At 39.8% G+C, this 288,358-nt stretch overlaps 2 protein-coding genes across 2 annotated transcripts; both read right to left on the minus strand.

Annotated features, from left to right (window-relative positions):
• Positions 1–45,170: 45,170 nt before the first annotated feature.
• LOC149167159 (DNA (cytosine-5)-methyltransferase DRM2-like) lies at positions 45,171–211,482 on the minus strand. The gene is made up of 7 exons (XM_089430388.1): positions 211,105–211,482; positions 165,750–165,846; positions 165,599–165,645; positions 165,368–165,505; positions 142,271–142,370; positions 77,912–78,018; positions 45,171–46,433 (listed from the first exon to the last, which is right to left on the minus strand). Exons 1-7 carry the CDS (start codon positions 211,480–211,482, stop codon positions 45,171–45,173), a joined length of 2,130 nt encoding a protein of 709 aa, XP_089286514.1.
• A 749-nt stretch (positions 211,483–212,231) lies between these two features.
• On the minus strand, positions 212,232–212,690 carry LOC149167160 (uncharacterized). Its single transcript, XM_089430389.1, has one exon. The coding sequence runs from the start codon at positions 212,688–212,690 to the stop codon at positions 212,232–212,234; it is 459 nt and encodes a 152-aa protein (XP_089286515.1).
• Positions 212,691–288,358: the final 75,668 nt, after the last annotated feature.

The following is a 288,358-nucleotide window of genomic DNA, read 5'->3' on the forward strand; positions in this document are numbered from 1 at the left end:
ATCGGCCAAAGAGATTGTGATGATGGAAAGGAAAAAACCAAGGCTCATCTAGCAAAACAGGCTGATAAAACGGCAATCACGAGCGATAAAAAGGGAAATGGTTTCATTTTTACACAAGCTTGAAACATGGGAAACTATGCTTGAGTATACTTGAAGATGGTTTCATTTTTCACAAGCTCGAAACATGAGAAAAAATTATGCTTGGATTTGGTTTTATTTTTACACATTGAAACAAAGATAAACTATGCTTGAGTTTGTTTGCATGCCCCCAGCTTAAAGAATCAATTTGAGGTACATGCCCCCCAAGCTTCATTTCATTCACCTAAGTAGACTACTGGTTACTAACAGGTGGATGGAATGAAGGTTCACTTACGAGATCAAGTGAAAGACTCGACTGAGATTTTACGAGATCTAATCAAAGACTCGAATTGGAAGGGGATTTGTTTCATTTTTTAATGAGCTTGACATAGGAAAGGAACCATGCTCACGACATCTTGTTTCATTGTTTAATGAGCTTGACACAAGTAAAGGAACCATGCTCATAACCTATTTCATTTTTTAACGAGGTTGACATAGTAAAATAACTATCCTCATGGGAACCTATTTCATTTTTTAACGAGGTTGACATAGTAAAAGAACTATCCTCATGGCCCTTGTTTCATTTTTTAACAAGCTTGACACAAGACAAAGAACTCTGCTCCAACTCTTTGATCACAGACCAAAAGAGGCCATGGCTTCCAAGAGGTTCTCATCAGATGGGAGAACAACACTCTGGAAGGGATACAGGTTCAGGGATCCAAATGAAAAATCGGGCTCCAATGCCCCAGTACATGGCGTACTACATCACCTACTAGATCATCAATAGATGTGGACATGGAACAGGTGACCATGTAATTAACCTGTGGTGGGGGTGATACCGCTTGTACGTAAGAACCATTTAGGGATGATGGTTGATTAGGAGTTGATTCAGGACCAATGAATGTAATTTGATCAATGATCACAATTCTTCCTTCATGTGAGAAACACATCACATGAAAGAGAGAAGAGACAAGAGCTCCCATGACATAAACATAGTCACTGCCAAGGAGTAGATTAAAATCTAAAGGGCCTTGGACAACCATCATGTCTATATAGACAATCTTTCCTCCCAAAGTAATAGGTAACTTAGGAAGGATCCCTAACGGTTGATTGGTTCCTCTGTTAAAAGCTAACAGATTTTGGGTGACGGGGACAAGCTGAGGAGAACCTAAAGCTTGCCAAGCAGTTGAGGACAGGATGCTAACAGATGCGCCCTCGTCTATGACTGTGCTAGGTACGACCATATGGTAAGCTTGTACTGTAATCTAGAAAGGCACATAAGACGAAAGATGATATCCTGCCAGTCGACTCCAATCAAAAGAAGTGACTAAACTACTCGGAGGGGGTGTCGTAGGAACGTGAGAGCTGCCCTCTTGTGCTATGGGAACAGGAGAACTACTCTCATGCACCTCGGGAACGGGAGGATTTCCCTCCAGTTCATTCGAAACTGAAGAAACCAGAAGAACTTGAGCGGTATGAGGTTCACTCTCTACCGGAAAGGTACGGTTAACTGAAGGTGGAGCCAAGTCTATTGTTTTCTCAACCAATGGTTGGTCGAGAATGGACTCATGAGACTCACTTTCAGAGAGAGTGGGGTTGACCAAAGATGACTTTTGATCAATCACTGGATCAACTAGTGAAGGATCAGGGGAAAGCTTTCGATACCTAGTTGGAAGACGAGGTTGAGAAACTGTAAGGTTTTCCAACTCTTTGGAAGCTTCATCCATAAGAGGACAAAGGTGAATGGGATGATTACCTTCACACAACTTACAGGGAAATTTGACTTTTCCCTTTTTCCCATGGACTTTATTATTACTAGTTGAAGGTCTGTCACCAGCATGATCTCCAAACGTTGACAAAAAAGGTCGATGTGAACCTATGGACCACACTTCTAAGACCTTAAGAATACCAGGACAATTTCGAAGAAGGTGGTCACCCTTACATAACATGCAAGGGAATTTTACTTTCTGGGGCTGGTTGGAAGATTTTTCTTCTTTAGTTGCATCGGTAACAGTTGTTTGGTTGCCCCCTTGCTTAATTTGCTTCTTCTTCTTCGTAGTTTCTTGGTTACTAGAATCCAGAGTTTCACTAGGCAAAGAAGAAGAACGAGGTGAAGAAATAGGTGAAGAAGGCGAGGGGTCGACTTTAGGATCAACACGAGGTTGATGTTGTTCAGGTGGAGGAGAACTCGGTTGAAAAGCAGTATGGACATTCGGAATCACTGAGGCCGAAAATAACCAAACTAACAAACCAATGGTTAATCCAGAAGGGACAACGTTGCCACATAAGGAGCACCAGTATTTCCAAAAGAAGGAAAAGGACTAGGATTCTTGTCAAAGGGATTTCCTTGACTGGTAGACTCAGGAAATGTTGCCATTGGTATCAACTTAAGATCTACTAAGGAGTATTTTCACAGGAAGGATGTTTTTCCACAGTCAATTAATTGATTTTAGAACTTTAACAAAAATAAATAAAAAAGGGGTAATTTAGGCAAAAGGGTTTACCAAGTATCCGTGAACCGCTATATACATCTTAGCTGAAACCAAGGACTTAATGTACGGCGACTAATCTCCCCGAATGTTGTGTTCAGTGTATCACATTTACAAGGTGACTGACTCAGTTACCTGTGGTTAAAGGATAACAACCTAATGGGGTCTCCCAATATATATTGATGGTACGGGGAGCACAAGTTCGTGTTAGTGCTGTCTAATGCATAACCGTTCGGTGAGAGCGTTTCCATATACTTGCCATACTGAAGTGCCTCCGATATACTCGGAAGTACTAGAGAACCTTCAATATACTTCCGTACTGGAACGGGATTTCATCCCCGGGATACAATGTAGGCAGTTAACGACAGCTACTAGGTTTATAAACGTCGGAACACGTCTCTAGCCTAGACCTCTAAATTTTTTCGTTAAGTTCCAAATGCTCCTTAGGTTAATTGAGTAAATTTTAATGTTTATCTTCAATTATGTTTCAGTTTGGGCTCAAAATGATGTCACTTGAATCCCTAAGATGCAACTATATGAGAAAAGGAAATTTTCCACTTCAATGAAAGCTAGACTAACCAAGGGAAGAAATTCAATCAATAATGCATCAAACAACATGCCTTCCACTAACTTTCACTTTCGTCTTCCAAATGCAATGCCAAAAGTAAAAAATATTTTCACTTTTCACTATCCTAAATGCAACTTTTCGAAAGCAAAATGATTTTGACTTTACTAAGATGCATTTATATGAATTATGCTTTTATTTTTTTAAATGATTTGATGCACCTAATACAATTTTTATCTTTCATTCACTGAAAAATGTGATCTATTTTCAATGATGAATCTCAAAAATTAACTTTTCAATGCAACTAATCTAATGCATTTTCATGAAAAGTAAATTTTGAAAGACAAGCTAAAACAAATGCACAATGATGTTTTCAATGATTTCCACAGAAAACAACACTCAATCAATCAAAAAACCGACATCTCAATGACACCAACAAACAACAAGCGATGACCAATTAACTAGAAACCTTAGAACACAGTCAGATTTCACTTCGAAGCCAATGAGACAAATTTTGCAAATTAATCAAGACAATCAATCACAATCGCACTGACCCATAAATTAAGGTTTTGAGCTCATTTTCCTCAAGAAAGGCTCAAGGAAACTTTTCATTAGTTCTTCAGGGAGGATCTGGACTGCATATCAAGATGGGTACACTGCATAATTGTCAAGGTTTGGCACTCTAGGGTATGACACAGGGAAGTGCAGGAGGTGTGACAAAATACTGTGTAACACTCCTTCCAAAACTTGGAAGTGAACTTCACATCCCTGTCTGACACAATCTTCTTTGGAACACCATGTAGTCTAACCACGTCTTGGATGAATACCTGTGCCACATCACTAGCTGAGAATGTAGACTTTACCGGAACAAAGTGTGCAACCTTTGTTAACCTGTCCACAATGACCATGATGGAATCATGCTGCTTCACTGTCTTCGGCAACCCTGTGATGAAATCCATGGAAATGACCTCCCATTTCCACTCGGGAATAGCAATCGACTGTAGCAGTCCACCTGGATGTTTGCACTCTGCCTTCACTTGCTGACAATCAAAACATCTAGCCACAAACTTTGCTACATCCTTCTTCAAGTTCGACCAATAGTAATATCTCTTCACTGTTGTGAGTGTCTTCTGATAACCTGGGTGACCCGAATAAGGTTTCACATGAAACTCCCTCAAGATCACCTTCTTGAGCTCACTACTATCTGGTACATATATCCTATCTCAGAACCTGACCAATCCCTCTGCTGTAAGACAATAGTCCATGCCCTGTGCGCCTGCACCTGCACTTGTACCTGTACCTGTGTCTGTACCTGTACCATCAACTATTCCTGTACCTGTACTCTGCTGTAACCCATGCACAATCTCCATATATCTGACATTTTGTTATCCTGCCTGCAAGATCCTATCCTATAAATATGTCCCATAAGAGCTCATAGTTGCCAAGTGATGTATCTGTATCTGTCTACTGAGAGCATCTGCCACCCTATTCTCTTTACCTTTGACGTACTTGATCTCCAAGTCAAACTCGCTGATCATGGCCAACCATATAGCCTGCCTACCATTCATATTTGGTTGGTCAAATAGATACCTCAACCCACTGTGATCACTCATCAATGTGAACCTCTTGCCTAGAAGATAGTGTCTCCACATCTTTAGTGCATGTATAATTGCTGCCAACTCAAGATCATGTGTGGGATAGTTCTGCTCGTGCTCATTTAGTTTCTGAGACTCATAACATACCACTTGTCCATCCTGCATAAGGACTCCACCAAGTCCTCTCTTGCAAGCATCTGTACATACTACGAACTCTTTGTCCAGATCTGCAATCTGTAGCACTGGTGCATGTGTTAGCAACTCCTTAAGCTTCTCAAAGCTAGCCTCACACTCTTCGATCTATTCGAACTTCTTACCTTTCCTCTGCAATGATGTGATAGGATAAGCAATCTGTGAGAAGTTCCTGATGAATCTCCTATAATAGCCTGCTAGACCCATGAAAGTCATCCACACTCTTAGGAGCTACCCATTCCATGATGGCCCTTATCTTTTCTGGATCAACTGCAATTCCCTCCTTAGAGACAACATGTCCCAAGTAGTGTACCTCACTCTGAAAGAAGCTGCACTTGCTGAGATTAACATACAATTGATGTTCTCTCAACAACCTCAACATTGTTGCTAAGTGCTCAGCATGCTCTTCCTCATTTTTAGAATATACCAGTATATCATCAATGAACACAATAACAAACTTATCCAAATATGGATGCAACACACTATACATCAAACATATGAATATCGCTGGAGGATTCGTTAAGCCAAATGGAACAACAACAAACTCATAATGCCCATACCTGGTCCTGAACGCAATCTTGTATATGTCCTCCTCTTTGATGCGTACCTGATGGTATCCGGATCTCAAGTCAATCTTTGAGAACATTGCTGCTCCCTTCAACTGATCGAACAAGTCATCAATCCTTGACAAAGGATATTTGTTCTTGATAGTCACTTTGTTCAACTGCCTGTAATCAATGCATAATCTGAGGGTACCATCTTTCTTCCTCACAAACAAGACCAGTGTGCCCCACAATGATACACTTGCCCTAATATATCCCTTATCCAACATTTCCTTCAACTGCAACTTTAACTCAACCAACTCAGGTGTGCTCATCCTGTAAGGTGCTTTAGATGCTGGAGATGCCCCTGACACTAGCTCAATAGAAGAATCTACCTTCCTATGCATTGACAACTCTGTGATGTCCTCAAGAAATACATCTTGAACAACTGTAAAACCGGGTATTTGTTCAACACATCTACATCCTCAACCTCCTTACCCTTATCACTAGAAATATGTACTGCGAATAGCTTGCACGCTTTCCCGCGGCTACACTTTGCTTGCATATTTGTCACCATCCTAACTGATGTGGCTTTCTTCTTACCTTGCAAGACTCTTGGTTCCCCATGGTCATCAACACACTCAATAGCTTTATCATAGCAGTCAACTTTGGTTCTATGTAGATACAACCAATCCATGCCCAATAACATATTGTATGAATCCAACAGTAATACATTCAAATGTGCTACTATAGGCATACCATTTAAGTCAAATGCGCAAGCTCTTACCCAATGATGAACTTGTTTTTTGGTACATGTAGCCAACTCCACTAACCAAGACTCTGCATGCAATTCCTTACTCAAATTACACTTATCCACCAATTCAGGACTAACATAACTATAATTAGATCTAGGGTCAATCAAAATATAAATAACTTGATCACAGAGCTTACCATCTATCTCAATGATAGATTCCTTATGCTCTGCCTGCGTGTTGTCCACGACTGCATAGATACGAGGAATACTTTGGTCTACATCTCCAACAGTCTGCGCCTCTTATGCATTGTATATATGAGGTCTACCATTCTGATGCTGTGGACAATCTCTCCTAAGGTGATCTTTACCACAAGTCCAACAATGCACGGGCTCCTTACTCTACTCCTAAGGCCGATGTCCCTGTCCTCTATCTGATGCATTGAACTTCTTAGGTGGTGTAACATTCTCCTTGTTATCTGTACTCTGTGGCCTTGCTCGCTTTTTATCCCATTTGCCTTTGTTCTTTACATTACCTCTCCAATCTGGCTTAGTCTCAGTTCTACGCTTCGATTGTTCATAACAATGCTTTAGCTTTCGAATGACCTCCTTTAATGATCTAGGCTCATCGAATTCAATCCTATCTTTGAATGCAACCAGTAATCTACTAATGAATATCTGAATCTTAGCCTTCTCCTCCTTGAGGTAAGGCACATATCTCAACAGTTCCAAGAACTTACTGGTGTACTCATCATTTGTCATGGATCCCATCTTTAGTTCATAGAATTCTTTTGCCCTGTCATTGAAGTATCTCTCCGACAGATACTTCTTGAATAGCCGCTCAAATTCACTCTAAATACTATCTTCTTCATTTATGTCCCTGACATTCTTCACGTCTTCCCACCAAATGTTTGCTTTACCTTTAAGACTGAAAGTAGCCACTCTAGCTTTCATGTTCTCTAAGTAGTCATGCAACCTGAAAAACTTCTTCATACCAAACAACCATGCCTCTGCATCATGTGATCTCTTTATCTCTCCATCAAAAGTAGGTGGCTTTGCCTTCATTTATGATAACGATGACGATCATAGTACCTATCTGAATCAGAACTAGAATTATACCTGTGTCTATCATTTATCCTCTCTGGAGTGTCCAACAATCTGACATCTCTAACTGTATCATCTCTATCTGATCGACGACCACCATGTGATCTACTACTGTATGCCCCATTAGTTTTATCTTCCTGCTCATGATTGATCCGTAGTGGTCCTTGTTGCTGCAAATCCGACAAGCTCTGAAGTATTACTGCATTCACCTTTGCTAACTTTTCCTATGACTGTATGATTCTATCATTATCTTCCTTACAACTCCTTATCTCCTCCTTTAGGCTTTTTAGTGCCACTGCCAAGTTGGAAGAGTTCCCAACACCATATTGCTCTTTGGATTCATAGGAAGAATTTTTATAGTCAACCATCTTGCTAGCCATTTGATATTTCTTCCTGCAAGGCATAATATGTCAGATAAACCAAATCACAATAAACCAACGTACCTTAGTATAGCTTGGGGAGGATACCTTGTCTGCAAGATCACCAAATCAGTGTGATACATGTATAACATAATCATAACAACATATAAACATACACCAATAAATGTATCAACACATAAACATCACTCTAAATAGGATCCAGTCATCAATGCAAGGCCATATCAACAATGCATGTTATGACCTCATGCATGAAAACAACCATTACTCCATTGTACCCATTGCCACATGCAACCAACAATATGCATAAGCAATGCAAAATCAACTACACCTACGCATAAACGCATGTAGTTGAACATAAGCGACCAAATCTTGTAATCAACCTACAAGACTGATACATGTAGTCCAAATATTCAAGAATGTAACCTAACATACAAGGATGTAAGTAGGCACCATAAAATCAACATGTAAGTGACATACAATCCATACACAATTAGTCACATACTTATGACAATGCATTTCATGAAATGAATATCAAATTCTCTGTGATAACCATACTATAACCCTAATCAATCATCAAGAAAATGTAACAAGTATATAAGTGTAAGTGACACACATGCAACTGACATGCATGCACGACCAACAGATAGCCCATCCAGTCCGAGGGGTGAACCATGCTCTGATACCACTCTTATACACCCTCTTCCCACATCTACCCAAACAACCGACCAGCCGGGGTAAACATGCGACGAGAGGCCACTATGATATGATTCGATCTCCTAAATCACGTTAAGGAAGTGGAACCGATGGAAACACACCATACAAACATCCAACATCATCAAAAAAACCCTAAGAAGACAAGTCAACCACTCAGACAGCTTGTCCCTGGGTCCCACTATTGTTTTAGGTCTCTTGGGCCATAGTCGCTCTCATGTTATCGGCAAGGGAGCAACCAACAACCTAAATTTGCTCTCACAGGCTTGCTTGCCAGCCACTGTGGACCAGAATTGTCAGTGTTGTGCTAATGACTCCGGGATTTGAGCCACTTTTTCAGGCCTAGAGCCCAGGTCACTGCCTAGAACTGATCCATCTCTTCAAATCAGTAAAGTAACATGGAAATGACAATACTAAAGAAAATACTTGTTCAAGACCTTGACTAGACTCCTACTAGCCATGACAAGCATTTCGTCAAACATATCATCAACGTGTAACCTACAGGTGTAAATAACAGAGTTAAGTGTAAGGATCTCATACTTATCTGAGAATCACTATGAACCATTATCCCCTCATGCCATTTGCTGCATTATCATCTATTAGGTCATAGACACACTATCCATTCACATACAAGTAAAAATATGTTGAAAGCCATACATAATTGTTGTCATAAAATATGCATATAACCAACATAATAGGAACATAAATATAATAAACATGACAACCATCAAATCCATAAATACATAAGTACATTTACACATGGAAATTAAGGGAAAGGATTTCTCATTAATGAATGCAATGAACCAATCAGAAATGGGACTACCACGTTCCACTCGACCGTAGAATGGCTGAGCCAAATCTTTCTTCAGCCATTCACCCTTGTGCCATATTCCAAGCATGAATGTGGGATCTCATAAAACACATCAATCAAAACTCATCCAGGGCTTTCAGAGGCCATCCACCTCAACCCATCAAACAATGATTCCACCTTAGGTCAGACATCACAAAACCATCATCAGATCGGTATCTATCCAAGCCTTCCAGGGCTCCAAAGCGTTTGTCCAACCAAGGCTCCAGGACTAGTAACTCAACCTACAGCTTTTACCAAGCTCCAGAGCGTTTGTTCAACCAAGGCTCCAGGACTAGTAACTCAACCCACCAAGGGCTCCGAGCGTTTGTCCAACCAAGGCTGCAGGACTAGTAACTCAACCCAAGCTGGTACAAGGCTCCAAACCGTTTGTCCAACCAAGGCTCCAGGAATAGTAACTCAACCTAAGCTAATGAAACATGAGAACCAACCAAAAACAAGCAATGAAAGTAAACCCACAATCACCATGGCTATCCAAGAAATTTCAAGGTTAGACAATCCACTGTTGATCCAGGCAATCCTCCATGCCAATGACAGATCACAACCAAGAAACCACATGCATATGCCATGCATGCCAAAACTAGTGAAGAAATCATACATGCAACTCGGTACCTGCAAGCAAATCTGATGTAGTTGCTGATGTCGATGCCTTCTTGCGCTTTCCTACTCTTCCTTTGCCTTCTTGCTCCAAAAATCCAAGTATGCCACACCCTCTAAGAGTGCTCCAAGAAAACTCTAAATATCCAAGAGTATGAGAGAGAGAGAGAATAATGAGAGAGAGTTCCAACACTGAACTGACAAAAAGTTACCACTGATCCTCAGAAGCCTTTTTATGAATGAGGCCTCTATTTTCTTCATTTTTCATCATTCTCCTTCATTTTCCTCCTCACATGCAACTTGTGACCTTTCACCTCCCTTTTCTCCTAATTTCCATTATTTTCATAAATAAATGTGCCAAAGATGTCTTTTAATGCCTTAGCCATTGTCTTTGCCCATTTCCCTTTGTCATAAATAACCAAATGAACACCCCTTAGGATGTCTTGCCCAACATTCAGCTTGGAATAAGTGACCCATTCATTCGTGGTTATTGTTTTTAACTTTATTACATGGAATTTTCACCAGGGCTGTTACAAAGACTCTTAATGATATTAAGCTCCTTTAGATGCCAATGTCACTGTTATATATTAGACCCTGTTAAGCTTATGACAATCAACAATAATTCATTGAAACAAGCCAATAAATGATTACCCAATTTATGCAATAATCAGTTGATGAACTTAAGTGATTTGTTAATGATTTTAGAGCATCCAAATGAGATTTTTTATTACTGTTAATGTAATGTTCAGATGGCTGTAAATAAATTAGTGAGGAAATGAGGGTTAGGGAAATCAAACAACTTGGCCTTTTGGCGTTGGAGATGACTAGTAAACTTGCCCACAATTCCTCCAATGGACTAACTAGCTACAATCACAAATGTCAGCTCACAACCAGTGGATTATTTGATGCAGCCATAAAGAACTAGCATTAGGGCTAGAGGAGGGCAACAAGGCCAAATAGGCCAACGCTAGGCCTAAAGAGGCTAGCGTTAATTTCTCTAAAAATAATTTTTTGACTCTAAATTAATTAATTTTCTAGCTTAGGATTTTATTTTATTTTTGTCAAAAAAATTAATTAATTGACACTAGAGGGGATTAATTATTTTTTCGACCCTCAAATATTTTAGCCATGGTGTCTAAGTATGAGGGACCATGCACTAAAATATTTTTTACATTAGATAATTACAAATTCAACCCTCAAATGGGGAATACCCTTTTACATATAGACCCTCAAAATAATTACCCAATTCTGTGATACAATATGATCTAGTAGACCAAGTGATTTATAATAAAATTATATATCCAAACAGTTTAAATTATTCCCAAACCACTTTTATAAAGACTCGATATAACACTAGGACTCACCTAAGACCTTCTCAATGAATTCCACCCTAGATTTGGGGTTTAAGTTGGAGGAAAAACTCTACCAATTATCCATGTTTAGAAACACACACAATGCGGTGAGGTTAAAAAACCTCCTAGGATGAAATTCGTCACCAAAATCATAGGCTTACCTAGGTTGTTACATAATTAAATGGTCGTACCAACATCATTTACATTACAATTTGCAAAAATTGGGTTTACAATGATATGGCAGGTGGTTGGATGATGATTCTAAACTTTGAAAAACTTTGCACAACTGCTTCCTTGGACTTGTGACAAAATAGCTGCAACAATTCCCTAATATTCCAAATATCAAATGTTATCATATGTCTATTCTACATCAACACAACTCTATACCTTCTCCCGAAGCATCACAATCATTCACAAAGGGTTGAGTGAAATTAGGAAGTGACAAAACTAGACAACTTCTCATCACCTCCTTGAGCTTGTCAAATCATTGTTGAGCTTCCTTTTACCACCTGAACACTCCTTTCTTCGTGAGATCCGTTAAGGGTGCACCCAACTACGAAAATTCCTGAACAAAGTTCCTATAATAGTTGCATAATCCCATGAATCCTCACAACTTTGTAAGAGTCCTAGGTGTTGGCTAATCTAATATGGCATGAATCTTCTCCTGACATAGCTACACACCATGTGAGCTAGTCACATGACCTAAATATAAGATATCTATCATGCCAAATTCACACTTTGTCTTGGCATATAGTGATTGCTCCTCCATGATACCTAGTATCTCATCCAAATGCCTCAAGTGATCCAAGTTTGACTGTATACAAGTAGATCATCAAAGAACACCAACAAAAACTTTTGACACTGCTTATTAAAGATGTGAGTCATTTAGGACAGTGAAGTGGCAGTTGCGTTGGTCAACCCAAATGGCATGGTCAAAAACTTGTAGTGCTCATAATGACACCTGAAGGTAGTCTTGTGAACATCCTGCTCCCTAACCCTGATTTGTGTTAGTTTTTGTAGCATCGGATATGTTCTAGCCATGAAATTTCGTGGAGAGGCTAGAATACATGAGATCTCCAAAATCCATAAATCATTTATGAAAATTATGCCTATAAGTATCTCAATTAGATTATTAGCCGATTATTAAATATTTCTTAAGTTTAAACTTAGGTAATATGGTTAATTAATCAATATTAATAGAGATAAGGCATGAATCATCTAGAAACTGACACAAATCGATCCAGAAATGATTCTAGCTATTGTTTAAGTTTTAATCTTGGTCATTGGTGCCCCAATAGTGGATTATAAAAGAAATTCGATGTGGTGATGGAGATCATCCAGTGCAGGTACTCAGTTGCCCATGCAGTTCGATTTTCTCAGTAGCAACGACTCAGAAGAGAAGATAGAGCCACAAGATGAGTAGCAGGTGGAAGAGGAGAGCAGCAACATTCCAGGAGGAAGTTTAGAGTTCCCTGAAGAGTCGAAGGAAGGAAGGCTGAAATCTTCATAGGGCCAGTGTAGGGACTGTGTAGAGGTTGACGTAGGCATCTCAACGTAGAGGTCAGGGAAGCTATTTCAGAGGCAGAAAATAGTTGTGGGGTGAAAGAAAATTCTCACAATATTTTTGCCAGTGTTTTCTTCAAATTAGATTGCCAACTGGGCATCTAAATTATTGTACTCAAAACTACTGCTAAACATTAATAATAAAACCCTTATCTGCTGCACCGATTTTCCCAAGTTGGGTTTTTTCCAGGGACAATTGTCCAAAAATAACTGTGTCAAATTTATTGTGTATATGCTAAATTTCTCTATTTCTAGTATTTTATTTTCCGTTGTATTTTTATGCTAAAAATTGCAGTTATGATTTTTTTTCGTTATTTGTCGTAAGCAAATAAACAACATAATTAATTTTTAAGTTAGAAGAATAATCTCCAGTATTTGCAATAGATAAAATTTCAAAATTTGATGATATCCTGATCAAATATCAATCTTTGAGAAGTATACTGCCTCATGCAACCCATCCAACAACTCATCGATCCTGGGAATGGGATACCTGTTTTCGATGATCTTCTTCTTTAGAGCCTGATAACCAATGCACATCCTCATGGTTCCATCCTTCTTTTTGACGAAAACTATTGATGAAATGAATGGACTAGAGCTACATCTAATATGTCCCATCTCTAACAACTCAATTTTTTTCTTTATCTCATCTTTGAACTTTTTCGAGTGCCTGCATGGATTAGTTATGACGGGTTTGGCCCCTTCTTCTAACTCAATTATGTGCTCAAAGCCTCTATCAGGAGGCCTCCCTGGAGGTATCTCTCCAAAAACTTGGTCATGTTTTCTCATCAGTGATTGAATGTCTTCATGATAGCGTTGGTTGTTATCTGAGGGTTTTTGTGTTGTAATCAGACACTTTACTGCCCAAGATACATCACCATGCCTGAATATGCTTTCCATCTGCTTGGTTGTAACAACCCTAGGAGCACCATTAGACACCCCCCTCAGAACTACCATCTTGCCATCTGCTGCAGTGAATTCCATCTCGATTATCCAGTGGTCCTTCAAGTGTTTCCCTATAGAGATAAGCCACTGACCACCTATAACAACCCTAGTGAAAAGTTCATGTAATAAAAATTAATAAAAGCAAAATCAGACCACGGGTAAGGGACATGTATTCCAAGCTGAATGTTGGGCAAAGATATCATAGTGGGCATCACTAGATGTGTGTTTTGGCTAAAGAAAATTGACAAAGGTGTTAAAAGGAAAAAATACATTTTTGGCACATTTATTTATGAAAATAAAGGAAATTACGAGAAAAATAAGGTGAAAGGTCACAGGTAGCATGTGAGGAGAAAATTGAAGGAAAATAATGGAAAATGAAGAAATTAGAGGCCTGATTAATAAAAAGGCTTTTGAAGATCAGTGGACAAGCTTTGGCTAACCTTTTGTCAGTTCAAGTTTGGAGCTCTCTCATTAGAGTTTCCTTGGAGCACTCTAGTTTGGAGCAAAGGAAAGGGAAGGCAAGGAAAGGAAATGAAAAGCAAACAAGGAACAAGGAAAGGAAAGCAGGATCAAGCAGCTTCAGAATGAATACTTGCAAGTAAACTTTTGCATGTGTGATTTCCTAGCTGGTTTGGACATGCATGGCTTTGCATGTTGGTGTATGGTTCTCTCGTTGTCAGTGGCATGGTCTTGTTGGGTTATGAAAGTGATTTTCAGCCTAGCCTAGCCTTTTTCCGGATGTCATGGTATGTTGGGATGTTTATTTCGGTTTTAGAACTTTGGAATTGCTAGATGTATTTCGGAATCTGGGGCGGAGGTGGTCTCAAAGTTCATTCCCAAAGGCCTAGGAATCCCTTGACACGGTTTTGGTGGGATACACGGTAAAGCCTGAGGGAGCAGTCTTGATTTAGGGCTTAGTGATTTGAGTTTGGATTGCGACAAAGCCTGAGAGACAAGGAGACGGAAAATTCCTCAAGGATAGTGATGGATTCCAGATGGCATTCCTCGGTTGTGATCGGAGCACTGGTTTTGGTGCGATCACGGTTTGGTTGGGGTGGAGGTGGTTTAACCTTTGGATTCCCTTGGTTGTTTTATGTGATCCCACATTCATGCTTGGAATGGTACAGGGGTGACTGGCTGAAAGAGAGATTTGCTTTAGCCATGTCTATGGTTGGGTAGTAGGTGGAAGTCCCGAACCTGGTCGGATTTGCCTATGATTGATAAAAGCTAAGTTCTCTTACTTTTGCATTGATTTATATGTGGATTTAATGGTTGTCATATCTCTGATATTTATATGGTTTTATGTTGGTTATAAGCACAGATGAATGACTGGTTAATGTCATGGTTATTTCATATATTTACTTGTAACTGTTAAATGGATGGATGCAAGACCTAATTAATGATGTAGTAGTTCAATGGAGAAGGAGGTGATCATTTTGGTTATGTTTCATAAGTTGTTTTAGTCGTTTATGCTCTGTCTTATATCTTAGACCTGTAGGTTGCATTGATGCCAAGTGTTTGACAGAATGTCAGTCCCGATTAGGGATGCCCAGGCCTAGTCTTGAGGGCGATTTTTTATTGATCAACATTGTTATCATGTTTTTAATGAATTTTGGAAGTTACAACAAGTTCTGGGCAGAGGCCAGGATTCTGGGCTAGAAAAGTGGCTTAAATCTCGGAGTCGCTGGCACAGAACTGACAATTCTAGTCCACAGTTGCTGGAAGGTAGCCCTGTGAGAGCGACTTTGGGTTGTTGGTCGCTCCCTTTCCCATAGCATGAGAGCGACTATGTCCTAAGAGCTGCAGAATAGCAGTGGGACCCAGAGACAAACTGTCTGAGTGGCTAACTTGTCTCCTGAGGGTTCTGTTGATGATGTTGGATGACTGTATGTGATGTTCCGTTGATTCCACTTCCTTAAGGTGACATAGGAGGTCGAATCTGATTGTAGTAGCATCTCTCCTCATGTTTACCCTGGTTGGCATGGTTACTTTGGGTAGACCTGGGAGGGGGTGTTACAGATTGGTATCAGAGCATGGTTGCGCTCTCTTTGGGTCATATTTGGTGCTACATATATGGGTGAATGTGTTGGTCATGCATGCATGTCAGTTGCGTGTGTGGCTCTTACACTTGCGTTCCATGTGCTTGTTACACTGCATCATATGGATCATGGTAGTAGTAAGGTTATCATGAGGAACTTGATGTCGATTTTATGGAATGCACCGTCATGAGTATATGATTGGTTATACAATTATATGCAGCTTGATTACATCATTGTACATTGGGTTGCATTCTTGGTTATTTGATTACATGCATCAGTCTTGTAGGTTGATTACAAGAATTGATTGCTTATGCTCGACTACATGCGGTTATGCGTATGTGTAGTTGATTAAGCATTTCTTATGCAGGTGGACAGTTGCATGAGGCAATGTGTATACTAGAGTAGTGTTTGTTGTCATGCATGAGGTCGTAGCATGCATTGTTGATATGGCCTTGCATTGATAACTGGACCCTAGTTAGTATGATGGTTATGCATTGATGCGCTTATTGATATATGTCTATATGTTATTAGGGTTATGTTGTACATGCATCACGCTGATTTAACGATCTTGCAGACAAGGTATCCTCCCTAAGTATGCTAAGATACATTGATTTATGGTGATTTGATTTAGCTGACATATTATGCTTTGCAGGAAAGAGATCATATGGCTAGCAAGGTGGTAGACTACATAGAATATCCCTATGCATCAGATGCGCAGCGTGGTATGGGGCACTCTTCTGACTTGGTAGACACATTGAGAAGCCTGAAGAAAGAAATAAGGAGTTGCAAAGAAGACAATGACAAAATCATGCAAGAACAAGAGAAACAAGAAGAGGTGAATGTGATATTACTTCAGAGTTTGTCAGATTTGCAGCGACATGGACCTCTTCAGATTAGCCATGGACATGAGGACAAAACTAATGGGGCATATGGCAACAGGTCTCATAGTAAACATAAGTTACATAGATCTGATACTATCAGAAATGGTAGGATGTTGGACACTCCGGATAGGAGGGGTGACAGACACAGGTATTACTCTAGTTTTGGTTCTGATAGACATCATGATCGTCATCCGTACATGAGGAATGATAGGGGATACTTTCCGGATGAGTTCAAGAAAGCAAAGCCACCTACCTTTGATGGAGAGATGAAGAAATCACAAGATGCGGAGGCTTGGTTGCTTGGCATGAGGAAATTCTTTAGATTGCATGATTACTCAGAAAACATGAAAGCAATGATAGCCCTTTTTAGTCTCAAAGGTAAAGCGAATATTTGGTGGGAAGACATGAAGAATGTCAAGAACATACATGAGGATGATTTTCCTTGGCATGCATTTGAAAGACTCGTCAAGAAGAAGTACTCGTCTGAGAGGTATTATGATGACAGAGCTAAGGAGTTTTATGAGTTGCGGATGGGTTCTATGACAGATGAGGAGTATACTAACAGATTTTTGGAGCTATTGAGATATGTGCCTTACCTCAGAGAGGAGAAGGCCAAGGTTCAGAGATTCATTAGTGGATTGTCAGTTGCATACAAAGACCAAATTGAGTTCGATGAGCCTAGATCGTTGGAGGAGGCCATCCGAAAGTTGAAGCATTGTTATGAGCAGTCGAAGCACAAAGTTGAGCCGAAACATGACTTGAAAAGAAACAACAAAGCTAAAGGAAAATGGCCACCAAAGCAAGGAAGACCTCAAGATGCAAGTGAGAAAGATAATGCAGTTCCTTACAAGAGATTCAATACAGTTGAGAAGGGACATGGAGAGTAGCAGGCTAGAGGCGGTGGTAGGGAACCATTGTAGTGTTGGATATGTGGTAAGGATCATCGTAAGAGGGATTGTCCACAGTATCAGAGTGGTGGTAGACCCTAGATCTACAGTGCTCAGGAGGCACATACAGTTGGTGATGTTGGTCATAACATTCCTCGGATTTATGCAACTGTGGACAATAGGTAGGCGGATCATCAGGCATCGATCATTGAGATGGACGATAAGCTTTGTGATCAAGTTGTTTCTATTTTGATTGATCCTAGATCTAACTATAGTTATATTAATCCTGACCTGGTGGATAAGTGTGGTTTGAGAAAAGAAGTGCATGCAAAATCTTGGTTGGTACAGTTGGCTACTGGTACAAAGAAGTGAGTTCACCATTGGGTAAGAGCTTGTGCATTTGAGCTAAATGGTATGCCTACAACAACGCATTTGAATGTATTGCCATTGGGATCGTATAGTATGATTTTGGGTATGGATTGGCTATACCTTCATAGAACCAAAGTGGATTGCTTCAACAAGGCCATTGAGTGTGTGGATGATAGTGGGGAAAAGAGGACCTTGTAGGGAAAGAAGAAGCCTACATCAATGAGGATGGTTACCGTTATGCAGGCTAAGCGTAGTTGTAGAAAAGGTTGTGTGATGTTTGCAATACACATTTCTAGTGACAAGGGTAAGGAGGTTGAGGATGCTGATGTGTTGAGCAGGTACCCAGTATTGTAGTAGTTTCGGGATGTATTTCTTGAGGACATTTCAGAGTTGCCACCTCATAGGGAGGTAGAATTTTCTATTGAGTTGGTGCTAGGGGCAGCTCCAACATCGAAAGCACCTTACAGGATGAGCACACCTGAGTTGGTAGAGTTGAAGTTGCAGCTAAAGGAAATGTTGGACAAAGGATACATCAGACCCAATGTATCACCTTGGGGCACACTAGTGTTGTTCGTAAAGAAGAAAGATGGTACTCTTAGATTGTGCATTGACTACAGGTAGCTGAACAAGGTAACGATCAAGAATAGGTACCCTTTGCCAAGGATTGATGATTTGTTTGATCAACTAAAGGGAGCAACAATGTTCTCTAAGATCGACTTGAGATTGGGATACCATCAGGTACACATCAAGGAAGAGGATATCTTCAAGATTGTGTTTAGGACCAGGTATGGGCATTATGAATTTGTTGTGTCCATTCGATTTTACTAATGCTCCAGCTACATTCATGTGTTTGATGAATAGTGTGTTGCGTCCTTATTTGGATAAGTTTGTTATTGTATTCATTGATGACATATTGGTATATTCTAAGAATGAGGAAGAACATGCCAAACATTTAGCAACAGTGTTGATATTGCTAAGAGAGCATCAGTTGTATGCTAAGCTTAGCAAGTGCAACTTCTTTCAGACTGAGGTACACTACTTGGGACATGTTGTCTCCAAGGAAGGCATAGCAGTAGATCCATAAAAGATAAGGGCCATCATGGAATGGGAAACTCCTAAGAATGTAGATGAGGTGAGATCATTCATGGGATTGGCAGGTTACTACAAGAGGTTCATTAGGAACTTCTCACGCATTGCATATCCTATCACATCATTGCAGCGGAAAGGTAAGAAGTTTGAATGGACGACAGAATGTGAAGATAGTTTTGAGCAGCTCAAGCAACTGTTGACACATGCACCAGTGCTAAAGATTGCAGATCCAAACACGAAGTTTGTAGTGTGTACAGATGCTTGCAAGAGGGGACTTGGTGGAGTTCTCATGCAAGAAGGATAGGTAGTGTGCTATGAGTCATGAAAACTGAATGAGCACGAGCAGAACTATCCAACGCATGATCTTGAGCTAACAACGATTATACATGCATTGAAGATGTGGAGACATTATCTTCTGGGCAGGAGGTTTACATTGATGAGCGATCACAGTGGGTTGAGGTATTTGTTTGACCAGCTGAATCTAAATGCCAGGCAAGCTAGATGGTTGGCTACCCTTAGTGAGTTTGACTTTGAGATCAGATACATCAAAGGGAAGGAGAACCGAGTTGTAGATGCTCTTAGCAGGAAGGTACAAGTAAATCATATAGCAGCTATAAGCTCCTATGGGACAGAGTTACAGGATATGATCTTGCAAGAAGGAAAACGGGATGACAAATACATGGATATCATGCACATGTTACAACAGAGTACAGGTACAGGTACATGTGCAGGTACAAGTACATGTACAAGTGTAGGTACAGGTACAGGTACAGGTACAGGGGATCAGGATGTAGACTATCGTCTCACGACAGATGGCTTGGTGAGGTTTCGAGACAGGATCTATGTGTCGAATTGCAGTGAGCTCAAGAAGCTTATCTTGAGGGAGTTTCATGTGAAACCGTATTCGGGTCATCCAGGATATCAAAAGACATTGATGACGGTGAAGAAGTTTTACTATTGGCTGAATCTGAAGAAGGAAGTGGCTGAGTTCGTGGCTAGATGTTTAGACTGTTAGCAGGTAAAGGTGGAATGCAAGCATCCAGGTGGTCTACTACAACCTATTACGATTCCAAAATGGAAATGGGAGGTCATTTCCATGGATTTCATCACAGGTCTTCCAAGGACAGTGAGGCAACATGATTCTATTATGGTCGTGGTTGACAGGTTGAGCAAGGTAGCTCACTTCATTCCGGTGAAGACTACATATTCAGCTAGTGAGGTAGCACAGGTGTTCATCAAAGAGATAGTGAGACTACATGGTGTTCCAAAGAAGATTGTGTCAAACAAGGATGCAAAGTTCACTTCCAAGTTTTGGAAGGAGCTATTTGCAAGCTTGGGTACAAAGTTGGTCTTTAGTACAGCTTATCATCCACAAACAGATGGTCAGACAGAGAGGGTCAACATGATCTTAGAGGATATGCTGAGGATGTACGTGATGCACCAGCAAAGGAAATGGGAAGAGTATCTTCCATTGGTGGAGTTTGCATACAATAATGGTTATCAGGAGTCATTGAGGATGAGTCCTTTCGAGGCATTGTATGGATGGAGTTGTAACACTCCCATCAGCTGGAGTGATCCAGTGAATAAGGTACTTATTGGACTGGACATGTTGACGGACATGGAGCAGGAAATGCAGGTTATAAAGAAGAATATAAAGGCAACACATGATAGACAAAAGAGTTATGTAGATCAGCATAGGGTGTTCAAAGAATTTCAGGTTGGGGAGCATGTGTATTTGCGCATCAAACCCAAGAAAATCTCTTTGAGGATTGGTTCATGTGCCAAGTTGGCACCACAGTATTGTGGGCCTTTTGAGATCCTTGAGAGGATTGGACCAATGGCATATCGACTTGCACTGCCTCCAACAATGAAAGTCCATGATGTTTTCCATATTTCATTGCTTAAGAAGTATATAAAGGATGTTGATCATGTTATTGATTGGTCTGTATTGCAGGTGGAGCAAGAAGGAGAGTTCTAGCCGGAGCCTCAATGCATATTGCAGCGGAAACATCTCATGCTCAGGAACAGAGCCATAGAGCAAGTTAAAGTGCAGTGGAAGCACTTTGGGCCTGAAGAAGCTACATGGGAGATGACGGATCAGATGCGGGCCCTATATCCTTCATTGTTTGCCGGTTGAGGCAAAGCAGTTTTGGTTTGATGTTGGTTTATGTTTGGCATATGTTTTTTTGATGTTTTGATATTTGTATATGTATATGTATATGGATGTAAATATCACCATGAGCTAAGTTATAAAGCTCCAATAAGCGGTATGGTTATTATCTTGTCATGTTGTCATGATGTTTTGCTTTTGAGTAGGTCCTTCATTATAAATACTGCAACGAGCTAAGTATAAAGCTCCATAGGCAGTATGTTTACTTTTCAGCGGTGTCACCGAGGTCTTGGTGTGGTTTAACACCGAGGATGGTGTTCCCCACGGGGGAGGGTTCTGTAACAGCCCTGGTGAAAAGTTCATGTAATAAAAGTTAATAAAGGCAAGATAAGTCAACAGGTAAGGGACACGTATTCCAAGTTGAATGTTGGGAAGAGATGTCCTAGTGGGCATCACTGGATGTGTGTTTTGGCTAAGGAAAATTGGCAAAGGCTAAGGCAAAGGCATTAAAAGGAAAAAGGGCATTTTTGGTACATTTATTTATGAAAATAAAGGAAATTAGTAGAAAAGGAAGGTGAAATGTCACAGGTTGCATGTGAGGAGGAAATTGAAGGAAAATAATGGAAAGTGAAGAAATTAGAGGCCTCATTAATAAAAAGGCTTCTGAGGATCAGTGGGCAAGCCTTGGCTAACCTTTTTGCAGTTCAAGTTTGGAGCTCTCTCATTATTCTTTCTCTCATTCTCTTAATCACTTAGAGTTTTCTTGGAGCACTCTAGTTTGGAGCAAAGGAAAGAGAAGGAAAGGAAAGGAAAGGAAAAACAAGCAAGGAACAAGGAAAAGAAAGCATGATCAAGCAGCTTCAGCATGAATACTTGCAGGTAACCTTTTGCATGTGCAATTTCCGAGCTGGTTTGGACATGCATGGCTTTGCATGTTGGCGTATGGTTCTCTTGTTGTTGGTGGCATGGTCTTGTCGGGTTATGACAACGGTTTTCAGCCTAGCCTAGCCTTTTTTCGGATGCCATGGTATGTTGGGATGTTTATTTCAGTTTTAGAACTTTGGAATTGCTAGATGGATTTCGGAATCCGGGGCGGAGGTGGTCTCAAGGTTCATTCCCAAAGGCCTAGGAATCCCTTGACTAGTTTTGGCGGGATACACGGTAAATCCTAAGGGAGCAATCTCAGTTTAGGGCCTAGTGATCCGGGTTTGGATTGTGGTAAAGCCTGAGAGATGAGAAGACGAAAAATTCCTCAAGGATAGCGATGGATTCCAGATGGCATTCCAAGTTCTGTTCGGTTGTGATCGGAGCACTGGTTTTGGTGTGATCACAGTTTGGTGAGGGTGGAGGTGGTTTAACCTTTGGATTCCCTTGGTTTTTCTTGGATTGGTTGTTCTATGAGATCCCACATTCATGCTTAGAATATGACATGAGGGTGACTAACTGAAAGATAGATTTGGTTCAGCCATGTCTATGGTCGGGTGGTACGTGGAAGTCCCGAACCTGGTCGGATTTTCCTATGATTAATAAAAGCTAAGTTCTCTTACTTTTGCACTGATTTATATGTGGATTTAATGGCTTTCATATCTCTGATATTTATATGGTTTTATGCTGGTTATAAGCATGGATGAATGACTGGTTGATATCATGGTTATTTCGTATATTTACTTGTAACTATTAAATGGATGGATGCAAGACCTAATTGATGATGTAGTAGTTCAATGGAGAAGGAGGTGATCCTTCTGGTTATGTTTCATAAGTTGTTTCAGTCGTTTATGCTCTGTCTTGTATCTTAAACCTGTAGGTTACATTGATGCCAAGTGTTTGACAGAATGTCAATCCCAGTTGGGGATGCTCAGGCCTAGTCCTGAGGGTGATTTTTGATTGATCAACATTGTTATCATGTTTTTAATGAATTCTGGAAGTTACAACAAGTTTTGGGCAGAGGCCAGGATTTTGGGCTAGAAAAATGGCTTAAATCCCAGCGTTGCTGGCGCAGAACTGATAATTCTGGTGCACAAGCACTGGCAGGCAGGCCTGTGAGAGCGACTTTGGGTTGTTGGTCGCTCCCTTGCCGATAGCATGAGAGCGATTATGTCCTAAGAGCTGCTGAATAGCAGTGGGACCCAGGGATAGGCTATCTGAGTGGATGACTTGTCTCCTAAGGGTTCTGTTGATGATGTTGGATGACTGTATGTGATGTTCCATCGATTCCACTTCCTTAAGGTAACATAGGAGGCCGAATCTGATTGTAGTAGCATCTCTACTCATATTTACCCCGATTGGCATGGTTACTTTGAGTAGACCTGGGAGGGGGTGTTATGCATTAACCACCTTAACATTGAATCCCTTTAAGTATTTTGTAGGAATGTCTCTCCTAGATTCCCAAGCCGAGTCAATGAAGTTGTGGGTTGACCGACTATCAATCGAGACAATGACACATTGTCCTCGTACTACTCCTCTGGCATGAAAGTGTGATCTCTAGGGATGCATGATATAGTGACAATAGTTTCACCCCTACGTTGGTGCTCATCATTTGTACTGCTATGCTTATCATCATAATCCTATCCTGCCTCTTCTTCCCTATCACTGTCTGATAACACCTTTATGCAATGCACATTTCTCTTCCCCATGCACCTGTGACCTAGTTCTGAAGGCTCCTTACAGCTAAAGCAAAGTTTCTTCCTTCTCAATTCCTTCGGAGTCTCATCATCCAAATTGTTTTTCTTGGACCACTCCTTTTGGAAGGGCTTCTTGTCTTTATTTTTTTGACGAAGGGTTTGGAAGATACTTTATTCTTGGGTAATGCGTCGTCCATATTCAAGGCTCTAATGATAGCATCTTGTAAGGAATCTGGTTTGAATGCCTCAATCCAACCACGTACGGGTTCAAATAGTCCTTCAATGAATAAACAATCAATATGTGCTCCGACACATCTGTCACCATGACTGTGAGCCTATGAAACTTAGAAATGTAAGAATCTAATGTACCTGTCTCCTTGAGTTGTGTCAACTATATAAAACGTATTTTTGGGTTCTTCTTATCAAATCGATCAATCAACCTATGTGTGAATTCTAGGCACGAGGTGATGCTAGAATGCCCCAAGGTGACTAGCCCATGTTACCGCCACTCATGAACTTCTTCTTCCAAATGCATCATAGAAAACTTGATGGCCCCTATCTCTGTCATCAGGTTGAGTTGGAAATATGTGTCCAACTTTTGAACCCTTGCTTTGGTAGTGCATTTGGATGACCCATCAAAGGAAGGGATGGATAATTTCCCCAACTTTTGCAGAAGATCATAGTTTTATGAGCCCTTGTTGTACTCTTTTGGCTTGTTCCTTTATTTAATAGTATAGAAATCTTGTAATCACACGGTTGCATGAAATTCCTCACCAAGGACCTGATACTCCCTCAAATAATCAGTGAACCCTTCACCTTGTCCTTGCTGATCTTGATTCCCTACTAGTTGTTCCTCCATGAACCAAGGTAGTGGAGGTCTAGGATTTTCTCTACTTGTTGTTTGAGGGTTATTCTGGACCAAAATATGAGTGTTTCTCCCCTCAACATTGTTCACGTCATAACCATTCGACCTACTTGGACCAACATTGTGTTGGTTCCCTTGATTATTTTCCATATCCTTTGTGATGACCTGAATCAATTGTTGTTTCCCTTTTACTAGGTCATTTAAGATATTCATAATACTTCCAAGTTGTTCATTGATATCTTCCATTTTTTCCTTTTATTTTGATTCTGAGTGAGGACAATTGTTACCCTTTCTTTGTCTCCTATAGCTAACGTATGGTTTGTTTTCCAATTTCATCAAAGTAGCATGTACTCACATGCTGGCAGGAAAACCATCTTTGATACCACTGTAATGTCCCCTATTGTAATTAACTAGTAATTTCTTGATTTTCTACCATTCAAACATTTCTTCAAACACTTTGCAGGTAATCAAGTACGAAGGTAATACTGAAATTAAACCGACAATATTACCACACGTAACTTTAAGAAAAATTCTTCTAACACAATAAAAACTCATCCAATAGCCCCAAGGGATAACTCAGTTGGTCACGTTCCTGTTGCTAAGTACCTCGCCTATCGGGAGCTCACAGGATCAAATCTCCTCGACGCCCTTGGGGTTAGGCCTTGCTAGTTTGGTTGACGGGTAGATCCCTTCAGGTTGATCTACCTGGATTTTCTCGTGGATGTAGTGGTCACTTAGTGTCCATGAATAAATAAAAAATCATCCAATACAAATAAAATTCACAATAACAAACTTATCCAATTGTTTATTAAATTTTATCATGAAATTACATGTTGGGAAACAAAATCAATTTACTAGGAACTTGGCTAATGGCACAAATTTTGTTCTATAGATGGCAATGTTCGAACACCCTATAAATGACCTTGCTAGACAAGGTTGAGGAGTTGATTTGACCCCCAACTTTTTGGATGCCACAACCCAACAATTGTTGGTTTGTTTGGCTGAAGGAAATAATGTTGAAATTGGCAAGAAGATCAAGTTGGTACAACCCACCAAAATCTCCAAATCTTGTTGATAAAATGAGAGATTCAACCTCCCTTGATTTCCCACTGAATGTTGATTACTAATTTGGCCCACTCTAACCGTCTATTGGGTGTTACATGGATAAGCTCAACCTCCCTTGATTCCCGCAAGCTATTGATGGATAAATCAAACCACAAAACCCTCAGAACCGCTGATATAGACTTAAATGCGCCCCTAAAAGTGCCACAACCTGCAAATGAGTAGTATGGCCCTCTTTTTTTAATCTCCATGGTCTGCAAAATAAATGGGACAAACTTCTTCTCCGGCTCCCACGATATTTGAATGTATGACTTGATAAATGTTGGAACCCAATGGAAGCTTTGAGTGATCTTCCCCTCTGATCAGCTAGGGTGGATGTGTTTCACCACCAAAAGAAATTTCACTCAAGTTTTTCGCCCTCTACATACACAAGCTACAAGAGCTCTTCAAATTGATTTGAGAAAATAATAAAAGAACATACCCAAGAGTGGGCTCCAATCTCTCTTTTATCACTAGAATTCCATGAGTCATCATAATACCATGTCATTTTCTTAATTAAATAAAATAACACCATTTTAATCTAATTATTCACCTTATAATTTTGTTTTTCTCCCAAGTGACATTAAACAATTAAATCAATCAATTCCCCTTTTTATTGACTATAACCTACAAGAATTAAATAGGCTACTGAGTTGTCCTCTTCGAGTGATCATTCGAAAAGGGGCATTACATAGTCTCAATGATATCGAATAAATGGTTGGAGATTGAATATGAATGATGACCCAAAAAAAGAGGATGAATTCTAGATGTAAAACAACCTAGATTTACTAAATGTTTGCAATCCCATGTTATGTTTATGTTTTGGAAAATTCATTAATGTGTAAAGTGTAAGTTAATTCTTCTTAGCTAATTCCAAGGGCCTTTCCACTATTGGCTTCATTGCTTTTTTATTTTTATTTTTATTTAAATGATTATTAATTTTAAAATAGTGAATAGTAAATACAAGCTCTACAATAATATTTGAAATAATTAGCCCTTTAACTCCAACTAGTGCCCATGCTCCTTTAATAAATATCTCCTTTTAACTCTTTTAAATTTATATCCTTGCCACTCTTATATTGATATCAAGAAGATAATAACAAAAATGCAACTTATATCTTATTATATCATTGTAACCTTGAGGGTTAATCAACCTTGAATGTAACTGGAAACAATTGCAATATCACACCACATGTATAAATGATACATTTTCATGTTAGAGCTAACCATAATGTCCTTATATACTTGTTTGAAGAGAATCCAGTAATTGATCATTTTCACCTTAATGCCCCTACATCACTCTATACCAAATTTCTTTGAACATAATATCATGTCTGGAGCATTACTAGACATACTTTTATTTGATATAATGATAGGGCGAAGCCTACTAAGAGATGTTTCCACAATTGTTGCTCTGAATATTGTGGAGGGCCATAAAATGCATTTGGGATTTGGCATGCTTAGAAGGGTTTTTTATCTTCAAAAATTCATGGGATGAACATAAAGGCATGGATGTACTACTTATTTTTAATACACATCCATAGCATTGAATGACCAACCATCACAGGTTAAAATGGATCGTACAAAAACAAACATTTCTCTCAAGCATTCAAACACCATCATTACTGTAATTCGATGATCGTAATTGGATATTGATGGCCACCACATCAAAATTATGAATATGGAGTAAAATCTACTTAGTTAACATCCAAGACTATGACGCCTAACAACAAAGTTATTAACTTAACAAAAACATTACCAAGTTCTTTTTTTAGAGGTTGTAGTTCTTTATAAAGTATCATAAAGTATCGACATTTTTTTTTTCAAATGCTGATTTTTTAACTATGGTTCAAGTGTCTCTTCCTTTTTTTAATATTTTTTTGTAATGAAAATTTTAAATTTTTTGCAATGTTAAAAAGTAAAAATTATAAATTTCTTAGTTAATATTTTGAATTTAATATTTTTCATATAATTGTTTTTTTTTTGTAAATTGAGGCGGTATTCTATTACTGAAAAAAGAGATATTACATACATAGGCAGGTCTCCACCCGCCCAGAAGGGAAACCGGGTGACCATCAAAAGATTTAACAGCCATCCAGAAAAAGTATATGACCAGTCGATCTAACCATGCAAAAAACCCCTCTATTCTTACTACAAACAAACTGTTCTTCACTGGAAGCATTACCATCTAATATTTCAAAAGACAAAAAGAAGTATAGAAAAACCTCCTTGCAGCAACTGCATATTCTACTGATTCATTGTATCTGGCTTGGCCTCACTTTCTACCTTGACCTCCATTCCACTCGCTTTAAACATCTGCAGCAGCTTGTCCATCTTTCTGTACTGCATAAGAAGAGTTACTTGGATATTCTTCAGCTCCCTTTTGAGGGTGGGAATTCCTTGAGCCAGCTCCACCATTTCCATGGCCACTTGCTCCATGGCCTTGGCTAATAATCTCTTCATGCCCCAATAGACATGTAATGACTGCTTGTATAAGGACATTCTTCCTCTTGTGTGCCCCGGGTCAGGGAGAAACCGCTCCCAATCTTCCATTTCAGGATCTGAGATTTCCTGCATAGCATCTTCCTCTAAGTGGTCAATAATTCTTCGGATGTTCGGGTTGGTTTCATGAAGATAAGCTTCCTCTGCCTCCTGCAATTTTTTCCTCATATCTTTTTTCCCTCTTTTCCTGCCTCTGACCTCACTGGCTGATCCTTCCTCATATTCAGATCTTTGAGCTCTGCTCCCTCGACCTCCACATGCTTTAGGCCTCCCTCTACCCCTCTGGTTACCACGTCCCCTCAGTCCTCTGCTCCTTCCGCGCCTGCCACCCGCTTCCTCTTCGTCTTCTTCCGAACCCTCATCCGTATCTCCCCTGTCTCCCATTTCAGTACTGCACTGCTTCCATTTACCAACTTTTCCACCCGATGTCGGACGTTGCTCCTCCTCTGCAATATAATCTCGTATATCGAATTCTTCCTCCGATTCCTCCGGTATGTCAAGGTAAATCCTCTGCGATGTTTCCTCAACCGCACTCTTCCCTTTCTTATCTAAAGTCGCCCCCTGGCTTCGCGTCCGCCTGCCTTCTCCCCTTTCTGGGTTCGCTGCCATATTACTTATTGGCAAATTCGCAACTCTCCCCCTCGCTTTGCTGCTATTCGCTCCCAAATTCGTCCTTGTCTCCAGTCGACTGCATGCAAACAGTAAATTCGTAACTCTCCCCCTCACTTGGCTGCTATTCACTCCCAAATTCGTCCTTGTCTCCGGTCGACTGCATGCAAACAGTAACATAACCCTGCTCGGCCACCTTTCCTCCTTGATACTTCGTTGGTGCCTATCCACCTCATTAATACACGTCGCATTTCCTGGATCATGATGTGAGACGTACACTGTCCGTCTGACGCTTCCACCTCTCCTCCTCGGTACCTTACCCCCGTTCCTTCTTGGGATGATCATTCCTCCCATTGTTCGATTATACTCACCATTCCTGATTTTAATTTTATCTACTCTCGTCTTCATACACCCTGAGCGAACATTAATTATCCTGTCTTTTCCCCTCCTATCCATAATGAGGAGGCAGCTAATCAATCCTTTCATGCGCAATCGCTTCATCATTATCCTGCCTTAATATAGATTTTAAATCATTCCACCGTGGATCCTCCTGAAATGATAACCAGCTGCCATCCATTACCCTGTTCGGCTCTCCACTTCCCCAATTGGCTAAGAAATCGGCTGCTCTATTACCATGCCTCAAAACATGATTTATCGTTATATATTCAATCGTCCTCATCAACCCTTCTATGTCCTGTATAATCCCTGCTGTCCGCCAACTCTTCGCCACATGATCCCAGCTTTTGCCACCCCTCAATTTCCTTAACATATCTATCGTGAGCTGGGAATCGCCTTCAATTTCAAGGTTCCTATATCCATTTCGTGCTGCAATTCGAAGTCCATTATAAACTGCCCATAACTCCGCTTCGTTGTTCGTCATTTCCCCTCCCCATTCAGCATACGCCCACCGCGAAATCCCTCTACTATCTCTAAAGATACCTCCCCATCCTGCTTGCCCAGGGTTACCCTTCGATGCCCCATCGAAGTTCAATTTGATCCGACTATCTCCTGGAAATCTAAAATGATTTGGGCTTTGCATGCGATAACTATTTCTCCTGTCTGTATTGGGATATAACATCTTAAAGTCAATATTCAATTTGGAGACTATTCGCTGTTCTTCCGAGTTTAATTTCCAATCGTCTTCACTCCAGGCTTCCGACAAAACCGTTTCTTTGATCGACCTACATACTTCATCCCAAATTCTTGATTCTTGGCATCTTTTGTCTCTAAAGAGTCTTCGATTTCGCTCTTTCCACACCTCCCATATTACAAAACCAACCGCTAAATTCCATATCCTCCTTACAACTTTACTTTGAAAATTCCCCTTTCCCCATTGAAGTATGGTCTTCCTAAGGCTATATGGATCCCTGTTTGACTTACCAAAGAGTACCCGTAGTTCTTCCCATAGACTCTGAGTATATATACATCGATTCAGTAGGTGTTCCTGATTCTCTATCTCTTTACTACACAGGTAACACCTTGATGGTCCAACCATTCCTCGTTTCTGCATATTGTCCCAAGTCAGGATCCGTCCTCTGCACACCAACCATGCAAAATATGTTACTTTTGGCCACCATTTTCCTTCCCAAATCTTTTTCCAATCCGTTGGTTCATCCTCCCTTTCCTCTTTCGTAGCCCAGTAATATGCTTCTTTGACTGTAAACATCCCCTGCATTTCTTTACCCCATCTAAGGATATCTTTACCTTCTTGGATCTTAATTTTCCTCGATTCTATTTCTCTGACATACACTTGCGCAGTCTCCAGACTTATACTATCATCCCATTCCTGCGGTCTTTTCCAGACTCTCCAAATATCATTTAATTCTGCTCTTCTCCAATAAACCCTTACATATTCCATTCCTGCTCTTTGCGCTGTTGCTTGGATTTCATGCAGAGGTTGGTTTCTATCCAGCTTTTTTCATATAATTGTTTATCATTAATTAATGTAAGGTGCCATATTTTTTAAACATAGTTCAATATATCATTTTTAACACTTTATATTTACTTCATTATACAATGAATAATTGTTTATATATCTATGTCAAATAAAATATTTTTATGAGGGTAAAGAAAAAATATTTTTTTTAAATAGTTTATGTAAAAAAGATGATAATATTAAAGTTTCTTTCTCCTAGATTAATGATTCACATAAAAATTAAAGTAAGAATAATATAATAAAATAATAATAATAAAACAATAATAAATAAATCTTTATTCTTATAAAAAAATCGCAAAGTCAAAACATTACAAGCATTACTTTATTAATAATTTGCGAAATTAAGCTTTTCAAGCACAACTTAAAATTAATAAACAAAATCATATATGCCAAATTCATTATTCTCTAGAGACTCATCATCAAATTTTTCCATGGTATTTATTCTTTCGTTGATTCATTTTGCTTTTCTATTAGATCTTTGACGTCTGCAAATCCTCGAACATGTTCGTTTCCAAAAAATCTATATAACAGTGGCTCAGGTTCCTTTAATATTTTTTGCAACATGTGATTCATTAAAATATCCTTTCCTCAAACCCCTAGAAGAATTTCAATGGCATTAATTCTTTGTTAAATAAATTTGCATTCTAGTGGATCATTTTCAATGGCTATGCCATTTTTTCTTTTAAGCAATATGCTAGTTTTGTACCTAATCACCAAAAACAAAAGAAATAATCAAGTAAACTAGTGTAAACACATACAAATTAAAAAATAATAAAGAATGAAGTTTGATTCATATCATAAATCTTACCTAAACTTGAGAACAAATCCAAAGCAAAATGTATCCATAAAATAATTAGTCAATGCTTATGACTTTTGATAATTGTTAACGATCTCTCCTTTAACATATTTTTTGTTTGCTAGATTTCTTATTGCAACATTATCAACAAATACTTGACTATGTTTTCTTTCATCTTTTCCATTCATTAGAATAGAATTATAAGTATTATCTTTTGTCAAGCATGCACCATGTACCATGTTAGTATCACTTGCAAATATATCACTTCTGAAACTACTAAGATTTGACTTTTGCCTATAATATGAAATAGTAAAAATTCAGTGAACTTGTATATAAATAATATTTATTTTTTATTTAATCATTAAACATACAATTTAAATGTCTTTCCAAAAAATTGTTTCCTTGATCTCACTTTGCTCTTGAAGCTTGATAGTACTAATTTTAATTGTGTTTGAAGGAAAAATCACAAATAAAGTGGCAATGTTGTGACTTCTACAAATCCAGTAACCACTTATTAAATGCCTATTAAGTATAAGGTTGATTATCATATCCAATGTTTTGGATATTGAAACCATGAGGAATATCTGTAATAAATATGGAATAATTCTTTTTAGACAAGATTTGAAATATTTTCATAATCACCTAATATTACTTGATACTGGTTAGTGTCGAGCCCATTCCAAATGTAATGATCAAGAGTGTAACCAAGTTCAACATTTTGAAGATGTTGGTTTATTTGTCTTTCAAGCATAACTTTTTGAATGAAACTTTTAGAAGTCTTTGGTACTCCATTTGTATTCCTCTTTGTTATCCTTAATGTAATAGACATATATATTTATATGTAATAAAATGAATATAATAAATCAACATATCTTTTTGAATGCATAAAAAACGTTGTTTCAATAATGTTGTAGACCTTGAATTGGATAGTTACATTTAACATCATCCCAACTCTCTTCGTTTAACATTTCAACTATTTGCTTTTGTATTTTCATATAAACCTTGTGACTAAATAATTAAAACAAAGAACGTTATAACAATATACATTGTCTAATGTCTAACATACATTATGTTTGATGACATGAATGAGCCTAAGTGACCCGTCAACAATAACCTTTTACTCAATATATAGTCACCACCAAAAAAAATTTAACTACCTATGGGCACTTATAATGAGGGTCTACTAACTAATTTGGACCTTATTAACAAAGAGGGCTCTTTTACAAGGATTGACTATTAACTAACTATTTAGAGGGCATTATTTAAGGAAGGTGTTATCATGCATTAATAATGTATCCTAAGGGGGTTGGGGTAGGACCCTTATATGCCTTCTCCATTCAAAGCAACATAATCCTCAAGGTTGAAAGTGAGGAAATTGTTGTAGAATCACTATAAGTTCCTATGTGACAACTTTTGGTTGTATATTTTTTCCACTAGAATAGTACTTCCTTGATCATGCATTGAAAAATTACTGCTCTTTGGTATCCAATACTACTTTTGGTTAAATCTTAATGGAACCTTCTTCATCATGTTTTAGTAGGTTTGTTAAGAAACCAGCTCAAGAAAAGATAGAAAAGATAGATCAACACCTTATAATTCAGCCTCTTCGAGGGGGCAACCTCCTTTACATTACTTAAATTAACAATTCTTGGATGATACAAATGAAAAGACTTCCTTTCTATATATAGGAGTCTAAGAGGTCATAACATAATCAGAGCCGACATAACAATAATAATGTAATGGCACAATAATAACAATAGTGGGTTTCTATGTGGCACAATAGTAACAATATGGGCACTACATGGGTACATCAATATAATAAGTGGGTTGTACTAATAACAATAAGGGGTTACACTAGTAGTATAGGGGCCTAACATGCCCCTCTCCTTCAAAAAGTGTTGTCCTCAACGCTTGAGTAGTTCTTGATGCTTCTGTATAAAATTATTGTCCTCCCATGTGGAATATTCAGTGGGTAAGTTCTTCCACTTGATGAGATACTCTGAAATTGATCGATTTCGTAGCTGTCGGGTTCTTGTTTCTGTGACTGCTCCAGGTTCCAATATGATTTTTCCTTCCTCTTCAATTTCTGGCAATATTGTTTGAATTGGGATCTTTTGCAACTTTTGAATAAGTGGCCATACTTCTTCGTCCTTCTTCCATTCATCCCTTGCTTCGTTTATCCAATCTGGTTGGATAATAGAAATAGCACAAAACAATGCTTCCACATCCTCATCCTTGAAGAGTCTTCCCATTCGGTAAGGTCGCCATTTTTTAAGTGCATGTAGTATTGCCAACATTTCCTTCTCATAAATAGCTTGCTTGAGATGTAGCAGTAAAAATACCCAATCACCTACATCAAAACATTTTTCACTACGATGTTGATCTACCTGTTGTTTCATTTGATTTTTGCGCCGAAGTGGCGTTATCCTTTAAAAGTTGGAGAACTTGTTGTTGATGCTCGATGTGATCTTTCTTTGCTTGAACCTTTTTCTTCTTGATATGTCATTCTATCTCCAGAGTTTGAGGAGTGGTAATTTCTTCCAATCCTTTACAAGATATGGTCGGATTCATTTCTTGATGCTCGATGTGATCTTTCACTTCTTAAACATTTTTCTTTTTGATATGTCCTTCTATCTTGATAGTTTGAGGAGTGGTAATTTCGACCAATGAATTACAAGATATGGTTGGATTCATTTCTTCTTTCTCGATGTGATCTTTCACTTCTTGCACCTTTTTCTTCTTGATATGTCCTTCCATCTTGAGAGTTTGAGGAGTGGTAATTCTTGCCAATGCTTTATAAGATATGGTCTGATTCATTTGTTATTTCTCTGGGGTGGGGTCCTGGCGTATATCTTCTTCTTTTGATGTTTCTTGATCCTTTTCTTCCTCCTCTTCATATTCTATGTAAAATAATTTCTTCTCAGCACACTTATGACCTTTAGTGCATTTGCTATCACAATTCTAACAAAGCCCTTTTTCTCTTTTTTCTTCCAATTGTTGTGGTGTAACCCTTGTAGGTTGTGGAAGGCTAGGAGAAACAACACTTCCATCTTTATAGTTGTGAGGGGTATGCTTCCTGGTTGCCATAATCTTGCTTTCCACTATGTCATAAAGCCCTTTTACTCTTTCCAATTGTTGTGGTGTCGCTCTAAAGAAGGTGTTGCTCTTTGTATCCTCATAATGTGCTATCATTTCCTCCGTGAAAATTGACCACGTAACAAGTTGTTTACGAGAACAAAGCCCTTCATACCATAAAAATTGATCCGGTTCTAAATATGAAGATGCAATACATACCTTTTGTAACAGTGGTACACCATGTAGATCAAAATATTGCTCCATCTGAAGTATCCAATTTACCGGATCCTTGCCATCAAACTTCCTCATCTTGCTTTTTCTTGATTTTAGGAGCTCGATCTTGAAACGACTGTAACTCTGTACTTTCGGATCTTTAAGTTCTGAAATTGCGACCTGTAGTAGCCCTCTGTGTCCTCTTTCCAATGCCACCAGTCTGATCCAAATTGGATTCTCCAAGAAAGAGTTATGCACAATCTCCCAAGATGACCTGATTATAGACCTTTCCAGAAGAGCAAACTTGTATGAAGTGCCACGTGTCACTGTTTCAACCTTTGGCTTTGAAAAATATCTACAAGAAACTACAGTCCGTCCTCTTTCTGTACCTTCTTACGAAATTTCAATCCGATGCTCAAAGAGAAAGTTATGACGATTTTCCCCAGGTCACCTGTTTGGAATGTAATTCAGGAGTCTACAAAAAGACCAACTTCCTTAGATCATATCTCCGCAAATATAGTGCGAAAAGCTCTGAAATTCGGACCCGAGATTCAGCGCGATTTCTTCTCAAATGGGTTTTTTTTTTTAGCTTCTGAAACGTCGCAGAAAAAAAGTTATAGCGAAAATGCCACGATGACCTGTTTGGAGCAGCGAAACCCTAGAATCCAAAGCTCTGATACCAAATGTTATGGAACCAGCTCAAGAAAAGATAGATCAATGCCTTAGAATTCAGCCTCTTCGAGGGGGCAACCTCCTTTACATTACATAAATGAACAATTCTTGGATGATACAAATGAAAAGACCTCCTTTCTATATATAGGAGTCTAAGGAGTCATAACATAATCAGAGCCGACATAACAATAATAATGTAAGGGCACAATAATAACAATAGTGGGTTTCTATGTGGCACAATAGTAACAATATGGGCACTACATGGGTACATCAATATAATAAGTGGGTTGTACTAATAACAATAAGGGGTTACACTAGTAGTATAGGGGCCTAACAAGGTTGGTCCACAATTTGCAATTTAATCCCACAACCTTCTTCAAACGAGACGCATGAAAGATCGAATGCATCTTGAAGTGGACTAGGAGAGCAAGCTTGTAGGTTACCTGTCCAATGCATTATATGATCTGATAGGGACCATATAACTTGGGAGCTAACTTCTGGGAACTTTATCTTTGAGTGATGTTTTTTTATAAGGGTGTAGGTGAAGAAACATGTGATCTTATTCAACAAAAGAATGCTCAAATCTATCTTGATTAATTTTTTGTTTCAATCAATATTTCACCATAACCAAGTTGTCCTTGAGGGCCTGGATAATGGCTTCTTTGGTGTGAAACCTTCTATCTACTACATAAAACATGAAGGTGCTTGGTACATAGCATGCCACTGATAGGGGTTTTGGGCCATTAAAAACTTCATAAGTGTCATTTTTGTAGCTCCATGATAAGTGGTATTATACCACCATTTACGAAATGGAAACCATTGTGCCCATTGGTGTGACTTTTTAGAGGAAAAGCATATCAAATAGGTTTCTAAGCACTTGTTGACCACTTCTATTTGACCATCAATTTGGGGATTATATGTAGTGCTCATATTCAAACTATGAACCTTAAATTTTTAATAGCCCTTGCCAAAATTTGCTGGCGAATGTGGGGTCCCAATCTAAAGCAATGAAAGGGGTCATACCATGTAGGTTAAATTTTTGATCCATGAAGACTCGAGAAACTATGGAAGGAGTGAAGGTGTGATCTAAGACACGAAAATGAGTATATTTTATGGTTGACAATGACCATGATGACTGATTTGTTACCCACTTTTAAGAGTCCCACAATAAAATTTATTAAGATGTCAATCTAGATCCGTTTTCGGATTGGTAGTGGTTGCAATTCCCTTGACATCTTCACTATCTTCCCCTTGTGTTTTTTCTATTTTTGGAAAATGTCACTTAATGTTATGAAGTCCTAGATATTTTTTTTCATTCATTCCAAGAAGAATGAGCACTTAGTTCTTTCATAGGTTCTATGAAATCTAGAGTGACCTATTGATGAACAATGTAGCTCCTTTAAGATTCATTATTTTAAGATTGAAACTTTTGCTAAAATAATGCACCCTTTGTACCACAATGTATTCCGTTGCCATGTATAACCTTTAGGTGGGATGGTATTTTCCTAAAGTCGTTGGATGCGTTTCTTTAAGGTATTATTTTCTAGCCATTCCATGTGGGCTTCCTCATTTTGTCCTAGACTTGGTAAGGATAAGGCAAGGGGTGATCCACTCTCCTCAAATTCTCTAGATAAGGAATTAGCCACAACATTTTTTTTTAACCCTTCTTATATATTTTCTCATAATCATACTTCGACATCTTGGTGACCCACTTGTGTTTCTTTGGTGAAGAAAACCATTGTTCAAGGAAGTACTTCAAACTATGATGGTAAGCCTTGATTTGAAAATGCCTCCCATTGAGATATGGGCACCAGTTCTCCATTGCATGAAGGATAGCCATGCTTTCCTTCTCATATGTGGAATTTCCCAAATTGTTGTCATCCAACTACTTATTGGCGAATGTTAAGGGGCATCGTTCTTGCATCAAGACTACTCCAAAGAGTCTACTTGAGGCATCACATTCTAAAACAAATGTCTTACTAAAATTAGGCACTGTTAATACTAGAGTAGTGCACTTGGCTTTCTTTAAAGCAACTAAGGCATGTTTTGCTACCTTGCTCCAGACAAAGGCATTCTTAATAAGGATTAAAGTTAGAGGAATTGTAATTTTTCCATAATTTTTCACAAGTTTCCTATCATATCCCATAAGTTCTAAGAATCCTTACAAGCTCTTTAGTATTTTGGGATGGGGCCAATCTTGCATAGGCTCCACTTTCTTGGGATTGAGTCGTACTCCACCATAACTTACATTCTAACCAAAATATACGACCTCAAGAGCCCCAAAATCACATCTCGAGTGCTTTAGGAACAATTGGTTGTTCCACAAGGGTTGCAAGGACTTATCAACATACTTTATGTGTAATTCCCATACTTTAATATAGATGATGATATCATTGAAGAAGACCAACATAAAATTTTGTAGGAATGGTTTGAAAATATTGTTCATGAGGCTCTAGAAAGTGGATAGAGCATTATAAAGACTAAAAGACATCACTATAAACTTGTAATGACCTTCGTATGTTTAGAAGGATAACTTAGGGATGTCTTTCTCTTTCATCTTGATTTAGTGGTATCCTAAATGTAGACAAAGCTTAGTGAAAAACTTGGCTCCATGAAGTACATCTAGTAGATTGTTAATAACTAGGATATGAAATTTGTCCTTGAATGTTAGTGTATTGAGAACCTAAAATTAGGACTCGTGTTAAGTGTCTTACTTATTTAAAACCATGACTATTGGTGATGACTAAGGGCTTGTACTGGGATGTATGAATCCCACTTCCAACAATTTTTGAATGATATTTTCTATTTCACGCTTTTATGCAAAAGGGTGAATAATGGTGTACAATTAGTGGTTTACTTCGTGGAATTGGGGGAATATCATGCTCTCCATGAGAAGGGTGTAAACCCTTTGGTGCCTAAAATACTCGATGATGTTTGTTAAGGACTAGTTGCAAGTCTAGGTGTATTTCTTGTGTTGGACTTTCCATAACCTATATGTCATTAAATTGGGAAATAATTCTAGAGTGGTCTTTCTTTAATAACTTCTCGATACAATGACAATTGACTATTTTAAGAGGGCTTTCTTGAAGCCCTCGAAGGGTGTGGACATGGTCCTCTTTAGTGAAATTCGTATATAATTCCTTGAAATCCATGGTTATTAGTCTCAAAGTGCATAACCATTGCACAGGGGCTTCACTCAATGAACCTCTTTCATATCACGTGCATTCATCGCATATTAAACAATATTCTTAATTTGACTACATATTGGAAAATATCTCTAAAAATCACATTATGTAACCCCCTACCAATACGAACACAATACACCTTCCCAATTTAAAAAACTTTTACTTTCACTAGATATTGTAGGTATCCATTTTTTCATTAACATTTTTTATAGCCCTTTATATTTTTCATTAAATTTGAACTCTATTTTTTATACTTGTCAATATCAAAACCCTTTACCCCATATATATCCCCCAATATATTATGTCATTTTTTCCTCAATATATATCCCCCAATATGAATGCACATGGCACTCGAAGTGAAACCCCCATGAGCCATTCTACCCTTAATACTATATCACAACCACTCATATTGATGGCAATAGGCATGCTTTGAGTTGACAATCTCGAAGTGAAACCCTCATGAGCCATTCTACCCTTCATATTATATCACAACCGCTCATATTGATGGCAATAGACATGCTTTGAGTTGACAATCACCCATCTTGAGTTTGAGATTTTCACATCTATCCTCACATTTCAACATACATCCATTGGTAATCATGATTTGTAAGTAGTCCACTGGGTGGAAAAAAACAATAGGTTTCTTATACCACTTTCTTGTAATGAAATAGTGACATTATGAGAATTTTTAAGTCTAAAACAAGCCTCCTAAGAAAATTAATAAAGTAATAGTAAAAATAATGAAATAAAAGTGATAATTTTTTAAAGGAAAAGAAATAAAACTACTTTTCTTTATTGTATTTTTGACTTATATCCTTATAGGTTTACTCAAATTTCAAGTGTGGACATTTGTTGGATGTAGAATTAGATTCTGCATCCAATGAGTACCCACTCAACATACTTTTCAATAGACCCATGCTGATAAAAACTAAAAAATATTAGAAAAAAAACATGTTTTTTCATGTATTTTCAATTCTTCTTAGTGTGAGTTTATTGAGAAATGCATAAAAAATATGTTTCTTTGAAGAAACACATTTTTCATGTATTTTCAAATTTTCTTAGTGTGGGTTTACTCAAAAGTATGTAGAGTGGTTACTCAGATGCAAAATTTAATTTTGCATCCAACGTGTGCCCACACTTGAAATTGGATTAAACATATAAGGAGGTAAGTAGAAAATATAATTAAAAAAAATAGTTTTCTTCTTTACTCTCTAGTAATATTTACCCCTGGGGATGACATCATCATCTTGAATCCTATTATTTCCTTTTTAAAATTGATTTTGTCAGTGCATTTTTCATTTTCATGACCTCAAAATTCCTTCTTGTTTTATTTTGGAACCCATTGTTTTTCAATTATAGATTTTTTTTTTTTTTCCAGCCTAAAGGTCTTTTGTGTGTCCTTTTTTAGTTTTGAGAAAAATAAGTTGTTTTTCATATGCATGAACAATCATAGGTCATATTTTCCTATTTTCTTTTTTAAGTCGAATTCCCAAATATAATATAATCATGCATCACAAAGAATCTAACATCACCTTTCCTTTTACAACTTTGTCTTGGTCAAAGGTTGGGTTAGGTAGTCATGGGATTGAGCATTTGATGAGATGGTAGGGGAGTCTTGAGTCATTTAACTATTTCATATAATCTATTTTCATTGAGTCAAACCCAAGTCAGGCTTAGTTTCCAAGTGCCTCATCTAGTCATAGGGATGTCGGATCATCTTGTTACATCGATTTCTTTCTACTTATGGTAATTAAAGGGATTACATTAATTCTCTTCATCTAGCAAACCTTTCCTCATCAACTCCAACACATTATTTGAAGATGGTTCCAAAATCAAAGTGGTTTGATGGTAGTTAGCCTCATTTATGGCTATCTTACATCTAACATGACTTCCCATCATTGGTACTTATCCTAGCATGTCAACTTAGGCTCTCTTTCTATTTGGATAATTGACTAATTTAGGTGCGTTGTAGACAACAAGTGTAGATGGGTGCATGTGTGGCCTTGTACTTATTTATAGTTGACCAACAAAGCACCACACTTTAGATTCCATTTCTCAATGAACAAGTAGTATCAATATGGAAATCATAGTTATAGAGATAAAATTTTGAAAGATGTAAAATACAAAGATTCAATGGTTCTTGATATCCCTTAAAGAGATGATCATCCCTTTGAGTCACCATTATTAACCCCAACTTTGCACATGCAATTAGATGGATAGGTTCTAGGTTGATTTCATTGTGTTGGTGCATTCATAAGTACATATAGGTTTTCACACAGTTTTTGCATGGAGAGTTGGATTTATTGTTGATATCTAGTTTGGAGAGAAAAAAGGTGTTAAGGTCTGGAAAACATCGCAAGATGTTGTATCAACACTAGAAGCTAAAGTTCGAGAATAGCATAATAGTTTCTGAATGTAGGCTTCTGTGAGTAGAATTATTTAGAAAATTGTCTTCAAGATCCATCACATGAATGAATTAATTGTCGACGCATTTTGAACCAACTAATGTGGTTCATCATCAGGACGAAAAGATGGAGAAAATTTGATCCAACAAGGAATTATAAAGAAAAAAAAGTCAAAAGAAAATGACTATTGAAAAAATTAGTCAAATAACCGTTAAGAAATAATAATAAATTAATATAAATACCTAATATAATTATTTATAAAAATGAATAACAAGTATTAAGGATAAAATAAGGAAAATGAATAAAAATATAATAATAATTTAGAATAAATTTTTAAGGGGAAAAATGGAATGATAATTAGGATTAAGGAAAATAGGATAAAAATAAGGAAAGTTAAGAAAATAATAAAAATATAATTAAATATTATATTAATACAATAGAATAAATACTAAGGGTAGGAGGATAATCAAATAAAGGTTAAAAATAAATAGATGGTTAGAATAAAGACAAGGAAAAAACCAACTAAAAATTCTATTAATACCTTAGAGTAAATATTAAGGGAAGAAAATGAGATAAAAATGAGGAAAAATATAAAATAAATAAATAAAAATAAATATTGTATTAATAATATAAAAACCAAAAAATCTAAATAAAGTCATAACTATAAATAAACTAAATAAAATCATAAATAGAAATAGAAATAAATATACAGGACAAAATGGGGAAACTTATATATATATATATATATATATATATATATATATATATATATATATATATAACAAACAAACCGTGAAAATACAAGAAAACATATCCCAAAAACAAAAAAACAAAAAAAAGTGAAATGGAGGGGGGAAGGGACCAAGAACCAAGGGAACTTAAGAAGAAGATAATTTCGAGGCAATAACAAAGATCCAATTTCTACTGTTTTTCTAGTCGTCATCCCTGTTCAAATTATTGGCAAATCCCTTTTCGATCTCGATTGCCTCACTACACTTTTTGTGATAAAAATGAGAGATCCTAGTAAGGATAGAAGCATCCTCAATGCGAATGTGACGCTTTGTTTTAACATAATGTTCAACTAGAGACGAAGAGCGAGAGAAAACTGTGCGGATGATGGAATATGCCAAGCGAATGCTATCAAATTCCATAAAAACTCCGCAAAACTCCATCGAAACCCCTGATGACATAAACTTGCTCCACTAACCTGGCCATCTCCTGCCCTGGAAATCCACCCTGGATGCACTATGAAGAAGGATAAAAATGGGGACATGACATATTTCTAGTAGAGTGTTGAAACATTATTGATGAATAATGACATGCCTTGGATAGGAGTTCTCTAACCAAAGTGTTAACTAGCATGTTTTTGGGGTTAATAAGAAAAAACAACGAGGGAGTGGTGCACCATAATAAAACCTACTTTCAACTTGTAGGTGGACTATGCTATTAGAAAGGATAATTACTTTGGGAAGCACTACACCTTGATTAGGGTGGTTTTGAACTTGACTCCAGTGGATTTTTCAAGAGGATAGTGTTCATTCATGATGAGGGAAATTTATGGATCCTTGTCTACACATGCATGTTGACTTTTTATTTCAAGAAAATGACCATAACTATTGAATAGGATCATTCACTTGTAGGTTTACTCTAGTTTTCTTCTACACAGTTATAGAACAAGTATACCATCGTATTATCTATGTATGACAAGTCAACAAAGATAGTGAATCATGCATGCATGCTAGTTATAAAAACTAAATATAGTGCCTTGGTTAGGAAGACACACTTTAAATAATGCTATCCTTGTCTATTGTTTCGTGATCTTAATGTATGTACACTAGTACCTAGTTACAATAGTGTTCCAATGAGGTTGAACAACATACTTTTGAAATTAGTAAGGGTACTTTTATGTAGTTTTCCTCATGAAGGTGTACCCTTTGCCTATAATTAAGAAGAACAACATGGTTTTGGAAATAAGACTACCTTAAAAATAGTCATATTGATCCCCTGTTTATCACAGCCTATGCATGCACTATCCTTTTCTTCTATTGGTATTTATAAAGGAGTGTTGTATGTCATTGTCTTACATAATGGGATTGCTTTTGGACATAGTTCAAGAGCACTTATTCAACACATTTCTTCCATCCTTTTGGACTTGACAAACCTTCCACAGCTATAGGCCAAAGATTGACAAGGCCACTGCCGGTTTGTTTGTATTTGTGGTTGATTCCAACCTCTATAATATTATATCATAGAAGCTCTTCTAAGTTTTTTCTAACTGTTTGAATTCTATGATTGTCTTCTAAGAGCAATCATGTGGCAAGGATTATGTTGAACTTTATGTTTTATGGTTGTCTTCAAAGAGCAATCATGTGGCAAGGATTATGTTGAACTTTATGTTTTATGGTTGTCTTCAAAGAGCAATCATGTAGCAAGGATTGCATTGAACTTTATGCACTAGTTTAGAATTATTCTTTCCCTCAACGTGCAATTCTCATGAATACACTACTCTCATGCATTTGTTTTAAATCATTCTTTCCCTCAAAGTGCATAATCTCATCTATACATTTCGATTAACTGCAAAAAAAACTTAATTAAAGAGATTGTTCCCACATTATGCACTTTTATTTATAGTATGTAGCTTGTCCTTGAGTGCATCAGGGCCCTTAGAGTGAAACGTAGCTTGTCCTTGAGTGCATCAATGCCCTTAGAGTGAAACTTAAGTGTGCTGAGCTAAACTGGTTTTATACTCGGATTTTAGTCATTAGAAAACAACATACACAAATCCTAGGAACACATCCCTCAAATTGGAAAAGCATCAAGAAGAAGCATCTAGTGATGAAAGGGCTAGACTGCCTATAATTATCACTTTACATTGTCGAGGGCTAGATTGCCTACAATTATCACTCAAATTTATCCTATCTATATGTAATTCAAAAACCGAAAAAATTATAAGAAAATAAATACCATATACTTTAATAATTTTGACATAATTTATAAAACCATTAAACATACCACATACATACTAATTAGAAAAAAAAAAACCATTCACTGTAAAAAAAAATTTGCTTATAAAGGAAAGGAAAGTTTGCTCCAAATTAATGTATACATTTTATTTTAAAAAATATATATAATAAATTTACTCTTGTCAAATTATCCTCCTTAGTTTGGGAGAATGCAATTTATCCTCCTTAATCTGGTCAAATTAAATAACCATAATTAACCTATTGAGCTTTTTAATGACACGTATCGAGCTTTTAATGACTTCTGACTAAAATCATTTATAACTGGAAAAAGGGTTTTTTTTTTTTTTTAACTTATGGGGTCTGATTGTTCCAAATTAAGGGTTTCCAAAAACTATACAGAGTTATTCATTTCATTTCTAGATTATTATTGACAATGTTAAAGTTAATGCTATAACAAAATCTTTAAAAAGTTAATACCATAACAAAACCTTTAATTATCAAGATCGTTAGTGGTCAAAACTTTCAACTCGCTGATCAAGGCCATTATTACAAATATGGTGTATGAAGACATTATGTTTAAATTATATCTGCCAGTGGGAAAACACAAAATCGTGAAAATCAGCTCTAGTCGTGAAACCCATGATATGCTTCTATCGAAAATATCGATGAAGACTTGAAACCCTGAAAATATCATTTCTATTGCCCACTTCATGAAAATGGCAATTAAAGATGGTAAACCTTGAAGATATTATTTCTATTGCCCACCCCACCAACCTTAATTTTAGGTCATTAAACTTCAATTTTGGCACATTATCCCTGGTACGTCTGAATTTATTTGGGGAAAACAACTACTTTAGCTCTTTATCTCTTATTTATTTGATATGTATAACAGGAATGTGTGAGATACAAAGCAAACAGCATTGCCTGATTCCATCTCTTGATCGTTGAATAAGCAGTTTAAAATCAAGGTCAGTTTCAATATCACACTTGTGCTTAGAATGGGAAACAATTGGATTAATAGAAAACAATGCACGAATAAATAATCCATCGATTTAAAATGTAGTGTGAAATTTGGATTGATTGCCATAAGTAGCAGTAAAATTCCATAATAGCACAGTAAATTTTATGCCATCATGCCTCTGGAGCGCATTATTTGTGTCACCTCATTCCAAATACGAGAAAACTCGTAGAAAACAGCGGAATGTTTCCCTTCTAGTCCATCTCTGCTAAATCTGTTGTTACCAGATAGGTTATTACATGGGCTTCCACCGATGACAAGATCAAAACCTCCTACTGTATCTATTAGCTCCTCCAGTACATCTCTGGTCAAATGTTGAACCTCTTCCTTCTCGATCAGTCTACCAGTTTGGCCTGTTTTCCTCCACCAACTCCTAAGAATAAACCTGTTCTTTCGACATGTTTCCACGGCCACAACGCATTTTAAATTTATTCCAATACGATACAAAGCAACCTCTGCACCACCAATACCAGAAAATAGAGAAAGTACTTTCAGTCCATCAGGATAAAATGGTTTCAGAACAGACAAATGGTATGCAACAGTGTCTGTCTGGAATGCATTACCCAGGCATTGTAAGCGATCAGTTCGAGAATTTGCTCCACGAGTGTGATCCCTTTCAAATCCTAATAAGAGCTCTATCTCATTAGGTTCCAGCGGGGCCATTTGACCTGGACCCACCCAAATCAAATTCAACTTCTTACAGTTTTCAAGAATGTAAGACTGGTCAGCTAATGTTGGGTTTCCATTTGAGGTTTTCATTATAGACCTGAGTTCTTGGCATATGACATCACTACCTCGCCCCGTGCATATGCAATTCAGTTTTTCTCTATCATCCCATGGTGGCCAATACTTCTCTGTATGAGGCAATGCTTCATGAATTGTCATAGGAGGCAGAGGCAAGACCTGAAATCGTCCATCTACAGGAAGGTTGTGAACATAGCCTCTTTGCCTCCTAGAAGCTGAAAAAAATTTAGAATCCACGAACTCCGGCTCTATACTACCCAAATGTCGAGATATTGTCTTCCAAACATCTTTCGGTGCCATGGCCACATTTTCAAAGTAGAAATATGGTGGTCCGCGCATAAATGGCTTTAGCTCCCTAGGACGCCGCCCCACAGGATATAAAGGAACTCCAAACCCAATGAGCCCCTTGGGGGATTGATGACGGAGCATTACATGTTCATTATTCGGTTCAACTTGTTCAAATTGCACCCTGACTTTTTTGTTTTTCAATAGTTTATTCTGTTGCACTCCATGCGCTTTCTTCTCCAATGAGGATGACCCAGCTTTCGAACCATTCCAGTTAACTGTCTGCTTTCGTTTACAAAAAATATTCAAATATACCTCTTCCTCATCTGTCTCCAATCCCTGCACATCAGTAAAGCATAATTTATACTTGGATATTTCAATTAAGCTGACTCTGGCCTCATAAAAAATTCTTGACAACGGGAAAGGTTTGGTATTAAATATTGTGTAATCTGAAAGAAAACTCATACATTTAATACTTAAGGATAGGGCTATGTGATCTTTAACGGCAAAGATATCTCCACCGATTTGATTGTTGTCAAATTTCAAGTAGAAAAAGAGCATCTTTGGGCTGTTCAAACTTAGCCTCTGGTAGACATACTCTTTATTTATAAAAAGGAAGCAGGAAAATGGTACAAAGCAAGAGAAAAGGTTTCAGCTTTGCCAGATGCATAGCAATCTTGAAGAGAGAGTTTTGAAAATATTCAGATTATTCAGTTTGGAAACGAAGAGTTTGCAGGGTTGTATGCTTTCCGATATATTTACAAAATTTAATTTTTGTTGATGAAGTAAACTATCCAATTTCTACTGATAATGCGTCTAATTGGCTTGCACCAAAAACAGGATCGCTTCCTTCCTTCCTGTTTAATTTGTCTTGAATACACAAAACTCTGCCACTCTCTCTATATTGAGTACAAACAAGTCCATCTTTCTCTATTTGTACCAACAGTGCTGTTGAACCCCATAATTGACCTTTCTTTGGTCAATAGTGGATATTATAATTCCATTTCCTTTCTCAGCATTACATACATCCAACATAATAAGAATATGCATATTAGTTCATTCAATGTTTTTCGTAATGTTCAAATCAGTCAATATGGCATATGCAACACTGATCTGAGTTTGGTCTCTGAGGTCGAATCTACAAAGATGCAAAAGCTTGTGAAAGACTTAGGCAGTTGTGAACTGCAAGTGGAACAAGACTGTAGTATGATGGGCTTACAAGTTATTAGAAGGCTGCTAGCTAAAGTTGTGAAGTCTTGAGAAGCTAGCATGAGTGGTTGAGTGCATGGACTTTCATCTAGGGGGTTTTGTGTTAGTTTGTGTAGCTCAGACAAGTTTTCTAGTCTCAAAGGGTGTATATGGGGCTGGATACACAGATGGTATAGTTATCTCCAATACCCAAAATAAAGTTTCTAAGGAAAATTGTCTTAATTAGAATTAATTACCCAGTTTAATTATTTTCCTAAGTCTAACTTAGGAAAAGTGGTTAGTTAATCACGATTAATTGAGACAAGTTGATCTCTCTCTAGTGAGTGAGATCTAGTAAAGTCATTTTTAGGAGTCAAGATGATCTTAGCCATCGATTGTGATTAGATCGTGGTCATTGATTGCTCAACGAGAGATTATAAGATGATATCGATGGGGCTTTTCGAAAAACAACGAATTGCAGTGAAAGCAAGAGCGTAGTGATAGCGTGGAGGACACTAGCGATTGAGATCAATAATGATTGAAGGTCAAGTTGTCGGAGAAAGAATTCTTCACAGCGATTTCCAGTTTCTCAGTGATAATGGGAGATCAATTTTGTCTGCAGAGGTCATGTTTCCCAATAGTGGTGTGGATTCACTGAAGAGGTCGAGTTGTCAAAGGAAGAATGAAATTCCTGGAGAAGGTTGATTTGTAGGAGGGAATTCGATTTTGCCAGTAAAGTTCGATTTTTCAGTGGAGGCCGAGATATTTTGCTAGGAAATGTGAGTTGCCGTAGAGGCCAAATTATTCTACCAGGGTCACATGTATGGATCAGTTTAGGGTTCCAAAGGAGGGCTGAATTGGTTTTGATAATTTGAATTGCTTCCAAGAGGTCAGAAGTTAGAACATCTAGCTGAAGTGAAGAAAATAATTTTTCGGAGGTTTGCTAATTTACGACAAACAATGTATGTAATTTCAATTACAGAATTGCTGAAGAATAATAAAATACTCATCTATAGAACTGGTTTTCCCCACACTGGAGGTTTTCCAGGGACATTTTCCAGTGGAGGCCGAGATATTTTTTCCGGGAAATGCGAGTTGCCAAAGAGGCCAAATTATTCTATCAGGGTCACATGTATGGATCAGTTTATGGTTCCAGAGGAGGGCCGAATTGGTTTTGATAAGTTGAATTGCTTCCATGAGGTCAGATCATTTAGTTGAAGTGAAGAAAATAATTTGTTGGAGGTTTGCTAATTTACGACAAACAATGTATGTAATTTCAATTACAGAATTGCTGAAGAATAATAAAATACTCATCTGTAGAACTGGTTTTGCCCACATTGGGGGTTTTCCAGGGACATTTGTCCAAAAATATCGGTGTCTATGTCATGTCCCTTCCTAAATTATTTTGGAACAAGATTAATTTTTGTATTATGGGGCCAATTTTGGAGCTAGTGGACCCCATTCGATTTTATTAGGAGATTAGACTTAGGAAAAGTTATTTGTGTTGTGGTTAAGTTACACATGGGGGCCACCCTCACTAGGGAAATACGCACTCCCTACTTCAATTTGCATGGAGGTGGTTAAGTGAGGGCCCATGATGGAGGAAGAACTGGAGGGAAAAGTGCTCCACAAAATCTATATAGGGAAGGCAACTCTCCTCATGTCATTCATCTTTTTGGTATATCGATTTCTCTTTCTCTTTGGTTGCTTGAGCTACTTAGCTGAGTCATTCGCTGTTTAGCGCAAGTTCTTCAAGCAAAGAGCTCAACCTTTCTTCGGGGGATTTCGAGTGCCGCCCTAGGAAGGTTTTCTTCATTTCTTCAGGAGGAAGATCTCATTGTGATTTCCAGCAGTGGCATTCACTTCCAGGTGGTGCATATTACTAGAGGACACAGTGAAGAGGAGGGCGAGTTTATTTGTGGTGTCTTGCAGTGGAGTTTGGGTGAGAGATTTTCCAGAGAGGAGGCAAGGGAGGATTGTTGGCATTTGGGAGAGTTTGGGAGTTGGTTGAGCTTATTGCTTTGCAGTGTGACTTTCGCACTTCTTGGGCCAGCGCAGAGGCAACGCTTGGAGCTCACGTGGTAGGTAGAGTATCGGCCCTTGAGGTTGAGCTTTACCGTGGAGGTTAGAGGAAATACTTGGAGTGGTGTTTGCTTCCCTTTCAGAGCTTGGAGGAGGATTTCATGGCCATTCCTTGCAGGCCGTATTCTTGGAGCAGTTTGGAGGGCGTAGGCCATAGAGGAGGCCGAATTTGGGAGGTTGGATTCAGGCCAAACCCTTTCTGGGTTTTTGTGGGTTTTGGCCAAGGAGCGTGGGGCTGAAGTTTCATCATTTTCTGAGCACCAGAGACAAGGTTTCTTGCAGTTCCTTTCCAGCCAGCAGTGCAGTTACTAGGAGACAGCGCAGAGCATTAGAGGAGCAATCATTTTCCAGCATTGAGATTATTGTTTAACACCTGGGTTCTGTCAAGCTTGCCCTTAAGGCAAGCCCAGGTGCATTTTCCATACTATTGTACTTGCTCCATTCCATTAATAAAATGGCTCAGTTGGTTTTGATTTTTGGTGTGTATTGAGTATTTGTTGATCGTTTTATTTTTCTGTGTATAAATTGTATTTGCTTTTGCATATCACTGTTTGTTTAAGTTTGAAACATTACAGTCTATTATTTTGTGTGTGCGCAATATTTTCTCAGTGCTTGTGATTTAATTTTCGTGAAGTTGCAGTAGTGTTTTATTTAGTATTTGCCGCATAAAAATTGTAGTAAGACAAATAATCTAATTCAAATAGGTGAATAATAACTAGTAACTACAACAATATTAAAATTTCACATGGTATTCGAGTAGATTTGAGGGAAGAAGAGGTTCTGCGGAGGCACAGGAAGAGAAAAGAGAGGGTTTACAAAACCCAGTTCGATTTACTTGGATTTTTCTTGTTATTTTTGGGGGTTTGAGATGGCTTCAATTGGTTTATGGGATCAGGACAGATCAAAGGGAGCATCGAACTTTGGCATATGGAAATCCATAATTTTGTTGATCTTGGAGGAGAATGGTCTAAAGAAATATGCGACCATTGTGATTGTTGTACTGGCAGATCCAACACAACTCACTACATACAAGAAGGAAGATGCCAAATCAGGGAGGATAATCCTTGATTGTGTTAAGGACCATATAGTTCCTCATATCACAGAGTTAGACACAACAAAGAAGATGTGAGACACAATTATGAATCTGTACCGGAATGCTACCATGAATAGGAAGCTAATTCTCAAGGAAAAGCTGAGGAACACCTCGATGAACAAGAGTGAAGATGTGTCAAGTTACCTCATTAGGCTTCAACTTGTCAAGGACAAGTTGGATGTTGTTGGAGATAAACCAGATGATAATGAGCTAGTGCAAATAGCCCTAAATGGGTTTACTAAGCAGTGGGATGTCTTCGTTCAAGTTATCAATGGACGAGACACCTTACCAAGTTGGGATCGACTGTGGATTTGATTTCACTCGGGAGGAGCTTAGACTAAGCCTTGTTAGTGGGAACAACAGTATAAGTTAGAAAAGTGAAAATAAACAAGAAATTGTGGCCCTAGTAGGAAAAGGGAAAGCGAAGAAGGGGTCTAGCAAAGGACCGAACCCAAAAGGTGAGAAGAATAAGAAGGACCCTTGTAAGGTCAAATGCTACGACTATCATGAATTCAACCACTATGTCAGCAATTATCTGCGGAGAAAGAAAAGCGAAAAGAAGCAAGCAACAACTTCAACAAGTTTAGATGAGCACTCTAGTAGTATGAAATAGGAATTCATACTTATTACTTGCCTATCTAGCTCGACCTCACAAAGTGTTTGGTATATAGATAGTGGGGCATCATTTCACATGACAAGAGTTAGGGAGTACTACTCCAATTACAAAGAGGAGGAAATCAGATTTCAGATTTAGATGGGGAACAAGTCCAAGTGCAATCCAATTGCAAGAGGGATTGTTTTATTTTAGAGGGAGAATGGCAAGCCGATTCCTATTCATGATCTGTTGCATGTGCCAGGCTTGGGCATGAACTTGATTTCCATATCTATCCTTTAAGATAAAGGGTACAATGTACTCTTTAGATGGGCTTGGAAATCACCCATAGAAATTGGAGTGAGGGGGGGCAAAATTTATAGGTTGCAGATGGATACTCCTAAGGAATTGATTAACAACAATAATCCTAGAGATCAGGGAGAGCTATGACATAGGAGGATGGGCCATATACATCATGGAGCACTCAAATTGCTTCATGAGACCATGACATGTGTTCCGAAGGAGTGCAGAGCATGGTGATGTATGCAGGGGATGTGTTTTGGGGAAGTTTGTGAAAACAACTTTTCCAAGGAGTGACACCAAATCCAAGAGTATTCTTGATCTAGTGCATTTAGATATATGTGGACTGATATTGACGGACTCTCTCAAGGGATTCATGTGGTTTGATGTACAAATTGTTGAAGAATGTAGCTAGTGTCAGTCTTCATAATTGTACTTGAGTCATGATGTAATATATTTGTTAAAAGAGATTTTTTATTATTATTAATTTGACTTATTAAAGCATGGGTTTCATGCTTGGGTCAATGGTTCATAGGTCATAGCACCCAATGTGTGCTTTAGGATTTTGCTTATTGAGTCAAAGTCAAAAGAAAGAAAATTGTTGTGTCAAAGGATCTCCTCCACCAAGTTAGTTCCTCATACGATGACAACCACCTATCGTTCAAGTCGGCCTCCAAACATTGACAAAAGGTGAACAAGTCGGCCTCAAAATCAGTTGACAAGTTGACTGCTTCAAATTGCTCATGTCGGCCCATTAAAGGACACTCCAACAACTATATATAGGAATGTACTCGACCAATTATAAAGGAATACACAGACATCCGAAAATTATAGTGACATAGAGACATCCGAAAATTACAGAGTGACATAAAGACAACCGAAGATTACAGGATAACATGAAGACATCTGAAGTTAAGAATAGAAGACATGAAAGGATATATGAAGGTCTAGCAAGACAAGTCTGTGAGCAAAGTTTTATAATAAGAGAGTCCGAGAACATCTGTTGCAGGGTTGAAGTATTGCAGAGATCAAAAGAATGACTATTGCAGGGATCGAAGATATGCCCATTACAGGTATAAGACTACAGGAGTTGCAGGAAGGAAGAAATTGAGGCTGATTTGGTGGAGGGAATGAGTCTGTAACAAAAGAGTCAAGGTTGTCTCACTTTGATTTGAATCTACTAAAGGAAGGGTTCTTGACTGGGTTTTCCCCTACCTAGAGGTTTTGCCCTGGCTGTGCGCCTATATATTGTGTTCTCTTGTGTTTTTGGCAATTGTCTTGATGATACTAATACAACAACAAAGAAGAAGAAAAATAATTAATCACAAGAAATTGTCAACTAATAGAGAAATCAAACTAAACAATTCTTCCCTCGATTTCTCAACATGGTTTTAGAGCTAAGGACATCAGTATGAGGGCAACTACAAGGTCACAAGGACTTTAAGACAAGGGAGAAAAGCTACCAGAGGATAGTAGAACAAATTATGGGCACATTGATAAGCACTAATTCCAGTGACTAAGCCACAGACCTGAATTAAGGAGGACAAAGAAATTTCATGAATATAACAACTCTGTTTTTTAAAGGACCGAAGTGCTAGATCGATTGTCCATTCAAGGCCGAGTCCCTTAAAAGAAAAAGCGCAGTCATGGGCATAGATTCTATGATCTGAAATCACCATTGAAGTCTGAACACTGTGTCACTTCAAGGTTCCGAAAATTGCAGAAGTCTGTACATACTTGAGGGTAACTAAAAGTAGTGCTTGAAGCCAGCGAAGTAAAGTGTATAGGCTGAAGTTACTGCTACAACAAGAAGAAGCCGAGAACATGTACTATATACAGTAGAAATGAGGCAGTCCTGTAACTTATATACATATATACACAAAGAACCGAAAAGTGGAAGTAAGGCCGACCTTGGAAGTAGAGTCATCCTGAGATCATGTTTACAAATTGAATTCTGGACAGTTAGAACAACTTTTGAACCCTCCTCAATGGTTGTCAACAATTGTTCTAAAGCAAAGAAACACAACAATGGTTATCATTTGAAGGTCATCCTTTGAAGAAGTTACTGACATCTAGGAGAAGTTGTAACAATGATTAGCATCTCTAAGCCATAAGAAGGAATAGTCTCCCAGATAGAAAATCTCTTTGATTGTCCTATAGCAATCAGTGATAAAAGGAGCAACAACATATTATCTCTGAAGTTCTAAAGCAAGAAAATCAAACTACAATAGAAAATCCTATCAGAAGTTGGGTAGAGCAAGGAATCCCTGTTTGAAATCTTCATTCTTGAAGAGCAAGTTAGAAGAGCATGGCATCCAATAGCAGGCCTTATAGCAAATCTTATAACACCTTCTATGATCATGGAAAACAAAGGTATGTTATCATGAGGTATGTATAATATATTTAAGAATCTAACTTGAGATGTTTTAGGATTAGCTGCTTATATGATTCTAAGGTTCGAAAGTTGTTGATATTGGTATTAATATCTAAGACTGTAAATCCTAGATGGCACATGAAAACCTTAGTCATATAGAAACCCTAACCCTAATCACTCATTACTCTTGACTTCTAGGGTTTGTAGGTAATCTAGGATGTAGGATAAACCCTAGTATTGATTTATGAAAAAAAGAGGATAACTTGATTCTTACTAAATCTAGGGTTTGTAATTGGAAACCCTAGGATTCCATCCTCCATTGTTCTATGGAAACCCTAGATTGTCAAATTAATATCATGCTTTTGGTATCACATATTTTGCTTGGTTGTAGTTATTGCAGATATAAAGATTATGGCTAAATTCAGAATGAGCACTTCAAGGTTTGTTAAAGAAACAATTCAAGGTATGTCTTAAACTACAAGTTTTGTCACAAAGTTCTCTTCATAGAAAAAGGTATGTTCATTCTCTTTTAAAATTTGCTTTACATCACTGACAATCGTTATGTCTAGGGTTTTGAATATTAAAGATTCTTGTTAGGGTGATTAATCATTAGATTGAATCTACCCTCATTATATTATCATTCTTGTGGAACCCTAAAAGGGTTCACTATAAAACCCTAACCTAAGGGTATGTCTATATTTATGAAAACCTAGTCTACTTAGGGTTGTTAATGAAGTCAAGAAATCTGATTCTCTTGATGTTTAGAATTTTGATATTGTTATGATGGAAACCCTAGCCCTTTAGGGTTTGCTGTCAATGTCTAAGTTATGAACTTTAGGGTTTGGTAAATTAGGGTTTATAAGCTAAACCTTTGATTAGTCATAGTAAGATCCTAGGAATGAAACCCTAGGTACATAATCATCTGTCTAATCGAAAACCTAGTCTGGTCAAAATTGTTGTATATCTAACTTTGATGTATTAATATTTGTATATTGGGTTCACTTAGTAGATGTTGTTGTGAGATGCTAGTATGAAATCCTAGATATATTCGTGTATGCTAACTTAATTGTTGATACTCATGTTTTGATTTGTAAAATCTAGGGTTTGTAACAAAACCCTCATAGAGATTGATATTCTAGGAGATAATGATATTGTTTCCAATTATGAATTTGCTTTGATGATAAAATCTAGGGTTTGCAACAAACCATAGTCGAGTTTGTCATACAATTCTGAAAGTAATATTGAATCCCTAGATGTATAATACAATGGTTGGATTGCTATTTAATTAAGTTGTCGAAAAAAGGGCTTTGTCTTGACGGTAAAGTCTAGGATTTGTAACAAAAACCCTAGATAGAAATTGAAGATTAGTATGTCTCTTATCGATTATGAACCTAACTAAGCTTAGGTATTTGGTGTCTAAAGTTTGAATGTTTGAATGCTTCCATTATAGTAATATGATTTAGTTAACTTCATGCTTCCGTATATTTGTACTTTGTTGTACATGCTATTAAAGTTTTGCAAGTATAAGATCTTCAAGATATTGAAGAGGTTCGTGATTGAAGATGCTTATGAGCATGATGAAAGGAAGCTATAGGAATGATGATGATCAAGATGACCTTGATAAAGTCATGGAAGGTTGAAGCTTCTCTGATGTTATAAAAGAAGAAATTGTTGATCTCCCTAAGTTAAGAGGGAGCATGGTTAGAAGAAAAGAGTACATCTCCCCAATTGAGAGGGAGGGCATATTATGACAGTGGATACCTTGAAGAAGAAATTGAATAAAGAATGAAAGTACTACAATGTATCTAAAGAAATGAAGGAAGAAAAACTTCTGACCAGTTGCATATAAATAAATTGATATAAGTGGCATTAGGATGATTGAGGACCTTGAAGGTTTGTGCTTACTCGTATGTATATTTGGAAGTTTATTACTGATTGGGATTGTGTTTGTACAAGTAAAATATCTCCATAAGAAGGTTGAACACTCTGGAAGCATACTTGGACAAATGGATATATCTAGTTTGATAGGGAGAGTTGAAGCATCTAATGGTGGATGCTTGAGAGGACATTTGACCTGCCTGTGTTGATGTCTAGATCCTAAAGAGGGAGGGTGGTGTTGGTCTTGGAGCTCTGACCTTGGATACACACCTAAATCCCTAGGTTGATGGTTAGTGAGTAAGTCTGATGGTACCTAGACTGGCTAAAAGCTTGAGTCCATCTTAGTCCCACCCGGATAGATTACCCTAGTCAGGTATCTAGTTCGCAACACTGAGTGTGTTAGAAGTTAGAACTCTTCGTAGTTCACTTCATTTTGAGATCTTCCATGTACCTTCATATATATGTAATTATGAATACCTCCCTAGTTAAGAGGGTGTTGAAGAATGTAACTAGTGTTGGTCTTCATAATTGTACTTGAGTCATGATGTAATATATTTGTCAAAAGAGTTTTTTATTATTATTAATTTGACTTATTAAAGCATGGGTTTCATGCTTGGGTCAATGGTTCATAGGTCATAGTGCCCAATGTGTGCTTTAAGATTTTTCTAATTGAGTCAAAGTCAAAAGAAAGAAAATTGTTTTGTGTCAAAGGATCTCCTCCACCAAGTCAGCTCCTCATATGATGAAAACCACCTATCCTTCAAGTCGACCTCCAAACAATTGACAAAAGGAGAACAAGTTGGCCTTAAAATCAGTTGACAAGGCGACTCCTTCAAATTTCTCATGTCAGCCCATTAAAGGACACTCCAACAACTATATATAGGAATGCACTCAACCAATTACAAAGGCATACACAGACATCTGAAAATTACAGAGTGACATAGAGACATCCGAAAATTACAGAGTGACATAAAGACATCCGAAGATTATAGGATAACATGAAGACATCTAAAGTTAAGAATAGAAGACATGAAGGATATATGAAGGCCTAGCAAGACAAGTCTATGAGCAAAGTTTTATAATAAGAGAGTCCGAGAACATCTGTTGCGGGATTTAAGTATTGCATGGATCAAAAGAATGACTATTGCAGGGATTGAACATATGTCCATTGTTGATTTTTGTAGCATCGGATGTGCTCTAGCCTTGAAACTTTGCAGAGAGGCTATGCCACATGCATTCTCCAAAACCCAGAAATCGTTTATGGAAATTCCACCTAGAGATGATTTAATTAAATAAATTAACTTTTTTAAATGGTTCCCTAAGTCTAAACTTAGGAAATCTGGTTAATTAAAAGGTATTAATTAAATCAAATGTGAATCTTCTAGAAGAAGACCAGGATCAACTCCAAGTTAATCTTAGCCATCGATTATGTTTTAATCCTGGCCGTTGGAGCTCCAACGAGAGATTATAAGAAGGAGTTCGATGTGGTTGGAGAAAGACACTTGAGCAGTTCGATTTTGCTAGAGAATCGATTTCTTGAGTAGCAACTATGAGTTGCCAAAAGTGATTCAGTAAAGTCGAAGCAGTGAGAGAGGGGCAGGGATAGTAGACCGGAGGAATTTTTCCAGATCCGGGGAGTGCAAGGCAGAGAAGGCAAAGAGAAGTTCAGTGAGGCAGCGCAGTGCCATGTAGAGGCAGCACAAAGCTTCAGAGGGAGTTCGAATTCCAGTTGGGAGAGACGAGATTCAGTGCTAGAAGTCGGGGTGTGAGACCGGAGGGCTAGGAGGTCGAATTTCCAGACAACAAGAGGTTAGCAGAGGGATTGACGCAGAGCCTAGCCAGTGTGACGCAAATCTGCGTAGGGTTGATGCAGAAGCTGCGCACAGGCAGCGTGGAGCCAGTCAACAAGTCCCTGATTAGAGTCGGATCTCCCGGATCAGTGTGAGATTCTTCTCACTAACGTTTTGCCAATATTTCTCTGTATCAGATAGCCAATTTGGGCATCCAATGATTTGTACTCAAATTTACTATTGCATAATAATTAAAACCCTTAGCTGCTGCACCGGTTTTCCCAAGTTGGGTTTTTCCGGGACATTGTCCAAAAACAACTGTGTATATGTGTGTGTTTATTTCTCTCCAGTGCAGTATTTATTCTTCCGCAATATTTTATTTTGTGTAGGTTGCAATGTATGTCTTTTAGTATTTGCCGTACAAAACTGCGAGTAACTTGTTCAAGTAATTTAACAAGTGAAATATAATCAGTTTGCTGCAGTAGGAATCGATCGGGAACCGATTCCTCACATGGTATCAGAGCACAAATCGTGAGCAGGAGAGCTCAAAGCAGAAAGGAAGAGGGAGTTCGAATTTACTGCATAGGCAGTGATTGGAAACCCCAGAAGGCAGTGCAGTCCTCGGGCCAAAGAGGTTGAAGTTTTGAGTGAGATCGATTTCTCTGAGTGAGTCGATAGAGAAATTCAATTCTCCAGATCAAAGCTTTCCAGAGGCAGAAGGAAGCAATGTTGTTTCCTTGCAGAGTAGATCTTCAGCTGGGACGCAGATATTTTGCAATAGTTGCTGGCAGAATAGCATCAAAGGGAGAGAATAGCACATACTGAGGGAATTTCTTCCTCAGAGGACTTCCAGCCAAGAAGTCTGAATTTTTCTAGCAGAGCAGCAGTAGTTGTGTGCGAGATTTCTCACACCAGAAGGGAGTGCGAATAGTTGGGTAGTAGCTATGCAGAGAAGAAGAGGGAGCAGTTCGACCTTTTTTTTGGAGAGATGGCATCAGCAGGATTGAGAGATCAAGATCAGTTGGACGAAGCCTCCAACTATGTGATCTGGAAGGCCAAGATTTCCTACCTTCTAGATGAGCATGATCTCAAGATGTATGTCAATAGTGTGGTAGTTGTGCCTGTCGATGCAGATCCACTTAAGAAGTACAAGGCTGAGATGGCGAAGACTAAGAGGATCATTCTCGACAGGGTTCAAGATCATGTAGTATCCCATATAGCCGACAAGGATACTACCTGGCAGATGTGGGAAGCCTTAGCCATGCTATACGAAGGATCTTCCGAGCAACGAAAGATGTACTTAGAAGAGAAGTTGAGATGCACGAGGATGCAGAAAGGGGAGCGAATAGACCCCTTCCTTAAGAGGCTTCAAGAAGTCCGGGATCAACTGGCTTCAGTAGGGTCAGGGCCCCAACCTACAGAGTTTGTTCGATTAACACTGAATAGCGTTTCTAAAGATTGACAAGTGTTTGTCCAGAGCATCCTAGGCAGAGAACACCTGCCAGATTGGGAATGTGTATGGGTTGATCTGCAACAAGAGGAGATGAGGTGTGATCTTGTGAAGGCCACAATGTCATGTCCCTTCCCAAACAAATTTGTCATGTCTCTTCACAATCTTGCATAAATTTTGATAAGTAAAAGAACCCAAGAATTTTTTACTTAGGAACATAGGAGAAAGGAAGGCTGAATTAGATTGCTAGTGGAAGGTGGGGACCACCCACGTGGGAAAACGCACTTGGGCACTTGGGCAATTCGAATTGCCTTGGAGGGGAATCAAATGGCTTGGAGAGGGGCCCACATGAGGGAAGGAAGGCCCACGAAGATATAAGGAGGAAGAGCTCCTCAATTGAGGTATTCATTTGCACATCGAATTTACTTGTGTTGCTCGAGCTGCTTAGCCGAGTTACCTGGCTGTTTAGCATCGAGTTTCTCAAGCGGGAGACTCAACCTTTCCTTCGGGGGACTTCGAGTGCCACCCTAGGAAGGAATTTCACACTACCTTGAGGAGAACCGAAGGAGATTTGTGGCCATACCACTCAGCCTTCGAACCAATAAAGCGTATTTCTGGAACACGCAGAAGGGGAAACACGCAAAGGTGATTGGGAGTTCATCCGGGCAGCACTTACTGGGAAAGTTTGGAGAGTTGGAGTATAACAGAGGATCAGCCTTTGGGAGGAGTTTGGGAGTAGGAGGTTGCTGCATTTGGGCAGCTCGACTTACAACTTTGGTGGACTGCGCAGAGGGCCATTCTGGGGCTCACGTGGGAGTTGGTGGAGAGAGCTACGGAGCTGGGGTCAGTTGAGAGAAGGGAGGAAAGCCATAGGGGATAACATCTCAGTGTTTGGGGCAGATTTGGAGGGCCTTCCCAGCCAATTCCAGACAGACCGAGATTGCCAGCGTGAGGAGGACGTGGTCCTTGGAGGTCGATTTTCAGGGGTCTGAACTAGGCCAAACCCTTCCTGGGTTTTGGTGGGTTTTTGTTGAGGAGCCGAGAGCTGAAGTTGCAGAATTTTCTGAGCATAGGAAGTAGGGTTTCCAGCACATCCTTTCCAGCAGGCAGCGTAGTTTTCTGGGCAGCGTAGATCACCTCTGGAGCAGCAGTTGGGCAACTCTAGGATCATCATTTGCTCACCTGGGTTTTGTCACGCTTGTCCTTGGAGACAAGCCCAGGTGCACCATTCCATCACTATTGTATTTGCCCCAGAAAGATTTAATAAAATGGCTCAGATGTTCTCTATTTCCAGTGCTTTCATGGGTGTTTATTGATTGTATCTCATTTCTGGATGTTGGTTTGTCTATTTGCTTTGTGTATCACTGAATTTCCTAGTTAGGAACATTACAGTGGTATCAGAGCCCAGATCTTGGCTCAACCGTGGGGAGTTTCTCCTATGAGTGAAGGGAACGACAAAATATTACATACACGAGGCAGAGGTACCAAAGCAGAGAAAGAGAGTTGGAGATCACTCCAGACACGGAGGATAGGGGAAAGGCAGTAGTAGTAGAGGACATGGGAGAGCCCAAGAGCAGGGAGGAGATGGCCTTTGATAGCCTCTTGAAGGCTCTGAATGATTTAGCAAAGGGTCAGAAGGAAATGCTAGAGGAGATCAAAACGCAGAACCGAGAGAGAAGCACTCCTAGGGGGTTTCTATTTGGAGAGACTTCGGGGGCCTCTCAACAATTCGACCATCCTTCACCCGCGGCACAACCTCCATCAGCGAGTGGGCCAACTCAAGCTACACTGCCCTCTTTCGTGCCTTTGGCACAGAATGAACCAATAGGGGTCGAAGATCCTTCACAGATGGGAGAGCACTTCAAGGAATGGCAGTCCATGGGAGCAGACTTCACGGAAGCACTCTCTTTCAGAGATTTATGCAAGCTCAAGGGCTATGGAGGACACGGCACGCAGAGCTATGAGTTGCAGCGAACTATAGGGAGAATGTACTTCCCCACATATGATGGCACTGCCAAGTGCACTACTCGGGCTTGGGTTGAGAAGATGGACACTTATTTCCAGCTCAACCGGATGACAGAGATGGAGGCCATTTAGATGGCCACACTGCACTTGGAAGGGGAAGCCCACGACTGGTGGTTTCTTGGCTTGGATACCTTGGGGCATGCCAATGGGACTTCATATGAGGATTTCACCAAGAAGGTGGTGGAGCATTTTGACCAGAGGGATCCGAAGGCTCACTTCAGGGAGCTAACCCAACTCCAACAAACAGGTAACCCAGAGCAATACATATTGGAGTTCTTGAGAGTCTCAGTGATGGTGTCAGACCTATCAGATGCTCAGAGGGTGTACACTTTCATAGAGGGCCTACTCGAGCCCCTGCATGGACTGGTGAAGTCACGCAGACCCTCCACACTGCAGGAAGCAATTACATGTGCTAGAGATTTACAGGGGGCCATCCCCAAGTCACAAGCACCCTTTCCTGCACGTACTCCCTACCCCCAGAAGGGGAGTGATACTAGACCACCACCATAGAGAGCAGCCCAGGGGTGGGGGAAGCTGGATGATGAGACGCGGAGGGACCTCAGGAGGAGGAAGTTGTGCTTTACTTGTCGGGAGCCTTGGGCACCAGGCCATCAGTGCACAACTAGCAAAGCCCACTACATCGAGGTCTTCTCAGATAGTGATCAGGAGGACGAGGTGGAGCCAGAGTGTGGTGTGGGAGATGGTGAGAGTCCAGCAGAGAGGGGACCACCACCACCACCTCCACAGGGAGGGGCATCCTTTGCTCCATCCGAGGGAGTCCTTGCTTCTTTATGCGGGGTCCCCAAATTTCTGACATTGAGGATTAGAGGTACGATACAGGGGCAACGGGTTTCAGTCTTAGTTGACAGTGGGGCTACCCACAACTTCATAGATGCCCAGTTGGTTCAGAGGAGGGGCCTCACCACGACCGAGTTTGAGGGATTTTCAGTCCTGGTGCTGAGTGACCAGACCATGCAGTGCACTCAGTATGTGCTCGCCTTGACGGTGACCATGGGGAACTACTCCATGATAGACCATTTCTTTGTGGTTGATGTGTCAGACACCAACGTGGTAATGGGTATCTAATGGTTTTACTCCCTTGGACGAGTTACGACTGATTAGAAGAAGCTGGAGATGGAGTTCACCGACCCAGATGGCAAGTTGGTGGTCCTCATAGGCATGCATTCGTACCCAGTGCATAGGATGGAGGTAGATCTGCGACATGGAGACATAGCGTGGGAAATAGAGTTGAGGGTTTTAGAGGTTGGGGTACAAGCCCAGTCACCACCTCCAGACATACAGGCCTTACTAGACAGGTACTTAGTGGTATTTGGAGATATTCCACTAGGGTAGCCACCAGACAAGGGATTTGAGCACACCATCGAGTTGGAGCCGAGTGTGCAAGCAATGATTACCACCCCTTATAGGCACCCTAAGGCCTATAAGGACAAGACTGAGCGGGCCATCAAAGAGTTGTTGGCGTTGGGCCACATCAAGCCAAGTTTCAGTCCCTTTGCTTCTTCAGTGGTGTTGGTGAAGAACAAGGATGGAACCTTGCACATGTGCATTGACTACCGAGCGCTCAACAGGAAGAGTCGAAGACATTGAAGAACCGATACCCCATTTCTCGCATCGATGAGTTGATGGATGAGCTTAGAGGAGTCAAGTACTTCTCTAAGATGGATCTGCGTTCGAGGTACCATCAGATCAGGGTGAGGGATTAAGACACCCCTAAGACAACTTTTTGATGCCATTATGGGCACTATGAGTTTCTGGTCATGTCCTTTGGGTTGACCAATGCCCCGGCTAGCTTTCAGTCGTGTATGAACCATGTGTTCCAGAGGCAGTTGAGGAGGTTTGTATTGGTGTTTTTTGATGACATACTGATATACAACAAAAATTGGGAGGAGCATCTCCAACACTTGGAGGAGGTGTTGCATATTTTGGAGGAACAACAGTTCTATGCCAAGCTGTCCAAGTGTGAGTTTGGCCTAACCGAGATGCTCTACTTGGGGCATATCATTGGCGCAGATGGGGTGAAGGTCCATGAGGAGAAAATATGAGCTATCCGTGATTGGCTGGTACCCAGAGATGTGACAACGCTGAGGGGCTTCTTGGGCATCTGCACGTATTACCAGAAGTTTGTCAAGGGGTTTTCGCAGTTAGCAGCTCCTCTCACAGATTTGACTAAGAAAGGGGCTTTCGCATGGACAGATGGGGCACAATTAGCTTTTGACTGCCTCAAGGAGGTGATGAGCAGTTGTCCAGTATTGGCACTTTCGGACTTCTCCCAACCCTTCACCGTGGAGTGTGATGCATCCGGGGAGGGAATCGGGGCAATATTATCTCAGGATGGGCACCCCATTGCTTTCGAGAGTCAGAAGCTCTTACCCCATGAGAGGTCATATTCTATATATGACAAGGAGATGTTGGCCATCATGCATGCCTTGGCCAAATTTCGACAGTATTTGGTGGGTAACAGATTTCGAGTGAAGACTGATCACAACAATGTTCGTCACTTCATGGGGCAGTAGGGCCTCAACGACAGACAACAAAGATGGGTCAGCAAGGTGCAGGCCTATGATTTTGACAGAGTATGTGCCGGGGAAACAAAATGTGTTGGTCGATGCCCTATCCAGGATACCCACAAGCCTCTCACTCATGAGCATTTGCCATGATTGGAAGACCCAACTGTTGGTTGAGTATTCTAAAGACAGGAGGGCATGCGAGATTCTGGAGGGGACCCACGCAGATGAGCGCTACTAGGTGATGGACGAGGTCATCTACTACAAGGGGCGCATATTTTTGGTTCCCAACTCGCAGTTGAGGGAGAGAGTGCTTCAAGTAGCACATAACTCGCCATTGTTAGGGCATCATGGGTTCAGAAAAGCATACATGGCAGTCAGGGAGCGTTTCACATGGAAGGGCCTCAAGGGGGACGTGTTGAGGCATGTACAAGAGTGTGAGGTGTTGATTTTTGGTAGCATAGGATGTCCTCTAGCCATGAAACTTGGTGCAGAGGCTAAGGCACGTAAGATATCCAAGACCCACAAATGGTTTGGGGAAATTCCACCCGGTTGGAGAGATACTAAAATAATTAATATTTTTAATGGGGTTCCAAAGTCTAAACTTAGGAAAATTAAAATATTAATGGGTATTAATATAAAACTAGGTGAGAATGTTCTAAATGACATGGATCAAGCCAAATCTAATCTTAGCTGTTGATTAAGGACTTAATCTCAGCTATTGAAGACTCAACAGGAAAAGTATAAGAGGAGGCTTGAGGGTCAGTTGGAGACACACCAAGTTGATCAGTCAATTCGATTTTCTGGAGCGAGGCTTGCTGAGAAAATTCGAGCTAGTGGTCTGTTGCAGCGAGGGGCAGTGAGTACATAGCAGAGAGGTAGGGATAGTGCCATAGGGTCAGTGCAATGACCGAAGAGGCTGACGCAGAGGTAGCATGAGCTATGCAAAGGTAGCTGGGGTTTGTGCAAAGGCTAAGGGGCTTGCGTTGGTGACGTAGAGGGCTAGAGAGCTGACGCAGAGAGATAGGAGGCTGATGCAGAGGCTTCAGGAGCTGAGTTGAAGCTAGCAGGGCTGACGCAGGGCCAAGAGGAAGCGCCAGAAGGATTTTAGTGGGGTAGACTAGAGCTGAGAGGCTGAATATCTGTCTCCGAGAAGAGGTATTACTGTTGTGTAACAATCTTTGTTGGGTGATCCATTTCTGGCACCCTATTTGTACTCAAGAATCTGCATAATAATAAAACCCTCAGAACTGCTGCACCGGTTTTCCGCATTGAATTTTTTCGGGGACGATTGTCCAAAAATAATAGTGTCCCTTGTGCATTTGTCTCAATATTTCAGTTGCTGATTTGTATATCAGTTAAGGCTGCATTTGTGTTTATTTCAGTATTTATATTTCTATAAATAACATGTTAATGGAGTAAACAAGTAGGAGAAACTAAACCAGAAAATGCAGTAGGGATTTCTAACGTGTCAGACTTAGAAATTTCAACATGGTATCAGAGGGTTGCAGATCACAGGAGGACTGAAGGCATCAACAATATCGGAAATTTGCAGCAGTAGCAGCTGTCCCGAGAGACAGAGCTGCTCCTAAGCAGAAGGCAACAGAGAAGAAGTGACGCAGAGGGCCTGCGTCATCATTTCGAGCCAAGGAGAGGGCCAGCACAAAGGCAGAGAGAGGCAGAAGAGGCTCACGAAGAGCCACGTCATCCTACTCAGCCAGGTAGGATTGACGCAGTTGGCCAGAGGAGCGATTCAGCATTCGTCGGGATTCATAGAACTGGAAGGCTTAGATTCTTCAGTTACCGGGGCCTAGGGAGCTGTGGGAAAATTGTGGTTGGGAAGCTGGTGGGGTGTTGTTTTTGTCGAAGCAGAACAGTACCTAACGGGATAGAACCAAGGTAGAGGGAGTCGCTACCTTGACGGATTTCTAGCCAAGAAATCAGGACTTAGAGGGAGATTTCCAGGAGGGAAGTTGAAACTCAAAGGGAGTCCATAAGAGGAGCGGAAATGGCAGTGAACGCGCTAAGGGATCAAGACAGGTTGGACGGTGCTTCCAACTTTATCACCTGGAAGGCCAGGATCCTGGCAGTCCTGGATCGACATCGCATCAAGAACTTTGCGTTGAGACCCATGGCTATCCTGGTCGACCCAACTGAGAATGAGAAGTATGAGGATGCAATGGAGAGGGTGAAGTGCATGATCCTTGATGGGGTCAAGGATCATGTCTTACCAAATATTGCTGAAAAGAACACAACAAAGGAGATGTGGGATACTTTGAAGACATTGTATCAAGGCTCTTTCGTGTAGCGGAAGATGCTATTGGAAAATCAGCTGCAGTCGTATCAGATGCAGAAGGGAGAGCAGATAGATCTGTTCCTCCTCAGATTGCAGGAGATTCATGACCAACTTACTTCCGTAGGGTCTACACCGGATCTGGAATTCATGGTGAGGACAACTCTGAATGCAGTCTCCGAGGAGTGGGAGACATTTGTCCAAAGTATTTTGGGCAGGGCTACTCTTCTAGGTTGGGAGGAGATGTGGGCAGCTCTTTGCCAAGAAGAGATCAGACGGTTGACCAAGGCGGGGAGTAGTGGCAAGGGAGGTCGAATCAAGAAAGAGGAGGAGGAGGATGCGGCTCTAGCATCTGCAGGACAACAGGGGAAGAGGAAGAAGAAGGATATCTCCAAGGTGAAGTGCTTCCATTGTGGGGAGCTAGGACATTATGCATCCCAGTGTCCTAGGAAGAAAAACAAGGGAGAGGCTTCCGACTCCAAGGCAGCTCCAACTAAGGCGGAGAAAGAAGTCGAGACTGATGACGACTGTGCCATGAGTGCTCATGCACCTCTAGAGAAGAGGTGGGGAGACATCGAGTTGTAGTCAGGAGGACTACATACTAGGGGCAGGATCCTTGAGGTGCCCAAACTCTTGGATCATATCTGGCTACGGGAGCCCTTAATGACGATAGCAGGATGACAAAGGTCTAGTGGAGCAGCAAGGAAGTGCTTGGGTGCAGAAATCTGAGGCAGCGTAGTGGAGGTTGCAGCAGTGCGAGAGGCACAAAAGTGTATGCAGCAGTGTAGTGGCAGCAGAGGGAGCACAGGATAGCAACAGAGGCAGCTTCAATTTCATGAGGCTTCCAGACTGACCGGGATGTCAGTATTTGGGTAGATTAGTTACTTACTTCTCGGTAACTGAGTTGCAGTGCAACAGTTGGCAATGGCAATGCTAGGGGCAGCATGGGTAGCATATTGAGAGGGAGCTGCAGTACAAATGTAGCAGTGGCAGTGGCAGTGTCATGGGTAGTAGTACAAGAAGCAGTGGTGCAAATGATGTGGGGCAACATGCCAAGCATCAACACAGGTACCAGTGCAGAAGGATTAGTGTGATGTTTCAGTGGTGGAGCATTACTAGAGTACATTCCTCGCTAAGAGGGAGTGTTGATTTTTGGTAGCATCGGATGTGCTCTAGCCATGAAAATTGGTGGAGAGGCCAAGACACATAAGATCTCGAAGACCCATAAATGGTTTGGGGAAATTCCACCCGGTTGGAGAGATATTAAAATAATTAATATTTTTAATTTGGTTACTAAGTCTAAACTTAGGAAAATTAAAATATTAATATAAAACTGGGTGAGAATGTTCTAAATGACATGGATCAAGCCAAATCTAATCTTAGCCGTTGATTAGGGACTTAATCTCGGTCGTTGAAGACTCAACAGGAAAAGTATAAGAGGAGGCTTGAGGGTCAGTTGGAGACACACCAAGTTGATCAGTCAGTTCGATTTTCTGGAGCGAGGCTTGCTGAGAAAATTCGAGCTAGTGGTCTGTTGCAGCAAGGGGAAGTGAGTACATAGCAGATAAGTAGGGATAGTGCCAGAGGGTTAGTGCAGTGACCGAAGAGGCTGACGCAGAGGCAACTGGGGTCTGCGCAAAGGCCGAGGGGCCTACGTGGGTGATGCAGAGGGCCAGAGAGCTGACGCAGAGAACCAGAAGGTTGACGTAGAGGCTTTAGGAGTTGAGCTGAAGCTAGTAGGGCTGACGCAAGGCCAAGAGGAAGCGCCGGAAGGATTTTCGTGGGGCAGACTAGAGCTGAGAGGCTGAATATCTATCTCCGAGAAGAGGTATTACTGCCATGTAACAATCTCTGTTGGGTGAGCCATTTCTGGCACGCTAGTTGTACTCAAGAATTTGCATAATAATAAAACCCTCAGAACTACTGCACCGGTCTTCCGCATTGGGTTTTTCCGTGGACGATTGTCCAAAAGTAACAGTGTCCCTTGTGTGTTTGTCTCAATATTTCAGTTGCTGGTTTGTATATGAGTTAAGGCTGCATTTGTGTTTATTTCAGTATTTATATTTATATAAATAACTTGTTAATGGAGTAAACAAGTAGGAGAAACTAAACCAGAAAATGCAGTAGGGATTTCTAACGTGTCAGACTTAGAAATTTCAACATGAGGCATGTCAGAGGAACAAAGCAAAACTAATTCACCCCACCGGCTTATTGCAGCCGCTCCCCATCCCTGAGGGGAAATGGGAGAATATCTCCATGGACTTCATCACTGGATCCCCACAGTATAGGGCAAGGATTGCATCTATGTAGTAGTTGAACGGTTGACTAAGTATGCCCACTTTTTCACCATCCCAACCTAGTATTCGGCTTCACAGGTTGCAAAACTATTCTTCAGGGAGGTCTTCCAGTTGCACGGGCTTCCTAAGAACATAGTGAGTGATCGGGACAACAGGTTCATGGGAGGATTCTGGTAGGAGCTCTTCAGATTGGTTGGTATTGAGCTCACCCCTAGCATGAGCTACCACCCCCAGACAGATGGCCGGACCAAGTAAGTTACTTAGTGGCTTGAGGGGTACCTTAGGTACTATGTGATTGGGCAACAGAGGGCTTGGATTCGATGGCTACACTTGGGTGAGTATTGCTACAACACCACCCATCACATGTCCATCGGTATGACTCCTTTCCGTGCCTTGTATGGTTATGATGCATTATCTTTTGTTGACATTGTTTTTGGAGACAACCGGGCCCCAAAGGCCAAAGACTGGATCCTAGAGAGCTAAGACATCCTCAAGGCTCTCAAGGACAACTTAGTAACAACACAAAATCAACAGAAGATGTATGTTGATAGGCACTGAACTGAGAGACACTTTGAGGAGGGGGATTTGGTGTATCTCCAGTTACAGCCATACAAACAGTCCACCTTGAAGCAAAAAGGGGTCGAGAAGCTACAACCACATTTTTATGCGTCGTACAGGGTGGTCAGACGAGTTGGAGAGGTGGTCTATGATGTGGCGCTGCCTCAGGGGAGCCAAATTCACAACATCTTCCATGTCTCATGCCTCAAAAAGGTGTTCGGACAACAGGTGGCAGCAACCGTAGAGTTATGCCCACTAGATGATGAGGGCCATCTGGTTTTGGAGCCTGAGGCCATTTTGGGGACCCACGAGAGGAAGCTGAGGAGTAGGAACATTAGGGAGTTTTTGGCGCGTTGGAAGAACCTGCCGGATGAGGATGCCACATGGGAGGGTGAGCACATTCTAGAGCACCTAGCGCTAAAGTTGCTTGAGGGCAAGCAACATTTGGGAGGGGAGGATTGTCATGTCCCTTCCCAAATAAATTTGTAACAGGTTTTGGTCTCTCCACAATTTTGCATAAATTTTGATAAGTAAAAGAACCCAAGCATTTTTGACTTAGGAACTTAGGAGAAAGGAAGGCTGAATTAGATTGCTAGTGGAAGGTGGGAACCACCCACATGGGAAAACACATTTGGGCACTTGGAGAGGGGCCCACAAGGGAAGGAAGAGCCACGAAGATATAAGGAGGAAGAGCTCCCCAATTGAGGTATTCATTTGCACATCAAATTTACTTGTGTTGCTCGAGCTGCTTAGCCGAGTTACTTGGTTGTTTAGCATCGAGTTTCTCAGGCGGGAGACTCAACCTTTCCTTCGGGGGACTTCGAGTGCCACCCTAGGAAGGCATTTCACACTACCTTGAGGAGAACCAGAGGATTTTTGTGGCCATACCACTCAGCCTTCGAACTAGTAAAGCATATTTTTGGAACATGCAGAGGTGAGTGGGAGTTCACCCGGGCATCACTTACCGGGAAAGTTTGGAGAGTTGGAGTATAGCAGAGGATCAACCTTTGGGAGGAGTTTGGGAGCAGGAGGTTGCTGCATTTGGGTAGCTTGACTTACAACTTTGGTGGACTGCACAAAGGGCCATTCTGGGGCTCATGTGGGAATTGATGGAGAGAGCTACGGAGCTGGGGTCAGTTGAGAGAAGGGAGGAAAGCCATAGGGGATAACATCTCAGTGTTTGGGGCAGATTTGGAGGGCTTTCCCAGCCAATTCCAGACAGGCTGAGATTGCCAGCGTGAGGAGGAGGACGTGGTCCTTGGGGGTCGATTTTCAGGGGTCTAAACTAGGCCAAACACTTCCTGGGTTTTGGTGGGTTTTTGTTGAGGAGTCGGGAGCTGAAGTTGTAAAATTTTTTGAGCATAGGAAGCACGGTTTCCAGCACATCCTTTCCAGTAGGCAGTGTTGTTTTCTGGGCAGCGTAGATCACCTCAGGAGCAACAATTGGGCAACTCTCAAATGATCATTTGCTCACTTGGGTTTTGTCACGCTTGTCCTTGGAGACAAGCCCAAGTGCACCATTCCATCACTATTGTATTTTCCCCAGAAAGATTTAATAAAATGGCTCAGATGTTCTCTATTTCCAGTGCTTTCATGGGTGTTTATTGATTGTATCTCATTTCTGGATGTTGGTTTGTCTATTTGCTTTGTGTATCATTGAATTTCCTAGTTAGGAACACTACACACAATCAGTGGTAGTAGCAGCAGTGGGATGAAGGTCGTGAAGATAGAGGAGGACGTGGCCCTTGCATCAAAGGGGCAACAGAAGCAACACAGGAGGAAAAATGACGTGTCAAAGGTTAAGTGCTTCAGGTGTGGTGAGATGGGCCACTATAACACTCAGTGTCCTCTTAGAAAGAGGGACAAGAAGGAGAAGCACGATCAGCAAGCTGCATCTGCTGATATTGACAGGATTTCCTCTAGGCTGGAGGAAGAGTTTGCCATGATTGCCGAGATGCCTCCAAGGGTGAGGTGGGGTGATCTAGAGTTGTAGCCTCAGAGAGCTGCAAGATGGGCAGGATCCTTGAGGAATCCACCTCTTGGATCAAGACCTTGCTACAGGAGCCCATAGTCAGCAGTAGCAGGATGGACCAGTGTCAGGTGGTGCAGTCAAGTGCCAGAGTGACAGATGCAGTGGCTAGTAGCGGTTAGATACTGAGCAGCGCAAAGCAGATTTGGCAGTAGTGCAGTTGGCATGGAGCAGAGTCAGCGACAACATAGAGGCTTCAGTGACAGCGCAAAGTCTAGCAGTAGTCAGAACTAGGACGACAGATGCATCATACTAAACACAGTTAGTTCAGTATTTTGGATGGTTTTCCATTGCAAATGTTGTAGTTGCAGCAACAATAGATGGAGAGAGGGTTGCAGTAGTTGACAGCAGTTCAGCAGGGTTGACAACAACACACAGGCAGCTCATATCAGAGTTGTGCAATAGTTGGTGGGCAGTAGAGCCAGACATAAGCAGCGCAACAAGAGGTGTTGTAGAGTCAGAGTGATGCTCTAGTGGATTGCAGCACTAGAGCACATTCCTTGCTAAGAGGGAGTGTTGATTTTTGTAGCATCGAATGTGCTCTAGCCTTGAAACTTTGTAGAGAGGCTAAGACACATGCATTCTCCAAAACCCAGAAATTGTTTTTGGAAATTCCACCTAGAGATGATTTAATTAAAATAATTAACTTTTTTAAATGGTTCCCTAAGTCTAAACTTAGGAAATCTGGTTAATTAAAGGGTATTAATTAAATTAGGTGTGAATCTTCTAGAAGAAGACGAGGATCAACTCCAAGTTAATCTTAGCCATCGATTATGTTTTAATCCTGGCCGTTGGAGCTCCAACGAGAGATTATAAGGAGTTCGATGTGGTTGGAGAAAGACACTTGAGCAGTTCGATTTTGCTAGAGAATCGATTTCCTGAGTAGCAATTGTGAGTTGCTGGAAGTGATTCAGTAAAGTCGAAGCAGTGAGAGAGGGGCAGGGATAGTAGGTTGGAGGAAGTTTTCCAGATTCAGGGAGTGCAAGGTAGAGAAGGCAGAGAATAGTTCAGTGAGGCAACGCAGAGCTTCAGAGGGAGTTCAAATTCTAGCTGGGAGAGGCGAGATTCAGTGCCAGAAGCGGGGTGTGAGACTGGAGGGCCAGGAAGTCGAATTTCTAGACAACAGGAGTTCAGCAGAGGGATTAAAACAGAGCCCAACCAGTGTGACGCAGATCTGCGTAGGGTTGACGTAGAAGCTGCGCAAAGGCAACGTGGGGCCAGTCAGCAAGCCCCTGATCAGAGTCGGATCTCTCGGATTAGTGTGAGATTCTTCTCACTAACTTTTTGCCAGTATTTCTCTGTAGCGGATAACCAGTTTGGGCATCCAACGATTTGTACTCAGATTTACTACTGCATAATAATTAAAACCCTCAGCCACTACACTGATTTTCCCATATTGGGTGTTTCCAGGGACATTGTCCAAAAACAACTGTGTATATGTGTGTGTTTTCTCTCCAGTGCAATTTTTAGTTTTCTGCAGTATTTTATTTTGTGTGGGCTGCAATGTATGTATTTCAGTATTTGTTGTAGAAAACTGCAAGTAATGTCTTCAAGTAATTTAACAAGTAGGTGAAATATAATCAGTTCACTGCAACAAGAATCGGGTAACCGATTTTTCACATCCATTACAGAAATAAGAGTTTGACTACAAAAGTTGCAGGAAGGAAGAAATTGAGGCTGATTTGGTGGAGGGAATGAGTCTATAACAAAAGAGTCAAGGTTGTCTCACTTTGATTTGAATCTACTAAAGGAAGGGTTCTTGATTGGGTTTTCTCCTACCTAGGGGTTTTGCCCTAGCTGTGAGCCTATATATTGTGGTCTCTTGTGTTTTTGGCAATTGTCTTGATGATACTAATATAACAATAAAGAAGAAGAAAAATAATTAATCACAAGAAATTGTCAACTAATAGAGAAATCAAAATAACAATTCTGCCCTCGATTTCTCAACACAGATGAGTACTGCTAAGTCAGTGTTGATAGTATCGGTTGGCCTTCTAGAGGAGGTTGAGGAGAAACTTGAGGTCTAACCATTCTGTAGTCTAGTGTACTTTGTAACTCTGCTAATCATTTATTTCTCCAATTTGATGGATCAACAGGCAAGTATGAGTTGATCATTCTGGTCATCCCAGGGTGAGGTATGAAGTGCAAGAGATGATATCTATGGTAGAAGATCTCCTTGATGAAAAGGACTAAGCATCTTTTGTCCTGATATCGAAAGAATGTGGGGAGGGAGCCCCCTGAGTCCCTATAGAGGTAATGATAGCATCCTCCAATCTCATAGTATAAGGGACACTAAAAAATAAGGTGATCTTCATTTCTAACTGTTGAAGATGGCACACTTGGAAAATCCTATCATTTAATGGTATATGGTGATTTGTCTCTATTTGAAGTCAATGCCTTCACATATAAGGGGGTTAGAAGATGATGCCACCCCACAACTCGAAAAGGTGCTTTAGGTAGAAGGACATCTTTGAGCTTAGGCTTATCGAAGGTGAGGTCCAGATGACTTGAGTGCACAATTTGTAGATATCCTCTTTGATGTCCTATTTTATTCCTGTCTGGTTTGCAAGGGATGGCTCAACACATCAAGAGAGAATTTGAATTGGAGAAGGAACTTTGGGGAGAGAGTAATTGACTAGAGAAGGCGAGATGCCTATGAGAACCAACCTCGTGCTCAACCCAAAGGAGGAATTGAAGTGAAAGCCTCTGAGGAGTAAAGTGCAAAGGAGGGTTACCTCTTCCTCTTAATGGAAAAGTCCCTGAGAGATCGAAATCTATGAAGGAAAGAAATTAAATAGAAAATAGCCTCAAGGAAAAAAGGGTGGATGCCAAGCTCTACCTAGATGATGGGCTATGGAATTGTCTACTTACATTTGATGATGTACCTAAGAAGCAAGGTATATACTCACTCCTGTGAAAATTCGACTAACCCTGAATCCTATTGCCGTAACTAATGTTATTTCTTCTATTTGTTAATTTAATTAAACAAATCATTTGTTGTGTGCTACGGCAAATATCGAAACAAATACACTTCAACCTTCATAAAACAAATATAGCAGAAGAAATAAAAACGCTGGAAGAAATAAATGCACACACAAAATACACCGTTATTTTTAGACTAAGTCCCTGGAAAAACACAACTTGGGAAAACTGGTTCAATAGCTGAGGGTTTTAATTTTATGCAGTAATGAAAATTTGAGTACAAACTATGGATGCTTAAACTAGCAATCCAAACAGAGAAATAAATGGCAATAATAACTAGTGAGAAAAAATTCTCACTCCACAGGGGATCCCACACTGACCTCAGCTCGAATTGAGCTGCTCCTTGCTCCCTTTGTGCAGTCATTGTGGCAACCTACGCAGTTACTGCGTCCCACAAGCTCGGAACTGCATCTCCTCTCATTGTCTCGTCAGCTGTTGTCTGGGAAACTGATACTCTTTGCCTCCAGACCCTCTGACCAACTTCTGGCTCAGAATCTCGACTTCTCCCCAACAAAATGGAAATCTCCTTTAGAGGGCTCTGCGCTGCCTCTCTGCAATGTACGTGCCGGAACTAGAAAAACTTCCTCCAACCTCACTATCTCTGCCCCTCTCTCACTGCTTCGACCTCACTGAATCACTTCCGGCAAAACACAACGGCTACTCTGGAAATCGATTCTCATCAAAATCGAACTGTACAAGTGTGCTCTCCAAGCCCCATCAGCTTTCTTCTTATAACCCTCCATTGAGACTTCAATGGCCATGATTAAATCTTAATTGATGGCTAGGATTAACTAGAAATCGATCCATGTACTTTTCTAGAACATTCTCACCATGACTTAATTAATTATGATTAATTAGTCATATTCCCTAAGTTTAGACTTAGGAAATATTTAAAAAACGACTAATAATCTAATTAAGTTGTCTCTAGGTGGAATTTCCAGAAACGATTTTTGGGTTTTGGAGATCTCATGTATTCTAGCCTCTCCACAAAATTTCGTGGCTAGAACACATCTGATGCTACAAAAACTAACACTCCCTCTTAACGAGGAATGTGTTCTAGTGTTGTTGCCCCCTGTAGCACCACCCTATCTCTGCATCATCTCCTGTCACGCTGCTATTGTCTGGTTGCTGTTGCCCACCAACCACTGTGCAACTCTGATATCTACTGCATCTGTGCTGCTGTAAATTCTGCTAAACTGTTGCCAACACTGCATCTGCATTGCAACTCCCTCTCCATCTGTTGTTGCTGCAACTGCAACATTTGCAACTGAAAAGCACCCTAAACACTGAATCAACTATGATCAATATGATGCATCTGTCACCCGAGTCTCTCACTGCTACTAGTATCTACACTGTCACTAAAGAAACTGCATCGCTGCTGACTCTGTACTATGCCAACTGCATTGCTGCCAACTCTGTACTGCACTCCCCAACATCTGATTGCTTCTAGACTCTACATTTGTCACTCTGGCATCTGACTGCATCTACTGCCACTGATCCATCATGCTACTGAAAATTGCGAGTCCCCGTAGCAAGGTATTGATCCATGAGGTGGACCTCCTCAAGGATCCTGCCCATCTGGCACACTGGAGTCTCATACTCCTCCTCCTCCTGGATCTGGTGTCCCACTATCTCCTTTTGAGCCTAGTCCCTAGCTGGGACTCTTCTTTTCTTTGCAACTCGCACTTCCTCCGACAACTGGAAGTCGATTTGCTGCCCAGATCTGCATTCTGGCTAACTCGCATGACCTCCTCTGGCAATCTCATACGGTCATCCCTGCAAAGCTGCAAAATCTATGAGACTCAAAATTGGAAAAAACCTGAAAATCTCCCTTTCCCACTACTTGGTTGTTGGATCTGCTACTTGCACTCCATTTTGGGGTGAGAAGATCTGCTCATAACTACTACCAATCTGCAACTGGAAAAATTATATCTCTAAAACTCGAGATCCCCTGAGAGAAATTTTTCCTCTGTTGTGTGTGCTCTTCTTCCTTCCACTCAACGCTAGCTCTGCTCTAGCAAACTGCTGCCTCTAGCTAGAGATCTTCTCTGAAAGGAAAATACTAGTTGCTCCCTCTGCCTCTAGTAATCCTCGAATTGGAGAAATCCGATTTCTCTGTCGCTCTCTCAGAGTATTCGATTTTTCCTCAAGAAATTGACCCTTCTGGCCAAGAAACTGCTCTGCCTCTGAGGGTTTCGAACTGTTGCTTATGCACGGCTACAAAATTCCTCTTCCCTTCCGCTACTGAGCTCTCCGGCTTATAATCTGCGCTCTGATACCATGTGAAAATTCGGCTAACCCCGAATCCTATTGCAACAACTGATGTTATTTCTTCTATTTGTTAATTTAATTAAACAAATTATTTGCTGTGTGCTACGGAAAATATCGAAACAAATACACTGCAACCTTCACAAAACAAATACTGTAGAAGAAATAAAAATGTTGGAAGAAATAGATGCACACACACAAAATACACCGTTATTTTTGGACTAAGTCCCCGAAAAATCCAACTTGGGAAAACCGGTGCAGCAGTTGAGGGTTTTAATATTATGCAGTAGTGAAAATCTGAGTACAAACTATGGATGCTTAAACTAGCAATCCAAACAGAGAAATAACTGGCAATAATAACTAGTGAGAAAAATTTCTCACTCCACAGGCGATCCCACATTGACCTCAACTCGAATTGAGCTGCTCCTTGCTCCCTCTGCGCAATCACTACGTCAACCTATGCAGTTACTGCATCCCACAAGCTCGGAACTGCATCTCCTCTCACTGTCTCGTCAGCTACTGTCTAGGAAACTGATACTCTTTGCCTCCGGACCCTCTGCCGATCTTCTGGCTTAGAATCTTGACTTCTCCCCAGCAAAACGGAAATCTCCTCTAGAGGGCTCTGCGCTGCCTCTCTATGGCAATCACTGCCTCTCTGCAATGTATTCACCGGAACTGGAAAAGCTTCCTCCGACCTCACTATCTCTGCCCCTCTCTCATTGCTTTGACCTCATTGAATCACGCTTGGCAACACACATCTGCTACTCTGGAAATCGGTTTCTCAGCAAAATCGAACTGTACAAGTGTGTTCTCCAAGCCCCATCGACTTTCTTCTTATAACCCTCTGTTGAGACTTCAATGACCACAATTAAATCTTAATCGATGGCTAGGATTAACTAGAAATCGATTCATGTACTTTTATAGAACATTTTCACCATGACTTTATTAATTCTGATTAATTAGTCATATTCCCTAAGTTTAGACTTAGGAAATATTTAAAAAACGACTAATAATCTAATTAAGTTGTCTCTAGGTGGAATTTCCATAAACAATTTTTGGGTTTTGGAGATCTTATGTATTCTAGCCTCTCCAAAAAATTTCGTAGCTAGAACACATTTGATGCTACAAAAACTAACAACTCCATCCTAGTCTAACCTGTTTGCAACTAGCTCAGATCCTAGATCTCGGAACCATAAAGATCTATGGGTTTGATAATTGCCTTCATGAGGTAGATTTTAGTCTAGATATCTTGAAACTTCCCATGGAAAAACTGTCTCTTGATGGAAGCACTATATTTAGGACTAGAGTTCTTGGGTAATTGGTCCTTAATAATAATTTAATGGAGAAGGATAGGCTACATCACTCTGTTTGTGTGAATGGTTGATGTGTGGTTTATCAAAAGGTTGAAGCTATTAAGCTTTTTATGCAGAGCTTAGAAGTTGCCAAACTTTTTTGAGCATGGGTCGTTATTGGATTTACCATTCTCTTTGTTGTAACTTGTCCCCCTTCACTAGAAAGGGGTCTGTTTTGTGGACAAATGCATTGTCTAACAGGAAAGGAGAAACATATAAAATTTAGCAGAATGATAGGCATAACCTTTTTATGGAAAAGGTGATGTTGTGCAACCTTTAATGGGATGACTAGTCCAAACTCCATTCCACTCGAGATAAGTCACGACGTAGAGATTGGAATGTATTGGCCCAACTAGGCATTTAGGAATTGCAACATAAAAACAACAGGAAATCACTATCAAATGCATCTCTAACTAATATCAGATTCCATAGAATCTTTCAACATTAGGGTGACTTTTAGTTGAAGAGGCCTTGACAAAGATAACATTTTATATTTATTGTACTATGGTACAGACAGATATAACCTTATGGTAGCTTCTTTTGCCACCTTGTGATCGTCAATGCAATTGAAGAATAACAGTTTAAGTCCTAGAATCATCTAAGACACTATATACAGTATGCCAGTGTACATCAAAGGAAAGGCCTACTATGAGAATATGTAGATTTTAAAGAATCTTATTTGAGGTAATCTTGTGTTAATGATTTTCTAAGCATATCTCCAGAAAGGCTATCCATATGTACCTTATCATTGAAATTCTCAGTAATTGCTTCCAAATCTTCATTGCTTTCTACCCAACGTAGATGAGCTTCAATGAAATCTACCAATTCAACTATAGGAGTCTCGATCCCTGCAACCATGACAAATAGAATAATTTTTATTCACTATTCAAATATATGCAAGAAAACTTGGCATGAAAAGCATGACTTACAGTAAACATAGGAGTTGGAGGAAGCTTCCTCCATAGACACAGACTAAAATCGATACCAGAAAGTTCAAAATGGAACAGATGCAATGAAAGTAAAATTAGGTAAAATACAGATCTACATGCAATCTAGGATCCTGAAAAGTACAAGTGTAACTTGAGTAGTTAATATCATACCACATTAGGTAAATCATTGTAGTTGAAGAAAATGAAAGCTTTAATGTGTTCACAAATAAAAAATAATACTACTGACAAATGTATTTTGATCATTCTTCACTAAAAAGCAGTACTACCTACCCACATATGACTTCTGACTATGCTGGTAATTTAAACATTTACATATTGTCAGCTAATAACCATTATAGCAAATCCAAAATTTTCCACCTCAAAGGAATACCTAAAAATAGGTAATTTTATCTTTTGCTAGAACTCACCTATATCTAGAAATATTTTCAGTACTGCATATCAAAAGACTGAATAAACCTCATTTTCAGAAGTACTGCATATCACAAGACAATCAATTTCCTATCAAGCACATTGTAATTTTAAGATTAATCAAGGCTGATTTTAAGCTCTACTATTAGCATATTTATCTTTATGCATTTTTTAATGCTGAAAATTAATCATCGTCGAGGTTAGGTATTGCAGTGTGGTTTGCTAAATCTGAAAATTAGATGCAACTTTATTTTGGCAGCATGAATAGTGAATATGATAATATAAAGAACAGAGGCATGCCTACCCTTTATAACATGCAGTCTTACCAACAGCTTACTAACAATGCCTATGCCTATTTTCAAGGATATGCTTCAGCAACTCCACCACCCAATAGTAGGTAGATCTTGAAGTACCAGCCAGACCAGATAATTTTCAGATTCAATTGCAATTGCATCCTTTGCACCCCGCTTAACTGGTCTGATTCAGGGTTGCAGGGGAGAATTCCCCCCCCTCCCCGCCCCCCCCGAACCCGCTCCTGGAGTGCGCTCCCGGAATCGCTCCCGCAGGTAGCGAATTTCGGGAGCGACCCTGGGAGCGAAATTTTGCTCCTTAGCCTTTTTTGCAATTTTTTTTGTTGCAAAAACATTCCCAATGTTTTTTCAAAGAAACAATAATTTTTGAGTGAGGGGTCTTAATGATCAAGCCTATGGCCCTAGTATTGATATGTGATTCATGGTAATGTTAAATTCTTAAAGTAAAAGTGACATTCTCCTTAATCTTTATTTTAAATTTTTAACATTAACATGAAATGTCTCGGGATGTTTGAGAGTGGTTCCGACCTCATTGGATCTCATATGGAGAAAGTAGAATTTTAAATTTCATTCAAAATCCAGTAGACTTATCAATTTTTCAGGATTTTCGGATGGGGGCGATTGCTATGTTTCCTTTGGATTTTGTCATGTATTAGGCTATGGAACTCGTATTTAATCAAGAGCACCAATCCTTCTATGTGCCTTCATTTTAGTGACATTGGTTGTCGAACTCCTCTATCATGACCCTACTAAAAATGTAGCCATCACTTAAAAACAAAATCTTGACTTGACATGATATGCTTTTTCTATCTTATGTTAATGCTTAGAGGGTGATATTAATGACAAAGATTCCTATATAGATCCAGAGGTAATGACAAAGATACCTCTGGATATTACGGCTTAGAGGGTGATATTAATGACAAAGATCCTGATTTTCCAACAAGACTAAAAAATTAGACATTTCTCGTGGTCGTTGTTGATTTGGGGTAACATCGGATTTGGTGGAGAGGCTAAAACACATGAGATCTTCAAGACCCAGAAATGGTTTGGGTAGATTCTAACCGGTTTGGGAGATATTAAAATAATTAATATTTTTAATGGAGTTCCTAAGTCTAAAATTAAGAAAAATAAAATATTAATGGGTATTAATAAAAAAATGGGTTAGAAGGGTCCAAAAGTCATGGATCAAGCCAAATCTAATCTTAGCTGTTGATTAGAGATTTAGTCTCGGCCGTTGATGGACAAACGAGAAAAGTATAAGAAGAGGCTTGAGGGTCAGTTGGAAGACACACTGAGGGAGACCGGTTAGTTTGATTTTTGGGGCGGGGTTAGCTGAGAAATTCGAACTAGTGGTTTGGAGAGCAGCAAGTACGAAACAGAGAGTCGGGAGCAACACTAGAAGACCAGCGCAGAGGTTGGAGAGGCAAACGCGGAGGCAGTAGCAGACTGTGCAGCCACTGGAGGGCCTGCGTGGGTGACGCAGAGAGGCCCAGTGCTGACGCAAAGAGGCAGGGGCTAACGTAGAGTGTCTGGGAGCTACGCAGAGGTCAGCTAGGTTGACACTGAGACTGGGAGAAGTGCTGGAGAATTTTTCTCTCTGTTGGGTAAGCCAGTTTGGCACCCTGTTGTACTGAAGAATTGCTAAATAATAAAATCCTCCCTTGTTGCACCGGTTTTCCCACATTGGGTTTTTCCGGGGACTGTTGTCCAAAATATCTGTGTCGATGTGTTGATTCTTGTGCATGTGTTTGTTTCTGTATTATGGTGTGATATCTGCAGCATAATTTATTTTAATGTTTATTGAAGGAATTTCATAAATAACTTATTGGAAAATAAGTAGGTAAAGTAAATTAGTTGTTGCAGTGATAGAATTTTCACATGGTATCAGAGCAAGTAATCAGAGACAGGAAGGGAAAATCAATTATGGGTCGAGACCATGATGCAGAGGCATCTACATCAGGAGACTCGCACAGATTTTCAGAAAATTGCACAAGAGAAAGTGATTTCGATTTCTCTATGTTGGCTTCCAGGTTGGAAGAAGAAGTGGCTTGTATGACTAGTTTTGCATCATCAGAGGTATGGTATATAGACAGTGGAGCCTCTTGGCATATGACGGGAATCCGAGAATGTTTCTCATATTATCGGGAGGAGAAGATGAACTTTCAGATCACCATGGGGAACAAGGCAAAGTGTACTCCAGTAGGGAGGGGTACCATAGTTTTTCAAACAGAATCGGGAGAGCGGTTCCGTGCTACCAATGTGCTGCATGTACCAGGATTAGGGATGAACTTACTTTCCGTGTCGCAACTTCAAGGCAAAGGCTATGACATCTTCTTCATCAAGGAGAAAGTATACGTCAAACACCCGAGCTGAAAAAGAAAGTGCAGATCGGGATCAAAAGTAACAGGTTGTATAGATTACAACTAGAATCACCAATGGCACTAATAGGCAGTCATGGAGACAAAGATTTGAATGAACTATGGCATAGAAGAATGGGACATTTGCACCATGGGGCTCTGAGAATTCTCAGGAGCACTGTAACAGGAGTTTCGGATCTTAGTACAGAGCGAGATGATGTAAGCAGAGGATGTGCTCTAGGAAAGTATGCCAAAGCAACATTTCCTAGAAGTAAAAACAGGGCCAAGAGTGTACTAGGATTGATACACTCAAATATCTGCGGACCTATGTCCACTAAAGCTCTTAGTGGTGCCAAGTACTTCCTTACCTTCATTGATGACCACTCAAGGAAAACTTGGATTTATTTTCTGAAAACCAAGGACGAGGTTTTTTATCGATTCAAAGAGTTGAAGGCTCTGGTGGAGAATCTGATTGGGAAGAAAATAAAAGTTTTGCGCTCATATAATGGTGGAGAGTATGTTGATAAGGACTTCACGGATTTTTGCGCTAAGGAGGGCATCAGAAGAGAGTAGACAACTCCTTACAATCCGGAGCAGAATGGAGTAGCAGAAAGGAAGAACAAGACTATTGTAGAAGCATCTAGGGCCATGATGTATGATCAAGATATGCCAAAATTCCTGTGGGCGGAAGCATGCAACATAACAGTCTATGTTCAGAATAGAACTCCTCACCGAGCATTGGGCAAGATTACTCCAGAAAAAGTTTTCACAGGGAAAATGCCTGAAGTTAGTCATTTCATGATATTTGGGAGTTTAGCATATTGCCACATACCCGAGAAAAAGAGGAAAAAGCTGGATCAAACTGCAGAAAAAGGGTATTTGGTGGGATATAGCGAAAACACTAAGGCATACAGAATCTATCTTCCAGGGAGCAGGAAGGTAGTGGTTCGATGAGATGTGAAGTTCATGGAGGACAGGGCTTTCAGAAAATCTCGTGAAATGCCTTCCGAGGAGCAGTCAAAAGAGGAGTCGTTGGTTAAACCTCTTCAACCAACGGAAGTAAAGAATTCTTCCTCGGGTCAGGAAGATTCACAAGATGAGGAGGAGCTAACAGAAGCACTTGCTGGCAGAGGAAGAACTAGCAGGGAACTTCGTCAGATTCTGCGAGATGCAGAGAACTTCATCAGTGTGCCAAGAAACAATAACAGGGAGTGAAAATAGCCAGATAGATATCAGGCATTAGTAGCTTAGGATGGGGAGCTTGCTAGTTTCCAGGAGGCAGCTCAACATCAGGTTTGGCTAGATGCGATGGTAGAGGAGTACAATTCCATAATGGTGAACGATGTCTGGGAGGTAGTGCCAAGGCCTCAAGACAGATCAGTGGTAGGTTTGAGATGGATCTACAAGATCAAATACGTTGCAGACGACAGTGTAGAGAAATATAAAGCCAGGTTTGTGGCTAAGGGGTATGCTCAGAGGGAAGGAATTGACTACGAAGAGACCTTCGCCTTGGTAGCTAGGTATACATCTATTAGAGTCGTGATATCTCTTGCAGCACAAATGGGGTGGGAGATTCATTAGATGGATGTCAAAACGACATTTCTAAACGGGGTGATAGAAGAAGAGGTATACATTGAACAACCAGAGGGCTTTGAGACACATGAGAAGAAGTCTCATGTATGCAGGTTGACGAAAGCCTTGTGTGGACTGAAACAGGCACTTAGAGCATGGTATGGTCGAATCGATGGCTACTTGCAGAAGATGGGATTTGTCAAGAGTGACGCAGATCCAAATCTCTACTATCTGGTTGTAGAGAATGAGCAGCTAATGTTAGTATTGTATGTGGATGATCTCTTTCTGACAAGATCATCTAGGCTCATTGGGGATTGCAAGAAGAATCTAGCAATAGAATGCAATATGAAAGATTTGGGACGAATGCATTATTTCCTAGGGTTGGAAGTTTGGCCGCAAAAGGGAGAGATCTTCCTTGGGCAAGGGAGATATGCTACAGAGATCCTGAAGAGATTCATGATGGAGGATTGTAGAGCCATGGCTACAGAAGATTGATGCATCAGAAGATAAGGATGTTGATCCCACCTTATACAGGCAGTTCATAGGGTCCCTGATGTATCTGGTCAATACCAGGCCAGACATTTGCTACGCTGTCAATACCCTCAGTCAATTCATGGTGGAACCGAAGAGGGTGCGCTGGGCATCAGCCAAACATGTTCTCAGGTAATTACAGGGAATAGTCAATTATGGACTCTTGTACACCAGGGGTAAGAATATAAGATTGAGCGGATTTACTGATGCAGATTGGGCAGGAAGTTCAGTGGATCGGAAAAGTACCTTTGGGTACTGTTTCAACATGGATCAGGAATGACCTCCTGGTGCAGTAGGAAACAGAAGTCCGTGGCTTTGAGCTCATCTGAGGCAGAATATATGGCGGCGAGCACAACTTCGTGTGAGGCCATATGGCTCAGAAAACTGCTTGTTAACCCATTCCGAAGAAAAATGGAGGCGGCCAGGATCATGTGCGATAATCAGAATTGCATCAAGCTGTCTGGGAATGCAGTGTTTCATGATCGGTCAAATCATATTGATATCCGATGTCACTTTGTCAGAGACTATGTCCAACGAGGAGTTGTACAGTTGAGCTACACTCCTACAGGAGAACATGTGGTAGACATCCTCACCAAGGCCCTTGGAAGAACAAAGTTTGATTATTTCAGGGAAAAGATGGGGATGATAAAGAATCCTTTTCAATAATAGAAATGGGGGTGATGTTGCAGTGCGATAGCAGTCAGTAGTAGCACGGTGCAATGTGGCAGAGAGAGTTGCAGTGCAGATACAGTGTTGGAAGAAAGGACCAGCATCAGCACAGATGTAGAGGGAGCTGCCGTACAGATGCAGCAGTGGCAGTGGCAGGACCATGGGCAGGAGTACAGGATGTAGTAGTGGCAGTGGCAGGACCATGGGCAGCAGTATAGGATGCAGCAGTGCAGAGGATGTTGGGCAGGGAGGCCTAGCGTCAACACAGGGACCGATGCTGGATGATCAAGGTGATACTCAGTGAGGATTATTACTAGAGCAATGTCCTCGCTAAGAGGGAGTATTGATTTGGGGTAGCATCGGATGTGCTCTAGCCATGAAAATTGGTGGAGAGGCTAAAGCACATGAGATCTCCAAGACCCAGAAATGGTTTGGGCAGATTCTAACCGGTTTGGGAGATATTAAAATAATTAATATGTTTAATGGAGTTCCTAAGTCTAAACTTAGGAAAAATAAAATATTAATGGGTATTATTATGAAACTAGGTTAGAAGGGTCCAAAAGTCATGGAGCAAGCCAAATCTGATCTTAGCCATTGATTAGAGATTTAATCTCAGCCGTTGATGGACCAACGAGAAAATTATAAGAAGAGGCTTGAGGTTCAGTTGGAGGACACACTGAGGGAGACCAATCAGTTCGATTTCTGGAGCGGGGTTAGCTGAGAAATTCGAACTAGTGGTCTGGAGAGCAACAGGAGGCAGCAAGTACGAAACAGAGAGTCGGGAGCAACACTAGAAGACCAGCGTAGAGGTTGGGGAGGCGGACGCAGAGGCAGCAACAGACTGCGCAATCACTGGAGGGCCTGTGTGGGTGACGTGGAGAGGCCCAGTGTTGACGCAGAGAGGCAGAGGCTGACGCAGAGTGTCTGGGATCTACACAGAGGTCAGCCAGGTTGATGCTGAGATTGCGAGAAGTACTGGAGAATTTTTCTCTTTGTTGGGTAAGCCAGTTTGGCACCCTGTTGTACTGAAGAATTGCTAAATAATAAAATCCTCCCTTGTTGCATTGGTTTTTTCCCACATTAGGTTTTTCCGGGGATTGTTGTCCAAAATATCTGTGTTGATGTGTTGATTCTTGTGCATGTGTTTGTTTCTGTATTATGGTGTGATATCTGCAACAAAATTTATTTTAATGTTTATTGAAGGAATTTCATAAATAAGTTATTGGAAAATAAATAGGTAAAATAAATCAATTGTTGCAGTGATAGAATTTTCATAGCGGCAAGATTCAAGAGGCCCAAGCATTAGCAATAGATAATAGATTTACTTGTCTTTTCTAGTTACTAGTAGTTTTTATAACTTTGATTCTTTCATATTTATTATGATATTTTTTGTAAACAATATATGACAATTTAAGTTTGAAGTTTGAAGTTGGCAATTATAACTCATTGGTAATGAATGATGAATATGATGCTTCCTGAAAGTTGAAAGTTTTAATTTCATTTCATTTTATAACATTTCATTTCATGTTCCAAATTTTATATAATTTTGGTGATCCATGATGATAAATGTTATGTATTGAATTTTGAAAGCTTGAAACTTTAAGATTGATGAATCATGAGACCCGATATGTTGTATGTTACTAACTTGTGGACGTGGTTGATGAAGATTATAACTTCTAAATGATTGATGCTATATGGTTCAATCTATGTTTTTATGCTTTTTATATCTAATTCATCATTCTACATGCTTTTGTTGACATATATGCATCAAAATATATAAAAATATATATTATATAAAAATTTGATCCCGATTCGCTCTCGAACCTTTGAAAATGTTGCTCCTTGCTCCTGCTCCTGCTCTCATTCTCCGCTTTCGCTCCTGCTCCCAAGTAACCTTGCTCTGATTACGCTATTGCATGATATTCAAAGTCCTAAAAGAACTATGAATTAAGGAATTTAGACTTTTGTGATCCATAGCATTGTTTAGATAATCTTCGGCAAAATCACATAACCAATCTTTTGTCGACGCGTTTCGAACCAACCAGTGTGGTTCATTGTCAGGACAAGTTGAAGAACAGATCCAGCTTAGCCTGTTTAAATAGCTAGAGCAGAGACACCAACGGTTACCTGGCCAAAGGTTGACTCAAGGAGCAAGGTCAAAATTAGTTATATAAGGTAAGAAATACATAAATATATCAATGATAAAATTATAAATAAATCAAAAATAAATAAATATATATAAATTTAGTTAAAATTAGGTGTGAGATAACCCAATTTAATATATAAATATATAAATAAAGTAATAATAAATTATTTATTTATTAAAAATATATAACTATATAAATAATAATTTATATTCATTTATTTAAATAAATAAAATTAATAATAATTTATATTTATTTATTTATTATATAGAAATAAATACATAAATATATCAATGATAAAATTATAAATAAATCAAAAATAAATAAATATATATAAATTTAGTTAAAATTAGGTGTGAGATAACCAAATTAATATATAAATAAAGTAATAATAAATTATTTATTTATTCAAAATATATAACTATATAAATAATAATTTATATTTATTTATTTAAATAAATAAGATTAATAATAATTTATATTTATTTATTTATTAAATAAAAATAAATATAAAAATATAAATTAATACATATAATAGCAAAGGTAAATTATTTACTTAATTTATATAAATGGTATTATTAGTGAGGTAAATAAATATAAAATCATATATAAACATATAAGTTTAGTTATATTAGGTGGAGATAACTAAATGTATAGATATATAAATAAAATAGTAAATTATTTATTTTTTAATCAATAATAAAAACATATTTGTTTATTTACTAAATAAATAAATAAATATAAAATTATAAAATAATAATTATAATAGTAAATTATTTATTTAATTTATATAAATGGTAATTATTAGTGAGGTAAATAACTATATAAATTTAGTTATATTAGGTGTAAGATAATTGGGCAAAAGATAGTTATATTAGATAAATATTCCAATAAAATTATTAAAGTTAATTCTGTCATTAGGTAATTAAATTATTACTTATATAAGTAATAATTTAATTACCTAATAAGTAATAATTTAATTACCTAATGACAGAATTAACTTTAATAATTTTATTGGAATATTTATCTAATATAACTATCTTTTGCCCAATTATCTTACACCTAATATAACTAAATTTATATAGTTATTTACCTCACTAATAATTACCATTTATATAAATTAAATAAATAATTTACTATTATAATTATTATTTTATAATTTTGTATTTATTTAGTAAATAAACAAATATGTTTTTATTATTGATTAAAAAATAAATAATTTACTATTTTATTTATATATCTATACATTTAGTTATCTCCACCTAATATAACTAAACTTATATGTTTATATATGATTTTATATTTATTTACCTCACTAATAATACCATTTATATAAATTAAGTAAATAATTTACCTTTGCTATTATATGTATTAATTTATATTTTTATATTTATTTTTATTTAATAAATAAATAAATATAAATTATTATTAATTTTATTTATTTAAATAAATAAATATAAATTATTATTTATATAGTTATATATTTTGAATAAATAAATAATTTATTGTTACTTTATTTATATATTTATATATTAATTTGGTTATCTCACACCTAATTTTAACTAAATTTATATATATTTATTTATTTTTGATTTATTTATAATTTTATCATTGATATATTTATGTATTTATTTTTATTTAATAAATAAATAAATATAAATTATTATTAATTTTATTTATTTAAATAAATGAATATAAATTATTATTTATATAGTTATATATTTTTAATAAATAAATAATTTATTATTACTTTATTTATATATTTATATATTAAATTGGGTTATCTCACACCTAATTTTAACTAAATTTATATATATTTATTTATTTTTGATTTATTTATAATTTTATCATTGATATATTTATGTATTTCTTACCTTATATAACTAATTTTGACCTTGCTCCTTGAGTCAACCTTTGGCCAGGTAACCGTTGGTGTCTCTGCTCTAGCTATTTAAACAGGCTAAGCTGGATCTGTTCTTCAACTTGTCCTGACGATGAACCACACTGGTTGGTTCGAAACGCGTCGACAAAAGATTGGTTATGTGATTTTGCCGAAGATTATCTAAACAGAACTATGAATTATTATGTCACTCAATCGTTATGTTTGAATAACCCAAAGATTATTCTATTCCAATTTGTCTACACCTAACTTAACTAACCCTCAATGCCCTAGGGTTGACTAGACTCTAACAAATCAAGAGAACTTGACACATGTCAATGTTCAACCAAAATTCAACCATGGTGTGAATATTGATATGCTTCTCCCTTTTGGTGTCAAATAACCTACTCAAATGCATCTGAAAATGGAAGTCTGACGAAAAGCCAAGGATGGGGTTCTAATCAATCCAATGCTTTTTTTATTATTTTTTCAAAGTTTTGGGTCAATTCAAAGTTGGCTAAAATATTTGCGGGCACAGTTCCACTGGGATTGGAACTTGGACCATAAACCATGCCCAAAATACCTTTGCAGACAAATGTCTCCAAAAGACATGCTCAACAATTTCATCCCTACCACAAATCATGCATATAGCAGTTATACTTGTAACGCCAACTTTATGAAGCCTAGTCTTGACATTCAATCCTTGGTGAAGCATAAGCCAACTCCATAACTTGTGATTAAAGGAAGAGTGAGTGCTTATGGTTCTACAAATTCATTGAATAGAAAAACACCTTTTTTGACCAATATTTTACTAGGAAATGTAGTTTTGTTTTGAGACCAAGCAGAGAGTTGGTAGACTAGAATGTCCAAATAATTCTTGACATAAAGCCCATACATCCCGAGGCCCTTTAAACTACCATGATAGAAAATTATACACTATCTTTTGTGTTGTCCACATCCTGATCAACAGAGTCAAACCTAACCACGTGAAGTCCTTAGCATCACTAATTATGTCCCATAGCTAAAAGAGGTATTTAATACATTAAATGTGTAGAGCTTGTTGAATTTAGTGACAATAAAACTTCCCAAGAGGATACCCCCCACTATTTGCACTGCCAATTTCGCAGCAAACCAACACCTTGAGTTTTTATGAGTGTGAAATTTCCTTAATTGTAGCAATTGGAGATTAATCTTCTAACTTATGCAGTTTATTTGTCTTCAAAAATTAATTCAACAAATAACAATTAATTCACTACTACAATCTTCACAAATAAATACAGGTACTAAGAAATAATGCACACACAAAATAGATAACACCAAGATTTTTGGACAATAGTCCCTGGAAAAACCCCAATGTGGGGAAAACCAGTTCTGCAAATGAGGGTTTTATTATTATTAATTCTTTAGTGAAATTGAGAAATACAACAACTTCTTTCCTCTTACTAGCAAAGCTTTGGCATACAATTTTCTCCATTGGAAAATCAATATGGAAACCCAAGTTTTCTCTGCAAAATCAAAACGGTCTCCTCCCAGCGTACTCGCACCTCCTCTTGCTGCTCACACTGGTGACTGGAAATGCGCACCACTGGCTTTGGAAAATTGGATCAGCTTCTAAAATTCGTTCCGACAACCACACTACCTCCTGCTACTCATTGAAGCCACTCACACCTCCTCGGGTAGCTAATATCAAATTTGGAACTCGAATTGTAGCCTCTGCAACTCGCACTAGGTAAACTAGCAGTGCACACTAGCTAATTCACACCTCCTGGTACGACCTTTTTATAGATAAATTCAACCTCCCTGTCACTGGAGTGTTGGAATCACTATGGAGAATTTATCTAGAAATTCTCTCCCCATTCTCTCTACTAAATCCCCACTGCTGGTGTCTCCTTTTGTGCCCTTTCTCTCGCTGCAAATCACACCATTGAATCTTTGTTGTGCCTTCTCCAAGGCTCCATCAATTTGCCCTTATAATCTCTCGTTGAGCAACCAACGACTGTGATCTAATCACAATTGATGGCTAAGATCATCTTGATCCCATCAACATCAAATGACTTTTCCGGAACTCTCTAGAGAAAAATCGATTTTCCTCAATTAATTTGATTTAATTAACTAGTTTTCCTATGTTAGACTTAGGAAAATATTTAATAATTGGCTAATTAATCTAATTGAGGTGTTTCTTGCGAAACATTTTCTGGGTATTGGAGAAAATGTGTTCCTTAGCCTCATAAACACCATAGAGATTAGAATACACGTCCACTACTATCAAAACTAACACTCCCTATTAGCAAGGAAGATGTTCTCCACTACTCCCATCTTATCTCTGAAGTAGACAAACTTTTCCTTACCCAAGGCCTTCATGAGAATATCTGCAACCTGCTAATCTGTGGGAACATGTTGTAGCCGAATTGATCCACGCTGTACACAATCTTTGATGAGGTGGTATTTGATGTCAATATTCTTTGACCTATCATGAAACATTGGATTCTCAAAGAGCCTGATGCAACTTTGATTATCACAGTAGATATTGGTCGAATCCAACCGCTGACCAAACAAACCCACTAGCAGCTTCCGAAGCCAAATAGCTTCACATGTGGCCATGCTAGTTTCCATGTATTTTGCCTCTGCAAAACTCAGTGCTACGGAATTCTGCTTCCTGCTGCACCAAGAGACAACCCCTGATTCAATACTAAAGCAACACACTAAGGTGCTTTTCCGATCCATTGAACTGCTTGCCCAGTCTGCATCTGTATATCCACACAAACTGACACCATCACCTCGAGTATATTTCAAACCATACTCGACTATGTTGCACGGATACCGCAATACGTGTCTCGTTGTTGCCCAGTGCACTCTCTTCAACTCCACCATGAATTGACTGAGAGTGTTAATTGCGAAACAAATGTCTGACCTTGTGTTGACCAGATACATGAGAATTCCGATGAGCTACCTATATAAGGTTGGGCCCACATCTACGTCCTCTGATGCATTTGTCTTCCTCCAGTTGGTAATCATAAGCATGGACATGGGTCTATCGTCCTGCATCTAGAATATCTTCAAAATCTCCATGGTATATTTCCCTTTCCCAAGGAAGATCTCCTCATTTGTCTGCCATACCTCCAGTCCTAGGAAGTAATGCATCAATCCCAAGTCCTTCATCTTGAAACCTGCTAACAAGTCCCTCTTGCAGTCCTCTATGAGCTTCAATGACCCTGTCATGAAGATATCATCCACATATAAAACCAATACGAGTGGCTTACTTGGAACCATCACGTAGTAGAGGTTGGAATTAGCTTCGCTCTTCATGAAGCACATATGTTGCAAGTAGTTGTCTAGCCGATCATACCATGCTTGGGAGCTTGTTTGAGCCCATATAGCGCTCTCTATCGTTTGCACACGTGTGTCTCAAAACCCTCTGGATGTTCGATATACACATCCTCCTCTATAACCCTGTTCAATAATGCAGTGTTGACGTCCATCTGGTGAACTGCCATTCCATTTGCACTACTAATGAGATCACTCCCCGGATAGAGGTATATCTAGCCATTGGAGTGAAGGTCTTCTCATAATCTATGCCTTCCTACTGTGCGTACCCCTTAGTCATAAACCTAGCCTTATACCTCATGCTGCCATTTGCAACATACTTAATCTTATAGATCCGTCGAGAGCCTACAATTGACCTATCCATAGGTCTATGCACTATTACCCACCATTTTGTGGGTGATATCCCTAGGAGATTTTTTTTATTATCCAAGATTGTCCTCAGCTGGCAGACAACAGCCCCTTGTAGCCACCAACTAGCTCATTGTGTCGTTTCTCCACCACCTGAGCTAGCCATGTGGTCCCTCGCCCATATGCCATGGTCGTATGTTTGAAGGTGGGCCTCCCGAACCTAAAGGTATGCCTTGTCATTTGGTAATTGAGTGTTGTAGTTTGCTTGTCATGGATACTTCTGGGCATGGACTAATAGGGGGATTCGACAAAAAGAATGGGTTAGGTTTGTGCCCTTGTCCCCTAGACCCCTTATGATATTAACCTTGCATTCTAGTCCCGTGGGATCTCTTTTACTGACCATTTGGCTCTAGAGATGGTATTTCATGGGAAACCTCGATTTTGGTTGCGTGGTCCCACTACCTTATCCACTTATATTACCCTCTCTCCACTCATTATTACTCCGTTCATCATTTCTCCCACCTGGGTCCACATTCCTCCATTGGGTCCACATAGGGTCAACTTGCCCCTTCCCCTTGTCCAAATCTTGGGTCATGACTTGGAATGAAGTCCGAAGGTTGATGCAGCTAAAAAGAAAATATAAAAGCATATTTGGCCACATTCAACAAGAAAATGTACCACAAAATGCAAAAGATAGTCAGGACAAACACATTTAACACGTGGGAAAAAGCTAATACATGAGCTCTACCCCATCATCATGGCCATCACCCTGGTCCCTATAGGTTCTATGAACCTCCTTCATCATATAGGAACCCATGATTGTCCCAACCCCTGGTGGGCAATGAAACGCCCTACATTTAAAAGGAGTATTCACTGCTATATCTTATACATCATGCTCTTACCCTTTGAGCCTGTTGATCCCTACTGGTCAACTACCCGTGCAGTGCACCCCGTTTTTCTTGACGGAAAGAAGCAGCACCTGATCAGCATGTCCGTGCCATCCTTCCATCATCAGCAGCTTGATTTTTTCTGATTGTAAACCCAGTCTGCATGAATTAACTGTAAATAATCTTAGCAGACATGAAGTCATGTATGTAATTTGCCTAGGTGGACCTAACTTTCTGATGATAATCTACGTCCCGGAAGGTTTTTTGTCTCACCGATCCACGGATCGGCAGAGTTTTCCTTCAAACCTGACCCCAAAGCCGGGATTGATTTTGTCATTTGAACTTTAGGAGAATCCTAGTGTGTTGATCTGCTAGATTATCCTTGTGTCGCAGAGCTGGGTGTTTTGTGAGGGTCTGTATTAAATGGGTTTGTCCCTTAAGATGTAATTTTGTAAAAGTCATGATGTAATGTGTCCTGAGGGTCGAGAAATGTTTTAAATCCCCTCATGAGTCCTAAGTCCTAGGTCCTAGGGGATGTTTCTGAAGGTTTAGTTCAGTGATCCATTTTAAAATGAATTAAAAAAATTAAAAAATGAATAAAAATAATAAAATAATAAAAAATTAATAAAAAATTAAAAAAATGAAGCAAAAACCCTAACTAATAAAATAATAATATTTTAAGTTAATAAATCGACGGATGAGATCAAGAGATGTCTTGATCCTCATCAGCGGTCGAGATCATTTCTACATGGATCACTCGAACTAGCCGTTAGGATCATTTCCTTTATATAGGGTCTTAGGGAGTCATTTGAGATCAGGGGATCTGTGAGTCTAAGACTAAAGAAGCTCTCTTGTAAATCTGTTTCTGGTTAATAAAGGAAGACTTTGGGGTCCATATCTTGCTGGTGTTACTCTCTTGGAATGCTGTGAGATCATTTCATTTTCTGCATATGTTATTTTCAGCTGTTAATAATAGCTTTTGTAGAGTATTGTGGGTACAGGTATCTTGCCCACTTGCTAGGGTTTGGGTGCTGCTAGGGTTTCTGGAGTAATGGTAGGTATCTCCATTACTGTTTGAGATCTAGCAGCATTTTTGCCCTCTTTATTGACGATTGTTTTGAGCTGTGCAGAATAACATTTTCTGAAGGAATTTTGTGGGCGTTCGGGGAAGTTCTCGGCTGAACCAGCCAACTCCCGCAAGCATTTTTTTTGTTGAGCCCAGCTGGATTTGATCCTGGGCCTATCATTCGGTTTTTTGGGTTGCATGAGAGATTTTCTGAAGTTTCTTTTTACAGTGACAATCTGAAATTTCTTTTCTTTAAAATTTTCCTGTTCTTATTGTTAAATCTGGCTGTGAAGGGGCTAAATTTGTAAATTATTAGCTGGTCTAGGGTTTCAAATTTCAAAAGTTTTGCTTTCTTCAGTCTTCATTAGGGTTTTGTTGTCGTGAAATTGCAGGTACAGGGCCTCTTTTCAGGGGTTTATGAGCAGAAAGTTTTGTGATCACATCCCTGTCCGCCAAAACAATCCACTGTACATCGGCCAGAAATTTTCAATAACTGCAATACGTCCGTCATCCTCACCATCGGGCCAGCAGGGAAGAAGTCAGATCCAAAAGGAAATTGAATACGACCCAAATCTCTCAAGCAGCGACGAGTTGATGTAGAGTGACAGCCGAATACATGGCTCTTGAATTTTTGTTTTGGAGAGCTCTGTATAGATCAGACTAAAGTCGAGCGTTCCACTTTTCTTTTTTTAATTTTTTACGGCAATGAATCCATGGATTGATATATATAAAAGCCACAAAGTTACGACGAATATTTGTAAGGGTTTGCCACGATCTGAATACGTATGTCCAGCAACAAGCAAGTGTAACCTTCACCAGTCTGCGGCTACCTCTTATCCCTTCGCGCTGTGGTAGAAACAAAAAGCAAGCCGGATCCGAGTATGATACTATGCGGGGTTCTGTATTTAGCTGATGGCTCGGCTCTGACAAACACACAAAACCGGGGTCGAGTTCTTCTTTGAAACCTTCACGGGGTCTAGCAGCACCAGAGATCCGTCGGCTCAGCAGTCACGCTGGTGAAAAATCGATTTCACTCACGCCTCAGGTAACCCTCACTCGTCTGCCGTCTTTCATATGTCTGCATTCTTCACCAGCGTTTTGGTTATTCAGCATTCACGCAGGTATCTTCTCAACGCATCCAGTCAAGTTTCTAAGGAGTCACGATTTTATCATTTTCGCTAACGCATATCTCAGCTTTTAGCCATATATCTGATCCATTTTCGATTTGATGACTGTGATATCCCTATGCGTAGATGTTTCAGGGCGTATTTTTTTTGACTTACGTTTCGTTTAGGCTTGGCTTTGTAAAATCGTATTTCGTTTTAGATTATGGTAGGTTTAGTTTTTGTTTTATTTATTTTCTTTATATTATATCATGAAAATAAAAAATGCGATTGCCCTTTTTAATGTAGATTTTAAATTTTTTGATTTATGTTTGTTTAATTTAGTTTAGTTTTAATCTTAGATTTTAAATTTTGTTTTATGTTTTAATTGATGTTTAGATTTAGCATTTGTTTTTTTTAGTTTAGTCTAGGGTTATGTTTAGTTTTAACGTTAGATTTTAGTTTTATAAAAAATAAAAAAATACATTCTTTTTTAGTTTTATTTTGGTTAAAATTTAGTTTTAGATTTTTTTTCCTTTTTGGATTTAAAAAAAAAAAAAAAATTCGAAAAAATATAAAAATTTCGTGGAAAATTTATTTTTGTCAGATTCAGTTGTTTTCCTGTTATATCTTTCATGCTGAATTTTAAAGCCGAGATGCGAAATTGATATCTGGTTAATGGTTTATGATTCGTGGTGGTTTAAAGCATTCATCCTTTAAGATTTTCAGTTGCTGGATATCGTTTTGGTCGTTTTAAAAGCATTATGATTTAGCTGATGATGGATGATTGCTATTCACGGTTTATTCTTCCATATCATTTAACAAGTAATCATTTTAATAACAATCTCTCAAGGCACTGGTCTGCGAACTAATCAAATCATTTTAGTGCTTTTCATATCGTATCTCGTGTCTCCCAACCAACTGGTCGACAGTTGGTCTCATCATCTCGCAGGGTCTACCCCCCTTAGCTGCGGGAGACAGGCTTAAACGGAGGGATCGGGGATCAGAGTGACAGCCCCCGGTCCGAGCGTTGTCGTGCCAATCTGCGCGACAACATTTTTGGCGCTGTTGCCGGGGACAGAGTTTTTCTGTTCCTGGAGTTTCATCGACATTCATCTTCTCATCTCTCATTTGAGCTGGCAGATTCTGGCATCTTTTCATCACATATCAGCAGCATCTCTTCGGTGTGTTTCTTGTTTGGGTGGTGACTCCATTTTTTATTTTTTCCCAGACAAGAAGCCTCCCGCATATCTGTTTGTTGGTTACTTCTTGGATCTTAGAATCAGTTTTATTGTTCAAGTGGCGACTCCACTTCTTTCATCTTTTGATTTTCTTGAGCAAAGAGCTAGTTCTATCATCCATCTGATCCCTTATTGTTCATCATGGATTATTCATTTAAACCATGTCATTTTACTGATAGTCTCCATGATCTTCCGAAAGAGGCCATTGGTAAATTACTTAAGTTCTCGGGTGATGATTCGGTCGCTGTTAAAAGGCATTTAAACATGTTTACTTGTGTAATGATCTTATACTGTAGATTTCCTCAATATAATAATGAAGATTTCAAGATGCGTCTATTTGTCCGTTCTTTAGAGGGTGATGCCTTGAATTGGTTTAATAACTTTCCTAATGATTTTTTCACTTCTTTACAAGACATTCTCAATGCTTTTAAAGATAGATATGATAGTCCAAACAGCTTGCCTTCTACTTCTAAAATTGTTGAACAGAAAGAAAGTAATTCAGCTGTTGAAGAAAGATTTCAAGGTCAGAATGTGTCATCCACCGGAAATATTGCAGATCATCATAGTGAAAAATCAGGGATAAATGACAATGAAAAGGAGGAGCAAAAGCAAATAATACAAGATTTAAAGATGCTGGTGAAAAATCTGGAAAGCAACCAAACTAATCTTATCAATGATGTTAAAACTTTAGGCACCCATCTGGAAAAACGTAATAAGGAGATTGAGGATACGCAAAATCAGCATGCTAAGGAAATTGAGGCCATGAAAACTAAACATGAAACGGAAATTGGAAACATGCAAGCGAATCATGAAGAAGAAATAAATTCCATGCAGTATTGCTTGATGAACATAAAGGAAGAAAATGTTAAAGTAATAAAAGACATGGAAGAACATCATGCCAGACAAATTAGTGCTATAAAGGTTGAACACTCTAGACAGATGGATGCCATTAGAATACAGGTTCAAAAATTTCAGCAATTGGAAAATGAAAGAAAACAGATAACATCAATAGATCAGGAGCCTTCTCATTTGCCGCAACAAGTTCCATCTTACTATGAGGAGGTCATTAGGTGGATAATTGAAGGTGATCCAGATAAACTTAAAAACGATAAAAATCAGATGGCACGACAACGCTCGGACCGGGGGCTGTCACTCTGATCCCCGATCCCAGCGTTGTCGTGCCAATCTGCGCGACAACAAAGCCCTGGGCAGTTAATCAAAGAACATCATAAAAAGGAAAATGACATATAAAGAAGGGTGGAAAAATCAAGGCCGGGGCGCCTCATGTACCATGATTGCTCCCTCCTATACATTATAAACCTAAGTGTGGGCTTCCCTTTTATTAGCTACCCTTGTACCCTAGCATGTGACCCAAGGTTGCCCCTTCTCATCCTCTACCTCATTCACATATTTGTCACATGCCACCACCTTTAGAAGGATGTTCCTTGAAAATATTATACCCTTTAGAAGTAGAAACCACCTAATAGGATTCTTGGTTAACCCCATTTGGAGTTTAGGACACATTGGCACACCCTGAAGCCCATTATGGAAGGGCAGACCATTATGAAGTCCCCACCTATGGTCCTGTTGAAGCCTCGAAAATCGTTGCCTCAACATGGGGGAAAACCACCCGGTTCGAACCTTGGTTGGCAGCTCCTTTTTCGTTTGGAGTAGTGGCTCTGACTAGGGATAATGGGACCAGTTTCCCAATCTATTTAATGCTTGTGCTAAATGGGGTGATGTGTGATGTTTTTAGAGTAATGTTTAAGCTAACAATAATCTAGTCTAAACTAATCAATCACAAATGCATTTAACTTCTAATTTTAAAAACTATCTAATCATAATATACTTGGGATAAACTTGATATATGCGATCTACAATAATTTCTAAAAGCAATTGGTAATAAAGATCATTCAATTACGATTAGAAGTGAATCCGTTTTAACAATAATCGTTTCGTATAAAAAGTTAGCCGAAACGATTGTGAGAAATATATCGCATAAAGAGTTATTCATATATTCAGCATAAAATAAAGATCATCATCATACAAAAGTGCAATAATGGTAATCAAAATTCAAACTTGCATACATAAATAATTCGGAAAGAAATGATTGCTTAATACATAAGTAAAAAGGATTACGAGATAAAAGTACCATTTATAATACGTCCTACTCATGTGTTTCAGCAATATTGATCTATCTTCAATCCACTCAACATCATCTAAAAGTACAAAAATGTAATTTCAGCAGAAGATGCTAAATTAGATAAAAATAAATCATGTTCCATATATTTCACCAGAACTTCCTCAAAGAGACAAAAGTGCAAGTTTTGAAGAGAGTTTCTGATAAAATTCTGTACCCCTCTCTAAATGCATGAGAGGGGTTTAAATCTATGTTGCACGAAACTTCAAAGAACCCGGCGTTTCGGGCCGTACCCGTACCCAAAACTCCGAAACTTGGCCGAAACTCTGCGGAAACTCGACCATCATGTAATCATATATTAGAGTTAATATAGACTTCTTTTTCCATTTAAATTGTCATATATGGGTCTTATTCCCTTTTTCTGGAAAGATAATGTGTTATTCACTTATTTCTTTATATATATATTTTTAGATATACATATATGACGTTTCCGCTGATGTTTCGGCTGACGTTTCCATTTTTGGGAGGTGACGTTTCTAAACGCACCCATTTCGGAAACTCCGAAACGTTTCGGCATTTCGTGCAACTTAGGTTTAAATACTAAAACTATAAAACTAAAAATAGATTATTACAAAAATAGTTGAGGAGGTTTAAATGACCTGCCTCAATTTATGCAAAAATAAAATCAAAATTAAGGTAAACAAGGTGACTAACTATGTTGCATTTGATCCTTCAGATTGCAAATATCCACCATAGGCTTCAGTTGTGTAGGCTGGCCGACTTCAGCTTTCAACTGTCCATTGAATACGGCATCGATCAGTGTTGGCACCATTTTCTCGGCAGAAGTGGTTAGGCATCGCAGGGTCATCCATTGGCTGAGGCTTGACCAAATGTTGCCAATACGCCTCCCAGTCTAGCCTAGTCGTTTGCCTTATCACTCCCGCTTTTTCTTCTGCTACCTATTTCCATTGTTGTTCGAGCTGTTTCGCATCTGGAAGGAACCCTGGAATGGACTCTGCCACTAGATTGGCACCATGCAAATTCTCATTGATATTTTCTATGATAATGTTTGCTACTGCTACCGCGTCTATTGTTGCCTTTTCTGCTTCTTTAAGCTGAGAATCCCAGCTTGCAAACAGAATTTCCTTATGTGATTCTTCTAGCTTGGGCAGGTCGGCTTTTCTCCCCTCCTCTGTATTTTGCCAGGCGATGAAATCAAAGACCTTTTTAAAGATCTCATCATATTCAAGTCGCATTTCTACGACTTGACTTGTCAGTTTATCACTTGTTTCGCAATAAGATTTCCAATGTGAAATCTTCTGGCAATAATTCTTTCTGATGTGTCAACTGGGAATTAAGTCTGAGTGCTTCGGTAATAAACTGATCAATTTTTGGATCGTCTTTATGTAGATCAGTTATTGCCTGCACCTGTGCTTCCTTCTCGGCTAAGCTGGTTCGATGTTCTATTTGCATCTATTCAAATACCTGTTGAAGCTTGGCCAACTGTATCTTTGCCTGTTGGTCGGATTTGACTTGTTGTAATTGTTGCTCAAGCGACGTTATTTTATTTTCCTTTTCTCTAAGCAACATTTGGACTTTTGTTGCTTTGTCTATGGTCGTTGTAGCATAAGCACCTGCAAACTGTGAGAGTCTAGTTAGGTTGGCGGATGGATCGACAGGCGAGTCCTTCCATAGAACATCCATTAGTTCATTTTCAGGGGTAGTAACAGCTATAGAGTCCAATTTTCTTTTCTTTCTTTGCCTTTTCACCACGGCCTTATGTTGTGGGCTATAGAATACATCCAGAGGGGGTATTTCTTCAATTCTCAAAATTATTTCGGAGGTGGGGGTAACAGGGATATGCTCTACTTCTTGTTCATTTGCAGTTTCTTCCACTGTAATTTCCAGAGCTGTTTTCTGTTGTGGAGTTTGCAACTCTGGCACCTGTTCCTCTATATTGAGACTTTTATTAAAATTATCCCACTCTTCCTCTAAGTCAATTACCGTGGGTTTTATTGGTTGTGCAGAGGTAGTAGGGATTTCAACCTGCTTGCTAGCTGAAGCTTCTTCAGCTATCTTCTGTGTAGATTGGGCTGTATCCTTTATTGACTCGATGCTTCTGCTTTTGCCATTTTGTGATGACTGTCGCGATTCCCCGATAGATTTCTCTTGAGAATTTGCCCCAGAATCAGATTTGGAATTTTCTTTGGAGTCACCTTCTATAGTCACACTGGGAGTAGGCTCCCTTATTGGTTCAATTAATAATTGGTCCAATGGGACCATTGCCAGCCTTCTTTCTCTGTAACTGTAAAACTTTTCCAGATCTTCATGGTCAAAAAGTAGTTGTGCCATATGCTTCACCTCTGTAAAGGTGTTTTTCTGCAAAAAGATATCATCAAAAACATCCTCCTCATTAGTGAATACTTTTATTTTCACCAAAGTGGTGAAATTCTTGACAGTGCCAAACGGGTCATACTGTCGTCCAGGGAATTTGGGTAATTGCAGAGATAGCATGTTCTCTGCTTCTTTGAACACGTGTCCCAGGTTGTGTAGTGCAAATGCTCCGCACTGTACAGGGAATGCAGGCCAAATGGCCTTTTTTGACTCTTTCAGTGTATGGCTCATTCCTCCCTCACTAGTTGTTTGATAGGCTATCTCCCTAGCCATCAATTTATCTGGAACATAGTATGGGAGGATATGGGGGAGGTGATGCTGCCAAAAACTCTGATATATGTAAATGTTTCCTCCCCGAACCATCTAGCCACTAGGAGGATGTCAACTTCAACTTCTTGGGAAAACCTGGGGGCATCTCGATTATAAAGCCGCTTGTGAATAGGGAGCATAACTCCATGGCAAATCTTGAAAAAATGTGGTTGAAAATTGGATTCCCACATGACCTTGTGGTACATGTGAATGGGAAGTGGATTTCGAACAGTCCATTTCCATCCCATGATGGGGAACTTTGAACTAAAACAAATAGCATCCATAACATAGGCACTCATAAAAAATGGAGGGTAAACCCTCGAAGCAATACTTCTTCTCCTTCTATACTCGATAATTGTTTTTGCTAAATTGTCTGACAAGATTTGGGCCCAATTCATTATAGTTGCGTTAACGACTGTGTCTATTAACGACAACCACTCTGGGGAGAACTTAGTACTATCTGGTCTACCAAACAGTCTACATAACATAGCCACTGCAAAACTATAAGGGGGACAAATAGACGCAGTAGTGTACATACCAATTTTGTCTTTCTTGATTTTCTCTTCATTATTCGACCAGGCGCGGGTGCAATCTGCTGGGTCGCTATTCTCTTTAGCAAACTTCTCTACGAATTGCCTGTTGTAGATGACCTGTGGCTCTAGTAGGTGGTACATAAGCCGTAGGTTGTCCGGGGTAAAAGATCCGATGACCCCTTGGCTTCTCGTCTTGAATTCTCTGTCTGAGATGTCGGCTTCATCGATAACCCATTTTACCATGTCGGTATAAGGGATTATCTTCGACCAAGCGGCTATGCGGTGCAAAAACGAGCAAGTCGTCTCTAGCATGGAAGTGTCTGAGGAATCTCGTCTGTCAACTGTAACGTTTGTTTCCATAATCCTCGGTTGTTCCTCCTCCAGTATGTTGTACATAGCCTCCCATGTAGAGGTTCCTCCCTCTCTGCTGCATGTGGTATCTGTGAATAGGGGAGTCATCTTTGTCTTCTTAGAGGCTACAACCTTGCCTTTCTTCCCCATTGTTCTCAACGCTCTACTCTGTGGGTTTTTCCTGAAATGAAGAACAACAACTATCAGACACACAAAGATGAACGTAAAAATGAAATAATGCAGATAGCTTGTAAAAGTTGTAAAAGAAGCATTATCAGAACGCACATAACAAGATATCGTATCAAGCTAAATGGCTTTTCACACATAAATGCAGTTATTTCCCACTAATGCCCACTAATGATTCGTTATCCCTTAGCTTTATTGCTCATAAATGTTTGCGTCGTAAAACGGGATGAAAGCTTCTAGGGTGGCGAGCCATTGTACTGTGATGATAACAATTGTGCGATTTACAGATTGCAATATCGCAAGATGTGCCCTTTAGCATTCTTACCCCCTGTTGTGTGTCTGCGAGATGCGAGTTGTCCGTTAGTTGTTTGACATATAGCTAATTGTTAGGTTTATCCTATGCAATAGACTTGACGGACTTTAAATATTTACTTTTTAATATTCTAAGGTGTGGGTCCGAGCGCCAATCGCATTTCGCAATATCGGCTGGTGGTAAGTGCAAAGCGTTTGCTTGAATGCCCGAAATGTGATGCGATAAAAGTCAAAGCGCCATCGCAATTTCGCATCTCACAAATTTCGCTATATCATTTTTAAGAGAGAGTTCTTTATAAGTTGTGATATGTGATGCGAGACTTAAGCCTAAAAAGCTTAAGGACTTCTGTCTTCGTTGGATTTTATGATAATTTAGACCATGGGGCCCTTATTTAATCATTTTACTTGATTTTGGAGGTTTTTTAGAAATGTCCTTTGGTGGGTTTCCGTTTTATACATGCTATATCAATGTTTTTAAAACCAGAACCAGTGACCGGACCGGTCCACCTAATGAACCGGTTTACCGACCGGAACCGGTCTAACCGGGACTGGTTTGGTCTAAACGAACCGGTTTTAAAAAAATATATTAAATAATTAATTTTTAATGAAACAAAACTATTTTTAAGATGTAAAACCATGATTCCAAGCCAATAGAGACAAAATATGCAAGGTTTGCTCATTTATATACCATGTAAAGGTGAATATATCAAAATGGCACCGAGTGCAATACATATCATCGACAAAATAGCAAAATACATAAGAAATGAGGCTCTAAATGGTCTATAAAGTCCAAAAACAATGTTGCAAGCTATGAGGCCATTGGCCTACTACAAGTCTACAGTGTACACATGATCAATCATCAAGTTCATCACCACTACTAGACACAGGATCATCATCAGGAGCTACATAGACATCATCTGGTTTAGATTCTGAGGATGCCTCAGCCTGATCTACAACCTCAGTATCAATGCCACCAATGACAATAGAAGTGGACCTAATGGAAGCACGAGTTTGTCGACCTGCATGACTAGTGCCTTCCATTGGTTCTTTGCCTTTCCTTGATGCCGCTACTGATCCTGGTTCTGATGCCACCACATAATCTGCTTCATCCCCCGCTAAAGCCATGTTGATATCAAAATCAGCGTCAAACACAGGTTCTTTAGTCTCCTCCACCCATTCTGATGTTGGATCAATATCGTCCAACACAATGGGATCTAGATTAGGAGTTTTGCTCATCATTTGGAGCTCAGATTGCATTTATTGTTTACCCTCAAACCATGCAATCCTGAAAACCATTAAGTCTGTTGAATTTTGAGTGAAATCTAAAATTCTAGTTTCTCCATATGAAATCCAATGAGGTCAAAACCACTCCCAAACATCCTGAGTCATTTCATGGTAATGTTAAAAATTTAAGTAAAAGGATGAAAATGAAAATTAAAGGAAATGTCACTTTTACTTTAAGAATTTAACATTACCATTTATTGCCAACATTGTTAGGGTTGAAACACCCTTAGTTTCCCCCCCAAAACCCTAAAACACAGTCAGAAATATGTTTTTTTTAACTTTACGGTGGGCGTGCCTAAAACCGGCCAGTTTAGGACAAAACCGGCCGGTTTGATATAAACCGGCTGGTTCCGTCCTAAACCGGTCGGTTTTCACCGGTTAGGGCAAAAAAATGGAGAAATGGGCATTCAAACCGGGTTTTTTGGCCAGTTTAGACCGGCTGGCTTGCTAACCGACCGGTTAGACCGGTAACCGGTTTTTAAAAACGGTTTTAAAAACATTATGCTATATATGAAAAGGTAAGTCTTTAGTAGTTCCCAAAAAGGTTTTGATTGTTAGCTTTAATTTCTTCAAAAAATAAAAGAAATGACTAAATGCTAAGTTTTCTTTTTTGGGTGAAACTTTTTAAAGGGTCCCTATTTATAAATGTAACATTAAATACTATCATTAACAAATGGGGGGTTGTTGAATACCACAACAATTGGCGATTCACTTGGAAGAACCGGTTATCTCTGAGAGTTTTTTGAAATTTCTAAAACTTCCAAAATAAAGATAGTTTTGAAAATAAAACAAATTTTTCTGGAATATAAGGTAAGAAACATTTCTTTTGTAATACAACAATCATCTGCCTAACTACCATTCTTTTGACCAATGTTGCGAACATCGCGATTGATATTAAATCTGTGAGGATTCGAATCGGGAAAAATCGTAAAAATCGGCAAAATTAAGAAAATGCAAAAAAATTTAAAATATACAAAAATCAATATTTTTTTGGAAAAATAGCAAATTTTTTTTCTCGAAAAAATCGGGATTAAATCACAATTTTTTCTAAATGAAAAAATCGTTGATTTAATCATTTTAGTCAAAAAAATTGCGATTTTTTGAAAAAATCGCCGATTTAATCATTTCAGGCAAAAGGTCGCGATTAAATCGCGATTTTTGCAACACTGCTTTTGACTATTCTTTTCTTATAAAAAGTAACTTTGTCTACATTAGTCTTTACTTGGTTTTTTAAAGATAAAAGCCATGAGTCTCTCCCCAGATTGGTTTTTGGTTTACTCCGTTGTCGTAGGTAGAGCCTCTGCTGCCAGCAGGCGTTCATAGCCTCGACAGGGTTACCTTTTAACCAGCAATGACCCAATATTCCACTTAAATCAAAATGCAATTTTAAAGATAAGCTCGTAAGTATACTTATTGCTTTCTTTATTTTCTGAAGTAATTCATTTGTTGCTTCAGCTTTTCATCTCTATTTCCTAAAGGACAATGTCTTGGTTTGGTGACCAACATTGACAATGCCATTCACTTGATTCGTAACTTAACTGAACAAGCTGGCTCGTGATGAGACCCCTTGTCTTTTGATTATTATAATCATAAGCCATTACCCTGTTTTGATATGCAGTTTTGGTAATGTCAGTTTAGTTATAATCTTATGATCATGGTAAGTCGGCTCTTGATGAGACCTCTTATCCTTTAAGTTTAGGTATATTTTAGAATTACACTCTAAAAATGAAAACTGACTAAGTGGGGAGGATCATTGGCCCCCTAAGAGCTTCTGGACGACAGTTGTAGAGTTTTTAGAGATGCCTTTCTGGAGAGAGACTTTGCTTTGTATAGATTCTTTTCTAGACTGATATAAAGGAGCAGTTTCTCTTTTAAAGTTAAGCTTCATCAAAATCAGATAATTAAGGAGGAAGACAGTCAATTTAAGAGCAATCAAACTTAACTATACATTTCATATGATGTAAAGGACTAGCCATCCTAACAACCCCCGGGTTTGTCCATGGCCTTAGAGGATTTTGTGGGGGATTCTGTGCCATTGTTGGTATGTGGGTAGGGGAAGGTGTTGCAGTAGGGTTTGAAGGTGATTGGGTAGAGGAAGATATAGCTCCTGTACTTGTGTGAATCACAATTTGGAGTGGTGGGATGGATGATTGATCTTGTGAGGGTATAGATGGAATGAATGAAGATGATGATAAAACCTCGCTGTGAGATTCAGATGGTGTCTTCTTAGCTTTCTTTCGGCTTGGAAGAGGAAATTCGAACAAAGGTATTCCAAACTTTTCACTCTGTGCTCTAGTTAACAGCCGAGATGGAGTGAACTGAGAAGTAACACTATCCTGAGATATCTCAGATTCTTCTTGTGATAGCGAAATCCCCTGTAATTTGTGAATCAAAGATTGAACTTCAGGGGCTTTGGTAAGAGAAGAATGCTCTGGATCGATTGGGTTTTCAGCAACGGGTTGTATAATATCTTGTGCAACTTCTCGCTTAGGATCAGGGGATTTAGAAGACTTTCGAGAAGTTGGAGGTGAGGGTGAGGGAGTTTTACTCTTAGAATGGCTTGTTAATTTGGATTTACTTGCCATTCACAGTTCAGGCCCTCCTTCTAGCGCCAAAATGTTGAAGCCTCGAAAATCGTTGCCTCAACATGGGGGAAAACCACTCGGTTCGGACCTTGGTTGGCAGCTCCTTTTCCATTTGGAGTAGTGGCTCTGACTAGGGATAATGGGACCAGTTTCCCAATCTATTTAATGCTTGTGCTAAATGGGGTGATGTGTGATGTTTTTAGAGTAATGTTTAAGCTAACAGTAATCTAGTCTAAACTAATCAATCACAAATGCATTTAACTTCTAATTTTAAAAACTATCTAATCATAATATACCTGGGATAAACTTGATATATGTGATCTACAATAATTTCTAAAAGCAATTGGTAATAAAGATCATTCAATTACGATTAGAAGTGAATCCGTTTTAACAATAATCGTTTTGTATAAAAAGTTAGCCGAAACGATTGTGAGAAATATATCGCATAAAGAATTATTCATATATTCAGCATAAAATAAAGATCATCATCATACAAAAGTGCAATAATGGTAATCAAAATTCAGACTTGCATACATAAATAATTCGGAAAGAAATGATTGCTTAATACATAAGTAAAAAGGATTATGAGATAAAAGTACCATTTATAATACATCCTACTCATGTGTTTCAACAATATTGATCTATCTTCAATCCATTCAACATCATCTAAGAGTACAAAAGTGCAATTTCAGTAGAAGATGCTAAATCAGATAAAAATAAATCATGTTCCATATATTTCACCAAAACTTCCTCAAAGGGACAGAAGTGCATGTTTTGAAGAGAGTTTTTGATAAAATTCTGGACCCCTCTCTAAATGCATGAGAGGGGTTTAAATACTAAAACTATAAAACTAAAAATAGATTATTACAAAAATAGTTGAGGAGGTTTAAACGACCTACCTCAATTTATGCAAAAATAAAATCAAAATTAAGGTAAACAAGGTGACTAACTATGTTGCATTTGATCCTTCAGATCGCAAATATCCACCATAGGCTTCAGCTGTGTAGGCTGGCTGACTTCAGCTTTCAACTGTCCATTGAATACGACATTAGTCAGTGTTGGCGCCATTTTCTCGGCAAAAGTGGTTAGGCATCGCAAGGTCATCCATTGGCTGTGAGGCTTGACCAAATGTTGCCAATACGCCTCCTAGTCTAGCCTGGTTGTTTGCCTTATCACTCTCGCTTTTTCTTCCGTTGCCTGTTTCCATTGTTGTTCGAGCTGTTTCGCATCTGGAAGGAACCCTTGAATGGACTCTGCCTAGATTGGCACCATGCAAATTCTCATTGATATTTTCTATGATAATGTTTGTTGCTGCCGCCGCGTCTGTTGTTGCCTTTTTTGCTTCTTTAAGTCGAGAATCCCAGCTTGCAAACAAAATTTCCTTATGTGATTCTTCTAGCTTGGGAAGGTTGGCTTTTCTCCCCTCCTCTGTATTTTGCCAGGCGATGAAATCAGAGACCTTTTTAAAGATCTCATCATATTCAAGTCGCATTTCTACGACTTGACTTGTCAGTTTATCACTTGTTTCGCAATAAGATTTCCAGTGTGAAATCTTTTGGCACAATAATTCTTTCTGATGTGTCAACTAGGAATTAAGTCTGAGTGCTTTGGTAATAAATTGATCAATTTTTGGATCGTCTTTATGTAGATCAATTATTGCCTACACCTGTGCTTCTTTCTCGGCTACGCTGGTTCAATGTTCTATTTGCATCTGTTCAAATACCTGTTGAAGCTTGGCCAATTGTATCTCTGCCTGCTAGTTGGATTTGACTTGCTGTAATTGTTGCTCAAGCGATGTTATTTTATTTTCCTTTTCTCTAAGCAACATTTGGACTTCTGTTGCTTTGTCTATGGTCGCTGTAGCATAAGCACCTGCAAACTGCGAGAGTCTAGTTAGGTTGGCGAATGGATCGACAGGCGAGTCCTTCCATAGAACATCCATTAGTTCATTTTCAGGGGTAGTAACAGCTATAGAGTCCAATTTTCTTTTCTTTCTTTGCCTTTTCACCACGACCTTATGCTGTGGGCTATAGAATACATCTAGAGGGGGTATTTCTTCAATTCTCAAAATTATTTCGGAGGTGGGGGTAATAGGGATATGCTCTACTTCTTGTTCATTTGCAGTTTCTTCCATTGTAATTTCCAGAGCTGTTTTCTGTTGTGGAGTTTGCAACTCTGGCACCTGTTCCTCTATATTGAGACTTTTATTAAAATTATCCCACTCTTCCTCTAAGTCAATTACCGTGGGTTTTATTGGTTGTGCAGAGGTAGTAGGGATTTCAACTTGCTTGCTAGCTGAAGCTTCTTCAGCTATCTTTTGTGTAGATTGGGTCGTATCCTTTATTGACTCAATGCTTCTGCTTCTGCCATTTTGTGATGACTATCGTGATTCCCCGATAGATTTCTCTTGAGAATCTGCCCCAGAATCGGATTTGGAATTTTCTTTGGAGTCACCTTCTATAGTCACACTGGGAGTAGGCTCCCTTATTGGTTCAATTAATAATTGGTCCAATGGGACCATTGCTAGCCTTCTTTCTCTGTAACTGTAAAACTTTTCCAGATCTTCATGGTCAAAAAGTAGTTGTGCCATATGCTTCACCTCTGTAAAGGTGTTTTTCTGCAAAAAGATATCATCAAAAACATCCTCCTCATTAGTGAATACTTTTATTTTCACCAAAGTGGTGAAATTCTTGACAGTGCCAAACGGGTCATACTATTGTCCAGGGAATTTGGGTAATTGCAGAGATAGCATGTTCTCTGCTTCTTTGAACGCGTGTCCCAGGTCGTGTAGTGCAAATGCTCCGCACTGTACAGGGAATGCAGGCCAAATGGCCTTTTTTGACTCTTTCAGTGTATGGCTCATTCCTCCCTCACTAGTTGTCTAATAGGCTATCTCCCTAGCCATCAATTTATCTAGAACATAGTATGGGAGGATATGGGGGGAGGTGATGCTGCCAAAAACTCTGATATATGTAAATGTTTCCTCCCCGAACCATCTGGCCACCAGGAGGATGTCAACTTCAGCTTCTTGGGAAAACCTAGGGGCATCTCGATTATAAAGCCACTTGTGAATAGGGAGCATAACTCCATGGCAAATCTTGAAAAAATGTGGTTGAAAATTGGATTCCCACATGACCTTGTGGTACATGTGAATGGGAAGTGGATTTCGAACAGTCCATTTCCATCCCATGATGGGGAACTTTGAACTAAAACAAATAACATCCATAACATAGGCGCTCATAAAAAATGGAGGGTAAACCCTCGAAGCAATACTTCTTCTCCTTCTATACTCGATAATTGTTTTTGCTAAATTTTCTGACAAGATTTGGGCCCAATTCATTATAGTTGTGTTAACGACTGCGTCTATTAACGACAACCACTCTGGGGAGAACTTAGTACTATCTGGTCTGCCAAACAGTCTACATAACATAGCCGCTGCAAAACTATAAGGGGGACAAATAGACGCAGTAGTGTACATACCAATTTTGTCTTTCTTGATTTTCTCTTCATTATTCGACCAGGCGTGGGTGCAATCCGCTGGGTCGCTGTTCTCTTTAGCAAACTTCTCTACGAATTGCCTGTTGTAGATGACCTCTGGCTCTCGAAGATTGTACATATGCCATAGGTTGTCCAGGGTAAAAGATCCGATGACCCCTTGGCTTCTCGTCTTGAATTCTCTGTCTGAGATGTCGGCTTCATTGATAACCCATTTTACCATGTCGGTATAAGGGATTATCTTCGGCCGAGCGGCTATGCGGTGCAAAAATGAGCAAGCTGTCTCTAGCATGGAAGCGTCTGAGGAATCTCGTCTGTCAACTGTAACGTTTGTTTCCATAATCCTCGGATGTTCCTCCTCCAGTATTTTGTACATAGCCTCCCATGTAGAGGTTCCTCCCTCTCTGCTGCATGTGGTATCTGTGAATAGGGGAGTCATCTCTGTCTTCTCAAAGGCTACAACCTTGCCTTTCTTCCCCATTGTTCTCAACGCTCTGCTCTGCGAGTTTTTCCTGAAATGAAGAACAACAGCTATCGGACACACAAAGATGAACGTAAAAATGAAATAATGCAGATAGCTTGTAAAGGTGGTAAAAGAAGCATTATTTGAACGCACATAACAAGATATCGTATCAAGCTAAATGGATTTTCACACATAAATGTAGTTATTTCCCACTAATGCCCACTAATGATTCGTTATCCCTTAGCTTTATTGCTCATAAATGTTTGCGTCGTAAAACGGGATGAAAGCTTCTAGGGTGGCAAGCCATTGTACTGCGATGATAGCGATTGTGCGATTTGCGAAGCAATATCGCAGATTGCAATATCGCAAGATGTGCCTTTTAGCATTCTTACCTCCTGCTGTGTGTCTGCGAGATGCGAGATGCGAGCCGTCCGTTAGCTGTTTGACATATAGCTAATCGCTAGGTTTATCCTATGCAATAGACTTGACGGACTCGAAATATTTACTTTTAATATTCTAAGGTGTGGGTCTGGGCGCCAATCACATTTCGCAATATCGGCTGGTGGTAAGTGCAAAGCGTTTGCTTGAATGCCTGAAATGCAATGCGATAAAAGTCAAAGCGCCATCGTAGTTTCACATCTCGCAAATTTCACTATATCGTTTTTAAGAGAGAGTTCTTTATAAGTCGTGATATGTGATGCGAGACTTAAGCCTAAAAAGCTTAAGGACTTCTGTTTTCGTTGGATTTTATGATAATTTAGACCATGGAGCCCTTATTTAATCATTTTACTTGATTTTGGAGGTTTTTTAGAAAGGTCCTTTGGTGGGTTTTATACATGCTATATATGAAAAGGTAAGTCTTTAGTAGTTCCCAAAAAAGTTTTGATTGTTATCTTTAATTTATTCAAAAAATAAACGAAATGACTAAATGCTAATTTTTTCTTTTGGGTGAAACTTTTTAAAGGGTCCCTATTTATAAATGTAACATTAACTACTATCATTAACAAAGGGGGGCTTGTTGAATATCACAACAATTGGCGATTCTTGGAAGAACCGGTTATATCTGAGAGTTTTTTGAAATTTCTAAAACTTCCAAAATAAAGATAGTTTTGAAAATAAAACAAATTTATATGGAATATAAGGTAAGAAACATTACTTTTGTAATAAAACAATCATCTGCCTAACTACCATTCTTTTGACTATTCTTTTCTTATAAAAAGTAACTTTGTCTACATCAGTCTTTACTTGGTTTTTTAAAGATAAAAGCCATGAGTCTCTCCCCAGATTGGTTTTTGGTTTACTCCATTGTCGTAGGTAGAGCCTCTGCTGCCAGCAGGCGTTCATAGCCTCAACAGGGTTACCTTTTAACCAGCAATGACCCAGTATTCCACTTAAATTAGAATGCAATTTTAAAGATAAGCTCGTAAGTATACTTATTGCTTTCTTTATTTTCTGAAGTAATTCATTTGTTGCTTCAGCTTTTCATCTCTATTTCCTAAAGGACAATGTCTTGGTTTGGTGACCAACATTGACAATGCCATTCACTTGATTCGTAACTTAACTGAACAAGCTGGCTCGTGATGAGACCCCTTGTCTTTTGATTATTATAATCATAAGCCATTACCCTGTTTTGATATGCAGTTTTGGTAATGTCAGTTTAGTTATAATCTTATGATCATGGTAAGCTGGCTCTTGATGAGACCTCTTATCCTTTAAGTTTAGGTATATTTTAGAATTACACTCTAAAAATGAAAACTGACTAAGTGGGGAGGATCATTGGCCCCCTAAGAGCTTCTGGACGACAGTTGTAGAGTTTTTAGAGATGCCTTTTTGGAGAGAGACTTTGCTTTGTATAGATTCTTTTCTAGACTGATATAAAGGAGCAGTTTCTCTTTTAAAGTTAAGCTTCATCAAAATCAGATAATTAAGGAGGAAGACAGTCAATTTAAGAGCAATCAAACTTAACTATACATTTCATATGTGAAGATTACTTTCATAAAAATCTTTACTTATACAAGCGAAAAGTCAAAATTGAAAAGAGACTATCCTTTGTAAAACCAAAAGTAAATGCTTTTGAATTGGTATTATTATTTCTAAAGGAAAATTTTAACTATGGGCAATAATATACAGTGAACAGAAGAGATCATCTTCTATGGAAAGTATTTCTTTAGGACCTGTCCATTAACAGGTAGAGATTCTCTCTTACCTAATAAATCCTGTAGCAGAAAAGTTGATGGGCCTAACTGTTCCACAATCTGAAATGGGCCCAGCCACATTTGTTGGAACTTGGTATGCTTACCTTTCTCTTCATGGGCTTTATCCCATTTTAATACTAGGTCTCTGAGTTGGAAAGATTTTGAAGCTACAAAATTTGAATCAAAGGAGGCTTTGACTAACTGTTGATGATGTGCATGCGTGGTCCTGGCTTTTTCCCTTTCCTCTTCAAGCTTAAGAATTTGTAATTGTCTAACCTACATAGATGAGGAAGGGGTTTCTCCAATGAATTGAACTAAGGCTAAGGAGGGAATGGCTACGTTTGTTGGTAAAACTGCTTCTTTCCCATAGACCAAATTAAAAGGAGAAGTGTTGATGGAGGCTTTCTGAGTTATTCGATCTGCCCATAGAGCAAACACTAAAGACTTATGCCAGTTCTTTTGGCCTTGGTCAACAGTACGTTTAATAATCCTAATGAGATTTTTGTTTGTGGATTCGGCTAGTCCATTTCCTTGCAGATAATAATTTGCCAAATACTTAAGCTTAAAACCTCTTTTAAGAGCAAATTCTGTCATAGCATTGCCTGAAAAATAAGATGCATTATCAAACATTAAAGCAGATGGTAAGCCAAATCTGGTGATGATAAATTGATCTATAAATTCAATAATATTTTTTGAATTGGCTACCTTCAGTGGGATTGCCTCTACCCATTTGGTGAAATAATCAGTGGTTGTAAGAATGTATCTATGCTGTTTAGAAGAATGAGGAACGATCTCACCTATTACGTCCAATCCCCATTGTTCAAATGGTTGGTCAATGTTGACGGGTTGTAATGGTAGTGCGGGTTTTCTCTGTCTTCCAGCAATTGTTTGACAAACCTTACATCTTCTTACATAACTGTGTGCATCTTTGAATAGAGTTGGCCAATAATAGCTGGCATGCAGGATTTTATGTGCTGTAGTGTCACCTCCAAAGTGACCACCAGCTGGTCCATCATGAAGTTCCTGCAACACCTTCTCTGCCTCAGATTTTTCAAGACATCTAAGTAAAACAGAATCATAATTTCTTCTGAAAAGTACATCGTTGACAATCTGATATTGCCTTGCTTTTAATCTCAAGGCTCTTTTCTTTGTGTAATTCAATTGGGCTGGTGCATATCCATTTTTTAAGTAAAATATGATATCAACATACCTTGATTCTGTGTCGTTGAGGCTTACCTCATAGATTTGTACATCGTCACCTGAATGCTGCAACTCTGATAGATTCGAAGCGCCCGCCAACATCCTGCAAAAACCTTGACCTTTTACAATTTTAGCTGGTTTAATTTCTATGTCATATTCTTGCAGGGTAGTGACCTAGTTTGCTCTCTTTTCTCCTACGTCCCTTTGTATTAAAAGATTTCTCACTGCTGAGAAGGGTACTATGACTTTAGTGTGGGTTTTGAGGAGAAAAGGTCTGAAGTGTTTTATAGATTTGAAAACAGCAAAAGCTTGTTTTTCAACATCTGAGTAATTTAATTCAGCTCCTTGCAAATTGGAGCTAAAGAAAGAGATTGGAGCTTCAACCTTATCTTGATTTGCTTGTGTCAATATGGCCGCATATGATTTCTCGGAAGCGAAAGTATATAAAATGAAATGATTGGAAAAATTTGGGGTTGCTAGAGATGGGGCGTTAATAATTGCTTGTTTTATCAAGCTAAAAGCTTCATGTTCCGAATGTCCCCATTTAAACAAATAATTTTTCTTTATCATGGATTGAAGAGGTAAAACAATTCTTGAGAAGTCAGGGACAAATCTTTTAACAAAATTTATTTGACCTAGGAAAGATTGCATTGATTTCTTGTTATGTGGTAAAGGTATTTCAGAAATTTCTCTAATTCTGTCAGGGTTGATATGAATTCTTGCTTTGGAAACAATGAATCCAAGGAGCTTTCCTTCACTTAATGCGAAAAAAGACTTTTTGGGGTTCAGAGAAATTCCATACCTTTGGCAACGTTCAAATATTTGTTTCAAGTCTCTTAGATGATTACTGCGTTTTTTGGAGTATACTGTTATATCATCTAAGTAGATCACTACTGACTTATTTACCAAACCTTTGAAGGCTATATCCATGGCTCTCTAGAAAGTAGCACCAGCGTTGATCAGTCCAAATGGCATCTTCTGATAAGCATAAGTGCCCCACTTTGTCCTGAATGTAGTTTTCAGCTGGTCATCTGGATGTACTAAGATTTGATTATAACCTGAGAATCCATCCAGGAAAGACATTAGTTCAGAGCCCGCTACTGATTGCAAAATTTGTTCCATAGGAGGTAATGGGAAATTGTCCTTTTGGCAAGATTTATTGAGGTTGCGGAAATCTATACATATTTGAATATCGTCGTTCTTTTTCCTGACTGGGACAAGATTGGAAACCCATCGGGAGTGTCTGACAGGAAAAATAATTTTGGCTTTCAGCAGTTTATTCAACTCAGATTTAATTTGACTTTCTAAATTAGGATGGATTTTCCTCAATTTTTGCTGAATAGGTCTTTCGTCAGATATCATAGGAATAGTGTGTTGGATAATAGAGGTGTCGTATGTCTTGAGATCTTCATAGTTCCATGCAAAGATATTCTTATATTTTTTCAACAAACTTATAAAAGCTGCTTTTTCGTCTGACGTAAGACCTAGACCTAAGTTAATGTTTTGAGGTTTTAAATCAGTCCCAAGATTGATCAATTCAAACCTCAGAGTTGAACTCTGAAGTTTTGAATTGGTAGATCGTTTAAATCTGTCTTTAAGGTCATATAAATCTTCCAACTTAACTACGGACTTTGGTATAGCATTAATGACTGTTTCTTGTTTAAGTTGGTTATCATGCTAGTCTTCATCAACTATCTGGTCATCGTACGAGCCTTCTGAGGTCAGGAAGCTTATGATATCTGGATCGTTATTAAAGACTCTCCAGTTGGTGATATTATCAGGGATGGAAGGCCTAAAAATTAATTCAATGGAGAATTGATCTGGGCTATAATCTTCTGGAGGGATAAGCTTGGAAGCGACATTAGCTAGAAGATTAGCATTAGCATTCTGGAGACTTGGGATAGGGGAAATATTAAACGCAGTGAAGTGGAGAGTCAGATCTTGAACTAACGACTAATAATGTTTCAAGTGTCCTGATAAACAATGTATAGTGTTTCTTACTTGTTTTATGACAATTTCTGAATCCCCGAATACTTGGAGGTATTTTACGTTAAGGCCAATTGCCTTATACAGACCTTGAACTAGTGCCTCATATTCAGCAGTATTGTTGGTGCAATCAAATTCAAGTCTCCATGCTAGCATAGTTTTCTCCCCTTTGGGCTAACTGAGATGCAACCTGCTCCTGCTCCATCATTGGATTTAGATCCATCAAAAAATAATTTCCAAAATAAAATTTTAACTACAGGTTTATCTACAAAATTTACACATTTAGAAGTGTTTGTTTGGGAAAAAATTTCAATTTGAGAGACAACAGAGTTTTCTAAGAAAGGTGAAATATGAGCATTGAAATTTTCTAGAAATGATTCTACAAAATAATTTCCGATGATATTGTTGTTATATGCGATTGATTCATTTTCTCCTTCTAATTCTGTCACTATGAACTTCTGATGTTTCTCACGATCAACCCTTATTTGATTTGGTTTACCGTTATAGGGAAGCCACAGGTGAGACCAATCAGTTGCAAAATAACCATGAAGTTTTTCTGACCAGTCTCTACTAAGGATTAAACCATAGAACTCAGGAATGTTAACTACAAGTATGTCGATGACTTGGCAAACTTTGGGGTTTGATGAAAGTCTGATGGTTACTTGATTAAGTTCCTCGACGACTTCAACTTGAGAGCGATCTAACTGAACTATTCGTACAACAGATTTCTGAGGCTGAACATTCAACTTCTCACAAACTGTTCTAGGCAAGATGTTAGATGAAGCTCCGGAATCAACCAAACAGTTGTGTAAGTTTTTGTTAAAGACTTCAAAAGTAAGAAGAAATGACGGAGTGTGGGATTTTGATCTTCCTCCAATTAAAGCTATATCAGTTGGATCTATCTTATTCAAAGAAGCACTAGGGGGTCTTCCCATTTCTTGGGCAGCTTGCAAGATTACGGCAACAGGAAGTGGTGCAGTAGGTACTGCTTTAAGTTCTTTCAGAAGTAACTTCTGCTGATGTTTCAATTTGCTAAGCTCATGAAATGTAATGTTTGCCCTAGTTTTCTTCATATCATCAATAATATTATATTCCATTTCATCAGAAACTATCAAAGTTTTAGATGAAGGAGAAGGATCCAATTGAGTAGGTGTAGTCTGAGTGGATTTTGGTATATATTTCTTACCTATTGCTTTATCCCTAGGGGGTGGCATTGAAGCCTTCTGTTTCGGATTTGTTTGTGACAATTCGACAGGATTTTTACTTCGGGTAGCGACAGGTAAGGCTTCTTGAGTTTCTTCATTGGGAAGTATAAAATCCCACATCCCTTGTAACTCTGCTACTTCCTCATCGTCCGTTTGTTCTTCGCTAGGTGAAACTTCGTCCTCATCTGACTCAACATTTGATATGGCATTTGGAGGCTTAGGATCAACAAGAGAATTCCTTTTGAATGGTCTAAAAGGTTTTTTAGAGGAAGTCTCTGCTACCTGTTTCTTAATATTTGAGGACTTTCTGTAACCCTTCAAGATCAAAAGGATCTTTCGGTGGTTTCTTCTTAGAGTCATCTCTGAAGGTTACTTTCTTAGATTTCTGTTCTTCTAATGCGTTTCTCTTTTCAACAGCTAGGATGCGTTTTTCTACAGTTATTGCCTCTTTCATATTTTCTGCCAAGGTTGGTTTGGCAGCTCTATCAACAAAGATAGTTGTGTTTGACCGCGGAGCATAGATGTACCACTCATTTTGGACCTCATCGCTAGGCTTAGATGCCGCTGGTATGCCCTCTCATTCAAAGACTTTGTTCAGCTCTAGTGGGATAGTAGACCCCGCGACCATCACAGAGGATACCGGCATTATCATGATGGAGACACCCACTGCACAGTTAGTAGATTCCACTTGCCTACGTTTGATGGTTCATCAAACAGTTCAACAAAGTCTTGGGTGGAGAAGCTGAACATCTATTTCCAGCTTAACCAGATGTTGGAGACAGAGGCCATCAAGGTGGCGACATTACATTTGGATGGTGAGGCCCAGGACTAGTGGTTCCATGGAATGGTTACACTCGGACACTCCACAGTGACGACATATGCCGAGTTCACCAGGAGATTGATAGAGAGGTTTGACTGGAGGGATCCGAAACAACACTTTGTTGAGCTAACGAGGCTCAAACAGATCGGGAGCCCAGAGACCTACATTTCAGACTTCTTGAGGGTTTCAGTGATGGTGCCAGATCTATCTGCGGCACGGAGGACCTACATGTTTATTGAGGGGTTAGCAGAGCCACTACGGGGTCTAGTCAGATCCACTAGACCAGCCACACTCCAGGATGCTATTAGCAGGACCCGGGACTTACAGAATGCCTTACTCAGGACCCGGGACTTACAGAATGCCTTACTCAGGACCCGGACACCTTACCCCCAGAGACAAGCTTTCCAGCCTAAGGGGAAGGATGTGAGGAATCCGCCTCCAAAGGGGAATCCAAGATGAGCACAGATTGATGATGATGCCAGGAGGGAGCTGAAGAAGAAGCGGTTGTGCTTTACCTGTCAAGAACCGTGGGCACCGGGACATAGATGTGCTGCTGGCAAAGCACATTTTATTGAGGTCTTCTCCGAGAGCAGCGGGGAAGAGGATGAGGAGGATGATGTGGAGGCAGGAGATAGTCATGCCGCGTAGGATCTTTTGCCACCTCCACCACCAGCAGCAGGTGGTGCAGCTTTTTCACCTACTGGAGGGGCCCTTGTAGCGTTGCGAGGAGTTCCCAAGTATTTGACGCTGCGCGTACGGGGGACAATACGTGGCCAGCGAGTATCAGTTTTGGTTGACAGTGGGGCAACCCACAACTTCATCGATGCACAAATGGTTGAGCAGAGAGGTATACAGACAGAGAGCTTCGATGGATTTTCAGTTTTGGTCCTAGGAGATCAGACCATGGTGTGTGCTCATTATGTCCCAAAGTTATCAGTGATGATGGGCACCTACACACTGACTGACCACTTTTTCGTGGTCAATATTCCGGACACCAACATGATACTGGGTGTTCAGTGGCTTATCACTCTAGGGAAGGTCACGACAGATTGGAAGGCCCTAGAGATGGAGTGGGATGATGAGAAGACAGGGAGGCATGAGAAGATACGGGGACAACACACATATCCGCCTCAGACTGTTTCGGCTCATCAGATGGAGGCAGTCTTCCGGAAGGGAGACGTAGAGTGGGTAGTGGAGCTGCGTGCATCAGAGGCAGGGACTACAGGGCAGACGGTGCACCCAGAGATACAGTCCATCCTTGACCAGTATGCCACAGTGTTTGGGGAGATTCCACCGAGACAGCCACCGGACCGGGGGTTTGAGCACACCATTGAGCTTGAGCAGGGCATACAGGCAGTGATTACTACCCCCTATAGGCATCCCAAGGCCTATCAGGATGAGATTGAGCAAGCCATTCAGGAGTTGCTGGCTCTTGGGCACATTCGGCCGAGCACAAGTCCTTTTGCTTCTTCCGTGGTGTTGGTGAAGAAGAAGGACGACACATTGAGGATGTGCATTGACTACAGGGCCCTGAACAAGAAGACACTGAAGAACAGGTACCCCATACCCAGGATCGATGAGTTGATGGATGAGTTGAGAGGGGCACAGTTCTTCTCAAAGATTGATTTGAGATCTGGTTACCATCAGATTCGCGTGAGGGAGCAGAACATTCCCAAGACCGCCTTCAGGTGTCACTATGGGCACTTTGAGTTTTTGGTGATGCCCTTCGGGCTAACCAACGCCCTAGCTACATTCCAGTCCTGCATGAATCACATCTTTCGTAGTCACTTAAGGAAGTTTGTGTTGGTGTTCTTTGATGATATCCTCATTTACAGCAGGACTTGGGAGGAGCATCTCCAGCACATTTAGACAATGTTGCACATCTTGGAGGAGCAGCAGTTCTATGCCAAGCTCTCCAAGTGTGAGTTTGGGTTGACGAAGATGTTGTACTTGGGACACATCATAGGGGTGGACAGAGTGAGAGTCCACGAGGAGAAGATCAGGGCCATCAGAGATTGGTCGGATCCGAGGAACGTGACAGAACTTCAGGGATTCATTGGCATTTGTACTTACTATCGGAAGTTCGTCAAGAGTTTCTCACATCTTGTTGCACCCCTGACAGATCTGACGAGGAAGGGGGCATTCAGTTGGTCGGATACAGCGCAGCGAGCCTTTGACAGGCTCAAGGAGGTTATGAGCAGCTGCCCAGTGCTTGCATTGCCGGATTTTTCGTAGCAATTTGTTTTGGAGTGTGATGCGTCAGGAGAGGGGATCGGTGTAGTGTTGATGCAGGGAGGTCACCCTATAGCCTTTGAGATCCGGAAGCTCCTTCCGCACGAGAGGTTGTATTCTATATACGACAAGGAGACACTAGCCATTATGCATGCATTGGCCAAGTTCCGGCAGTATTTAGTGGGTAACAGGTTCAGGGTGAGGAGTGATCACAACAGCCTCAGGTTCTTTTTGGAGCAGAAACAGCTACAAGAGAGGTAGCAGAAGTGGATCAGTAAGATCCAAGCATATGACTTTGACATTGACTATGTCAGGGTGAGAACAACGTGGTAGCAGATGCCCTTTCACGTAGACCAGCCACGTTGTCTCTTATGAACTTGGACACAGATTGGAGGGCTCGACTCTTAGTAGAGTACTCCAATGACAGATTTGCATGTGAGGTTCTGGATGGACAGGTGGCGGATGACAGGTACAGGGTGGTTGATGAGATCATCTACTACAGCGACTGGATCTTCTTGACTGAGGGATCTTAGCTCAAGAAGCAGATACTTCAGGGATCACATGATTTACCATTGGCCGGCCATCAGGGGTTTACCAAAACCTACAGGGCCATTAGAGAGAGGTTCTCATGGAAGGGCCTCAAGGAGGACGTACTCTAGCATATCCGGGAGTGCAATATTTGCTAGAGGAACAAGGGGGAGATGAGCCATCCTGCAGGATTATTGCAGCCTCTTCCCATTCCAGAGGGGAAATGGGAGTGTATTTCGATGGATTTCATCACAGGGTTGCCCATGGTACAGGGCAAGGATTGTATCTTTGTCGTCGTTGATCGACTGACAAAGTATGCACATTTTTTCGCCATATCCGCACACTACACAGCAGCGCAGGTGGCCGAGCTGTTCTTCAGAGAGGTCTTTAGGCTACATGGTCTTCCTAAGACCATCATCAGTGACAAGGATAGTCGTTTCATGGGCGGGTTTTGGCAGGAGCTTTTCTGGTTGGTGGGGACAGAGTTGACACCGAGTACCAGTTATCACCCACAGACGGACGGGCAGACAAAGATAGTTAACAAGTGGCTGGAGGGCTACTTGCGTAACTATGTCAGTGGGCAGCAGCGAGCATGGCTGAAGTGGCTGCATCTAGGGGAGTACTGCTACAACACTACACATCACATGTCCATTGGTATGTCACCATTCTATGCTTTGTATGGATATCATTCTTTATCTTTTGCTCACGTGATGTTTGGTGCTAGCAAGGCTCCGAGAGCCAAGATTTGGATCCAAGAGAGTCAGGATATTCTCCGAGCTCTCAAGGATAATATGGCTACAATGCAGAACCAACAGAAGCTGTAAGCTGACAGGGGTCGAGTGGAGAGACAGTTTGAGGTAGGGGACGTGATGTTTGGTGCTAGCAAGGCTCCGACAGCCAAGATTTGGATCCAAGAGAGTCAGGATATTCTCCGAGCTCTCAAGGATAATATGGCTACAATGCAGAACCAACAGAAGCTGTAAGCTGACAGGGGTCGAGTGGAGAGACAGTTTGAGGTAGGGGACTTGGTCTACCTATGATTACAACCATATCGACAGTCGTCACTGAAGCAGAAGGGGGCTGAGAAGCTCAAGCCCCGCTTTTATGGGCCATACAGGGTGATACACAGGATTGGACAGGTTGTGTATGAGTTGGAGCTGCCCCAAGGCAGCAAGATTCATAACGTTTTTCATGTATCATGCCTGAAGAAGGCATTGGGGCAGCAGGTGACAGTGACAGATGAGCTACCACCCACGGATGATGAGGGGCATTTGGTGTTGTAGCCAGAGGCTATTATTGATACCAGGGAGAGGCAGCTGTGGAGTAGGACGGTCCGGGAATTTATGCAATAACCTAGGTCTGAAATAACCTCTAATTTATGCAAAATTGTGGAATTTTTTATCTATTATAGTGCTTCATATGTTACATGTGTCATGTATAACGCATGAATGTTCCTAGAGGTTAATTTCCATTGAATACACATTGATAAGTCATCAATTCTTGCACATCGAAGTATAAAATCTTCTGGTAGTTGCTCTCATGCCTTAATTGCCATGCAAAGTTGCCTAGAAGTCTCCTTGATTGGGTATAATCTCTCCAAATCACAAATTCACCTTGACTCCATCTCTCCCAAAGGCAAGGCATTGATCCAACCACTGGTGGTCACTTAAAAGATTATTTTTCTCGCCTTTTTCCTCTCCTTCTAGGCCTAACCCTAATAGGTCATCTAGGGCACCAATCAAATTCCTTTCTAGCCATCCAAACACCTCAATTTTTGGTCCACGAATGCACTGGGGTTTCTTCCAGAGGTCCTCCAAGTTTGAGGCAAATTCGACGGTGGAACCTTGATATATAGCAAGCCCCAGACATAAGACCAATTCTTGCCCTAGGTTGATTTTGGTTAGTGTCCTCACTGGGATCATTGCATTTAAATCTCAAAAGAATATTAGTCCTTTGATCCTATTCTCTTCCCTAATTAGATCAAGCCCCTCGTTGATTGATCAATTCCATACCCTTGACCTAATCTGGGTCCACTTGGGTTTTTTGTGGTGTAATATTCCTAATTAGCCATGCCTAATTGGAATATTCGATTTTGCTCAATTTTGCCTTCTATAATTATTTATAAATAAAAAGGTGAGGAAAGGGGGGACATAACTCACTTTTTGAATAAAGTCACTCCCTAGTAGCACAACGTTGTAACTTAAAAGGGGAGCCAAGGGGGCCAAAGGACCACGTAGAGAAGGGGGCCCACGTAGACACTTGGAGGGACTGCGCAGATGGAGAGGAACACGTGGCAAGAGAGAGGCTACGTTGGAGGAGGTGGGCCTTAGGGTTTTGAGAGAGGCCAACGCTATAAAGGAGAGAGGAGCCTCCTCATTTTGGCATTCGATTATGTTGCATTTGAGCTAGTCACTTCGACTTAGAGCACGCTGGCTATTTAGCCTGTTTGCAGCACTGTTTAGTGCATCGAGTGTCTCCGTTCGGAGATCTCACCCTTAGCCCCGGGGGACTTCGAGTGCCTGCTCAGGCAAGGTAGTTTCATCAGTCTTTTGCAGGAGGATCGATCTTTGGAGTTGAGGAGGAGCTGAGCATTTTGATGATTGCGCAGTCTTGAGAGAGGAGGATGTAGTCTCTTTTGGTAGGAGCTCCAGATTGGGTTTATGTGGAGGATTTGAGCTTGGAGATTGAGCAAGGGATCAGCCCTTGCATATTGGAGGATTTTGGCAGAGTCTCGGGTAGAGTTTTGGAGGATTCTCTTCAGTGGCGACGCAGAGCCTTGAGGGATAGCATAGATCCTCAAGGGGGTGATTTTCGGGGGTCAGTTATTTTAGAAAAGCTTTCTAGGCTTTTCTGGGTTTATTGAGCAGAGGCTGATTCCAGAGTTTCAACATTTTCTGAGGAGGGGAACAGCCCCAAATCCTCACTTGATTCCTTACGGACTTTCACTGATGGGAGGAGTCCTGATAGATAGATAATCATTGTTGATTGATGTTCTAGGGTTTATGGTATTAGGTGATAAGATAAATCTCTTAAAGGAAGCTTTGTATGACGTTCTAATAGTTCCTAAAGGCTCCTCGCTCCCTCGAAGAGACCTAGAAGAAACTTGCACGAGATCTAGGGTTTTGTGAATTATTGTGGCTAAAGGCACTCCTAACATTGAGGCAAGAAGAAGAAAGAGTTTCTTATGATTTATTCCAGTGAATACTAAGCTCATAAAACTCTCAAAGAAGTCCCCAAGTTAAAAGAATACAAGCTAAGGTTTCCCTTGTAGGGCACACCTAGGGCAAAGATTTCTATTGATGAAAACTCAGGGGATGACCACCAAAATTTGAGGTCTTGTAGACAAGACTCACAAATTGAAGTATATGCTCCCGGATTCCACCTTTTCACTCTCTAGAGGATTTTGCTCTATGCCCTAGCCTAGCCATCTAAGAGTCGGGGACTGAAATTTTAAGAGGATAAATTGTGGAGCAAAGAGAGTGTGATCACCAAATGGCTTGGGCCAGTGCCTTCTCCCTTAGTCTAATGGAGTCCTAGATGCTTCAAATTAGCCAACTTTGTCTTCTAAGAGGTTAAAAGTTGATGCCCTAACTACCAACCTCCAGTAATTACCTACTATTAGAATATGGAGTTTCATGAAGAAAAGTAACATTTCATCTCTAGGAACATTCATTGCATGTTATACCATGAGTAACATATGGAAGAGCCAACCAAATAGCTTCCAAAAAACTTCTTCAACAAAATTAGAGCACAAGAGCATTTACTTTAGTTGCAACAATTACATACATTAGACATATTTCAAAGAAAGATTTCATCAACAAGAGAACTTACAAGATAATCATGCAATATATCCATCCATATTCAGGGAGCAGTTCCACGACAAGATAAAAAATCAACTACAAACATCAAACTGCATCCAAGATACTCCAAAAGCTCTCCAAAGAAAATGTGCGAATTAGCCAAAGAGGCTGAAAATCACAAGTGTGATGATGATCTCTCACAAATGAATCTAAGTTCTATTTCACTAAGTCGAATTAGCTTAATAACCCCCAACATATTATAAAAATGGGCAAGAAACAAGCCTTAGTCACAAGCTGACCCAGTAGCTTTAAAAATTTATGAACTAGCCATCCATATTCTAGCTGAATTGTTGATGTCATGCTGATGTAGGGCCAATGGAGGGCAGAATTGAGTCCTCTTAGTGCCAAAATGTGAGAGAAGGCTCCATGAAATATGAATTAGGGGATGGCCCCTAATGCAGTCCTCTTAGTGCCAAAATGTGAGAGAAGGCTCCATGAAATATGAATTAGGGGATGGCCCCTAATTCTTCATACAGGTCATCAAGTGGGGGCCACAAAGTGGTGTTGGGGCATAAATGTTGGTCTCATGGGTCTCGTGATGATAGATAAGCCTGTAATGCTCCAATCTGAGGGATTTGACAATGGTGCTTTCCCTCCCATGTCTCACAGGGGTGAAACAATCCTCCTCTGGGCCTCGGGTTAGCTGCCAAACCATGTGTACACTGCTAAGCCATCTGGGGCATGCTGGTCCAAGTGCATCATCTCGTGAATAATGTGGGGCAATAAGAAGACTGTTGAGGTTGCCCATGATGTGAAATAATTTTCTGCACATGATAGGAGCCCCATGGCTCAACGCTACCCCTAGGGACGTCAATATGATCCTCTTGTGGGCTTGGGCCCTGGTTAAGTTGCCAAACCCATGATGAATCCACCTGCCAATTGCATATAATGTCTAATGTACATCTTCACCTTTAGGTACAATAATTCATTAGTGCATCTAAGTGAAACAAATCTGTTATTCAAGGACACCATGAGACTTCATATGGGATTTCCCTTCCATATTTGGGGTTTCGAACTTGAAGTTGTGTTACCTCCCTAGGTAGGAGTGGTTAATAAACAACCCTATTAGGTGTTCTTAGCCCCTATGGGGGAAGATAGGTCCAAGGTACATCCTTCATTTGGTAGGTGTCATGTGAATGATGAGGAAATGGGTGGGGACACAGGGGTCTCAAGGTCAAATTCCATGGGTTCAAGGGTGGCAATAATAAGGAATGCCCACATATTGGGTATATAGATGTAGGAGGGAGGAATCGTGATAAATGAGTTACCTCGACCTTTATTTTTCCACCCATTATTATTTGCCTTTTTCCTTTTTTGTGATTTTTCTTTGTATCACTACTCAGGGCTCTAGGAAATAAGAGCATGTTGTGAGAGATATGAAACAACTATCACCCCCTTAAGGTGGGGAAGTTCATTGCCCACCAGGTGTTGGGACATGCATGGGTTCCTCAATGATGTGTGGGGCATGCGATGGCTCTAGGAACCAAGGTGATGGCCATAATGATAAGGGGTAGGGCTTATGTTTGGCTTTTACCCACATGCTATATTGAATGCCCCAACCATCTTTTGCATTTTATAATACTCTTTTCTTTCGTTTTTTGTTTGTGGCCTTGATTATGCTTTTCTCTTTCTTTTAGTTGCATCAAACTTTTGGGCAACAATTCCATGCCAGACCCAAACAAGTGGACAAGGGGAGGGTGTGTGTTAGTGCCTTGTGGACCCAGAGAGGGAAGATGATGAAATAGGGCTTGTAATGTGCGGAGGGGTGTGAAAAATGTGTCACTGGAAAATGGGACCGCGCTACCAAAATTGGGGTTTCCCAAATAGTGCTCTTCATGAAAGCATAGGCCAATGGGGGGGTCCCACAAGACTAGGATTGAGGATTAACCCCCCATTTAAGTTAAGGGAACAAAACCCCGGCCAAAACCCTTCCTGTTTCCAGGTCACCCAATAATCCATACCCAAAATGCCTAAGAAAAACAAGCATAAGCACCCGATTGCACAATGAATAACATACCTTTCAGGTTGGATTGCTCGCTTTTGAACATATGCTCTCAACGGATGGGCAAGGGGACATATGACTGCTGCAGGGAGTAGAGATCATAATGGCACAATATATCGACTACATCGATGGCTATCAGGGGCTGTCGGTTGTCGATTGAAGACAAGACTAGGAGAAAAAAATTCTCTTATGGGGTCACCCATTTTGGTGGGTAACATTTGGCTCCAACTGGAACATGAACTCACTATAGAGTGTTATTTTTTGTAGCATTGGATGTGTTCTAACCACGAAATTTGGTGGAGAGGCTAGAATACATAAGATCTCCAAAACCTAGAAATCGTTTATGGAAATTCTGTCTAGAAATGACTTAATTAGATTATTAATTAGTTTTTAAATATTTCCTGTCTAAACTTAGGGAATATGGTTAATTAATCAGAATTAATTAAGTCAAAGCGTGAATGATCTAGAAACTCACTCTAGTCGACTCCAAGATGATACTAGCCATCGATTATGTTTTAATCTTGGCCATTGGAGCTCCAATAGAGGATTATAAGGGGAGGTCGATGTGGTGATGGAGAAGACACTCGAGAGGTTCGATTTCATGAGCAGATTGATTTCCAGAGTAGCAACAGTCAGTTGCTGGAGAGAGAGCTAGTGACATCGAAACAATGAGAGGGGTAGAGATAATGAAGCCGGAGGAAGGTTTCCAGATCTGGTGAGTGCATTTGTAGAGAGGCAAGAGAGCCACAAAGAGGCTGACGCTGGGGTAGTGCAACAAATTTTAGAGGCAAAGTCGATTTGCTAGAGAGATTGACATTTTCAGTTCCAGAGTGCTAGAGAAGCGTCTTTCTGGTTAACAGAAGGCAAAACGACTTCATCAGAGTCCAGTTCGAGGCTAAACTTCCAGCCAGCTACGTAGAGCAGCGTAGAGGCTGACGCAGACGCCTAGAGGGCCAGAATTCTGAAGGCAAGTTGTGCCGAGAGATTGCTTGTGGGATGAGGAAAATTCCTCTCTAGATTTTTGGCCAGTATTTCTCTGTAGGATTGCCAATCTCGGCATCCAGATGTACTCAAATTATTTCAGTGTTGCATAATAATAAAACCCTGAGCTACTGCACCGGTTTTCCCAAGTTGGTTTCTTCTAGGGACTTTTGTCCAAAAATAACTGTGTTATTTTTATGTGCGCTAGCACTTATTCTAGCGTTTATTCTTCCACAATTTTATTTGTATAGATTGCAGTGTGATTTATTCATATTTGTTGTAGCAAACAATAATTTAAAAAAAAAAATTAACAATTAGGAGAATAATTTCCAGTTACTGCAATAGGATTCCAGTTTGGAATTTTCACATGGTATCAGAGCGCAGTTGATCAACCGGAGAGCTTAGAGGTGAAGAGAGAATAATTTCGCTGTTCAGTGTGGGGATCAGATCGAAATTCCCATGGGTAGCGCAGTCACTTTGCTAAGAGGCTGAGTTACTTGAAGAGATTCGATTTTTTTGAGTGAGGGGCAGAAAAATTTGATCTCTCCAAATCGAGTGATTCTAGAGGTAGAGGGAGCAACTCGGAGCAGATCTCTAGATGCACACAGTGGTTTTGCAGCAGTTTGCTAGAGCAGAGCCAACATTGGGTGGAAGGAAGAAGAGCACACATAGAGGGAAAATTTTCCTCAGGGAATTTCTAGTCTCAAGAAGTTCGATTTTTCCTTGCAGATCAACAGTAGTTGTGAGCATATCTTTTCACTCGAGAAGGAAGTGCGAATAACAGCGAAGCAACTGAGAAGAAGGAAAAAGGAGGTTTTCGACATTTGTTGAGATGGCCACTGCTGGGCTTCATGATCAAGACAGGTTGGATGGGGTATCCAACTATGTCATCTGGAAGACAAGGATGTCCTTCCTTCTGGATGAGTTTGACCTGAAAATGTATATTGATGCAGTGATAGTAGTTCCTGAGGATGTAGATCAGCTAAAGGAGTACAGAAAGGAGATGGCACGGGTGAAACGACTGATCCTAGATGGAGTCTGGGATGATGTTGTTTCACATATCTCTAGAAAAGATACTGCCAAGCAGATGATGCTCTTGCCACGTTGTATCAAGGTACTTCCGAGCAACGAAAGATGTACCTCGAGGAGAAGCTAAGACTCATCCGGATGCAGAAGGGGGAAGGCATAGACCCCTTCCTCACCAGGATTCAGGAGGTTCGGGACCAGTTGTCAGTTGTTGGGGCAATGCCTCAACCCACAGAGCTTGTGAGATTGGCACTCATCAGTGTCTTATTGGGCAGATACATGCTACCAGATTGGGACAAGATGTGGGCTGATTTGCAGCGAGAGGAATTGAGGCGAGCTCTTCTAAAGAGCTCCATCAGTGGCAGCAGCAGCAGATAAAAGTAGGTGAAGGAGGAGGATAATGTGGCCCTTGCATCGAAGGGTCCCATCAAGGACAGGGGGAGCAGAGGAAGAAGAAGAAAGACCTATCGAAGGTCAAGTGCTTTGGGTGTGGTGAACTCGGTCACTGCAGTACCCAGTGTCCTCTCTGGAAGAAGCACAAGGAGGAGAAGCAGCACTAGCAGACAACTTCAACAGAGATCGATAGGCTTTCCTCCAGACTAGATGAAGACTTCGCCATGTTTGTTGATATACCTCTAGGAATGAGGTGGCGTGACTTGGTGTTGTAGCCCCAGAGTGTTAAAGATGGGAAGGATCCTTGAGGAATCCACCTCCTAGATCAATACCTTGCTACGGGGGCCCACAGTATTCAGTAGCAGGATGAATTAGTGACAGTTGATGCAGTCAGATGCCAGAGTGACAGTTGATGCAGTCAGATGCCAGAGTGACAGTTGTAGAGACTAGTAGCAGTGAGATGCTAGGGAGCGCAGTGCAGAATCAGCAACAACGCAGATTCTTCAGTGACAATGCAGATACTAGCAGTAGCCAGAGACTCGTATGGCAGATGCATTACACTGATCACTGTTGATTCAATATTTTGTATGCTTTTCAGTTGTAGATGTTGCAGTTGCAACAACAACAAATGAGAGGAAGTTGCAGTGCAGATGCAGTTGGCAGCAGTTCAGCAGGGTCAACAACAACACAGATGCAGCGTATATCAGAGTTAAGCAGTGGTTGGTGGGAAATTTGGCTAGACATCAGCAGCATAATAGGAAATGATGCAGAGACAGGGTGTGCAACAACACTAGAACACATTCCTCACTAAGAGGGAGTGTTAGATTTTGTAGCATCGGATGTGTTCTAGCCAAGAAATTTGGTGGAGAGGCTAGAATACATGATATCTCCAAAACCGAGAAATCGTTTATGAAAATTCCACCTAGAAATGACTTAATTAGATTATTAACTAGTTTTTATATATTTCCTAAGTCTAAACTTAGGGAATATGGTTAATTAATAAAATTAATTAAGCCAAGGCGTGAATGATCTAGAAACTCACACGGATCAACTCCAAGATGATCCTAGCCATTGATTATGTTTTAATCTTGGTCGTTGGTGCTCTAACACAGGATTATAAGAGGAGGTCGATGTGGTGATGGAGAGGACACTTGAAAGGTTTGATTTCGTGAGCAATCAATTTCCAGAGTAGCAACAGTCACTTGCTGGAGAGAGAGCTAGTGAGATCGAAGCAGTGAGAGAGGGGCAGAGACAGTGATGCCGAAGGAAGGTTTCCAAATCCGGTGAGTGCATTTGTAGAGAGGCAAGAGAGCCATGGAGATGCTGACATTGGGGCAACGCAGTAGCTTCTAGAGGCAAAGTTGATTTGCTGGAGAGATTGACGTTTTCAGTTCCAGAGGTCGGGAAGGAGTCCCAGAGTGTCAGAGGAGCATCTTTCTGGTTAGCAGAAGGCAGAACGACTTCATTAGAGTCCAATCCGAGGCTAGACGTCCAGTCAACAGCACAAAGGCTGACGTAGAGGCCCAGAGGGACGAAATTCTGAAGGCAAGTTGTGTCGGGAGATTGCCTGTGGGGTGAGGAAAATTCCTCTCCAAATTGTTTGCAATTATTTCTCTGTAGGATTGCCAGTCTCGCCATCCAGTTGTACTCAAATTATTTCACTGCGGCATAATAATAAAACCCTTAGTTGCTGCATAGGTTTTCCCAAGTTGGTTTTTTCTAGGGACTTTTGTCCAAAAATAACTGTGTTATTTTTATGTGTGTTAGCACTTCTTCCAGCGTTTATTCTTCCACAGTTTTATTTGTGTAGATTGCAGTGATTTATTTAGTATTTGTTGTAGCAAACAAAAAATAAATTGTTAAATTAAATTAACAATTAGGAGAATAATTTCCAGTTGCTGCAATAGGATTCCAATTTGGAATTTTCACATAGAGTGCTTGAACCATGTAATCAAACGGGAGGTCATGAGAACACCAACAATCCTCTGGGACTGCATCCATGTATCCTGCACATCACAAACAATGTTGGAAGCATGTGTCCTGGGTGTACTTTTATCGCCCATGTTTTCATTAAATAATAAAACCATACAAAAAATAAAATCTATGCAAGTTTAATCTTAATGCACCTACTCTATCATGAGAACATGATATGATGATAGTAGCTATGCAAAATCAACATGCAATGCATCCTACTCTAACATGCATAATATACAATGTCAAGTATCCAAGAAAGGGGTGATGTGACTGGCCTTAATGGGATTAGGCCAAAGCTCCCAATCAAGTCTAGCTATGTAATAGTATCCTTCACCAACCTTACCATGGACCTTGACAGGCACATGATTTTTATCCACTAAGACTACTTCCCCAATTTTGAACTCCTTTTTTGACTTTTGCACCCACTTCTTCTGAGGCTTATTAGGCCTCTTAAGGAGACACACTTCCTAAGATGGGAAAAGGGCAAGGGCATTTGAATTGTTGAAATCAATTAGCTTATTGGGATACGGGAGAAGGCCAAGATCCTCCATATGATTGGGAAATTGGAGTTCTCTATAAAGAATAAATGGAGTTCCATCAGGTTGCAAAATGGTAGCATAAGACAAGTCCATTTGAAGTTTCCCACCAACAGAAGCACCCCACTTTCTTGATAAAAACATTCCCCATACATTAGGTATGTCTATAACAAAAATGTCCACTAGCACAAGTTACCCACCAACAAAAGCACCCACTTTCTTGATAACAACATTCCCCATACATCAAGTTTGTCTATAACAACAATGTCCATTAGCACATATAAGTCTTCATTGACAGCCAAGGCTACTTTGAAATCTTTAATGAGGCCATGGATGGGTATGGATCTAGAATCAAAACCACACACATTCTTATAGGGACGAGTGATGTCCAATCTAAGCTGTTAGATGACCTTTAATGGCATAATGTTTGCAAAAGCCCCTAAATCCATCATACAATTATGAAGGAGGAGATTATTCACAACTAGGGTCACCAAGAATGGATCATGGTTGGGATTGGTCCTAGTAAAATGAATATTTTGCAACATAATAGGTGGATCATCCTCATCAAGCCCTAATGCTTTCTTCACTTGTCTTCTCTGGGATAGGAGTTTCACCATCTCCTTGATGGGAACCTACATGGTCATTTTACCTATAGCAACACCATCATCTATATCTAGCTCATTCTCTTTGTCCTTGGTTTTGTGCTTTGGCTCCCCTTTAGGAGGATCCTTTTTGTTGTTATCCTTCGTAGGAGGGTCCTTCTTTAGGGGTCCCCTCTTGGGATGATCTCTTTCCTTTGATGGTTTCGAACTTGACGAAGCTTCTTTATCATTCTTCCTAGAATATTGTAATCCTTTGAATCTTCCATTACCTTCCGCACTTGGTATGGGTTCACTTGGTTCTTCTTTAAGATTTACTTCACTAATCTGCTGATGAGCATACATTCCCCATAAAATGATGTTAAAGGCATGAGATTCACTGACTACATTCATCTGTTCACTACTTCCTTCTTCCTCACTCTCTTCATCGAAACCCTAACTTTGATATTCTTCGGAGGAAGAATCTTATTATTCCATCGCATTAGTTGGAGCTAAGTTATTGGGGAAACTTTGTTGATTTTTCTTACCTTACCTTCCTCATTATTTCTCTTGACAAAGACCTTGTTTTTGTTCTTGGAAGGAAAAACATTTCTTTTTCCCTTTTCTAGTGTAGTTTACTTATTCATATACAATATACAATATTAACCCCAATAGCCATGTCATTAGACATTTTGTCCATCTTTTTGCATAGAGTGACAACTGCTTCTTCAACTTGGTCTTTGGAATTTTTGGTTTCAACTTTAGCCCTATAGAAATTGAACATCTCAATATGAGTAGCATTAAGATTTTGTTCGATTAGCCATTTCTTGTGCTTCAACTAGAGTTTTAGACTTTTTATCCCTAAGTTGGTATGTTATATGGCCTTGGATTCCCTTAAAGTGTTTTTCTAAGATTTCGGCATCAATATGCTAAAGATGTTCAGGTATGTCCCTAACAAACTTATCAAATTCTAGGATGAAGGATCTAACATCTGTGTTTTCCTTTTTAGTTATTATAAAACCTTTGAATAACTATACCCCCTTCAAAATTAATTTCCCACCTTTTCCTAAAGAGATCTTGTAGTTGAGAAAAACTAATGACACTACCAAAAGGCAAACTAGTATACCAGTCTCTAACATCTCCCTCAAAGGTTAGTGTGAACAACATCATCACAATATCTTCATGCGCAATCTCTTTAGGGCATATGGCACAAAGGAATTTTTAACATGTCTGTCAGCAATTATATCACCTTTCCCATGGAACTTGGGTAGCCATTCATGGTGCTTATCAGGTAATGTATAGGAAGCATCAGGGAAAGTAACCCATACATTTAAAGGTTTGAATGATGCTATATTCCATCTCCTAGGTAGGGGAGTTTGGTTTTGATTTTGATTTTGGGTTTGATTAGTGTTGGTATTCATTATGTCAGGGAAAAGCTGCCTAGCAATAGGTGTTGTATTCCTTGAAGGAGACTTGTCAAGTTCAGTAGCCTTCTTAGCAACAACTCTAGTTAGAGGAGTTATGTTTTTCTCATAATTTTTGTAACCAAGCAATTTAGGAGTCGTTAGAAGAGGATCTTAATTGTCGTTGAAACAATCACCTCTTCAATTTTTAACCAACCGAGGAAGACTTGCTTCCTCCCCGGCAACGAAGCCAAAAATGTTACCACACAATCTAACAGGCCCTAAGGAGGGAAACCTTATAGGACAAAGAGCTAGACCAAGTGATAATGATGGGACAAAGGCCCATTGTCACAACAACCAATGTCCCCTGCTCTTTACAAACTTTCACCGATGGGAGGTGTTTTGGTAGATAGATAATCACCTTTGATTGATGTTCTAGGGTTTATGGTACTAGGTGATAAGATAAATCTCTCAAAGGAAGCTTTGTATGACATTCTAATACTTCCTAAAGGCTCTTTGCTCCCTCTAAGTGACGTAGAAGAAACTTGCACAAGATCTAGGGTTTTGTAAATTATCATGGCTAAAGGCACTCCCGAGATCAAGGCAAGAAGAAGAAAGGGTTTGTTATGATTTATTCCAATGAATACTAAGCTCATACAACCCTCAAAGAAGTCCCCAAGTCAAAGGAATACAAGCTAAGGTTTCCCTTCTAGGGCACACACAGGGCAAAGATTTCTATTGATGAAAACTCAAGAGATGACCACCAAAATTTGAGGTCATGTAGACAAGACTCTAAACTTGAAGTATATGCTCCTAGATTCCATCTTTTCACTCTCTAGAGGATTTCGCTCTATGCCCTAGCCTAGTCATCTAAGAGGAGGGGACTAAAATTTTAAGAGGAGAAATTATGGAGAAAAGAGAGTGTGATCACCAAATGGCTTGGGCCCATTCCTTCTCCCTTGGGCTAATGGAGTCCTAGATGCTTTAGATTAGCCAAATTTGTCTTCAAGGAGGTTAAAAGTTGATGCCCTAGCTACCAACCTTCAACAATTACCTACTATTAGAATATGGAGTTTCATGAAGAAAAGCAACATTTCATTTCTAGGAACAGTCATTGCATGTCCATGAGTAACATATGCAAGAGCCAACCAAATGGCTTCCAAAAAACTTCTTCAACAAAATTAGGGCACAAGAGCATTTACTTTAGTTGCAACAATTACATACATTAGACATATTTCAAAGAAATATTTCATCAACAAGAGAACTTACAAGATAATCATGCAATATATCCATCTATATTCAAGGAGTAGCTCCGATACAAGATCAAAGATCAGGTCCAAACATCAAAGTGCATCCAAGATACTCCAAAAGCTATCCAAAGAAGAAGTGCGAATTAGCCAAAGAGGCCAAAAGTCCCAAGTGTGATGATGATCTCTCACAAATGAATCTAAGTTCTATTTATATGAGTCTCACTAAGTCGAATTAGCCTAATAGCCCCCAACATATTTTAAAAATGGGCAAGAAACAAGCCTTGGTAAAAAACAAACCAAGTAGCTTTCACAAATTATGAATTAGCCATCCATATGCTAGCCGAATTGATGATATCATGCTAAAGTAGGGCCAATGGAGGGTGGGGTTGAGTCCTCTAGGTGCCAATATGTGAGAGTGGGAACCATAAAACATGAACTAGGGTATGGCCCCTAATTCTTCATTTAGGTCATCAAGTGGGACCCCGAAGTGGTGTTGGAGCATAAATGTTGGTCTCATGGGTCTCCTGATCATAGATAAGCCTATAACACTCCAATTTGAGGGCTATGACGATGTTTCTTGCCATACCATGTCTCACAAGGGTGAAACAATCCTCCTCTAGGCCTCTAGTCAGTTGCCAAACCATGTGTACACTGTTAAGTCGACTAAGGGTATTCTGGTCCAAGTGCATCATCTCATGAATAATGTGGGGAAATAAGCAGACTGCTAAGGCTGTTGAGGGTGCCCATGATGTTAAATAGTGTTCTGCACATGATACGAGTCCCATGGCTCTCAATGCTTCCCCTAGGGATGTCAATATGATCCTCTGGTGGGCTTGGGCCCCAATGAAGTTGCTTACCCATGATGAGGCCACCATCCAATTGCATATAAAGTCCAATGCACATCCTCACTTTTAGGTACAATAATTCATTAGTGCATCTAAGTGAAAAAAACCTGTTATAGAAGGGCACCATGAGACTTCATATGGGGTTTCCCTTCTGGATTTGGTGCATAGAACTCGAAGTAGTGTAATCTCCCTAGGTAGGAGTGGCTAATAAACAACCCTATTAGGTGTTCCCAGGCCCTAAGCGGAAAGATAGGTCATAGGTACATCCTTCATTTGTTAGGTGTCATGCAAATGATGATGAGACGGGTGGAGACACAAGGGTCTCAAGGTCGAATGCCATGGGTTCAAGGGTGGAAATAATAAGGAAGGCCCACATATTGGGTATATAGATGTAGGAGGGAGCAATCGTGGATACATGAGTTACCCTGACCTTTATTTTTCCACCCTTCATTATTTGCCTTTGGCCTTTTTCCTTTTATGATTTTTCTTTGTATCACTGCTCGAGGCTCTAGGAAATAAGAGCATGCTGCGAGAGATATATAACAACTATCACCCCCTTAAGGTGGGGCAGTTCATCACCCATGAGAGGTTGGGACGTGCATGGGTTCCTCAATGATGTTTGGGGCACTCAATGGCTCTAGAAACTAGGGTGATGGCCATAATGATAAGGGGTAGGGCTCATATTTGGCTTTTTCCCATGTGTTATATTGAATGTCCTAGCCATATTTTGCATTTTATAATATTCCTTTCTTTTTTTTCTTGATTGTAGCCATGATTATGCTTTTATCTTTCTTTTAGCTGCATCAACCTTTGGGGCAACAGTTCTAGGCCCAACCTGGACATGTGGACAATGGGAGGGGGTGTGCTTGTGCCTTGTGGACCCAATGGTCATGTGGACCTAGAGAGGGAAGATGATGAAATAGGGCTTGTAATGTGCGGAGGGGAGTGAAAAATGTGTAACTGGAATACATAACCATGCTACAAAAAATCGGAGTTTCCTAAGTAGTGCCATTCCTAAAACCGTAGACCAATAGAGAAGGTCCCACTGGACTAGGATTGAGGATTAACCCCCCATTTAAGGTAAGGGAACAAAATCCTGGCCAAAACCCTTCCTCGATCCAGGTCACCCAATAATCCATACCAAAAATGCTTAAGAAAAACAAGCATAATCACTCGATTGCACAATGAATAACATACCTTCTAGGTTGGACTGCCCACCTTTGAACATATGCCCTCAACAGATGGGCGAGGGGACATATGACTGTTGCGGGGAGCGGAGATCATAATACCACAAAATATCGGCTACATTGGTGGCTGTTAGGGGCTGCGAGCGGCCGGCTAAAGACAAGACTAGGAGAAAAAATTCTCCTATGGGGTCACCCACTTTTGGTGGGTAACATGTTCTAAACACTAAAAGGAGGTCAATTTCAAGAGTTTGTATTTCTGGCTATTAAGTAAATAAGGCCGAATCATGACCCCTGAAGAGGCTAGTCATATAGGCCGAATTCCTCAACATTCCTGAGCAAATTCTAGTGCCAAATCAGAGACTATATTGGAGGCGAAATTTCTTGTAGATTACCAACATTTGGAGGATGGGATTCTTGTGTTTGTTGAGGGCCAATAACAGGGATTGTATTCATCTAGCAGGAGGCCAAGTTACTCATCCAAGGCCATCAAACCCATTAGTGCGAGGACATTGTATCATTCAATTAATTTTCAGGAAGATCTGTTAGTGCTCTTGCCATTCTTGAGGGCCGAGTTCATTCTATTTGTGGCCAGATTTTTGTAGATCGATTGCTAGTAATGGAGGCTGAAGATTATTCATCATATCAGTTACTATTGGCAGGCCGAATCCACCAGCTTCTGAAGTCTTTTTAGTGTTCTGTAGCAGAATGTTTTGTGAGGTCGAGCTACCTTGTTCTTCAAGAAGAAATCTTCTTGAGAAAATTCCTATTGTCCAGGAGGTTGAGGTATTCTAATGTGGTGTTGAGTACAATTCAGGCCTTGTAAATTCCTCCTAGTGAATTAATAAAGTTTGATTTTTTCCCTTTCATCTGCTTGTTGTGTATAATAATTATCTTCTTTGACATATGTTTGATGAAAAATTATATACCAATTGGTTCACTCACTGTTTGCTAAAAGGTCACAAAGAAAATTTTTATTGTTTGAATCAGTGTTGTGAAAATCACGATATTATCGCGATTTTTTAAAATGCCGATATTATTGTCCGATTACTACAATTTTTTTCTCAAAAAATCGCGAAATTATCGCGCTAACTTCAAATTATCGCAATTAATTCGTAATCATCGCAATTCGATTTGATATTATTGTGGGGGTGGCAGACAACAGGTTTTATAAAGCAAAAAAAGATTTTCTTTTTTCATTTTGAACAGACAGCGGCAGCGGCGTGGATTGGGAGCTGAGGAGGAGAAAAACCCTGGTGGATTGGGAGCTGAGGAGGAGAAAAATCCTGATGGATTGAGAGTTGAGGAGGATAGGAACCCTGGAAGGCATTTACTAGGGCAGAGGAGGAGGAAGGTTGGAGATTTTAGCATCCCAAGCAAGAGAACTTCGTCTTTGGATCAAATTTCTCCAGCAAACCGCAGTTTCCAGGTATGGGCACCAAATTTGGCCATTTTGTTTTCGTTTTTTTCTCGTTTTTGCTTGGGTTTCTATAACCCATTGTTTATCAAAAAATTTTGAGTGGATTTGATGGTGTTTTTTTTTCATTTTTATTACATAGAGTGGAGAGAGTTCATTTTGGATTGAGTTGATGTTTTTTTGTTTGTTAAATTGTCAAAATTCAATGTGTTGTGTCATGTATGTAATTTTTTATTTTATTTTTGTAACTTGCAACTCTTATTGTGCCATAGGTTCAATTTCAAAGTTCAAACTTCATCTTACATTAAAACTCAAGAGTTCAACCAAATTACAAACATGCCAAGGAAATTAGACCCTCTGTGGGAATTTGGTGAACCTAATGGAGGGTTTGATAGAATGAACTTGACTTGCAAGTTGTGTGGGCATCATATGTCAGGGGAGGTTTATAAATTGAAGTATCACCTTGCACAAATCCCTGGATTTGATGTAGGGCCTTGCACAAATACAAATGCGGAAATCATCCGAAGAGCCATGAGATCATTGGAAGAATTAGAGCACGAGAGAGTGGCCAAAGCAGAAATGAAGAAGCAACTAGCAGGGAGGGTGTTAGGCTCAGGTGAACATGGAAGTGGCACTGGTTCTACTTCAGCATCAATATCTACAACCAACCCGGTAGCTGCTTCATCATTTTTTGTTCCTAGAACCATGCCTGGTTCACAACCATCTATCACTTCAATGCTTAAAAAAACTGAGAAAGAACAAGCTGACAAGTTGTTGGGCAAATTTCTCCTTTGGAGTGATATTCCTTTCAGCGTTGCAAGGAATAATCCATTTTTCCAGCCTGTTGTTGATGCTATTGGAACTGTTGGCCCAGGGTACAAAATCCTTTCTTATGATGAATTTAGAGGTCGGATTCTTCAAGATGAAAAGGTTGATTGCACCAAAAGATTGGAGGAATTTAGGGCATCATGAGAACAAACAGGATGCACTGTGATGTCAAATGGTTGGACCGACCAAAAGGGGAGAACCCTTATAAACTTCTTGGTTAGTTTTCCCAAAGGGACAATGTTTATGAAATCTGTTGATGCATCTTCACATATCAAAGATGCAAAAACTTTATGTGATTTGCTGGATGTGTTTATTTTGGAGGTGGGTGCAAAACATGTTGTCCAGGTCATAACGAACAATGCTGCAAATTATGTTGTTGCTGACAAGATGCTTATGGAGAGGCATCCCACTTTATTTTGGACACCTTGTGCTGCACATTGTATTGATTTGATGTTGGAGGACATAGGAAAAATTTCCCTTGTCAAATATATTGTTGACTCATCAAAAAGCATTACAAAATTTATATATAATCATACATCTGTGCTTAGCTTGATGAGAAAATTCACCAACAACAAAGAGTTGGTGTGCCCTGCCATTACATGATCTGCCACCAGTTTCATATCTCTTCATTCCCTCTTGAATTTTATGTGGGATGTGAAGAGAATGTTTCTTTCAGAGGAGTGGTGTGCTTTGACAATAAGCTGCAAACCAAAGGGAGAGGCCATATGCAAATTAGTTTCATACCAGGAAGACCTCTAGGCGGGAGTGCAGGAGGTGTGCACCGTTACTGAACCTTTGGTAAAGGTTCTTTGATTAGTTGATGGTGAAAAGCCCGCAATGGGCTATTTGTATGAGGCCATGGACAAGGCCAAAGAATCCATTTGAGCCTACTATGATGATAAGGGAGATGAGGGGTTTCAGAAACAAATCCTCCTATGAGAAGTGATTGATGAACGATGGAACAACACACTCCATCGTCCCATTCATGCTGCAAGGATCTACCTGAACCCCGCATTTTCTTACCCATGTGGGTTCGTATTTGATGTTGAGATCATGGATGGATTCTTAACCTGTGTTCAGAGGATGGTGCGATCTCCAACAGAATGTGCAGAAATCTCCAAAGAAATGGAGATATATAGGATGGAAGGTGGCACATTTGGCTTTGAGATGGCTGTGATTGATAGGAAGACTAAAATGCCAGGTATATTTTAGTTTGTTTCAAATTTCATTGTTTCTTCAAGTTCATAACTTCATACTTTGCTTCAACTTTCAAATTTCATTTTTTTTTTTTTAATTTAAAATATTATTTGTAATTTTGTTATAGATGCATGGTGGAGAATCTATGGTGCCAGGGTACCCCATGAGGGTTCTGCAAAAGCTTGCCATTCGAATCCTCAATCAAACATGTAGCTCCTCAGGATGCGAGCGCAACTGGAGTGTATTTGAAAAAATACACAACAAGAAGCGCAACAGGTCAAACTTAAAACTTAAAATATTGCAAATTTCCAATTAATTTTTTGAATTCATTAAACAATATTTTTTTTATAATTATTATTTTATGATTTTTGTATAGGTTGGAGTTTGAGCGACTTAATGACATGGTCTACGTCTACTACAATCTTCGATTGTGGGTGAGGCAACTTGAGAAAATACCTGATATGGAGGCCATCTCATTGGATGGGATTGACACCATTGCTGCATGGAGGGTTGAGGCCGAGAGGCCTTTCATGGAGTCTGCTAATGATTGGTTAGAGCAGGAGGTAGTGGAAGGCGTAGAGGGGGAGGAGGAGGAGGAGGAGGTGACACCACCTACCCGAGCTACCCCTACTACCAGTAGAGGACGTGGTCTACCTCCTCTAGGTCCTACTTCTTCAGGTTCTAGAGCACAGTAGAGTCCACTACCAACTCCACCGACATCTACATCTAGAGGGAAAGGGAAAGCTATTGTATTTTCTCGCAAGAGGGGCAAAGGAAATCAGTGGTATTAGACTTTAGTTATTTGGTTCATTTCATTGTATATGACATTATGACTCATGATATGAGATACATTATTATAATTTTTGTTGATATTTTGAGGCTGAGTTGGGACTCAGGAGTCAGGACTTACTATTCAGGACATGATTCACTGTTATGTGTGATGTAGCACGAGAAATGATATTGCACATCTTATATATTAGTTCTTTTATCACATTTATGTGTCAATGTATTTATTGTATGTTGTAGATGCTTTAGATATTAAAAATTTTGAAAAAAAGAAAGAATATTTTTGTATTTTACGATTTTTTCCCCTCGCCGATTTAATCCCAATAACGATTTTCGCAACATTGGTTTGAATAGCATTTCTTGGCTTGGGTACATTAGAGGTTTTCTAGGTCATTTGTCCTAGTAGATCCATCCCAATACCTTCACATACCTACCTAGGTCATAAACGACCAACATGCGGTCAACTTACTAACCTCCAAGGGGTAATCAACTAAGCCATAAGAACAAGGACTACCCTGAAATGGGGGCTAAGAGAATGGGCAATGATCAGCCACAAGGGTCTAGAGAAACCACCTAGTGGAAACATTTTTACATATATCATCTAAGCATGGTCCAATACAATACATGAGTACAAAATGGTCACACTTGGCTGATCGTGATACAATAGTACAAGGCATCATGGTGGCAAATTTGATCATGGTACTTTAAGCTCTAACATATTCAAGATATGTACAAAACATGTTCATATGATGGGTCACATCCAGCAAGAAAATGTGAGGTGCATTGAAGTGAATCTGAGGTGTAACAGGGTTCACTTACAAATAATTTAAAGGGGCAATAAAAAATATATTTACAGTACCAAAATAGTAGTTTTCTACTAGCCAATATTGAGCTCTAACATTCTTACTATTACATTAAATATGTCATGATATAATGATCATTATACTAGTTTCATAATTAATTATTAGTTGTAAATGAAAATGTCTGTTTTCATCCCTTCATAATTTATAAATAAAGGTCTTGGCAGCTGTACAAGGGAACATCTGGGATGTTTTCATACAAAAGATTTGCTTAGAACTTTTCCAAGTGTCCCTGTACTATTTCCATATCAATGTTTCCTTTCCTAAAATGCTCTCCATGTTAGCATCAAGAGAATCCAAGGAGAAAATGCTCATTTTATTAAGATAGAGTAGCTCAAACGTAGTCAATCATTGTACCACACAGAAGATCATTTCCATACACTACATCCTTGATTAGAGAGATGTCAAAGAAGAGTCTTACTCCAAAGAAGGCCTAGTTTGTTATGCATGGGAAAATGTATCACCTACATGTTCACTCCGATATCAACATCAATTCCACCATGTTCGAAAAAGCAAGACTCGGATTCTTTAGTTCGATCTGATACCTCAAGCATTTGGATGTCACTATACTTCCCACCTCACAATAAATGAAATGGGACTTCCTCTCTTGAAGGCTCTTGGGTTTGGATGAAATTTTGATCTCTGATTTTAAGGGTTTAGAGGCTACCTGCCTAAACCTGATTTTAGACCTTGATTTTATTATTATTTATGTTCAACTTAATTCAGGAAATTAACATATTAAAAGAACAAGGCCTTCAATGGCACCATGGCTTAGTTTTTTGTATGATGTATTCTCTCTTCTATCCCAACAATGGTTTTTGGCCAATAATAGGCATTAACAGAGCCAATATCTATCTATTTATCTGTCTCCTAGGCCGTTGTCAAGAAAAGGGATAACATCCATATCCAAAATTTAACAAAAAATTCAATTGCAGAATTAACTTGTTTATAATTAACAGGAAACATTCTCACCATTTATGTCAACGGCTGAAGAGACTTCGATTTCAGAATAACCCATTTCCAATAGCTGAGCCTTAATATCATCCACTTGAGAATTGCCTAGTTGACCCTCCTAATACATGTTGAAGAAACAATATATTAAGCATGAATAAAGAAAAATTTATGAGAAAGAATGAAAATATAATGACCATATTCATTGACGGAAACAAATGGGACTAGAAATTACACAAATGTACATAAGGCATAGGAAATGCTTAAGGCAACTCCAACCTAATGTGTAAGAGCAAGTTATCTTCTTTTTAGGATGTAAGATGATACCAGTCTCTGTACAGTGAAAATTACACTAGCAAGGTAGACAACTTTTATCTTGAGGATGTAAGCATGCTATCTAAATTATTTAGATACAATTGAGTAAATTTTAATGAAAAGGTAAGACATTTCATGCACAAGTTGTTTCTGGTCATATATTGTACTTAGGAGGTTTTATATTTGAAGTTATTTTGATATTAATAAATACATGATGTAATGAAGTCAAGTTTTTTTCTAAGGAAATCTTGTGAGTAAACCCCTAGGCCCTTCGTTGCACTTCATAGATGGTACCCAATGTAAACCCGTCGATGGTAATTATGGAATCTAACCTGTTAGGGACATTGATTGACACATCTAATAGAGGAAAACAACCCAGGGGATTGATCCATGAGACCTCTTGCATAAACTCAAAGCACTCAACCACTCAAGCCAACCCTTAGCTATAATAAAGTTGTTGTTACTTAAAAGTTAATGTTAATTAAATTAGATGTTAGGAAATATGAAACAAACAATCACTCTAATTGAGGCTATGTAAAAGACTCTCATATTGTTTGGGATACACTATCGATTTCAATGACTTTCTTTCTATTGTTGGTCTGAAATTTTTGCTGTTGTGTTTGTAACGATGTGAATATTAAATTAGATATTAGGGGGCATGACACAAAAAACTCCTCTTATTGAGGCTATTTAAATGAATCTCTATGTTTTGGAATATACTATCAATTCAAAAGGTTCTCTCTCTCTATTGCTACTCTACCATTTTTGTGATTTTGTTTGCAATTTCCAATATGGTTTCAGATCCATGGGGTCAAGAGGATGCACCCAAGTGTGGTAGTGAAGAAGTTGAAAAATTGTGATGTCACGTGACATAAAATGAGGATAGAAAGGTGGCACATGCTGGAGGTGAATTTCCAAGTAGAGAATTTGATGTGCAAGCACAAATTTCAAGATAGATGCACTAGAGAATTCGAGAATATGGGTGCACATCATAAGGTATTCTAGAATCTAGACAACAAAATCTGAGTATGCTTCCCAAGGGAACAGATTCCACACAATAAAATATGGGCACACTTCACAATGTAGCAGATTCCACATAATAGGCCTTGTTCCCTTTTCACAAGGTGGAAAATTTTACACATAAATATCTAGGTGTAAATCCCACGGCCACAAGTTGCACATAACAAAATCTGGGCATGATTCCCAAGGTAGTAGACTCCATACAACAGAATTTGAGCATGATTTTCGAGGCACAAATTGCTAACAAGTGTAGATCCTGTTACACTTTATACTAGCACGGTTACATATATATCTATTACAGCATTTTTCACACCATTGTAAGCCCAAGGTCACAAATTAAAGCCTTATAACAACCATGTGAGGCCTTGTATTAGGTGTCCTAGACCTTGTTTCTGGTCGGACCATTCCTGGTCCCCTTGAGTTCATTTCTCGCTCCTTTCGTCTTGGATAGGATTGGAGGGCCTTGGATGGGATTACTTGAGGACTCATGGTTTTAGAGAATCCTGCTTTTGTAGGAGTGATCACCAGTGTAGGGGTCAGTCTAGCCCATGGAGGGTGCACCTATGTCTTACCACATGGTTATGAGTCTTATGTAGGGGTGATCACCGATGTAGGGGTCAATCCAACCCTTGTTGGGTGCACCTATGTCTTACCACTGTGAAATTTCCATGAATGCACCAACTGGAGTTTAATCTTCTAACTATTAGAAGTTTATTTGTTTACGAAAAATAACAATTAAATCACTGATGCATTCTTCACAATAAAAATGTTGCGGAATTATAAAATAGGAACTAAGAAATAGATGCACACAATAAAAATGACACCAATATTTTTGGACTAAACATCTTCTAAAAAATCCCAAAGAGAAAACTGATGCAGTAGATGAGGGTTTATTTTTATTATGCAACAATTTGAGAATTTTACAACGGGATGCCCAACTAGCTATCCTTCGGCAATCATAAATCACAACTAGCAAAATACTCTGGAGATCCCAAATCTGATTTGCAAATCAACTTGGCCTACTCTAGCCTGCTCGCACCCCACACTGGCAACTCGCACTGCTGCCTGGAATAAGCAATGCAGTCTCTGAGCAACACACACAACCTTGGATCTGCCTCCAACTGGGCTATCTAGCCACCCTCTGCCTCTGGAAGTGACTTGCTTTGCATCCTGGACGTTGCCCTGTCTTCCAACAACTGAATCAACCCTCTTCCAAACAACTCGCACTAGGGTTTCTGGCTATTCACACTGCTTGTGCGATCTCTTCTACAGATGTATTTGACCTCCCTTTTCTTGCCACTCCGACACTGGAAAAACACTAGGAATCTCTACAGAATCCTGCTCCCAAATTATCTATTGCTTCCTCTCTCTGATACTCTTCCCTTGGCTCGAATTGCGCCCTTGCTAAAGACTACAAACTGGGTAGCTCGATCTGCGTCTCACAACTTGATCACGCTGATGCTATCTCTAAGAATTTCAACTTGCTCTTATAATCTATCGTTGAATCTTCAACAACCACGATTTAATGTCTATCGACAACTAAGATCAATTAGACTTCATCAATAGGAGTCTCTAGAGCAATCTTGAATATCCTTAATTAATTATCTTTAATTTACTGCTTTTCATAAGTTAGACTTAGGAAATATTTTAATTATGCAAATTAATTTAATTAAGGTGTTTCCCAAGCTTATCTCGTGAAACCTTTTTTGGGTTCTCGACATCTAGTGTTCCGTAACCTCGTAGCATCATCTGAGACTAGAACACTTGTCTGATGCTACACAAAATAACAACCACATGGTCATGAGTATTATTGAATTTGTAAGTGGCCTTGGCTTTGGTGCAATGTATTTTAGATATTTATCAACATGGTAGTGTCATCATTATCAACATTTCATGCTTACTGTTATCCACCACTGGTGGGTGGCCCCTATAGGAGAAAATTTGCTCCTGGCTTTATCTTCAACCGACAACCAACAACCCCTTGTAGCCACCTAATAGCTCGATGTGCTACTATTCTCCGTCACCTAAGCTAGCTATTGTGTACCCTTGCTCATCTGTCATGATCGTATGTTTGAAGGTGGGCTTTCCAACCCCAAAGGTATGGTTTTTCATTATGTAATTGGCTATTTATGCTTGCTTTTCTTGGGCACATTTGGACATGGATTAGTGGGGAGAATTCGGCGAAAAGAACAGGCTTTGACCGTGTTGTCACCCAAACTGTACATGCAAGATACGACAATGCTCAGGGTGGGGGCTGTCACTCTATTCCCCGCCCTCTCCGTTTTAGCCGACTCCCTACAACAAGCTATGGGGGGTAATCCCTGTGAAATTTGAAGATGTAAGACCTATTAGAAACCAACAAGTCCAGGAGACACAACTAAATGGCCTAGCAACTTGGTTGAATTAGCAAGTTAAATGATTTGATTAGATTATTATGGAAGACTAGTGCCTTAAATGGAGTCAATTACTTGCTTAAGACAAATTAATTACCAAGTCACTGGATGAACAATTGTTGCTTAAGGATGCTTCACTATCCTAAATGAGATGCAAATCCTACAATCTAGGTGAGATGTAGAATCTTGGTTTATTTTAAGTTATATGCCTATTCTAAGTGTATCCTTCCTCTTAATTGTTTTGAAGCTAGTCTCTAGAGTAGGTTGTGAGAGAGAAACCAGGGGAAAACAAGCTGAGGCTTGGTTAACAATACCTCCCTTGAGGTTCTAACCACCCGATGCCTCCGGCGCTGCAGAGACTGTGGTTGTGACGACTACAAGGTCACCGTGTTAACTACTAAAAACGGATTAGACTCCTCAAGCTAGATGAGAAAGGTGGGCCTATCTCTCTATTGACCAAACTTATGCTTGGATGTTAATTAATTAATGCAAGAGGCTATCCCTAAGATGCCAATGCAAGATTTGAGTGCTCTTAAGGTGAGATTATTTGGTTACTCAAGTAGCCAATTACAATGATCTTCAATTATAAACAATGAAATACTTAAAGAATAAACAATCACAACCACAAGAGAAAGTGTTCAAATTAAATGGTGCCAGAAAACGTTGCCGGTAATATTATTAGACAATTAGCTCAAGAGATAAACAAGATGAGATCAATGCTACTTAAGACAATTAATAATCACCAATATGCCAATTAGATACACAATTATATCTCTTATTGCAATTAGAATTAAACTTGATTATGAAATCCGCAAGAGATATCCAATTTAACAATGAGCAATAAATCCACTTATCCAATGACAATAATGGTAATGAGAAATTAAGAGTATTAATCCACAATGTTACTTAGAGAAAATCTCATCAACAATTACCAATCCAATTAGAGCACTTATGTGTGTGAATACAAGAGTGAAACCAGATGCCAATGGCTGAAATTAAGCCCTAATCACTTCAACCATGAATGCTTATGAGTTATAAAAATTTATTAGCCAATTTTAGAGACTTATATATGATTTGTTACCACCAAGGTTACTTGGGAGCGGGAGCGGGGAGCGACATTTTCAGAAGCTCCCGGTTCTGGAGCGAATTTATATATATATATATATATATATATATATATTGATGCATATATGTCAACAAAAGCATGTACAATGATGAATTAGATATAAAAAGCATAGAAACATATATTGAACCATATAATATCAATCATCTAGAAGTTATAATCTTCATCAACCACATCCACAAGTTAGTAGCATACAACATATTTAGTCTCACGATTCATCAATTATAAAGTTTCAAGCTTCAAAATTCAATATATAATATTTATCATCATTGATCACCAAAGTTGTACTTGTAAACTAAGTGTAACTATTACAACAAAGAATATCTAACATGAAATGAAATGTTATAAAATGAAATGAAATGAAACAACTTTCAACTTTCACGAAGCATATATTCATAATTCATTACCAATGAGTTATAATTGCCAACTTCAAACTTCAAAATTAAATTGTCATATATTGTTTACAAAAAATATCATAATAAATATGAAAGAGTCAACAATAACACAGTTATAAAAACTACTAGAAACTAAAAAAGACAAGTAAATATATTATCTGTTGCTAATGCTTGGGCCTCTTTCCACGAGAAATGTCTAATTTCTGAGTAGGTCGTGGTGGTCTTTTAGGAGTCTCCTCCGACATAGTCGCACTACCAGAACCAGAAGGCACATGCCCTCCACGTGAGGATGTAGATGGAGGTGGCGGCAACAGAGGAGCAATAGTTGGAACTTGAGCACTAGCACTACTACTGGATGGTGGGGGTGGCATGGTTGTTGTTGCTTCATCATCATCTCTCAAAAGTTCTGCTTCCAATTGCCATTGTCCAAATTATCGCCCTCTGGGTTGTTGTCCCAAATTTTATACGCTAGATCTTCATAAGCGCGATCACAATAATGACTCATCAACCTCAAGTTGTAGTGCACATAAACCAAGCTTTCTACCTGATTTTCATTGAGTCTGTTTCTTCTCACATTATGGATGAAGTTGTAAGTGCTCCAATACCTCTCTGCATAAGAAGTTTTTATAACCTGTGAGAGAACTTTTTTAGCCAATTTTGGCAAAAGTCCCATGCCGCCATATGCTTCCCACCATGTGAGAGCATCAAATCTGTCTCTATCTTCCATTGCATGCAAAGAACCAAATGAACTAGTGCAATTGAAGTATCTACCTAATTCAAGACGCAGATTAGCACACCTCCTTATCAGGGACCAACTTGTCTAATGCTTCCATATATCCTTTAGATACGTCTGGATCCGTATGGAGTTTGATCCTAACCCCACCCCCAGGTGCAGGTTGGCCCAACTTAGATGGAGAGTAGTATTTTGGCATAAGGATTACGCCAAGGCTTGTAGTGGAACATTAAGTTTATTCCACCGTCCACACACACACAATTGTGAATCATTGTATACAAGTTGGGATCATTTTTCTAAACAATATATTTTATTTGCCCCAACATGCTATCCATCTGCTCATACACCTCCCCAATCACTGGTTTATCTGTATCTGCGAAACGAAACATGCTATAAATGGGCTTGGTGAATTGCAAAACTTCCCTCACACATGCCCAAAATAGACTATCAAAAGCAGTCTCCTCCACCTGTTCAAAACCTTGCTTGTCAACTGCATTTTTAAACATAGAACCAATATGCAACAATAGATTTTGTGTCGTAGAATAAGTAGTCAAATGTATTATTGATAAAAATATGAATGGTGATTACAATTCTTCGTGGCGGTGTGCCTATATAGGCATTGACTGGCCACGAAGATAGAAGGTCACATCTTTTGACCAATGTCCCTTCATAATTAATGGGACATTAATTAATTTAATTAATTAATTATTATTATTAATATTTATTATTTAATGTTTATTTATTAATTGATGTTTATGAATATTTTATTCATAACATTGCCACCCCTTTTTCAAATGCTTTGTCCTCAAAGCACAACCAAAAGGGTTTCCTCTAGTTGAACATTGTTGATATGGAATGGCATCCTTTCGTTGACTGGTGCAATCGTCACGAGTAATTGTGGGAGTGTTAACACCATTTAATTTATAATGTCGTCCTTTCCAGTTAAACTCCATGAATTGTTCTTTCAGATTTGTAGTATAGCTTCCTAGTTGTATTAACCATTCTGCACCTAGAACTACATCCATTTCTTTGAGTGGTAGGGCAAATAGATCCGTTTGTAGCTCCAGTTCTTGTATTTGGATTGAAGCCTTGTGACATTTGTAGGAATTTACAGGGTAAATTCCTCAAGCAGAACACCAAAGGACACCACTCACAAACAGATCACAGATCAATACAACAATATCCTTGACGTGGTTAAAACCCTCAAAGAGGAAAACAGTCCACGGGCTGAGCCAACGTGACCACTTCAGGCAATTTATTAATAAAAGAAATAAAATTTACATAAGTTTCTCTCATGAACGGTTACCCTACAAATGACCCTCCATGCTCTTTAAATAGAGATCATGGACCAATCGGGTGTTAAGCCACGGATCAAGTGTTGGTAATACCGAGGAGAGAATGAACCATCGAATCACTTCATGTCTAGAACATATCGTGACCGTCGGATTATAAGTTACAAATGTACATAGTAAAGAAACACACTTTACCTAACTCTACACTAGACCAAGTTATACTTAACTATTTCCTATGTGTCGAAATATCCTAACATCCCCCCTTAAGAAAAACTTGGGATAGGATTGAAGGATGTACAAATATGACACAATAGGAGAAGGAAGGAGGCATTAGAGCCTATCCCCCCTTAGTGACAACTTCTTGAACTCCAACCATAAATCGAAGTTTAGTAAACTTCGCCTCTGTGAGAGCCTTTGTAAAGATGTCTGCAACTTGATCATCAGTTAAACAATATTGCACTTCAAGAACATGGTCATGAATGAGTTTTCTAATGAAGTGCATGTGTAGTTCAATGTGTTTGCTGTGCTGATAATGGACTGGATCTTTGCATAGTTGAATTTCACTTTGATTATCACACCAAAGTGTAGTCGGATGCTGCTGTTGATAGCCAAACTCTGACAAGGGTCTGACGAAGGCACAAGGCTTCCTTACTATCTTCTACGGCACCACGATACTCTGCTTCTACTAAAGAAAGGGAAATGGCACTTTGTTTCTTACAAGCCCATGTAATAGGTCCAAAACCAAGAGTGAACACATAACCTGCAGTAGACTTCCGATCATCAAGGTCACTAGCCCAATCAGAATCAATGAAAACAACCAATAGAGGAGATGCTTCTGCACTGTAATGAATCCGAAACTGAACTGTACCTCAAACATAACGAAGTATTCTTTTAGCTGCTTTCCAATGACTTTCATGTGGGTTTTGCATAAACCGAGCAATAAGGCCAACATCAAAGGAAAGGTCAGGACGAGTATGGGTCAGATACAAAACATTTCCAACAAGCTGACGGTATAAGGTAGTATCAACTTCAGGGGAAGCACAAGTGACTGAAAGTTTGGCGCCAGATTGAAAGGGAGAAGGGGTTGGTTTACAGTCTTCCATGTGAAAGTGGCGTAGAAGATCACAGGCATACTTGGACTGGGAAAGGGAAATACCTTCCTTGGTTTGCAAGACTTGAAGACCAAGAAAATAATGCAAGTGTCCTAAGTCTGTCATTTTAAACTTCTTTTTAAGGTTGGACTTCACATGGTTTATAAGGTTGGGATCACTACCAGTAAGGATAAGATCATCAACATAAAAAACAAGAATGATAAGGGACTTACCCACTTTCTTGGTGTAGACAGTATTGTCAGAATGACACCTAGAAAAGCCAATATCTAAAAGAAAGCTATCCATTTTGGCATACCAAGCCCGAGGGGCTTGCTTGAGACCATAAAGGGATTTCTTAAGCCAACATACAAGGCTGGAGTCTGTTTTTATAAAGCCAGGAGGTTGTTCCATATAGATTTCTTCATGCAAGTCCCCATGCAAGAAGGCAGATTTAACATCCATCTGATGGACTTCCCATTTGAAAGAGGCAGCAAGGGAAAGAACAAGGCGGATAGAGTTCATTTTGGCAATAGGGGAGAAGGTTTCAGTATAGTCAATGCCTTCAACTTGTGAAAAACCCTTAGCAACAAGACGAGCTTTATGTTTATCAACTTTTCCATCTGGTCCATACTTGGTTCTGTAAACCCATTTGCATCTAACAAGTTTTCGTCCCTTTGGAAGAGGAACAAGATCCCATGTATCATTTGCCAATAATGAACGATATTCTTCATTCATAGCTACGTCCCAATCTGGATGGCCTAAAGCTTTTGCAAAGGTGTCAGGATCATAATTCACTGAAGCTTGAGCCAGTAAAGAAGAGGCTCTATCAAACTGAGAACGTGTACGTCGTTGATCTGTAGGATCACCTGCAAGAGCACCTGTTGCATCCCGAGTAGCACGGACCCATTTTGGAAGCTGAGGAGCTGAAGGAGAATCCTGAGAAGGTGGGGGAGGATTGTCATCCTTGTTGTCATCATCTGAATAAGAAATATTTTCAGAAGTAGAAGGGATAGAGAGGAGTGGCACATCCGCCGAACTAGGCTCGTAGGCTGATATATTCTCAACAAACTTTACATCTCTTCTAATGATAACATTTTTGGACTTAAGTGGAATAAGTCTATATTCTTTGACATCTTCAGAATATCCAACAAAAATACATTTTTCACTCTTAGGTTCTAAAGCTTTATGTTTCTCATCTGGAATATGGGCCCATGCTTCACTTCCAAAAACACGAAAGTGACTTACATCTGGTTTAATTGAGCTCCATGCTTCTTTCGGAGTGATATTCTTTAAAACCTTAGTAGGAGTACGATTTACTATGTAATTTGCACAGTTAATTGCTTCTGCCCAAAAATTAAAACTAAGTCCTTTAGATTGAAGCATACAATTAGCCATTTCCTTTAAGGTGTGATTCTTCCTTTCAGCTACACCATTTTGTTGTGGAGTGTATGGAATAGTATGTTGCATTTGAATTCCATGCTCAGTGCAAAAGTTGATGAAATTGTTGTTAACATATTCACCGCCATTATCAGATCTTGGCTTAAGAATTTGATGTCCAGATTGTTTGTCAACAAAGGCCTTAAAGGCCAAGAAAATGTTAAATACTTCACTCTTGAGTTTTAAGAAGTATACCCAAGTGCGTCTAGAGAAATCATCAATGAAAGTTAAGAAATACTTGTAGCCAGAGAATGAAACAACTGGAAGTGGACCAGATAAATCACTATGCACAAGCTGTAAAGGGGCTGAGGCGTGCTAAGAGGCACATTTTTCAAAACTATCCTGATGATGTTTTCCTAGTACACATCTGGAACAAACACCATCTCTGCAAGATACCATAGGAAGACCTGTCACCATATTTTCTTTACATAGATTTTGAAGGGAGCGATAGTTTAAGTGACCAAATCGCTCATGCCAAAGTTTGCTCACTTCATCATTATGAGCAACAAATATTGAGGGAAGAGTTGATGACCCAAAGTTGTTAAACTTATACAACCTTGTAGAATCATCAGCAATGCTAGTAGCTAAAATCTGTCTAGGATCTCTTAGGTCCTTAATTACAACATCATGAGGTGAGAATTCAACGATTTTACCTTCACCTGAATGAGTTATTTGATATACAGATAGAAGGTTGCAGGATAAGGTTGGAACACATAATACATCATTAAATTGACCATTGTCTAGATGAATAGTTCTAGTCCCTACAACACTAAGAGATCTATCATCACCAACATATATATTTTTGGTGTTACAATCATTTAAGGAAGAAAACATGGCTTTGTTTTTGGCCATGTGATAAGAAGCTCCAGAATCAATGAGCCACTCATGAGAATGAGAAGAAGAAGATACATTTAGTGCATAACCAGACCGAGATGCTTGACAACCACATGCAGAAAGTGCTATTCTTGAAGATGAAGTTGAAGTTGAAGAGTGCTCCAAATGGATGTTATGCTTCTTCATAGCTGCTTCCAAGGCTTCCATCTTCTTAAAGCATTTGGATTCTAAGTGGCCATCTCGATTACAAAAGTTGTAATGTCTATCAGTCTTCTTCCCTTTGTTTTTATTTGCCTTATCATTTTGTTGAAATGATTTTTCAAATCTTCTTCCCTTTGTTTTTATTTGCCTTATCATTTTGTTGAAATGATTTTTCATTTTGAGACTGAAATTGCTTAGGACCCTTATTTGGTTTAGGACCATTCTTTTTAGGATATGGCTTCTTAGGATTCTTTGAATTTGGTTGTTGCTGGGCAGCTAAGGCTTTCTTAGAAGAGTTTCCAAGATTAAGAAGACCAAGATGTAAGAGTTTTTCTTGTTCTCTTATTAAAGAATCACAAAATGAATCAAAAGAGGGGGACTTGTAGTCTTGTCCTTGAGAAATGAAGGCTTCTCTAGTAGAATGGAAGGTGGAAACAAACACAGAGTAGGCTGGTCCCAACTTAGTAAGAATGGAATAGATAAGGCTACCATCTTCTTTCTTAACTTTAACACCTTCCAAGAGAAGTCTAAGGGTCTTGAACTTGGACAAAAAATCTTCAATGGAAGAAAAATTATTGGGGTCCAACGTAAGCAACTCATTTTCAAGTTGATGGGCTCTAATTTCATTTTTAATTCCAAAAACTTTAGTGAGTTGTTTCATTGCTTCATTAGAGGTATCGAGTTCTGCGATATGGAATCTAAGGTCTGGAGAAATAGATATCCCTATCAACCCATGTGCTTGATCTTTCCTATTTTCCCATTTGGCTGCCTTATCTTCATCTTTTGGTTTAGTTTTTTGGCTTGAGACTATTCTGTAAAGACCTTTACTTCTAAGTAAATCCACAATGTAGGACCACCATTGGAAGTAGTTGGTGCTATCAAGAATACCTTGGCATGGACTTTCCATTTTAATAGAAATTGAAGCTGTAGATGTTGAAACTAAATGTTCCAATGGAAAGATCTCGAAAAATTAGGCTGATTAACAAAAAACGGCTCTAAAAACGGCTTCCGGATGAAGAAGTTATGACTTTTTGAAGAAAAGTTGTTGAAGATGCCGACGAAGCGTGTGAGTGTGCGAAAATGAATGATAATGTTATATTTAAACCCCCCCCACCTTCCAAACTTAGTCTAATTAACTCACTTTAAAAGAAGATTTTATGTGACTCACTTTTATAAATAAGTAAAAGTCACTTTTACAATGGTACTTGATGAGCTACCCACTAAATTGTAACTTAAATAAAAGATAAAGAGCCTTTAGAATTATAAGTGACTCATTTTTATAATGGGTGAGAACACTTTTACATAAAGTAACTTTAAAACATAAGTTACATGTGCTTTTTGAAAAAGTAACTCAACAAAAAGAAAGACTTGAACCCAAGACCTCTATTCTCATAAAGTAACTTTGGACTAAGTGAGCTAGTTTAAAAGGTTGATAATTTTTAGAAAAGAGGAAGGGTTTTTTTTTTAAGTCACTGAAGCTTTGGGGTGCATGCTTACTTGAAAAAACTATTTTTGCCTACAAAACAAAAAACCACACAACCCAACACAGACATGCAAAAAAAACAAAACTTATGGCTTGAAGTTAGCTTTCGTTGGAAACTAAATATTTTCCTCAATGTTTCTGATTTTCCGAGATCACACTAAGGCGCGGCAGAAAAGAGCATATGCATGAGAAAAATCCTTCCTTTTTGTTTCTGATTTTCCCAGATCGCACAGAGTCACAGGGCAAAGAGCATACGCAGAAATGAAAGGTATAGATCCGGTAATAAAAAACTGAGAGCTAAATAAACCGAAATAAATAAAGAGATGAATAACTAAAACTACAAAAAAAGACTGTATACCTCCAGATCTTAAAAATGACGTAGCTAGGGCAACCAGAAACCTTTTCGTGTGAAACGAAAGGGGTTCCTCACTGGAACAGATGCTCCTAACACAATAGAGCAGTCCTCTCAACCCGAAAGCAGTTAGAAATAGTAGATCTAGGAAACGACAGTCGGATGCAGTTGTACCAGCTTCGGATTTGGATCACCAACGGATGTGGCCCTCAAATAACTCTGATACCATGTAGGAATTTACAAGGTAAGTTCCTCAGACAGAACACCAAAGGATACCGTTCACAAACAAATCACAAATCAATACACCAGTATTCTTGACATGGTTAAAACCCTCAAAGAGGGAAACAGCCCATGGCTTGAGCCAATGCGGCCACTTCAGGCAATTTATTAATAAAAGAAATAAAATTTACATAAGTTTCTCTCATGAACGGTTGCCCTACAAATGACCCGCCATGCTCTTTAAATAGAGATCATGGACCAATAAGGTGTTAAGCCACGGATCAAGTGTCAGTAATACCGAGGAAAGAATGAATCGTCGGATCACTTCATGTCTAGAACATATCGTGACCGTCGGATTGTAAGTTACAAATGTACATAGTAAAGAAACACACTTTACCTAACTCTACACTAGACCAAGTTATACTTAACTATTTCCTATGTGTCGGAATATCCTAACAACATTCTCCTATTTCCTTGAACTTTTTCCCAGTAGCGACAGACATGGTCAGGTCCTTGATTGGGCATATATAAAGATCAAGTTGTTTAGCAAGATCGATGCCTATACAGTTGCGAGTACTACCAGAATCTACAAGTATATTGACATTTCTACCTCTTATGAGTCCCTTGAGCTTTAGGGTTTTAGGACATAATCTCCTCCTCATGTTTTTTGGTGGGGTAGTAAGCTTAATGTTCCTTCTTGGAGATTGGTTTCTCTTCTTTCGAAGATGTGGTGGAGCGTATTTTGCAGTTGCTTGTTCGTGATCTCTGGGAAAGTTACTATTTTCATCATGGTTTTTCCAGTCACATGAGGTTGCAGCTAATGACAGTTCCTCAGAATCTGAATCTTCATTATGTGTGACAACGATTCCTTCATCACGTTCCTGTATTTCAAATTACTTGCCATCTACTATTTTATAGTAGCGCAGGGATGCATCTTCACATTTATGTCCTAGCGTTCAGTTTTCTCCACATTTGCAACAATTTATTTATTTATTTTTTTCCTGACCCATTACTTGAAGTATCTGATTACTTCTCGACCTCCTAGTTATATAACTTTTTGTTAAGGCATCTATATCCTGATGTCCATTTGTCCCCACAATACCTACATTTGTTAATTTCTTTTTTCCCGTGTGTTGTTGTAGGTCTTCATCTTCCTTGAATGATGACATTCTAGGCTTATGTTTTCTCTCAATAACTATTATTGCATGTCTAGCTTCTCCAATGGTTTTGTGTTTATATAGTTTTAATTCTTCTCTAATATATTCTTTAAGGCCACATCGATACATTTTTAGCAGTTCTTCATATGAAAATCCTCTTTGCCTTATAGCTAATACTTCCCACTTGTGGGTGTAGTCGCTTATCGATCCTTTTTGTTTGAGGTGAACGAATTTTTCGTAAATATTGTCTTCTTCTTCGTCATGGAACCTTTTGAGCAGCACATTTTTAAAATTTTCCCAATTGAACGAATAATCCGCACATCTGTTGGACCACCATAAGAACCAATCATATGCTTCAACGTCCAGGTTGTTGGATGCGGTCATGACCTTGTCTTGTTCACCTATTGGTGGGCATGCTCTGAAAGTGGTGTCCATTTGATTTATCCATACAATGGTGCCCTTATGGTTCTTACCATCGTACTTAGGTAATTCTCTTTTAATTTTAAGGTAGTCTCTTTCGGGAGACTTTGTATAGTACTGACTTCCTTCGAACTGTATATGCGGTATTCGTGGCTTTTTGTGCATCAAAAATTCATGACTTGGAAAATTTTCATCTTCCGGAGTCTTGGGACTTTGTGTGGCTGAGGGTGGATTGACTCCTCCCATAAACTGGCTCATCATGTTCTTCAATTCTTTGATATCATCTGCCCTTTGGTCTTGACTACTAATTAACTTTTCTTGGCCTTTTCCGAGTTCATCCTGCTTCCTTTCGACATTGTCAAGGCGCTTGCACATTCTATCGAGTTCTTCTTGAAATTGCTTCAAATTGTCACCATTATTACTCCCCATCTTGTTCTTTTTCTTAGTAGACCCATTTTTTTTATTAATTAGATAATATTTATTATTATTATTATCTTATTTTATATATATATATATTTCATTATTATTAAATTAATGAATATATAATTATATTAATTTTTTTACCATATAATAAACTATATATATATGACAATGTATTATTATTACCATTGTTAGCGTAATATTCCCTTGGTCAACAAATAATGTGATGGTAAGATGTGATTGGAACGATGCGATGATTGGTGGAGACACAAGAAGGTGGCCAAATAGAAGACTGTCGAGGAAGGTAGAATCGGGTAAGAAGTTTGTGAGGGAACTTTTTTTTTCAGCTTGAGAAATTTGGAGACCTATTTGTCACTTTGACTGAGTTCATTTCAAGAGTTGTTGTCTTCTCTTGTTGAAAGTCAAGGGTCACTAAAAGATTTTCTTTCGCTCCTTAAAAGCTACATGGTTTTTAATTGGTCTATAAAGGAGGGTTAATATGCAATTTTGAGCCCAAAATTACAATTTGTAAAGCAATTCCTTCGCTAGACTGAGAACAAAGAAAGGTTTTCTCATCTCTTTGCAAGTGTGAAGGTTGATATCTTTTGAGCCTTAACTCATCACAAAAAATCACTATAATAATCTCGTAAAAAATTTAAATCAAAATTGTGATCATTTTAGGGTTGGTCATAAGGGTTAAGTTTTTCTTCTCTTGAAGGCCTTGGGCACTATTTGATAACTGGTAGCTGATTTAGATTGAAGAATGATTGCTCTCTTTAATGTTGAAATTTTGGTGTAAGCCACAACATTTTTGGAAGTGTTTGGCATCAAACTATATATGTCTTTCTATTTCCTTGCAATCTTGTCACTGATCTTGCTCATTTAAAGTTTGATATATACTTAAAAAGGAGGCTACAATAGTCTATTCATAGTGATATCTTTGAGGTCTGGTGCTTTAATTGTGCACTATTATGGCTAGAAAGACTTTGGATCTTTGATTACATACTCAATGTTAAGGATAGCATTGTCTTCTAGCTAGATTACTAACCCCTTGCTCTTTGTTTCTCTCCTGTCTTGAGTTGCATTGCATGATCTAATTTATTGTTGCATTTCAACCATCAAAAATCACTGTTAGTAATCTCACAATTCAATCAATTATATATTTCTGAAGATTCAGTTGGCTATGATTCATATATTATCTAAGTGAGATACTTCCTAACAAACACGGTCCCTATTGTTAGTGATTCCTTTCTTCATCAGTTACTGTTCAACATCTTAGACCCATGGCGAGCTAATACATACAAATCAGGGGTTACAGTGAGTTTATCTTGTGCATCTATTGGCATTGGAAAACATATTGATAATTCCATCGATTGCCAACCTTTCATCTTACTGCTTTCTTGCTAACAATATTTGGTCCTTGTGGCATCTGCCTCATAGTGCTTAGAATTTAAAATTTCCTTTTTTCTGCTTTAGCTTGCAAGTAAAGTTATCTTCATAAGCACTAATAACTAACGAGGGCATATGAAATTGTCTCAACTTGTCTCCTAATACCTCACTGAGTGTAATTTCTATGTTACTGGGATTCGGATATGGATACGGATACGAATAGGGATCTGGATCCATATCCGCTAGTTTTTTGAAAAACTAGGATTCGGATATGTTCAGGATACGTCACGTAAAAAAGAAATATATATAATAATATTTTTTAAATTTTAAAAAACACTTTAGAGTTCAAAAATCAAATACTCCATGAAACCATCAAACACTTTTAGAACTGAAACCATTAGATATATTATAAATATGAAGACTGAAACACTGAAATGATGCATCCTCCCTCATACAAAGTAACAAAAATGATCGTTATATCATAAATGATAATAGTAAATACATTTACATATCCTCAAATGGATCTATATCTTCTGCATATTGCAACTCTACATCATGAATAGATGATGGGGGTCCTGGAACGTAGGAAGTTGCATCACTAGGCTGGACTGGTAGTGGAACAATATCCTCAAGTAGGTTGAGGTGAGTCATGGCATTCAGTGTCCGGTTCAAGTCAGAGATCTCAGGCTCCACATCCCACATTCTGCTCAGACCTTTTTTATACTCTGGTTCAACATGTGATAGAAGACGAAGGTTGGAATGAACATACACAAGATCCTCAACGTTTGCCGCTCCCAGCCTGTTTCGCTTCACTGAATGGATGAAGCCATATGTACTCCAATTCCTCTCAATCGATGAGGAACTAACAACCTGTGATAACAACCTGGTGGCTAGAGTAGAGAGATGAATGTTATCCCCACCATGGAAGCCCCACCAAGTAATAGGATCAAGATGCCTTTGATCATCCATAGCTATTGGATCTGAAAAGCTACCAGTAGATTGTACAAACCTTCCAAATTCTTGGTGAACTTCCATTGCAACTCCCATATCTCTATAAATTTTCCTCAAAGTTGTCTTGTATCCTTGTACCACTTTCGAATCCTTGTTTGGCGATGTTCTACCAGGTAAAGACAAAATTCTGGAATGATAGTATTTAGGGTGCAATGCATATGCCAAAAGGTGTAATGGTGTAGTCATTTTGTTCCACCTTTCTGTAATTACATCCTTCACTAAATAATAGAATGTTTCATAAGGGTCATTTTCACTTGCCCTGATAATATCCCTTATCCTCTCCAACATACTATCAATGTTTTCATAAACTTCCCCCAAGCAAGGTGTATCTGTATCAAATGCCCTAAATCCTGATCAAGGTCAAGATTGGTTCAGTGAACCATAGAAGGTATTGGACCTTGTCCCACCATCCATCATCAAGAATGATGGACTTGATTTTTTGTCCTCTATCAGAAGTGGAAGTCCTCCATGATTCCCAAAGAGGGTCAATGACCATTGCTTGTAATGTTTGTCTCACCTCCACAAGCCTCTTTATGACAAGAGTGTGGGAGGCAAAATGAGTTTCAACAACCTACAAGTTTCAAAATGACAAAAAGTCAAATCTCAAATGAGAAATCATATACAAATTTGTAGTTAAAATTAAGAATTTCCAATACAAATTTGAAATAATATTGATTAAAAAAATAGTACATTCAATAGCTCCAACTTTGCAAAACCTTGATATATGGCCTAGGACATTGAATGATTGGTTATGAACATTTGGATTTCTTTTGCTACTACATATATTTCATTAATCCATTCAATCTCACCAATCTTGGTAAGCATAAGATTCAATGAATGTACTACACATGGAGTCCAAAAATTGTGATCATATCGACTCTCCACAATCAAACCTGCATCTTTACAAACCTGTGTGTTGTCCGTAATGACTTCATTATGTGGCCCCACATTTTCTATTGCATCAATAAAAATTGTGGATATGAAAGATGCATCTTTCTCTATTCGACTGCAATCAAAAGCTTTCAAAAACATTGCCCCTTGGGGGCATACTGCAACAACATTAATTAATGGGCGGTTTCTTTGGTCTCTCCATCCATCAGAAGTGATGGACACCCCTGTTTTTGCCCATGTATCCTGGATTGCCTCTCTGATGCCAACAAAGTAATGCAGACCTTTTCATATCTAGGGCTTTTGTACCCTTTTAGCACTTCATTAACTGCCTTAATCATTTGTTTCCAATAAGGGGAACGCACCAAATTGAATGCTAGCCCATTTACATAGATGCAACGAGCTACATGTTCATCGGCTATGTCTCTACCTTGATTATTGAAACATGCTTCAAGAGGGCCTAGAGTGGGCCTTTTATTAGTTGTGACAGCAGGCCTAGATGGCAATGGAGGCCTAGTTGTAGAGCTTTGCATAGGGTGTTTTCCCTTAGCAAGCTTCCTATTAGCTGCTTCTTGCAAAGATGCATAGAATTTCATTTTTCCAGAACTCAAACTTTGGCCAGGTTTGCCATTAACATCTTTTGGCCCAGTGCATACTTGCACCCCTGTATTAGTTTGACCAGTGAGATGAGCCTTCACTCTTGTATATGAACCATTTTTTATATCTTGGCATTCATTGCACTTCCATTTAAATGAACCACCTCTGGGATTTTTTCAGATAATATCCACGTATTGCCATAAAGGAGATTTTGGGTATGTTTTGATGATTTCCCCTTCACTATGCTCATGCTGTGATGGTTCCATAATGATAATGGTCTAGACTCTATTAGTTACTGTATATAAAATTCAAATTATAATATATTATCAATACACAATTAAATACATAAAAAATTTAAATTTAAATACAACTCAAAGATTGTCCACAAAAGCCCAAGTATTAACACACCTAAGATAGGAATGTCTTGGATAATTATAATAAGCAATATACCTGCCATATCGGGCCTTGCTGGTTGGTAGAGGAGGGGTGGTGATATTCCACTCCCTAGAGTTAAATTACCACTAGTACATATTAGCTGCTTATGGGCCATAATGGACAGACAAGCTGGCCAGAAGATTGACATAATATATATACAACACACATAATATACAAGTATAAACTAATGAAGGAAGGCCCATTTTTATAAGACTAAGTAAATTTATAACTACAGATAATAAGTTAATAACAAGGGAGGGCCCGTTCTTCATCATTTTCAAGGATTATATCATATATTATATATCATTATAACTAAACTAAACCGTAAACGGTAATTAGTAAAATTACCTTGCTGAGTGTTCGCTCCTTAAACCGTAAACAGTGAAGCCTTTCAATTGGGCGGCGACAACTAGTTAAACCTTTCAACTAGGCAGCGACAATCTTAATGCTTCCTCGCTATGTTCCTCGTTGTGTTCCTTGTTGTGTTGAATATTCCAACTTCTAACCAATCGCTGCGTTGTTGTGTGCAGCAGGGGGGGTTGAGGGTGAATATTAAACACTGTGTGAGCATGACTATAGACAAAGGTATGTGTTGTTGTGTGCAGGGGGGCCGACGGTGAATATTCAACACTACCTGGGCATGCCTGCCGACAAAGGAATGCGTTGTTGTGTGAAGCAGGGGGCCCAATGGTGAAAATTGGGTTTGTGACTGCCGAGTGCCGACAAAGGGAAGAGGGACCACACTTTATGAAAGACAAAAACCTAAAAATAAAATCGGGTTTGTGACTTTTCTTCAAACCATTTGGTCGGTTCTGGCAACCTATCTGGGGATCTGTTTCCTCACAGCATTGGCCATTTCCAAAAGGTCAAGATCCGCATGCATACATATTTGACAGGTATTTTGGCAGATCCGGATCTGGACTTGGTTCAGATCTGAGGATCTGGCAATACTACTCCTTCCTCTACCAGATCCGGCAACATAGTGTAATTTTCATGCTTCATATTACAAGTCTGTCATCTATTGCTTTAAGTGGATCTTGATCATTTGATTGACTATTGAAGCACATCGTATCATTGTTATCTCATTAAAGCATTGTCATTTCTCATTCTCTTGCAAAGTTGATTTTCTTATACGTCACTTATCTTGTAGCATCACTATCTCATTAAGGTGGAAGTACATTGTTTATTTCTGCAAGTCATCTTATACCATCGTGCATCTTGTACTGGCTTAAGAAGCACTTGTATTTTGTAATTTGATAAATCCATCCATTGTGCAAGTATATTTTGTTTTGAGCATTGTTATTGAAGGCAGTGGTCTTTTAACCATTTAATCTTGAAGTGTCTTGAGAATATAATCTGATCTAGATCTCTAATACACTACTGATTAATCACACTTGCGAACTAATTATAATCAAGTTCATAAGATAACTAAGTGTATCTCCTAGAGCTTGTTGATTTCTAGCAAGTTTCCCCTCATCATTTCACCTTCAGGGACTACCCCCCTTATCTTGCCTAGGAGGTAGCTAGAGCCTAGAATGGAAAGGGCAAGGATCAGAGTGACAGCCCCTGTCCTAAGGGTTGTTGCTTAGCTGTACACTTTGGGCGACAACACAGCACATTAGTTCTTTGGTTTTAGGATACAATTTCCTAAAAGAGGGTCTATCCAGGGTCACCTAAACCAAACTCGTGCTAAAAATAGAAAAGCGTGTGGGGATGCTATTAAAAGAAGATAGGAAAGTGGAAATCATGGAAACTAAAGCAAGGCACTGCTCTATGGAGGCTAAGTATTCTTCTATTCTAGGTGAGTTCATTGATTTTCCTTAGAATACATTCTGCTAGTATTATAGCAGCAGGGAGCTGCCTTGAGAAGAAGTTATGCTGAAGGAAAGTGTTGGTTTTTCTTGTGAAAAAAAATTGCTGTTACGGGAAGGCACTGCCTGTGCTATGAAGTATGTTGCCAATTTTGAGGGAGGATTTGCCTTTTTTATTTTTAGAATGAGTTTGTTATGTGTGGAGTAAGAGAGTGATGTTCCTTTTTGAGAATATGAGTATTTTGTGCATAAACCATGCTGATTTTATGGGAGAGAGTTGCTGCTATTGGTGAAAGGTGCTTTAACTAAATATTTGCAAGGAGAAGAAGAGGACAACCATAAATACAAGTTCAGCAATGACAAATGGATATTTTGATCCTTTTGGTATTGGTGCATATTCTGTTTGTCTTGGCATTCCATTCTTCTTTTTTACCTTCTTCATTTCAGAACTGATATGTAACACTGCAATTACTGAGATTCCCAGATAAGGTTTGTCCTCTGCTTCTGCTGCAGGTTATGCCCAACTCCGTGAAAATTCAAGGTGAATAGGAAATGGTATAGTGGTTCTTGTCTACCCCTAGAGATTCATTCTAACTCAAAATGGTTAGAAATTAAATACCCAGTATGTGCTTATGTTTGAACAACTCTGAATAATAAAATTGTTGATTTGTTTTGGTTACTTGTCCTGCAATCTTTATGATTGTGTGAAGATTCATTTGATGTGATTTCCTTCGTTTAGTCCTAGATTCAAATCCAAAATAGATTCTTTAACAAGATTCTTAGTTATCATTTCCCTTTGAAGCCCTTTGCAATTTATTTGTTTTTCTCCCAAAAAAATTCTTTGAGCATCCTGATTCTATGCATAATAGAAAATCCAAAGAACTTCAGAGGGGTAAACTCCTAGAGTCGGAAAGCAACAGCTCTGAAGTGAGAGAGGTATTGTGTCAGTGATAGAGACACTTTCTTTAAGATGTCCACTCAGAGCTGTTGAAGAAGTCCGCGGAAACTTCTTCAAGAGGAAAAAATTGCACAATAACAGGTCCCAATGCCTTCAAATTGGATCTTCCACCTCATCAAGGTATCCATGATGTGGTAAAAGTCAATAAGCTCAAGATATGTGAGCCTCCCTACTTAGGGGAAGCAGTTCCAATCACCCATTCAGGGGTAGCGATTCCTGATTTTCAGCCTCCTTTGATTGAAGATACACTTCTTGATGTCTACACTATATCTACTATAGATAATGACTAATCACCAGTTACTTGATTGGTTACAAAGGCACCTTGCCCACCCAAGCCAAGTGGTTGTCCAAGTGAGTGTTTGAGTAACAATTTCTCCATCTCAAGCAAAAATTAGAGACAATTTCATCAAACGAAGGAGGAAATGGTGAGACGTAGTCTAATGGACATTGCCCATATACGTATTATATTTGTACTGTCTATGTATTTTATCTTTATAGGTGGCTTGGTAGGGGAGAAATACTTATAGAAATTTACAACTGTCCTTATAGTTTATCAGTGATTCAGCACCCGAACCTGGGTCTCAATGTAATACAAACTTGAACACCTAATTGATTTCCTAACATCCGTATTTTTTAATTGCAATTCTAGGAGAATTGATCAATGATGATCATTCTCCACCAATTTTACACTGTAAATATTTAGTGCACTATACAGTATACAGCATGTAGAGGTGCAGAAATCTCCTTGTGTACTTGCATTCATTCTTCTTGTGTTTGTGAGTATTTTGCCTCTATTAACTATGGCTATATCAATTTTCAAGGGGACAATCCACAAACATTAAGACAATAGGAATGCTGAAATACTTTTAACAACATGAAGTCCAATAAGTGGTCCTCAACAGGAAATTAACTTAATAGTCTGGAGTAGCAACCAAATTTATAAGATATCACTACAAATTCTTCTAGCTATATCCTAATATCCTATTAGTGGGACTGATATGCAAGCTTTTAAAAGTTAAAAACCATGTACTAGATAAGGGAATATTTTTAACTGGTTATGGACAGGAGCATAGAGACACTAAATCTAGTATTCCAAGTTTGAATAATCACCACATTTATGGCATCACAAGATTCATATTGTTACCTTGAAAAGGTGACTTGAAGGAATATATTCCATATTGTTTACTTGACCTTTCCAAAAATTGAATGTATCACCACACTCTGATCTTTCTAGAAGAGCATCTGAATCCCCCTGACTTGAATCTGAGGAATAATCAGCAGCCTGTAAAGATTTAACAGTGAATCACATTCGAAAGAGATAATTTCCTCCACCAGTTTCTGAAAATAGGAGAAGAATGTGAATATTTCTACTCACTTGACAAGCTAGGACATATTCTAGTATGTCTTCTTCATTCTCTGTTCCTAAAACAATGGAAGAATGAAATATGCATCAGTAAATGCACAAATGCATGTGAACTATATTTGTAAACCATTTTATATCAACCAGTTCAGGAATGTACTCATACCATGTATCCTAATAGCTCTTTCAACTAAAGGAGAAGAATATCCCATATCCACAAACCTACTCTTAATGCTACTCCAGGATGTGTTTGATGAACTTGCCTGTAAATAAGGAACAGAAATAAAAGGATAAGAAATCAACATTGATATACTGAATTTTTGTGATGTACCAAAGCTAAAATGTGCCAACAAAATTTTTAAAATTCTCTCAGATGAATTTTTCCAAGCACTTAGTGGACAATCATTTTTACAACACTTGGTGAGCGAAGCAAATAACATTTTCAGCAGAAATTGTGCAAGAGCAAACCAATTTTATTAGCTGGATTAGGGGGATTACATGCTGTTAACTTTTGGTATGTTCTATGCTTAAGGGAAATTTACTTCAATTTCTTAATTAGCCCAATATCAATGTCCAGTTTAGCAGTCACATTAGCATGATAGTAAAATGCAGATAGAACATAAACATAAACAGTAGAAGACAAGCCAAGACAAGAGGACACAAGATGTGGCACCAGCCAGGGACAAACCCCATTGTGGGGAAACCCTTGATCAAATCTTCTTATATTCTTCAATAGTTCAGCAGAGAGAGAAAGATAGTACAAATATACAAATCTGATATTTTATGACAGCAGCAGTGAGTCCATCATTCTGCTAATGATGACTGTTCTAATTAGGGCACTTGATGCAGCCCTGAATTCTTATGACAGTCTTCAAACAATCACTAAGAGTGTTGTAGCATACCCTTTAGGAGTTCATCAATCTAGTAGCCCTTCACATAACACTGCTGCAACATGTTAGTACAGTGGTTAGCTGTATTACTGGTTAGGGCATGTCCTGTAGCCTTAGTTCCACCACACAGTCAGGAGATAAGTCCTTTTAGGACTGCGGTTTACCTTGGAGACCCTTCTCTCATGCCAAGCTGCCTTCCAAAGGTTCTGTCCACCCTTGACTGCTCTTAACACAACCTCTAGCTGTGTGCCTAGCACAACAGCTAGCTGTAGTTTTCAGCCTGCCCAAATGACACCCAAACAGCACTGTTTCCTCCCTGAAGATCTCGGCTTAGCTGACTGCTCTTGGCAGCACCCAAACGCATACACTATACAGCCCTACGCTGATCTGTCCTTAGTCTTGAGGGCAGACTTCTTCAACGCACTGCCTCACATTATCACTGTGGCTCCCTCTCTTGCAAACAGTCCTTAAAACATGTCTTGAACAACCTCTTTCATTACACTGTCATCTACAGCAAACATGCTGTCCTTCCAGGCTTCTTTACGCTATGTTTAGACTCCCTCTTGCTGCAGCCTAGGGCTCCTTCTTGACTGAGGATTAGGGCTCCTCCTTGCTGCGGATTAGGGCTCCTCCTAGCTGTGGATAAGAGCCTCTCTTAACTGCGGCTTTAGGCCTCTATCTTGCTGCGGATTAGGGCTCCTTGACTGCGGCCAGATCTCCCATCTACTGCGGCTAGATCTCTTCTTATGACTGTGGCTAGGGCTCTCCCTTCAACTGAAGCTAGATATCTCCCTTGACTGCAGCTAGTTGACCTTCCTTTCCACTACATCCTCCTTGTGAGAGGACAAAGCCAAACGAGTGGAGAGAGAGAGATCATGATTGATGTGTGTCTCAAATGACTTGAGGTCTCCTCTATTTAAATGCAATGTTGAGGTTGAGATGGGGGCAGTTTGCTTGCTGGCCGACCTTGACAAATTGTCAAATAATATAAATAAATTCATATCTCCATAAATACATGTCGGAATCGGATGATCTTTAAATCAATCCTACACCTAGTGAAGAGAGGAATCCAAGAAAAATATCAGCTGCTATAAATAGGGTGACCCATATGGAGTTTGGCCCTAGTTGCCAATTTTAACACGTGCACATAACAATTTTGTGAACCTGAATATAACTCCAGAAATTAGATGATCTTGTCCCAATGAGAAACAACTCGTACCACAAGCTACTTGAACTGGCAAATGACGCAACTTGGCCCAAAAAATGATAACTTCAGCCACCAAACAATTCTGCGCTTCTATAGAAATGATTATAGCCCTCTGAAACTCGACCTCTGCTAATAATGGAATCAACCAGCAATTGAGATGCGGAATTCCAGCAAATATGTGAGCAAGAATCGTCCTCCTAGAGCAAGAATGAAGAACTTGACCTCCTAAGGAGAACGAACTCGGCCCACCAAATATTGAGCAACAAACTGATCTCCAAGCTGAACAATTCGGCCTTCAAGGAACTTAGGGAATCCAGCCTCAAAAACAAATTTGGCCTCCAAAATAATTTGACCCCGGCTAAATAGATCTTGATCTCAGATGAACTCGGCATACTAAAAAACCTAGCATTAAACCAAATTCGGTCTCTAGATAATAATCTCAGTCTCTCTAAATATGACCCAACTGATGACAAACTCGACCTCTGATTGAAATCGACCCTTCAGAAGATACTTCGACCTAGCTATAATGATCAACTCCAACAAAAGGAATTGATCAATCCTACAACAATAAGACTTGGCATTCGACCTCAGAAAATAATGGCATGAGAAACTTGGTCCAACAAACAAATCATCCTCCAAAGATAAATATCAATTTGGCCCCTTGAGAAAATTCTCCAGAACCACCTGCAATAACCACAAATAGAAGACTCGGAATGATCTCCTCAAAGAGCCAATTTGGGTGTGTTAAATTTGGACAACTAGGTCCAAACTCCATGTTCTGATGCTCAGATTAAGAGGCTAATATTTTTGTTGGATTCCTCTTTCTGAGAGGTGTAAAATCCATATAAAAATAGTCTTAATCCGATGAGCAGAACTTATATTTTGAATTTATTATTCTTAATAAATTATATGTGCAAAGGTCAGCCAGTTTTGTAATGTAGGCTCACATGCCCAACAGATGTGTCACACACCCTCATTGATGGATATATATATATATACAGGAAAAGTTGGAGAGAATTTGATCACACAAACAACTCTCATCTTCCTCTCTCATCCTAAAAAGTACGAGCTACCTGGAGGACGAATTTCAGCCACACGTGGGAAGGACGAAGAGGATTTTTCTGCTGCTAGGGTTTCGCAGAAGTTTGACCAGCGTTGACTTTGGTCAACGCTTGGTCCAAACAAGCTGAAAACTTGTGGGAGGTTCGATTTTTGAAGGCCATACTACCTGGCACAAAAAATCGAGGTCAAAGGGTTGACCGTTTTGCTGCTGCGTTGACTTTTAGCTTGCTGCCCCTGCGTTGACTTTTCAGGACAGCGTTGACTTTTGTAGAACTGACTTGGGTTGACTCATCTACTGGTTGGAGGGTTGTTGTGACACATGCTGGGCTGGCTGACCAAAGGAGACTTTGCTGGTTGAAGCATCCTGTTGACCGCCGAAACAAACACATACATTTTCTTGTTTCTGATTTGTCTTTTGTAAGATCTGCTTATATGTTCTATCTGCATTTTGCTTATCTACTTGTATGATTGCTGTGAGAAAAGTGAAATTGCTCTTAGCATAGAACATCTACAAAACTTTACATGGTATCAGAGCTGAGGTGAAGACAAACTCTATCTATAGCAATCATCATCGAAGGAAATGGATTCCTCTAAGCTTGAATTCAGGGAGAATGACAAGCTGACTGGAAGTGATGACTTCCATGCCTGGAAGATGTTATTAGATCTCAAATTAGAAGATCATGATCTCCTAGATCATGTGACAGGGAAGATTCAAGAACCTCCATCAAATGCCTCTGCTGCTGTTAAACACAAGTATAAGAAGGGAGAAATCAGAGCAAAACTGCTGATCAGGGAATCTATAAATAAGAGTTTGGTTGCCTACATATCTGAACTAGGCACATCCAAGGAGATGTATGACAAACTGATACTTATGTTCCGAGTAAACAATGTGAACCAAGTGCTATTCCTCAAGAACAAGTTGAAGAATATGAAGAAGGGCCGAGACGAGTCTATTCAAACTTTCTTTATGAAGTTGACCGAAACCAGGAACAATCTGCTAGCTATTGGGGAGACAATAGCTGATCGTGAGATGGTTCTCACCGCACTTGGAGGACTTCCATATGAATGGCAAGTATTCACAACTACCATTCTCAACAATAATACCATCCCTAACTTTGATGAGCTTCTGTCTAGATGTATGCAAGAAGAAACAAGGATGAAGGAATTTGATAATGAAAGAAATGCTGCCTATGTTGCTCATTCCCAAAAGAAGAACTCTGGTGGTTCCAAGGACAAAGGAAGGACTAAGACTCAAAAGAAGAAGGGTAAATGTTTCACCTGCCATAGGACTGGACACTATGCTAGAGAATGCCCCTTCCAGAAGAATTCTCCCGATAGTGACGACATCAACAACAACCGAAGGAATAGGAATCAAAGAAATGACAAATCCAAAGGAAAGAGGAAGGCTCACTTTGAAGGAAACCATCCACCTTCTAAAAGGACCGGAAATACCAGGTATGAGGAGTCTAATGTTGTTGATAAAAGAAATGAGTATATTCTAATATCTGCTCTCTCAGCTGCATCTCCGCCCGACACTATGGATGTCTGGCTAATCGATAGTGGTGCCTCAAGACACATCACCGGATTCAAGGAAGCACTTTCTGACATGGTTGAAAGGGATACTAATCTAGAAATTACCCTTGGGGATAATGCCACTTATCCTGTGAAAGGGACCGGGACTGTGACCCTCCACTTGTCTCAAGGACAAGTCCTCCATCTACAAGATGTACTCTATATACCCAAATTGAAGAAGAACCTTGTGTCTGTATCTGCCATGGAAGACAAAGGATTCAATGTAACTTTCTCTGATGGAAAGGTACTCATGTGGAAGAAGAGCTTCAAGGAAGCTATCTCAATTGGTTTTAGAGTTGGTACACTCTACCAGGTTGGAGGGAGTCCGTTGGGAGCTATGACTTGTGATACTATCCGTCAAACCGAACTATGGCACCGAAGATTTGGACACCTTCATTACAAGGCTCTTCCCGAAGCAAGGAAGGTGGTGACAGGGATGCCTGATTTTGGAAATAATCATAAAGGTGTATGTAAGGGCTGTGCTGAAGGAAAACATACAAGGGGACCTTTCCCTCAAGTGTCACAAAGACATCTGAGATATTGCAACTGGTCCATTCTGATCTTTCCGGTATGTTGCCTGTAACATCCCTGGGGGGATGTTCTTACTATATGAAATTTACTGATGACTTCTCTCGCAAAACCTGGATATACTTCTTGAAGAAGAAGGATGAGGCTTTCATGTGGTTCCGTACCTTCAAAGCCTTGGTGGAAAATATGACCGGAAAGATGATCAAGATTTTGAGGACTGACAATGGCACTGAATATGAGTCAAATGAGTTCAAAGACTTTTGCAGAGAAGCTGGCATTAAGAGAGAGACTACCACTGCATATACTCCTGAGCAGAATGGTGTGGCTGAACGCAAGAATAGGACTATTGTGGAAGCTGCCCGTGCCATGCTATGTGACCAGGGTCTTCCAAAGTTTCTGTGGGGAGAAGCTGCAAATACTGCTGTGTACATTCAAAACCGATGCCCTCATTCCGCTTTGGACTCCAAAACTCCCGAAGAGGTTTTCTCTGGTAAGAAACCTGATGTCTCACATTTTAGAATTTTTGGATGTCCTGTCTATTTTCATGTGCCGAAAGAAAAGAGAAGTAAGCTGGACGCTACTGGGAAGAAAGGAATGTTTGTGGGCTACAGTGAGACTTCTAAGGCATATAGAGTCTATGTACCTGGTCAAAGGGAAGTAGAGATAAGCCATGATGTCACTTTTGACGAAGATGCTTCCCTGAAGAAAGTAGTAGATCTTCCTAGATCTGAAGAAAACCATGAAGAAAGACCTGGAAATCTGGAAGAACCCCAGGATGAGACTATGCCTGATGTTGAAGAGCCAATGGACCCTATTGATCCTTCCCCTTCTCTAGGAAAGAGGCCATCATGGCTCAGGGACACCCTCGAAGATGCTGAGGGTCATGCTGCCCCAAGGGGAACATTCCGAGAAAGCAAGAAGCCGTGTAGATACCAAGGGTATCTAGCTGCCATGAGTACTATTATACAATCTGAACCTGGATCTTTTGAAGAAGCCATCAAGCATCAAGTCTGGAAGGATGCTATGCATGAAGAATATGAGGCTATTATGAAGAATGATGTCTGGGATGTGGTCCCGAGACCGAAGGACAAATCTGTTGTCACCGCTAAATGGCTCTACAAGATTAAACATGGATCTGATGGGAGTGCTGAAAAGTTTAAGGCAAGATTTGTTGCCCGTGGCTTCTCTCAAAAGGAAGGAATTGACTATGACGATATATTTGCACCTGTGGCTCGATATACCACCATCCGATCCATCATAGCCCTTGCTGCTACGCAAGGATGGAGTCTTCATCAGATGGATGTCAAGACTGCTTTTCTGCATGGTGCAATAAAGGAAGAGGTGTATGTAGAACAACCTCTGGGATTTGAAGTTCAAGATCGAGACACTTATGTCTGCAGGTTGAAGAAAGCCCTCTATGGATTAAAGTAAGCACCCAGAGCTTGGTATGAGAGGATGGATAGTTACTTGATGAAGCTGGGCTTCACTCGAAGCAATGCTGATCCAAACCTTTACTTTAAGGTTGAGGAAGGAAAGCCTCTCATTTTAGTGCTGTATGTGGACGACCTCTTCCTGACAGGTGATGACCCTCTCATTCATCAATGTAAGAGGGAGCTTGCTGCTGAGTTCGAGATGAAAGACCTAGGACTGATGCACTATTTCCTAGGCTTGGAGGTCTGGCAGAGACCTGGAGAGATTTTCCTTTCTCAAGGAAAGTATATTGTGAAGCTTCTGGAAAGATTTGGGATGGTGGACTGTAAGTCCGTGTCGACACCAATGGAACTCAACTTTAAGAAGTTGAGTGACAGCGCTGCAGGGCCTATCTTGGCCAATCCTACTGAGTATCGTCAACTCATAGGAGCTTTGATGTTCTTAGTGAACACCCGTCCGGACATATGTTTTGCAGTGAATACTTTGAGTCAACAGATGGTTGAGCCTCATCATTTTCACTGGGTTGGTGCCAAGAATCTTTTGAGATATCTTCGGGGCACGATAAACCATGGGCTGAGATACACTGCCGGGAGTGTGATACTCTGGGGATATACTGATGCCGATTGGGCTGGCAGTGTGGTGGATCGTAAGAGCACATCTGGATGCTGTTTCAATCTTGGTTCTGCTTCGATCTCATGGATGAGCAGGAAGCAGAAGTCGGTGGCTTTGAGCACCGCAGAGGCCGAATACATTGCTGCTAGTATGGCCTGTTGTGAAGCAGTTTGGTTGAGGAAGCTCTTTAGTGAGCTGTTCCAACATGTGCTAGATACCACTGTAATACTCTGTGATAATCAGAGTGGGATTCGTATGACTGAGAATCCTGTGTTCCACGACCGATCCAAGCATATTGATATCAGGTACCACTTTATCCGGGATATGGTACAGCGAGGCGCTGTAAGGCTCGATCATATAGGAACTGATGAGCAGGTCGCGGATATTCTCACTAAGCCCCTGGGGAAGGTCAAGTTCCTAACCTTCCGTGAGAGTCTTGGTGTCGTGGAAAGACCCTATGATGTGGGTCCTGTTGGACAATGAGCTCTGGGAGCTCTGGGGGGCTTTGGGGATAGCTTCTCGGAGCTATAAGCACTCATAATGCTTCTGCCCCACCCTTGTGATTATTGAGCTGGTTCGCCACTCATTTAATCTGTGCCCCGTATGCATCCTACCCATTGAGTTCAGGTATCATGGGAAGTACCTCTCATTTGGCCAATGAGGTGTGGAAAAGCTAGAGACTATTAGCAAAGACTGATGGACGCATCAGAGATTGCCGTACTCTCTATCTAGGATGGCATGGTCCAACCACTTGATCTGGGATCAAGATTTGTGAGGTCTGGGACCTCTGGACTGATTATGTCAGTCGGGGAATGATGTCTTTGTGACTGACCCACTTCTGTTCTGAAATAAAGAAGCCAGCAAAGCAAGTTTCGGCGGGATGACTCACAATGTTAATTGCACTAATAGATGGAGTTCTCCCTAGTTGAGAGGGAGTGTTAAATTTGGACAACTAGGTCCAAACTCCATGTTCTGATGCTCAGATTAAGAGGCTAATATTTTTGTTGGATTCCTCTTTCTGAGAGGTGTAAAATCCATATAAAAATAGTCTTAATCCGATGAGCAGAACTTATATTTTGAATTTATTATTCTTAATAAATTATATGTGCAAAGGTCAGCCAGTTTTGTAATGTAGGCTCACATGCCCAACAGATGTGTCACACACCCTCATTGATGGATATATATATATACAGGAAAAGTTGGAGAGAATTTGATCACACAAACAACTCTCATCTTCCTCTCTCATCCTAAAAAGTACGAGCTACCTGGAGGACGAATTTCAGCCACACGTGGGAAGGACGAAGAGGATTTTTCTGCTGCTAGGGTTTCTGCTGCTAGGGTTTCGCAGAAGTTTGATCCAAACAAGCTGAAAACTTGTGGGAGGTTCGATTTTTGAAGGCCATACTACCTGGCACAAAAAATCGAGGTCAAAGGGTTGACCGTTTTGCTGCTGCGTTGACTTTTAGCTTGCTGCCCCTGCGTTGACTTTTCAGGACAGCGTTGACTTTTGTAGAACTGACTTGGGTTGACTCATCTACTGGTTGGAGGGTTGTTGTGACACATGCTGGGCTGGCTGACCAAAGGAGACTTTGCTGGTTGAAGCATCGTGTTGACCGCCGAAACAAACACATACATTTTCTTGTTTCTGATTTGTCTTCTGTAAGATCTGCTTATATGTTCTATCTGCATTTTGCTTATCTACTTGTATGATTGCTGTGAGAAAAGTGAAATTGCTCTTAGCATAGAACATCTACAAAACTTTACAGGGTGGCACTCATGGTCCACCAAAATTAGTTGAAGAACCAGCTACGGTGACACTTGAAGTTCACCGAAACCAATTGGGGAGTTTTGTTTAAAACCCTCGTGCTAGACTCGCTTGAACCCCAACCAATCCTCAAGAAATAATAATAGATTAGAATGTTTGAGAAATTACCTTCTCTCTCCTTTTATAGATTTGTTGGATCTTTCTCCATCCTTCTCGAAGCACCTTATTATTTTTAATTTTCAATTGATAAAGTCATTAAGTGAGTTTTCTTTATTTTCTCCAAGTGAATTTTGCCCCCTTCTTGCTCTTTCTCCAATTAAACATTTTTCCCCTCTTTTATTAAATAAAATGACTTTATATTAACTAATTAAAGTCACTTTTAACCCTAGAAAATGTTAATTTTGCCACCATGATCACACCAGCCACCCAAAGCCCCATTTCATCATCCTACCTTGTAGATCTTTTTTGTCACGATTCCAATGAGCTATTACACTAAGGTGTTCCTCCAAATAATCATCTCAAAATAGCATCTTAAGCATACATAATTAAAATATGTCTAAAAATAAAATTGTTAGAATGCAATGGGACCAAGATTGCACTGTGCAGAACTAATCCTAATGATGTAATATGGCAAGCACTCCCAGTTGGACCCCATAAAACTCCTCCAAAACCATAAGGTCCACCAATGGTGTAATCCTGCTCCTACAATCTAGCTAAAACAAGTCCTAGAAATCACTCCTAACCACATCCCAAGGTAATCCAAAAGGTGGGGACATTACAGTTTTGGGGTTTTTCTTTTCCTCAAAAAGAAAAATTCAGTCTTTCAAATGTCAAATATCTAGATGTAGACCAAACAACCTTTGAAGAAGCTACTCAAAATGTCAATTCAATGGGATCACCATCAATGAATCAGTTCCAAATCTAATTGTAAAATAATACATTTGACAAACACCAAAATTTCAGTTAAAATCTTATGGGGAAATCAATAAGAAATTAAGGAGCCATAATTTATTGGCACTAAAATTACAAAGTTGTCATGTCCTTTTTACAAGTGGTCAAAGAATCCCATGGTATTCGCCCAAGGTATTTGGATGACCAATGGTATTTTCCCATGATATTAAGATGGCCCATGGTATTTGCCTGTGTTAATCAGATAGCCCATGGTAATTACCCATTGTATTTCGATTTTCCATGACTATAAAAGGAGATGAGAGTTGTAATGTCCCCGACTGCTTAGGAGAAATAAGACGGGGTCCACTAGCCTAATAAATTCCCTTAGGCTAAGGTAGGGAAAATTTTTAATGAGGGATAGGAAAACTTTATAATTGCTTAAAGGGTGAAAAGGGGGACATATCGTAGGTTAATGAAAAGTCACTTCAATTTTATAAAGTGAAAGTCTCCTTAAGTGACTTAATAAAAAATTAAAAGGGTAAAATGGCGGAAAAAGTTACCACTCAATTATAAAAAGAGAAAAGTGAGGAAACTCTCCTCATTCTATCACTTTCATTTTGAGAAAGAGCTCTTGGAGAATTTTTGGAGAGAAACTTAGGGTTTTGGAAATCCTAACAACCATTGTTAGCGTTGGTGTTGAAACTAGACTTCCTAGTTGGTCTTGAGAGTGGAATCACTCAAATTTCATTATTGAGAGTCAAAGCAGAAAATGATTTATAGAAGATCTTGAGGTAAAGTGGTTTTATCAGTTGATTTTACCCTCTAATACTTGGTTTTCTACATATCTATTTGTAGCGAGTATTTGCTGAGGAGAAGGGCCAAATATGAGCTATATTCCTGAGGGTCAATTATTCCTTGGCTGTTCAAAGTTTCCAAAAATGAACCCTTTTGGGGTCGAGCTTCTCTACAAAGGGGACACGATTCCTTCATTTATTTGTCGGCGGAGTCCATTTCTCAGTGTGTCGCAGTTCTTAGGAGAAGAGGACCGTGTATATCAGTTGAAGGATGAGTTTATTGATAGACAAAGGGTATCTCAATGGGACGAGTTCTGGGCATATCTGAACTAATTTTCTTCAACATATTAGTGGTTGGGGTATTCATCTTGTTGGCTATGCTCTTTCACTGACTAAAGAGGACATATTACATTCATTTCCGGACAGAGACACCTCTTACATGGATTGTTGTGCATATAAACTAGCTAACCAAGAAATTCCTGTAGTGTACTCTCGGCTATAGCAAACTTGAAGAGGGACGAGATACAAGATATTTTGGTCTTGTGTGTGGAACTAAATTTGAGTACTTGGTGGTACCTATGTTTGTGGGTTTTCAAGAGGGAAAATTATATGTATTTTGAGGTTAGATCTCTCATTGGAAAAGTTTTCACTTATTGTTGATACAACTAGATGCTTTTGCCACCTTGCAATCATAAAGCATATATTAGCTCTTAGATTTAAAGAATCTCTCTGCGTTATCACTGTTGGTGTAATTTCTTACATTTTTTGAGTTCTAATAAAATAAATGTTGTGAGTTGAAGTGTTTCATATGGGCCTTTTATTTAAATGGTGTTTGTTCATTCAAGTAAACTCCTGAATATCACCTACAACAATATGCACGCAATATGTTTGACAAAACATTTCATTGAAGTGACACTCTCAAACTAAGAAAAACACAAGGGTATTTTGGGTGTCTTCCAAGGCAAAATATTACAGTGGTATCAAAGCATGCTCTTGGACAAATTGTGGGGTCCGTTGACCACACTTTTTCAACAGTCCAAGGAAGCAGAATGCAAAGATATGAAGAAATTTTTTCAAAGTTCAAAGTCATCAGCCAACACAATCTTATCATTGTAAACCCAATTTTTGCAAGTTATATTGTAAATGATGCTAGTATGACCATTTAATTATGTAACAACACCTAAGTAAGCCTCTGATTTTGGCAAAGGATTTCATCCTAGGAAGTTTTTTAAACTCTCCAAATTATGTGTTTTTCTAAACACATATAATCGGTAGATTTTTTCTTCCAGCTTAAACCCCAAAGCTAGGGTGGAATTCATTGACAAAGTCTTAGGTGAGTCCTAGTGTTATATCGAGTCTTTGTAAAAGTGTGTTTGGGAATAATTTTAACACATTTGGCTAAATTATTTTATTACAAAAACACTTGGTCTATACTAGATCATATTGTGTCATAGAATTGGATAATTTATTGAGGGTATGAATCTAAATGTGTTTTCTCCTTTCAAGGGTTGATATTGTAATAATTTGATGTAAAAAATATTTTAGTGCATGGTCCCTCATATTTAAACACCATGGCTAAAATATTTGAGGGTGGAAAAATAATTAATCCCCTCTAGTGTCAATTAATTAATTTTTTTGGCAAAATTAAATAAAAATTTTAAGCCAAAAAATTAATTAATTTTGAGTCAAAAAATAATTATAGAGAAATTAATTTCTTTCCAAGTGGAAAATAATAAAAAATTTGTGGGTCAAAGAGAAGTCAATTTTTGGAAGTCCCCGCCAAGGGAAAATGGATATTTTAAGAAAATTTGAGCCCTTGGACCTTGGTGGTTAAATCAAATTCAAAATTTTGAGGAAATTAATCCAAAATATTAATTTTTGGATTAATTAAAAATGGGTTTTAAGAAAAAATCGAATTTTTCCTCAAAATTAAAAATTCGACAGTGGAGATTAAAAGATGATCAAGCTATTTTCAATGGTCGAGATTATTTTGACGAGGATCAAGCCAACTAGCCGTTATTTTCCACTTGGAGGGGTTTCTCTATATAAAGAAGCTATTGAACTTGTATTTTATATCTCTGGATGATGTAATTCTTGAACGTTGGTATTGAGTTGTTGCTCTGTTGGGAACATTTTTTATATCATAATAGAGATACTTTGGATATCAGTTCATGGTGTTCTTCTTCTACTGATCTGTGGTATGTGTAAGCTATGTGTGATCCTATATTGTGCTGAACATTTTTAATAATTGTTATTTCATTTGTTGGCAATAAGAACATTCTATTGATATATGCTATCTTAGATGATATGATTCACTATATGATTTAACAGTTTTACTTTGAGAAAAATTGTAGAGATTTACAGGTACGCTAGCCCTTGGGCTCCAAGTTCACAGACTGTGGGGAAGAGTCAACTATGTTTGGGCTCTGAGATTTCATTGTGGTATTTGATTTTGCGGGAGGGTTTTGGCCAATATCTATTTTTCAAAATTAATTCATCCATTGTTATTTATTCAAAAATATTTCTCCAAAAAATTATTATTTTGTAAATATTGTACATTTGTAAATAATTTTGTAAATTATTTCTAACCCATTTGTTTTGCAGCACTTGGGGTTTTATATTTTTGTATATATATTTGGGGTTTGGCATTCTTTGATTTATTTGTGCACATGGATTTCAAAATTGCTCAAGAGAATTTTTGCTGGGGTTTTGAGGCAGATCTAGGCCTAGGAAGGCAAGATCTAGCTTTCAAATCACCCTCCAAGCTCAACGTCTAGCCTAAGAAGAGAAGTCGTCCAACATTTTTCAGTGAATTTGTGGAATTGTTTTGTTTGCATGGGTTTGAATTTTCTTTTTGAGGCCTTTGGGCCTAGCCGTCCTCCATTTTGGCCTAGTCATGAGGCTTGGTGGCCTTCAAGGGCCCTCAACCTTCCCTTTTCCCTTAGTCGCAACCCTTTTAGGGTTGGTCGTGGCCTCTTAAGGCCCTCACCCCCCCTCTAGGGTAGTTGTCTAGCCCTCTGAGGGCCTCGGCCCCCTCTTTCTCTCTTGGTCGGAGCCTTGGGCTTCCCTTAGAAGCCCTCAACCTCCCTTTCTTGCCTAACTGAGCCCCTAAGCGGCCTAGCCCTTAGTCGTTGGCCCTTTTAGAGCCTTTTCTTTCCTAGGGTCAACCTCTTAGGGCTTGACGTCAGCCCTTGTGGGCTTGATTCCGCTCATTTCTCCATTTTCTGACCTCATTTGCCCCATCGTTGCCCCTCTTTGGTTGCTACCCTTGCCTCTTGCCTCTTTTAGGCCTAGTCTTGGGGTTTTCTAGCTCTTTAGCCCTTGCCCTAGCTTTGTATTCAGTCATCTCTGATTTTTGCATTGTTTTAGTGAGCTAATATATTGGTTTTGCAGCACTTTCAGAAGCTAACATTTTGGTTGCAGAAAATCAAGTACATTAGACGCCAAACTAGCCATCTACTAGGCCTTTAGGCCTCTTGGTTTGCCTTTCTTCCCCTCATTGTCTTCTCTATTTTTCTATATCCATTTATGCAGTCATATAACTCTAATAAAATCCATCAAAATTGACCAAAGATCATTCAATAATCGCTTAACTTAATTGGCTAATCATTGGAACTTATTTGGCATTGATAATTTGGCACCTTGTTGGCTTATGAAGGACTGAATCACTAATTTTCTGAGTTATTGCAAGTCTGATATATGCTCTTTTGAGGTCTGATCTGAACATTAAAAGTTTTATCTATAGCTTCTAAGCAGTCTCATAATCAACTAGAAATCATTGGATCATTGGAAGGTTTAATGCATTGATTTTCTAGCTTATCTTTGACATTTTGCATTGTTTCTTGATGCTGATTTAAATTTGCATACCTTTGAAAACAAGGTTGCAGCAGTGATAAATCACATATAAGTCTCTAATAATTCATAAACATTAATGGTTGAAGTGATTTGGACATAAAATTTGGTCAAAAGAATTATTAGCATCTTGTTATCTTTTGCATCAACATTTTTCATTCAAGTGCTCTAATTGGATTGGTAATTGTTGATTGAGATTGGCTCTAAGTGACATTGTGGATTAATGCTCTAGTTTCTCATTGTTATCATTATTTATTGGATAAGTGGATACATTGCTCATTGTTGAATTAAATATCTCTTGTGGATTTTGTGAAATTTAATCATAATCGTGATAAGAGATCTACTTGTGTCCATAAGGAGCTAATTGGCATATTGGTAATTTATTGTTATAATCTTAAAGATTGTTAATTGTGCTAAGGAGCATTGATCTTGTCCATTTGATCTTGTTTATCTCTTAAGAAATTGTCTTTTGATATTATCAACAACATTTTTCTGACACCGTTTAATTTGAACACTTTCTCTTGTGGTGAGGATTATCATTGTCCATTGACTAAGTACTTCATTATTCTCAAGATTGTTTGTCTCTAAGTACTTGAGAAATTAAATAATCTCACCTTAAGAAAATCCACTCATATCTTGCATTTTAGGACTAGTCTCTTGCATTAATTAATTAACTTCCAAGCATAAGCTTGGTCGATAGAGAGATAGGCCCACCTTTCTCATCTAGCTTGAGGAGTCTAGAACCTCTTTAGTGGTTAACATGGTGACTTTGAAGTCGTTAGAACCACAGTCTCTACAGCGCCGGAGGCATCGGGTGGTTAGAACCCAAGGGGAGGGATTTTTAATCAAGCCCCACCTTGCTTCCCCTCAACTACTCTCTCACAACCTACTCTAGAGAGTAGCTTCAAAACAGTTAAGAGGAAGGGTACACTTAGAGTAGGCATATAACTTAAAATAAACCAATATTTTGCATCTCACCTAGATTGTAGGATTTGCATCTCATTTAGGATAGTGAAACATCCTTAAGCAACAACTATTCATCCAATTACTTGGCAAATAATTTTTCTTAAGCAAGTAAATAATTGACTCCATTTAAGGCATTGATTTTTCGCGAAAATTTAATCAAATCATTTAACTTGTCAATTCAACCAAGTTGCTAGGCCATTTAGTTGTGCTTCTTGGACTTGTTGGTTGCCAACAAGTCTCCCGTCTTCACATTTCATAGGGACTTCCCCCATAGCTTGCAATAGGGAAACAACTAGAACGGAGAGGGTGAGGATCAGAGTGACAACTCCTGTCCTAAGCGTTGTCGCATCTTGTCTGTACAGTTTGGGTGACAACAAGGTCTAAGGGCAGATTATCATTGATTTAATGAGTGTTGGAGATCACCCATACATCACTTATAAAAGACAATACAAAGTTAGAGAGCCTACTCCCATTTCTGAGGAGGAAGAGTCTCCAGGAAAAAGAAGAGAGGAAGAAGAAACCCCTAGCAAGGGGAAGGGGGTAGAAGAGACACTTGAAATAGAAGAGCCAGACATGGGTGACAAGGAAAATCAAGCATTTAATAGTTTGCTTAGTGCACTGAATGATTTGGCTAAGGGCCAAAAGGAGATGGTGGATTTGATGAGCCAGATAGAAAACAAGGGGCTTTTACTAGAAAGGAACCAGTAAACGGGGAAGTGCCCAATAGTGCAGAGGGAAGCCATTCCCGTGCTACCACGCAAAGCCACTCACGCTCATATAGCAGAACACCCAGACCCAATATGTCGCAATTCATACATGAAACAACAAAGGAACAAATAGAACAGACAAGCCAAGGGATCCTTTATGTAGATTATTTGGAGTATAGGGCATTGGGATGTGAGTTCCAGGTTGTCATGAGTTTCACTAATTTTTGCCACCGTCAATTAAAAAGCAAGCCTAAAACAATTCAGAAACTGTGGGAACCCATTCATATGCGGATTTTATAATAGCAGAACATGAAATCTTATATGCAGAATTTTACAGAATTTAAATAATTAATCTATTGAATACCAACCTATCTGCTTTGCTGACAATCTGTCTGCTCTGCTGCAAATCTTGTCAAGTTGCGTTACTGTCTGCTTTGCTGACAATCTGTCTGCTCTGCTGCAATTCATGTCCGACTACGTTACTAAAATGGCCAAAACCTCCCTGCCGAACTGAGTACAACCTAGGTACTCAGTCTCAGAAAGCTTTCAATTGAAGCAATCTGTTTTCCCTCGTGCCCAAAAACATCAGTATAATCAAGACTTGTATCCAAAATTATTCTCCACTCTGCTACACCCCCCAAACTGGTTTTTCCCTCTTCTTTTATTTCCTCATCCACCGCTTTCTCCTCATCCCCGTGTCAAAATTTTGGTTACGTGTACTTTATGAAATCAAATCTCATTTGATTTCGTTGATCTTTATTTGGATACATAGTTTAATTTAATAAAGTTTATTTATTATATATTTTTTTTAATGAATTAATTAAATTTATTAAATTTATACTTTTTTTAATTAATTTATATTATTATTTTATTATTTTCTTAATTTTAAATTGTAAATTTTAATCTATACTTTAAAATTAATATTTTATGTTGGTTTTAAGGACTTATCATATATATGATACTCTGGTGTGTTATTAATTTATTACCTTAATTTATATCTCCTCCTGTAGTAACTAGTTTACATATAGTGCGATACAAGCGGGTCCATGCATACGTAGCTATCGTATGGAGGTCTCATATGTATGCTAATACTCTTATTTTGTTTATAGGTGGGTCATTACAGAAACCTTTGAGGCAGAATAATAAGATGCAAAATACATAGGGGAAGGTTACCGTCCCTTGTTTTGATGGGTCACCCAAATGCTCAGCTTAGTCATGGGTACAAAAATTGGACACTTATTTCCAATTGCATCAGATGATGGAGGAAGAGGCCATTAAGTTGGCCACATTACACTTGGATGGCGAAGCCCATGAATGATGGTACCATGGGTTGGTGACAATGGGTCACAACAACATCACCTCATATATTGAGTTAGCACAGAGGCTCATTGAGTGATTTGACAGGAAGGACCCAGAGCTTGATTTTAGGGAGTTGGCCCAGCTCAGACAGACAGGCAATCTAGAGGCCTACATTTCAGACTTGAAAAGACTGGTAGTTATGGTCACATATGTCTCATAGGTTAGGCTGGTAATGTTATTTGTGGAGGGGTTATCTGAGCCTCTGCATGGTTGGGTCAAAGGCTATAAACCCGCCACTCTTCGTACAACAATTAACAAGACCAAGTACATGCAGAATGCCATTTCTAATAGAAGATTCCCTCCTAAGCCTTCCTTTCCCTAGAAAGGAAAATAAGTCAAGCCTTTTCAAAGGGAGGGCACTAGGAAACCAAAGATGGATGAAGAAACCCGAAAGGAGTAGAGAAAGAAGCTCTATTTCAGTGATCAAGAGCCTTGGGCACCAGGGCACAGGTGTGCAGGAAAGGATAAAATTGGAAAAAGCCCACTATATTGAGGTGTACTCTGAGAGTGACAGTCATTACCAGTCCCGACTGAAATCCCAAGGTTTACAAAGACGAGATTAAGAAGGCCATTAAGGAGTTGTTGAGGTTGGGTCATATTCGGCCTAGTTCCTGTCCTTTTGCCTCTTCAGTGGTCATGACCAAGAAGAAGGATGGTACCTTGCAGATGTGCATTGACTACCAAGCTCTGAACTAGAGAACAATCAATAATCGATATCCTATCCCCAACATAGACGAGTTGATGGATGAACTAAGGGGAGCCAAATATTTTTCGAACATTGATATTTGTTCAGGCTACCATCAGATTCGAGTTCAGGAGCAGGACATCTCGAAGATAGCTTTCAGGTGCCATTATGGGCACTACGAGTTCCTAGTTATGCCATTTGGGCTGACCAACGCCCCTGCAACTTTCCAGTCATGCATGAACCATGTGTTCAATAAACAGTTTTGAAATTACTTGTTGGTTTTCTTTGATGATATATTGGTCTACAACAAGACTTGGGAGGACCATCTGATGCACTTCGACGAGGTATTGAGGATTTTGGAGGAGTAGGAACTATATGCAAAGGCGTCCAAGTGTGAGTTTGGCATGATAGAGATCCTCTACCTAGGGCATGTGATTGGGAATGATGGGTTTCAGGTCCATCACGAGAAAATCCAAGAAATTATCGAATGGCATATCCCAAAAAATATAATTGAACTGAAAATATTCCTTGGCCTTTGCACGTACTATAGAAATTTTGTTAAGGGGTTCTCATAGTTGACAACACCCCTTACAAACCTCACCAAAAAGAGGGCTTTCAGTTGGATTGAGAAAACGCAAGAAACATTTGAGAAGATGAAATGGGTGATGAGTTTGTGCCTTGTGCTTGCATTACCATATTCCACCCAGCGTTTCGCGTTGGAGTGTGACGCTTCAGGGACCAAAATAGGAGCAATTTTAATGCAGGATCACCACCCCATAGCATTCGAGAGCCACAAACTCAGAGATTATGAGCGACATTACTCAATTTATGACAAGGAAATGTTGGCCATCATGCATGCATTGGCCAAATTTTGACAGTATCTTGTGGGGAACAGGTTCAAAGTAAAAACAAATCATAATAGCTTGAGATTCCTCATGGAGTAGAAGTTGAGTGAGAGACAACAAAAGTGGATCAATAAATTACAGGCCTATGACTTCGAGATTGAGTATGTCAAGGGAAAACACAATGCAGTAGCAGATGCCCTCTCGAGGATGCCATCCACTCTCTCACTCATGGAGATAACAAATGATTGGAAGTTATCACTGCTTTGAGAATATTCCAAAAAAAATTTGCATCTGAGATTCTAGAGGGGTTGATATAGGATGACATATACTAGGTCGTGGATGACATCATCTACTATAAGGACTGGATCTATCTTGTACCAGAATCACAGCTGAAGGAGAAAATTATGCAGGAAACTCATAGATCACCTTTCGCGAGACATCCAAGGTACCTAAAAAACTACCGAAATATCAAGGAGAAGTTCACTTGGAAGGGCCTTGTTGTCGCACAGAATGTATAGGCAACGCGACAACTGCTCAGATCGAGGGTTGTCACCTTGATCCCCAATCTGTTCGTTTAAGCTGTCTGGTTGTTTGGCTAGCTTGAAATGCAAATGTGTGAGGGGAAATGCAGCTGACAATGGCAATGGAATCAATGGCCGGCTGTCTGGCAATGGCTGGCTAACATTCGATGTGGGAAACAACCAATCTAGGAGACACAGTTGAGCGGCCAAGTACCTGTTTATATCTAGCAAGACTTTTAAAGGATTCGATTAAATTTAGACGATTAATACTAGTGCCTTGTGGAGTCAACTATCTTGCTAAGTAAATTTCAGACGAAGTACCAGTTGGACAACTGTTGCTTTAATGATTAACTATCCTATATGAAAATGTAATCCCTATGACTTAAGTGAAATGAAAGAATCTTAGTTGATTTTATTTTAAATGCCTATTCTAAGTATGTCCTTTGATCTTTGTCTGTATTGAGCCTAAATTTTATAGCGAATGGCAGAGAGAAGTCAAGGTGAAGCACACAAGGGTGTGATTAACGATCCCTCTCCTTGAAATCTAATGTACTTGGTGCCTCCAGCGCTGCAGAGGCTGTGGCTCTGACAACTGCAAGGTCACCGTTTTAGACACTAAAAAGACTAGACTTCTCAAGAGAAGACACAAAGGTGTTTCTATCTTTCTTTCAACCAAGTTTATGCTTGGAGGTCGATTATTAAATGCAAGACTAACTTAGAATGCAGAATGCAAGGAGGAATTAGAAGATGATTAGTTAAGCGAGATTTGAAGCTTAGGAGCACTTAGATTTGCAATTTATTCTGAACCATACTGCTAAGTATTTAAGCCAAGTTTTCAATTTTCAATTCCAAAATGAATGCTCAAGATGCAGAATACTAAAATGAAATTTTCGCAAGATGTACAATTTGTCCAAAATCACAATTTAGCACTTATGCAATTTCAATATTAAAAATGCCCAGAATAATTACTTGAACTTTCAAAATAAATAATCTAAAGATGTCCAATATTGAATTAGATCATAAGCTAATCAATTATATCCAAAATCACAATTTAGCACTTATCCAATTTCAATATTAAAAATGCCCAGAATAATTACTTAAACTTTCAAAATAAATAATCTAAAGATGTCCAATATTGAATTAGATCATAAGCTAATCAAATTATCAATTATATTCAGCGCTAGGCAAATGAAACAAATTGTTTTCAATGCTATCATCTCAAAGAGAAAGATCCTTTAGACAATCACCCATAGATTGTTTAGTGAAACAAAAGCCAATCACAAAATTTTACTTCTAGGACTGCAGATGTGAAACACTTCAGAAGCTAAGTTTATGCAATTTCAGATCATGAAAAATAGCAAACACTTAAAATCTCTGAATATCAGTCCCCAAAGTTACTTTCAGTTTAACCAGTGATGAAAATAGTGAGGACAACAGTGAATTAAATTCTCTTTCAGCGCTTTAACTTCATAAATGTATTCAGAACAGCAGTAAGCTACCAATGAATTCAAGATGCCAAGTTAATGCTCAATCAATCTCTCTGAATATCAGTCCCCAACGTTACTTTCAGTTTAACCAGTGATAAAAATAGTGAGGACGAGAGTGAATTAAATTCTCTTTCAGCGCTTCAACTTCATAAATGTATTCAGAACAGCAGTAAGCTACCAATGAATTCAAGATGCCAAGTTAATGCTCAATCAATCAAATAAATTATCTTCTCAACTAATGATGAAACCAAGTATTATGATCAGACCATAAAGCACTTTAAGACAAAATCAGACTTGTAGTTTACCCCAGTTGTTAATGTCACTGTTTAGGAATTTAATGCTTTGTATGATGAGATAGAGAGGTTTAGAGATAGAACCTGAAGGCCCTAGGCCTTGAAACTAAACTAAATTTTCTTCCAACGATGAGCAAACTAAAAACTCAGACCTTGGCCCAAATTCACTGTGAATTTTTGTCGAGGCACTCACTCAGAAAAATGATCTGTCCCACAGTTGAATGCCCAAATTCTTTCTCAAAACTCAGAATTTTTTTTTAGACTTATGTCACAGTGGTTAGGATGGATAAAATTTCATTTTTCAGGGCCAAAAGGCCATGCCAAATGAAGGAAATCGATGTTTCGTTTGAGTGGTTTAAGGACTAAATAGGGGTGCAGATTGGAGGGAGGCTGCCACAACAACGTGGAAGGGAAGAGGGTTAATGCAACAAGGAAAAGGGAAGGAAGGGTGGCGTTAAGGAAATGAAGGGAAAGCAAGAGGAAGAGGGAAGCGAAGGCAAGGAGAGATGGGCAACGAGGGAAAGCGAAGGAGGGAGTAGGAAGGATAGGGTTGAGGGAGAAGCAGCAGAGGGCTGCGGAAGGCAATGAAGAGGGTTCCCCTGAGGAGAGGAGGGTAAGGCAGAGTGAAGGAAGGCTAAGGAGCAGGGAGGATCGGTCAAGGGATGGGCAGCAGGCCGAGAGGAGGAGCCTGCGGGCAGGAGGAAAGGGAAAGCCGCAGGGAAAGGGAGGAACACAGGGAAGAAGTGCGGGCCGAGAGCGGGGAAGAGAAGGAAGAGGGATGAGGGTTAGAGGAGTGACAACTGCAGGCAGAGGGAGGCTGTTGGGCAGCGAAAGGAGCAGGAGGAGACTGCAGACATGAAGCCAAGGCCACGACAAGCTAAAGAGAGGTTGTGTTAGGCAACACTGGGCCTCTAGTGTTGGAAAATCAAAAAGGCAGTAAATATTTTCTTGATATTGATAATTACTTGTGATGTTTCTTATTATTACGATTCTTTATATCTTCTTTCTTTAGTTCATCAAGCAATTACCAAAGCAGCGGCATATAAAACAATGAACACAAGCTGTAGGGACATGCCAGGGCAAAACCCCCCTCGAGGGGAAAACCCAGTCAAAGTAATTCTTCCTTTCAATAGTATTCTTTGAGACTCTTCACCTGTAATTCCCCTTCCTAATTGTTTTCCCAAGGTGAGGAGAAACCATTTTTGGCAATTTTGTTATTTTTGGCTTAATGCAATTTTGATGGAAGAACTCAAGAGAAAGGGGGTTGATGTGCCTTTTAGTGGATTGTGGGGGCCACTCACCCACCCAAAATACGCACCCCTTGGACGTAGCTTGATTTTCCTAAGTGGGGGATCGAAATATTTGATGGGACCCACGTGGGGCCCAAGGGAGCAAGAATAAATAGAAGGAAGTGAGCAGAATTTGGGGACTTTTTGATGATTTGAGAATTTCATTGTTGCTTTGGCTATTTAGCTAAGCTGCAAGTGTTGTTCAACACAGGAGCTTCCCAAGGAGTGAAGCTCATTCCTCTCTTTGGTGGACTTCGAGTGCCACCCTAGGAGGACTTTTTTTCCCATTGGAGACAAAGAGAAGATCACCCAGCAGTGGAGTACACTGCCTTGGCCAGCAAGGACGCAGTTTGGGAGCAGCTCGGGACGTAGTGGGAGAGACTGCGTGTTTGGTGTAGGGGAGTCAAGGAATTCAGTGGGGAAGGTTGCTAGAGCTATTCACATCGAGTTGCCACGTAGGAGAGGAGAGATTATAGCAGGAAGGCCAGTCAAATACCTAGGTCGAGCTGCTGGTCAAAGGGTTTGCGTCATCCTCACTCAGGACTGTGTAGTCACTAGTGGGGGTCACTTGGAAGGAGGCTTAACAGGAGGATTGGGGAGCTGGGTTGTGGGGAAATTGTTGGGAGTCCGATTTGGGGAGGTTTCCTGACTTTGTGGCAACAAGTTACAACAGTTCCAGTTACAGGCAGTGAGTTACAGTATTGGAGGAGGGCCAATCCCCAAGGGGTCGAATTTGGAGGGTCAAAACCAGAGCAAACCCTTTCTGGGTTTTTTTGGGTTTTTGACAAGGATCACAGCCCTAAATTTACAAAATTTTCTGGGCAGTTTTGAGGGGCCAAATCAGCCAACAGTGTAGAAAAACTAGGCCAATCCCCAAGGGGTCGAATTTGGCAGGTCAAAACTAGGGAAAACCCTTTCTGGGTTTTTCTGGGTTTTTGGAGAGGAGCACATCCCCAAAGTTGCAGAAATTTCTGGGTTGTTTTGAGGGGGTAAATCAGAGCTTGAAGTTAGTGAGCAATGTAGTTTGAGGGGACAACACAGTTTTCTGGGAACAACAAATTCATAGCAGATGGGCACTTTGTATTGATCACCTGAGGCTTGTAGCTTGCCTTGTGCAAGCCCAGGTGCACCTCATCCAACTTTTATTGTACTCCAGTTTATTTATTAATGAAAAATCAGTTGATTTGGGTGTTGATGAGAAATTTCTATTCATATGTTCCTTACTAAAATAAAATTTTAATGTGAATGTTATTACTTTCCTTTGTTATCACTGCAAATCTTCCATTCGGAATATTACAGTGGTATTAGAGCATGATCTTGGCCAGCTGTGGGGAGGCTACCAAGATCATGGAGTTGTTGAGGCAGAGCCAACAATTGGTGAGGCAAAACCAACAGATTCTAGAGGGGATGCAACGACTGATACATAACCAACACAGAAGCCAAGTACATACATGCGCATCCTAGCAGTACAACACCCACACGTATGGTCAGTTCTAACATCCTAGCATGCCTCATTCCTTGCATGAACAGGAGAAGGATAAGTATAGTTAAAGGGTTGGACCATCATGTAGAGGTGGGCAGTTAGAGGATGAGACCCGAAGGCAATTTTTCTAGTGCAGACCTGGTTTTAGACATCATGAGACATATGAGGAGGCCGAACATGAGGTTGAGGGCACGCAGGGTTGTGAGGAGCACGTAGATGCACACATCGTGACACAGGAGCCACCCTTGTGGGAGTTTCCTTTGGTAGACCCGATTGACACATTGGTGGAGACAATTGGGCACACACCCATAGGACCATCCATTGACGAGGTGCCAATAGGCACAGAGGTACCCAGAGCTGTGACAGAGTTCCTAGATAGCTACATCCAATAGCATGGAGAGCACCATGAGAAGCGTGAGCTAGATGAGGATGTTATGCTTGAGGAGGTACCTATGGTGGGGCAACTCGAGACTCTGGTTGAGCCCATGATGGAGGAGGATGGGAAGTCATCTTTTGGGTCTGCCATCAACGGGGAGCAGATAGATGCGCAGGCAGCTAGCAGAGCTGCAGTACTTACATTCAATAGCTTTCTTCAGGCTTACGTAGATGGGGCCTGCAATACTGTTAGGTTACCTCTGCACATTGGAGGGAGAGTGCCTAAGTTACCTAGACAAATTTTATATGTTGTTCGAGCCAGTGCAAGGAGGCAACATGAGTTGCGTAGGGAGCAACACTCGCATGATGGATTTGCTATGTACTCGGGGACTCTTGCATTTGATCCCTCTCATGGGGTTGGGTGGCAAGAGGTATTGAGTTGGTACTTGATAGGGCTAACTAGGTTTTTGGATACATCCATGGTCGGGGGCATAGTTCAACATGGGCCATGGTTTGCCAGAGGGGCTCGAGGGTTGGATCATCGTTGGGATCTAGGTGGGACTCCCCATCACTCCATGGATTGGGTTAGTCATGGTGTTAGCAAGATGGTGGATTCGGTGATTAGATTCACCCCCATTTTCATATTCCCATCAAAGTTGTGGATAGCACCAGTGACAGGTTGGGCTGACAAGGGCGTAGGCAGATTTCATGAGTTGTCATGGCATGTTGGGTGTACATGGGATTGTAGGATGATTAGCCTACTCTGGCAGGAGTTGGTAGGAGGAGGTGGCTTCGATCGGCCACCAAACAAGGTATTGTATGGAGACGATGCTCTCTCACTAGGATATTGGACACCAGAGCTACTGAGGATAGGCTCAGTAGTGTTATTTACGTTAGCATGTGAGGAGTTAGGCCGCTTAGGTCTATCTGGGCAGATGAGGAGATATAGGTCACATTGTGGAGTGCTTACCAATAGAATGGTAGTAGAGATGGCGACCCTGACAAGATGCAAGATGATTCCTTTGGACTCAGCCTTAGACCTTGATATCCAAGAATGTATATGGGTATGCAACGGTGCACAATAGTATGTGAAGGAGCACGGAGGTGCGCAGTGGTGCATAGTTGTGTGCAGGGTTGCATTGTGGTGTAGGAGGAGCGGTTCACATCTTAGTGCATTCCCTCATAGAATGACGAACACACAAATATAGGAGGGGGTACCAGTTGATCCTGGATGATGCAACAACATGTAGCAAGGTCCGACAGTGCATAGAGATGTGTGATTGGGTGCAGTTGTATGCTAGGAGACATGAGGATACATGGTCATATGCAGTAGTGTGCGGGGTTGCACTGTGGACAGGGGGAGTGCTACTAGCAGGGATGTTCCTTGACGAGGATGTCAGGCATGTCATTGGGGTGGAGATACCCAGGTTGGGAGAGCGGATCGGTCATGGGACGACCCGGGAGCGTCCACACAGGTTCTTGATCATACCCATCGGAACCCATGCATCTTCCACTTGTTGGCACCACAGGCAGTTGAGGGGAGGCTTGTTGTGTTCGATCCAAACCCATAGTGTGGATAGCAAGACTTGGGGGATTTTCTTGAGACGATGCTATGAGATTCAATGCCTCAGGGGCACGATAGATATTCTACAGTGGAGGAGCAAGGTCGATGTGCGAGTTGACAACCACATGTTGGGAGATGAGGTGATCTTTTGCAGGGGTGGCATATCGCTCATCACTGAGCCTACAGCTGGGGATCTGGCCACTCTTTCCACATGGCATGTTAGGATCTTGCATGAGCAGAGGACACCATGTATGATTGAGGCAACTTTCCAATGGGTGTTCGGGCTCCAGACATTATATTGGCACATTATCAAGAGGGTGGATGGAAGACTTAGTGGTGATGGTTGGTACTAGCAGGATGGATCCACATACACTGAGTTGATTGCAAGTATCAAAAACCCATCTATTGGCTGCATTCAGGGGATAGCTATTTGGCACATGTGGTTTCCAACGGTCATCAGTACTATGCAGTGGCAGGCACAAGGAAGTTTAGCATGCATCAGATTAGTTCATGATATATGGAGCATATATATTGATTGCATGCGGGGACTAGAAACGAGGCACGAATGGATTCCAACAGCTATTAGAGCTATGTCACAGTAGGTTTGGCTATGGGAGTCAGGGATTCAGTTGGTTGATAGATCACATTGTCTCATGATGAGCAGAGTCATGGCAGAGAGTGATCTAGTTGAGTCCTGGGATGCCACATGGGAGAGTGAACAAATCTTGCAGCACCTAGTTTCGCAGTTGCTTGGGGACAAGCAACATCTGGGAGGGGAGGACAGTAATGTCCCTTCCTAATTGTTTTCCCAAGGTGAGGAGAAACCATTTTTAGCAATTTTGTTATTTTGGGCTTAATGCAATTTTGATGGAAGAACTTTGGAGAAAGGGGGTTGATGTGCCTTTTAATGGATTGTGGGTGCCACTCACCCACCTAAAATACGCACCCCTTGGAGGCAACTCGATTTTCCTAAGTGGGGGATTGAAATATTTGATGGGGCCCACGTGGGGCCCAAGGGAGCAAGAATAAATAGAAGGAAGTGAGCAGAATTTGGGGCCTTTTGATGATTTGAGAATTTCATTGTTGCTTTGGCTATTTAGCTAAGCTACAAGTGTTGTTCAGCACAGGAGTTTCCCAAGGAGTGAAGCTCATCCCTCTCTTCGGTGGACTTCGAGTGCCACCCTAGGAGGACTTTTTTTCTTCCCATTGGAGATAGAGAGAAAATCACCCAATAGTGGAGTATGCTACCGTGGCCAGCAAGGACACAGTTTGGGAGAAGCTGGGGATGCAATGGGAGAGACTACGTGTTTGGTGGAGCAGGGGAGTCAGGGAATTCAGTTGGGAAGGTTGCTGGAGGTATACACATCGATTTTCCACGCGGGAGAGGAGAGATTAAAGGAGGAAGGCCAGTCAAATACCCAGGTCAAGATGCTAGTCAAAGGACCTGCGTCATCCTCACTCAGAACTGCGTAGTCACTAGTGGGGGGTCACTTGGAAGAAGGCTTAACAAGAGGATTGGGGAGCTGGGTTGTGGGGAAATTGTTGGGAGTCCAATTTGGGGAGGTTTCCTGACTTTGTGGCAGCAAGTTACAACAGTTCCAATTACAAGCAGTGACTTACAGTATTGGAGGAGGACCAATCCCCAAGGGGTCGAATTTGGAGGGTCAAAACCAGAGCAAACCCTTTCTGGGTTTTTGACAAGGATCACAACCCTAAATTTACAGAATTTTCTGGGCAATTTTGAGGGGCCAAATCAAGGGGCTAAGTCAGCCAACAGTGTAGAAAAACTGGGCCAATCCCCAAGGGGTCGAATTTGGCAGGTCAAATGAGGGAAAACCCTTTCTAGGTTTTTCTGGGTTTTTGGAGAGGAGAACATCCCCAAAGTTGCAAAAATTTTTGGGTTGTTTTGAGGGGGTAAATCAGAGCTTGAAGTCAGCCAGCAATGTAGTTTTGAGGGGACAACACAGTTTTCTGGGAGCAACAAATTCACAGCAGCTGGGCACTTTGTATTGATCACCTGAGGCTTGTAGCTTGCCTTGTGCAAGCCCAGGTGCACCTCATCCAACTTTTATTGTACTCCAGTTTATTTATTAATGAAAAATGAGCTGATTTGGGTGTTGATGAGAAATTTTTGTTCATATGTTCCTTACTGAAATAAAATTTTATTGTGAATGTTATTACTTGCCTTTGTTATCACTGCAAATCTTCCATTAGGAATATTACATCACCCTAGACCTTGAACAGACTTTCCCTCCACACCAAGTCAGCCTCCAGAAGATTGACCTCTTCCCAACAACTTCGACTATGCAACAACTTGCAGCAGCTAACAGCTTCCGGCAACAATCCAACTTGGAAGACTTCGATCTCCCAATCCAGAGCATGAAACAGAGAGAGACCACCACCAAAATTTCGATTTTCTTTGACTCCTTAGACTCACCCAAACTCGCATTCACTTCGGCTTCTCGGCAACAGACTTTCCTAGATACCCACTTCGCACTTCTGCCCAGCAACCAGATTTTCACACTTCTGCCCAGTAGAGAGAATTCAAACTTGATGAGAAGTGATGCTCCAAATGAATTCTATGTCCTTTCTTCGAATACGGTCTTAAGCCGACTTGATCTTTCGTTAGGCTGATATGGTGTGGAGGTTTCATAATTCATATTTGACTCAATACTTAACCTTTTTACATGATTCGAAAGCCCAAGAAGGGTCTCTTTAAATATACAATAATTCTATAGACTCTGAATAAATTCTATAAGTCCTCAATGGGGACTTTGACCTAAAACATGGTGACCCAAGCATGAAACCCATGCTTTAATAAGTCACAATAATAATAATAATAATAATATATTTTCTTTATTCTTTCGACAAGTACATTACATATTGACTCAAGTACATTATTGGAGACCGAACATAGTTGCTTTTTCCAATAGTCCCTCTTAACTAGGGAGTTATTCATAATGTGCATGTATAATGGAAGATCTCAAACTATATGAACCATGAAGAACTTTAGGCACCGCAATGCCATGGACTAGATTCCTGACTAGGGCAATCTATCCAAGTGGGACTAAGGTGGACTCAAGCTTTCAGCCCCTCTAGGTACCATCAGGCTTACTTGCTAACCACCAACCCAAACATACAGGTGTGTATTCAAAACAGAGCTCTTTGATCAACACCACCTTTCCAACTTTGGGACCTAGACATCAACACAAAGTGTCAGCCATATGTTTGCCCAAACAATGCTTCACTCGCAGAGCCTCAATATCCTTTGATCCAACAGATCAAGGATGTCCAATCTCTCCCAATCAAACTGATTGGTAACCAGCATGTTATCAAATCCTTCGAGAGATTCACTTATACAAACACAACCCCAATCAATAATATACTTTTGCATGTACATAACCAAATACAAACCTCGGGGAGCTTTCAGACAACAAATGTTGCTTCTCAACTTTTCATAGTAGGACTATCAACCGAATCTTTGACAGAATATTCCTCAATCATATGTTTTCCTTCCTACTTTTCATGCAACAACATATTCTTCAATTGGATCTTACTTTCCTTCTTTCAGAAACACTTCAAAAATGCATTCTCCAATTTCCTTTTCCTGTTCATGGCCTTCACTCAGACTTACGACTGTTAGTCCTAGTCTAGTGCATGACACATGAAGTAGAGAACCATATTTGTCACTCCCTCTCAACCAGGAAGCACCTCTTTATCCGGACTCCCTCTTAATCTTAGGGAGATCTCTTCTATTCATGCTTCCTCCGGGAGATTAGCTTCTTCTTTTCGACATTGGATAATCTTTCGTGGCTTCCAACCATTTCATCAGAGTTATCATCATCCCCATCATGCTTATCACATCAATGAGCATCTTCACCAAGTTGAAGATTGTGTACCTGCACAACTTCAATAGAAAGTACAACCAAATCTACAGAAGCATGATGTTAGCCATATCAAAATCACGGAAGCATTTCATCTTTATACATATCAGATACCCAAACTCAATTACAAACAAGAGACATATACTCTTCAACATCTTGCTAGGGAATTTATACACCCTAGACTACTTCATAACAACATTTATTCCATCTAGGGTTTCAATGTGTCTTCCAAAGGTATGACATACCTTACTACAACATATAGAAAACCTTAGAAACAATTCAAAATACATATAGATATGCAAAGCATCTAACAACCTTTCAAAATATATATGTTAGACTTCTCACTAGGGATTCATACAAATCCTAGATTTCATACAAAAGATTCAATCAAAGTCAATCACAACTTAGTCATTAACCAACCTCCACTAGGGTGAGTTCCATCCCCTAGATTTTCAATCAACCATCAATTAGTTACTTAACGTGACCAACTACCACTAGGGTTAGTTGCAAACCCTAGATTTCCGAGCAATCATCAATCTCAACCAAAAATTCAAATTTCAACAATCTTTCACAAATCTCAAAATATCATATTTCAAAGATTTTACTTTGACTAAGGTTTAACTCCAAAACCCTAGAATTCCACAATCTCAACAATCATTAAACACATAGATCTCAGATTGTTACATTTCACACTAGATAACGCCGCTTTTAGGATTTAACTGCTAAACCCTAGATTTTTCAATTTCATCAATCATCTAATAGACTTTGGATTGTTATATCACACATACTAGACAATTTAAACTTCACTAGGGTTTATCTACAACACCCTAGATTTCCAGATATCATCATCCTAAAATCTCAGACAAGGACTTCCATTAAATCCTAAGACTCATGACCATCAATGACTAGGTCAACACACACATCTAGGAATTCATAATCATACATAAGCATATCATATGTCCAACACATTAATACATTTGACCTAGACCAAGCTAGGGTTTCAACCAAAGGACGTATCTCTATATACCTAGATTTCATCATCATGCAAATACATATCATATCATGTGTTAGTCAAACCCAACTTCACAACAATATCAAATAAGAGTTAGACACACAATCATTTTGATTACACTAGGGTTTGATCAGACAAACACACATACCAAATAAAACATTTCTAAGTCAATATATGGGTCTTGCTCACTTATTCCACCAAACCTTAATAAGCTAGGGTTCCAATGTAGAACAGACATTCTAGCAAACCCCAAAAAGCTAGGGTTTAAATGTAGAACATACATTCCACCAAACCCAAATGTGCTAGGGTTCCAATGTAGAAACACATCAAACCCTATATTACCAAAACTTCAAAGGTTCCAGGATTTTAAACCTTATCACTCAACCCTAACAAGGTAGGATTTCCTGATCATACCAAAATCCCAAACATGACGTCATCAATAAAACTAGCATTTCATAATATCCCTAAGCAATTTAAGATTTCAGACATTCACATTAGCATACCATTCGGTTAGGGTTTTCCAGAACCTGTCTAGGGTTCTACATGGTCAATAAGGAATATGAGTGGGGTGGGTGGATTTATCAAGAGATGAATCACCCAAACAAGAATCACTAAGATTCAATACAACTAGTAATAACAAAGTTAGTAATAGATGATCAAATGAATAATTCTTTCTATCAATGTATTCAAAGCATACCTTTGATTCATGACTAAACTTGTCTTGAGAGATCCTCCTTCTTGCATATGTTTTCCCTAATCACGACAACAGACGGAGAAAGGTGATTAGTATTCAATATAATCATAACTTAAATGAGTACATGAACCCAAAAACTGAAAAATACATGAGATACTTATCTTTGAGTGTTGTTGGGAGCTCCCTCCAAAGCTTGAGGGAAACCTACAAACTTAAAGCAATACAAAAATGTTTTTTACAAAGATATGTTAAAAATCTATAAATTCTAAAACATATAAAACAAGTTATGTAAAGCAAATGACTTAATAGTGTAAGTCCCTAATGTTGGATTCTTTGGACTTGACTTTCTTTGAGTCTCCTTCTACAGCAAGATTGGCTTGATTTCTTCCTCTCTTCTTATTCTTTGGATTCTCGGGACAACCACTTTTATAGTGACCCTTCTTATGACATTGATAGCACTCTATCTTGGACATGTCAACTTTCTTCCTTGGTCCCTTCGATTTCTTTCTTTTATGATGAACAACATTGTCATGAAACCAGCTCACAAAATAGAAGAAGAAATAGATCAACGACTTCAAAATAAGCCTCTTTGAAGGGGAAACCTCCTTTACATTACACAAATGAGAATTCTTCGATGATACAAATGACAAGACCTGATTTTTATATATAGTAGTCTAATGGGTCCCAATATAATCAAAGCCTACATAACAATAATATTGTACGGGCACAACAATAACAATAGTGGGCTTCTATGGGGCACAATAATAACAACATGGGGACTAGATGGGCACAACAATACAATAAGTGGGTTGCACTAATAACAATAAGGGGGTACACTAGCAGTATAGGGACCTAACATGCCCCTCTCCTCCAAAAAAGTGTGTTCCTCAATGCTTGAATAGTTCTGGATGCTTCTGTATAAAATTATCATCCTCCCATGTGGAGTCTTCAACGGGTAAGTTCTTCCACTTGATGAGATACTCTGAAATTGATCGATTTCGTAGCTGTTAGGTTCTTGATTTTGTGACTGCTTTAGGTTCCAATATGATTTTTCCTTCCTCGTCAAGTTTCGATAATATTGTTTGAACTAGGAGCTTGTCACCTATAACCTTCTTTAAGCATGAAACATGGAGAACTGGGTGCACTCGGGAAGATGCAAGAAGCTCCAATTTGTATGCCATAGTATCAATCTTTTGCAACACCTTGTAAGGACCATAGTATTTTGGTGATAATTTATTATCCTTCTTAGCTTGCTTGAGGGACATTTGTTTGTAGCCGTAAAAATACCCAGTCGCCTACATCAAAATTTCTTTTGCTACAATGTTGACTTGCCTGTTGTTTCATTCGATTCTACGCCAAAGTGAGGTTATCCTTTAAGAGTTGGAGAACTTGTTGTTGATGCTCAATGTGATCTTCCACTGCTTGAACCTTAGAATGATTGTCCAAGACTTTTTGGAGATGTAGAGAAATAAACGATTTTGCTATTTGAACCTGTAGTGAACATATTACACACGTTGTTCTTTCTTTAGAAGCCTTGTCATGCCGTTAGAGTTGATTATCTTTCTTGGTTTCCCTACAATACCCCTTAATTCAACTTCCTTTCCTTCCCAAAAAAAATTCAAGAAAAGTTTTTGAAAATTGAAAGTTATCGTCCCCAAAGATTGTAACCATTGGACTCGTAGTACAACATCAACACCACACATTGGAATGGAAAGCATTGGACTATTCAATACATATTCTCCCATAGATAGCTTGATATTATGGCACTTTCCAAAACAATTTATGGTTCTTCCATTTGCAATCATTATTTGACACTCTGGTGTTGGATATAGGAAGCAATTCAATTCCTTAGCTATCTTACAATGAATAAAATTATGGGTATTACCCGAATCAATCAACACTATTACCTTTTTCTTCTTGACATGTCCTTCTATCTTGAGAGTTTGAGGAGTGGTAATTCTTGTCAATGCATTACAAGATATGGTCAAATTCATTTCTTCTTTCTCTGGGTTGGTCCCTGTTGGATATCGTCTTCTTTTGATGTTTCTTGTTCCTTTTCTTCCTACTCTTCCCCATCTATGTAAATTAATTTCTTCTCAGCACACTTATGACCTTTAGAGTATTTTCTATCAGAACTATAACAAAGTCCTTTTGCTCTTTTTTCTTCCAATTGTTGCGGTGTCAACCTTGTAGGTTGTGGAAGGCTAGAAGCAACAACACTTCCATCTTTATAGTTATGAGTGGTAGGATTCCTTGCTGCCATAATTTTGCTTTCAATTTTTCTTCCCAACCTGTATGCCTTCTCCAATGAATCAAGTTCCCAAAGGCGAACCTCATGTTGGATGTTATCCTTTAAAGTCCCTATGAAGACAGCAATCCTCTGCTTCTCTGGAATATCATTTACCCTTATATTCAATTTTTGGAGGTGCTCAATGTACTTTGCCATTGAACCCTTTTGTTTGAGATTTATCAATTGGCTAAAGAAGGTGTTGCTCTTTGTATCCTCATAATGTGTTATCATTTCCTCCGTGAAAATTGACCAGGTGACAAGTGGTTTACGAGAACAAAGCCCTTTATACCATACAAACTGATTCGGTTCTAAATATAAAGATGCAATACGTACTTTTTGTAACAATTGCACATCATGTAAATCAAAATATTGCTCCATTTGTAGTATCCAAGTTATCGTATCCTTGCCATCAAAATTCCTCATATCTCTTTTTCTTGCTTTAAGAGCTCGATCTTGAAACGACTGTAACTCTGTAATTTAGAATCTCCAAGTTCTGAAATTACGTACTGTGGTAGCCCTCTAAGTCCTCTTTCCAACCCTACAGGGTTGATCAAGATTGGATTCTTCAAGAAAGAGTTATGCCCAATTTCCTACGATGACCTGATTATAGACTGGTTCAGCAGAGCAAACTTGTACGAAGTGCCACGTGTCACTTTTTCGACCTTTGGCCCTAAGAACGATACCCAACAAACTACAATTCGTCCTCTTTCTGCCACTTTTTACGAAATTTGAATCCGATGCTCAGAGAGAAATTTATGACGATTTTCCCAAGGTCACCTATTTGAGATGGAATTTGGGAGCTTGCAAAAACCCTAACTTCCTCAGTTAATATCTCTAAAAGTATAGCGAGACAAGATCTGAAATTCATTCACAAGGTTTATCATGATTTCGGCTCAAATGGGTTTTAATTTCAGCTTTTTAAGTTTCGTATAAAAAATGTTATAGTGAAAATTGCACGATGACCTGTTTGAAGCAGCGAAACCCTAGAATCCAAAGCTCCGATACCAAATGGTATGAAAGCAGCTCACAAAATAGAAGAAAAGATAGACCAACGATTTCAAAATAAGCCTCTTCGTGGGGGAAACCTCCTTTACATTACACAAATGAATAATTCTTCGATGATACAAATGACAAGACCTCCTTTTTATATATAGGAATCTAAGGGGTCTCAATATAATCAAAGCCTACATAACAATAGTATTGTAGGGACACAACAATAACAATAGTGGACTTCTATGGGGCACAATAATAACAACATGGGGATTACATGGACACAACAATACAATAAGGGGGTTGCACTAATAACAATAAGGAGGTACACTAGCAGTATAGGGACCTAACAAACATAAGCATTTGATACTCCTTTAGGATTGGCAACCATTGAGATCCTTAATTCTTCTTGACTACATGCAACCCATAATTCTTCAAAGGTGGGCGCTACATTCCAATTGTTGAGACCTAAAGCAAATGCACCCCAAGAGGGTGGCAATCCTAATATAGCAATGATCACCAATTCATTGTTCGGAACAATCTCATCGATGGCCAAGAGATCTCCCTGGGTCTAGCTATCTTTACAAAGAAGGTTGCCACATTATCTTCTTTAGTCATCTTCGTATTCCTCAACTCATTCTTCAAACTTGCTACTTGACCAATGTTCTTAATAGTGAATATATTCGACAAGGCTTCATACATCTCCTGAGCATGATTGATGTTAGCTATGAATGGGACACGATTGTCTTTTATCCCTTCTACCATCAAAGTCATAGCCACCAATTCTAGATCTCTGAACTTCGCTTTGTTGGCATCACTGCCTTCTTCTATAGGCTTCTTTACATTTCCTTTTACCAAATCTAGCACCTTGTTCTTCTCGAGGATTAGATCAATCCTCTTCTTCTAGGATTTGAAGTTAGATGCTCCTTCAAGCTTGTTCTCACCCTTGATAGAGTTAGACATCTTCCTTCAATATGATAGGCTCCTTTCCTGAGATAGTGCCTACGAATGGATCTACCTTTTTCTTCTTTCTTCACCAAAGCTCCGATACCATGTTGGAAAATTAGGAAGGCAGTAAAGATTTTCTTGATCTTGATAATTACTTGTGATGTTTCTTATTATTACGATTCTTTATATCTTTTTTCTTTAGTTCATCAAGCAATTACCAAAAGCAACAGTATATAAAACAATGAACACAAGATATAGGCACATGTAGGGCAAACCCCCCTCAAGGGGAAAACCCAATCAAAGTAATTCTTTCTTTCAATGGTATTCTTTAAGACTCTTCACCCTAGACCTTGACCAAACCTTCCCTCCACACCAAGTTAGCCTCCAGAAGATTGACCTCTTCCTATCAACTTCAACTTGCAGCAGCTAACAGCTTCTGACAGTAGTCCAACTTGGAAGACTTCAATCTCCCAATTGAGAGCACAAAACAAAGAGAGACCACCACCAAAATTTCGATTTTCTTTGACTCCTTAGACTCACCCAAACTCGCATTCACTTCGGCTTCCCGGCAACAGACTTTCCCAACTACCCACTTCGCACTTTTGCCCAACAAACAGATTTTCACACTTTTGCCTAGTAGAGAAAATTCGAACTTGATGAGAAGTGATGCTCCAAATGAATTCAATCTCCTTTTATAGGCTTCTTGTGGGGTCGAATAGGGTCTTAGGCCGACTTGATCTTCCCTTAGGCCGACATGGCGTGGAGGTTTCATAATTCATATTTGACTCAATACTTAACCTTTTTACATAATTCAAAAGCCCAAGAAGGGTCTCTTTAAATGTACAATAATTTTATAGACTCAAAATAAATCCTAAAACTCCTCAATGGGGACTTTGTATCCTAGAACTCCTCAATGGAGACTTTGACCTAAAACATGGTGACCCAAGCATGAAACCCATGCTTTAATAAGTCAGAACAATAATAATAAAAAAATATTTTCTTTATTCTTTTGACAAGTACATTACATAATGACTCAAGTACATTATTGAAGTCCGAACATAGTTACTTTTTCCAACATCTAGGCCTTTAAAAAAAAAATTGATTTTAATTTAGAAAAAAATTTGCCCAAGATTTGACTTCAAGTCTTAGAAATAAACCCCGAATCTGAAAACTTTCGCTAAAAGATCTTGTCGTTTTATCCCTGCAAACAAGAATTTGAGGCTAGATCTTTCCCTCCAAGGGCTACATCTACCTCAAAACCAAAAAATATCCTTGACAAACTTCAAATTTGTGCCTGCACACAATGAAAATAAAACCTCAGACCCAACATATATACAAGAATTAAATAAAAAAACAAAAACCAGATGTTAAAATTTTAAAATAATATTACAAAACTTCATATCTATACAAATAAATTACAGATATATCAGATCCGAGGAGTATGAGTATGACTCTGCTTTCAGATCTGTAGATTTGAGACTCTTCTTAGCCAGATCTATCTGTTTAGCACAAATTATAAAAGATAGATAAAATTTTAAATTTAGGTACTAGCCCAGAAAATCCTTGCAAGAGGAAAATCGTTAGATAATCTTAGGATTTTAATTAGCAAGGCTATTTAGATTTTATGCCTCAAGAGTTGGTTGGTTCAACTGATGACTTCCCTAAACGCTCAATTTTCTGAATACAAATGATTTCTGCACACTTAAGATTAAGTTGTCAAACCAATAGAGATATAAAATAACAATTTAATCTTCAAAGATTAGAGATACCTACTTATCAAATTAAATTATAATGCTACTTTAAACCCAATACCCTATGCAAGATACCTATAAATAGAGTATTCCCTCGAAAGCTATTAACCAACAACTTATAACACAAAATCAGCAGAACATTAAAACAATATTACAATAAGATACAAGAGAAGAACACCGCCATCAAATAAAATCCCTAAGACTTTTTGGTATTATTATCCCAGAAAAGATTACAAGAGAGCTTCAAGAGCTAGTGCACGACTCAATGATCGGATCCTTTGATGTGACAAATAATATCTAATTTACAAATTAATTCTCCAACGGCTAGTTGGCTTGATCTCCATCAAAGTAATTTCGACCGTTGATAAATATTTAATTATCTTTTATTCTTCTCTGTCGAAATTATTTTATTTTAGAGGAAAATTCGAATTTTTCATTTAATTCATTTTTAATCAACTCAAAATTAATTATTTTGAGTTGATTTCTTCAAAAAATTGAGGATGACTTAACTATCAAGGCCCAAGGGTCCAAAATCTGTTGAAATTTTCAATATTCCCTTGGTCGGGGACCTCCAAAAATTAATTTCTCTGAGACCTGCGAATTTTTAAATTTGGAGAATTAATTTTTCATAGGACACAAAATTAATTAAATTTTTGGCTTATGATTTTAATTTAGTTTTGGCAGAAAATTTAATAAATTGACTCATGAGGGGATTAATAATTTTTCCAACCCTCAAATATTTTAACCATGATGTCTAAATATGAGAAACCATGGATTAAAATATTTTTTATACCAAGATATTACAATTTAATACATGAAGGGGGAAAACTCATTCATTATAGACACTCATTTATAAAACCCCATTCTATGACTCAATATGATCTAGTAGACCAAGTAATTTGTAATAAAGCAATTTAGCTAATTAGCTTAAATCACTCCCAAATTAATTTTATAGAAGACTCGACTAGAACATCAGGACTTACCTAAGATCTTGACGACAAAATCCACTCTTGCTTTGGGGTAAGGTTGGAGGGAAAAAAATTGTCGATCATTTGTGTCTAAAAACACAGATGAATCAGTGAGACAAAAAACCTCCTAGGATAGAAATCGTCACCAAAATAATAGGCTTACCTAGGTTGTTACATACATAATGGTCTTACTAAGATCATTTACATTATAAACATGCAGAATGGGTTTACAACTTTAACAAACTGAAGATTGATGATGAATCTTGGATGATCTAAATGATGAAATCCCTTTTGCGAAAAAAGGGGTGTACTGCTATAGGGTTGTTGACATGGAGTGGTCAACATCTGGCTTTACTTGGGGACACATTGCTTCACCGAAGGAATGTGAGAATCCAGAATCTGCACCCAAGCAACACACAAAATCGTATAAGTAGCTTCTGTTAGCGCTTGAAATTTCACCTCAGGCTGAGAAAGGCAAACTCCAAGGCAACATCAAACCACTTAGCCTCGTAGCTAGCCCTACGGGGCAGGAGAGGGCTCTCTCCGATATATCTCGACAAAGATCTTCAAAGGGCGGAGATAACCAATAAAGAACACTGATTTTAGGCTAGTAAACTGATAAAAGGTTTGATTTGAGATTTTTGGGATTTTGGTGGAAAATCGGGGAAAGGCAATTTTGGGTGCGGGGATTGGACACAGTTTTTGCAGGGGGTTCTTTGGGGCAAGGTAGGAGACTGTATTGATGCCTTTGAAAGATTCAGATGGGCAAGAATGACTGGTGAGGAGCTAAGGAGAGCAAGTAAACACCTTGAGTTCTCCTTAAACAGATGAAAACATTGATATTAAGCAAACTTAAAAGCAGAGCATGGCAATCATGAATTCTACTTTAACACTTCATTTGCCTAATTTGCAGAAGGAAAAGTAAGAAGATGATTCACATAACAAACTTACAAGTACAAAGAGAAACACACCATCAATACATGTAACCACAAGAATCCCAAAAAGGACTGCAAAATCCTGGTCTTTCTTCCTTTGCCAAAATTGCAGAGATACAATGAGTAATACAATAGAAGCTTTCTCCCTCAAGAGTCCAACCATGAAAATGACCAAGAAAGTACATAATATAGGCAATCTAACATCTTTCCTTGCCTCTAGGGGTCGAGCTCACTATCCTAGGAGCTGTTTCAACCAATTCTAAACTGAGCACTGAAAACTAGACAGTCAAAACAACTTGCCTCTATAAGCTAGGAAACCAATTCATTCATTAAATTTTTGCCTATCTCATGAATGAATCTTCTAGAAGAGATAAAGAAGTGTCAAAATATCATAAAATTACATCATTTACAACAAGGAAGATCAAAATCTACTCCAAAAAGTCAAATCCAGTCAAAACTGCGTTTTGCTGAGCTGTAGGTGAATTTCTGTGAAAACTGCCCAACACGTCGCGCCCTGATCCTGAACGCGTCGCGCGCATTTGGAGCTGCTTTTGAGGCACTTCCAGGTATCCAAATGAGGCAAAAGTGGGCTTGTTGGAAAGGTCTGGATGTCTACTTTCCAACCCAAGTGGAATTTCTGAATTTGGTGGCCATTTGCCCCTCCAAAATTGCAATCTCCCAAGACTGCTTTCTGTGTGTCAAAAAGGTGGCAGAAAGTCATTTTTTGCTTGTTTTTTGACTTTCTGGAGACCCAAAACTTGGTGAAATTTCTTGGCAATTGCTGAGCAAGTGTATCTTTACATGACAAATCCAAAAATGCTGAGTTTTCTTGAAAAGGAGTTGCCCATCGAAAGGGTCACGCGCGGCGCGCGACGTGTTGGTGGAGAAAACCTGTTTTTTGCCCAAAAATTCACAAGTGACCAAAAATGCTCAAAATTTTTTGAAATTTGTGCTGGAGTTAAGTCATTTAGCATCATGCTCCTTCAAGGAAGCCTCAGCCAAGATGTGGAGGGGATCGGGCCTTTTCCTTCGTTTTAGTGCTTTGGCCAACCGTCTTTGGAGCACCTTCATTCTTGCCTTGCATACGTGCATTCGGGCCCAATAGTGGTTCTTCATGTTCTGGAGCAGGTCCTTATCTTGGTTGGCCTTGGCCAGCAACCTCTCCAAATGAGCATTGACCCGGAGAAGCATAGCCTCTCGCTCAACGGGTACCAAATCACCGGGTCTCTTGCGAGCCAAGTTGCGGTCCTCATGAATCCTCCGCAACTCATCAAGAGTGTGCTCATCTTCCAATTGCTTGTTGCGCTGCTCCAAATATGTAGTTGTCCATTGTGCCATCTCTAACTTTTGCTGCAACAAGCGGTTCTCAGTTTCCTTTTGCTGAATGATCTCGTGAAGCTCCGTGCTAGGAGAATGGATGTCAAGATCAATGATGTCGATATCTGGATCACCTGACGGTCCCTCCTCAATCATGGGCTGCTTGCCCCTCTCTGATACATGTGCTGCTGTCGGAAGCGAGGCCCCTTCCACCTGATGTGGAGATAACACTCGCTGAGCTGATGAAGAAGGCGAGACCCCTTCCACCTGATGTGGAGAAAATACTCGCCGAGCTGATGCAAATAAGGCCCTGTGGCCTCTCTGATATGTGACCAATGGAGGAGAGCTGACATGTCTGGTCTCAGGGATATCATGCTGCTGTGATGGTCCTCCCTCCTCATGAACAACCTCAGGAGGTGGTGGTGGCGCTGTGAAAAAATCACGAGAGATAAAATCCTCCCATGGGATACCCTGCTGAGCCAACTGATGTATGACCACAAGCTGGATCAAACCATAATGATAGATGCTCCTGTGTTGCTGTGCTGGGCTCTTTCTCTGCATCAAGGGCACCATCTTCTCAATATTCCGGCACATGAAAAATGGTATGTTCATCATCCGTACCCGTGTGAAATGCATCAACAAGCGAATATGGTACGAATACAAACATGAAAATCTGCCCTCACAGGTGAAATAGCGCATGATGAGCCTCATCAAGGGAGCATACTCATCCCTCAAAAATCTGAAAGGAAATACACCAGTCATGTGCCTCATATATGCAGGTTTAATGTAGGGCTCATACTGAAATCTGTCCAATAGTTTGCGCTTGTTCCACTCTTCTCCAACATTAGGTATCCCTGTTGCTTGAGCAACCATCTCAGGTGTCAATGTAAAATCCACCCCTGCAAGGTTCACATACCCGTTATGCAAATGCAAAACAAACAAGCGGACCAATTCCCTGTGATGCTGAATTTGAGAAATCCTCTCGCAAAACTCATAACATGACAGGTGGCGAAAACATGTGACTGCAAGTGGACAAGCCCGCAAATAGGTCAAAGAGGTGGGCTCCTCTCTCACATGCTGACCACTCTTACCACCCCTGTGAGGCCTCCTTTGTACCTCAACCTCTAGTGTTGACTCACGGTCATCACTTTGCTCATAGTCGGTTTCGGTTTCTGACATGGTTTCAAGAGCAAAGTGGCTGAAATGTACCACTGCTTCTGCTCAAAAATCTGTTGTTTTAATTGTTGAAATGTTGTTTCAAGGGGACAAATAACACAAGGGAGATGTTAGGGAGGGGAGACTTTTAAGGGAAATTAGGGAAAATATATGAAATAGGGAATTAAGGGAATGAATCATGACATATACACCATCACACAATTATAATTTGCAAGGGTTTTATGGGAGGTAGGGTTTAGGGTTATATTATTGATTTTTAGGAATAGGGGTAGGGTTTTAGGGCTTTTGGTATTTTTGGTAGGGAGATTAGGTAGAAATGATATGGGAGGTGGTAAAGGGATGTGGGGAAAAAGTGGGGGTGAAAAGGATGACCTTGAAAACAGCAAAACAAACCCTAGCTTTACTAGCACTTTGACATTCTTAAGCAAATACACATGGACTCCTCATTTGAAAATAATGGCTTTTAAATACATTCTCATGCTCTTTCAAGCTTTAGCAAACAATACATTTTGATGATTGGAGGCCTACCTGCAACCTTGAAGAAATTTGGGGTCGTTTTGCAGTTTACAGGCAATTTTCTGTGGATGAATCCCCAACATGTAGCGCGCGGGTCTGGACGGGTCGCGCGCGCCCAACGCGTCGCGCCAGTGCTTTTTTCCAACTGCGATGACTCCCTTGACGCGTCGCGCCTGCCCAACACGTCGCGTGCAGGTCTGAATGGGTCGCGCGCGGGCTCTGTCTGCAATTTCGCCTAGTTTCTCTTCAAATCGCCTTTCACTCTTGCTTTGAGGCAAATGATGACCAAATGGAGGGAGAGAGGGGCTTTATAAGCTTGATTTAAATTAATTTCCCCTCAAACCCTCTTTCTAATGTTTATAACATGACACTTTTTCAAAATTTAAATGCTGCTGACTTTATGGTTTCCTTTTGTCCTGAAATTGGTTGAACTGATGCTTTTTCTTGAAAATTTTTGTAGGGATAGCTTCTGAGGAATCTTGGCAAAGGGGACCAGGGCTGCATGCTGACTTTCGAAAAATTTTGAATTTTTACAACTTTTTACAAAAATGAGAAAATGACCTTGTCTTTAAAAACAGGGTTTTTAAATCCAAGGTAAAAATTAGTTGTACAAGATGAAATCTTTTGAAGAAATACTTTGATAGTCATCCCTCTGGCCTGCTGGGCATTTATTGACTTTTAAAGACATGACCTCAAAGACAAATTGGACCTAAACCCTAGACCTAGGACTTTTGACCTCAAGACAAGACAAGTAACCTTGAAAGAGTTTATTGACTGAAACAACTTGATCCAGCAGTGCCAAGAGGGGAATAAAGACACCAGCTCCTCCATCAGGGTTATGGCATGCCTAATGGAATGCAATGAGATGACACTGATGAGACACCTACTTATGCAAATGCAAAGAGCTTTGATCGCTGATGGAGGGCTACTAGACCGACTCTAACAACTTCCATCCAAAAAAACATTATATAGCATTAAGTACATGTAATAGAAGCTTTGTAACCAGTAACCATTCTGCTAACATGAAAAGTAAATCTAATCTAAAAACAGAAATGAAATGTTGAATGACAAGGTGTAGGGTTGGAAATACGATATAAAGGATGTCCTATGGCATTAGATGTCATCTTTGAAGAACAGCTTGAGCATTTGGCCATTTGCAGGTAAGTCAAGTGGTTCACCATCCAATCTTCTCAAGTGGAATGAATTTGGTCCAGCGATGCCTCTGATAATATAAGGACCTAGCCACAAACTGTCAAACTTCTTGTGATTTCCTGGTTTCTCATTTTTGCAATCCCAAAGTAGTACCATATCTCCAACCTACAAAGATCTAGCTCGAGAAGATTTATCAAAGCTTTTCTTAACATTAGATTGACTTTTACACATTATCAAAAGCTTTTCTTCGAGTTTCATCTAACTCCACAATTTGATCAATTCTATTTTGGACATCATCTTTATCAGTAGAAAAATGTTGAAGGAGTTGATAAGATGGCAATTTAAGGTGCACAGGTAGAGTTACATCCGAGCCATAAACTAATTCAAAGGGACTTTTACCAGTAGCTTTTTTCTTTGTAATTCTATCTACCCATAATGCATACTTGATTTTGCTATCCCAGGACCGCTTATTATCTCCTACTATCTTCTTGATAATGGTTATAAGATTTTTATTACTTGATTCAGCAAGGCCATTACCTTGAGGATAGTAGTTAGATGAATGAGATAATACAATGCCATACTTAAAGCAAAAAGATGAAAACTCTGCAGAACTAAAAGCTTTGGCATTATCAGTGGTGATTTTAGTTGGGACACCAAATCTAGTAATGATGTGATTTTCAATGAAATCCATAATAACCTTTTCAATGGCATTCTTAGTAGGAATGGCTTCAACCCATTTAGTGAAATAATTAATAGTGTGTAAAATCCATGAGTAGCCATTGCTAGAATTTTCATGAAATTTCCCAATGAAATCTAGACCCCAATGCTGAAAAGGTGCCTCAACAACCACAGGTTGTAAGGGCAGGGTAGCTAGCTTCTGTTTCCCAGTGAATAGTTGACAGGCTTGGCAACTTCTAACAAACTTATGCACATCAGAAAATATTGAAGGCCAATAATAACCAACTCTAAGAATTTTGTGGGCGGTAGTTCTTGCAGCATAATGGCCACCACAAAATCCTGAATGAAACTCAGAAATTAACTTCTTGGACTCAATTTCATCAACACATCTAAGTATAATACCCTCAGGATTTCTCCATTCGAGGCCATCCTTCATAAGGCAATACTTAGTTTCTTTTAATCTAAGAACCCTTCTTTTATGAGCAACTAAATGATCAAGACATGTAAGATTTAACAAATAATGAATGATGTCCTTGTACCAATCATGCTCTCCTAATCTCTGTAGCTCAGGTGAAGATAAATCATTCAGACAAATCAAACCAAGAGCTTTTTCATTACCTTTAGTCAACATTTCAGCCAATCCTTGACCTTTGACCAACTTAGTGGGTCTAATCTCCAATTCATACTCTTAGATCTTAGTAACCCACCTAGCACGAGTCCCTAAGCAATTAGTCTGAGTTAATATATCTTTAACAACCCTATGTGGGACAAAAGCAATGATTTTAGAATAACCAGCACAAGTCCTGAAATGCTTAAGAGACTTGACCAAGGCATATGATTGCTTTTCCATGGCAGTATAATTTAATTCAAAATTTTGAAGAGCTCTACTCATGAAAGCAATAGGTTGTTTGTGACCTTCCTTATTCTTTTGTAATAAGACACCAGCAATGGTATCTTCTGAAGCAAAAGAAAAAACCATGAAATATTTAAAATAATCAGGGTTAGCTAGAACAAGAGCTTTTGCAATAGCACCTTTGATTTCTTGAAAACCCTTTTTACTGTCTTCTTTCCAAAGAAAGACCGAGGGGAATTGAGATTATGAGGAAAATGAATCTTTTGGATTGCCTCAACCTTTTCAGGATCTATCTTGATCCCATCTTTCAAGATGATGTGACCAAGTAACTTCCCTTCAATTACTCCAAATACAGATTTACTAGGATTGAAGGAGATTCCAAACTCTCTACATCTGTCAAAAACTTTCTTAAGATGACCTATATGACTGATACCATCCTTAGAAAAAACCGTAAGATCATCCTGATATATCCCAATGATTTTACCAATTAAACTCTTAAAGGCATAATCCATGGCCCTCTGAAAGGCGGCTCCAACGTTAGTTAATCCAAAAGGCATTCTAATATATTCGAATGTACCCCATGGTGTGGTGAAAGTAGTTTTGTGCCAATCTTCTTTCTTAATCCATATTTGATTGTATCCAGAAAAACCATCTAGCAATGACATCATTCCTGAACTCGTTACTCTTTGCAACATAGTCCCCATGTTTGGCAAAGGGTAATTATCCTTTTTACATGCTAGAATGAGGTTTCTAAAATCGACACAAAGTTTGATTGTCCCATTCTTTTTTCTAACAATCACCCAGTTAGAACACCATGTTGAATGCCTAGTTTGAGAAATAATTCCCGTTGCAAGCATCTTTGAAAGCTCCTTTTGAACTAAGGGGGCCAGCTGAGGATTTATCTGTCTAAGTTTTTTACGAAAGGGTTTATAATTTTCATCTTTTAAAGGGATAGTGTGCTCCATGACATCTTCCTTATAACCTTTTAACTCATCATAATAAAATCCTAAAACATCTATATTCATGAAGTAAATTAATTAACCTTTTTTTATTTTTACAATCTTAGGGTCACTAGAGGTACCAATATATACTTCAATGAACTCCCCTGGATCCATCTTAATTTCATCTTTTTTCTTTGTAGCATCATGATGATCGAAATGTTGCTCCAAAGTGACAATGTTCTTGGGAGATTAGTTATATCTTCATTATTTTCAGATCGATCATCTTTATAACTAACCTCAAAATTTTCAAATTCATCCAACTTACTGAGAAAACGAATCACCTGTCTTTCATCATAAAAAACCTGCTAATGCTCCATATTGTCAGGTACAGAAGGTCTAAAAATAATCTCCATTTTAATCTTATCCTTCAACATTTCATTAGATAACAGCAAAGTAGATGTTGCTACATCAAGTTCATCCGCCAAGTTATTCTTTTCTCTAGGGATAGCTTCTAGATCCAGAGCATCAAAACATTCCATAGTATCCCATACAACATTTCGATAGTTCCTTAATCTTTGGTTTTTACATGTAAACTTATTCTTAATTTGCATGATAACCAAATCAGAATCTCCCTTGATACTAAGCAACTTAACCTTCAAATCTTTTGCCAATTCGAGACCCAACAATAAAGCTTCATACTCGGCAACATTGTTGGTCGCTCCAAACTCCAATCTATAGGCAAATTTGAAAATATGACCAAGGGGAGACTTTAATACAATTCCAGCACCTTTACCATGCCTAGAAGATGCACCATCAAAATACATATACCATACCTTATTCTTTAAATCACCCACCTTCTCATCAACCTTGACCTCTGGGGGAATTATAGAGTTAGACAGAATGGCATAATCCCAAGGCTAGGTTGTTCCTTTATTATTTCATTATGGGGACTCTTAGGATCTTCAACATGGAATCTTCTTTCAGGCTCTCTGTTAAGTCTAACAAATCCATCACCTCTAGGAGAAGGAATCGTAGCATATGACCAATTCATCTGAATACTTCCACCTAGATCAAAGGCCCATTTCCTAGACAACAACATGCCCCAAGCATCAGGAACATCAACTACAACTATGTCCATTACAATCATTATGTCAGGGTAAACTGATAAATGAACTTGTAAATCCTTAATCAACCCATGAACTTCAATCTTCTTAGAATCCATGGCACATATGTTGTAGTAAGGTCTAGAAATTCTTAAGTTAAGTTGCTCCATGACCCTCTTGGTCATAACACAAGCCGAGGCACCAGAATCCAACATGCAGTTATACAATCTATAACCATTAACCAGCAAAGTAATAAAAAATGGTTGATGATCTTTGTTATCTGAATCCATACTTTGCAAATATATGGGGGCATCCTGATAGACAGTCTCAAGAGCCTTCTGTTGAGAAACATTCACATGAGGAGCTTCAATGGCTTTTAATAACTTAGCCTTTTGGGAAGGAATCTTCAATATCTCGGTGACAAGAACCCAAATTTTTGCATTATTAAACCAACTTCCCAAATCAACATCCAAACCAGAGCTTGAACTAGGGTTAAAACTTCAAGGGGGAATTTGATTTCCACTTTGATCCTTATCCCTTCTTTGGTAAGTCAAACCCTTATATTTCACAATTTCCAAGACTTTCTCTGGAGAAAGATTTTCACCAAATAATTCAACCATCAAATCCTTTTCATGATCAAAATTATTTATACTAAAGGAAGATGTAGAAGGCCTAACCTCATGACTATTTTCCTTAACTTCCATCCAATCTTCCATAGATAATGAAAACTCCTTGCCAACCACATTTATTTGATTACTTATTCCAAACATCCCACTATCCAAAATCCTCTTAACTATGGGGCAAGTAGCCTCTTCATGAAGAGCATCACAAGCCCTACAATAAGGAGGAGTTTCATCCACAAGATCAGCAGACTCAAGAGGATTTGGAGGTCTTTGGTCATTAGATGATCCTTTCCTTTGCCAAGCATTATTATTCTGATTATTATTATTATTTCTAGGTTGGGAACTTTGGGCTTGAGACCTTTCCATTTGGACCAATCTAGAGTGTAAGGCACTTATTTCTTTAGCATGGTTAGATATCAACTTTCCTTGATTTAGCTCCATGCTTTCAAGTTTCTGTAGTAACTTTTGCATAGGATCATCATCAAATTCTTTAACCTCTTTCCCTTTAGGCTCTTTCAATTTGGTTGACGCCGTATGAAAACTTGGGATTTCAGACTTCCCAGATGCTTTCTTATCCTTTTCAAGCTCTTCAGCTAAAGTCTGAGCAACTTTATAGTCATGACTCTTAGCCTGTCTCAATTCATAAGAAGTATCAGGATTAAAAGCATCAATGTAAAAATCCAAAAGAGATTTATCAAAAGGCTTATAATCTTGAGGTAATTCTTTAATAATACCATTAAATCTCCTATTAAACTCTTCTACAGTTTCATTTTCCTTCTTCTTTATGACACTGATAGCCTTAACTAGATGCCTTTCTTCTCTCTTATCTCCATACTTTTCCTTAAAGGCATTGATAATCGATTGTAATGAGTCAAATGAATTATCGGGCTTTTCCGTAAACCAATCCAAAGCATCTTCTTCCAAAGTAAGAACAAACAGGCTCATCTTCACATCTTCATGATCATAATCGACATTTCTAGCATGTTTACCCATCCAAGCGCTAAAATCTTTGAGATGAGCTTGAGCACTAATTGCATTATTGCCCTGAAAAGAGGGCAATTTGTCAATCCCCTTCTCCGGAAGATCATTGGGATAACCTTGAATGTTAGCAAAGTTACAAGGGGCAAACAAGTCCATGATGTCTTGCTTAGCCGGGTCAAGAAAAAGCAAATGGATATCAGAGAGAGCTTCTTGTCCGAGATTAACAAGAAGTGTATGGGAAGAGAGCTTGTGTAATCGTACTCTGAGAGCCCTTTCAGGATCAGGAGCAGGATTAACCAAGCTACTTGGATGTCTTCTAGTACACACTCCTGTAGAAGATAAAAGAAATGGAGTCGCCACCCGAACATAAATCTAACTTTGATAAATCCAGATGCAAGAAAGGAACCGAGGACAAGGAACTTATCCTACTGAGAGATGAAAGGATGATAAATGATAAGATGAAAATGATTAATACGGATGTCGCAAAGCCAAGGTCCAAAAATTGGTCCCCAACAACGGCGCCAAAAAATGTTGTCGCATAGAATGTCTAGGCACCACGACAACTGCTCAAATCGGGGGTTGTCACCCTGATCCCCAATCTCTCCGTTTAAGTTGTCTCCCACAACAAACAAAGGGGGGTAGACCCTTAAGAAAATGGATGGAAGAAGGAACCAACCAATCCAAGAGACACAGTTGAGCAACTAAGTACCTCTTTAGATCTAGCAAGACTTTTAAAGGATTCGATTAAATTTAGATGATTGATACCAGTGCCTTGTGGAGTCAACTATCTTGCTAAGTAAATTTAAGGTGAAGTACTGAATGGACAACTATTGCTTTAATGATTAACTGTCCTATATGAAAATGCAATCCCTATGACTTAAGTGAAATGCAAGAATCTTAATTGATTTTATTTTATATGCATATTCTAAGTACGTCCTTTAAACTTTGTTTGTATTGAGCCTAAACTTTATAGAGAATAGCAAAGAGAAGTCAAGGTGAAGCACACGAGGGTGTGATTAATGATCCCTCTCCTTGAAATATAACGTACCTGGTACCTTTGGCGCTGTAGAGGTTGTGGCTTTGACCACTGCAAGGTCACCGTTTTAGACACTAAAAACACTAGACTTTTCAAGAGAAGACACAAAGGTGTTCCTATCTTTCTTACAACCAAACTTATGCTTGGGGGTCGATTATTAAATGCAAGACTAATTGAGAATGCAGAATGCAAAGAGGAATTAGAAGATGATTAGTGAAGCGAGATTTGAAGCTTAGGAGCACTTAGATTTTCAATTTATTATGAGTTATACCACTAAGTATTTAAGCCAAGTTTTCAATTTTCAATTCCAAAATGAATGCCCAAGATGCAGAATACTACTGAAATGAAATTTTCGCAAGATGTATGATTTGTCCAAAATCACAATTTAGCACTTATCCAATTTCAATATAAAAAAAGCCCAGAATAATTACTTGAACTTTCAAAATAAATAATCTAAAGATGTATGATATGCAATTAGATCATAAGCTAATCAATTATGTTCAACACTATGCAAATGAAACAAATTGTTTTCAATGCAAAGGAGGAATTAAAAGATGATTAGTGAAGCGACATTTGAAGCTTAGGAGCACTTAGATTTGCAATTTATTTTGAGTTATACCGCTAAGTATTTAAGCCAAGTTTTCAATTTTCGATTCCAAAATGAATGCTCAAGATGCAAAATACTGAAATGAAATTTTCGCAATATGTACAATTTGTCCAAAATCACAATTTAGCATTTATCCAATTTCAATATAAAAAATGCCCAAATTAATTACTTGAACTTTCAAAATAAATAATCTAAATATGTCCAATATGCAATTAGATCATAAGCTAATCAATTATATTGAGCACTAGGCAAATGAAACAAATTGTTTTCAATGCTATCAGCTCAAAGAGAAAGGTCCTTTAGACAATCATCCTTAGATTTTTCAATGAAACAAAAGTCAATTAGAAAATATTACTTCTAGGACTGCAGATGTGAAACACTTCAGAAGCTAAGTTTATATGCAATTTCAGATCATGAAAAATAGCAAACATTTAAAATCTCTAAATATCAATCCCCAAAGTTACTTTCAGTATAACCAGTGATGAAAATAGTGAGGACAACAGTGAATTAAATTCTCTTTCAGCGCTTTAACTTCAGAACAACAGTGGGTTACCAATGAATTCAAGATGCCAAGTTAATGCTTAATCAATCAAATAATTTATCTTCTGAACTAATGATGAAACCAAGTATTATGATCAGACCTTAAAGCACTTTAAGACAAAGAATCAGACTTGTAGTTTACCCTAGCTGTTAATGTCATTGTTTAGGAATTTAATGCTTTGTATGATGAGATGAGAGGTTTAGAGATAGAATTTGAAGGCCCTAGGCCTTGAAGCTACTTAACCAATTTTTTTTCCAATGATGAGCAAACTAAAAACTCAGACCTTGGCCCAAATTCACTATGAATTTTCGTTGAGGCTCTCACTTAGAAAAATGTTCTTCTCTCCCACAGTTGAATGCCCAAATTCTTTCTCAATACTCAGAAAAAAAATTTCAAACTTATGTCACAGTGGTTAGGATGGATAAAATTTAAAATTTTGTTTTCAAGGCCAAAAGGCCACGCCAAACGAAGGAAATCGATGTTGTGTTTGACTGGTTTAAGGACTGAATAGGGGTGCGGATTGGAGGGAGGCTGCTACAACAACGTGGAAGGGAAGAGGGTTAACGCATCAAGAAAAAGGGAAGGGAGGGTTGTGTTAAGGAAATGAAGGGAGAGCGAGAGGAAGAGGGAAGCGAAGGCAAGGAGAGATGGGAAGCGAGGGAAGGCAGAGGAGGAAGGAGTTCGCACAAGGTTAAGGAAGAAGCAGCGGAGGGTTGCCGAAGGTAGAGAAGAAGGTTCCACTGAGGAGAGGAGGGTAAGGCAAAGCGAAGGAAGGCTAAGGAGCAAGGAGGATAGGTCTTGGGATGGACAGTAGGCCGAGAGGAGGAACCTGCGGACAGGAGGAAAGGGAAAGTTGCAGGGAAAGGGAGTAACATGGGCAAGAAGTGCGGGCCAAGCGTAGGGAAGAGAAGGAAGAGGGACAAGGGTTAGAGGAGCGACAACGACAAGGATTGGGAGGCTACTGGGCAGCAAAAGGAGCATGAGGAGACTGTGGATAGGCAGTCAAGTCCATGACAAGCTAAAGAGAGGTTGTGTTAGGCAATGCTGGGCCTCTAGGCCTTTAAAAAAAAATCAAATTTAAATTTAGAAAAAAAATTGCCCAAGATTTGACTTGAAGTCTCAATTTTTTTATGAAAACCCCGAATCTGAAAACTTTCGCTAAAATATCTTGTCGTTTTATCCCTACAAACAAGAATTTGAGGCTAGATCTTGTCCTCCAAGGCCTAGATCTGTCTCAAAACCCAAAAATCTCCTTGACAAACTTTAGATCTGTGCCTGCACACGATGAAAATAAACTCCAAACCCAACATATATACAAGAATTAAATAAAAAAAACAAAAACTAGATGTTAAAATTTTAAAATAATATTACAAAACTTCAGATCTATACAAATAAATTAAAGATCTATCATATCTGAGGAGTATGAGTCTGACTTCGCTCCCATATTTGTAGATTTGAGGCTCTTCCTAGCCAGATCTATCTATTTAATACAAATTATAAAAGATAGATAAATTTTAAATTTAGGTACTAGCCCAGAAAATCCCTGCAAGAAGAAAATTGTTAGATAATCTTAAGATTTTAATCAGGAAGGCTCTTCAGATTTTATGCCTCAGGAGTTGGTTGGTCCAATTGAGGACTTCCTCAAACGCCCAATTTTCTAAATACAAATGATCTCTGCACACTTAGGATTGAGATATCAAATCGATAGAGATTTAAAATAGTGATTTAATCTTCAAAGATTAGTGATACATGCTAATCAAATTAAATTATAACGCTATTTTAAGCCCAATAACCTATGCAAGATACTTGTAACATAGATTATTCCACGAAAGTTATTAACCAACAATTTATAACACAAGATCAACAAAACATTAAAATGATATTACCATAAGATATCGGAGAGGAACACCAGTATCAAATAAAACCCCAAAGACATTGCGTTATTATTATTCCAGAAAAGATTACAAGAGAGCTTCAAAATCTAGTACACGACTCAATGATCGGATTCTTTGATGTGACAAATGACCTCTAATTTATAGATTAATTCTCCAACGACTAGCTGGCTTGATCCCCGTCAAAGTAATCTTAACTGTTGATAAATATTTAATTATCTTTTAATCTTCTCCGTTGAAATTATTTTATTTTTGAGGAAAATTCGAATTTTTCATTTAATTCATTTTTAATCAATTCAAAGTTAATCATTTTGAGTTAATTTCTTCAAAAATTTGACTTTGACTTAACTACCAAGGCCCAAAGGTCCAAAATCTCTTAAAATTCTCAATATTCCCTTGGCCGGAGACCTCCAAAAATTAATTTATCTGGGATCCACGAATTTTTTAATTTGGAGAATTAATTTTTCCTACGACACAAAATTAATTAAATTTCTAGCTTGTGATTTTAATTTATTTTTTCCAGAAAATTTAATTAATTGGCTCATTAGGGGATTAATAATTTTTCTAACCCTCAAATATTTTAGCCATGGTGTTTAAATATGAGGGACCATGTACTAAAATATTGTTTATATCAAGATATTACAATTTAATACATGAAGGGAGAAAACCCATTCATTATAGACCCTCATTTATAAAACCTCATTCTGCGACTCATAATGATCTAGTAGACCAAGTAATTTGTAATACAACAATTTAGCCAATTAGCTTAAATCACTCCCAAATTACTTTTATAAAAGACTCGACTAGAACACTAGGATTAACCTAAAATCTTGACAACAAAATCCACCTTAGCTTTAGGGTGAGGTTGGAAGAAAAAACTCTGTTGATCATTTGTGTTTAAAAACATAGACGAATCAGTGAGATGAATAACCTCCTAGGATAGAAATCATCAACAAAATAATAGGCTTACATAGATTGTTACATACATAATAGTCTTACTAAGATCATTTACATTATAAAAATGCAGAATCAGTTTACAACTTTAACAAACTGAAGACCGATGATGAATCCTGGATAATCTGAATGATGAAATCCCTTTTGTGAAATAAGGGGTAAACTATTATAGGGTTGTTGACACGGAGCAGTCAACAGGCCTCAAGATGGATGTGTTGAGGTTTGTAAACGAATATAGCCTCTGCCAATAGAACAAAGTTGAACATACTCACCTGGCGGGGTTGCTACAACCAATCCCTATGCCTAAGCAAAAGTGGGAGAGTATCTCCATGGACTTTATTACTGGGCTACCTATGGTACAGGAAAATGACTACATATATGTAGTGGTGGATTAGCTCACAATGTTCACACACTTCTTTTCCATACCATCTAAATATTCAACATCACAGGTGGTCGAACTAGTTTTCAAAAAAGTTTTCTGATTGCATGGGTTGCCAAAGACCATAGTGAGCAACAGAGACGGTAGATTTGTGGGCGGTTTCTGGAAGGAATTATTTAGACTTGTGGGGACTACACTAATGCCAAGCACTAGTTACCACTGACAGACTAATGGTCAGATCGAGATATAGCCAACAAGTGGCTGGAGGGCTATCTTCGAAATTATGTATCTGGCCAACAAAAGGCATGGATTAGGTGGTTGCATCTTGGGGAACACTGCTACAACACCACTTTCCATATGCTCATTTGTATGACACCCTTCAAGGCACTATATGGATATGCTAGCCCAACATTTGCAGACTGAATATTTGGGGATAGTCGTGCCCCTTTGGTTAAGGACTAGATTCATGATAGCCAAGATATCTTACGAGTCCTTAAGGACAACCTACAAATGGCTCAAAACCAACAAAAAGTGTATGCAGACAGGCACATGGTGGATCATAGTTTTGAGGTAGGGGATGTGGCATACCTTTGTTTTCAACCCCATCGGCAGTCATCACTAAAAACAAAGGAGACACAAAAGCTGAAACCTAGGTTCTATGGGCCATACAAATCATAAGGCGAGTTGGAGAAGTGTCCTACAAACTTGCTCTTCCTGAAGGATGTAAAATTCATGATGTCTTCATGTATCATTCCTCAAGAAGGCCTTGGGAAAATAGGTAGTCAACTCCACTAAGCTCCGTCCATTGGATGAGGAAAGAGATCTAATCCTGGTTTCGAAGGAGATTCTAGAAACAAGGGATTGAAAGTTGAGGAACAAAATTGTGAGAGAGTATCTGGTTAAACGGAAGGATCTACTTATTGAAGATGCCACATGAGAAGGCGAACAAGTACTCAAACATCCAGAGTTGAAGTTGCTTGAGGGAAAAAAAATTTAGGCGGGGAGGACTGTAATGTCCCCAACTGTTTAAGAGAAATAAGACGGGTTCCACTAGCCTAATAAGTTCCCTTAGGCTAAGGCGAGAAATTTTTTTAATAAGGGAACATGATTCGCCGAGGAAAACTTTATAATTGTCTAATGGGTGAAAAGGAGAACATATCCATGGCTAACAAAAAGTGACTATAATTTTATAAAGTGAAAGTCTCCTAAAGTTACTAAGTAAAAATTTAAAGGGGAAAATGGCAATGAAAATGGCCACTCAATTATAAAAAGTGAAAAGTGAGGAGATTCTCCTCATTCTATCACTTGCATTTTGAGAAAAAGAGCTCTTGGAGAGTTTTTGTAGAGAAGCTTAAGGTTTTGGAAACCTTAGCTACCATTGTTAGCTTCGGTGTTGAAACTAGACTCCCTAGTTGGTCTTGAGAGTGGAATCACTCAAATTTCACCGTTGACATTCAAAGTAGAAGATGATTTATAGAAGATCGTGAGGTAAAGTGGTTTTATCAGTTGATTTTACCCTCTAATACTTGATTTTCTACATATCTATTTGCAGAGAGTATTTGTTGAAGGAGAAGGGTCGTATATGAGCTATATTTTTTAGGGTCAAAGCATTTACTCCTTGTTCAAAGTTTCCAAATCTGAGCCCTTTTAGGGTCAAGTTTCTCTGCAAAGGGGATGATATTCCTTCATTTATTTGTTGCCCGAATCCATTTCTCAGTGGGTCAAAGTTCAGGGGAGAAGAGGACTGTGATATCAGTTGAAAGGACAAGTTTATCGTTCGACAAAGTTTGGCATCTCAATGGGATGAGTTTTGGGCATATCTGAACCAATTTTCTTCAACATATCAACGGTTGGGTTATTTATCTTGCTTGCCATGCTCTTTTTCTGATTGAAGAGGGCGTATTAGTTATTACATTCATTTCCAGGTAGAGACACCTCTTACATGGTGGTTGTGTTGACAATTTCTAGTGGTTGATATATTTCTGGACTGTTGTGCGTATAAACTAGGTAACCAAGAAAATATTATAGTGTACCCTTGGCTGTAGCAGACTTGAAGAGGGACGAGATACAAGACATTTTGTTCTTGTGCATGGAGCTAAATCTGAGTATTAAATGGTTCCTCTGTTCGTGGGTTTTCAAGAGGGAAGATTATATGTATTTTGAGGCCAAATTTCTCATTGGAAGAGTCTTCACTTATTGCTGATACAATGAGGTTCTTTTGCCAGCTTGCAATCATTTTATAAAGCATATATCGGGTCTTAGATTTAAAGAATCTCTTTGTGTTATCACTGCTGGTGTAATTTCCTACATTTTCTGAGTTGTAATAAAATAAATGTTGTGAGTTGAAGTGTTTCGTATGGGCCTTTTATTTAAATGGTGTTTTTTCATTCAAGTAAACTCCTGAATATCACCTACAACAGTATGCACGCAATATATTTGACTAAACATTTCACTGAAGTGACACTTTAAAACTAAAAAAAACACAAGGGTGTTTTGGGTGTTTTCCAAGGTGGAATATTACAAGAGCTCACTCCTTAGGCAAGCATTTGGGTTATTATTTTGTTTTTGATCTTGAGCTCTTTGAATGTGGTTGGGAACCCATGAGGAGAACTAGCTTCAGTGGTGAAACTATACACCCCATCTGGGTAAGAGGAGGAATCAATTTAGTCTTCTCATTAGTGCTTAAAACTGGAAAAGAGGAGAAGTTATTCCGACTTCTCAACTAAGCTTCAAAATTAGAGAAAGGATCAAAGTTTTGCAAGATAAATTCTGCATCCATTGGAGGATCGAGTTTATCTAACAGTTGGAGGACAAATTATCTTCATTTGCATGCTGAAATCAAGAGGTCAGGTTAAGGCTGCATAATCATTAGTTGAAGGGCCAAGTTTGCTCTCATTTCGCACGCTGAAGTAGCCTTCCTTCTTTGTAGGCCAATTATTCTTTGTCTACAGCTTGAATCCTAGTTCAATAGGAAGATTAAACTTGGTAATTTAGAGGGTCGAATTAGCTGTTTTTGGAGGCCAAAATTCATCATAGTTTAGGGGCCAATTTGATCAATTTTGGCAAGCTGAGTTTAGTCTTCTCAATAGGCAGAATATTACCTATCCACAGGGGCTATGGTCAGTCTACTTGTACGTTGAGTCTACCATTTCAAAAGGGTCAAAATCTCATTGTACAACGGGTTGCGTTCTAGCTTGTCTAATAGGATGAGTTTTACTTGTGCAGGCCAAGCCCAACATAAAAAGAGGGCGAAGATAACTCTTTGTTAATAGGCCAATTTCATTAGTCGTAAATGCCAAGGTTCCCTATGTATTGGTGCATATAACGAGGGCGGAAATACTCTGTCAACAAATCAAATTTATCAGGTTGAGGTTGAACCTATCCATCATATCAAACCAAGTTTGGCTGGCCAAATCACTCTCATGTAGGAGACTATTTGAAGGCCAAATCATCCACTATAGCAAAGCGAGTTTGTTAACTTGAAGGCAGAGTTTGTTGGATAGAACAAGGTATCCTTAGAGGTCAAAATTCTTGTGTGGATGCCAAGATAGAACGCTTTGGCAAATTATTCACTCCAGGAGGCCAAGTCTCCTTCTTTCGAGAAGCTAAGTTATACGGGGATGAGATTCCTTGTTTGGTAGCTGAGCTAACTCATCATCTACTTAGAGGTCGATCTTTGGTAGGTTATAAATATATTTTGGGAGGGGAAGCTTCTTTGAGGAGGTCAAGTTAGTTTTGAGGGGCCAAGTCCATCTTGGAGGCATTTAAGACCCAACATGTTACTCCCCAAACCTACAACTAACTAGGGAAATTTTTGTAGGGTATTCTAGGTTACATTTTTATTAAATATGAATGGCATGTAATTCCCTATTCTATAATTAAATAAATAAGAAGTTGGTTGAGTTTTGCTAGAAGATTCTTGTGTCTATTGTTCCCCTAGTTAATTTGCACACAAAATGTCTTTGTTTAAAAGATTCTTTTGGTTTACATACAAAGTGTTTGTAGAAAGGTTTACATGCAAACTATTTGTCAAAATATCTCAAAGGAAATTTAAGGATTTTCCAAGTTTAATTGGTTATTCATAATAGGGGATATTATAGTGGTATCAGAGTTGTGCATCCTATCAGCATGATGGGATTAATAGTGAATCAAGTGATCAACACTTCTCCTGAATCCATACAATAGTACGCATGATGGTTCCTTGACAATAATGTTTTCAGGGAGAAAAGAGTAATAATGTAGAACGACAAACCCTTCTCAAAGGGAGTCCATACAGCTCTCCGGACCAAGTAATCAATGAATCCAAAAAAAGAAAAGGAAGTGGGAAATTAGTTGTTTGCATTGGGGCAAATATTGAAGTTTATGAAAACAGGAAATGTCCTCTCTAAATTGGAGGAGTTGGACTCATGTTTGTTTGAGGTAACCCAATCTGATTGGAAGATTTTAAGTTGTGCTTTGAAGCCATCAACACTTGTCTTGATCCAACGTAGGTTTTTAGAACACCCTTGTGAAGAGGTAAGACTTGTAGTTGCTTCTTGCCTCAGTGAGATCATAAGGATAACTACTCTTGTTCCCCCGACAATGATGAAATTTTAAGAAAGGTTCTACAATTGATTGTAGAAAGTTTGCATGGATTGCATGATATCAAGGGACCTAACTTTGGTAAGAAGCTCAAGGTCTTAGAAAGTATGGTAAGATTCAGATTGTGTGCCATTATGCTCGATCTAGAGTGTGATGGTCTAATTCTTCAAATATTCCAATGATTATTCACCAACATTTGAGAGCATCATTTGGAAATTGTTAAAATCAACATGCAAAATATATTGTCCTTAATTTTAGGTGAAGATGATGCCATTTGCAAGTGGTTGCAATCAAAGTTGTTGGCTATTTGGAGGAAGGAACAAGTTGTTTCAACCACTGCTCATGAATTCTCAAAAGGATTGGTTGAGTAGAACATAAAAAGGCTCAAAAAGAGGTTGATTGCAAAAATACTAAATTCAATGGGGTTGCAAGTCACAAGACATTCCAACAAGGATAAGAACCAAATAAGAAGGAAGCAAAATTGTCCATCATGGATAGTCAAACACTTGTTGAGGATCTATTGCAGCCAAACATTGTTGAGGACAAAGGAGCAATAGCAACCATGGAGCTTGGGAGCGATGCCTTACCTCAAGAAGAAGGATTCAAATTAGAGAGGGTTAATCAACATAATGTGAAAGTTCAGTCTTCTATAGCAACCATGGAAAACAATATAAGAGGTGAAGACAATCAATCATTGGTAGCCATGACACATGAAGAGCTAGTAGAACAAGAAAGAGTTGGTGAAGCACATACCATAAAACAAGAGGATTACAGGAGCAGTGGCACTCAAGATTTAAAGGATGAAATTTTAGATTTACAGGGACTTGAGGAGAGGTATAGTTTGCATCAGAAGAATTTTGAATCACCTCTTCTAGAGAACTCATGGAAGGGTCAAACAACAATACTGGATGAGATGGCTACTTATTCACCTCATGGACTTGTCATCAATAAAGTGCACACAGATATAGAGGCATCCAGCTTGGTTATCGGGTCAGATGACACATCATCTCGGAGTACAGATGGTGAGTATGACGTACTTACTTCTAAGAAGAAAGAACCATATCTTGCAAATTTTTCTTATTGCTTAATAGGATGGAAAGGCAAAGTTTCAACATTTTGGAATCAAACTGTTAAGTTATGGTATGTTCTATGCTTATAACAGTTTACTTATCTTTCTTATTATTATCCACTTAGCAATCACATGTACATAAAGTAAAGTGCAGATAGAACATTAAACGATTGACAGAAAACAAGCCAAGACAAGAGACACAAGATGTGGCGGCTAGCCAGGGACAAACCCCAATGTGGGGAAACCCTTTGATCAAATCTTCCTTTATCTTCAATAATCCAGCAGAGAGAAATAGTACATAAATCTGATTTACATCAGCAGTAGCAAACCCTAGATCAGTCCCAAACTAGGGCAAACAATATCTTGCAAACCGACCATCGGATCGGCTTGATTCCACCACCAAAAAATGCGGCCTTCAGAGGAGATCCAGATGGACCTACAACGTAGTTCTGAGGAGGGAGTCTTCTGGTCAATGCTGGTCAAACTTAGGTTCTGCAGTTGTTGTCCTAAAACTGCGTCCTTCCTTCCACATGTGTGAGAGAGAGTCTCTTTTCTGTGCAGTAGAGAAGAGCCTCTTTTCTGCGCAGGAGAGAGAGAGAGAGATGTGATGAGATGAGTGAGTCCAAATGAGGAAAATATTTCTTGTATTTATACACAACTGTTGATGTTTGAATAGATGCGACTGTTGGGCTTCTGAGCCTACATGAGTTGTAGGTCGGCTTGATAATTATTCCATAATCAAAATAAATTCATATCTCCATAAATACTTATCGGAATCGGATGATCTTTAGATCAATCCTACACCTCTCGACGAGAGGAATCTAATAAAAATATTATCAGCCATGAATAAGATGATCCACATGGAGTTTGGCCCTAGTTGCCAATTTTAACACTCCCTCTCAACTAGGGAGAACTCCATCTGCAATCTGCCTATCGGTCACTACTATTCATCCATCAAATGCACTGCCCTGTACAGCTTGACCCCTGTTTTGCTCTGCTCTATCCTGCTTGCACTGCTCTGTTCTGTTCTGCCCTATTCTGATCTTCTCTGCTCTGCTCTGTTATGTTCTGGTCTGCTCTACTTTGTCCGAATTATGAAGAGGAAGAAATGATCAAGGATGTATCATACTGACTCAAAGTCAGTCTTATAGTATGTACTATGTACCACTAGTCCCAGACCAGTTTCAACCACCCGAAGTCAACGTCATAGTGGGTACAACTCCTACCACTGGTCCCAGACCAGTATCATCCTCCACTAACTCAAAGTTAGTCTCAGAGTGTGTACCACTGGTCCCAGACCAGTCTCAACCGACCCGAAGTCAGCGTCATAGTATGTACCACTCCTACCACTGGTCCTAGACCAGTCCTTCACTGACCTGAAGTCAGTCTCAAAGTATGTACCACTGGTCCCAGACCAGTCTCAACCGACCCGAAGTCAGCGTCATAGTGGGTACAACTCCTACCACTAGTCCCAAACCAGTCTCATTAATCCCAGATCAATGAAGGTCATCCTAGCATAGGGAGTACCATAGATACAGCGATGCGTCCATCGATACTACTATGGTCCTTATCCTCATTTCCCTGCTCATTAATCAGATGAAAGGTACTTCCCATGAGTCCCAGACTGGATGGGTAGGATGCCTTGACAGGAGAACTTAATCAATCCTGTCCTCACAGGAGAACTAATCATCCTGCTACATAGTCGCCATGGAGAACACATCATCCAGGCCTCACAGGAGAACTAATCATCCTGCTACATAGTCGCCACGGGGTGTACATGTATACCACTAGGGGATGGTGAATCACCCTGTGATCATATGTCGCTCCAAGAAGTACCCTGCACCCCCCCGGAGCTCCCAGAGCTCAATACATCATACAGGACCCTCATCGAAGGGTCTTTGAACGACACCAAGTCATTCTCGGAAAGTAAAAAATTTGACCTTTCCTAGGGGTTTTGTCAGAATGTCGGCGACCTGTTCATCTGTACCGATATGTTGGAGCCTTATAGCTCCCCGCTACACCATATCTCGAATATAGTGATACCTGATATCGATATGCTTGGAGCGATCATGAAATACGGGATTCTCTGATAAACGAATCCCACTCTGGTTGTCACATAGGATCACGATGGTATCCAATGTAAATCCAAACAGCTCACTGAAGAGCTTTCGCAACCAGACTGCCTCACAGGAGGCCATGCTAGCAGCAATATACTCTGCTTCGGCGGTGCTCAAAGCCACCGACTTCTGCTTCCTGCTCATCTAGGATATCGAAGCAGATCCCAAGGAGAAACAACACCCGGAAGTGCTCTTACGGTCCTCCACATTGCCTGCCCAATCAGCATCAGTGTATCCAAGTAGTCTCACATCTCCGGCAGTGTATCTTAACCCATATGTAATTGTGCCACAAAGATATCTTAATAGATTCTTGGCACCAATCCAATGTATGTGGTGAGGTTCAACCATATGTTGACTCAACGTGTTGACTGCGAAGCATATATCTGGACAGGTGTTCACAAAGAACATTAATGCTCCGACGAGTTGCCAATACTCGGTAGCATTTCGTAAAACCGGTCCAGCAACACTACCGCTTAACTTCTTGAAGTCAAGCTCCATCGAGATAGTTACAGGCTTGCAGTCTACCATACCAAATCTTTCCAATATCTTCACCACATATTTTCCTTGAGATAGGAAAATTTCCCTTGGCTTCTGCCAGAATTCAAGTCCTAGGAAATAGTGCATCAGTCCTAGATCCTTCATTTCAAATTCAGAAGCCAACTCCCTCTTACATTTGTGAATAAGAGGGTCTGTGCCTATTAGGAAGAGGTCATCCACATACAACACCAGTATGAGAGGTTTGTCATCTTCAACCTTAAAGTAAAGGTTAGGATCGGCTTCACTCCTAGTGAATCCCAGCTTCATCAAGTAGCTATCGATCCTCTCATACCATGCTCGAGGTGCTTGCTTCAGCCCATAGAGTTTTCTTCAACCTGCATACATGAGATTTTTGATCATAAATCTCAAATCCTTTGGGTTGCTCTACGTAGACCTCTTCTTTGATTGAACCATGCAAGAACGCGGTCTTGACATCCATCTGATGTAGGTTCCATCCTTGTGAAGCCGCAAGGGCTATGATCGAGCGGATGGTCGTATATCTGGCAACAAGTGCAAATATCTCATCATAGTCTATACCTTCCTTCTGGGAGAAACCACGAGCAACAAAATGAGCCTTATACTTTTTCGTACTTCCATCTGCTGCATGCTTTATCTTGTAAAGCCATTTAGAAGTGACAATTGTCTTGTCCTGGGGTCTGGGAACTACTTCCTAGACATCATTCTTCATAATAGACTCATATTCTTCGGTCATAGCATCCTTCCATACTTGATGCTTGACGACATCTGAGAATGATGAAGGCTCATTTTTTATGATCGTGCTCATGATGGTCAGGTATCCTTGATACCTATTAGGTTTCTTACTTTCACGGAAGGTTCCTCAGGGTGCAGCGTGTCCTTCAGCATCATCAAGTAGCCCCCTAAGCCATGAAGGCCTCTTCCTAGAAGAGGAGGGCTCATGTGGAGGAGGATCAATCGGATCCATGGGTTCTTCCACATTAGGCATTATTTCATCATCGTTTTCTTTCGGTTCCCTGGTGTCGGCTTCTTGAGAGCTCCTCAAAGTCGGAATATTGTCCACCTTGTTGAGAGCCATATCTTCGTCAAAGGTGACATCATGACTAATCACGACTTCCCTTTGACTGGCTACATAGATTCTATAGCCCTTAGTATTTTCTCCATAGCCCACGAAGGTTCCTTTCTTTCCAGATGCACCCAATTTATTCCTTTTCTCTTTCGGCACATGAAAATATACAAGGCTTCCAAAAATTCTAAAATGAGATATGTCAGGTTTCTTATCGGTGAACATTTCTTCAGGAGTCTTGGAACCCAATTCTTGATGAGGGCATCGGTTTTGTACATATACGACGGTGTTTGCAGCTTCGGCCCATAGAAACTTCGAAAGTCTTTGATCATGGAGCATGGCACGGACAGCTTCCACAATCGTACGGTTCTTCCTTTCTGCCACACCATTCTATTCAGGAGTATATGGTGTAGTAGTCTCCCTCTTGATGCCAGCCTCTTTACAAAAATCATGGAACTCGTTAGATTCATATTCAGTCCCATTATCAGTCCTTAAGATTTTGATCTTCTTTTTGGTTTGATTCTCGATCAAGGCTTTGAAGTGTCGAAACCAAGAGAACACTTCATCCTTCTTTTTCAAGAAGTATATCCACGTCTTTCGAGAATAGTCATCTGTAAAAGTAAGGTAATATGAATATCCTCCCAAGGAGTTCACAGGCATCATACCAGATATGTCTGAGTGAACCAGTTGTAATATATCAGAGGTCTTGCTTTGGCTTGAGGGGAATGGTCCCCTTTTGAGCTTTCCTTCGACACATCCCGGACATACACCTTCTTTCTCTACTCGGAATTCGGGCATCCCTGTTACCATTTGTCTTACATCGGGTAGAGCTTTGTAATGAAGGTGGGCAAACCTCTAATGCCAAAGTTCGGACTGAAGAGATGTGTCACAAGACATGACACCCAGCGGACTTCCACCGACCTGATATAATGAATCAACTCGAAACCCAAGAGTGAAGGCATCTTTAACATTATTTTTCCATATACGTACCTTGCCATCGCTGAAGGTTACCTTGTAGCCTTTGTCTTCCATTGCCGAGATGGACACCAGGTTCTTTTTTAGGTCAGGTACATATAATACATCCTGTAAGTGGATCATATTACCTTGATTCAATTTGAGAGAGACATTGCCTACACCTTTCACGGGATATTTCATATTATCTCCAAGGACAATTTCCAAGTTAGTTTCTTTCTCTATCAGATTATGGAGAACTTCTTTGTAACCAGTGAAGTGCCTTGAGGCACCACTATCAATGAGCCAAATTCCCATTGAGTCCGAAGGAGCAGAGGTAGATAGAGCAGCTGGTAGATAATATTCATCCTGCTTATTTTCAACAATGTTGGATTCATACCTGGAATTTCTAGCCTTCTTGAATGGTTGTCCTCTTCCTTGATTTCCAGCACTCCTTTTACCTTTGCTATTGAATTTTCCATTCCTTTGATTGCCATGAGAAGGATTTTGATCATCGTCCCAGTGTGAGTCCTTTCTATCAGGGCACTCCCTTGCATAGTGACCTGCTTTATCACAAATGTAACATTGTCCTTTTCTTCCACCCTTAGGTCCAGCCTTTCTTTTTGATTTAGTCCCGGAATTATTTCTTTTCTTAGCATGAGAAGAAAAGGCAACAGGAGGACCTTTAGGCATGGGCATTTCTTGCTCTTCTACCCTTGTTTCTTCTTGAATGCATCTAGCCATTAATTCCTCAAAACCAAGAATTACATTATTGTTCAGAAGAGTAGTCCTGAACATGTACCATTCGGATGGTAATCCTCCAAGAGTCGTGAGTGCCATTTCCCTATCAGTAATAGTTTCCCCAATAGATAGGAGATCGTTCCTGATTTCGGTGATCCTTAAGAAGTATTCTTGCATACTCTCATCTTCACCCTTCTTTATTTCCTTCAGCTTATTTCTAAGAAACAAAACTTGATTTGCATCATTAACTTTAAATAAACTCACCATTCTATCGTAGATTTCCTTGGAGGTGTTTAGGTCGGAGATGTAGGCCACCAAGCGCTTGTCAATAGAGTCCCGAATGATCTTCTTTGACTTCTCCGGTTTTCCATTTGTTCCTGGCAGCAACGGATGCATTTGATGGACGCTCAACAATATTGCCTCTCACGTGGTCCAACACTCCTTGATCTTCTAGGGTTAGATCGATAGACATCTTCCATCCGTGATAGTCAGCTTTGTCAGGGAGCTTGTCCTCGGCAGGAAAGAGTGATGAGGACCCCATAGTTCTTTTAGGATAGCCTTGCCAATCTTCTCTTCGGTGATTGCTCTTGTTCTTGCTCGGGCTTTGTCTTCACCTCAGCTCTGATACCATGTTAAGTTATGGTATGTTCTATGCTTATAACAATTTACTTATATTTCTTATTTTTATCCACTTAGAAATCACATGTACATAAAGTAAAGTGCAGATAGAACATTAAATGACCGACAGAAAACAAGCCAAGACAAGAGACACAAGATGTGGCGGCTAGCCAGGGACAAACCCCAATGTGGGGAAACCCTTTGATCAAATCTTCCTTTATCTTCAATAATCCAGCAGAGAGAAATAGTACATAAATCTGATTTACATCAGCAACAGCAAACCCTAGATCAGTCCCAAACTAGGGCAAACAATATCTTGCAAACCGACCGTCGGATCGGCTTGATTCCACCACCAAAAAATGCGGCCTTTAGAGGAGATCCAGATGGACCTACAGCGCAGTTCTGAGGAGGGAGTCTTCTAGTCAACGCTGGTCAAACTTAGGTTCTGCAGTTGCTGTCCTAAAACTACGTCCTTCCTTCCACATGTGTGAGAGAGAGTCTCTTTTCTGCGCAGTAGAGAAGAGCCTCTTTTCTGCACAGGAGAGAGAGAGAGATGTGATGAGATGAGTGAGTCCAAATGAGGAAAAGACCTCCTGTATTTATACACAACTGTTGATGTTTGAATAGATGCGACTGTTGGGCTTCTGAGCCTACATGAGTTGTAGGTCGGCTTGATAATTATTCCATAATCAAAATAAATTCATATCTCCATAAATACTTATCGGAATCGGATGATCTTTAGATCAATCCTACACCTCTCGACGAGAGGAATCTAATAAAAATATTATCAGCCATGAATAAGATGACCCACATGGAGTTTGGCCCTAGTTGCCAATTTTAACACTCCCTCTCAACTAGGGAGAACTCCATCTGCAATCTGTCTGTCGGTCGCTACTATTCATCCATCAAATGCACTGCCCTGTACAGCTTGACCCCTGCTTTGCTCTACTCTATGTTGCCCCCTACAGGGCAGTGCTGTACAGCAGTACACAACATCAGCATAGTGGGATTAGTTCTTGTGTTCATACTTATACATAGGGAATTTTTCATAGGTTGTGGATGATCAAAGATGGAGGAATCGTTCCTTGGGAGGTTATGAACTCTAAAGGAGGCATTATTATTGATTCTTCTTATTCCAACAATCCATTTTAGTTGGATAGCAGAGAGGTTATGAGTTGGTATCCTAAGAGTAGAAGACACTTATCACCAAGGTTTTATTGTAGCAAGATATTTGGGATGATATGTTCCCCATTTGGCAATGGGGCATCATGCATCGGAGCTTGATAGAGCGATGGAGCACACGATGGAGGCAAAAGAATAAATTGTGGCAGAGACTCCTTCCAAGGGGAGTATGATCATGTATTTTATAGCAAGTCTACCATAGGTGCAGGGCAACAGTTTCAGTTATGAAGTGATTGATCAGTTGACCAAGCATGTGCATCCCTTTACATGGGAATGCAGGGGAAAATTCCAACTCCAAGAGTCACCTGGGTACATCTTCAGTGATCAGAATGGAAGAACTCAAAGTGCACTTTCGCGAGGGATATTTAGGCTGGATGGCATGACACATTTTTGGGCACTGTACGGTGAAGATTCCTTCTCATTAGTGGATTGGGCATCAAGTCAGTAGGTGATTATTCCAACAATGATACCAAGGAATTTTAGGAGGGATGGTTCACACTACAGCGGATTCACTTGGGTTGAGGTGGCAAAATGGTATATTTGGGGATGTAGTCGCTAGAGTTGCTTGAGGAGGACAAGCAATCTCGAGAAGGGGGGATTGTCATGTCATTTTTCCAAGTGGTCAAATAAACCCATGGTATTCGCCCATGGTAATTGGATAACCCATGATAATCAACCATGGTATTTTGATAGTCCATGACTATAAAAGGAGATGAGAGCTCACTCCTTAGGCAGGGATTTCGGGTTACTATTTTGTTATTGATGTTGAACTCTTTGTGTGTGGGTGAGAACTTGTGAGGAGAACTAGCTTCGGTGGTGAAACTATTCATCCTAGCTGGGTGAGAGGAGTCATCAATTTAGACTTCTCATTGGTGCTTAAATCTAGAAAAGAGAAGTTATTGTGACTTCTCAACTGAGCTTCAAAATTAGAGAAAGGATCCAAGTTTTGTAGGATAAATTCTACATCCATTGGAGGATCGAGTTTATCTCACAACTGGAGGAAAAATTATCTTCATTTGCATGCTTAAATCAAGAGGTTGGTTAAGGATGCATAATCATCAGGTGAAGGGCTGAGTTTACTCTCATTATTCAAGCTAAAGTAGCCTTCCTTCTTTGCAAGCCAATTATTCTCTGTCTAGAGGGCCGAATTCTGGTTCAATAGGTAGATTGAACTCAACAATTCAAAGGGTTGAGTTATTTGTTTTTAGAGGCCGAAATTCCTCATAGTTTAGGGGTCAATTTGATCAGTTTGGCAAGCTAAGTTTAGTCTTCTCAACAAGTTGAATATTACCTATCCCTAGGGATTGAGATCAGTCTACTTGTAGGTTGAGTCTATTATTGCTGCAAAATCCAACAGACCTTGTGGAGTGGTACCCTACAAGGCTATCACTAAACCAAGTGACAACAATAAGGTATTAGTCCACTATCACCACAATTACTACCCCCTGCTATTTATCAATTTTCACCAATGGGAGGAGTCTCGGTATATAGGCCACTTGAGATATTCTAGGTTTATAGATATAAGGTGACGCGGAAGGCTTCTAAGGGATGACACAACTTATCAACAAGGTTAAAGCAATAAAACAGAGGCAATTCACATCCCTTAGAAAGGCCAAACAAGGGCACGCTAACGTAGAGTTTGAGTAATAGCATGGAAAATGGAATGTCCCAAGGTTAAGGTGCAACGAAAGGGTTCCAAACTATCAATACAACAAGGAAAGAGCACATGAATCTCTCAACAAGCCATCAAGTTGAAGCTTAACCAAACTAGGGTTTATCCCGGGGAAAAATAACAAGAGAAATTTCGTGGAAAAATAGAGAGATTAGCCACCAAGATGGATGATTTTGAGGCAACCAAACATAATCTGTTGTTGAATCCTTCCAAATCCCAAAACTCCTCTTCTAGAGAATTTCACTCCAAGCTCTAGTTAGCCTACTTATCCTTAAGAGGGCCAAAAACGACAGAGAAAAGAGAAGGGGAACGGTTTTTGTGGATGAAATAAAGGTTGATCACTTTATGGACAAGTCCAGTGCCTAATACTTGGGCGGATGGAGTCTATGGATTCTTAAAAATGGCTAATACAAAACCCTAACTATTGCCTTTGTGAGGGATGAAAATTCACATGGGAGAGCTAATACAAGGTTCACCAAGGGCATTGCCATTCACATATCATATGAGTAATGCATGCTAGTTTTTGGTAGCAGCAGACAGGTGTTCTAGCCTTTGTTGTTGCACAAACTTGAAAACCTTGTGAAGAGGCAAAAGCTAGAGGGCACAACAACACCTAGGAGAGAGGCCCACTACCACCACAGCATAAGTCCCTTGCACTTATCGGATTTTCGCCAATGGGAGGAGTCCCAATATTACTCACTTATCATAAATATTTCAATGATAGGTTAGAAGTGAGGTAAGGTAGCCCATTCAACAGAAATAATAAACAAAGGTGCAAGCTTTGGGAGAAGTTAGAAAGACTTTCCACGAAAAACCCCTTTGAAAATAAACTACACAAGACCTAGGGTTGAGATTTGACACAAGATATATGTGCATCCAAGGTCAAGGTAGGTGAGAGAAAAGGAAATGTATGATTTACTTCACCAAGTACTAAAGAAAATGCCTTCAAAGAAACCCAAAGTTGAAGGATTTGCTTCTAGGGTTCCCTCTTGATGTGACACTAAGGCATCAAAATTGATGGAGAATCCACTTTGGGAATTCCACCAAAACTTGAGGTCCTCTAGAGGAGACACAAAGGAAGAGTTATATACAAACGAAATTAAAAATTTCCTACTCCAAGAGATTTCGCACCAAGCCCTAGATGGCCTCCTTATCCTTAAAGGGATGAACTTTTAGAAGAGAAAAAGAAGGAAAATTTATGTGTGACCACTAAGGGACTTGATTAGTGCCTAGACCATTGGGAGTATGGAGTCATGGGTGCTTATAATTGGCTAAATCAACCTTGAAGGAGGTTAAAATAGGATGCTCTAGTCACCCTTTTCAACAATTACCCTCTTTAGCATTAGTTAATAGGGTTTCATGGATTAAATGCAATCATTATCTATTAGGAACATTCTTTCCACATTATCAATGACTAACACATGCAAAACATCCCAAGATTACAATTTTGAAAGATATTCAATAAAAAAAAGTGTGAATTCTTATCATGAGAACAAATTCCATGCATTAGACATCATTGAAATATAATTTCACCATAAAGAAATACTTACAAGACAATGTACAGTATATCCATCCATCAATAATACATTAGAGGCTCCAAAAATATAGCAATAAAGATCCAAGCATCAAAGTCCATCCCAAAGACATCCAAAAATATCATCAAATTGCAGGTCTGAATTCTCTAATGAGGAATGCGAAAATCCCAAGTGTGATGGTGAGATCTCAAATGAGGTCTCCCAAATATATACAAGATCTATGATGTCATATTACAAATGATAAAGCCCCTCTAAGATGTTTAATGTGCTAAGTAACGCACCCATGGTTACAAGCTAACCATGATAGCTTTAAAAAAATATTTTATCTCTCTCTCTAGCCCATGCAAGGCTAATGCCATGCATGCGTAGAGGCCTAGAGAGGCAGCGTTAAGGCCTCTTATGCTAAAAATATGGTAGAGGGCCTCAAAAATCACGATGAAGAGGGCGATGCCCTCCTTATGATGCAAAACATCTTTGGGACCCCTATTTTGGGTTTGGGGCTCCAAAATGTGTCTCATGGATCTCCAAGTGGCTCAAAATCAGGTCGATGCTCCATCAATGAGGGCTCAAAGATGACACATGCTCTCCCATGTCTCCCTAGGAAAGTCACAACCTCCTTTGGGCCTTGAATAAACTGCCTAGTGTCGGGTGCAATGTGTCGCTGGCTAGGCATCTTGGTCCAAGTGCATCATCATCTCAAATAACTGGGGGAACAAACATACAAATAATGGTATTGAAGAAGCCCATGGTGTGGCAATCAATGCTCTACATAAATGGAGGCCCATGGATCTCAACACTCACCCTACAAATGCCATCATGATCCTCTAGAGGGCTTGGATCCCGTATAGGGAGGCCAAGTCCAAGATGAAACCCACCTGCAATCCTGTATAAGATCCAATGTGTCTCCTCACCTTCAGATACAATAATTCATTAGTGCAATTGAGTGAATAAGCTTGTTAATCAAGGGCATAAGTGAGACTTCATAGCAGGTTTCCCTTCCAAATTTGGGGCTTTGAACATGTAACAGTGTTACCTCCCTGGGTAGGAGTGGTTAATGAAGGACCCTATTAGGTGGTTTCAACCTCTAAGGGAATGACATGTCCAAGGTACATCCTTCAAATGGCAGGTGTCATGTGAAATAATGATGGGACGGAGTGGGGACAAAGGGAAGGCTCCAAGCCACATGCCATGGTACAAGGGTAGCTATGATAAGGGAAGCCCACACCTTGGGTATATGAATGTAAGGAGGGAGCATACATGGATGCATGAGTTACCCCAACCTTTGTTTTTCCACCCCTCTTATGCCTTTTTCTTTTTATTGATTTTTCTTTTGTATTACTGCTCGAAGCTCCCAGGATAAGAGCATGCTTTGTATGATGTGGCAACATTTATTACCCCTTAAGGTGGGGTAGTTCATCGCCCACTAGGGGTTGGGACATGCAAGGATTCTTTCCATAATGCAGTAGGGCACAGTTGGCTCCAAGAATCGAGTGATGTCCATAGATGAAGGGGTAGAACTCATGCTTGCCTTTTGCCCACATCGCTTTAGGTGTCTCGACCATCTTTTGCATTTGATGATTTTATTTTCTTATTGGTTCTTGCTTGTGGCCATTTCTGCTTTTAATCTTTTTTTATTGCATCAACCTCTCGAGGCATCATTTCCAGGCCTGACCCAAGGTGTGGACAAGGGGAAGGGGATGCTAACACCTTGTGGACCCAATGGACAAATGTGGACCCAGATAGGAAAATGTGAAAAGGGCTTGTAATGAGCGGAGGGGAGTGAGATATATGGTGTCGGGAAGCGGGGCCACGCAACCAAAATCAAGGTTTCCCATGTAGTGCCCTTCCTAAAGCTAATAGCTAATAAAGGAGATCCCACTAGACTAGCATTCATGATTAACCCCCGAGTTAAGGCAAGGGAACAAGACGACACTCTGTGAAAATTCGAGAAACCCCGAATCACTACTACAGTGAACTGATATTACTTCTTCTACTTGTTAATCCATGCAAGTTATTTATTGCGTTCTACTATAAATGTCGAAGTAAATGGAATTGAAGCCTTCACAACTTTAAATAATATGCAGAAACAAGAACTAAGCAAGAAAGAAATAACACAGACAAGTGACACCATTATTTTTGGACTAATGTCCCCAGAAAAACCCAATGTGGGAAAACTGGTGCAGCAGCTGAGGGTTTGTATTATTACGCAGTATTTTCTGAATACAATCTTTGGATACCTTGTTGGCTATCCAATACAAAGAATCTGACTGACAGAGAGATGAGTGAGATATACCTCACACTATCACTGGTGATTGAGCGCTTATCCAACCACTGAATGGCTAGTCGGAGCCCTAGATGCCTCTGCACAGTTTCTGCACAATCACTGCACTACTTTGCGTCACAGATTCTGGGGCCTACATCACTCCTTCTGACTGATCAATTTGCTTCTAGAACTTCAACTTCTGCCCTCCCGGTCTCACACCCCAACTTCTGGTTCTAGAACTCGACTTCCCAGCAAATTCTGGATCTCCTCTTAGGCTCTGTGCTGCTTCTGCGTGGCTTTGCGCTGCTCAGCATGGCCTCTGCACTGCCTCTTTTGGATCTCTCTCTGCCTCCTCTACAATGTATTCCTGGATCAGGAACCCTTCCTCTGGAAACTATCCCTGCCCCTCACTGCAAGAAATCACTTCGATCTCTCTCAGGTAACTACTGCGCTGCTCTCTTGAGAAATTCGATCTTTGATCTCTCACTCCATGTATTTTCCAAATGCCCATCAAGCCTCCTCTTATAATCTTCTCGTTGTGAACCAATGGCCCAGATTAGATTCTAATCAATGGCTTAGATCATTTTGGCTTGATCCTCGTCTTCTTCTAGAAGTTTCACCCTCAGTTTAATTAATACCTTTTAATTATTTTATTTTCCTAAGTTTAGACTTAGGCACCCATTAAAAATAATTACTTATTTTAAGAAAATTGTCTCCGGGTGGAATTTACCAAAATGATTTCTGGGTGTTATGGAATACATGTGTCTAAGCCCCCCTGTAAATTTTGAGGCTTAGAGCACATCCGATGCTACCAGAAATTAACACTCCCTCTTAACGAGGAATGTGCTCTAGTAACGCAACCTGTTGAAACATCACTCTGATTCTGAAGCATCTCCCTCTGCGTTGTTGATGTATGACATCGTTTCCCATCAACTACTACGCAAATGTTACATCTGTACTGCTGCTGACACTGCCACTGCCAACACTACATCTGTACTACAACCCTCATAAGTTCTGCCTCTGTGCTCCTGTTGGCACTGCCACTGCCAATACTGGATCTGCACTACAACGTTCTCCAACTACTGCTGCTACTGCATCAGCAACGGAAAAACATCCAAAATTACTGAACAGTTGTTCAGCATGATGCATCTGTTGTTGGATTTTTTACTACTGCTAGTCTCTGCACAGTGCTAACTGCACTACTGCCAACTCTGCACTGTGCTAACTGCACTACTGCCAACTCTGCACTGTGTTGATCAGTGTCTTGCGCTCCTAGCTACTGCTACTGTCACTTTGGCACTCCTCTGCACTAAATGACACTGATCCATCCTAATACTTCTGATCTGGGCTCTCGTAGCAAGGTATTGATCCAAGAGGTGGACTCCTCAAGGATCCTGCCCATCTGCAGTTCTTTCGAACTACAATTCTAGATCATGCCACCTCTCCCCTAGAGGTATCTGGGCAACCATGGCAAACTCTTCCTCCTCGAACTTTGCGGATGCAGCCTTTGGATCATGTTTCTCGTCCTTGTCCTTCTTCTTGAGAGGACAATGTGTAGCATAGTGACCAAGTTCACCATACCAGAAGCGCTTGATCTCCGAAACATATTTCTTCTTCTTTCGCTGCTCCTGCTACCCCTTAAATGCAAGGGTTGCATTCTCTTCCTCCTCCTTTGGCTTCATCCCATTGCCGCTGCTGCTACTGTCAAGTTTTCACTTGACTAAGTCTCTCCTCATCTCTTCCTGCTGAAGAGCGACCCACGTTCCTTCCCAATCCGACAATCTCTCTCTGCCCAGGATACTCTGGACAAACACTTGCCATTCTTCTGAGACTGAGTTCAGGGCTAGCGTAATCATCTCGGTAGGCTAAGGTGTTGACCCCACAGCTGCCAACGAGTCTCAAATCTCCTGAAGCTTCATAAGGAACAGATCAATGCGTTCCCCCCTTTTGCATCTACATGGATCTCATCTTCAATTCCAAGTACATCTTTTATTGCTCGGAAGATCCTTCATATAGCGTGGCCAAAGCTTCCCACATCTGTCGAGCAGTATCCTTGCCGGCAATGTGACACACTACATGATCCCTCACTCCGTCGAGGATCAATCTCTTGGCCTTCGCCATCTCAACCTTGTACTTCTTGAGCGGATCTAGATCTGTGGGTACAACTACCACACTGTTGACATAGGTTTTGAGATCGTGCTCATCCAGAAGGCATGAGATCCTTGCCTTCTAGATCACGTAGTTGGATGCACCCTCCAACCGATCTTGATCTCGCAACCCATGAGCTGCCATCTCTGCCAATGAAATGTCGAACTGCCTCCTCTCTCCTTTGCGTTGTTGCTGGGCTGGCCTACGCACTCCCTGCTGGAGTTAGTAGATCTGCTACTCCCTGCTGCTGCTCAGCAAATGAGAATTCAGACTTCTTGGCTGGAAGTCCTCTAAGGAAGAATTCCCTCAAGGTAGTGTCTCCTTCTTTCTTCTAACGTTTTTCTGCTCCAGCAATTGTTGCAGAAAACTGCGTCTCACCAAAAGACTGCTCTATGTTGAAGCTTTTGCTGCGCTGCTCTCTCTGTCGCTGACAAATCTCGATCCGAAAATATACCTCTCTATCAACTCACTCAAAGAGAGATTTTCCTTGAGAATCTTACCCTCCTGGCCTAGACTGCGCAATCCCTCTGGGGATTCGATCTACTGCCTACGCAACACTTTGATCTCCCTCCTCCTCTTCAGCGTTGGGCTCTTCCGATCTGCTCTCTTGCTTCACCTGCGCTCTAATACCATGTGAAAATGTGAGAAACCCCGAATCACTACTGCATCAAACTGATATTACTTCTTCTACTTGTTAATCCATGCAAGTTATTTATTGTGTTCTACTGCAAATATCGAAGTAAATACAACTGCAGCCTTCACAACTTCAAATAATATGTGGAAACAAGAACTGAGCAAGAAAGAAATAACACACACAAATGACACCGTTGTTTTTGGACCAATTTCCCCGGAAAAACCCAATGTGGGAAAACAGGTGCAGCAGTTGAGGGTTTGTAACTTTGTATTATTAAGAAGTAATTTCTGAATACAATCTTTGGATGCCTTGTTGGTTGTCCAATACAGAGAATCTGACTGACAGAGAGATGAGTGAGATATACCTCACACTATCACTGACGATCCAACACTGATCCAGCCATTGTATGGCTAGCCCCTAGCTGCCTCTGCGTAATCACTGTGTTGCTCTGTGTCACAGCTTCTGGGGCCTCCGTCACTCCTTCTGGCTAATCGATTTTCTTCTGGAACTTTGACTTCTGCCCTCCCGATCTCACACCTCGACTTCTGGCTTTACAACTCAACTTTCTAGCAAATTTTGGATCTCCTCTTAGGCTTTGCGTGGCTCTACACTGCCTCTTTTGGATCTCCCTTTGCCTCCTCTGCAATGTATTCCTGAATCAGGAACCCTTCCTCCGGAAACTATCCCTGCCCCTCACTGCAAGAAATCACTTCGATATCTCTCCGGCAACTGCTACACTGCTCTCTTGAGAAATTCGATCTTTGATCTCTCACTTGATGTATTTTCCAAATGCCCATCAAGCCTCCTCTTATAATCTTCTCGTTGTGAACCAACGACCCAAATTAGATTCTAATTGATGGCTTATAGATCATTTTGGCTTGATCCTCGTCTTCTTCTAGAACTTTCACCCTCAGTTTAATTAATACTCTTTAATTATTTTAATTTCTTAAGTTTAGACTTAGGCACCCATTAAAAATAATTAATTATTTTAATAAAACTCTCTTGGTGGAATTTCCCAAATCGATTTCAGGGTATTATGGAATACATGTATCCAATCCTCCCTGTAAATTTTGAGGCTTAGAACACTTCCGTTGCTACCAGAAATCAACACACTCAAAGCCCTTTCTCCTTCCAAGTCACCCAATAATCCATACCCAAGTGTGCCCAAGAAAAACAAGCATAAACACCCAAGGGCATAATGACAAAAAAAACCTTCAAGATTGGATGGCCCACCTTCAAACATACGATGTTGACAAATGGGTGAGGGTACATGATGGTTGGCTTAGGTGGCAAAGATAAAGTAGCACATCAAAGCTATCAAGTGGCTATTGGGGTTGTTGTCGGTCGAAGACAAGTCTAGGAGAAAAAATTCTCCTATGGGGTCACCCACTGGTGGTGGGTAAATTCTAGCTCCAACTGGGACATGATCTCTTTGTGGAGTGCACGAACCATGTACTCAAACGAGAGGTCATGAGAACACCAACGATCATGTGGCATCGCAAACCTGTCACCTGCATATCACTGACTATGTTTGGGAGCATGTGCACCATGCATCCTTGATTGCCTTGTTTTTCATCAAATATTAAAAACATACAGGAAATAAAATCTATTCTAAGCTGCAGGTTAAGCTAAATGAAATCTAATCTAGCATGTGATGCATCCTACTCTAGCATGTATAGTTACATTATGCAAATGCTAAGTGTAATCATACAGCTAATGTAACCAACACATCAATAGATCAATATAAAAACATTTACCCCTATGATTATTCATACAATAAATCCAAAGCAAAGATAGGAAGAATCATATGTAGGATCACAAGGGCGAGAGGTGGGAAAATGAAGTGACCATATATGAAAGATCATATATGAGGAAGGGAAAGAGGGATGCAACTTGCACCACTGGATCCTCTCTTCCAACCAAAAGATAGAGATGTCAACAATCAAGCTTATAAACCTCTGATGAAGAGCTAGCTTAGTCATATCATTCTCTTCATTGTCCTTAAAAACATTCTGGGAGTGATGATGAGGAAGATGAGGGAAAAACAAGGTCATCATCATTAGTGTCATATATTGGATCATTGTCAAAACCAATGTTGCACGAAGCGGGAGCGAAGCGGAAGCGTTTTTTGGAAGCGGGGACGCCGAAGCGTCAGTTTCCAAAAATCTAGGAAGCGAAGCGTCCGTGGAAGCGTCTGCTATATATATATATATATTTATATTTTTTTGCATTTATACTCAAAACAAACATCCCAAATACCAAATTAATTGTAGAAGACATGAAAACATGCATATTTTTGCATAAATCAAGATAGATATGGCATCAATGATTCCATTGTAGTTACTAGTATGTACAACAATCATCTATATTCTAGCTATTACAAACATACATCAAATTTTTAAGCATATTATAAAATATAAAACATTTAAGCATATTATAAAACATAAAACATAGAGCATATTATGATTTATCTAGCAAGTGAGCAACTGTCAACATTTGTCATGTCCAAAATTCAAATAATAATGTTTACAAAATATGTCACTTGGTCACCGCCAAGCCAAAAAGGTTCAAAATTCAAATTCACAAGTCTACAAGTCTAATGAGTAATCTATGACAAAAAGTAGTAGATTGTGAATATATCTACTAATCTCTCCTCCTTCCACCACGAATAGAACGTGGTGGTGGGCCTCCACGTGGTGGCAATGAAGAAGATGGTGCCTGTGGAAGTCGTGGCACTGAAACTGATGAAGAAGAACCCCCTGCTGTTGGTGTTGAACCATGGAACCTAGGAACCAAGGGACCAGATGGGGGTGGGGGTGGCATATCAACACGGTCATCATCATCCTGGAATCGCTCAAAAAATTCATGCAAAAAAAAAACACTAGTTAACAAAAAAATTAAAAACATGAATTAGAGAAATGCTTTATAAGGGAAAATTGGAAAATTCATACCACAATGGACATACCTGGATAAGAGCATCCTCTAATTGCTCTAATCGCAACACTCCATCCTCCAAATTGGGCTCCTCTGGATTCTTTTCCCAAATCAACAAGTCTTTATTAGACTTTGCATCTTCACAGTAATAGGACAACAATCGCAAGTTGTAATGAACATAAACCAAGCTCTCTGCCCGGTCTAAATTCAACTTGTTCCTTTTAACACTGTGGATGAAAGAATAAGAGCTCCAACACCTCTCTGCAGAAGAAGTGTTTACCACCTGTGATAGCACCCGCAATGCCAAACTCTGTAGAAGTGGAGTACCCCCTCCATGCATGTTCCACCACTCAAGAGCAGAAAAAGTCTCTCGATCTTTAATTGCATGCATGCTCCCAAATGGACTAGTGTTGAGCGTATAGTTGCTCACCTGTCTCCGTACCAATGCAGCCTCCTCCTCATCAGGGATTAATTTACTCAATGCAGCCATATATTTTTTGTGAACCTCTTGATCTTGGTGTGGTTTTCTCCTGCTTCCCCCCCAGGTGCTGGCGTTGAAAGCCATGATGGATGATAGTATTTAGGTGTCAAAACATATGCTAATGCATGCAATGGAACATTTAGCATTTCCCATCAGTTTTCCACCTCTACACGAATATAATTGTACAAGGTGGTATCTCTAGGCTCAACAATGTCTTTAATCTGCCCCAACATGCTATCCATTTGCTCATACACCTCCCCAATTACTGGTCGATCTGAATCTGCAAACTTGATTATGTAATAAATTGGTTTGGTGAATTGCAAAACATATTTAACCTGTCCCCAAAAGTAATTGTCAAGAACAGTGTCCTTGATTGCATTAGCACCATCTATGTCAGTGTTAATTTCATCCCATGAATCAGCACACACCAGATTAGTTAAAGCTTGTCTCACCTTCACTAGCCGCCTAAAGGTGAGGTAATAACTAGCAAATCTTGTCTTTGCAATTTTAAGCAACTGCAACTTAGAGTAAGTGCCATAGAAGTAGTTTACCCTTGTATGCCCTGTGATGAATTTAATGAGCTGCTTCCCTCTCCTGTAAACCTCAGCAATCCACCCACATTCTTTGTGTTTCACAATATCATGCATCAAAAGGTTCAATGTGTGAACCAGGCACCCAGACCAAAAGATATGTGGATGAGTACGCTCAATAATTTTTCCTGCTGCCTTACAATTTGCTGCATTATCTGTGATCACTTGAACCACATTATTCGGACCAACATCTTTGATTGATTTCAATAGGAGATCTGCAATGTTTTGTGCAGATGCAATGATGGAGGAGGAGTCATGACATGCAATAAATACTGTACCACTAGAAGAAACACCAAGAACATTTATCAAATGTTGGTTTCTAATATTTGTCCACTCATCTGATACAATGGATACCCCAGAATCTACCCGCTCATTTGTAAAACGTGTCAAAGCTCTTTGAACCTTAGCTTTTTCTCTTTCTAATAACATTGTTCTAGCTTTCTCATATTTGGGGGCCTTGTATCCTTTTGGGGCTTCATTGATGGCCTTTACCATTTCATGCCAATAGGGAGAGCGAAACACATTGAATGGTACACCGCAAGCACAAAGAAAACGGACTATCTTTCCATCCACATCATCCCTCCCAGCAACATTAAGGAAATCCCCTATTGTTCTTCTACCTCCAGAGCTTGCAGAAGTACCATGAGGAGATGAGCAACTACCAAATTTAGAGGTTGCACTTGATTCAGAATGAGTTTTTTGTTTCTTGTTTTTTTGTTGTGCAGCCATCTCTATTTGGATGTATTTTCTTCTTTCTTCAGTTGAAATGTTTGGGCAAATTTGTACCCCCACAGGACCCTTTTTTTCATCACTGTCCAGCACCCCACAAAGATGCCTCCTCAGACGGGTATATGAACCACAATATGGTTTTCCTCCATGACAACCATGAGGGCACACAAATTTGTAAGATCCACCACCCTTTCCCCCATCAAGTTTGGTCACATAGTTCCACAAGGGTGTTGATGTAGCTTTCCCATCTTGTGTTTCAGTGTCCCCTTCAGGTTCATCCCCTTCCTCTTCAAACCCTTCCTCCTCATCATACATTGGGTCACTCATATTGGGACCATCACCACTGTCCTCTTCTGTTTCTTCCCTTCTATTCCTATTCACCTTTGCCATCATTAAAACCAAGAGTGGAATGATACATAGAAGCCAAAAGAACACCATCTTGGAATATGGATATAGGTGGTGGACAACCTGTAAATAAAGGAGCAAGTAGAAACAATGGGAAAGAGTAGGAGAGGGAGGAGAAAAATACAAAAAAATTGTCAAAAAAATAAGGGAGTTTGGGGTTTGAACTTACCTCTTTAGCTCTTGTAGATGAAGTCCTCCAAGCTCTTGCTCCAAGCTCCTCCTCCTTCTCCTAGCTCCTCCTCCTTCTCCTAGCTCCTCCTTCTTCACTCCTCCAAGCTCTCCTCTCTTCTCCTCTCCTTTCCTCTCTTCTCTTCTCCTCTCCTCTCTTCTCTTCTCTTCTCCAACTCTCATAAACTCAAAGTGAGAAAATGAGGAATGAATGGGGGCTTTATTCTTTTCATTCCTCACCTTAACCTCACTCTAACCTCACCCTAACCCACCCCCTTAATGCTAAGTTAACATAACTTAAAAAAAAAATTAAAAAAAAAGTGTCTTTTTCCCTTGCGCGCAGCCTGCTTGCCCGAAGCGTACGAAAGCATGCGTGAAGCGTGCGCTTCCTCCAAAGTGCCGCGCTTCTGAGGCCCGAAGCGCCGTACGAAGCGCGCTTCGGAGGCATGGAAGCGGCGCTTCCGTCCAGCGCTTCAAAAATTCCAGGAAGCGGCTAAAAAAGCCGAAGCGGCGCTTCCGATGAAGCTTCCTAGGCGCTTCTGTATGGGACGCGCTTCGTGCAACACTAGTCAAAACGATGACCAATATCCCATTTTCCTTCTTCTATATGTAGGAATTCAGAAATGTCAACATCATGCGAATCCCAAGGAACCATTTCCTTGAGTTTTGAATAACAAATCAATAGGAATCACTCGGGTGAAAAATGCCTTGAGAGATGCTTGCTTCACCCTACAAGCATTAACTTTGAGGTTCAATGAGGAACAAGGGCTTCATTCCTCTGAGGGAGTGCCCAAAAGATGTATTAGTAGTGTGGTATGGGAACAAGACACACATCGCGTGTCCTCAGCTATGGCGCCAAAAATATTGTTGCACAAACTAGCATGCCTTGTGAAGAGGCAAAAGATGGAGGGCACAACAACACCCCCTACTCTTCTCGGATTTTCACAGACGGGAGGAGTCCCAATATTACTCACTTGTGATAAATATTTCAATGATAGGTTTGAAGTGAGGTAAGGCAGTTCATTCAATGGAAAGATTCAACAAAGGTGCAAGCTTTGGGAGAAGTTAGAAAGACTTCCCACAAAAATCCCCTTCAAAAATAAACTACACAAGACCTAGGGTTGAGATCAATGTTGTTAAAAGCGCGAGCGGGATTAAATCGGCGCCGGGAATGAAGCGGAAAAAATCGGAAAAAGCGGGAAAAAAGCGGGAAAAAAGCATTTGGTACAAAAATATTCATTTTTTTTCAATTTTTTTAATATCTAAACCATCTACAACATAAAATAAATACATTGACACATAAATATGATAAGAAAACTAATATATAAGATGTTTAATATCATTTCTAGCGCTAAAATCACACATAACATTGAATCATGTCCTGAATAGTAAGTCCTGAGTCCTGACTCCTGAGTCCCAGCTCAGCCTCAAAATATCAACAAAAAATATGATAATGTATCTCATCATGTCATAATGTCATAGACTCATATACAATAAAATGAAAGTCTAATCCTATTGATTTCCTCTGCCCCTCTTGCGAGAAAATGTCACAGCTTTCTCTTTCCCTCTAGATGTAGATGCTGGTGCCTGTGCTGGTGGAAATGGCAATGGAGTCTGATGTGCTCTAGAAGCTGAAGAACTAGAAGTATGAGCTACAGGAGGTAGACCACGTCCTCTACTGGTCCTAGTGGTAGCCCGGGTAGGCGGTGTCACCTCCTCCTCCTGCTCCTCCTCCTCCTCCACCTGCTCCTCCTCCTGCTCCTCCTCCTCCCCCTCATCCTGCACTAACCAATCATCAGTAGAATCCATGAGAGGCCTCTCGGCCTCAACCCTCCATGCAGCAGTGGTGTCAATCCCATCCAATGAGATGGCATCCACATCATGTGTCCTCTCAAGTTGCCTCACCCACAATCGAAGATTGCAGTAGACGTAGACCATGTCATTAAGTCGTTGGGACTCCAACCTGTACAAAGATCATGAAATAATAATTAATAAATCCAAATTTTCATTATAAATCGCGCTGCCACGGACCCCCGAGCTTTTTTACGAAAAAAGCGGCAAAAAAAATTTTAGGCGCTTTTTTCCCATAAAAAGCACGATTAAATCGGCTTAGGGAAAAAAGCGCGCTTTTAACAACACTGGTTGAGATTTGACACGAGATATATGTCCATCCAAGATCAAGGTAGGTGAGAGAAAAGGAAATGTATGATTTACTTCACCGAGTACTAAAGAAAATGCCTTCATCGAATCCATAAGTTGAAGGATTAGCTTCTAGGGTTCCCTATTTATGTGACAACTAGGGCATCAAAATTTATGGAGAATCCACTATGGGAATTCCGACAAAACTTGACATCTTCTAAAGGAGACATAAAGGAAGAGTTTTATCCAAACGAAATTCAAAAATTCCTCCTCCAAGAGATTTCACATGAAGCCCTAGATGGCCTCCTTATCCTTAAAGGGACAAATTTTTAGATGTGTGACCACCTAAGTAACCGGATTCGTTATAAAGGGGCCACGTGTCCGAATCCTGCGAATCGGACATGATTTGCTAGGGATTCGAATCCCAAAAGGGGACACGTCGTGTCCTAACGGGATTCGTACTTCTGGGGACACGTCGTATCCTAACGGTATTCGTACGAATCCCGTTAGGACACAACGTGTCCCGATTCTAGGATTTGAATCCCCTAAATTGAAACCTGTGCGCATAAAAAAGGCGTTGTTCCTTATGTTTTTTACCATATTTCTCTTTCAGTTTTGCATACTTTGAGCTGTGGGAAAGGAGCTAAGGGTTTGGAGCAAGGAGCTAAGGGTGTGGAGCATTCGGCAAGGAGATTCAAGCACCAGGGAAGTGCATTTCATCTCTATTTTTTTGCATTTCTATTACAGTAGTTTGTATATGATTTTTTTTTACAAATTTGTGCATGTTTTGTTTATTTTTTTTTACAGTATTCATGACTCAATCAAAGGTAGCAGTTATGGGGTAAAGGAAGGGGAAGAATGTCCATTGGAGATGCCCCTCCTCCCCCAATATCATTAGAGTCTGCTGCAAGTAATGTTGAGGGAAGAGGAGGACCTAAAGACAACATTGAGAAATATCCCTTGTGAAAATATGTCACAAGAGAGGATGAGACAAGCACCAAGGGGAAGGGAGGAGGCAATGTGCAATGGAGATGAAACTTTTGTCACATTTCTTTCAAAAGCACATATTACCATGTGAAAGGCCATTTGTTGGCTTTACCAGGTTGTGGAATTGGAGCTTGTAACGCTGTTCCTTTACAAAAGAGGAAAGAAATGGAAAAGGAGTCCACTGTTGGTATGGAAAATGTGGCTACAAAATCAAGAAAAACCAAGAATGAAGACCCCCTTCCGTTTTTGAGGAAAGGCACCACCAAATTTCCATTTGAGAGTTCTATTGGGGGACAAGTAGCAAAAAGAAGAGCAATTACACTTGGTCCAATGGACAAGATTTTTCAAAAAGAGAAATGGGAAGAGATTGATCTCACCATTGCCTTCTTTTTCTATTAAAACTTCATATCATTTAATGTTGCACGCTCACCTCTATTTATTGAGATGTGTCGAGCTCTATCACGAGTCTCCATCATGGTATGTGCCTCTTAGTTCAGAGAAACTTAGAACCACATTGTTGACGAAGGCAAAAAAAGAGGTGCAAAAAATGCTTGAGCCTATTGTAGCATCATGGCTAACATCTGGGGTTAGCATTGTTTCTGATGGATAGACAGATCTAGCACGACACCCAATCATGAACTTCATGGTGTCTTCCTTGAATGGTCCAGTTTTCTTGAAAGCTTGGATACACTTGGACAATACAAGGATGCACAATTTATTGGTGAGTTATTTATTAAAGTTATTGAAGATGTAGGTGTTGATTCTTGTGTGCAAATCATTACAGATAATGCACCTGTTTGCAAGGCTGCTGGCATGATTGTGGAATCTAAATATCCACAAGTGTTTTGGACACCTTGCATTGTCCATTCATTGAACTTAGCACTGAAATCCATTGCTTCTGATGTGCTTTGGATTGGTAACATTATTGAGGATGCACGACATATCCGTAACTTTGTGCAAAATCATACAAATGCCCTCACTATCTACAAGGAGCACACCAATCTATCATTGTTGAAGATTGTTGATACACGGTTTGCCTCTTCATTCATGATGTTGAAGAGGTTGAGGGAGGTCAAGACCGCTCTTGGGGCCATGGTTATTTCTAAGTTTTGGTCTTTTTGGAGAAAGACAGATCAAATAGCCTCTAAAAGAGTGAAGGACACAGTGCTAGATGATGCTTGGTGGGAGTGGGTAGATCTAATTATTCAGATCATGGACCCTATCATTTCTTTGCTTCGATTTGCAGATACAGACAAACCCATCCTAGGAGAGGTTTATGAGGAATGGGATTCCATGATTGAGTCTGTGAGGAGCATTATTCTACAGAGTGAGTGCCCCAAGTATGAGACATCACCAGAGGCCTTTTGTGGTACTATACAGGGTATTCTTGTCAGCATATGGGACAAGAATTGTACACCTTTACATTGTTTGGCTCACTCATTGAACCCAAAATACTACAGCCATGAGTGGCTGAATGGTGGACCTTCCCGCAGATTCCCTCCTCACATGGATGGTGAAATCTCACAGGGGAGGAAAGATGCATTCAGGCGGGTTTTTCAGGATAGAGCATTGCTTGATGAGGTGGAGGATGCCTTTGCAGAGTTTTCCACTGGCACTAGTCGATTTGCAGGATATGATGTGATTAGAGACAGGGGGGCTAAGAAGCCCTATTCTTGGTGGGCAAATCATGGGGCAACAAGCCCTCCTCTTCAGCAATTAGCCATGAGGCTCCTCTCTCAGGTGACTTCATCCTCTTGTTGCGAGAGGAATTGGAGCACATATGGGAATTTGTATAGTGTGAAGAAGAGCAGGCTTGAGCAGTCCAGGGCAGAGACAATGGTGTATGTGCACACCAACCTTCGTCTTATTTACAGGCAGAGGGAAGAGTGGTTGAGGGGAAAGACAAAGATGTGGGATGTCTTTCCTGATGATATGGGTCTGGATAGCAGTGTTGAGTTGGCATTGGCCAACATGGATCTCAATTATCTCGTGCTAGAGCCTATTAGATTTGATGACAGTGATATTTTAGAGGGGTCATCCTCCACACGAGTAGATGCAGAGGCGACTATGGATACAGGGGAGGAGGAGGATGAAAAGGAGAGCAGTGGTGACCATGATGATGAGGACATTGCTGCTGATTCTGATGATGACTATGAGGATTGATGACTCATGAGTCATGGGCTACCTATTTCCTTGAGGCTTGTATACCTGTAGTTGTTTTATATTTTCTATTTCTATTTGCCATTGGCGTTGCACCAGCATTACCTATGTAACACATTTTGATTTGATGACTTAATGAGAAAACTATAGCTATCAGTGTCTTTATCTTACTATCTTGTAGTTGTAAGTTGTCTTTCATTTATGAATCATGATTTATGTGACCACTGACATGTATTTGAATTTTGTATGTACTATGCATGCTATAGATGAAGATCTATGTTTGAAATCAATGGATTTGTATCATTAATTAGAATTTGTGTAAGAAATATCTAATTTTTAATATATATATATATATATATATATATAATAAAACAATATATAACAAATCCTATGTGTCCTGTTCCGGCAGGTCAACATGTTTGAATCTGACACTCGAATCCCCATATCCTACGAATCCCAAATCCCCGTGTCAGATGACTTAGGTGACCACCAAGGGACTTGATTAGTGCCTAGACCATTGGGAGTATGGAGTCATGGGTGCTTATAATTGGCTAAATTGACCTTCAAGGAGGCTAAAAGAGGAAGCCCTAGTTACCCCTTTCAACAATTACCCTCTTTAGCATTAGTTAATGGAGTTTCATGGATTAAATGCAATCATTATCCACTAGGAACATTATTTCCACATTATCAATGAGTAACACATGCAAAATTTCCCAAGATTACAATTTTGAAAGATATTCAATAAAACAAAGTGTGAATTCTTATCATGAGAACAAATTCTATATATTAGACATCATTGCAAGATAACTTCAACATAAAGAAATACTTACAAGAGTCAAGACAATGTAGAGTATGTCCATCCATCAACAATATATTATAGGCTCCAAAAAGATAGCAATAAAGATCCAAACATCAAAGTTCATCCCAAAGGAATCCAAAAATCTCCTCATATTGTAGGTCTGAATTCTCTAATGAGGCATGCGAAAATCCCAAGTGTGATGGTGAGATCTCAAATGACGTCTCCCAAATATATACAAGATTTATGATGTCATATTACAAATGATAAAGCCCTCTAACATGTCTAATGTGCTAAGTAACCCACCCATGGTTACAAGCCAACCATAATAGCTTTAAAATTTTAATTTCTCTCTCTCTAGCCCATGCAAGGTTGATGCCATGTATGCGTAGAGGCCTAGAGAGGCAACGTTGAGGCCTCCTGTGCTAAAAATGTGGTAGAGGGCCTCCAAAATCATGATGAAGAGGGTGATGTCCTCCTTATGCTGCTAAACATCTCTGAGACCCCTATTTTGGGTTTCGGGCTCCAAAATGGGTCTCTTGGGTGTCCAAGTGGCTCAAAATCAAGTCGATGCTCCATCAATGAGGGCTCAAAGATGACACATGCCCTCCCATGTCTCCTTAGGAAAGTCACAACCTCCTTTGGGCCTTGGATCAACTACCAAGTGTCAAGTGCAATGTGTAACCGACTAGGCATCCCGGTCCAAGTGCATCATCATCTCGAATAACTGAGGCAAAAAATACGCAAATGATGGCACTAAAGAAGCCCATGGTGTGGCAATCAATGCTTTGCATAAATGGAGGCCCATGGCTCTCAACAATCACCCTACAAATGCCATCATGATCCTTTGGAGGGCTTGGATCTTGTATAGGGAGGCCAAGTCCAAGATGAAACCCACCTGCAATCCTATATAAGATCCAATGTGTCTCCTCACCTTCAGATACAATAATTCATTAGTGCAATTAAGTGAATAAGCTTGTTAATTAAGGGCAGAAGTGAGACTTTATAGTGGGTTTCCCTTCCAAATTTGGGGCTTTGAACATGTAATAGTGTTACCTCCTTGGGTAGGAGTGGTTAATGAAGGACCTTATTAGGTGGTTTCAACCTCTAAGGGAATGACATGTCCAAGGTACATCCTTTAAATGGCAATTGTCATGTGAAACAATGATGGGACAGAGTGGGGAGAAAGTGAAGGCTCCAAACCACATTCCATGGTACAAGGGAAGCTATGATAAGGGGAGCCCACACCTTGGGTATATGAATGTAAGGAGGGAGCATATGGGGTCCTAACCCTCTAGAGGGATACATTGGCACATGTAGGGTGTGTGTTGAGAGCCATGGGCCTCCAAAGTAGTAGATAACACTCCATGGATCCCCAGAGATGTTCAGAGGTTGCTCGAGATTCACCTTTTGGATGAGGAAGATGCACCTGGTTCACCTTTGCCCAGCGAACCACACAGTTGTACCATGCACTTAGTAGATGACCCAGGACTTGTATGCTAATGTGGCATCACTTACACCATCATCTGAGCCCTTACAGATGGTCTACAGGCATCTTTGACTTACTTGGAGACCCATGAGGTCACTTGTGTGCCCTCACAGCCATTGGGAGCACCACAGGTTTATTATGTGGAGAACAAGGGGCCAACCCCTTGTCCATTACTTTTGGAAGTCCAACTCATCATTTTGGCACTTATGGACTTCATTAGGCCTCTTAGAGAGCCCAACGACATGCATCATTGATTATTCAACCTCTTGGGAGGCTTATTATTTTATTTATGAGCTAGTTTGGTGGGCTTGTCACCAATAGATAGTTATTTGCACATTATTTTAGTTGATGGGCTAATATAGGCTCAAATTAGGTAATTCAAACTCCTAATGAGTGTATAAATAGGAGACATGAATTCATTTGTATCATCACTTTGGATTGGATCATATTCTCTCTTGAGAATTTCATATTTCTTTCTTGGAGGACGAATTGGAGTATGGATGAATTTTGATGTTTGGATTGGATTTTCTTATCTTGGAGTTTCTTTATTGGCAAATTGTTGATGGTTGGATATGTTCTCTTACATGTAAGTATACACATTCAATGCTATTCTTGTTTTACTTTGTCATATGCATTGGAATGGGATTTTCGCTATACTAGGGCTAATTCCTGCATTGCATGATTGCGAAATTGTGGAATTATTGTTTCTATATAGCATCTCTCAATGTATGGGCCATGTATGTTGAATGAAATCTCCTAGGGATAATTCTATCACTGAATTTATCTTGATAAGCCATCTCCTTTTGCAAAGCAAAGTATAAAGCTTTGAGGTCACTTCTTGCACTAAAGGCCAAGTGAAGTAGTCCTTAAGGCCTCCTTGACCAAGAAACGAGGTCCTTTCTCATAATTCTCCTAGAATCCATTCTTCCCAAGGAATTAGGCATTGGTCTACCAATAGGTGGTCACTCAAAGAACTATTTTTCTTCACCTTTCCCCTTCTCTTCTATGTCTAGCCAAGTTGTGTCACCTAGGGCATCATTTTCCCGACAAAGTAGCCATAGAAAAAGTTCAATCGCCTAGCCTCTACTGCCTAGTGTGTCCTCAAGGTCTCCTCCAAATTTGAAGGAATTTTGACGGTGGGATTGTGAGATATCCCAAGCCCTAGCACTGAGATCAAACTTTGCCCTGGTTTTCCCTAGGCTACTACCTCATAGGATCAATTTGACACATTTAAGTGGAAATTCTTGTTTTGATCCTTTCCCCTTCCTTGTCTGGGTTAAGATCAGCATTGGTTGCTAAACTCACTCCCCTTAAACTGGGTTGGGTCTACTTGGTCCCGTGTGGTCCCATACCTTTGAAAAGTTAATTCTTCAAGAACCACTTGGAAAACCAAGTTCAATAAGGATTTTAGGGATTGGGAAACTCCAATACAACTCATATTCCCTCAACCTAGCTTCTAAATCCTCACCTCCTTCTCCTAGAAAGCTTTGTACCTTACTTAAAGAGAAAGCAAGTTCCATTCTTAACCTCCTAGGAAAAGGATCACTAAGGTCACTTCACATCCATTTGTTGATTCATCCTTGACAAGTGACTTTCCATATACTGGGTCTCCTTCCATCGGTGAAAGTTCGTAAAGAGTAGAGAGTCTTAGCTGAGGTGTAATGATCCTAAATAGGAGTACAAGTGATATAAAGCAAATAGTCTGTGCAACAAATTATAAAAATGAAATACACATTAAACATCCATAGAAAAGCTGGAAATATGGAACTATTGAGCCATTTTAGTACTTCTCTGAAGGCTAAATACAATGGATAACAAGATGGTGCACCTGGGCTTCTCTCAAAGGACAAGCATGACCAAACCTAGGTGAGAAAATCGTTGAACTGAAGGTTGTCCAACTATTGCACCAATCTGCACTGCCCTACCCCAAAAAATTGTCTTTCTGTTGAAGTTCGAATGGCTGGAAGGTGCACTTTTACTGCCCAGAAAATTATGTGCTTTTAACCTCGGACTCTTTGGCCTAAACCTAGAAAAGCCCATGAAGGATATTGGCTGGTTTAGACTTTTGAAATATGACCCCCCTTGGAGCCCAACTTCAGCTGCAACTGCAAAACACGGCTTGCTAGAAAGTGCCTGTAAATCCTTCCAGAAATGATCCCAAAGTGTTGGGCTAACCCCTGCTATCAAATCCCTAACTTCCCGGATGGGTTTCCGGCCTATGGTACCTGCTCCCAAGCTCCACGAAAACTGTTGGAATGGCCTCTGCGCTGTCCCCTAGCCCAGCAATTCGAACTGTTGGAATGCTGGCTCTGCTGGCTATAAAACTCAGCAAGAATGTTGGCTTATTGCTACTCTCTCAAACCTCTAACTCTCTTGGCAAACACCTGATCTCTGATGGCTCCTAGCTCCCTCTGTGTATTCTCTAGCTGCCTAGAAATACACACTCCCTACTCTGCGCTGAATGATGTTGTTGTCTCACCACCCCAGAACTCCTGAAAAACTTGTGGAATTGCCTCTCTAGGGCAGGCACGGAAGGTCCCTTGAAGTAGAGCTTGAATCTCCCGCTTGAGAGATTCGTGGCTAAACAGCCGATTGACTCAGCTAAACAACAAAGCGAATAGTCAAGTAGTTTTGTTTGCAAGATGTAAGAATGAAACCCAAAATGAGAGTTGCTCCCTCCTTATAACTCCTTCGGCCTCCCTTGCCTCAGGTGGACCCCTCCATCCACCTATTCGACTCTCCTTGCAAGCTATTCGAATGGGCCAATTCGAATTCTCATGTCGGTGGCCCCCACATTCCACTAACAACCAAATAAAGTTGAATTGCCTCCTAAGTCCCTAAGTCGAAAATGATGGGTTCTCTTCCTTAGCCAAGATTGTGCAAAAATTGTGTAGCAGCACCCTGTCACAAATGTGTTTGAGAAGGGACATGACAGTCCTCCCCTCCCAAATGTTGTTTGCCCTCAAGCAACCTCAAAGTTGGGTGCTCCAATATGTGCTCACCCTCCCAGGTGGCATCCTCATCCGGCAAGTTCTTCCAACGCACCAAGAACTCCCTGATGGTCCTGCTCCTCAGTTTCCTTTCCCTGCTCTCCAAAATGGCCTCAGGTTCCAAAACCAAGTGGCCCTCATCATCCAGTGGGGGTAGATCAGCTGCTGCTGTCACCTGTTGTCCCAACACCTTTTTAAGGCATGAGACATGAAAAACATTGTGGATCCTGCTCCCCTGAGGCAGCTCTAACTCATAGGCCACCTCCCCAACTCGTCTAACCACCCGGTAGGGCCCATAGAAGCGTGGTTGTAGCTTCTCGACCCCCTTCTGCTTCAACGTGGACTGCCTATAAGGCTGTAGCCAGAGGTACACCAAGTCCCCCTCCTCGAAATGCCTCTCCATCCTGTGTCGATCTACGTATACCTTCTGCTGATTTTGGGTTGTCACCAAGTTATCCTTGAGAGCCTTGAGGATGTCTTGGCTCTCTTGGACCCAATCTTTGGCCTTTGGGGCCCGACTGTCTCCAAAAACAATGTCAGCAAAAGATAATGCATCATATCCATATAAAGCACGAAAATGAGTCATACCAATGGACATGTGGTGCGTGGTGTTGTAGCAATACTCGCCCAGATGCAACCACCGAATCCAAGCCCTCTACTGACCGATCACATAGTTCCTCAAGTACCCCTCCAACCACTGATTAACCCTCTCGGTCTGGCCATCTGTCTAAGGATGGTAGCTGGTGCTAGGAGTGAGCTCGGTCCTGACCAATCTGAAAAGCTCTTGCCAAAAGCCTCCCATGAACTTGTTGTCCCTGTCACTCACAATGTTCTTGGGGAGCCCATGCAATCTGAAAATCTCCCGAAAGAACAGTTCTGCAACCTGTGCAGCCATGTATCTGGTGGGGATGGCGAAAAAGTGGGCAAATTTGGTCAACTTGTTGACCACTATGTAGATGCAGTCCTTCCCCTGCACTGTGGGGAGCCCTGTGATGAAATCCATAGAGATACTTTCCCATTTCCCCTCAGGGATGGGAAGTGGTTGTAGCAATCCTACGGGGTGGATCAGTTCCCCCTTGTTCCTCTGGCATGCCTCACACTCCCATACGTGCTGCAACACATCCCCCTTGAGGCCCTTCCACGTGAATCTCTCCCTAACTGCCATATAAGTTTTCCAGAACCCTTGGTGCCCAGATAATGGTGAATCATGTGCTTCTTGGAGCACCCTCTCCCTCAACTGCGAGTTGGGTACTAAGAAAATGCGCCCCTTGTAATAGATAACCTCATCCAGCACTCGGTAACGCTCATCTGCATGGGTATCCTCTAATACCTCGCATGCCCTCCTATCCTTGGAGTACTCCACCAATAGCTGAGCCTTCCAATCATGACAGATGCTCATGAGGGATAACCCAGTTGGTCTTCAAGATAGAGCATCGGCCACCACATTGTGCTTCCCTCGCACATACTCTATATCGAGGTCATAGGCCTGCACCTGGCTGACACATCTTTGTTGCCTGTCATTGAGGCCCTCCTGCCCCATGAAGTGTCGAAGACTATTGTGATCAGTCTTCACTCGAAACTTGTTGCCCACCAAGTACTGACGGAATTTGGCCAATGCATGCATGATGGCCAACATCTCTTTGTCATATATGGAATATGACAGCTCATGTGGTAGGAGCTTCCGACTCTCGAAAGCAATGGGATGCCCCTCCTGTGACAATATTGCTCCAACTCCTACCCCGGATGCATCACACTCCACAGTGAATGGCTGGGAAAAATCCGAAAGTGCCAAGACCGAGCAACTACTCATCACCTCCTTGAGGCGGTCGAAGGCAACCTGTGCCCCATCAGTCCATGCGAAAGCCCCTCTCTTGGTCAAGTCAGTCAAGGGTGCTGCCAGCTGTGAGAACCCCTTGACAAACTTCTTGTAGTAGGTGCAAATGCCCAAGAAGCCCCTCAGCGCAGTCACATCTCAAGGTACTGGCCAATCCCAGATGGCCCGAATCTTCTCCTCATGGACCTTCACCCCATCAGCACCAATGATATGCCCTAGGTAGAGCATCTCTGTCAAACCAAACTCGCACTTGGAGAGCTTGGCATAAAATTGTTGCTCTTCCAGAATGCGTAGTACCTCCTCCAAGTGTTAGAGGTGCTCCTCCCATGTCTGGCTATAAATCAGAAGGTCATCAAAGAAAACTAGCACAAACCTCATCAACTATCCCCGGAAGACATGGTTCATGCATGACTGGAAGGTGGTCGGAGCGTTGGTTGGCCCAAATGGCATGACCAGGAACTCGAAGTGCCCATAGTGGCACCGAAAGGCTATCTTAGGGATATCTTGATCCCTCACCCTGATCTGGTGGTACCCTAAACACAGATTGATCTTAGAGAAGTACTTGGCTCCTCTAAGCTCGTCCATCATCTCATCTATGCGGGGAATGGGGTACTGGTTCTTCAGTGTCTTCCGATTGAGGGCCCGATAGTCAATGCACATCTGAAGGGTTCCATCCTTCTTCTTCTCTAGTACCACTGGGATTGGAACTTGGCCTGATATGGCCCAATGCTAGCAGCTCCTGGATGGCATTCTCTATCTCATCCTTATAGGCCTTGGGATGCCTATAAGGGGTGGTGATCATTGCCTGCACACCCGGCTCCAACTCAATAGTGTGCTCAAATCCCTTGTCTGGTGGTTGCCCTAGTGGAATGTCCCCAAACACCACTACGTATCTGTCCAGCAAAGCATGTATGTCTGCTGGTGGTGGTTGAGCCTGTCCCCCAACCTCTGAGATCCTCAGCTCAACTGCCCATGCAATGTCCCCATGTCGCAGGTCTGCCTCCATCCTGTGGGCCAAAACTGTCTGAGGTGGATAAGACTACATGCCTCTCAAAACTACCAGTTTGCCATCCGGCCCAATGAACTCCATCTTTGGCTTCCTCCAATCTGTCGTGACTCGCCCAAGGGAATACAGCCACTGGACACCCATCACCACGTTGGTATCTAACACATTGACCACAAAGAAATGGTCCGTCATTGAGTAGTTCCACGTAACTACTGTCAAGAAAGGCACATAACTAGTGTGTCGTATGGTACGGTCACCTGGTACTAGGACTGAAAAGCCCTCGAACTCAGCTGTGGTGAGGCCCCTCCTCTGAACCAACTGGGCATCTATGAAATTGTGGGTAGCCCCACCGTCAACTAGAATTGACACCCTCTGCCCCTGTACAGTGCCTTTGATCCTCAATGTCAAAAATTTGGGAATCCCGCATAAGGAAGCAAGGACTCCCCCGACTGGGGCAAGGGATGCCCCACCCTGTGGAGGTGGTGGTGGTGGCCCTCTATCTGTCAGACTCTCACCCTCTACCACACCACAATCCTGCTCCACCTCATCCTCCTGGTCACTGTAAAAAAAAAACCTCAATATAGTGTGCTCTACCGACAGTGCACCGATGGCCTGGTGCCCAGGGCTCCCTGCATGTGAAGCACAACTTCCTCCTCCTAAGGTCCTTTCGTGTCTCATCATCTAGCTACCCCCTCCCCTGTGTGGTCCTCTGAGGTGGAGGTCTAGTCTCATGCCCCTTTTGTGGAAAAGGGGTTTGTGCAGGAAAAGGTGCTCTAGTCTTAGGGATGGCCCCTTGTAGATCTCTGGTGCACAAGACTGCTTCCTGCATCGTGGAGGATCTGCGTGACTTCACCAGTGCACGCAAGGGCTCAAGTAAGCCCTGACTGAAGGTGTACACCCTCCTAGCTTCTGATAGATCCGGAATCATCACTGATACCCGCAGAAACTCAAAGATGTACTGCTCCGGGTTGCCTGTTTGGTGTAGTTGGGTCAACTTTATGAAATGGGCCTCTGGATCTCTCTGGTCAAAATGCTCCACTACCCTCCTGGTGAAGTCCTCATAAGAAGCCATGTGGGCATGCCCTAGGGTGGTCAAGCCATGAAACCACCAATCATGGGCTTCCCCCTCCATGTGCAACGTGGCCATCTTGATGGCTTCCTGCTCTGTCATCCGGTTGAGTTGGAAGTAGGTGTCCATCTTCTCAACCCAAGCCCTAGCTGTGCACTTGGCAGTGCCATCGAAAGTAGGGAAATACATCCTCCCTATGGTCCTTTGCAGCTCGTAGTTTTGGGTCCCCTGTCCTCCATAACCATTGTTCTTCTCACTCTGCTTGAACTCGCAATAATCTCTGAAGGATAGGGCTTCCTTAAAGTCTTCATCCATACACTGCCACTCTCTAAAATAGTCTCCCATGTGAGGGGGCTCTTCCCCCCTTGCAGGTTTGATTTGTGCCACTGGCACGAAAGAAGGCAGTGTAGCACGAGTTGGCCCACTAGCTGATGGGTGTTGTGCTGCTGGTGAGGGATGATCGAATGGCTGAGAGGCCCCAGAAGTTTCCCCAAACAGAAACCCTCTAGGAGTGGCCCTCTCCCTATTCTGCAACTTGATCTCTTCCAGCATGTCTTTCTGACCCTTGGCTAAGTCATTCAGGGCCCTCAGGAGGCTATCGAAAGCCATCTCTTCCCTTCTCTTGGGTTCCACCATGTCCTCCTCCTCCACCACTGCTTTCTGTCTATCCTCCGTGTCTAGAGTAATCTCCAGCTCTCTTTCTCTGCTCCAGTACCTCTGCCTTCGGTAGGTGATAATCTGTTGGTCCCCCTCTCTCATAGGAGACAATCCCCACAACTGAGCCAAGAACTAGGCTCTGATACCACTGTAATGATCCTAAATCGGAATATAAGTGATATAAAGCAAATAATCTGTGCAGCAAATTATAAAAACGAAATACACATTAAACATCCATAGAAAAGCTGCAAATATGGAACTGTTGAGCCATTTTATTACTTTTTGAAGGCTAAATACAATGGATAACAAGATGGTGCACTTGGGCTTGTCTCAATGGACAAGCATGACCAAACCCAGGTGAGAAAATGGTTGAACTGAAGGCTGTCCATCTGCTGCACCAATTTGCACTGTGTTGACCCGGAAAACTGTCTTTCTGCTGAAGTTCGAATGGCTAGAAGGTGCACTTTTACTTCCCAGAAAATTATGTGCTTTTAACCCCGGACTCCTTGGCCTAAACCCAGAAAAACTCACGAAGGATTTTGGTTGGTTTAGACTTCTGAAATTCAACCCCCCTGGAGCCCAACTTCAGCAGCAATTGCAAAACTCGACCTTCTGGAAAGTGCCTGTAAATCCTCCCGGAAATGATCCCAAAGTGTTGGGTTGACTCCTGCTATCAAATCCATGACTTCCCGGATGGGTTTCTGGCCTATGGTACCTGCTCCCAAGCTCCACGAAAGTTGTTGGAATGGCCTCTACGCTATCCCCTATGTTGAAAATGGCAACAAGAAATGCTAAAAATAGAAATGCTATAAATAGCAGTTCGAGTACCAATGTTGGACATAGCAACAAGGAATGAAAAATGGAAATGCTAAAAATAGCATTGCTATAAATAGCATTTTGGGATAGATTCCAATTTTAATTAGTCCCTGAACTAAAATTGAGAAGTAAAATTCGAATTTGATCTTAGCAATTGTTTGTAAAATAATTAATTAATTCATCTTGAGTTAATTAGTTGTAGAAAATCAAACATGAAGTCTATGTGGGGACATGCAACAGTTTCTCCATTGATTGAGGAATTTATCCATCAGTTAAAGAGATAAGGATGAGTTGTAATATTGAGTTGTAATTAGTTAGCTTAGTTAACTGAGTTAAGTCCAGTTAGATTAGTTCTAACAGTTTGTAGAATTAATTGTGAGTTGAGTTAGTTAATGCTTGCATGCATGTAACTGCTGCACTTCAGATAACTGAATATTCTCTCATAAATAACTCATGCATGTCAATTCAGTCAAAGACCCAGTTGAGATCAGAGGAAGGGACAGTGTACTATCAGTTGGATGGATTTTTCCTATAAAGGAAACTCATCCATGCAGAAGGAATTATCTCCTTCAGGTTTGTGCAGTTATTTCAGAGGTCAAAGCAGTGTATGAGGGATAATTACACACAGGTGGCAGCGTGAGGACCCAGGAGAAATTGCACAAGAAAGTAGGAGGCTTGGAGGGCAGAGGAGAAGGTTGTGAGAGCTTTTGACTGTCTATGAGCAGCAAAGGGATTGTACTGAGAGCATGATAGTTTGTGAGCTAATGCTTTGTATAATCCAGACATATTTCCACTTATATGATAATATAGAGATCGTGGTTTTTAGCTGAGGCTTTCCCCAGAGTATTCTTCTGTGTTATGTGTGATTGATTTCTCATTCTCAGTTATATGTGTTCTCTTGATCTTGCTCAATTCGATTAAGTTTCTGCAAAGTGTTTGTAGAAGTAGATCAAGTATTTTGCTTTAGTATATTGCATTATCAGGTGATCTACAGTGGGAATTTCTACATGGTATCAGAGCAAAGGTGATCAAAGGAGAGAACAATATACTGAGAGGAGATTTCAAAGTTTTGAGTTTTGGGCCGAGAGTTTGCAGAGCGGATCTGAAAAATTTCTGTACAAAATTTTCAGAAACAAATAGCAAATTTGGATTCCTTGCGGAAAAAGACCTAAATTCAAAAAAAAAAATTGACTGAATCGGAGTTCGGATGAGAGAGATATCGCTGATTTAAAATCAGCTCTTTTTCCAGAAAATTTCGTAACAGCAGGAAATATGAAACAGATTGGTGTGCTAGCCAAGAACCTGTATGCACTTGAAGTTCAAGATGCATGCAAAGCCTTGAGGAGCAAGGCAAATGTTGGAGACTTGGTGGTTGAGAGGGAGAGTACATTACCTCTCAACATGCAGCGCCAAAAGAAGTCTCAGACAATTGTGGAGGAGCCACAATTGGTGAAGCAGCTTTAGGAGGTTGTGGAGCAGCCACAACTGGAGAAGCCGAGAGGAGATCGAGTGGAGGCATCCACTCATGCAGAGACCTCCAGTAGGGGGAAATTTCGAGCCAAGTGGGCAGAGGGATCACATGCATCCATACCTCCAAGTAGGAGGTGGGGCGATGTGGAGTGACAGTCCCAAGAAGGCTGGAATAGGGGCAGGATCATTGAGGTACCCAACCTCTTTGATTAGACCTTGCTACGGGAGCCCCGACGAGGAGTAGCATGACTGGTTGAGTGGGTAGAGACCAATGTGGAAAAAGTCGAAGTTGGGATTAATTCGGCAAGGGTCCAAAAGTTGAAAAACTCGGCAAAGTCGGGAGTTTTTTGAAAAAGTCGGCAGAATTGAAAAAACACAAAATTATTCATTTTCTTTTTATTTTTTTTAACATCTAGAGTATCCACAACATCAAATAAATGCATTTCCACATAAACATGTAAAGAAAGCTAATATATAATATGTATATGAAGTCTAGTGCTACGTCACATATCAAAATAATGAATCAACTCCTGAATTTTGAGTCCTGTCTGAGTCTCAACTCTCAAGAGTCAAAATATCAACAAAAAATATAATAAATGTACATCATGAGTCATCTAAAAGTCATCAAGTAATCAGTCACTGAGATCATCTTCCCCTTTTACGGGAATAGGGAATGGCTTTGCCTTTTCCTCTAGAGGAAGAAGACCCTGCCTCTAGGGATACAAAATCAAATGGACTCAATCGTCCTCTAGAAGCTGATGGAAGAGGTGGCCTCTGTACTATGCTGCTGCTGCTGCCCATCCTAGATGATGTCACCTCCTCCTTAGCATCCTCATCCAGCTCTGCTACTGCCTCCTGACCCTGATGTTGCTCCTCCTCCTCTATCTCTGGCTCTCCCTCCTCTGCAACTGCTACATCCTCTAGATCCACACCTAACCAATCCGGGATCGAGTCCAAGATCGGCCTCTCAGTCTCGACTCTCCATGAAGAGGTGGTATCAATATTGTCCAATGAGATGGCTTCCACATCAGTAGGTTTCTGAAGCTGTCTCACCCACAATCGAAGATTGTAGTAGACGTAGACCATGTCATTGAGGCGTTGGGACTCCAATCTGTATTAGGGTCATAGATTGTAAATTAGTACTTAGAAAATTTAAATATTAAAATTAATCAAATGAATTCAAAAAATTTAATTTGAAATCTTTTTACCTGTTGCGCTTTTTGGAGTGTATTTTGTCAAATACACTCCAGTTGCGCTCACACCCAGAGGAACTACATGTTTGGCTGAGCACTTGAATGGCAAGCTTTTGGAGATGGGGTACTCTGGCACCATAGCTTGTCCACCAAGCATCTACAAGTTAAAAGAAAAATGAGAAACATAAAAAAAAAAACATTGAAATTCTAAACTTGAAAGTTTGAAACAAACTGAAGCTTACCTGGCATTTTGGTCGTCCTATTCTTAATAGCCATGTTAAAACCAAATGTGCCACCTCCCATCCTATAGACCTCCATTTCTTTAGAAATCTCCTCACGTTCTTGCTCAGATGACACCATCCTCTCGACACAAGTGAAGAATCCATCCATCACCTCGGCATCAAATCTGAAACCACAAGCGTAAGAAAATGCAGGGTTGAGGTAGACACCTGCAGCATGAATGGGGCGATGGAGGGTATTGTTCCATCACTGATCAATCACTCTCCATATGACCTGTTGTTTCTCTAACCCCTCATCTCCCTTATCTGCATAATAAGCACGAATGGCTTCTTTGGCCCTATCCATGGCCTCATACAAGTAGCCCATTGCGGGCTTGTCTCCATCAACCAACCAAAGAACCTTTACCAAAGGTTCTTAAATGGCACACAGCTCCTCTACTCCTGCCCAAAAGCTCTGATCATATGAAACTAGTCTGCATATGCCCTCTCCCTCCTGTTTGCGGCTAATAGATAAAGAATGCCAATCCGCTGAGAGAAACATGCTTTTCACCTCCCACATAGAATTCAACAGAGACTGAAGAGATATGAAAGTAGTGGCAAATCGTGTAATGGCAGGCCGCACCAACTCTTTGTTGTTGGTGAATCTTCTCATCAAGCTAAGCATAGATGAATGATTTTATATAAATTTTGTTATGCTCTTGGATGATTCAACAATATCCCTCACAGTAGGAATCTTACCTATATCCTCCAACATCAAGTCAATGCAATGAGCAGCACAAGGTGTCCAAAACAAGTTAGGATACCTCTCCATAAGCATCTTGCCAGCTGCAACATAATTTGCAGCGTTGTCCGTTATGACTTGGACAACATTGCTTGGGCCTAATTCCTGAATGAAGATGTTCAACAACTCACATAATAAATGTGCATCTTTAATGTGTGCAGATGCATCAATAGATTTCATAAACATTGTTCCCTTGGGACTGTTGGACACCTAATCCTCAATGGGTTAGTGTGGAAGCCGAATAGACAAAAGCAGTCCAAGAGACCTTGGGATGTGAAACCCAACGGTCACAACATGTACTATAAATGTAAATCATTTGTTAATAAAAATGGTACTCTCATGTTTTATCTTTCATATTTCTCTTGTTGCCCATGTGTGTTTAACATGGTATCAGAGTGGGCGAATTCTGGCCCTGCTCATATTTGAGTCACTGTTTTCTTGTGGCCTTTTGTTGTGTTTCTTTCACCAAACCTATGCATTGACCATTAATGTTATGTGGGTCGTGAACTCTCGGTGCAGTGATATTGCTGGTTGATTAATTCATGCGCTGGTGTTGAAGCTTTACTCGGAATAGAGCATTGAAATAGTGGTACACATTTTGAAGTTTATATGCCTGCTCCTAATCAAAACTCTATATACGTGTTGGTCTAAATATTTATATATGATTGAATTCGTTGTATATATTTGTGCTGGCATATGTATAATTTTTGGTGCGTTGAATGAATACCACAATGTGGTGTATGGAAAGCATTGAAATAGTGTGAGGCAGATGCGTTGGTCTTATTGAGCCAGATGCGTTGGTCCATATTTAAATATGCAGCGTATGCTTTGGACTGTGAAATGTGGTTATAAATATGACCTCTGCTATGTGTTGAAGGCCGTGCAAAAACGTTGAGAGTTAAAAGTCCTGGCGCGTTGGCTCATTTCTGTTCAAGCTACCTACTCTGACCATTAATGTTATGTGCATTGTGAAGTCTGGGTGCAATCATATTGCTCGTTGATTCATGCGTTGGCGTTGAGCTTGAAGTCTGAGCGTAGTTCATGGCATCTGAATGCATATATCTCCATGTGTTGGAATGGACAGTTGATTTTCCCTGTGTTGTGTCCCTGTGTCTGTGGTATCTGTCATATACGTTTTATTCTCTCTGAAATGGTCCACCCTCCAAACCGTTATGCTCGGTGATATCGTTGGTCTGACTTGCAGGTTTTGGTCAGAACTGTCTATATTCTGCCTGGTTGCCTGACGCCTTCTGTGGCAGTGTCATATATGCGTTTTTCTATCAAGACTGCGCCCTCTGTCATATGCGTTTTTAAATAAACGTTGAACGTTGCTCCGTTGATTGAGTTGAACGCTGGTCCGACCTTCCTGGACACATTTGATATCATACTACATTTCTATTTTCAGTGATGCCTGCATCGTTTTCTGTGAGATGAGAATTGTTCGTCCTTCCCTTCATCCTCGGGGTATCCAAGATTTCGCCTGTCTTCCAAATCTTGATTATTTAAGCGTTTAATTGGTTTTTTCAGAGATCTGACAAAGGAATCAAATGAATCTTGGGAATCCCTGTTGCAGTGATTTTGGGCAAAATCAAAATCGCCTTTTTTGTCAGTCTCATCGGTTTTTTGAAGATCATCTGAACCTTCACAATCTGTATCATCAGATTTAGAGGATTTCTGAACCGCGGAACCATGTTGCAACACAATTTTATCTTCTTGCTGGAACTTGGATTGAGCACGCTTAGACTCATCATCCAAGGAAGCCATCATTTCCTTGGTCTTCCTAAGCTCGGAGGCTATCTGATTCACGCAAACGCAGCGCATCACCAGCAACAGGTTGCGGCTCATCATCTACACCGAGCTTCTCGAGATCTTCAAGGGTCGCATCAGGGCTTGTTTTCCAAAGTTCTTCTACTTTGTTGATTTGTTGAGCACTGATATGGCGTGCCCTCAGTTGCTCCTGCTCTGAAGGTATCTTGACGAGCCACTGCAGAAAGCATCTATCATCGATTAGCGGGCACCATTGGCTTAGATCCCAGTTCATATCTTTCAGCGCGTTAGCAAGGTTCTCTACATAAAAGAACAACAACGCTTTCCGTTTTGGCAGAAATGAATCCCAATAAAAACACATTTCTGCAACGACAGTTGTAACACTCGAAGAATAGTCTCACGACGGAACATTCAGAGTTCATATGCGGACTTAAGAGCGAGGATATGGTATCTCTTCAATGAATAATGGTATGCTGAAACTCATTTAGAAATATCGTTATATGTTCACTGATATATTATAAAAATCGAAAAAAAAAATTACGGTGTTGGCTGCCATCGAATGCACATAAACAATTTCCGCTGTTGCTGTCCCTTGAGCTGCTCTGCCCATATCAAGAGTAACAAAGTCATTGCTCGGCTAAGAGTTTATCTCTCGCTACCGTTTTTTATTTGCTAGTCATCCACTAACTGTTGAAAACAGTCGTTTTCCTCTTGTTGTTTAGAGTGTTGTTGTTAGTGGTATCAAAAGGACGCATGCTATGATCAGAACGGGTTAGAGTACGCCAGCATCAGTGATGGTTGGAATGAGGGTAACGTATGAAGAACCTGATTGAACGATTGAGATCATACCAGCTTGGAACCTGGATTGAATATTGGTGTGAACACAACAGTTGGAACCTTCAAATGGAGCGTTGGCCTGAGAAGGTTTTTTTAACGATGTATATATGTGTATGGTAGCAGCCTGTTGTGAGGTGAGAGTAGATTCTGTGGAATACCAAACATCAGATTACATATGTGGTGATGCTATTACGTTGAAATAGTGAATGAAGCATTGGTCTCCGTGTATAATTCAGCGTGGAATGCGACATTGAGAGAAACCTTAAATATTGTATGGTTTCGTAGACCAGCGCCTTATCCATTGGGCCATGGAATATTTATTGTGTTCTATATTTTATGCTTCAGTATGTTTTTTGTATTAAAAAAAAACATATCCAGAACCCTAAAGAGCCTTTCCAGAGACCGGCGACTTATTGCAATCACCTCAGCAAAATTTAGAAGCTGCAAAATAGCACCCTTTGCAGTCTCAACAAAGCAAGTGTCTTGAATAAAACCTAGTTGCTAAAAGATCTGAATGCAAAGGTGCTTCTCATTGCCAAGAAAAACTTGGACAGCAATCTTTACAGCCTGATTCTGTTTTTCTAAATTCCTCACCAGCCAGAGGAACAGTCTAATCGAGGTGACTGATTTGTTGGTTCTTTTACTGGTCAAAATTATGTTTCTATGGTCAATGAAACCGTGACTTAATTAATTGCTGCATTGATACATTGTTTATTTAATTGGTGCTTACTGGTTGCACATTGATCATTTGCTGACATTTATAAAGGATATTGCTGTGTACTGTGAGTGGGTATTACTTTTCTACATTGAGTAGTAGTTGTGATCAGTTTTTAAGGTGTAAATCTGACATTGAAGAAAAAAATGGCCAGAATCAATGAAGTATTAGAGTTCCTCAAAACTCTGATATTGTCTACTAATCATGATACATTAAAAGTCAGCAAAGTTTCTCTCACAGACATTCAGGTCTGTCTACAAAATGCACAAGAGAAAATTGATTTTTTGCAGCTCGAAACTCAGCTACAGCAAGAAGAATTAAAACAGAGGAGTCATCATTCTGAACATGTTTCTGTTCAGAAGATTGAAACAGACTCCCATAAAGCAGCAAGGTTACATGCAGATGCAGAAGTTCAGTCTGCACTTCCCAAGCCCATCATCAGACCTTGGGAACAGCTTGTCCACAACAAGCACAGAACCGGTCTTGGATATGAGAAGGACTTGTCCTTTCATATTCCAGACTACTCAAAGCCCATTCAGTTTCAGAGTGCTGGATTCATTCATGATAGTTCACCTACTCCTCATGACAGTTCACCTCCAGCTGTTCCAGACTCTGCCCCTCTTCCATAGCAACAACAACAACAGATTGTGAAATGCCAACACTGTGACCGAGTTGGCCATTTGAAAGATCACTGTTTTGATCTTCATCCATGTAAGCACTGTCATAAAACCAGTCATTCTTCAAACAGATGCTTCAGAAACAAACGTCCTGCAAGAACAAAGATTCATCTTGGATGGATTGCTTCTTGGCAATGGGCATCAACAGCCAAGAAGATATTCCAAACACATGTCAGAACTTGTTCCAGAGTATTGAACAGTCTTGCAGTTGAGTTTTCTCCATCATCTCACCTTGTATCTGACAGGGGGGAAATGATGGTCATCTACAAGCTTCAAAGCCACATCAAGCGAGCTTGAGCCACAACCTGCCACACCAGTTTCAGAGTTGTAGCCAGAAACAAAGATGCCCCTGAGCATGCCTTCAGTTGGTAATCTGGGACACTTCCTCTAGTAGAAGACTTCAACTTCTTGCCAGTTTTAGAAGAGTTCCAGGAACAAAATTGAGGACACTTCCTCTAGTAGAAGACTCCAGCTTCTTGCCAGTTTTGGAAGAGTTCCAGGAATTGCATTAAGCATTCCAGAGTTGTTGGTCATCCTTAAACCATCGCAGGTTGAGGCTTCTCTTTTTAGATTGAAGTTCTCCCTTTTATGCGGGGTGAGACCTCCCTTTCATGGTTGAAGGTTTCCCTCTTTAAAACAATAGGAGCACTTCCTCTAGCAGAAGACCTCAGTTTCTTGCCAGTTTTGGAAGAGTTCCGGGAACTGCACTAAGCGTTCCAGTGTTGGTGGTCATCCTTAAACCACCGCCCTTTATACCAACATTTCAGAGAGCACATTCAGCCTAGTGCTACCATGCATTTTTGCACATTTTGTATTACAGCTCTCTTCTTGGACTGATACATAACCCTTCGGATTAAGGGGGGAATGTTGGACACCTAATCCTCAATGGGTTAGTGTGGAAGCCGAATAGACAAAAGTAGTCCAAGAGACCTTGGGATGTGAAACCCAACGGTCACAACATGTACTATAAATGTAAATCATTTGTTAATAAAAATGGTACTCATGTTTTATCTTTCATATTTCTCTTGTTGCCCATGTGTGTTTAACAGGGACAACTAACCAAGAAGTTAAGAAGGGTCCTACCCTTCTGGTCAATCCAACCATTTGACATGACTGTGCATCTAGTGTGTTCCCATGATGCCCTAAACTCTGCCAATCTAGCAGTGCAATCAATCTTTTCATCTTGAAGAAGAGGCCCTCTCAATTCTGCAAAGGTGAGGGCTTTGTACCCTAGGCCAACGACAGCAACAACATCAAACATAGGCTGGTAGAATGGGTTTGTCTTGGCAATGTTGAAAAGAACATCACTCCATAGAAGACACCTACTGACCAACCTATCAGCTTCTGCCTTTTCCTTTTTTTCATTGATGATTTGATCCCAGGTTGTGAACCAACTGTTGTTCTAGGAACAAAAAAAGATGAAATAGAAGGATGAGTACCCATGGGTGAGGAAGGTGATGTTGTTGTAGAAGCACTACCACTCGCAATTCCCCCCACTCTTGAGCCCCCTACAAGTTGGTTTCTTAGTGCGGCCATGGTGTCTTTTCCGTCCTCTTTATCCATCAATGATTGAATGGCCCGTCGGATGATTTCTGGAGTTGTATTTGTGCAAAGTTCAACATTTTGCCCTGGAATTTGCCCCAAATGGAATTTTAATCTGTTGATGCCTCCTGACATATGCTTGCCACACAACTTGCAAGTCAAATACATTCTATTGACCCCCCCACTTTCGGGTGTAATATCAGGCTCACCAAACTCCCACATAACATCCAAAATCCTTGGCATTTTGTTTTAAACTTTGAGCTTGAATTTAAATTTTAAACTTGGGCACAAAAAAAATTGAAACAAATTAAATTAGCAATGATCCATCAAAATAGTAGCAATGATCCATCAAAATAGTCCTAAATGATGTCCTGAAAGTTTGAAACAGATCACTCAAACAATGTATGTATGCTGATCCTATTTGGCTATATTTGACATAGAGCACAGTAGGGTTTTTGCAGGACTTTGTTCCCTACAGATTTGTAGCAGGAACTTACTCTAAATTTGCCAGCCCATATAAAATCTTGAACATGTAATAGATTTGCATCAGTTTTATTAAATGACCATATTCAACCCTCCTTGACACTTGGAACCATCTTAATACATGAATGTTTATCTTATTTACTTTCCTCAAACCCTAGTCAGACTAGTGAAAGGGTAGGCTGGAGTCTAAACTATTGACAGTAGGCCAAGAAAGAAGCTCAGACTCTGTAGCTGTTAGCAGGAATTAAGGCAGTGAATCTGGTTCATTTTGATTTTATATACAGTATTGAATTTTCAATTTAATGACAGAACAAAATGTCACTGTAAGAAGAAGAGATTTTTTTTGAAGAAAACAATGGATTTAACAGGGACAGGTTGCTTGGTTATTTACCTTTAAAATATGTGGATGAAATAAATGAAGTCTTCCTTCAGGTATTTTAAGATGGATGGCAGAACTTATTGAATAGACTTTTGTTGATTTGCCATAATCATCAAAGAAAATTTGCTTTTGAATTAAAAATTAATTGGTTATTATAACGTTAAATATGCCTTGCTAAAAGTTGAGACAGTGAAGGTTTATCTCCAAAGGAAGCTCGAATATGTTGGTTTATCTCCACAGGAAGCTCAAACATGTTGGTTTATAACTTTATCCCCACAGAAAGTTCGAATATGTCTCTATATAGTCTCGGACTATATGAAGGTCAGATCTTTGGGTAGAAGGTCTCATTGCTACAGCAGAAAGAAGGAGGCCAAATGAAGGTATCTATTCCACAGTTAAATGATGTTAAGGAAGCCACGATTGGTGATGTGAAGTGTGAACAATGAAAACGTTGTCATCAAGAGAAGTATTACTGTTACAGCATCTTGCTAAAGCTGTAGTAGAGAAAATTCGGTGACAAAACAGTGATATAAATTATAAAACTTCTGCTACACGGGTTTTTCTGTCAGCGAGTTAAGGGTTTGGTCCTTGACTGAAAGACTGAAACATTAAGTTATTAACTCAGAACTGTTTAACTGTGACTGTTGACATACCTTGCCGGCTCCTCTCCACGCAATGGCAGTTGCAAACGGAAGTTGGATTTGGAACGTAACCCTCGATGAGTCGATTCTCCACAGCAGCCAAAACAGTGAACACTGAAAACGCACAGCAAAAAATAAACCGAAATCACCCTTTGCGGTTGTTTATCCACGCAAAAAAAATTCATGCCTATTTTTTCCATCAACTCGCGATTAAATCGGGATTATTTCGATAAAATCGCGATTTTTCGTTTACGAAAAAATCGCCAAAAAGTCGCCCGATTTAATCCTTTTGCCCAAAAAATCGTGATTTTAGGAATAAATCCCGATTTTTTCAAGACTTTTTCCACACTGGTAGAGACAGATGCAGATGGAGCAGCAGAGATAGCTACAGTGCAGGAATCCCAAGACAGTGCAGAGCTAGAAGGCTGCAACAATGTGAGAGGCACGAGAGTTGCACCAGTGCAGGATGGCATAGAGAGGTGTGCAATGGTGCGAGATGCATGGAGTGTTGCAGCAGCTCAGAGGTCACAAAGGGAGCACTTGTCAGCGGCAGAGGGAGCTTCAGCATCAGAGAATGTGTCTAGCCCAACAAAGAGGTCAGTTGGGAGTTTTTTTGTTTCTAGAGTTGCTAGAGCAACCACACTTGGGAAAAGTGTTGCATGCAGAACATTCCAAAAGTTCAGGATCGGGTTCGAGTTGAATGTCTTTCTTGTTGAGAGGGAGTGTTGAAAATGACAACTAGAAATGCTAAAAATAGAAATGTTATTAATAGCAGTTCGAGTACCAGTGTTGGACATAGCAACAAGGAATGAAAAATGGAAATGCTAAAAATAGCATTGCTATAAATAGCATTTCAAGATAGATTCCAATTTTAGTTAGTCCCTGAACTAAAATTGAGAAGTAAAATTCGAATTTGATCTTAGCAGTTGTTTGTAAAATAATTAATTAATTCATCTTGAGTTAATTAGTTGTAGAAAATCAAACATGAAGTCTATGTGGGGACATGCAACAGTTTCTCCATTGATTGAGGAATTTATCCATCAATTAAAGAGATAAGGATGAGTTGTAATATTGAGTTGTAATTAGTTAGCTCAGTTAATTGAGTTAAGTCCAGTTAGATTAGTTCTAACAGTTTGTAGAATTAATTGTGAGTTCAGTTAGTTAATGCTTGCATGCATGTAACTGTTGCACTTCATATAACTGAATATTCTCTCATAAATAACTCATGCATGTCAGTTCAGTCAGAGACCCAGTTGAGATCAGAGGAAGGGACAGTGTACTATCAGTTGGAGGATTTTTCCTATAAAGGAAACTCATCCATGCAGAAGGAATTATCTCCTTCAGGTTTGTGCAATTATTTCAGAGGTCAGAGCAGTGTGTGAGGAATAATTACACACAGGTGGCACCTTGAGGACCCAGGAGAAATTGCGCAAGGAAATAGGAGGCTTGGAGGGCAGAGGAGAAGGTTGTGAGAGCCTTTGACTGTCTATGAGCAGCAGAGGGATTGTACTGAGAGCAGGATAGCTTGTGAGCTAATGCATTGTGTAATCCAGACATATTTCCACTTGTATGATAATACAGAGATCGGGGTTTTTAGCTGAGGCTTTCCCCAGAGTATTCTTCTGTGTTATGTGTAATTGATTTCTCATTCTCGTTTATAGGTGTTCTCTTGATCTTGCTCAATTTGATTAAGCTTCAGCAAGGTGTTTGTAGAAGTAGATCAAGTATTTTGCTTTAGTATATTGCATTATCAGGTGATCTACAGTGGGAATTTCTACACCCTAGTCCAGCAATTCGAACTGCTGGGATGCTGCCTTTGCTGGCTGTAAAACTCAGCAAGAATGTTGGCCTATTGCTCTCTCAGCCCTCTAACTCTCCCAGCAAACACCTGATCTCTGATGGCTCCTAGCTCCCTCTGCATATTCTCTAGTTGCCTAGAAATATGCACTCCCTGCTCTGCACTGAATGATGGTGCTGTCTCACCACCCAGGAACTCCTAAAAAACTTGTGGAACTGCCTCTCTAGGGCGGGCACGGAAGGTCCCCCGAAGTAGAGGTTGAATCTCCCGCTTGAGAGATTCGTGGCTAAACAACAGAGTGAACAGTGAAGTAGTTTTGTTTGCAAGATGTAAGAATGAAACCCAAAATGAGAGTTGCCTCCTTATAACTCCTTGGGCCTCCCTTGCCTCATGTGGGCCCTCTATCCACCTATTCGACTTTCCCTCCAAGCTATTTGAATGGGTCAATTCGAATTCTCATGTTGGTGGCCCCCACATTCCACTAGCAACCAAATAAAGTCGAATTGCCTCCTAAGTCCTTAAGTCGAAAATGATGGGTTCTCTTCCTTAGCCAAAATTGTGCAAAATTGTGTAGTAGCACCCTGTTACAAATGTGTTTGAGAAGGGACATGACATGAGGTGACAGTGGGCTAAGTCTCCATTGTTGCCCTTGATCTAGTAGTTGTCCCTTTAGGAGTCCCTTTTAGGGCCCCTACTAGTTTGCGCGGTAACAAAGCCAAAGATTGTTTTATTTTTAATTTGTTGTTAGGATTTGATTCTTAAAGGCTCGTAACAGCTAGTATCTTTATTTTCCTATAAAAATTATCATTTTCAATGTAATATGGGTTGGCTTTTGGACAGAGTCGGATTGGTATTTTGTAAAAGATTGATACTTCCAAAGTTTAATCAAAGGGTTCCAGTTTTAGCATATGATAGTTTTGTTTACTCTGTGAGTATTTTCCTGTTTTTCATAATATGATCTTCAGTACATTTTGAAATTGTGTGGAACATAAGAGAGGCTAAACTGAGAATTAGCTTCCCTTATTTCTCTTGGCAATGTTATAGTCAACACTAAGAAAATAATATAAATAGATTATTTATAATAGTCGCTCTGAATATGGAAATTGCTTCTCTGATTCCATATAATTGAGATGTGTGCTATTGTTGAGCTATTGAAGGATCTTCTTCACACTTTCTAGTCTTAGCAAGTGACTTACATATTCAAGTTGAGTATGGATGTTAATTGTTATTTTGTTTTTGTCTTCTATCATCATCTTTCAAGTTGTTGCTATTCTGTCATGGTTGGATACTGGCACTTTGATTGGATCTATGAAGGGTAGGGATTTATTTGTTTAAGCAAGTATTTTGAAACCCTTATCAACCATCTTTATTAAAACCCCTCATCCTGATGCTTTGGCACAGTTCCCTAGCCAAGAACTATCTTTTAGCTACATCAACCTCCCAGGACAAAGTTTTGAGCCCTATCCAGGTATGAGGATGCATGGGTGCCAAATCCCAAAGAACCAATGGTTAGTTGAACCTGAAGAATGGATGTGAGATAAGGGCTTTTAATATATGATGGAAAGTGGCAAGTACAAAATAGGGAAATATGGAACTACGCTATCTCGATCAAGGCTTCCTAAGTAGTGTTCCTCCTAAACCCACTAGGCCATTAGGAGAGGTCCCACTGGACTAGGATTAAAGATTAACCCCCCATTTTGAGGTGAGAGAACAAAATCATGGTCAAAACCCCTCTTTCTTCCAGTTCACCCCATAATTTGTTGGATATTGGATAAACCAACACTCCCGTGTGTTTCGCGACATGGACTAACCACCTCTCGTGGATCTTTATCTCTGGCGATGCGATCATTAACTAACACCTGCGGGTTTTGGTCTAACGACAATCGTGATTCCCAACAAGTGGTATCAGAGCGTAGGTCACGAGTTCGATACACACCCAGCTCGCGTTGGGGGGGAGATTGTTTGACATTGGATAAACCAACATTCCCCGTGTGTTTCGCGACATGGACTACTTGCCTCTCGTGGATCTTTATCTTTGGCGATGCGATCGTTAACTAACACCTGCAGGTTTTGGTCTAACGGCAATCGTGATTCCCAACATAATCCATATCAAATGCCCAAATACAAATAAGCATAAGCACTCGATTGCAAAATGAATAAAGTACTTTTTGATTGGAAACCCACCTTCATCCATATGCTCTTGCTAGATGGGTAATAAGCATATGGTTGATGCAAGTGGCGGAGATAAAATGGCACGTCATCAGCTAGTGGTGGCTGTCAAGGGCTGCATGCTTGGGGTGATGGCCTCATATGAAGGGGTAGATCTAAAACTAACTTGTCTTTTGACTCTATGATTCATCCCTTGCCTTTATTTTCCATTTTAATATTCAACACTTGCTCTTTTGTTTTTTTCTTACAACAATATCAATCTCTAGGCATTTGCAAGCCCCTTCTTCTTATGGGACGAGGCAAACAAGGAACTAGTGCAAGCGATTGACAACAACCAACTCAAAAACAAGAGAATGAAGAAAGGGATGAATGCAAAATTTAAGTATGGAAGAAAATGGGCATTCTATCTCTATCTGGGCCTCCTATTCATGCCTCTCCTATGTGAAAATTTCACTACAGAAATCCTATTGCAGCAACTGGAATGATTTCTTCTATCTGTTAATTAAATCTGCAGTTTATTGTTACAACAACAACAAAATAAACACACTGCAATCTTCACAAAAAAATACTGAGGAAAATAATAGTGTTGGAAACTAAGAAATATGCTAGCACACACAAAAATTGACACACTTATTTTTGGACAAATGTCCCTGGAAAAACCCAACTAGGGAAAATCGGTGCAACAGTTGATGGTTTTAATTATTAAGCAGCAGTGAAATAATCTTAGTACAATTTGGATGCCAAAAATTGGCAATCCTGCAGAGAAAATACTAGCAAAAATCTAGTGAGGAATTTTTCATCACCCCACAAGCAATCCAAGCTCTGACTGATATTGAATAGCTAGTCGTCAAACTAGCTCTACACAGGCCTGCGTCACCCTAGAGCATTCCCTTCCATGCTTTTCTTGAATCAGCTACCAAACAAGCCATCCCGCTTGTTGTTGACTAGGAAACTGTCTCTCTGAAACTCTGGAAAATCTTCCCAACCTCTAGAACTGATAACCAACTTCTCTCCAGCAAAATCGAACTATCCCTTAGAGGCTTCTGTGTAATCTTTGCACAACCTCTCTGCGGTTATCTCTGCCTCTCTACAAAGTACTCACCGGATCTGGAAAATCTTCTGCCAACCTCACTGTCTCTGCCCCTCTCTATCTTTGCTTCCCTTCTCTGGTTCGAACTCTTCTGGCAACTACTGTTGCTCACTGGAAATCGAACTACCCAAGGAAATCGATCTCAAGTGTTTGTTCTCCATCTACCCATCAACTTCTTATAATATTTTGTTGGGACTCCAACGACCAAGATTAAAACCTAATCAAGGGCTAAGATTATTTCCCAGTCAATCCGTGTGAGTTTCTAGATGATTCACACATTTCTCAATTAATACTGATTAATTAACCACTTTCCCTAAGTTCAGACATAGGAAATATTTAAAAATAGGCTAATAATCTAATTGAGACATTTCTAGGTGGAATTTCCATAAACGATTTCTGGGTTATGGAGAACTATGTTTTAGCCTCTCCACAAAGTTTCGAGACTAGAACACCTCTGATGCTACAAAAACTAACACTCCCTCTTAGCAAGGAAGGTGTTCTAGTGCTGTACTACTGCTACAACACACTGTCTCTGTATCACCCTCTGTCACGATGTTGATGTCTTGCCACTGTGACTAATTGCCACTGCCCACCAACCACTGCGCAACTCTGATGATGCATTTATCCGGCTACCAACACTGCCATACTGTTGCCAACTCTGCATTTGCACTGCAACTCCATCTCAATTGTTGTTGCTGCAACTGCAACTGAGAAGCATCCTATATACTAAATCATTTGTGTCTTTGTGTTGCATCTATCTCCTAAGTCTTGACTGCTACTAGAATCTGCACTATCCACTGAAGAATTTGTGCTGCTGCCGACTCTACTAATGAGCCTCATGCTTTCCTGCCAACACTGCACTATGCTCCTCAGTACGTGACTGCCACTAGTCTGCAACTGTCACTCGGGTAATTTGACCGCATCACTGACACTAATCCATCCTGCTACTGAATACTGTGGGCCCCTATAGCAAGGTAATGTTCCATGAGGAGGACAACTCAATGGACCTTGCCCAACCTCTGCAACTCTGGGACTATAATGCCATATCACCACACCTCTCTCCTAGAGGTATAGTTGCAAACATAGCGAAATCTTCCTCCAACCTAGAGGACAACTTGTCTGTCTCTACGAACGTTGCTGCCTGGTCCTGCTTCTCCTGCTTGTCCTTCTTCCTAAGAGGACACTGAGTACTATAGTGGCCAAACTTGCCACCCTTGAAGAATTTGACCTTAGATAGGTCCTTCTTCTTCTTGTTCTCCCCCTATCCCTGACTGAGACCTGTTGCGCTCATTTTTGTCAAAGTTCCAAGGAAGCAGATGTACCAAAGTTTTCAAAGGATCAATATCATCAAGACATCAGTTTATTGAGTCATTGTAAACCCATTCTACAAATTTGTAAAGTAAATGATGCTAGTAAAATCATGTATGTATGTAACAACCTAGGTAAGCCTATTATTTTAGCGAAAATTTCATCCTAGGAGGTTTTTCATCTCACTGATTCATCTGTGTTTCTAAACATGAGTGGTCAGCAGAGTTTTTCCCTCCAATTTCACCCCAAAGATAAGGTGGAATTTGTCGTCAAAGTCTTAAGTTAGTCCTAGTGTTTTAATCGAATCTTACGTAGAAGTAATTTGGGATAACTTAAGCTAATTAGCTAAATTATTTTATTACAAATCACTTGGTCTACTAGATCATGTTGTGTCGCAGAATTGGGTGTGTAATTTGAAGGTCTATACCGAACGGGTGTTCCCCCTTTGAGGGTTGAAAATGTAATCATCTTATGTAAAAAATATTTTAGTGCATGGTCTCTCATATTTAGACACCATGGATAAAATATTAGAGGGTGGAAAAAAAATATTTAATCCCCTCAAGTGTCAATTAATTAATTTTTCTAACAAAAATTAAATTAATCCTAAGCCAAAAAATTAATTAATTAGAGTCAAAATTAAAGTCTTAGAGAAATTGAATTCTCCGAGTGGAAAAATTCATGGGTATCAAAGAAATAAATTTTTGGAGGTCCCCCACCAAGAGAATATTGAAAATTTCAAAAAAAATTGGACCTTTGGACCTTGGTGGTTAAGTCAAAGTCATTTTTTTTTAGGAAATTAGCTCAAAATAATAAAATAATTAATTTTGAGCTAATAAAAAATGAGTTAAATGAGAAATTTGAAAATTCCTCAAAAATAAATATTTTCAATGGCAAAGATTAAAAGATCATTAAGAATTTATCGATGACCGAGATTATTTTGACGGGGATCAAGCCAAATAGCCATTATTTTCCACTAAATTAGAAGTCATTTGTGTCAAAAAGCCATCTGATGTTTGGCTAAGAAAAATCTGCAGAAAAGTTGATGTAATGCTACTTGTAAGAACCTTAATCTCAAGCTAATTTCAAAATAGCAAAACATGAAATTTTAAATACAGAATTTTAAAAAAATTAATCTAATGAATACCAATCTTTCTGCTTTGCTAAAAATCTGTCTACTCTGCTACAATTCTTGTCCGACTGTCTGCTTCGCTGAAAATCTGTCTGCTCTGCTGCAATTCTTGTCCGGCTGTCTGCTTTGCTGAAAATCTGTCTGCTCTGCTGCAATTCTTGTCCGGCTGTGTTACCAAAACAGCCAAAAACCACCCTGTCGAACTGAGTACAACCTGGGTACACAGTTTCAGAATGCTTTCCAGTCGAAGCAATCTGATCCCCCGTGCCCAAAAACTCCAGTACAATCAAAACTTAAAACTCCAGAGTGTCTGTATCTCTGTGTTAAAATTGAAATTTTTCTCTGTTTTTCCTCCTCCCCTTCTCAAGATTTCCTTCCTCCTTTTAATTCCCCGTCCACCGCCTTCCTCCCATCTCTGTGTCAATATTTTGTTACGTGTAACTTTATGAAATCAAATCTCATTTGATTTCGTTGATTTTATTTGGATACGTAGATTTGATTTAATAAAGTTTATTTATTATTTTAATGAATTAATTTGATTTATTTAATTTATAATTTTAATTAATTTATATTATTATTTTATTAATTTTAAATTTTAAATTTTAATTTGTAAATTAAAATTAACATTTTCTGTTGATTTTAAGGATTTATCATATATATGATACTCTGGTGAGGTATTAATTCATTACCTTAATTTATATCTCCTCCTGTAGTAACTAGCTTATATATAATGCGATACATGTGGGTCCATGTATACGTAGCTATCGTATGGAGGTCTCGTATGTATGCTAATACTCTTATTTTATTTATAGGTGGGTCATTACACTATTGTCCCGCTGAGAACGTTTTTTTGAATCATAATAAAAACTTTGGGGTGCAATTCATAGTGTTTATTGTGTACTAATTTGTGGTATGCACTGGGTACCGGCATTCCTATATTGTGTTTAAATTTTAATTAAATCATTATTTCATTGTAGATGATAGGAATACTATATTGATAAGTTTTGGGCTTATCTTAGATGATCCCATCCATTGTTGTTCTAACAATTTATACGTGAAGAATTATATAGTGTTTGCAAGTTCCCCAGTCCTTGGGATCGAAGTTCACAAATTGTGGACGTAAGCTGACCTTATTTGGACTTAAAATATTTTTATGGTTTATCCAACTTTGCTAATGTTGTAGCTTGCATTTATACTCCACAGTACACTTAGCCATCTATCAAAAAATATCTACAAAATTTGTTTCTTAAAATTTCTTTTAAAAGCATTGTAATTTGTACATTTGTAAATAAATTTGTATAAAAATATTTTATAAATTATTTTTTCTAACTGGGGTTTTTGGGTTTTGAGATTTTTTGTATATATTGGGGTTTTGGGTATTTGTAAATTCATTTGTGCAGGTGAAATCAAGTAAAGAGAGTTGGATTAGAGATAGATCTAGGCCCTTGAGGGTAAGGTCTAGTCTCCAAAATTTTTGCAGGGCCATCTATTGAAGAAAATCCGAAGTAAATTACAGATCTGAAGTAAATTATTTTTTTGGAGTAAGGGTTTCAATTTTTTAGGCTTCTCGAGCCCGAATCTTCCCTCTCCAAGCCCTGCGTCGATCTCCTCAGGCCCTACATCTGCCTCTTGTGGCCCTGCATTGCCCTTGAAAGCCCTCCACAGTTAGGTCGTCAACCCCAAAGGACCTCGACCTTCCTTTTCTTCCCCAGCATCTGAGTTTCCGAACCTTTTAGGCCTTGCCGTGAGGCCCAAGGCCTTCGGCCCCCCTCCTCCTCTTCTTCTCCCTTAGACCGCAGCCCTAAAGGGCTTGCGATTACCTCTTAGAGGCCTCCCTTGAGGTGTCACAGGCCTTAGGGCCTTTCAGCCCTCCCTGTAGCCAAGCAGTAGCCCTCTAGGGCTTGTCGTAGGCCTCCTTAGGCCTTTCCCTTAAGCCGCTAGGCCTTTTTGGGCTTTTTCCTTTGCCTCTTGCCCTTACCCTAGCCCTAGCTTGCCCTAGATCTACCTCTTAAGTTTTTGGATTGAATACTTGGTGTGTTTTGCAGAGAAAATTGGCTCAAATCTTGTATTTTCAGGTGGCATAATCATTGGAGAAATTTTGGCATTTTGGGCAAGTGTGCTACAAGGCCTTGGGCCTAGGGTTTGCTCTCTAAACCCTCACTTTATCATTGTTTTGCTTCAGTTGTCATATTCATTTTATAACAGTGAATTAAAACCCCTAAAATCATATCTAAATGGTCTAAACACCCTATAATTTCATGGTAAAATTTTACTAGTGTTTTTCCTACTTGGGCATTAAATATCTAGCTTGGAATATCTCTGCATAATCACTAGATCATTTCTCATGTAAATCTAAAAAGAACACTCTAGAGTCTAAAGGGTATAAAATTGATTGGTGTGGCTTCTAGCATAGTATCATAGCTTCTAGATATCTTGGGCATTAATATTTTGGGCTTGAATCTTCATTTCTAGTCGCTGATATCTCTGCATAAAAGGCATAATCAGATCTGATATTTTCTGAATATAACATCTTAAGAGGGTCAAAGGTTCATAAATTTACATTGGCAAAGTTGTTTTATCAATTGGCAAGTCATTAGGCTACTCATTGATCATATTCAATTTTATATGCTTAATAATTTCTTGGTTGGAAGTGATTTACTTATGTTGTCCTATACTTCATCATAAGTAGCTCTTTTATGATTAAATTGGCTCATGGTGGTTTATGTTGTTAAGTTCTAACAATCGCTTGTCTTGTGTTAGATTTGAAAAATTGTTAACTTGGCACTAAATTCACTCAAACATCTAAGCTTTAAATCCTCTAATCTCATTAATGGTTTAAGTTATTTGAGCATTAAGATCTAATTGGCATCTTTGTGTTTAGCATCTAATTGAAGCATTGTTGAGAAATCATTGGATAATTGCTCTAAGTTAAAAATCATAATCTTAAGAGGCTTTGATATCTTTGTTGTCTATCTTAAGCACTTGGCATCTTAAGTTTCATTGGTTATCATTCTAAGTGAGCATCTCTTAACATTGGTCATTGGCATATCTTAAATGGTCTCAAGTAATCATTGTTGAATTAGATATTTGTTCTAAGCATCTTGTGCATTGATCCATTGTTTAACATTTACGCTTGTATCATTAAGCACTTGTATTGTTTTAAGATTGTCCTTCAATTCATTATTAAGTACTCTTGCTCTAAGGTAATTAACATCAAGTATTTAGAGAACATAAATGATCTTAACTCAAGATTCACTCATAACCATTGCATAAGAATTTTAGGCTTAGATTGCACTAATAATTTACCCTCAATCAGCAGCTTGGTTGATAGATCTCTAGGGCCACCCTTTCTCACCTAGCTTGAGGGATTCAACACCTTTCTAGTGGTTAACACAGTGACCTTGCAGTCGTCAAAGCCATAGTCTCTACAGCGCTGGAGGCACTGGGTGGTTGGAACACAAGGGGAGGTATCGTTAATCAAGCCTTTGCATGCTTTACATTAGCTTCCATCCCACAACCTACTCTAAAGACTGGTCTCAAAATAGTTAAGAGGGAGGTTCCATTTAGACTAGGCATATAATTTAAAAGTAACCAAGATCCTTGCATTACACCTAGATCTTAGGATTTGCATAGCATATAGGTTAGTCAATCATTTAAGTAGTGGTTTTCCATCCGGTTACTTGGTCTTAATTTGTAATAAGCAAGAATTTTGACTCCATAAGACATTGGTCTCATTTCTAAATATAATTAAATCCTTAAGTCTTGCTAAATTTAACCAATTAGCTAGGCCACTCAACTGTGTCTCCTGGATAAGTTGGTTCCCAACTTGTCTTTTATCATCTCATTTCCATAGGGGCTACCCCTAAGCCTGTTGTTGGGAGATAGCTAGAACGGAGTGGGCGAAGATCAAAGTGACAACCTCCGCCCTGAGTCATCGTTGCGGTGCCTATACAATCTGAGCGACAACAGGACCCTTTGATGCTAGGGCCACATTCTCCTCTTCCTTCTCACCCTTCGTGCCCTTGCTGTTGCTTTCGCTAATGGTGCTCTTTAATAGAGCTTGCCTCAACTCCTCCTACTATAGGTCTGACCACATCCTTTCCCATCTAGGCAACGTGTCTCTGCCCAAGATACTTTGGACAAACACATGTTAGTCCTCTGAGACACTGTTCGGTGCCAAACATACAAACTCTGTTGATTGAGGTGCCTCCCCTACGACTGCAATTTGGTCACGAACCTCTTGAATCCCGATGAGGAAGGAGTTTATGCCTTCACTCTTCATCATCCTGATGCTTCTCAGCTTCTCCTACAGGAACATCTTTTGCTGCTCGGAATTGTTCTGATACAGCTAGACGAGAGCATCCCACATTTTCATTCCTTTGTCTGCCACATGTGAGACTATATGGTCTCGGACTCCATCTAGGATCAACTGCTTCGCCTTCGCCATCTCTTTCTTATACTCCCTCAGCTGATCTACATCCTGGGGTACTGCTACTACATTATCCACATAGGCTTTTAGGCCATGTTCATCCAACAGGAAGGACATCCTAGCCTTCCAGAGGACAAAGTTGGAGGCTCCCTCCAACCTATCTTGATCTCTAAGCCTAGCTTTGGCTATCTCTGAATCTGGTCGAAAATCTCCCTCTTCCTCTGCTTGGATGCTAAAGCTGCTAGTCGCACTTCCTGCTAGAGTGAGAAAAACTGCTCACAACTTCTGTCAATCTACAACTAGAAAATTGAATCTCTAAAACTCAAAACCCCCTAAGAGAAATTTCCCTCTATTTGTGCTCTTCCTCTTCCACCCAACGTTGATTCTGTTGCAAAACCCTTCTGTGCCCAATCAAGAAATATGCCAAGCAAAAATAATTGTGTTGTTGCTCCCTCTACCTGTTGGAATCACTCAACTAAGAAGCCGAAATTTTCTGCCAACCAGCACTAAAAAATCAAACTTCCCCAAGCAACTCACATTGCCTGGCTTAGGCTCTGCGCAACCTCTAGAAATTCGTCCTGTTGCTCCCTCTGAACAACAAATTTATGATTCTGCTTCTGATCTTCCCCGTCTGATCAAAATCGCTCTTATACCATGTGAAAATTTCACTACTGAAATCCTATTGTAGCAACTGGAATTATTTCTTCTAACTGTTAATTAAATCAATAGTTATTGCTACGGAAACAACGAAATAAACACACTGCAATCTTCACAAAAAATACTACGGAAAATAATAGCACTGGAAACTGAGAAATATGCTAGCACACACACATAAAAATTGACACTTATTTTTAGACAAATGTCCCCGGAAAAACCCAACTTGGGAAAATTGATGCAACAGCTGAGGGTTTTAATTATTAAGCAACAGTGAAATAATCTTAATACAATCTGGATGCCAAAAACTGACAATCCTACAGAGAAAATACTGGTGAAACGTAGTGAGGAATTTTTCCTCACCCCACAAACAATCTAGGCTTTGACTGCTACTGAATAGCCAGTCGTCCTGTTCACCACTAGAGTGGCACCTGATGATTATATGAAGACTCCATGCCCAAAGATGATCCAAAGGACACTTGTACCATCAAATATCATTAGTCAACAAAGTTTTTTAACTCTACTTCTATTTTCTCATCATCTTTCTCGTACCCAGATTCCACACCCTGCGGGGAATTGTAATAAGTGATACTAGTAATAATGATTTTTGAGTCTGTAATAGACCTAGGATGTTGGGAATCAATCAACAAATGAGTACACCTTGGAGTGTTTTTTTTATCTGGTTCATTATCCCTTCTTTTTCAGAGGCGGATAATTTTTTGGGTTTTTTCACTCACATTTTACCCCAAAGCCAGGGTGACGGTTTGAAGGTTGCGCCCCTAACACATCTTAGTGTCTAGATTCGATGTATATTACCATACTAGATCACACAAAAAAATTCGTGGAATTTGGTTAGGTCTAGGTAATTTTTTAATTTTTAGATTTTCTGCACGGCAGAAATCGGTAATAAAATTGTATTTGTAATGTAATAAGTGATGTCTATAGAATTTGTATGGGGTATGAGTAATAAAATTTGCACCTCTCACCCTCAACTTTCTACTATGACACACTTTGAGGGGTTAAAAATATGTTTTGAACTCTCAAAATCCATTTTTCCTAAGTTTAGTGGGAAATCTGGCAATTAATTAAGCCAAAAATTAAATAAATGGAGAAAAACAAATATCCACACATGCTAAATGTTGTGGAAATGAGGTGGAAAATTGAGGAGTTAAAATGAAGTCCCAAGGTGATGTGGACTCCTAAAATCAAGGAAAGGACATGTGCTCAAATAAAATCGAATTTCTGGCATTAAATGAGAAAGTTGCTTACTTGGAAGTTCGAAATTGTGAAGTTAATGCACATTTGGGAGGATTTGGTGGAGATTTTTGAGAGAACTTTTCCCCACATGGGTTACCACCCATCTACACTTGTCATTCTATCATAAAATTCGAATTTGACACATAAGGAAAGAAAAAAATGATGTCCACTTGCCAGAATTCGATTTTTACACTTGGCGTTGGAGCTCCATTCAACAAATTCGAATTTGTCTTTGGGATTGTCACCTCATGCCACTTGTTTAATCTCTCTACCTTGGGATTGGCTCCAATGCCATTTTTCATTGTCATTCTTCATTGGGATTTGCTCTCAACTCTCTATATAATAGAGCCATGGGCTCTCATATTGAATGATGTTACGAGCTATTGTGCTTGGAAAAGCTCTGCTCTTATGTATACTTGTTCTCAATTGCAATAAAAAGCTTTGGGGTTCATTCATGAGTTGTTCTTCTTTTGGAGTATGATGATTGGCTCACTATTGATTTAATTTTCTTTGCTCATGTTTTGATTTATTTTATTTCTATATGCTCTTGTAGATTTGTTAATGTAAAACTGTTAAATTTGGACAACTAGGTCCAAACTCCATGTTCTGATGCTCAGATTAAGAGGCTAATATTTTTGTTGGATTCCTCTTTCTGAGAGGTGTAAAATCCATATAAAAATAGTCTTAATCCGATGAGCAGAACTTATATTTTGAATTTATTATTCTTAATAAATTATATGTGCAAAGGTCAGCCAGTTTTGTAATGTAGGCTCACATGCCCAACAGATGTGTCACACACCCTCATTGATGGATATATATATACAGGAAAAGTTGGAGAGAATTTAATCACAACACAACTCACATCTTCCTCTCTCATCCTAAAAAGTACGAGCTACCTGGAGGACGAATTTCAGCCTCACGTGGGAAGGACGAAGAGGATTTTTTCTGCTGCTAGGGTTTCTGCTGCTAGGGTTTCGCAGAAGTTTGACCAGCATTGACTTTGGTCAACGCTTGGTCCAAACAAGCTGAAAACTTGTGGGAGGTTCGATTTTTGAAGGCCATACTACCTGGCACAAAAATCGAGGTCAAAGGGTTGACCGTTTTGCTGCTGCATTGACTTTTAGCTTGCTGCCCCTGCGTTGACTTTTCAGGACAGCGTTGACTTTTGTAGAACTGACTTGGGTTGACTCATCTACTGGTTGGAGGGTTGTTGTGACACATGTTGGGCTGGCTGACCAAAGGAGACTTTGCTGGTTGAAGCATCCTGTTGACCGCCGAAACAAACACATACATTTTTTACTTGTTTCTGATTTGTCTTCTGTAAGATCTGCTTATATGTTCTATCTGCATTTTGCTTATCTACTTGTATGATTGTTGTGAGAAAAGTGAAATTGCTCTTAGCATAGAACATCTACAAAACTTTACATGGTATCAGAGCTGAGGTGAAGACAAACTCTATCTATAGCAATCATCATCGA

This window comes from Pinus tabuliformis, chromosome 5_1 (genome assembly GCF_031772625.1).
Source record: "Pinus tabuliformis cultivar Carrire ecotype Pingquan chromosome 5_1, CPIR1, whole genome shotgun sequence".
NCBI classification, from domain to species: Eukaryota; Viridiplantae; Streptophyta; class Pinopsida; order Pinales; family Pinaceae; genus Pinus; species Pinus tabuliformis.

What these genes read in the sequence shown, in the direction of transcription:
- LOC149167159 (XM_089430388.1), bottom strand. Translation starts at nt 211,482, where the DNA reads ATGCCTTTTGGATTAACTAACGTTGGAGCCGCCTTTCAGAGGGCCATG. An exon ending in GGGTTTTCAAGAAATCAAAG is followed by an intron (nt 165,847 to 211,104) that starts GTGCTATTGCAA and finishes CCTTATTTACAG; the next exon opens with GCAAGTTCATCAAACACATC. An exon ending in TTCAGCCGTTGACATAAATG is followed by an intron (nt 78,019 to 142,270) that starts GTGAGAATGTTT and finishes TCATGGTTGCAG; the next exon opens with GGATCGAGACTCCTATAGTT.
- LOC149167160 (XM_089430389.1), bottom strand. Translation starts at nt 212,690, where the DNA reads ATGTATTTTGATGGTGCATCTTCTAGGCATGGTAAAGGTGCTGGAATT.